Source organism: Chenopodium album, chromosome 24 (assembly GCF_948465745.1).
Source record: "Chenopodium album chromosome 24, dcCheAlbu1.1, whole genome shotgun sequence".
Lineage (NCBI taxonomy): Eukaryota > Viridiplantae > Streptophyta > Magnoliopsida > Caryophyllales > Amaranthaceae > Chenopodium > Chenopodium album.
In genome coordinates, this window is record NC_137857.1 from 16315797 (window position 1) to 16604154 (window position 288358).

Genomic DNA, 288358 nt, shown 5'->3' on the forward strand with positions numbered 1-288358 from the left:
AGTATGAATTGAAAAAAAAACTACCGTGAGAATCATCTCTCGAAGGCGTAGCACCTCCGGCGGACCTCTGCGGCCTCCCCAACTGGCAGCAATAGAGAGCACGCGAGGAGAAGGCCTCGCAGGCGCGAGAGAAGGGAAGTACTCGTAGAACCAGATCTATACAAAAAATGAAAATCAGTAAAGGTTGTGCTTCTAAATCTAGAGTTAAAACCTAAAAAGGAAAAAGAGATATACCTCTACGACCCTCCGGAAACTGGAAAGGGCAATCTCTCCAGACAGGGCCTTGTGACGACAGGAGCGCCGCAAGCCCAGTAGAAAATCAGCATAGGCCATGCTGGCCCAGTCATATGTCCCGACCAACTGGAGGTCGCGAACAGCGGACAGGTAGTATAGTAGTACTACTACCTCGATCAGGGGAAAACGTCCCTGACAGCAGAATCAGCACAAAGATGCGCACCCGCTGCTCTCGAGTAGTCACATCATCCTCAAAGGCTGCAGCCAGCGTGGAGCGACGAATGCATCGGGAACTCAGTTGTCCCGACTGAGCCTCAGCCTGGGCTCGAATAACGATCGGCCCCAATAACTCCAGAACCTCCGGCGAATAGACAGTAACACCAGCATCGAAAGGCAGGGGAGTAGACTGGAACTCTAGCCCCGTAATGAGGCTGAAGTCCACTGGAGTGACTGTCATCTCACCCCAAGGAAAGTGAAAAGTGTTGGTGGTGTCCCAAAAGAACTCCACCAAAGCCCGAACGACGAGGTTACCCCCATCGTAGGAAAACATGGCCCGGGTAGCCTGCAGCAGGGGAGTCAATCCACATGACTCCCAAAGACGACGAAGCCCCTCATCGCGGCAGATGAAGTTGTCGTACAGAGAAATGATAGTGGAATTACCCGAGCCGTGGCTACGGGTCCTCCCACTCGCTAAACCTCGTCGGATCCGCTCCGACAAATTATGCACCGGCGCGTGAAACAGGGTGCGCTCATCCCAATCAGGCATGAGACCCAGCCTGGAAGTAGAAGGCACGTCCTCGCCCTCGCTGGTGGGCTCGTCCTCTCGACGCGTGTCCCTCGACCGAGAACCGGAACCACGTCGTCTAGCCATGCTAAAGTATGTAAAAGTAATTAAGTTTAAGTCTCTACAGTATCTAAAGTTCGCCTAGGCCGCATGATACTATGTTCGCAAAACAGAGTACGTAGTACTAAAACAGAGCAAAATTTCAAATAAGCATGGAAGTGTTCTTTAAGCAAATAAACGATTTCTTGCAAACATATGATGAATATTGTGACAAATTGTACAAGTACAAGCAGTAAAAATGCAAAGAACGACCCACATTGTTCTTCACGACCTTAAGAGGTCCAACAATGGTGAATCCTTCATTTCTTCACCAAATTGAGTCAAACAAGTCTCAAAATACTCCCAAGGTAATGTACAAGCATAATTAAACAAATTCAAAGCATAAAATTCAACGAACAAAGCAAATTAAGCAAGAACATTTTCGAATTTTCGGAAAAAACGCGAACAAGAATGCATAATTCATCAAAAACCGAGTGGAGTTTGAGCAAAACTTACATAGATCAGGAAATTAGATGAGAAAAGCTTCGATTTGCAACAAGTTTGAACGAATTTGGTTGAAAGACGAGCAAGAACGAGATTTTTGAAGTTTTTTGCGAAAAACTGAAGCAGAGCAGCGAAATGAGAAAGAAGAGGAAGACAGGTTTAAAACCCCGATTCTGTCGCCAAACGACAGAATTGTCGCGAGGCGACAGACTCTGTCGCGCGGCGACAGAACCAAAATCTCGCGACAAGCGTTTCTGGTCAACGCTGGAGCGGCGACAGAGTGCTGGGCTCTTCCTTATGGTTTTGTGGGTCTAGTGTAGTAATTTGGGTTCCTTGGTACGCCAGTTAGCCCCTTTAAGCAAATTGACATGATTTAGTCAGCTTGATCGAAATACACTGAGTGATCGACTCGATGAAAGATCGTCTCACTTAGCTTAAAGCACCTAAGTATTGGCTCATAATAAGGCACCGAAATATTGGTTCAACAAATAAGGCACCGAAATATTGGTTCAATAGATGCACCAAAGTAACGGTTTACAAAAGCAAAAGCACCAAAGTACTGGCACAAATATAAAAAGCAACGATGAATAATGATGTTAAGGGTCAATAGGTAAAATGATTCTTTGGCAATGTCTCAACATAGAGAGGAGTTGTCTAGCGGCGAAGCATGGTCGTGGCGAGGTAGTGTCACAAATAGTGGAGATGGCGAGGTAAGGTCACCTTCGACGGTCACTCAAGGTAAAGAAGAGATTGTCTATATCGGTGACGTACTGCCGTGGCGACGTACGGCCACACCTAGAAGATGACGACATACAGTTATTTTCGACGATGTTCCCGAAATACTGTGGAGGATTGTCACCAAGAATATTGAAGGCGATGACATACGGTTATCTTCAACAATGGCGTTCACGAGGCACTGTGGAGGTTGTCACAAACAACATATGAAGCAACAGCAAAATGGTTACGCTCAGAGACGTGTGCTCGACGGTGCAAGATACGCGTTTCTTAACTCTTTTATCTATTTTAGCTAATGATTAGTTTGCAGGTATCGGCGTTATAAGAATGACTTAGAATTGCAGAACATTTTGAATCATTCTCCGTCCCTATCGATACTTTGACTCTCGTTTTTTGAAACATAAGTTTCTTCAAACTCAGTCAAAGTGGGGGCTTCTGTAGACACCCATTTGTGTCTCCCCAAAACCAAACCCAGTGATGAATGCCTTGCACGTTGTGTTATTATCGAATTAGGTGAAAGTGATTTGAAAGTCGAGTGTTGCGGTTTAGTTTTAATTAAATTCTCTTCTCTCTGTTTTTGAAAATGACTGTATTTATTTGAAAATAGCCGAACCAGTTTAGTTTGGTCCATAATTAAGGTCCAATAATAGTGTAGATGGATGGGGCTCGAAAAGACCTTTCCAACGATATATTATAAGCCCGATTCCGATGAATATTGAGGAAGTTATGGCCAAAATACTAAACTGGGCCTGGTTAATTATTTTAATACGGCCCAATGATCTAGAGGAGGGCCCAATATTAATTATTATTCCTAAAATTATTAGGATTAATTATAGTTTTCTAGAAGTTTCTAGAAAGTTCTTTTTAATTCTAATATTATTAGATTTAATAATTAATTATCTTAAAAGATTTTTATTTGGAATAAAATATTGTTTTGTTATCTTAAAAATATGTATTTTATCTTCTGTACGGATTCCGTAGATCAAGTTGATTAAAGATCGGATTCCGCGTGAAGAAAAACGCGCTAATACAGGCTGTCGCCAAACGACAAGTCTGTCGCCACGCGACAGACCCTGTCGCCTCGCGACAGACATTGTCGCGTCGCGACAGAGTTAATTCCTGGCGACAGCGTGGAGTTTTATTCCTTATCAAATTCTATGATTTTCCGGATTATTTTCATTATAAATAGCGTCTGAATCCTTGTTTTCAGAATCATCAATTACTATCAATCTTCCTTAATTCTCTCTTTTCCCTCTTGAACAATATATGCTTTCTTTCTTCCTCTTTTTCTAAACTAGCTTTTTACATACAATATTCCGCATTCACTAGACTTAGAGTCATATAGCCAAGTTCGAAGTTGCCTTCGCCCTAGACGTGCAAGGTTGATATTTTCTGAGGGTTTGGTCCAAAACTAGTCAAAACTTTATTTAATTTGATTTAATTCATTAATTATTGTTTATTATTTTCATTGAAGTTTACTAACTTGTGTATTTTGTTATTAGAAAGAGGTACGAGGCTTCAAAGTAAGTAGATTAGCTTACTCCCTATTTTATTAACAATGTAGAAAGCATGCTTATTATTGTTTTATGATTCCTAGTATCATGTTAGGATGTATTTAATTCCTAGTATCATGTTAGGATGTATTTAATTCCTAGTATCATGTTAGGATGTTATTTTATGCTTTCTAGAATCATGTTTAGGGTGCCTTTGCTTATTTCTAATATCATGTTATCATGTTAGTACCATGTTAGGTTGAAAGCTTTGATCTTTATTGTTTAGTGACATGCTAGGATTTGTTATTAATCTTGTTAGTATCATGCCTAGGATCTTGCTATTATTATTCAAGCTTTATTATGCCTTATCATGCTATTATCATCGTTATTGTTATTATGATTATATATTGCTTTATTATTATGTTGCTTGATTTATTTTATTGTTATTGCTTGATCACACCTTTTATGCTTGTTAAAGGGAATTTGTACTTGAAATCACGTTTAATAAGATAATTATTAATTTGATTTAGGCTAATGTGATTTTAACTCAAGTGATCGCCAATAATAGTCTTATTTGTGCATTAATATTCAACCAACATAGATAAACAGAGTAGGATTAATATAATGTTTGTATGTTATTCGAAAAGCGCGCATGAATACGAGCAGAACAAAGTAGAGGCCTATTTTATAGGGCGGGTCCTTTCTTTTGTAGATTGGATTCGTACCCTCATCCCCGGACCCTGTTTGGTTCAAGACCTTATGGAGTAGTTGATGGTCCTTTTGGATTGTCTTTTGGGTTTACAAGTTCCTAAAACTTGTTGGCGACTCTTTTTTGCTCTTTGTCTTTCCCTTTGGAACGCCACCGTACTTTAGTGTATGATTACAGTGGGGTTCAAGTTTGGGGTTATCATAATGCTTGAAATATTCCCTACAGTAATCAATTAGTAAGAAGTATAATGCTTTACAATGAGTTTAATTTTTTTTAGCATAAGTAATAAGGTGTTTGCAATTACTTAAGTTTTTAAAATTTTAAACAATTAGTATTGGATGCTTTAAAGTGTAATCTGATTTAAACTCCTTGCCACATACTCCATGTCTATATTCATATTGTAATCTTCATCTAAATGTCACAGCTTGTCACATACTCCACACCTGTCAAACGATCATAGAGAGAGATAATATCACTCATAGCCACATTAACACAACCTCTTAATCGTGATTTCACTAACGTCAGATGTAATAATGATTTAACCATGGTACGCTATCTTATCCTCTTTCCTTACTTGAGGAGTTAATCGGTCATGGGTTACTTGAGTTACTTGGTCAGGGGTTACTCGAGTTACTAGGTAAGGGGTTATTTAAGGAGTTCGGGCAGGGGTTAATTGAGTAATTCAGTTAAGGTTACTTTAAGAGTTCGGTCAGGGGTTACTCGGTCAGCGGTTAATTGAGGGTTCATTCAGGGGTTACTTGAAGAATTACTCAGTCTGGGTTAGTCGGTCAGGGATTAAAAAATAGAGGAGGAGAGGAAGGGGAGAAGGAGAGAAAGGGAAAGGGAGGTAGAGAAACAAGGGCCAAAATAGAGAGAATCATCGAGACAGAGAGAAAGGGAACTAGGAAAGCGAAGGGTTTAAAAAGAGAGACAAAGAGGGGCTAAGAGATAGGGCAGACCGAAAGATAGAGATACCAGTTCAAAAGAGATAAGGGGTAAACTAGAAAAAGGCCGGGAGAAAAAATGTTAGAAAAAATGGGAGAGATAGAAATATGGGTTATGAAGGAAAGAGGATGAGATAGAAAGAGGCTAAAAAAATATATAAGGACAGAAGAAATGCAAGGGGGTTGGAAGAGAAATAAAGAGAGTGATTAATATATGACTGAGTAAAAAGGATAGAGAAAGAGTATATGATATAATAATAAAGAACAAAAGAGGAGGCTCGAGGGAGAGGAAGAGAGGAAGTAAGAGCGACCTATAATTTTCGATTATTGTTTTATCTTTTCTCACTTGTTTGAACTCGATTTTGTCACAACATATATAATCAAACAACAACTTTTTGATATAGCAAGCCACACCGTGTGGCAAGGGTAACCCGAGTTATTTTGATAGGGGTTATCCAAGTTATACAGTCAAAGGTTACTCAAGTTACTCGATCAAGGATTACTTTTGGGGTTCAGATAGGGGTTGTTCGAGAGGTTCACTCAGTTAAGGTTACTTGAGGGATTACTTGATCAGTGGTTACTCGAATTACTCGGTCAAGGGTTAATCGAGGAGTTAATCGGTCATGGGTTACTTGAGTTACTTGGTATGGGGTTACTCGAGTTACTAGGTTAGGGGTTATTTAAGGAGTTCGGTCAGGGGTTACTTGAGTAATTTGGTCAGGGTTACCTAAAGATTTCGGTCAGGGGTTACTCGGTCGGTGGTTCGTTACTTGAGGGTTCATTTAGGGTTTACTTGAAGAGTTACTCAATCCGGGATCAGTCGGTCTGGGGTTACTTAAGATAGAGGAGGGAAGAAGGGGTCGGGAGAAGAAGAGAAAGGGAAAAGTAGGTAGAAAAACAAGGGCCAAAATAGAGATAATCATCGAGAGAGAGAAAGGATACTAGGAAAGCGAAGGGTTTGAAGAGAGTGACAAAGAGGGGCTAAGAGATAGGGCAAGCTGAAAGATAGAGATACCAGTTCAAACGAGATAGGGGGGTAGATGAAGGGATAAAGGTCAAGAGAAAAAAAAGTTAGATTAAATAGGAGAGATAGAAATATGGGCTATGAAGGAAAGAGGATAAGATAGAGAAAGGAAGAGAGAGAAAAATTGGAGCATCGACCATACAAAAAACACAATTTAACCCAAATTTAAATGCACATTGATCAGATCCGACTAAAACAATTCATAATTGCAAACATAAATCATCTTTTATTAATTTGGTATAACAAAAAAAAACCCAATCCATTCACATAAAATAGAACGACCTATAATTAAATTTCACGTTATAATTTACTACATAAACAATAACGACATTACTAATCCATATATAATAATAACATTAAATTTGTAGATACAACAAATACTATGTCAAAATACAACAAATTAATTAGTTGATTTGCTTTATCTTCTGATAATTGAACATCGTTTGCTCCGAATACTCTCTCTTTTGGTAGCTTTTTTCGCGGTGCCGGTAGTTTTCCGCCATTGATGCTTTGCTTCTCCATCGTCTGTTAAAGGGAGTGAGAGCTGATTTTGCAGGACGTTGACGGGAAGACACAGAGGACTATCTCAAGGAGTTTCAGCCTAGGCCGAAGGTGTTTTAGGCAAGCCAAAGGTTTTTCAGCCAGACCGAAGGTAATTCAGCCCAAGCCAAAGGTTTTTCAGCCAGACCGAAGTAATTCAGCCCAGGCTGATGGTGTTATGGGTGAGCCGAAGGTGTTTCAGCAAGGACCAAAGATGGTTCATCCGAACCAAAGCTCACCCAAGCACATACCATGTTTGAGAGCCAAAGCTCATCCCTTTGCAAGCTTTGCCAAGTTCAAGCTCCTTACCATTGCCGAGGTTAAAACTCCTTTACATTGTCGACTGTAACTCGAGCCGAAGGTGGTTCATCCAAGCTGAACCTCGTTCGAGCCGAAGGTGGTTCATCCGAGCCGAAGGTCATTCATCCAAGTCGAAGGTGATGCATTCGAGCCGAAAATGGTTCATCCGAACCGAGGCTCATCCAAGCCGAAGAATGTTCCCCGAACCAAAGCTCACCTAAGCCGAAGATGGTTTTATGCGGTGTTTTTCAAAACGCCGAGATTTTAGCCGATTTGACAGATACAAACTAAATTTTGCCCTCATTGAACCGACTTTATCTCACAGCTAGCTAATTTTCAGCGAAGTACTTGCTTAAGAACATGCAAATACATGAATATAATTAAATTTAAAATAAAGCAAGACTAAGCCCAAATCAACTTACAATTCAAGAGTATAGAATCATCTTTCCTTAATTTGATACAACAATGCAACAACATCACTATTTACATAATTAACATACACATTATATATTATTGCTACATTATGAATTGACAAGAATACACAATAATTATACTACACGTTATAAATTATTGCTACATAAACAAATACAACTTTATTAATCTATATATAATGATAACATTGTATTTATAAAATGCAACAAACACTATGTCAAGATACAACAAATTAATTACACATTAACGTTAAGCGCCAAAATAAACTTTTCCGATTAACCATACGAAGCGCGCGCATCGCGCGCGCGGGGGCTCGATAACTAGTGACACTAAAGCTCTAATAAGGGAATATGTTCAATGTTAACTAAACTTTTTTATTTTTATTTTGTTTTTTTTTCTTCTTCTTCTACCTACCATCTTATATCATAAATCCTTAATAGTAGTACATGTATTTAGTTTTATCGTAACAATTTCGAAGTAATTATATAATTTAACTAGCCAACAATAAAAAAAATCCACCTAAAAAAGCTAATACGAATAGTGGATTAGATTAACTAAACAAATAGATGACAATCAATCGGCAAACAAGCCTTAAATCTAACACAAATTGCCCCTAAAAGCTAATACAAATAGTTGATCAGAACAACTAATAAAACAGTCGACAACCAATCGCCAAACAAGCCCTAAATCTATCACAAATTGCCATTAAAAGCTGATACAAATAGTTATCAGAACAACTAATAAAACAGTCGACAATCAAACGCCAAACAAGCCCTAAATCTATAACAAATTGCCATTAAAAGCTGATACAAATAGTTATCAGAACAACTAATAAAACAGTCGACAATCAATCGCCAAACAAGCCCTATATCTATCACAAATTGCCCCTAAAAGCTAATACAAATAGTTGATCAGAACAACTAATAAAACAGCCGACAACCAATCGCCAAACCAGCCCTAAATCTATCATAAATTGCCCTTAAAAGCTAAAAAAAATAGTTGATAAGTATAACTAATAAAACAGCCGACAATCAATTGCCAAACAAGCCCTTAACCTATCACATATTACCCTTAAAAGCTAATACAAATAGTTGATCAGAACAACTAAAAAAATAGCCAACAATCAATCGCCAATCTAGCCTTAATTCCATCACAAATTGCCCTTAAGAGTGCCATCATATTATATACTTAATAATCACCCCTCCTTTGACCGTCTCTTGTGAATAATATGTGAAGAAAAACGTACTCATGTAGGATCTTTTTGAACTCGTCTCAATAAGAATTAAAGTTACTGATCGTTAAAGTTTTGCATTGACAACCGTGGTAAAAGAAACAGGTCAAGTAAAAAAACAGATGAAGTACTAGTCAAACGAGAAACTAGAAATGGAGGAAAGTTAGGCATTTACAAATGCATAACATTGATTATAATACTTTTAAAACACATGGTAGAGAGAGAAAAGAGGAGAGAGATAGAAAGAGAGAGGCATGTAGGTGGACCCCACCTATTTTTTGGTCGAATTGTATCACGTGATGGGGGACCACATGCTGATTGTTCCATTGAAAGTTTATATATAAGTATTATTGAATCCTCAATGGTACTATTAACGCTTAAATTAAGTACAACTGAATGCATATTTAATATCATTATGTGTATATATATAGTATCACTGTATATTCAGTGGTACCATTTGATCATCCAATGATACCAGAATATTTATTCGTTTGTACATATGCATAATTACATGAATACCCTTTATTATGCATTTCTAAATGCCTAACATTTCTCCATTTAAAATCCCTCGTAGTCAAACTTGAAAGCAAAAATCCTAAAAAAAGATCCATCCAACTTGTCGAATTAACGCAATGCCACGTACTCACATAATTCCACATCACCAACAAAGAGGTCCCACACATAATCCCATTGGGGTCACTTCTTCCAATCCTGCCATTCCCACATCATCACCAAACACATTGATCCAAACACTTAAAAACAAATCCCTTTAGGGGTAAAATGGTCATTTCACACCCCCATTTCTGGCTTTATATACTGCCTTTCTTCGTTGATTATTGGCTTTTGGTTAGAAGACGCCGTTTTTAATTTATTTTCGCTATTTTCTCTCTCCTCCTTTTCGCTCTCTCTCCACTCTCTGTCGGGTACTCGGCGGCGAGAGGAAATTGTTTCCGATAGTGTAAAAATCGTGTCTTTTTAGGTCAAATCAGCGGTATTTTTCTTCAATTTCTGCTGTAGTTTTGCTCTGATTTCATGGATCTAGTTTATCTCTTCTGTGATTTTGTTGAAATGCTTGCATTCCGATTCTAAAGGCGGGGTTTTTTTTTGCCCTAAGTTATTGTTCTGGGTTTATTTGAGTTTGGTAGATCGTTGTGTTTTTCTTCGCAATTTGGATCTTATTTCATGTTTTTTGTTGATGTTTTTGATGTTTGATTTTCTTGGTTTTGCGCGATTATAGGGTTACTTTTGGGGATTTTTTTGGTTAGGGTTTGCTTAATTTTTATCGGTTGTGTACTTGTTTGGATTGTAATTGTGCGAAATTGAAATTTCTAACTTTTGATTTGATTGTGTTTTGAATTCTGGTTCTGAAAACTTGTGTTTTATGTGTGTTTTGATTTTGATTTTTATGGGTTATCGATTTTTTTTGTTTGTGTTGTGTTTATGCTGTTGCTGTTTGTGTAATTTTGATTTTGTGTACACCTTCATTAGTATCGTTTTTTTTTGGCTTGAGAATGATGGCTTTGTTACTGTTTATGTCGTTTTTCCAACTTTGTTTTGTTTGCTTGCTTTGCTGTTGTTGATGGTGGTTGAGCATTATGAGCATATGGAATGAAATTGTGTGTTTTGCACTCCTTTAAATTTCCTCTTTAACCTTTAATCTAATTCTGTTTCCTTGCCTCATTTGTCAATTGAATCGAATCGCTTTGGATTTTCATTCATTTTTCTATGACTTGGTAAAACATGCTTTGTATACTTGTTGAAGATCTTTTTTCTGTTGTTCATTGTTGGTTTATTGTCAAGTTTGTGTTTTTTTGTTAGTGGGAGGAATTTTCGTTTTGCTTTAAACTTTTGTTCTGCTAAGCGTATGAATATGCTGGGTGGCTGTTGTATGTGATAGGTATATTTGTTTTAATTGAAGCTTTTTATTTGTTGAAGCAGTTGGCAAAATGGTGAGGAAGAAGAGAACTGAACAACATGGTGAAGGAGAGAGCTCTCATCCCCAGCAAGCTGGAGGGAGTGGTGGAAGAGGCGGAGGTGGTCAAACTATACCACCACAACAAGCTGCTGGTGGTCACCCAGGTGGAGGAAGAGGTTGGGGGCCCCAGGGACAAGGAGGTCGTGGAGGATATGGTGGTGGCCGTGGTGGTGGCCAGCGTGGTGGCATGTCCTCGCAACAGTCTGGTGGATCTGCGGAGTACCAAGGCAGGGGTGCTCAGCAACATCCACGAGGTGGGGCCCCACCTCAGCGCCGCGGTGGTAGCGGTGCTGGTGGTGGCCGTGGTGGTGGTCCTATCAGTGGGTCCTATCGCCCTTCAGTTCCCGAGCTGCACCAAGCTTCCCAGGGTTCCTACCAACCTGGGGGTCAGCCTATTCAAGCGATGACTCCTGGAAAGCCGGCAGAACAGGGTGAGGCCAGTTCGTCTGTGTCTCCTTTGCAGGCTGGATCATCCCAGGTTCAGCAGCAGTTTGAACAACTGTCTGTTGAAGAGCCATCTTCTCAGGCTATTCAGCCTTTGCCTGCTAGCAGCAAGTCAGTGAGGTTCCCCCTTCGTCCTGGGAAGGGTAGCACTGGCACCAGGTGCATTGTGAAAGCGAATCACTTCTTTGCTGAATTGCCTGATAAAGATTTGCACCAATATGATGTAATAATTATATCTCTCTATTTGTCTCTTTCATTCTTTTGTGTCTCTCTGTGCTGTTTACATGATTGGTAAATGTTACAGGTTTCCATCGTGCCAGAGGTGACATCGCGGGGTGTGAACCGTGCTGTTATGGCACAATTGGTGAAGTTGTATAGAGAATCTCATCTTGGAAGGCGACTTCCGGCTTATGATGGAAGAAAAAGTCTATATACTGCAGGCCCTCTACCATTTACCAGTAAAGAATTTAGAATTACACTTGTTGACGAGGATGATGGAACTGGGGCACCAAGGTCTGGTCTATACATTGGTTTCTCATTATATTAATGTTTGATGTGGTTGGTTATTTGTTAAGGTGTGACATTGTTTGTAGCAGGAGAGAGAGAGAATTCAAGGTAGTGATCAAGCTGGCTGCACGAGTAGACTTGCACCATTTGGGAATGTTTCTGCAAGGAAGGCAGGCTGATGCACCTCAGGAGGCTCTCCAGGTTCTTGACATAGTATTGCGTGAATTGCCCACCACGCGGTGCGTTCTCGATTTGCTTCATTTTTTTTGGTTCAGTTGTATCTGGTTACCTTTTATGTTTTTGCATTTACATTGTTGTTATCTCAAATCTGCAGTTATTCACCAGTAGGTCGCTCTTTTTATTCTCCCCATCTAGGGAGGAGGCAGCCGCTGGGAGAGGGTTTAGAAAGCTGGCGTGGATTTTATCAGAGTATCCGACCAACTCAGATGGGTCTATCTTTGAATATAGGTGAATTTCATGATATTGCCTGTATTTTAATTTATATCAATCAGCAATGTTTTCTTCTTTATGTGCTAAATATTTTAATGTGGTTTGCAGATATGTCTTCCACTGCTTTCATTGAGCCATTGCCTGTCATTGACTTTGTGACCCAGCTGCTGAACCGGGATGTTACTTCTAGGCCATTGTCCGATTCTGATCGAGTGAAGGCAAGTTTTTTCCATCTTTTCACTTTGTGTTTTGCATCTCTCTCAAATTTATTTATTGCACTTACCCAATAAGTACCATTAATCCTTTTTACTTTACATTTGATTAATTTTTTATTTAAATTTCTGACTTGTTATTGGGAAGATAAAGATGGGAATGAGATGTTGAGAACAAACTGAGGAGTGGTTTGATGTGTTAAAATAATTACCTTGGAAAAAAGGCTGTGGAGTTGTCATTTATAATTATATGCTTGTATGTGCGGATTGCCTCTTGGCTAGCTTATGATATGTTTTCCTAGGAAAAACTTAGTGCATTGTTTCCCTATTCTGCTCTGCCTTAATATATTTTATATCTTATTTTATCATTTCTTTTGGTGACATCAGATTAAGAAGGCTCTAAGAGGAGTTAAGGTTGAAGTTACACACCGTGGTAATATGCGTAGAAAATACAGAATTTCTGGACTAACTTCACAGGCAACAAGGGAACTCACGTATGGCCTTCTTGATTGTTTTCAATTTTCCTGCTACAAAAATAGAAAACAAATTTTTTTAGCTGTTCTAATTTTGTATATGCTTTCAAATGTTGATCATGGCTATTTTTTCCACTATTTTGGTTTAGTTTTCCTGTTGATGAAAGGGGAACGATGAAGTCAGTTGTGGAGTATTTCTATGAGACCTACGGATTTGTAATCCAACACACTCAGTGGCCATGTCTTCAAGTTGGGAACCAACAGAGGCCAAATTATTTGCCCATGGAGGTTGTTAGCTGTGTGATCATCTTTTCTTGCGTCCGTATGAATTAACATTTAATCCTCCTATGAGTGTCTGATGGGTACCTTACTATGTAGGTTTGCAAAATTGTTGAAGGGCAACGATATTCTAAAAGATTAAATGAAAGACAAATTACAGCTTTGCTGAAGGTGACTTGTCAACGTCCTCAAGAGAGGGAGCGTGACATTGTTCAGGTTTGTCTCATGGGTGCTCATGTACCTGCTTTTGTTTTGTCCCATCTCCTTATTGCTGCTTCTTTTTTTAATATTTTTTATTTAATTTTCTCTTTGAATAATTTGTAAAATTAAATTTGTCCCTGCTAAATCATACTTTATATTTTATCAAAAGTGGGCATGTGGCTTGGTGTATCTGGCTATCTTTGTTGCTTACTTGTACCATTGTCATGCTTGTACTAGCTTGGCTGTGTGGCTGTCTATTTTTCCAACACGTTGGTATGCCCCTTTTTGTATGGGGATTCATGTTTGAGGGTTTGCCCTTTTTATTATTTATCTCATTTTATGGATTTTCTTGTTGGTCTAAACTAATTCAATATCTTTGGAAGATATATAAAGAAAATATGACTTGTTTAGTTCGAAAGTGGTCCTCCTCAAATGTATATAAAATTTTTCGGTGATCTTTTGTGGTTATAGTCAGCACTTTACTAATTCGATACCTTTGGAAGATACATATCGAAAATATGACTTGTTTTTGTTCGAAAGTGGTCTTCCTCAAAAGTATATAAAATTTTTTCGTTGATCTTTTGTTGTTACAGCCAGCAATTTACTTACAAGTGTAATGCTATTCACTGTTAATTTACCACTGTTCCCTGTTGCTTCTTTTTCAGACTGTTCATCACAATGCATATCATGCTGATCCTTATGCCCAAGAATTTGGGATTAAAATTGATGAGAGGCTTGCTAGTGTTGAAGCACGTGTTCTTCCCGCTCCATGGGTATGTAATGTAAAATTGTTTTATTTGGTCAAGATATTATCCTGCTAGAGTTTATATTGTTCAATCAAATCAATCATTATGTGTAGGAGCTAGCAAGGATTGAAATGAGCTAGATATAATAGAAAGGACTATGAATTATGAAGAACAAATTTGATTAGTAATTTTTAAAAAAAATTGTTGTGAAGTCATAGAGGATAATGATTTGAAAGAATCATTCTTTTTACGCCTGCATATTATGCAACGTAACTAATATGTGCTTAAAGGTCAGAAATTAGTATTTCTTGCCTTTATTATTAGGTTCAATGAAATTGGAGAGATTGTTACATAGATCCAGGTGCACGGTGCACCATAGGGTCTTTTTTCTCATTTAGGTGGTTAGTGTTAATTTATTCATCAATTATAGAGCAAATACTAATCTTGCCCGCACCTGGGTGTATGTTAAAAACGTCTATGAAATTGTATGGAATCAAGATATGCTATGGTTATTTTCCGTTAAATACAGATATCCGCTTTATTCTGTGTGTGTGTGTGTGTGGGGGGGGGGGGGGGGTGCGGTAAAAGCTCAAAATTTCCAAATCACTGCAGATTCAACTCACTTAAATTAATCTAAAATATGCTGTTGATTATAACTTTCTTTTTCTTTTTGCAGCTCAAATACCATGATAGTGGTAGGGAGAAGAACTGTCTACCCCAAGTTGGTCAGTGGAATATGATGAACAAAGTAATTTTTTGGCCCATTTTGCATTTTCAATTGTTTACTGTCCAGTCCTAGGCAGAGTGATCTTGTTAAATTGGTTCGAGTTATAGTTGTTCTAGAGGTTATGCAAGCATGATGTATGTTACTTCTTTTTGTTTATCTATCTATCTATTTCTTTTTTTTAACATGCTGAATTCCTGTCTGGTGGTTATTTGAGTACTCAAGTCTTTAATTGTTTCTGATGCTTGTATGTATCATATTGGTGTGGAACCATGTTTTTTTTTTCGAAACATGTAACCTTTTTCTTGCCAAATTGTTGATTACCATTTGTGTTGCTAACGTTGTAAATGTTCTCTTATATCATCAATGAGTTGGAATTCTTATCATTCTGAATGATTTCTCTCCATGTTCTGCCATATTTTTTTGATTAAATATGCTTGTTCCGGCTGATATTTGAAATGGATTATGCTGAAATTAGTAGCAAAATACATTTAGGCTTCCTTGTGTCATGATTGGTATTTATTCTTATATTATTTTCGACAGAAAATGGTTAATGGGGGAACAGTGAACAATTGGTTCTGCATAAATTTTTCACGCAATGTGCAAGATGGTGTTGCTCGTAGTTTCTGCTCTGAGCTTGCCCAAATGTGTCATATTTCTGGCATGGTAAGTATCTTCTACTGTATTCTTTGATGTTTGTGGACTCAATGTTCAATTTTTCTGTTATTTTATGATATGCTATAACTCATATTCTCTTTCCTTGCTCTTATGTATTTACATTTTTTTTATGGCGGCTTTTTTTTAACCAATTTCTTGTGTATATTTTCAGAGCTACAATCCAGAACCCGTGCTTCCAGGTATCTCTGCTCGCCCAGACCAGGTTGAAAAGGCTTTAAAAACTCGATATCATGATGCCATGGCTGCTATGAGTAAATCGCCGCAACAGAAAAAAGAGATTGATTTGCTTATAGTCATTCTTCCCGATAACAATGGCTCTCTCTATGGTAATAACTTTTACTATTGAGTGCAATATAGTTACTTTTAATGATTTCGTAACTGATAAATTTCTTTCTTGTTTTTCAGGTGATCTGAAAAGGATCTGTGAAACTGAACTTGGAATTGTTTCGCAATGTTGCTTGACCAAACATGTGTTTAAGATGAGTAAGCAATATTTGGCAAATGTTGCTCTGAAAATTAATGTGAAGGTTGGTGGAAGGAACACTGTCCTTGTTGATGCAATATCAAGACGCATACCACTTGTCAGTGACCGACCAACCATTATATTTGGTGCTGATGTTACCCATCCTCACCCCGGAGAAGATTCCAGTCCATCCATTGCTGCTGTACGTATCTTTGTGTTTGCTCTTTTATTCTGCTCCATCCAGATTTAACTTTTCTGCTTTTATATTTTTTTAATTTATTCATATTTTCTTTGAATCAAATATTCGACCAATTTTGAAGTTCTTTTCGAAGATGAATCCGCACATTTGCCTGTTTATATTTGATATACGAAGTATGCTGGTCTTAGGATCTGGACTGAGAGTTGTTTGTTGTAATGTAGTAGTGTTTTTCTTTTCTTTTTTCTTTTTTCTTTTTTTTTTTTTTTTTTTTGTCAAACTTAAACAAATGTCCTGTGGTTTCAGGTCGTTGCCTCTCAAGATTGGCCCGAAGTCACAAAGTATGCTGGTCTGGTATCTGCTCAAGCACATCGTCAGGAGCTGATCCAAGATTTGTACAAAACCTGGCAAGATCCCAGCAGGGGGCAAATTACCGGAGGAATGATCAAGTATTATAGCTGCTTTTGCGACTGACTTTTCCTTTATTCCAAGATATATAAATTTGGCATTAACTTATGCATTGCAAAATTTTCCTTTTTTTTTGTAGGGAACTCCTCATATCTTTCCGTAGGTCAACAGGCCACAAACCACTGAGGATTATATTTTACAGGTTCTCTTTTATATTTTATTCTGTTTGTTAGATTTGGTCTTGTGCTTTTTCCTTGACCCTTTCTGTTATCTGTGTGAAGGGATGGGGTGAGCGAGGGTCAATTTTATCAAGTGTTGCTGTATGAACTTGATGCTATTCGAAAGGTCAAACTTCCTTCCTCTATTTTACTTTTGAACACCATTAATTGTAAATTTTGATTGGCATCATTTATTGACCTTTTATTTGTCACTGTTTGTTTTAGCAGGCATGTGCTTCGTTGGAGCCAGATTACCAACCACCTGTGACATTTGTTGTGGTCCAAAAGCGTCACCATACAAGACTATTTGCCAACAACCATCATGATCGAAACTCAGTTGATAAGAGTGGAAACATATTGCCGGGTCAGTATTCTGTACTTTCATTTTTGAATGGCCAGATCTTATATTTTAATCTGTTTTATAAACCCTCTTTGTTTGATGTTGCAGGTACTGTTGTTGATTCGAAGATATGTCACCCAACTGAATTTGACTTTTACCTATGTAGTCATGCTGGCATTCAGGTTTTTCCATGCACCTTGCATAGCTCAATTGTTGTATATTTCATCTTATTATAGATTTTAATTTGTTTAAAGCCTTAGGATTCTAACTTTGTATCTGTATATGATTGTAGGGTACTAGCAGGCCAGCACATTATCATGTCTTGTGGGATGAAAATAACTTTACAGCGGACGAGTTACAGTCCTTGACGAATAACCTATGCTATACGTAAGTTCCTTGGGTTATCTGCATTGTCTCTGTTTGTTTGATAGTGTTTGTGATTCTTAGTCCTATTACCCTATTTTCTGTATTGTGTAGTAAATTCACCCACTTCCCACAAAAGTTTATATAGAGGAAGAAAAAAAAAAAAAAATTTACTGTGGAGATTCTCTCTCCTCGATTGAATTGTGTTCCACTTTTTAGTTACTGCTTTGAGTGCTTCCCCATGATAAGAGCTTGCCCTTTTCTTTTCATTTCTTTCCTTGCTGGTAGACTAGTCTTTGCTGAGAATTTTTCTCTCCTTGTCTGAGTAGACCGTAAGATGTTGAGGAAGAGGAATTTTGGTACTTGACCACTCTCACTCATGGTCAAAAAAATAAAATGCCATTCTCTCTCTACCCACTTTCTCACTCCTCTTTTTCACTTTTTTTCATGGGCGTTTTTTTTATACGAGTCCTCACACACTCATGGGCTAAAATAAACCCACAACAAAAGTAAATTTTTTAATAATTACGAATTAAGTAGAAAATTGTGATTTTTCGAAGTGTACAAAAATATAACAAAATGGGTGTCTACTTATAGATAAAAATAAATTATGAACATTGATTTTTGTTTTTAAATATGTTAAATTGGTCAAAATAGCTATTTTTAGATTTAATTAGTGGGTACACAAGTTACTGTAGCATTACAAAAATGCCATGGCCTTGGGCATTTTTGATTTTCCTCATGGGCATTTATTTTTTTGCCCATGAGTGGGATACATGTTTTTGGGTTTTTACATTGAAATTCTCCTCATGGGCATATTTTTGGCCATGAGTGAGAGTGCTCCCCGGATTTACTTGGGAAGCCCCTAATGGGACTATGTAAGCTACTCTATAAGCCACTTTCTTGAGTTTGTGTCAACCAAACTGCTACTTAATTGAAATAAAATGGTCAATTGATTTTGCCATTTAACCTTTTATTTATTAGCTGTTGGACGTCTGTCTTCATAATTATAATTTTCTTGCCTTTTTTCCTTTTCTTTTTAATATACATCGTATATCTTTTTTCTAGAAAAACAAATTCCAAATATTGTTTTTGTTTATGATGATTAATTTAGTATGCAGAAAAATTATTTGATCTTCTTTTCAAAAGATGTTCTTCCTCCTGCGATGTGAATACTCCCCCTTCAGTAATTATGATTAGCCTTTGATGTGGCTGTCTTTGAGGATTGGAGTTGTTCGTTAGTAGGGAGGTTGAGAAATTAAAATGTTCAGTATTAATCTGTGTGACATTAGGTTTTTATTCTGTGGTTTGGTGTGACTTATTTTGCCAACTCTGGTGGTTAATAAAAAGTAGCTAAATGAAGGCTTATTGAATTTTCTAAATTCATGTAGAATATGACAATTGCTCCCTCAATTTCTTGTTCAATTGCAAGTTCTGATTTGATTTAGCTCAGAATATTGAATTATGATATGAGAGGATAAAGTTTTGTAGGCGTGTATTTGTAGCTTATGTTAGAATTTCATTGTGAAAGCTCGACAGTACTGTAGTCATTAAGGCCTAAGTTCTTTAATTAATTGGAAAGAGGTTTTAAGATTTTTGATGAGTTAAGGACTAGGAAGTAAGGAGTAAGATTGGATCATTTGTCAAACTTGAGTAATTTAAGTAAAGTGAGAGGGTTCTGAGCTGGTGACTAGTGTCAATTTATAGTGTATACAGTAGTATTTTGACAAAAAATCTTCGAGTAGCTTGTTGTTTTTTCCGATTTTTTTACTCAAATCAGTTTTCCTACCATCTGAAGTATGCTTTTTAGCTAGTACTTGGTATGATTTTCCTTATCTCTAGCTGTGCATGAGATGACCTTAAACTGTATATGCATGAAGTCTGTGCTAGCTATATGATGAAGGCACTGTTGAATTGAGAGGGAAAACTGTATTTGTACTCCGTAATAGACATCTGCTTGTTTATAAATTTTAATATCCTCTTTTCTTCTTTGTTTCTTAAACATACTTTTTTTGGCTATTGGGCTGATGGTGTCTACTTTTGACAGATATGCAAGGTGTACTCGATCTGTTTCAATTGGTTAGTCTTTCTTCCTTGTCTTGATGATTTAATGGTAGTCTTGTATCGTACACTTCAGTATTCAGTACTCCTATTCTAAAATTCTTCACATATCTTACAGTTCCGCCGGCTTATTATGCCCATCTTGCTGCATTTCGTGCTCGCTTCTACATGGAGCCAGAGACCTCAGACAGTGGCTCTATGACTAGTGGGGCTGCTGCTGGTCGTGGAGGCATGGCCGCAGCTGGTGGACGAAGTACAAGATCACCCACTTCTAATGCTGCTGTGCGACCTCTTCCTGTTCTGAAAGAGAATGTCAAGAAAGTCATGTTTTACTGTTGAAAGTCTTCAATTTGGTTTGCTGAATTAACTTATGAATTGGATCTTTTGATGTTTGGAGAAATACTGCTCTACGTTGTTATTGGCCTGTGTGTTATGATTTGCATTTGTGTGAAACTCATTAATCTTTCACTTGTCTAAAGTACTTTGAGTACCTGTTTTATTTGATGTACGCATGCACCTTGTATGAAATATTTGATTAATTTGATGTGGTAGTTAACTTTATGAATGCTGGTTTTCTTCTTCTTTTTTTTTTTAAATAGTTTTTTTTTTTTTTTTTTTTTTTTTTTTTTTTTTTGTATCAGTTAAAATGCAATAACAAAGGCCCTTTTATAGCCTTAACAGCCAGATTATGAGCACTATAAATGTCATCGCATTCCCTCATATAAATACAACAATGGCACATGGCAGACTTGTCAATACCACTACAACTAAAAGGATTGTACTAGCCTTTTTTGAAAGAGTAGTATATGGAATCCATAAAGAAAGCATCGGGGGAATTGGGGAAGGTATTATGAACATTGTTACTTGGAGTCATCGTCCTCTTTTTATACTTCAACTGTTGGGTGGATCCTCTTTATTGTTGAAAATGTGATGGGAATCCTCTCTACTTATGAGGTGGCTTTTGGTCAGAAATTGAATATGGACAAGTTAGGGGTGTCTTTTTAGCCAAGATATTGAGCAAGAACATGATAAATACATTGTTAGCTCTAAGAAATAGGTGTTTCATAATATTTAGGAAAGAATCTGGAAGAAACTAAAAGGGTGGAAAGGAAATTTTTTTGTCACAATCCGAAAGAGAAGTGTCGATTAAGGCGATTGCCCAAGCTATTCCTACATATGCTATGCAATGTTTTTTGATCCCAAATAGCATTTTAAATGAGGTTGAGGAATTGCGCCGTCAATTTTTTGTGGGGCCAAAAAGGTGAAGAGAGGAAATTGTGTTGGGTGACGTGGGAGAAATTATATGTGCCGAAGAAGGAAGGGGGTCTTGGTTTTCGTAATATGAAAAATTTTAACAAAGCCCTTCTTGCCAAATAAGCTTAGCGAATCCTGCTCAATGAAGATTCACTTGTGGCTAGAGTCCTTATGGGGAAGTATTTTCCTCACTCGACTTTGATGGAAGCTAAGGTGCAACCTAATGCGAGTTATACGTGTAGGTCGATTATGGGGGCTCGTGGTGTTATAATGAAGGGGGCTAGGAAAGTTGTTGGCAATGGCACTATGATACATATTTGGAACGCCCCATGGGTTCCAACTCTTCCAAATTTTAAAGTTTGCTCTAGTCAAAGATTGGGAGAGGGTGAAGCTGTTTTTGCTCCAAATAAAATTTGTAATATTTCCGTTCCAGTGTTCGATAAAAGTGATTTTTGGGTGTGGCACTATACGAAGGATGGAAGATAATCAGTTAGAAGTACCTATAATTTTCTCACGATTAAGCAAAGAAATGACCAGTCTTCTAATTCGAGGGTGGTTGCAAGGTTGACTGGTCAGTTGTATGGGATGCTACGTTACCTCCCAAAGAGAAATTCTTCGCTTGGCGTGCTATGAGAGGTGTTGTGGTTGCTCGGCATAATTTGGTTCAAAGAGGTATCTCCATTGACCCTACTTGTTCCATGTGTGGTAATGGTGTTGAAAGCATCCTGCATATGCTGATTTTTTTGTGAAGAAGAGAAGCGCTTTTGGTATTTATCGCATCTACGACTGACTGTAGAGAATTATAAAGGTGAATCTTTTAGTGAGTGGTGTTGTTCTGTTAGGAAAATCCACAAAGACCCCCAATGGTGGAATTTGTTTTGGAGTGTCCTGTGGGGTGTTTGGTTGCGCAGAAATGCCTGGGTGTTTTAGGGGAGGAAGAAGGATGTTGGTGAAACCATCCACAAGGTTATGAGCTTGGTGGGAGATTATGAAAAGCAAACGATGCACCTGCCTCATGCCCGAATCCTCAGCAATTTGAGTCAAGATGGAAGCTGCATGTACAACGAGTGATAAAAATCAATTCACATGCGGCGTTTTTTAGCACGAATTGTGTGGGTTTGGGTGGTATTATACGCAATGGTGTTGGGGATATTGTAGCCTCGACTTGTCTTTGTTTGAGGGGTAATTATGACGTCGATGTTTGCTGACCTGACAATTTCCCTGGACTCGTGTTTTAATGATGTGTGTTTGGAGACCGATTTCTTGAAGCTATAGTCATTTGAAGAAAGGAGATGCTCCACCTACTGCTTTCGGCCTGATCGTCAATGATATCTTAAAGCTTGCCTTGTGTTGCTAGGGGTGTTCGTACTCTTTTGTGTAGCACACGAGCTAGCAAAGCTTAGTTCTAGTTTTAATGAGCTTATAGTGTGGATGGAAGAGGTCCCCCTATGAGTATCTCTGATTTTGTAATGGCTGACCTGAACTCTCTGTTTGATTAATAAATCTCTTTGCTTTTTATTTATTTATTTATTTATTTTTTATTTTATTTTTTTAAGTTAATGTATATACAAGTAAAATGGACAATGCTAATTATCATCCTTAACATATTCCACTCCTCAGTTTACTTTGATTCTTTTGATACATGGCTTGAAAATGAAAGGCTAAAACTTTTGTTACAAAAGATAGATAATAAAAATAATTGAGTGTCTGTGTGCTTTTGAATGTAATTGATACTAGAATAGACTTGTGCGTTGCACGATTTAATAATTTTATTATTATGCATAAACAATAGTTTTTATTATCAATTATGTAAAAAGAAGTGGCAATTATTTTTTGGAAAAATTGCAAATAATAATACAACCTTTGGCTCCTTTTTTTTTTTTTTTTTTTTTTAAATAATACAACCTTTGGAAAGACAAAAAACTTGTAACCTGTTAAACCGATTACTCAGTACACGTGTCGTCATGCAATTGGTCTAATATTAAATTTTTTATAAAAATAAATAATTATATATTTTTAATTTAGTAGTTAATTGTGATTAATTTTTAACAAATCGCAAAAAAAAAAAAAAAAAAAGCCCAGCCACCACTTTCCCACCATGCATCCACCTTCTCTTCCCTTCTCCAACACTAGCCTTCCCCGGCGCCGGTTTGGTTTAAAATTTTGATTGTTTTGGATCGGTTTTGATTAGAGAGAAGAATTGATTGATTTTTTTTTGGTGGCAATTGGTGGCGAGGGTTTTCGCACTGTCATTGGTGATGCGGCGGGGCTTTTCGCTATTGGTGCGAAGAACGGGAACTGCAACGGGTTGTGGGAGTTGGTTGTAGTTCGTTGGCTGCGATTTGTGGAAGTTTGGTTGCGGTTCGCTGGTGTTAGTGGTGGAGGTTTGCTGCGGTGGCAGGGAAGGGGTATAATTGAATCAGGACTGCAAAAGGTGGTGTGTGTGGGAGTTTCAGCCTGGTCGGGGTAACCGGAAGTGTGGGTCGATCGACGGTGGGTGAGATGGACCCCGACCAGCCGATTTCTGGTCTAGGGGAGGGGAGCTACGTGTAGGGGATGGGGAGTCAGAGGAGAGGGAATGATGGCCGGATGGTGAGGATTCGGGAAGGTGGTGGTAGGGTGGTGGTTTTTTTTTTTTTTTTTTTTTTTTTTTTTAATGTATTTTTTACAATAATAATAATCATAAAAGTAATATTTACTATTTTCTATCTTTTAAAAAACAATAAATAAATTTTTAAAAATTAATTAAATTATCAAAACCAATTAAACGATGACACATGTCAATCAACCGGTACGGTTTTTTCCTGTTTAAAATGAACACCCCCAAAGGTTGTAATATTCATGTATAATCAAAAGGTTGTATTATTAAAAAAGAACGGGCTAAAGGTTCTATTATTATTTGGAATTTTTTCCTTTTTTTTTAAAAAAAATATTTGAAATGTGTATAGTGTAGATTAAAAAAAAAAAAAATTTAATAATTGTTGACATAATACATAGAAATGGAGGAAATTTTTTTTAATGTGAGAATGATATGTAAGATAATTTAGGGGTTGATGTTGTCATCAGTATTTTGTTTTAGTAATATTTAATGCGAAGTAGATTACAACATTACACCCCTAAAAAAAATGTAATTGATATTAAAGATATTGTATTATTAAAGTATGTTTACTCTTGTTTTCTTTACTCATCTCTCCTCATTACATGGGTTCATATTTTTATTCCTTCTATATCTCTTTTTTCTTATAATTTGGTTTCTCACCCATGTTGTAATATTAAGAAAATAAAGGAGTATTGAGTACACAACTCTGCAATGTAATTTTTAAATATGTCCAAATCCTATGCAAGACAAAATGTCTTTATTCAAGCTAGCAATGCAAAATAAGTTTAAAATCAAATCAAGCAATAAGGGGTAGGGTAGTAGGGTTAGGTGTAATACCCGAGATTTTAATACTCGATTTATTATACTCTAATTTTAATATTTTTAGCTTGATTAAAATTTAATCTATATTTTAACCAATAAGAATGTATTAGTCTTAAATTTTATTGTAAGATTATATTATTTCGGAAGCTAATTTTATGAAGGTAAGTAATTTAGTTAAAATGTATTTCTGATGGGTGACCAAAGCATGTCGTTATGTGCTCAAATCTCATCAACAATATTTATAATCTCAACCACACTTAAATTAGGTATAGGGTAAGTCGAGGTCGATCCACAAGGAATGGTGTGTTACATGCTAAAGTCTTGTGCTAAGCTATCCGAAATTCGATGAAAAGGATTGGTGTGAACTAAACTCAACAACTAAACAAGTATGGAAATCAATATCAAAAAGGCACTGGGGATTTAGGATCCACATGCGTTCATGATTAGGAAGTTGATAAATCAAACATTGCAAAGGAAAATAGTAATTGCAATCAAAAGTACTCGAAGAACTATTTCCTAGAGATCAAACTAGTGGTCTCTATGAAAGACTAACTAGGAACGTCACAAATCAAACTCAATCGATAATTGTGAACTCCAAATCAATGGTTCGTATTAATGAAGACTCACAATGCAATCTAGCATGACAATCAAGGTTAGCTACTCCTTAACTAATCGCACACATGCACAATTTCCATTAACCAATTTAATCACAATACAAAATCAACAAAAATCCTCCAATTAGCTATGATATATTATTCATACATGCTTCACCAGATCCCTAGCAAGGAAGCTACTCACTACTCATGGTAGAAACTAAGATCAAGACTAAGATAATCACAAATTTCACATAAACATTACAATAGAAGTTTCAACAATCAAATCAACAATTATACTAAAGATACAACAACATATCAAATATCAATCAATTGAAATTGCATTAAAGAGGAAGAAATCCTTACAAAATTTTGATTAAAATCAAAGAGGATGAAGATCAAATGTAGCAATCATCAAATTATCAAGTTTCTTTCTCTAAAATCTAGGAACAAGAATTCCAAACTTCAACTTTCTCTCTCTAAAAATCTGATTTCCAATTCTCTAAAAAATGATTCTCTCTCTAAAAATAGAAGAAAAGTCTATATATAGTAAAACTAACAAATTAAAGGAGAAATTAGTTAATCGTCCCAAAAGAACCCGTACATGCGCACCTGCTCTTCAAAATGCGCGGCTGCGAAGAAAAGGGTACGGACACAGGGAGCAGGGGCCGCGTGCTTGTTGTGCGCACCTGCACGCATGTCGTGGGCGCCCGCGCATGGGGACAGGGCAGCCTCTCCTCATGCTCATGTCGATGCTCTCGTGCGCTCCACTTGATGCTCTTGATGAACACGAAGGTAGGCAAAGTTCTTAAGGCATCCATGGTGGGTTCAACACCACATTTTGGTGCCCCCACGGCTCGAGTTCACAGCATTAGGAACTTGGAACCTTGCACAACTCTATACTTGGGGTTCAAAGGGGAGACACAATGCATCCTAAGCGTTGTAAATCCCGGGAAGAAGTCTTGCGGAACCTTGGATGACGACCTTCTCCTGAAAACAAAGGAAAACAAACAAATAAAAGAGAAAAAAGGAAAAATAAACCATGAAACGCAAGAAAATGAGAATACTAATAAAGAAAACACAAATCAAAGAAATAAAGGGAAAAACTAAGGAAAACGAGATAAAAAAAACTACACAAGCAAACGAAATTCACCCTAAAAGAGGCAAAATGAGTGCCATAAATGACACTCATCAATTTCAATTTAAGTAACATTTTTATGTTTCGTATATTTAAAGATTTGCATCAAAATATGTGTTTTTACCTGAGAGAGTAAAATGACTAAATTGCCCTTGCTCACTAAAAGAGATAAAAGAGAAAGCCAAATTTAGTGTTGCTTCTTCTTTTACTTGTTACTTAACTTTACATGCGCAAACTTGATTTATTAAATTTAGCCTAATCATGAGTTTATCCCCTCCACGACAAAAAGACAAAGGCCACCTCTTAATTTCTTCCTCCTTCACGGTTAAAAATTGAGAAATTTACTTCAAAGTAAAAAATTTACTTCTTCCCCATTTGTTGTTGAAACGTTTCACTTATCATCACAACAATTGATCAGTGGGTTTAATGCTCATGCTTATCTAGTTTTTATAGCAAACTTTTTCTTCTATCTTTTCTTTCTATTCAAGTTTCTAGTAGAAGCACGCAAGTAAAACACTAGGGGTTTCAATTCGGGTAAACGATTCAGTTTCGGGTTAGGTTTATCGATTTTAGATTATAACGGATCGGGTTATAACAGGTTGAATTATTAGCGGGTTTTGGGTCAGTTTTGAAATCGGGTTGGTTCGGTTCGGTTTTTCTAATTGGGGTTTCTATTCGGGTCGGGTCATAATCAGTCTGGGTTGAACCAGATCGGTTAGAAAACGGGTTTACTCAATTAAAAACGGGTTTTGATTCAAAACAATTCGGTTCCTAATCAGGTCGGGTTGTAATCGGTTCGGGTCATAATTAGTTTGGGTTAAACTGGGTCAGTTTGAAAACCTATTTTGGTTCAAAATAGATCGGGTGATATTGGGTCGGGTCATTATTATTGGTTCGGGCCATAACTTGAAAACAGATTTACCCAATTTGAAGTCGGTTTTAGTTCAAATCGTATCGGGTTAAAATTGATTCGGATCATTGTCGATTCAGGTTAATCAGATAATGGGTAGGAATGGGTCAGGTTATAATCGAGTTATGTCTTAAATATGTTGGGTTTATGAGTAATGGGTAGAAATAGATCAGAACATACATATTGGGTCATGGTTTGTAAACGGTTCAGTCATAATGGATTACAAGTTGTAAATGATTCGCTCTCAACGGGGTATGGGTTGTAAACGGTTTGATCTCAACGGGTTACGGGTTGAAAACAGTTCGATCATAACCGGTTAAGGGTTATAAACGGTTCGGCCACAACGAGTTACGGGTTGAAACATTTCAAGTTTATCAGATTTTTGCCGGGTTTCAACAGTTTTCGGTTTAAAATGGGTTGGGTTACTATATTATTGAGTTCAGATGTAATCGGTTCAGGTTGCTTTCGGTTTCTGGTTGTAATGGTTTGGTTTGATAACGGGTCGAGTCATTAATGATTTGCACAAATTCGGTTCAGTTCTGCTTTGGGTTGAAAAAAATTGGGTCGGGTCGGTTTTCAACAAAGGATTTTTAACAGTCCAGTTCCTTTTCGAATTGGTTCGAAACAGTCGGGTTTGAAGGTTCAGGTTAGAAACTGACAACTCTATAAAAAACATAAAGCTGAATCGTTCAAGGAAAACGCCGCACCACTACCACAACCAACGCCACCCTTTCCTTTATTACAACAAACGCCACCCTTTTCTTTATTGAGGCTACTGCAAGCTGCCACCTTTTTCCCACCAATGACCAGCCGTGCTGACTCGGTTACAGATGGTAGCAACCCTTCTTTTTCTCCATTTATGGCTTGCTACTAATGAAACCCACTACCCTATTTCACGTGAAGTGAAAGTGAGTATTTTACCCTTCTCCAATATAATTTGAGCATACATTTATCTTTTACTAGTTTGTACCCGTGCGATACCCGTGTTGTTTATTGAATTTTAAGATAAATTTTTTATTTGCCAAATTTTAAAATATATCATTGATACAAAGTTGATTAGGAATTGATGTACCTGTGTAACAATTTAAATTATGTAGTAGACTAATAATAATATTAGCGAGAATGTTCAATTAAAAAATTTAAAAAAATTAACAAAGTGAGCTTGAAATTTTAGAAATTACTAAAAATTAGTCAAAAATATATAAAATAAAAAATTTGATTAGAGTTCGTTGAATTGACAAGAACCCGAAACTTTGAGCTAGGGTTGAACATTTCTTGCAAGTGACCTAAAGTGACCCAACCCAAATGAAACGTGACCCGATCCAATTGTCATGTCTACATACAGTAATAAATTTATATAATATTAGATTGTGCAATATTTTATTTTAATCGATAAGAATATATCCTACTTGCTCCATTTTTTTACATATTTCACCACTTGCCTTCTAAGGAAGCTTCACAAATATTGCACCATATCATAACCATTTTTAGAAAGAAAATATCTGTGTTCACAATACAAATATCCCATATATCCTTACCTTTAAACACTTGATTCGTTCTTTAGTTTATGTTTACAATCACATGGACAATTTTGTAATTTTATATATCTCTCTCTTCCTTTTTCCCACTACCAAAAAATTTATGCTCAACCCTTATGGTGCAATATCTAAATCTCTTCAAATTTTTTATTCAAAAAGGTATTCAAATAAATCCTACGTGTCAAAAAAATTCTTATTTATCGCGAACGCCAAATGTCATTGTTTCGTGGCATGGCTAAAAGTTTAGCTTTATATATTAGTTACTAGTAAAAACATGTGTGTCGGACTCAGATCGGATCAGACTCAATGCAAGGTCCAAGTTTGATCCTACTCCTATTTGGATTCAGGGCATTTTTTTTTTATTGGATTCGGAATCAAATTTCCTTTTTTCGAACTTGGATCAGATTCTTTTTTTCCTCGAAAGAATTGGATCGAACTCGAATCGAAATCAAATTAAATTACCATCCCTAGTGTCGGGAGAGTTTCATGGTGGGTGGGGGGGGGGGGGTGAGGGTGGCCATGGCAGGGTTGTATTTTAGGAGGCAAATAGGTTTTTGGGGTGGTGTTATGGTGGACTGGAGACCATGGTGGGAGGAGAGATACTTAGGGAAAAAAATTAACCTGTTTAATAGGTTATAGGTAAAATAGATCGTTAAAAGAAGATGTATGACAAAGGTAGGATTGTTTTGAAATAATCAAAGAGTGGAATTGTTTTGGAATAACCGAGTAAAGGAGGGATTATTAATTTTCATTTTTCCTAAAACTTAATGAAATACACACAATTATATGTAGATTACTACTCCCTTCGTTTTAAAATACTTGCTCCATTTCTCCATGCGCGGAGTTTTAGGAGAATTGGAGAAAGTAATAAAATATGAAGGTAGTGGGTAGTTGAGAATATAAAAATTGTAAAAAGCAAAAGTAGTGGAAAAATAGAAGGAAAGAAAATATTATGTTGGGTCCACTAAGTGTGAGAAATGAATTAAATATTGTACAAGCTTTCCAAAAAGGGAAATAGAACAAGTATTTAAAAACGGCTTGAAAAGGAAAATGGAGCAAGTATTAAAAAACGGAGGGAGTACTTCGTAGTTTGTAACAGCAATAAAGTAGTACCCGTAAAAAAAAAGCAATGAAGTACAGAGTAGTAAACATTTTTAACGACAATGAGGAGTGTACTAATGAAGTTGTCGTTAATAGACAATTAAGCTTTGTAAATTTTGTTTTTGAATTTTGGCTAAATGTGAGGAAATTGGTTTTCAAGTGATTAGTAATGATATTAAATTTTTATTAATTTGTATTGAATTATTGTATATTAATGTGTAATTTATAATGGATACATGATATAAAGAACAATATGATTAATCTAATTCAAGTATATTAAAACTAGTTTTGTGACTAGGTGATGCCCCGATGGTTGTTTTAGATTGAATGTTATATATGGCTATATAATCCTCTATGATAATGTAAGATATTTAGACTTATTGAACTAAATTTTTTTTATTGAACTGAAAATATTTTTACTGAACTAAAATATTTTTACCAAATCTAAAATTATTTTTTCAATTAAATATATTATAAATGGATCTTATTTCAAAGAGCTTTTTTTAAAACAAATTTTATGATGGTAAGTAACGAGCTATAAGATATTTATTTGTTTTTTTTTTTTGAAAGAAGTTATAAGATATTTATTAAAAGTATATCGAAAATAAAACTCTAAATAACATTTTTATCTTTAAAAATATATCCAAATTTAGCTTACTTATATATCATTATATGTGTCACAATAATACCTATTTGTCACCTACATGACATGACACTTGGCAAAAAACTAGAATGCCACATATTGCTGTCCCGTGGTCTCATTACTAGACCGGCTTTATATATTACTGATATGATATGATTTGAGATAAAACTCTTATTTTCTTTGAAAACGAGTATGTATTTGAAAGAAGTTATAAGTAGTATCTATTTTCTATGTTTGTGCTTATGTAACTCTTAAAAGTGTAATGCTTAGCTTGTTCACTTTTTTATAAATTATTTTGCATAAGAAACAATCGATGCTCTTGTACTTTGTACTATTAACTTTTTAGAAGTGACCTTGTGTGCCGACAGCAGACAAGGTGTACTTGACAAAATAATTGGGAGCGAAAAAACTCCGTTTTCCCCCCAAGTGACCTTGTGTGCCGACAGCTGACAAGGTCTACTTGACAATATATTTGGGAGCGAAAAAACTCCGATCCCCCCCCCCCCCCAAGTGACCTTGTGTGCCAACACCAGACAAGGTCTACTTGACAAAATATTTGGGAGCGAAAAAACTCTGTTTTACCCCCCATGTAACCTTATGTGCCGATTGCTAGAAGTTGTATAGTCATTGTGTATGTATGTGTACTTTGGGCGGGAATTTTATTAAACCCGGGACACGTGTCGTAAATCTAACGCTTGCTTTTTTGAAAACCGCCCTTCTTGTCAACTGTCATTTAAATAGATTTTCTCTTTCGCCTTTTTAATTTTCGTTTACTCTTATCCTTTACTTTCGATTCAACTGGTATTTCGTGCTCTGTCTTCGCTAAATTTGTAATATGTTGCTGAATTTTCATTTCTTATTCGGAAGTGGCATTGTGGGAAAGGCGCACTTCTATCTCGTTCGTAACTCTTGTTTATCCCGAAGGTATTTACGAGCCCTAACTCTAATCTTGCATGTTTGATTTTTTTTTTCTTTTTTTTTTTTTTTTGCAATTTTTGGGTTATTCGCATTTATAAATGTCTGAAAATAGTGTTGAGGAAGAATAACCCAGTCTAAGTATCGTTAGGCGTCGTCTTATTAGACAGTTTTTGGGTAAAGATATCGGCATATCACAGGGTAACTCATCATCTTTATCCGATAATATTGACGACCCTTTCCAGCCTATATACACCATAAGGTTATTGATGAGTGGCATTTATGCCGCTTTTCCACCCCTTTTCTCTAAAGGATTCTCCCCTCGTTTGCACTTGTTTAAGCCTCTTTAAGCGTTTTTACCTTAGTTTTGCTTTTTCCTTTCTTTTCTCATGTTTCCTTTCTTTTTCCCCTTTTTGTCGGTTTTACTAGAGTTTCTTTGTTGTCCTGTAGGTTCTTGGCCTTGTTGAACGAACCTTGGAATGCACGGCGTGCCATAGAGAGGGAGCGTGAAGATGAAGAGGAGTTGAAGGAAGGAAAAGCACCTAGGTTCGGCCGAACCCCACAATGGTGTGGCCGAACCTAGGTGCGGCCGAACCTGCTTTGAGGTGTGGCCGAACCATCTTGGCAGTTTCAAGCTAGAAAATGGCAGTTTTGCAGAAGTGACCGAACCTCCCAAGTTCGACCAGACCAAGATCAGGAGGGTTCGACCGAACCTACCCAGGGTTCGACCGCACCTACCCTGTGGTCCGGCCGAACCTTCTCCCTGTTCGGTCGGACCAACCTTTTTATTCCAGCTGCTTGTAGGGTTTTGTTAGAGGCGGTTATTTAGAACGTTTTTAATGTAATAGAGGAGGATTAGCTTAAGAGAAAAAAGTAGGTACATTTTAGCCCTAATCTAGAGAGAGAAACTCCATTAGTAGAGAGAGAAAGTGTGGATTTCCATTGATGAACTTGGATATTGAAGAAGGAGCTTGATTGAATCTTTGTAAATCTTCATCTTCAATTAATGAGCAATCTCTTACTCTCTTTCTTTACTTTTGTATTTAGTTTTGTTTGCTTATTTTGATTTTCCTTCTTTTCTTATTGATCATGTTGATACTTATTGATTTGATGATTGATATTGTCTTCAATATGATTTGTGAGTAGTCACCTAACCAAGGGTGTGGGGATGGTGTAGTTGTTAATTGATTCATGCTTATGATGTTGGGGTTAAGTTAATGGTGATTAAAGTCTTTGTATGTTTGATATTCTTTAATCTTCTTGCAAGTGCACATTGTTGGTTGATTAAAGGTGAATCTTTGCTAACAAGAAACGGAAGTTGACTTAGTTAAGGTTCATTGTTATCGATAGTTCATTGATTGCACCTTCTAATATATGGTTCTAGTGTGGAAACATAGAGGCTATGTTAGGAGAAATCAATTAACCCCGGAAGGAGGTTAGATTGATCTTTATTTCGATATTCTTGCATGCTTAGTTTACCATTGCTTTGCTTCCGTGTTATTGCATGATCAATTGACATCTAAATCTACCCACTTCCCTTGGTGTTTAATTATATTAATTTTTAATCATTCTTAATCTTTAGTTTAATCTCTTAGTTATTCACACTTCTTGTCCCGAGGTAGCTTAAGTCTTAAGTAGTGAATGTGGTGTTTATGCATGTCTCCTTGTGATTCGACCCCTATGCTTGCCTTATACTTGTATTAGGTTTGTTTAGGCTATATAAATTGTATTTGATCTAGGGATAGACAATTGATGACGTGTTTATTCCCTTGTCAAATTGGCGCCGTTGCCGGGGAGACGGCTTCCATTGCTTTTTCATTACTTTATTTGAGACTATCTCATTCCTTGTTTGTTAGTATTTGCTTTTACTTGTTACTTGTCAGTGCTTACGTTCTCCTTAGCTTTGTTGTATGAACAGAGGACGAACCCGCTCAAGGTCTTTGATTCCCATCGATCCGGAGCTAGAGAGATCTTTTTCCTTACTTCGAAGAGAAGCGAGAGCGAGGAGTAGAAATTCTCACACCCCAACGAAAGAAGGAGTAAGAGAATTGGAAGATACTCCACCATCTTCACCCTCAAGTGAAGACTTAGATAGCCCTAATTCACCATCAAGTCTGGATATCATCCCCTTTTCAATCTTTAAGTCCGAAAGTGAAGAAGGTTCTAAAATGGGAGAGAATATACCTTTGAGTCGTCTTGGGGCTCCCGAAGCCTTTAGAGCACAAAGTGGGATCCTAACTCCTACCACTCAAGCCAACAATTTCGAAATCAAGCCCAATTTGATTGCTTTGATAGAGAGGAAACAATTCTCGGGTGGAAAATTTGAGAGCCCTCATGAGCATTTAAAAGAATTTGAGAAATATTGTGACACAATCAAAGTCAATGGAGTGACTCAAGAGTACATCCGCCTCAAGATGTTTCCATTTTCTTTAATTGGGAGAGGTCTAGAATGGCTAGAGAAGGAGGTGCCCCCTAACTCTCTCACAACTTAGGACCAAGTAACTACGGCTTTCTTGAGGAGATTTTACAACCATAGGAAGACCGCCGAGGCTCGGTCTTTGATTCAAGGTTTTCGCCAAAAGAGTGGTGAGACTCTAAGTGCGGCATGGGACCGGTACAAAGAGCTTCAACGTCAATGCCCACATCATGGGATACCCCAAGTATCAACTCATCCACACTTTCTACGGAGGTCTCTCACCTCAAGGGAGAACAAGCCTAGACACCGCAGCCGGCGGTCCGATCATGAACAAAGGAGAGGATGAAGTGGAGTGCATCATAGAGGAGGCCGCAAAGCATTATGATGATTGGTATGAAGGAGAAAGGGAGGTTACTTCTAGTAAGGGTGTCTATGCATTGGAGCAAGCCAACGCAATCAACAACCTTTCTACCCAAATCTCCAAGATGGCCAAGCAAATGGATGAATTGATGAAAGAAAGGTCCAACCCTCATGGTAATACCTCCCCTTCAACCAAGGGAGGCAATGGTATGACCACTTCTTCCCCCTCTTCTTATAATAAAATGCTTCAAGGATGCATGTTTTGCTCAAATTGTGAAACCTATGATCATGATACCTCCCATTGTGTGTATGCTTGTGAAGTTCAACCCCCTCCCTATAAACATGATGATAATGTAGAAGATGTCAATGCTATGAATTTTGCTCCTAGAATGGAAAATGTAGGGAACTTGAGGCCAAACTCCAATCAAATGGGGAATTGGAATCAAGGTGGAAACCGTGGTTGGAACCAAAGTGGTGGTGATTATGGTAACAAATACCATGGTGGAGGAGGCCCTTCCAATTTCAATGGAAGAGGCTACTCTAACCAAAGGGGGTATGGTTATCAAAACCAATAACCCAACTCCCGATACCATGACCATCAAAATAAAAATTTTGGTGATCAAGGTAACATGGGAAACAATCGACAAAACAATGTTCTCAACCAAGGCACCGGAGGCAATAGGGGCCAAAATGTTTCTAACTATGCCCAAACCAATAGGCCTCCGGGTTTCCATCAATCCTAACTTCCTCCACCTCAACAACCTCTTCAAATTGAGGCCCCTCCAAATGATCCCGTGATGGCTAAGCTAGATGCCATCATGAAAATGCATGAGGAGGAAAAGAAGAGAAACGAGGAGGATAAAAAGCGAGCCAATGCTCATATGAAAATGCTTGAAACCCAAATTGCTCAACTTGCTTCTAATTCCTCTTCTTCTTCTTCTTCTTCTTCTTCTTCTTCTTCTTCTTCTTCTTCTTCTTCTTCTTCTTCTTCTTCTTCTTCTTCTTCTTCTTCTTCTTCTTCTTCTTCTTCTTCTTCTTCTTCTTCTTCTTCTTCTTCTTCTTCTTCTTCCTCTATCCCTATTCAAGGAGTCAACCCAAAACCTTTGTATGCCGTGACAACAAGGAGTGGAAAGGTAGTAGGGAGTGACCTCTTAGTTGAGAAGGAACCTCAAAATGAAGTAGAGTTAGAGAGAGGGGATGAGAGAACCAAAGAGCCTTCTAATGTTGAGAAGGAGAAGGGTGTTGAGGTGCAAAAGGAGAAAGAAACAACCCCCTTGCCCCTAAATCTCCAACCTAGAGAGGAGAGACTACATTTTCCCCAAATATTTGTGAGAGCTAAGCTTGACGCTTAATTTGGGAAGTTTTTGGATGTGATTAAGAATTTGCATGTTTCCCTTCCTTTTGTTGATGCCATGAAACAAATGCCCCATTACTCTAAGTTTTTGAAAGATCTATTGAGTGGGAGAAGGGAGTGTGAAACGGTGAGCTTGACCGCCAATCGTAGTGTAATCCTTTCCAACAAACTTCCCGCCAAGTTGAAGGATCCGGGTAGCTTTTCCATCCCTTGTTCTATTAATGGCATTGAGTTTGACAAAGCTTTGTCTGATTTAGGAGCAAGTGTGAGCCTCATGCCCTACTCCGTCTACCAAAAGCTTAGTGTAGGAACCCTTTCCCCCACTAACATTACTCTCCAACTAGCGGATCGGTCCATTAAGTTTCCCATGGGTAAGGTTGAGGACATTCCCCTTAGGGTAGGAAAGTTCACATTCCCCGTGGATTTTTATGTGCTAGAGATGGATGAGGATGAGAGGATTCCTATTATCTTGGGTAGGCCGTTTTTAGCCACTTCTAGGGCCATTATTGATGTGAAGGAGGGTAAAATATCTTTGAAAATTGACAATGATTCAATTGAGTTTGATTTGAATAATGTCATGCAACAACCTTCCTCAAGTGGTGAATGCTTTAGAATAGATGTTCTAGATACCATGCTTAGTGAATTTCCTTGTTCCCATTTGCATGCTTCTAACGATCCCCTAGAAAGCGTATGTTTGAATGATTCTAAGCTAGGTGCTCACAAGGACGACATTCAATTCTATGAGGATTTGCTAGAGGATATCAAGAGCGAGTGCATGGATGAGAGCATGGAGGAAGAGGCTTTTCACACCCATGATCTCTTTCAAGTTGAGGAAAGAGAGGAGAGCACCAATGGTAAGGGAGCACCAAAGGTAGACTTGAAACCTCTACCTTTGGGCTTGAGGTATGAATTTCTTGGTTCTAATGAGTCTTTCCCCGTAATTGTTAATTCCAACCTAACGGAGGAGCAAACCTCCCTCTTGATCAATGTTTTGAAAAAACACAAGAAAGGTTTAGGCTATACCATTGATGACATCAAAGGTATAAGTCCTTCTTTATGCATGCACAAAATTGATCTAGAGGGAGATGCCAAACCCGTTAGGCAAAGGCAAAGGAAGCTTAACCCTTCCATGCAAGAGGTTGTGCGGAAGGAAGTGGCTAAGCTTCTTGATGCGGGAATTATATACCCAATTGCTCATAGTGATTGGGTATCTCCCGTGCAAGTTGTGCCTAAGAAAGGGGGAATGACGGTAGTGAAAAATGATCATGATCAACTAGTTCCCACTAGGCTTGTAACCGGTTGGCGCATGTGCATTGACTATCGCCAACTTAACACAAGTACATGCAAAGATCATTTTCCATTACCGTTCATTGATCAAATGTTGGAGAGGCTTACAAATCATTCCTTCTATTGTTTCCTTGATGGTTATTCGGGATTTTTCCAAATCCCGATTGACCCCAAGGATCAAGAGAAGACGACTTTCATATGTCCCTACGGTACTTATGCGTATCGTAGGATGCCTTTCAGGCTTTGTAATGCTCCCGCAACATTTCAACGTTGTATGATGTCTATTTTCAGTGATATGATTGAGGATGAGATAGAGGTCTTTATGGATGACTTCTCCGTTGGATGAGCCACCTATGAAGATTGTCTATCTAATTTATCTCGTTGCTTGGAAAGATGTGAGAGGGCTAACCTCGTGTTGAATTGGGAAAAGTGCCATTTTATGGTAGAAAGTGGGATTGTTCTTGGGCACAAAATTTCCCATGTCGGCATTGAGGTTGATAGAGCCAAGGTAGAGGTCATTGAGAAACTTCCCCCCCCCCACCAACGTGAGGGAATTGAGATCTTTTTTTGGCCATGCCGGGTTCTATCGGCGTTTTATAAAGGACTTTTCTTTGATTGAAAAGCCTCTCACATCCCTATTACAACAAGATAAAGAGTTTATATTTGATGATGCTTGTCAAGAATCTTTTTGTAGGTTGAAAGAGGCCCTTTGCACCGCCCCTATTGTCCAAGGTCCGGATTGGTCTCTTCCATTTGAGCTCATGTTCGATGCAAGCGACAAGGCTATTGGTTCGGTTCTTGGGCAACGAAAGGATGGGAAGCTTCATGTCATACATTATTTGTCCAAAACTCTCAATGATGCCCAACGAAACTACACAACCACTGAGAAGGAGTTCTTAGCTGTTATTCACTCATTTGAGAAGTTTAGAACCTACCTCATTGGTTCTAGGACAATTGTGTACACCGACCATTCGGCTCTCAAATATTTGATAGGGAAGAAGGAAGCTAAACCAAGGTTGTTGAGATGGGTTTTAGTTCTCCAAGACTTTGATTATGAAATGAGAGACAAGAAGGGAGCCGAGAATGTGGTGGCGGATCACCTTTCAAGGTTGGGCGGTGCAAGGTTCAAGGATGATGGTTTGCCAATAGAGGATGCTCTAAGGGATGATGTGCTATATGTTCTTGAGGTGAAGTCAGCTCCATGGTATGCGGATATTGTGAATTACTTGGCTTGTAGTGCCATACCTCCGGATTTCACTTCACAACAACGTCGAAAGCTCAAGCACGAGGCAAAGAGATATATTTGGGATGAACAGATTTTGTTGAAGAGAGGGGTTGATGGGTTGTTGAGGAGATGCGTCACCAACGACGAGTTTCAAAGTGTTCTACATATGTGCCACTCTTCTCCTTGTGGTGGGCATTTGAGTGCTTAAAAAATCCGCCTCAAAAGTTCTTCAATCAATGCTCTTTTGGCCTTCTTTATTCAAGGATTCTTGGATGTTTGTCAAGACCTGCGATAGATGTCAACGGGTGGGGAATATTTCGAGAAGGGATGAAATGCCACAAAACCCCATCCTTGAGCTTGAAGTTTTCGATGTGTGGGCTATAGACTTCATGGGCCCTTTTATCTCCTCAAATGGGAACAAATATATTTTGGTTTCCGTTGACTACGTGTCCAAATAGGCGGAGGCCTTAGCTTCTCCAACAAATGACTCAAAGGTGGTGGTTAACCTTTTCAAGAAAGTGATCTTCCCAAGATTCGGTGTTCCGAGAGCAATTGTTAGTGATGGGGGGGTCACATTTCAAGCACCACACCTTCGTCCGACTACTTGAGAAATATGGGGTATCTCACAAGCGAGGGCTTGCCTATCACCCCCAAACAAGTGGTCAAGCGGAGGTCACCAATAGAGAGCTCAAAGTGATCTTGGAGAAGACATTTGCCAGAACGAGGAAGGATTGGTCCTCTAAACTCATTGATTCTCTATGGGCTTACAGGACCGCCTTCAAGACGCCAATTGGGACCACCCCTTACAAGCTTGTATATGGGAAGAATTGTCATTTTCCCGTGGAGATGGAGCATCGTGCTCATTGGGCGATCAAGCAAATCAACTTGGATCTCCATAGTGCGGGGGAGCAAAGGCTTTTAGAGTTGCATGAGCTAGAGGAGTTGAGGTTGAGTGCCTATGAGAATGCAAGTATGTATAAGGCAAGATCAAAAGCGTGGCACGACGCTCAAATCATCAAGAAAGATTTTGTCAAAGGGCAAAAGTTGATCCTCTTCAACTCGAGGTTGAAGCTCTTCCCGGGCAAGCTCCGATCAAGATGGAGTGGGCCATACATTGTTACGGAGGTATTTTCGTATGGTGCATATGAAATTTTCCAAGATGGCCACTCCCCTTTCAAAGTCAACGGCCACCACCTCAAGCCTTATTTTGAAGGATCCCCAAGTGATGAACCAATTTCAGTTACTCTAATTGATGTGCATCGTCAATTCCACCCTCCTTAATCATCTCGAAGAACGTCGAGCTAACGACGCTAACCAAAAGCGCTTCCGGGAGGCAACCCGAGTTTCTAACCCTCTTTTACTTTCTTCTCTTCATGTTGATTTCATTTTTCTATCTACAACTTGGATTGTTGGGATTTGTGAGTTTCGATTGTATTTGTGTCTTTGATAAACGGTGCATCTAGCATGATTGTATGGAGTTTAGATGTGTATTGAGGACTATTTTTGCTTGTGAGATTCTTTATGGGAGTTTGGCCGAACCACTTTATGTTCGGCCACTGCAGAATTTTCAAGGATTTATGGCAACATTCTGCCAAGACTTGAATATTGCATTTTGGCAGGAGGTTCGACCGAACCTAAGGAAAGTGCGACCGAACTTCTACTGTAGTTCGGCCGAACTGCCCTCCAGGTTCGGTCACTCCCCTATTTTCGTCAAATTTCAGGAACTTTCTGCCAAAATGTGCACAGATCAGTTTTCAGAGCAGGTTCGACCGAACCCAGGGTTGGTTCGACCGAACTTCTACTGTAGTTCGGCCGAACTTCTTTCCAGGTTCGGTCACTCCCCCATTTTTGCAAATTTGCTGTAACTTCCTGCCTTTTTTTGAGAAAACATGTTTCCAGCTTGAGTTCGACCGAACCCATGGTATGTTCGATCGAACTTCTACTGTGGTCCGACCGAACATACCCTTGGTTCGGTCGAAACTATCTTCAATTTTGAAAAAAAAACGCTGCTGCTTCTTTTATTTTGCTGCTGATTTTTGTGGCCCTCTACTCCCATTTCGCATCTCACCAACCATTTTCTCCTCTTTCTCACTCTAAACCTCCATTACAAACCCCCTTACAACCTCAAACCTCCATCAAAATCACTCCAATCTTCACTTTTTCTCAATCATTTTCCATCCTCTACTCAATTTCTCCAATCTCTACAAAAAAATTCCTCACAAAAACCCCATCTTTTTATTTTCCCCAATTTCAAGGGTTTAAGTGTCTTGGTGTTTTTGGTTTTCTACTTACATCCAATCAATTGTGGTATGGTTTTCCTAGCTTTTGCAAGTTTATTTCTTCAATTTCTCATAGTTTTAATATGCTTTACATGTCTAAGTATGAATTGTGGTACTATTGAAATTGTTAGTAATGACTTGTTTGAATTATGTGGTTAATTGGATTTACTAGTTGCAATTGATTGGTTGTTAATTGTGGAACATGTTCTTATGATGATTATGCATGTTTGCCTTGGTTTTATTCGATTTCAATGTTTTTGTTGAAGAATGTTGATTTCACACTAGGGTGTTCATGTTACTATTGCATGATTGAGAAATTTATGAGTGGGATGTTGTTGGAGATTGTTATTCATTGTATTGGGTTGTTTTTGATGGTTTGATGGAAGGTTGTCATGGAAATTAGGGGATATCATGCCGAATTTCACCTAGAATTTGTTAGAACTCATATAGGAATGACATAGGATTTCTTATTCTAACCTTGGTTCAAATGTATTCATGCAAGCCTTGAATTGTTTACATCAATTGTATTCATGCTCTGTTTTCTTAATACATGCATACACTTTTACCTTGGCTAGTCTCCTTTGTCATTCCTTTTAATTTGTTCTAATAATATGCCCTTGGTGAATTTGTAGAACCAAAATGTGGGGCAAAAGCAAAAGCAAGGGACAATCAAAGAGGAAGAGAGTTGGAGAATCAACAGGGCCACAGTTCCCACCTCCTCCCGGCATTAATGATCATGGCATTGTTGCCTCGGATGAGCAGTTTTGGCCAATCTACGAGTCTCTCATCAAGCGGCCAATCCGCTCCACAAGATTCTTTTGCCCTCAAACTTTGAGGAAGCTTGGCATTTATCATGAGGTGGTCAGGTTGGCTACCAATTTTGGATGGGGTGAATTCATTCACCTCCACGCTTACACCTACGAGCGTGTCACCTTGGAATTCCTTGCCTCACTTCGCAAGGAAGTCATTGAGCCGGAAGACGATGATGAAGACCCTCAACTTATGATCCACTTCCGAATGTTCAACGAGGATCACTCTTTGTCGGAAACCGAGCTTAATGAGATATTCTTTTGGCACGCCACCACACTTGACCACCCGTCCGAAATGACCTCCACCCACCGCATCCCATACAACGAGCAAGAGTGGTGGAGGAGCATCACAAACAAGGATAGGTTCCAAACAAACACCTCAAAGGTTAACAACATCATTCACCTAGCCTTGAGGTATTTCGTACGACTCCTCCAATATGCCGTGTTTTTCAAAGCCAACCTCGGATCAATGGTGAAGGATGAGGTGGCTTGCCTATTCTTGGCCGACAATCCTCAACGACTCAAGTTTCAATGCTCTTCAACATTCATCCAAAGGCTCTTGGATACTAGGGACAACCGCCTCGGGGATGAAATTTTCATGGGTGGCATGATCACTATCATTGCCCTTTCTTTAAAGAATGGGAAGTACAAAGAGGAAATTGAAATGCTCCCACCCGTGCACCAATCCCGAGAGGAGATCAATGACGAGTCCCCTCCCTACTATCTTTCCATAAGTGCCCTTCGACACAACCGGTTCATCAACTACACCACAAGCAAGCGCCGGTTCATCCTTTTGGTTGATAGAGAGATAGAGTGGTGTGTCCTACCGGACCCCACCCTCACTACGGTGAACCACTCCGCTCCTCTCAAATGGAAGATCCCTCAGCAAGCCATCCCCAATGAGCTGAGACGATCTAGAGCTCGAGGAGGAGTCCCTCAACCTCCACCAGCCTTTCAAGCGGAGCAAGGTCCCCCCTTTCAAGGGGGAGGTGAGGCATCTTCTTCTTCTTCCATTCCTCCTTTTGATATAAATGCCCTTCGTAGTACCCTCGATGATATTCGTCGAGACAATCAAGCTTCCATTGAACAATGGGGGTACTATGCAAGGGCAAACTATGACAATCTCGTGCAAGCGGGCATTCAAGCCCCCTATGTGAACTACCCTTACCACCCTCCTCAAGAGGGTCCGGTAAACCATTGGGGACCCTATGATCCTCAAAAACCCACCCCCCCTTTCTATGCCTATTGGGAAGGTCCCATCGAGCCTTCCCAACGCATCGGCACCCCACCATACAACCCCTATCGTCCGGGTGGATGTGATCCGGCTTATGACCCGGCATCCACATCCACCCCCGAACCTTTTGATGGCGGTTGGGGTGACCAAGGGTTGCCCTATGAGAACTTCAACCAACCCCACCACCCTTTTATGGACACTCCCGGGTTTGATCCTAATAACCCCCCTCATCCATGGGGGCAAGGAGATGATAACCAGTGATGAGGGTTCCATTTCCCCCCCGGTCTTCTAACTTATAACTTTTGCTCGGGACGAGCAAAAGAATAGTGTGGGGGAGGATGTCCTTTTGGTTGGTTGAAGTGTACATAGGAAGGTAGAGTGGTAGGGTAGTTGCTTGCACATAAGGAGGATAGTGGCCTTGTGGTGTTGATGGCGTTGTGATGGTGGTGATAATGTTGTGATGATGATATTGTGATGGTGATGTGATGAGATGGTGATGTGGTGATGATATTGATGTGGTGATTTGATGGTGATGATGATGATGTTTTATGATTGTTTTTGTTGATTTCTGATGATTTTCTTTGATGATTCCTGAGTTTTTGTAGGTGCAGATGCTCCCGAGAGAAAAATCCAAATCCAAATTCCCGAAAATCCAAATCCCCTTAATACAAACTTTGTAGATAGCTTTTTATTTATTCTTCTTCTTTTTGTTTATTTCTTTAGCCTTCCTCCTTGTTTTCTAACTTTTTCTTGTTTTGTTGTAGTTTCTTTTGTTTGGCTCACTTTTCTTGAGGCTTGAGACCGGAGATGTAGGAAGTTAAGGAGCAACCCGAGCTCCCTTGGTGAGATTGGTTCTATTGCCTTGTCTTCTATAATCAAGCGGCATTTGGTGAGACCTTTCCTTTACTTTTCCTTTTCTTTTTCTTTCTTTTTGAGTGCTTAGTTTAGGTTAGTTTAGGAAGAGTTGAATGGTTCGAGGTTGATTGATTGCGATTCTAAGGAACCTGGGATCGTTGATGTTGATATCAACGATCACTTGTATGTCGATTGGGATTTATTTGACTTATATGCCTCGATTATGAACCTTTTAATTTCTTCCTCTTTCTTGTGTGTTTTTCTTGTTCTCTTTTGTGTAACAAGCATTACCTTGGCAAGTTGAAATATTTCTGATGTGGATTTGCTCATTCATTTGGATTTGAGACTTTGTGTGCCTTCTTGATGACATGACTTTGAATGGTTACCGTCCTAGTTGAAGAGGGTCTTCACGGTTTGAGTGTGCTTAGGGTTGAACTAGACACATTTTAAGCTAAGGTAGCCCGGTTTAGAACTCTTGAGGACGTTTGAACCCCTAGTTCACGGGAAAGTGGTAAGATGGTGTTGCTCTCCGTAGTGAATAGGATTCCCTTGGTTGGTATTTGCTTATTTTCATATCCCTTGTGAGCGATTATTGTTCAAGCCTCCATCACTTTTTTTGAGCGGCATTTTGGATCCTTAACTATGCGTGTCTTAATCCTTGTGTTGGTATCCAGCTCCCAAGATCGTGATCATATAACTCTAGAGGAGGAAGAAGGCATTTCTTCTCATTTTTCTTTGTTTTCCTTGTGTTTTGTTACAAATTTGGTTTTTATTTTACATATACCTTCTTGCTAGCCATGTTGAGCCTTATTTCCCCTTTCTTGGTTAAACCACATTACAAGCCTAGGGACCTATGTTCTACCAACCCTTATAGTTAGTGAAGCATCGGCTTGTGAGGTTCGAGTTTGAGAGTCTTGATTTTAAGCAAGGAAGTTGTGCAATTTGGTTCGAATGAGGTCTTGAAAGTCTATTCATAAAAGTGTGCAAAAGGTTTGGCAAGGAAGTTGTAATTTATGAAAACCAAACACCATTAAAAAAAAAAAAATTGAGTATTGTCATGTAATTTGTATTGAAGGTTGTGATTTGAAATTTAGGTTAGATTCCTATGTTGTTATTGAGAGATGGCCACTTTTATGCTTCACTTAGGAGTTTCCACCAATGATTTCAAATTAATTCCTTACCTTAACCTTTAGCCATGACATTACAACCCTAGATATAAGACCCTTGGACTTTAGAGGGGCGTGGTCAACAAACGGTGGAGGGAGATAGATTTCAACCCTATGGAGAGAGTATGCATAGTTGAGATGTCGAGATAACCTCATTGTTCCACACAGAAATATCTTTTCCGGTTCCCTCGAGGAATCATGAGGAGCTAACCAGGGGATGAATGGAAACTAGTGGAGAGAACGTGGACCGTCTTGGTTGGGGCTAGGGCGGAAGATGAAATCATTAGTTCTCTATGCTTAGCTTAGGTTTGTCTCCTTCAACCATGAGCATCTTGGAACGTGTTTTCCCTCTTGAATTGAGAAAGGTAAGTATTCTTTGGTCCATGTCCCTACATCTGATTCCAATTGAAGCATTTCCTACCTTGAGGTTTGATCGGTTTTCTTAAAGCCTTGTCATGTCATGTTTGTTGTGTGTGTTGCCTTCTTGTCTTAGTTTCCCTTGCTTGAGGACAAGCAAAAGGCAAGTGTGGGGGATTTTGATGAGTGGCATTTATGCCGCTTTTCCACCCCTTTTCTCTAAAGGGTTCTCCCCTCGTTTGCTCTTGTTTAAGCCTCTTTAAGCGTTTTTACCTTAGTTTTGCTTTTTCCTTTCTTTTCTCATGTTTCCTTTCTTTTTCCCCTTTTTGTCGGTTTTACTAGAGTTTCTTTGTTGTCCTATAGGTTCTTAGCCTTGTTGAACGAACCTTGGAATGCACGGCGTGCCATAGAGAGGGAGCGTGAAGATCAAGAGGAGCTGAAGGAAGGAAAAGCACCTAGGTTCGGCCGAACCCCACAATGGTGTGGCCGAACCTAGGTGCGGCCGAACTTGCTTTAAGGTTCGGCCGAACCATCTTGGTATTTCAAGCTAGAAAATGGCAGTTTTGCAGGAGTGACCGAACCTCCCAAGTTCGACCAGACCATAATCAGGAGGGTTCGACCGAACCTACCCAGGGTTCGACCGAACCTACCCTGTGGTCCGGCCGAACCTTCCCCCTATTCGGTCGGACCAACCTTTTTATTCCAGCTGCTTGTACGGTTTTGTTAGAGGCGGTTATTTAGAACGTTTTTAATGTAATAGAGGAGGATTAGCTTAATAGAAAAAAGTAGGTACATTTTAGCCCTAATCTAGAGAGAGAAACTCCATTAGTAGAGAGAGAAAGTGTGGATTTCCATTGATGAACTTGGATATTGAAGAAGGAGCTTGATTGAATCTTTGTAAATCTTCATCTTCAATTAATGAGCAATCTCTTACTCTCTTTCTTTACTTTTGTATTTAGTTTTGTTTGCTTATTTTGATTTTCCTTCTTTGCTTATTGATCATGTTGATGCTTATTGATTTGATGATTGATATTGTCTTCAATATGATTTGTGAGTAGTCACCTAACCAAGGGTGTGGGGATGGTGTAGTTGTTAATTGATTCATGCTTATGATGTTGGGGTTAAGTTAATGGTGATTAAAGTCTTTGTATGTTTGATATTCTTTAATCTTCTTGCAAGTGCACATTGTTGGTTGATTAAAGGTGAATCTTTGCTAACAAGAAACGGAAGTTGACTTAGTTAAGGTTCATTGTAATCGATAGTTAATTGATTGCATCTTTTAATATATGGTTCTAGTGTGGAAACATAGAGGCTATGTTAGGAGAAATCAATTAACCCCGGAAGGCGGTTAGATTGAGTTTTATTTCGATATTCTTGCATGCTTAGTTTACCATTGCTTTGCTTCCGTGTTATTGCATGATCAATTGGCATCTACATCTACCCACTTCCCTTGGTGTTTAGTTATATTAATTTCTAATCATTCTTAATCTTTATTTTAATCTCTTAGTTATTCACACTTCTTGTCCCGAGGTGGCTTAAGTTTTAAGTAGTGAATGTGGTGTTTATGCATGTCTCCTTGTGGTTCGACCCCTATGCTTGCCTTATACTTGTATTAGGTTTGTTTAGGCTATATACATTGTATTTGATCTAGGGATAGACAATTGACGACGTGTTTATTCCCTTGTCAGTTATCGCTAACTGTAAAAGGGCCCTTCGACCTAATAACCCCGACATCCCTGATAATACTGAGGTTCTTGATATTCAGCCTATTAGTGTCTGTTATCATTTACACAGCTTTGCCGAGAAACGTTTTATTGATCAATACGGCTCTAACGTGGGTAATATAGGCGTGACTACCGCGTCAATGCTGAGAACAAAGCGAACCAGTTATCAACTTGAGGCTGCGGCCAAAGCTGCCGCTGAATAGGCTAAATCCAGCAAGAAACTTGGACAAGTTCAAGTGGTGAGCTCCAGTTCTGAATCTAGCGGTAGGGAGGCCAACTTGAACCAACAGGGAGATCAGGCTTCTCCTGTTCATGAGTCTGCTGTTAACTCTGTTCTTGGTGATGATGCTATCCTAGAAGATAGTGTCAAAACCGATAGTAGGGAAGACGTAATTGACCTTAAATCAGAGGTTATCCAGGAGGAGAGTTTAGATAAGGGGTACAACTCCGAAACTGATGATGCTGACTATCGACGACCTCTCGTCTTGCCAGACAAAGATAAGCAAATAATTCATGGAGACGGTCTTGGAAAGGATTACTGCCATCGTGCTAAACGATTCTACAAATTGCTCGATGGGTATGAACTGACTCTTCCTCCTTCTGGGTCGTCAATATTAGACTGCCTTGCTGGTCATGTAGCTATCTATGCCAAACATTTTGATTTTGGCTTGCGTTTCCCCCTTCATTCTTTTGTTGTAAAAATTTTAAGAGCCTGGAATGTATGTCTGGTCCAGCTAACTCCTCCTACCATTCGCGCCGTTATTGCCCTTGTATGCGTTATGTTGTACAGAAACTTTCCGTTAACGCTTAACACCTTTTGGAGGCTGCTATCTTTAAAGAGAGATGGGCAATCTGAAGGGTGGTGGTCTTTGTATACTTCTCCCTGTAAATATACTGTTCATCCTAAACTGTCAAGCTGTAAGGGCTGGCAGGTTAAGTTTTTCTTCATGTCGGTTCCTGACGACTTTTCAATCAGGAGGACATTTTTTCACCCTCACCCACGATTTGGTACTAACCCCAAGAGAGATCTCAGCAAACATGAACTTCGGGTTGTTAACTACTTTGACATAGTGGAGGCTGATGACGGAAATGGTAGAACCCGTCTAACTCTAAAGGTGTGGGTGCCAAATGTGGGTTATATTCTCGGTAACGCTCCCTTATCTCATGTCGGTCTTTGCTGGACTGATAGTTATGGTATTAATTCATCATTTTCATCATCATTCATTTCATTTTCATTTTTTTTAGGTTTTTTCTAAGCTATGCCCCCAGAGTTATTGAATTTCTAAGCTTTACCCATGCTTTTCAAACTTATAAGGTGTGCCCTCCACCTCATGATATTTTATCAACAATACCCTTTGACAGCCATATCCGTTAATGAAAATTAAGTTAAATCATCAACAATGGTGTCATGGCATTATTAATTTGACACGTATCCCGTTCTAATTGATTTTAACACTTTGAAATAAATTTTAAAATTAGAAAAAAAAACTATTGAGGTTGAGGGCACAACTTAGACGTTTGAAAAAGGATGGGCACAACTTAGAAACCGAAGAAGTTTGGGGGCATAACTTAGAAAAACTCATTTTTTTGTTTTTGTTTTTGAACACGAATATATTTATGTATATGCTTGGGATTTACTATCGGCATTTATACTTGGTGATTCATGTTATATTTTTTTTAAATGTCAGGTGTTGACAAGCTAGACAACAAGCAACTTGGGTTGTCAGCTGACGGGAAGAGAGTCATCAGACGCTGTCCAAAAGCCCCCAAAACAAGCTACGACACCCTTGCTTCCTACTGTAGCCATGCTTCCCCTGTTAACCCCAAGAGAAAAGCTGAATCAATGGTTGATGAGAATGCCAAGAAAAGGAAGTTGAGATCACTTGCCAATCGGCGCGGAGGTTCCATTGGAACCAACAATGTAAGACAGGCCGACAAACGAGCTTCAAAGAAAACTCCGGGTGCTGAGAACCAGGAGAAGCCTTAATCTCCAAAGCACACTGATGTCTAGGATAAAAAAATTGTTCCTTCAACCGTGTCAAGACTTCTATCGGAAGGAGTGATAATCAAGGATATCACTCACATATCGGAGTCTCCTTCTCCACCTCGGACCAACACGGCCAGACAACCAGAAACTCAGGCCAGGACTGTTGCTGCCGGCGGTTCTGATGTTAGCGCCCCTGGTCTCATATATCGGCCCAATTAATGGATTGAACGCACAGAGGGGAGGATTACCGATGAAGTTGCCAATAGGTTCTCCATTCCCGAAGGCCATTCAGGGGACCGTTGGCAACCAGAGCTTGATGTATGCTGGAATGAATCATTGTTCACCAACGACCCTATGCGAGGAGGGAATCTCGGCTATTGACTCTTTCGCAATCTGGCGCCTCCCATGGATAGGCCTGCTGGTGTTTTCGGCCCTCTTGCCGCTCAACACATGCACGACTTGATGAAGGTATTTCTTTTATATTGCATGCTTTTTTGCCGTTTTCTTACTTTATTGTTATTATTATTTTTTTTATTTACTTATATGCTTCTTCCTCTTTCTTATTTAGGCCGTTATGTCTGGTAATGAGCTTGTGGAGATGTATTGGTACTACCAAGAGCAACATCATCAAGTATCTTCCAACCAAGGAGCCTTGCAAACAACCTTGGATAATGCTGATAAGGTCAATTCTAAGATCAAGGAGGCCAAACAGAAAGATGATCTTGAGATGGCGATCCTCAAGGATAGAGTTGCCAAGCTTGGGGGGGGGGGTTTGAGAAGGAGGCTCAGCTCCTTAAAGACCAGCTTGCCGAGAAGAACAAAGCTGTGGAGCGCCTTCCTTCTTTCGAGAAGGAGCTTTCTCATGCCAAAGTCTCCATCCACAACCTCGAAGACAAGATCCAGAAGATGGAGGCAAATAAACCTGGAATTCGCCAAAAAGCAGTTTGCCGTTATTTGGTCTCCAAAGAATTCTGCACCCGGCTTCAAGACTGTTTTGATGGGGGGGAGGACTGCTGCTCAAAGATGCGTTGCTCAAGTTGCCGGCTGGAAGAAATCTGACTGGGCCAAGGTTGAGAAAGCTTTTAATGACAGAGCTCACAAAATTCCTTCCGGCTTTGAGCTACAAGAGTTTGCCGAGGAAGATCCCCTCAACTTTGAGCCAATTGCAGATGACGGCCCCTCAAACCCCAGTATTCTGAACTCTCCTGAGCCTGAAAATGTGCAAGCTTGAAGGGGCAAGTAGTCATCACCGACATCATCCTGTGGATCTTGTGTAATAGGGCCTTATCAACCATAATATCAAACTTTTAATCGTTTGCTTTTGTTACCGTTCTTTTACAATGATGTTTTAGCGGCATATACCCTTTTTTGTGGTGATGCTTGTCGATTGTCATTCTTGTTTTTAGTTTCTTGAAAAATTTACCTTCACTGCTAGCATGTTATATACCTATCTTAGCTACCAATTTTCGTACTTTCATTTCCGTACTTTAATTTGCCATCTTATCTAAATACTGTTATCACAACTATATCGGTTTCATATTTAGCCATCATTAATAATTGACAATATATTAGTATTTAACTTATCGGCTTCATAATTAACAATCATGTCAGACCTACTTAAATCATCATATGTCAAATTTATTTATAGATATCCTTATCTCTTGCCTCCCCAGTTCACGTGTCTATTATACAGACATGTGCACTAATATGATGGCCATTGAATTCTTGAAGAATTTTGCTTTTTTTTTTGTTGCTGTTTCAGAGTATAATGCCGGTCACCTAAGGCACTATTTTCATAGTCAGTTAGCTACCCTTCTCAAGTCGGCATATACTATGAGTTGATTTTGCCAGTATTATATTTTGAACCAGCAACCTCGTGAGTTAATGAATACAACTGATCAGATTGTAAGTGCATTATCTCCACGAAAGCGGTTTTAAGCTGTCCATCCCACTTAACGATGTTTTGTTAAGTGGAGGATGCCTGTTTCATACACAATAGAGGATAATTTTCCTTTTACTTATCATTGATATCATTCAGAATTTATACATCAATATCAGTTATATACTTAACAAAAGCAATTTACATCATCCTCTCAAACATAATACTTCTTAAGCACTGTTGTATTCGAGACATTTTTCAATGGTTTTCCGTCCATTATTTCCAAGTAAAATGATCCCTGCATGACCATATACCTAATCCTATATGGCCCTTCCCAGTTTGCCGTTAACTTTCCATCTTCATTTCCCTTTCTTGTTGTTGCTGTTCTGCGCAGCACCAAATCTCTTGTACTCAAAGGTCGACGGTTGACTCTTTTGTTATATGCCCATGGCATTTTGTCTTTGTATGTGGCTGATTTAACTGCCGCTTTCTCTCGCACCTCTGGCAGGAATCGTAGCTGTTGCCTCAACAACAAATCATTCTGTTCCTCACTATAATGCTGAATTCTGAATGTCGGCCATCCTACCTCTTCCGCTACAACTGCTTTTTTCCCAAAGACTTAACTGAAAGGTGATTCGCCCGTGGCTTCTGTGATTGTTGTTCTTGTTTTCCCATAGTATTTTTGGTATTAGATTATCCCATTACTCCTTTGCATCCTCTATTTTCTTCTTTATTGCCATTATGATTTGTTATTTGCCGCCTCTGCTTGGCCGTTTGACTATGAATGACAAACCGCAGCATATGCAAACTTGACTTTGTACATGGTCAAAAGATCCTTCAGTGGCCTACAATCAAATTGAGATCCATGATCGAAAACCATTGCCATCGGCAATCCAAATCTTGTGAAAATATATTTCCAAATGAACTTCTTCACCTCATACACTGATATCTTCGTTACTAGCTAATCTATCCATTTTATGAAATAATCAATGCCGACTAGGAGAAACGTTCTTCCACCTGTTGCTGACGGAAACGACCCCACTATATCCATTCCCCATTGTGCAAAAGGAACTGGATCAAATATCGGCATCAAATTATTTGGTGGTAGGTTGATAGCTGGGGAAAACTTTTGACATTTATCACATTTATTCACATACTGGGAGGCATCTTCATTAATTGTTGGCCAATAATACCCCCTTCTCATTTCTTCTCATGATAAAGCTCGTGCACCTTGATGATTTCCACAAGTTCCTTCATGTATCTCTGTTAGTTGAGACGATTAATACAAGAGGGGGGGTGAATTGTATCGAGTTCCTAATTAGTACTTTTTGCGGATTAATAAACAATGCATATAGGAACTTGCAAGCACACATAGATTTTACGAGGAAACCTTCCAGGGCCCAACTGGAAGTAAAACCTCGACCCTGCCTTAGGGATTTTAAACACACAAACTCCACTATAATAGGGCAAACACCAAGTTACAACCTATTAGACACGGACCTTTAGTTTCACAAGTTCCTCACTGGACTTGCTACTTGATAGGACCCTATCCTACCCAACCTAAGCACCACACTTAGATTCACTCGTACTGCCAAAGTACTACACGTACTGCCAAAGTACAAACTCTCAGCCTCACCAAGAAGCTTACAAAACTGTGTATGAAATAAACAATAAACTCACCTAAATAACCTAACCCAATACAAATGTACGACACCTAGTATGTTAGGCAAGCAATGCACGAAATCCGAAACTAATATGACAAGTTAGAAGCTTGGTAAACTTACTCAATTACGCACAATGATTTCTTCACGCATGAACTCGCAAAAACCTAAAACCATTTTGCTCTCTACTATTTATACAAGTCATACTCGTATAGAAAGTAGGTTTTCTAAAAGATAAATAAGTTAACTTAACTTATCTTTAAAACACGGTTTTACGTAAATCAAGTGAATAAAATCTTTTCCGGAAAATAAAGATAAAAAGATATTTTGTTAAAAAGAATTATTTTTTAACAAACCGATTTAAAGAAAATAAAACATTTAGAAAATCTTTTCCTAAAATTTATCTTTTATTACTTTCCGTATTATTTTTATTTACCAAGCCAACTTGTCACGCTTCTAATAAATTTCGTGCAATAACCTACTTAACATATTAACAATAATCTAGAAGATAAAAATCTTAACTAAATTAATAGCTGCGCCGCGCTTTTGTTCAGGTATATTACTTGGGCTCCAAGCTTGTTAAGTTCCACCAAAGAACCTAAGCTTGTTGTCTTCAAGTTCCTGTTAGGGAACGTTCCTGTTAGGGAAACCGGTTCTTGTTAGAGAACTCTTCTTCTAATTTGTTTAACCTCTAAAGATCTCTTCATGTCTTCTTAGTTCCAGCTACTTCTTCCATCACCACGATCAACTTCACCTAAACTAATCAAACACTTGAAAACCTTTATCAGTCGAGTTTGCTTTTGTTTAAGTTCCTCATCATCAAAACCTTTATGCTTCAACAATTTCCCCCTTTTTGATGATGACAAACTTAAGAAAACTCTAGAAACAAGTTAAACAAAATAGAAGGTCGTATTTTAGTGTTTTTGGTTTATTGACTGAAAGTAAACACACACTGAAATAAAAAAAAAAAACAGAAACAAAATAGACAAAATAAACAAAGTAAACTAAACAGAAATAAACTAAACTACTATAGCATCATATCAGAGAAATTTATAATACTTTCTCAACTGGAACCCAAACAACTTCAGCATCCAAGTTTGCTTCTTCTTTTCCCCCTTTTGGCATTATAAAAAAGTCTTGCTTTTTTAAGTTTATTAAGCATCTAGCCAAAACCCCACAAGCAATTCATCGAGTGTGGGAAACTGAAGGCATCGCTGCTAACTTCCCTTTAGTTAGTTCGACTTCCTTGCATAAGCATTCATAATATACACATACACACATGTATAAGCAGTTCCAAAAGAATTCAATAAAAAACCAGAAGAGATTAACATCCTGATGAACAAATTTGTACAAATCAAAATAAATTTGTTCAAAAACTTAAAAATAGAAATTGAAATGTTCAACACTGAAATAAGAAAAGGCTACGAAAAGGCTAAAACAGGCTAGGCTAGGATTGAAGGTGAATCAGGTCTAAAGGAGCTCTAAGATTCTCTGGTTGTCCTCCTTGGTTTGTTGTGCAGAAGCTTCCTGTTTGTCTTCTATACATTTAACAGCCATCTGGACTCCAGCTTCTGAGACCTGAGATTACTCTCAAGTTTATGCACAGTTTGCTCCAACTTTTGCACCTTTCCAGTTACAGCTTTGATATGCTTCTTAGCTACTTCAACCCTATCAACTAGCTCCGCAACTTGCCCAGCTAGAACCTTGTCTTCTTCAACATCAAGTTCCAGAGGTTCTTCCATACTTGCCTTAGGAGCAGAACTAGTAGATAGTCTCATGCTCTTCCTCATAGGCTGCTCTAGAACTTCTTTCCCTTTTCTTTTTCCTCATGTACTTTTTTTCTCTTCAACTCTTCTAACTTTTCCATTCACCACCTCTAGACTGATGCCCTGAAGTGTCTCACCATCTATCACATTCTCAGGTTTCTCTTCCAAACCCTCATAGACTCCTTTAATTTTACACCCAGTGATTCAAAGACAGTAGACAGGATAGCTCCATAGCCTACTTTATTCTTCCCTAGAACACAGTGTGCTAGGTGTTGATACACTAGTGATGGAAAGTTCACTTTAATTTTCTGAGAGAGACAAAAGATAATAGCCATATCCATCAAACAGGCTTCACTCTTCTTGTGTGTCCTAGGTAGAATTGTTTTTCAAACCAAGTTGAAAAGCAACTTGTTTAAAGGACTCAGATCATTGTGGCTCATGACATTCTTCCCTCCTTTTACTCCTAGGATTTCAACAATATCACCTCCTAGATAATTTCCTACTTTCACTGTTCCCTTTCCTTTCAAATACATCTCGTACCCATCAATTGGTACTTTCAAAATTTATCCCAATTTTGCAACATCAAATTCTATTTCCCTTTTGTTAACCATACTAGAAATTTTTCCTTGTTTAACTTGAAATTTAGAACAAAATTCAGTCATTGCAGCAGGATACATGACATTGTTTGAAGCAGTTGTTAACAAATACTCCCACCCTTGATATTTAATCAAATCAAGAAATACCAAAAACCTAGTCTTCTTGCACCAATCTAAATCGAGTTTATGTCCAACAACATACCTCTAAGCATCAGCACTGAGTTCCGATTGCTCACCATCTTTTTCTTCTTCAACCTCCTTTCTATTTTCTGATTCATTTTGTTCCTCTTCACTGTCTTTTTCTTCTTCAATTTTCATCATCTAAATTTTCTCCTCTAGCAAAAGCATCCACTTCTACCATCTTCTCTTCAAATGTCTTTCCTCTTAATTTCTTTTCCTTCCATTCTTTTAGTCTCTCAAAAACAGAGGCTTCCTTCGTGCTTTCTGCTTCATCATCGAGTTTAGGGTTTGGCATTGATGATTTAGGTTAAGACATCGAGGGTTTAGGATTTTCAGTTGCTTTGATGGTTGAGGGAGAGGCTTTGTAGTTCACCATGGCTAGGGGAGAGGTTTCTTCTTGGATAGTTCTTTCAGAATTCTGGGAATTCTCTGATAAGACGATTTCTGCAATGATAACCATGATTTTTGAAGGTGGTTTAGAGGTTAAATTGATTTGATAGTGAGGTGAAAGTAGTGGGTGAAAGATGCTTTTATAATTTATGAAGCGGTGTGATGGCTTTAATGGGTCACTGTTCAATCATTTAATTGAACACATTCAATTAATTTCTCAAAATCAATTTGGCAAGATGAATTTACCAAAATTCTTTTCTTTCCAAATTCATTTAATTTTCAAAAAGAACTTTCTGAAAATAAAACACGTAATTGGAACACGCTTTATCCAGAGTACTTGTGAACAACATGCTGCTGCTGCCACATACTCAGCTTCAGCTGTAGATAATGCAACTGTGTTTTGCTTCTTGGAACCCCAAGAAACTAAACAAGGTCCGGCCTAAAAACTGTGCCATACCTGAAGTGCTTTTTCTATTAACCAAATCACCTGCATAGTCAGCATCAGTAAAGCCAATTAAATCAAATGAGTCACTTCTAGGATAGAAGAGACACAAGTCATCAGTTCCTTTCAAGTATCTAAGGATTCTCTTTACTGCTTTCAGGTGAAACTCCTTTGGATTTGCTTGGAACCTAGCACACAAACCTACACTGAAAGATATGTCAGGTCTACTAGCTTTTAAATAAAGTAGTGATCCTATCATACCTCGATACCTAGGTTGATCAACATAAGTTCCAGATGGATCTTCATCCAATCTGGTTGCTAAACCAGTTGGAGTATCATTGGTCTTAGCGTTTTCAAGCTTGTATTTCTTGATCAGTTCCTTGATATACTTTTGTTGATGAATCATGATTCCTTCTTCAGTTTGCTTGATTTGCAATCCGAGGAAGAAATTTAATTCTCCCATCATACTCATTTCAAACTCTTCACTCATAAGGTCAACAAAATACTTGCACAAAGATTCGTTAGTTGCACCAAATAAAATATCATCTACATAAATCTGTACAACTAGGATATCAGTTCAATTTGACTTCAAAAACAAAGTTTTATCAATTTTGCCTCGTTTAAAATCATTTTTCAAAAGGAACTTTGATAACCTTTCACACCATGCTCTAGGAGCTTGTTTCAACCCATAAAGAGCTTTGTCAAGCTTATAGACATGGTATGGGAACTCCTGACTTTCAAATTCAGGAGGATGTTCCACATAGACTTCTTCATTTAGAAATCCATTTAAAATGCACATTTAACATCCATCTGGAACAACGTGAATCCCATATAAGCAGCAAAAGCAATAAGTAAACGAATAGCCTCTAACTTGGCTACTTGAGTTAATGTTTCTTCATAGTCTATTCCTTCTTGTTGATTGAAACCTTGTACAACAAGTCTTGCTTTATTTCTGACAATAATACCATGCTCATCCAGCTTGTTCCTAAACACCCACTTTAAACCTATTGTCTTCTTATTCTTGGGTCTAGGTTCCAGATGCCAAACTTTATTTCTTTCAAACTCATTTAGTTCAGCTTGCATAGCATTAATCCAGTCCGCGTCAGTTAAAGCTTCAACATAGTTCTTAGGTTCCAATGAAGAGAGGAATGCATAGAATGCACAGAAGTTTCTAAGCTGAGATCTGGTTTGAGTTCCTTTTGAGATATCACTCATTATTGTATCCATAGGATGAGACTTTTGATATTTCCATTGTTTAGGTTTAAAGTCCTTGACTGGATACAATCTTTCCTGATCATTGTTGATTGGTTCTTCTGTAGGAACTCGTTCTTGAGTCTCAGCTGGAACTTCAGCAGGATCTCTCTCATTCTGATCTAGATTCTGTTCTTGAGGGGGAGTTTGATAGGCCGTCGTCGAGCCTACCAAAGAATAAGTCCTATAGCTAATAGCAAGGGTAAGAAAGGGTCGAACCCAAGAGAGGCGTTGAATCAACCACCGAAATACTACCGCATAAATAAGCTAAATGAAGTCGAAGTTGGTTTGGTTTTGTGTAACAAGTACTAGTTCAAGTCAACTAAAGCTAGGGGAAATTAACAATATTTAGAGGATTCTAGGGCTCGGGTTATACCACTCAACTTCATCACAAATCACGATTAACATGCACAAACAAGGTAAAATAAGGGATATAATAGGGGAAATCATCTAAAGCACCCAACTACTCTCTCAAGCTAGAGGGATTACTTGAATCATGAATACAACCTACTCTCGTGGTTACAAAGCATAAAACAGGTGTTAAAGCATAATCACGATGACATAAACATTCTCTTGACTAGAAATTCTTATTCTCATGGCATTTCAAGTCAACCAAGCATAAGGGAGCTAACTCAAGTTCATCTCTCGATCCTTCGTTGATAAAGCTTGGATAATAGTTCTAGCAATGGCCATATACAAGAACTAAGCATTTAAACCACTTAAGCTCAACTAATTAACACCCAAAAAGTACCAAATTAGTACATGTAACAAGTAATTAGTGACTACATTGAGGGTTTTACCCAAACCCTAGAAAATTAGACTACTCACAATCCATGGAGATTAAAGCAATTAAGGATTTCAAACAACTCATAAGCATAATTAAACTAAGAATTAAGCTAATTAACAATCTAAACAAACAAGAATTAAGCAAATAATTAACAACAAAGCAAGAAGAAAATAGGAGAAAAGAGTGAGAAAAGTACTACTAGAAGCTTGAACTTGAATAACAATGGTGGAACTTGTCTTCTACAATGATTGAGATTGAAAATTCCAAGCTAATAATTAAAATCTAACTAATGATTTGAGAGTATTTGTGTTTCTACAGTTACAAACTAAGGGAAAGCACTAAAAACTTAGATGTCGTACAATTGAGCCAAAGGGGGGTATTTTTATGACCCTCAAATAAAAAGGACAGAGAAAACAAGAGTCGGGAACTTCTACAGGTGCGCACAGACGTGCCAGAGGTGGCACGGACGTGCAGCCTAAGTGGCACGGATGTGCCACCCTAAGCACGGCCGTGCAGAATTGGGCAGTATCATAAGTTCTGAAGCTGATTTGGGCCAAGTGTGATGCACGGGCGTGCTGGCTGAGTTGCACGGACGTGCTGAAGCCTTGCACGCCTGTGCCAAATTAGGCAGTAGCTTGGTTTGGCTGGGACACTCCTGCACGGTCGTGCAAGACATGGCACGGCCGTGCAGGGTCTTCTAGGCCCCTCTCTTCACATTTTCTTCGATATTGCTCCTTTGTCACGGCTTCTAACCTCGGTTTATCATCCATATGCTTCAAATGATCGTTTTTGGACCTAAAACCTCAACAAAAACACTAACAACCCGTGAAGCAAGGGATACACAAAAATTGAACGAAAATAGGATAGAAGTGAACCAAAATGCCAATATATCGAGTAAAAAAGGCTCAAAATCACCCTAAAATCATATCAACTAACAAGTTATCAAATCCCCCAAGCTAAGTTTTTGCTAGTCCTAGAGCAAAACAAACATGTGAAACCAAGAAGGAAAATTACTTGCTAATGATCAAACCAAGGAGAGAAAACACAAACACAAATCCGCATGGCAAGAACCATAAACACTTTTAGCATAAGTGAAAGCAATTTAAACCCCTAAGTCGCCTAAGAGGATCTCGTGAGGGTTTCCCTTGAGATTAACCCACAACTCACACAAACCACACCAACTATCATAGCACATTGTTATCATCAAAGTGGTCAAAACACACCTTGCTGCTTCTACAATGATGTTGATTCTTCATCTGGATCTGCCTTGCGTACAAGTCCAATTTCAAAATCATCATCACAATCCTGTACATCATTCAATTGTTCAGTTTCATCAAATATAATATGTACAGATGATGAGTGGTATTTATACCACTCTTTTATCCTTTTCTTTAAGGATTTTTTTCCCTTCACTTGGCACTTGTTTGAGCCTTTTCAAGCACTTTGTTTTAGTTTTCTTTGCCTTGTTCCTTTTTGTGTTTTCCCCTCCTTTTCCTTTGTTTTTGGCCTTGCTTTGTCGCTTTCCCTCTTTTCTATACTTATGTTTGTGTATGAGTGTTTGAGTAGGTTGAATAGAGTGCTCGTGTGATTCTGCTCGAGGCTTAGTCAACCTTTTTGAGTGCATTGGAATAGCGGAAGAGAGGAGCATGGATTTGGAGAAGAGCCCGGAGCTTTCAAGAGGAGCGGCCGCTCACCAGAGAGGAGCGCCCGCTCCATTTTCTCATCTGATCCCCTGTTTTCCAGACTTATGGAGCGTCCGCTCCACCAGAGAGGAGCGCCCACTCCACACTTGGAGCGCCCGCTCCTGTCTGGGAGAGTGCCTGCTCCAGTAAAGCGGCTGTTTTGATTAATACCCTCTAGAGCGTCCGCTCACCCTCGATGGAGCGGCCGCTCTCGTGGGTATTTCCGTGCATTTTAATCCATCTTTAGAGTAATGTGAGGGGGCTTATAAAGACCCCTAGGTTTGTAATGAGATGATCATGTACATTTTAGCCCTAATCTAGAGAGAGAAACTCCATTAGTAGAGAGAGAAAGTGTGGATTTCCATTGATGAACTTGGATACTGAAGAAGGAGCTTGATTGAATCTTTGTAAATCTTCATCTTCAATTAATGAGCAATCTCTTACTCTCTTTCTTTACTTTTGTATTTAGTTTTGTTTGCTTATTTTGATTTTCCTTCTTTGCTTATTGATCATGTTGATGCTTATTGATTTGATGATTGATATTGTCTTCAATATGATTTGTGAGTAGTCACCTAGCCAAGGGTGTGGGGATGGTGTAGTTGTTAATTGATTCATGCTTATGATGTTGGGGTTTTGTTAATGGTGATTAAAGTCTTTGTATGTTTGATATTCTTTAATCTTCTTGCAAGTGCACATTGTTAGTTGATTAAAGGTGAATCTTTGCTAACAAGAAACGGAAGTTGACTTAGTTAAGGTTCATTGTTATCGATAGTTCTTTGATTGCACCTTCTAATATATGGTTCTAGTGTGGAAACATAGAGGCTATGTTAGGAGAAATTGATTAACCCCGGAAGGCGGTTAGATTGAGCTTTAATTCGATATTCTTGCATGCTTAGTTTACCATTGCTTTGCTTCCATGTTATTTCATGATCAAATGGCAACTACATCTACCTACTTCCCTTGGTGCTTAGTTATATTGATTTTTAATCATTCTTAATCTTTAGTTTAATCTCTTAGTTATTCACACTTCTTGTTCCGAGGTAGCTTAAGTATTAAGTAGTGAATGTGGTGTTTATGCATGTCTCCTTGTGGTTCGACCCCTATGCTTGCCTTATACTTGTATTAGGTTTGTTTAGGTGTATAAATTATATTTGATCTAGGGATAGACAATTGACGACGCGTTTATTCCCTTGTCAAATTGGCGCCGTTGCCGGGGAGACGGCTTTTATTGCTTTTTCATTACTTTATTTGAGAATATCTCATTCCTTGTTTGTTAGTATTTGCTACTACTTGTTACTTGTCAGTGCTTACGTTCTCCTTAGCTTTGTTGTATGAACAGAGGACGAACTCGCTCAAGGTCTTTGATTCCCATCGATCCGGAGCTAGAAAGATCTTTGTCCTTACTTCGAAGAGAAGCGAGAGCGAGGAGTAGAAATTCTCACACCCCAACGAAAGGAGTAAGAGAATTGGAAGATACTCCACCATCTTCACCCTCAAGTGAAGACTTAGATAGCCCTAATTTGCCATTAAGTCCGGAAATCAACCCCTTTTCAATCTTTAAGTCCGAAAGTGAAGAAGGTTCTAAAATGGGAGAGAATACACCTTTGAGTCGTCTTGGGGCTCCCGAAGACTTTAGAGCCCAAAGTGGGATCCTAACCCCTACCACTCAAGCCAACAATTTCGAAATCAAGCCCAATTTGATTGCTTTAATAGAGAGGAAACAATTCTCGGGTGGAAAATTTGAGAGCCCTAATGAGCATTTGAAAGAATTTGAGAAGTATTGTGACACGATCAAAGCCAACGGAGTGACTCAAGAGTATATCCGCCTCAAGATGTTTCCATTTTCTTTAATTGGGAGAGGTCTAGAATGGCTAGAGAAGGAGGTGCCCCCTAATTCTCTCACAACTTGGGACCAAGTAACTACGGCTTTCTTGAGGAGGTTTTATAACCATAGGAAGACCGCCGAGGCTCGATCTTTAATTCAAGGTTTTCACTAAAAGAGTGGTGAGACTCTAAGTGCGGCATGGGACCGGTACAAAGAGCTTCAACGTCAATGCCCACATCATGGGATACCCAAGTATCAACTCATCCACACTTTCTATGGAGGTCTCTCACCTCAAGGGAGAACAAGCCTAGATGCCGCCGCCGGCGGTCCAATCATGAACAAAGGAGAGGATGAAGTGGAATGCATCATAGAGGCCGCAAAGCATTATGATGATTGGTATGAAGGAGAAAGGGAGGTTACTTCTAGTAAGGGTGTCTATGCATTGGAGCAAGCCAACGCAATCAACAACCTTTCTACCCAAATCTCCAAGATGGCCAAGCAAATGGATGAATTGATGAAAGAAAGGTCCAACCCTCATGGTAATACCTCCCCTTCAACCAAGGGAGGAAATGGTATGACCACTTCTTCCCCCTCTTCTTATAATAAAATGCCTCAAGGATGCATGTTTTGCTCAAATTGTGAAACCTATGATCATGATACCTCTCATTGTGTGTATGCTTGTGAAGTTCAACCCCCTCCCTATGAACATGATGATAATGTAGAAGATGTCAATGCTATGAATTTTGCTCCTAGAATGGAAAAAATGTAGGGAACTTGAGGCCAAACTCCAATCAAATGGGGAATTGGAATCAAGGTGGAAACCGAGGTTTGAACCAAAGTGGTGGTGGTTATGGTAACCAATACCATAGTGGGGGAGGCCCTTCCAACTTCAATGGAAGAGGCTACTCTAACCAAAGGGGGTATGGCTACCAAAACCAACAACCCAACTCCCGATACCATGACCATCAAAATCAAAATTTTGGTGATCAAGGTAACATGGGAAACAATCGACAAAGCAATGTTCCCAACCAAGGCACCGGAGGCAATAGGGGCCAAAATGTTTCTAACTATGCCCAAACCAATAGGCCTCCGGGTTTCCATCAAGCCTAACTTCCTCCACCTCAACAACCTCATCAAATTGAGGCCCCTCCTAATTATTCCGTAATGACTAAGCTAGATGCCATCATGAAAATGCATGAGGAGGAAAAGAAGAGAAATGAGGAGGATAAAAGGCGAGCCAATGCTCATATGAAAATGCTTGAAACCCAAATTGCTCAACTTGCTTCTAATTCCTCTTCTTCTTCTTCTTCCTCTATCCCTAGTCAAGGAGTCAACCTAAAACCTTTGTATGCCGTGACAACAAGGAGTGGAAAGGTAGTAGGGAGTGACCCCTTAGTTGAGGAGGGACCTAGAAATGAAGTAGAGTTAGAGAGAGGGGATGAGAGAACCAAGGAGCCTTCTAATGCTGAGAAGGAGAAGGATGTTGAGGTGCAAAAGGAGAAAGAGACCACCCCCTTGCCCCTAAATCTCCAACCTAGAGAGGAGAGACTACCTTTTCCCCAAAGATTTGTGAGAGCTAAGCTTGACGCTCAATTTGGGAAGTTTTTGGATGTGATTAAGAATTTGCATGTTTCTCTTCCTTTTGTTGATGCCATGAAACAAATGCCCCATTACTCTAAGTTTTTGAAAGATCTATGGAGTGGGAGAAGGGAGTGTGAAACGGTGAGCTTGACCGCCAATTGTAGTGCAATCCTTTCCAACAAACTTCCCGCCAAGTTGAAGGATCCGGGTAGCTTTTCCATCCCTTGTTCTATTAATGGCATTGAATTTGACAAAGCTTTGTGTGATTTAGAAGCAAGTGTGAGCCTCATGCCCTACTCCGTACCAAAAGCTTAGTGTAGGAACCCTTTCCTCCACTAACATTACTCTCCAACTAGCGGATCGGTCCATTAAGTTTCCCATGGGTAAGGTTGAGGAAATTCCCCTTAGGGTAGGAAAGTTCACATTCCCCGTGGATTTTTATGTGCTAGAGATGGATGAGGATGAGAGGATTCCTATTATCTTGGGTAGGCCGTTTTTAGCCACCTCTAGGGCCATCATTGATGTGAAGGAGGGTAAAATATCATTAAAAATTGACAATGATTCAATTGAGTTTGATTTGAATAATGTCATGCAACAACCTTCCTCAAGTGGTGAATGCTTTAGAGTAGATGTTCTAGATACCATGCTTAGTGAATTTTCTCGTTCCCTAACGATCCCCTGGAAAGTGTATTGTTGAATGATTCTAAGCTAGGTGCTCACAAGGACGACATTCAATTCTATGAGGATTTGCTAGAGGAAAGCAAGAGCGAGTGCATGGATGAGAGCATGGAGGAAGAGGCTTTTCACACCCATGATCTCTTTCAAGTTGAGGAAAGAGAGGAGAACACCAATGGTAAGGGAGCACCAAAGGTAGACTTGAAACCTCTACCTTTGGGCTTGAGGTATGTATTTCTTGGTTCTAATGAGTCTTTCCCCGTAATTGTTAATTCCAACCTAACGGAGGAGCAAACCTCCCTCTTGATCAATGTTTTGAAAAAACACAAGAAAGCTTTAGGCTATACCATTGATGACATCAAAGGTATAAGTCCTTCTTTATGCATGCACAAAATTGATCTAGAGAGAGATGCCAAACCCGTTAGGCAAAGGCAAAGGAAGCTTAACCCTTCCATGCAAGAAGTTGTGCGGAAGGAAGTGGCTAAGCTTCTTGATGCGGGAATTGTATACCCAATTGCTCATAGTGATTGGGTATCTCCCGTGCAAGTTGTGCCTAAGAAAGGGGGAATGACAGTAGTGAAAAATGATCATGATCAACTAGTTCCCACTAGGCTTGTAACCGGTTGGCGCATGTGCATTGACTATCGCCAACTTAACACAAGTACATGCAAAGATCATTTTCCATTACCGTTCATTGATCAAATGTTGGAGAGGCTTACAAAGCATTCCTTCTATTGTTTCTTTGATGGTTATTCGGGATTTTTCCAAATCCCGATTGACCCCAAGGATCAAGAGAAGACGACTTTCACATGTCCCTACGGTACTTATGCGTATTGTAGGATGCCTTTTGGGCTTTGTAATGCTCCCGTAACATTCCAACGTTGTATGATGTCTATTTTCAGTGATATGATTGAGGATGAGATAAAAGTCTTTATGGATGACTTCTCCGTTGGAGGAGCCACCTATGAAGATTGTCTTTCTAATTTATCTCGTTGCTTGGAAAGATGTGAGAGGGCTAACCTCGTGTTGAATTGGGAAAAGTGCCATTTTATGGTAGAAAGTGGGATTGTTCTTGGGCACAAAATTTCCCATGCCGGCATTGAGGTTGATAGAGCCAAGGTAGAGGTCATTGAGAAACTTCCTCCCCCCACCAACGTGAGGGAAGTGAGATCTTTTCTTGGCCATGCCGGGTTCTATCAACGTTTTATAAAAAGACTTTTCTTTGATTGCAAAGCCTCTCACATCCCTATTGCAACAAGATAAAGAGTTTGTATTTGATGATGCTTGTCAAGAATCTTTTTGTAGGTTGAAAGAGGCCCTTTGCACCGCCCCTATTGTCCAAGGTCCGGATTGGTCTCTTCCATTTGAGCTCATGTGCGATGCAAGCGACGAGGCTATTGGTTCGGTTCTTGGGCAACGGAAGGATGGGAAGCTTCATGTCATACATTATTTGTCCAAAACTCTCAATGACGCCCAACGAAACTACACAACCACCGAGAAGGAATTCTTAGCGGTTATTCACTCATTTGAGAAGTTTAGAACCTACCTCATTGGTTCTAGGACAATTGTGTACACCGACCATTCGGCTCTCAAATATTTGATAGGGAAGAAGGAAGCTAAACCAAGGTTGTTGAGATGGGTTTTAGTTCTCCAAGACTTTGATTATGAAATGAGAGACAAGAAGGGAGCCGAGAATGTGGTGGCGGATCACCTTTCAAGGTTGGGCGGTGCAAGGTTCAAGGATGATGGTTTGCCAATAGAGGATGCTCTAAGGGATGATGTGCTATATGTTCTTGAGGTGAAGTCGGCTCCATGGTATGCGGATATTGTGAATTACTTGGCTTGTGGTGCCATACCTCCGGATTTCACTTCACAACAACGTCGAAAGCTCAAGCACGAGGCAAAGATATATATTTGGGATGAACCGATTTTGTTGAAGAGAGGGATTGATGGGTTGTTGAGGAGATGCGTCCCCGACGATGAGTTTCAAAGTGTTCTCCATATGTGCCACTCTTCTCCTTGTGGTGGGCATATGAGTGCTCAGAAAACCGCCTCAAAAGTTCTTCAACCAATGCTCTTTTGGCCTTCCTTATTCAAGGACTCTTGGATATTTGTCAAGACCTGCGATAGATGTCAAAGGGTGGGGAATATTTCAAGAAGGGATGAAATGCCACAAAACCCCATCGTTGACCTTGAAGTTTTCGATGTGTGGGCGATAGATTTCTTGGGCCCTTTTGTCTCCTCAAATGGGAACAAATATATTTTGGTTGCCGTTGACTACGTGTCCAAATGGGCGGAGGCCATAGCTTCTCCAACAAATGACTCAAAAGTGGTGGTTAACCTCTTCAAGAAAGTGATCTTCCCAAGATTCGGTGTTCCGAGGGCGATTATTAGTGATGGGGGGTCACATTTCAAACACCACACCTTCGTGCGACTACTTGAGAAATATGGGAAATCTCACAAGCGGGGGCTTACTTATCACCCCCAAACAAGTGGTCAAGCGGAGGTCACAAATAGAGAGCTCAAAGTGATCTTGGAGAAGACAGTTGCCAGAACGAGGAAGGATTGGTCCTCTAAGATCATTGATTCTCTTTGGGCTTATAGGACCGCTTTCAAGACGCCAATTGGGACCACCCCTTACAAGCTTGTATATGGGAAGAATTGTCATTTGCCCGTGGAGATGGAGCATCGTGCTCATTGGGCGATCAAGCAAATCAACTTGGATCTCCATAGTGCGGGGGAGCAAAGGCTTTTAGAGTTGCATGAGATAGAGGAGTTGAGGTTGAGTGCCTATGAGAATGCAAGTATTTATAAGGCAAGATCAAAAGCGTGGCATGACGCTCAAATCATCAAGAAAGATTTTGTCAAAGGGCAAAAGGTGCTCCTCTTTAACTCGAGGTTAAAGCTCTTCCCGGGCAAGCTCCGATCAAGATGGAGTGGGCCATACATTGTTACGGAGGTATTCCCGTATGGAGCATATGAAATTTCCCAAGATGGCCACTCCCCATTCAAAGTCAACGGCCACCGCCTCAAGCCTTATTTTGAAGGATCCCCAAGTGATGAACCAGTTTCAGTTACTCTAAGTGATGTGCATCGTCAATTCAACCCTCCTTGATCAACTCGAGGAACGTCGAGCTAATGACGCTAACCAAAAGCGCTTCCAGGAGGCAACCCGAGTTTCTCGTTATTTTCTTTAGTCTTTTGATTTGTGGATTTGGATTAATTTGGATATTTGGTTACTTGGATTGTTGTTGTTTGATGTTGTAGGGTAGGAATGGAGTAGGAAATGTGGCTAAGTGAAGGAAAGGAGTTCATATTCCAAGGAATTAAAGGGCAAAACCAGTTGAAAGGTGCGTCCGCTCCTCCCCTGTGGAGCGTCCGCACCATTCTTGCTGTTCAGGTAAGTTTCAGACCAGTGGAGCGTCCGCTCCACCAGAAAGGAGCGCCCGCTCCACATTGTGGAGCGTCCGCACCATTATCCCCAATTCAGAGCCTAATTTCAGACTAATGGAACGTCCGCTCCAACCTAAGGGAGCGTCCGCTCCTTCCTGTGAGGAGCGCCCGCTCCCCCTCGTGGAGCGACCGCTCCAATTGATTTTCCGGAAAAAAAATCGAGCTTAAAGCTCGTTTTTCCTCTTTTCTTTTTCACTTTCCCTTCATTTCATACTCTCACTCAAACCCTAAGAAATCCACTTACCTCATTCCTCACAATTTCTCACTTGAAATCACCCTCACGCAATCAAAATCACAAATTTCACTCCAAATTTCACCCCAAAATCAACTCTTCATCTTTTAGTGTCGAGATCGGCGAATTTCATCCGATTTGGGTTTTTGCTCTTTGAGTTTGTTTGAAGCAATTTGGTATGAATTTCTTACTCTACTTCACTTAATTGTTGATTTTGTAAGTATAATTAGCCATTTTGTTTCTTAATTTGTGTTTTGAAGCCTCAAATTTGTTGGAATTTCATGACTACTAGTTCTTGCATGTACTACTTGTTTATGGTGGTTGAATGGGTTGAATTTAAGTAGTATGTGTTTGAAATTGTCATGTTTGGGCTATAATGTTGTTTGGATGAAGTTTGTAGTTGATTTCACTTGCAAAATTTTCATACTTGTATCATGGTTTGATTCTCGTTCATGCTAGCATAATACTTTTTCATGGTGTTTAATTCAAGCTAAACTACAATTATTCATGCTAGTATTGCTTGATTTGATACGAAATTGGTACTTGTAAGGTTCTTGCCAAGATGAATTGTTTTATTGAGGAGTTTGCAATTGGATGACAACTCCTAATTCAACATGCTAAATTAAGCATTTAGATAGTGCTAATGCTTCCATCACCTTGTTTTGAATGTACAAATGTTTCGAAGTGATGATTGAACCCCCTCATATGTCCTAATTTTTCCTAATCTTTGTTCATTGAGTGGTTTCCATTTCTCTATTTAATGCCCTTTTTTTTTGGCTAGTTGTCTTGATTGTGGATGATTTATATTCATGAGATGAGTGTTTGAAGTTGGATTCTTGGTTGTTTGTAGGTACCTATCCTTTTGTAGTCCTTGTTGTTGCAAGCTCCTAGCATCAATCATGTCTCGCCGATTAAGAGATTTGTTGCCGGGGTCTTCCTCCCGAAAATCACAAAAGGGGTCATCCTCTCAAGCCGCATTTAGCTCCGTGGCGGTGCCCAATGCACCTCCTCAGCCCTATAAGGTGAAGTTTGCTTCACCTTATCAAGAAAAGTGTTATAATGAGCTCTCCAAGCGGGCCGTTCGGTCCACCCGTTTCTATGACAAGGAATGTTGTCAGGCCTTGGGCATCGATGCCGATGTCCGAGACATGGCCGAGTCCTTCGGGTGGCAAACCTTCCTCAATATCAAGGTTCCATCAAAATTCACCCACAACCCGGAGGCCGAGCCCAAGGCACTATTCACCTACCGGGAGCTCACCCTCGAATTCCTCTCTTCATTCAACCTTCAATCCATCGAGAGGCGAGGGGTGAAAGAACTTGAGCTTAACTTCCGTATGTTCAACAACCCACGGAAGGTGACAATGAGGGAGCTCAACCGGATGTTTGGGTGGGATCCCGAGAGCCCAGTGCACAGAGCTTATGATAATGAGAGGATGTGGCAAGGCTACGACGAGCAAGAGTGGTGGGGCACCATCACCCAAGGCAACACCAAGTTCAAATCAAGATCTGCAAAGGCGTCGGAAATCATCCATCCGGCCCTCCGGTACTTTCATAGGCTAATGGTGTATGCCTTTTTTTTCCGCCAAGAGCTCGGGAAAATCAACCAAGAAGAGCTCGTTCTACTGTGGTTGGCCACCGACGGGTACATCAACTACGACCATGGGATGAATTTCAGGGGCCTCCTCACAGACCGCTTCCATGAGACGCAACTTGGTGTCTCCCTCACTGGTGATATTCAGTTGGGGAGGATGATTACATGGATAGCCTACAAGTTAGGCTATGGAGCGGAGCTAGCCAAGCTTACCCCAGTCGATGAGCAGCCCTACCTGAACCTAGGGGCCCTCAAGACGGCCGGGATGATTCGCGAGGTGCCTACTCGCGTGGGAGGAGATGAGCGGGTTTGGATGGTCCGCAATTCTTCTTGGTGCCTCCTCCCGAATGACTACTTCACCAACCCGCCAGAAGATGAGAATCAATGGCGCGTTCCCCGAGCTAACCTTGAGGAGGGTAGCTTGTCATTGAGGGAGAGAGCTCCCCGGGCCCCAAGGCAAAGGCGGCAACAACAGCAGCACTTTGACCAACAAGAACAACAACAATTCCAAGAACAACAACAATTTCAACAACAACAACAAGGTTTTCAGCAACATTTCGAGCATCAATCCTTCCACTATGGGGAAGGGTCTCAACAAGTGAACGTCCCCCCCTTTAGTGGGGGAGGTATGGCCTCTTCTTCTTCTTCCTCATTTAACATCGAGTCCGCTTTTCAAAATTTGTCCATGCAAGTAAACCGGTTGACGGAAGTCGCCGATGGGAACTCGGTTTACAACGCCAACATTTATGATTGGCATGTAAACCAAGGGCATTTTGACCCACCGGTGAACTACCCGTATTTTCCGCCCCAACAGGGGCCGGTTCCTTGTCACGAGGAACCGCATGCTGACGGGACTCCCCGTCGACCGGTTTGGCCCTATTGGTCCGGGCCTTCATCTCAAGGGGCCCCCCGTGTGAACTACCCCACCTCTGAGGGGTACGATTACAAGGCACCGGTGGGATGTGATTACCGTGGGGATCCTAACTACCCCATGTATACATCCGAGCCTCTTGAGATACCCCCTCCCTTTGACCCTCTTCCGGACTATCAACAAGAGTTGTACCGGAACCGTGGTTTTCCACCGGGCTACACCGGTGGATGGGATCCCCATGGCCCTCCTATCGACGTCGACTATGAGTGGCGTCCATATGGAGAGGGCTCTAGTTCTCACATGGAGGAATAGGGCCCTCGGGCCGAGTTTAGCCCTTCCTCCCACCTATTTCCCATTTTTTATTAAACCGAGGACGGTTTTTCGTTCAAGTGTGGGGGGGTGCTTATTCATTGTTTCATTTAAGGGCTTTGTTCTATGGGGCATATTCATGGCCAATAGGTGTCTCTTGCATGCCTTTTTTTTTCTCGATGTTGGTTGATGCTCACCTTCTATGTTCCCTAAAAAAATTTTTTGATGACTTGATGATAACCTTGTGTTGTTTTTGCTCCCAATTTCAAAAATCCCAATTCCCCTTTAATCCAAACCTTTTCTTCTTTTCTTTGTTCTTTTTCTTTAGTAGTTTTTTTTTTCTCTTTATTTTGCTTTCTTTTCATTTCATTTTATAATTCCCTTGCTACTAACCGAATATTTGCCGAGTTGTGTTGGATTTTGACATTTTGTAGGGCTTATTGGCGCATTCCCCAAATTTTTCCAAGCAATGGAGCTTCATTGATAGTGGACTTGCGTTTTCTAAGCATATTTGGGTGACAAATTCCCCTTCTCAACTTTTTTTTTAATATTTGATTGGTTGCTTAGTTTAGTTTAGATTAGGAAGAAGTTGAATGGTTCGAGGTTGTTTGATTTGGTTCTAAGGAACCTGGGATCGTTGATGTTGTATTCAACGATCATTGTATGTCGATTGAGATTTATGTGATTTACATGTCTCTCTTATGAACCGTTTTGATTTCTTCCTTTTTTCTTTGTGTGTTGCTTTTCTTCTTTCCTTTATGTGACATTCATAATCATGACAAGAGAAAATTTTTAAAAATTGAGAATTTGCTCGTTCATTTGGAAATGTGGACCTATATGCTTTTGTTATGACATATTTTTGAATGCTCACCTTCCTAGTTGAAGAGGGTCTTCACGGTTTGAGAGTGCTTAGGGTTGAACTAGACACATTTTAAGCTAAGGTAGCCCGGTTTAGAACTCTTGAGGACGTTTGAACCCCTAGTTCACGGGAAAGTGGTAAGATGGTGTTGCTCTCCGTAGTGAATAGGATTCCCTTGGTTGGTATTTGCTTATTTTCATGTCCCATGTGAGCGTTTATTGTTCAAGCCTCCATCACTTTTGTTGAGCGGCATTTTGGATCCTTGACTATGCGTGTCTTAATCCTTGTGTTGGTATCTAGCTCCCAAGACCGTGATCATATAACTCTAGAGGAGGAAGAGGGCATCTCTTCTCATTTTTTTCTTTGTTTCCTTGTGTTTTGTTACAAATTTGGTTTTTATTTTACATATACCTTCTTGCTAGCCATGTTGAGCCTTATTTCCCCTTTCTTGGTTAAACCACATTACAAACCTAGCGGCCTATGTTCTACCAACCCTTGTAGTTAGTGAAGCATCGGCTTGTGAGGTTCGAGTTTGAGAGTCTTGATTTTAAGCAAGGAAGTTGTGTAATTGGGTTCGAATGAGGTCTTGAAAGTCTATTCATGAAAGAGTGTGCAAAAGGTTTGGCAAGGAAGTTGTAATTTATGCAAACCAAACACCGTTCAAAAAAAAAAAAAAAAATATGAAGAGGAAAGAAAGAAAGGAAAAAGAGAAGGAAAAATTGAGTTGAATGAAAAAAAAAAAAAAAAAAAAAAAGGAGAGTAGTATTGTCATGTAATTTGTATTGAGGGTTGTGATTTGAAATTTAGGTTAGATTCCTATGTTGTTATTGAGAGATGGCCACTCTTATGCTTCACTTAGGAGTTTCCACCAAAGTTTTCAAATTAATTCCCAACCTTAACCTTTAGCCATGACATTACAACCTTAACTAAGACCCTTGGACTTTAGAGGGGCGTGGTCAAGGAAACGGTAGAGGGAGATGGATTTCAACCCTATGGAGAGAGTACGCATAGTTGAGATGTCGGGATAGCCTCATTGTTCCACATAGAATTATTTTTTCCGGTTCCCTCGCGGAATCATGAGGAGCCAATTAGGGGATGAATTGAAGCTAGCGGAGAGAACGTGGGCCGTCTTGGATGGGGCTAGGGTGGAGGATGAAATCATTAGTTCTCTATGCTTAGCTTAGGTTTGTCTCTTTCAACCTTGAGCATCTTAAAGTGTGTTTTCCCTCTTGAATTGAGAAAGGTAGGTATTCTTTGATCAATGTCATTATATTTGAGCCTGAATTGAGCATTTATCACCGTGGTACTTGATTGATTTTCATAAGCCTTGTCATGTTATGTTTGTTGTGTTTGCTCGTTGTTTTAATTCTTCTTGCTTGAGGACAAGCAAGAGGCAAGTGTGGGGGATTTTGATGAGTGGTATTTATACCACTCTTTTATCCTTTTCTTTAAGGATTTTTTTCCCTTCACTTGGCACTTGTTTGAGCCTTTTCAAGCACTTTGTTTTAGTTTGCTTTGCCTTGTTCCATTTTGTGTTTTCCCCTCCTTTTCCTTTGTTTTTGGCCTTGCTTTGTCGCTTTCCCTCTTTTCTATACTTATGTTTGTGTATGAGTGTTTGAGTAGGTTGAATGGAGTGCTCGTGTGATTCTGCTCGAGGCTTAGTCAACCTTTTTTAGTGCATTGGAATAGCGGAAGAGAGGAGCATGGATTTGGAGAAGAGTCCGGAGCTTTCAAGAGGAGCGGCCGCTCACCAGAGAGGAGCGCCCGCTCCATTTTCTCATCTGATCCCCTGTTTTCCAGACTTATGGAGCGTCCGCTCCACCAGAGAGGAGCGCCCGCTCCAGTAAAGCGGCTGTTTTGATTAATTCCCTCTAGAGCATCCGCTAACCCTCGATGGAGCGCCCGCTCTCGTGGGTATTTCCGTGCATTTTAATTCATCTTTAGAGTAATGTGAGGGGGCTTATAAAGACCCCTAGGTTTGTAATGAGATGATCATGTACATTTTAGCCCTAATCTAGAGAGAGAAACTCCATTAGTAGAGAGAGAAAGTGTGGATTTCCATTGATGAACTTGGATATTGAAGAAGGAGCTTGATTGAATCTTTGTAAATCTTCATCTTCAATTAATGAGCAATCTCTTACTCTCTTTCTTTACTTTTGTATTTAGTTTTGTTTGCTTATTTTGATTTTCCTTCTTTGCTTATTGATCATGTTGATGCTTATTGATTTGATGATTGATATTGTCTTCAATATGATTTGTGAGTAGTCACCTAGCCAAGGGTGTGGGGATGGTGTAGTTGTTAATTGATTCATGCTTATGATGTTGGGGTTTTGTTAATGGTGATTAAAGTCTTTGTATGTTTGATATTCTTTAATCTTCTTGCAAGTGCACATTGTTAGTTGATTAAAGGTGAATCTTTGCTAACAAGAAACGGAAGTTGACTTAGTTAAGGTTCATTGTTATCGATAGTTCTTTGATTGCACCTTCTAATATATGGTTCTAGTGTGGAAACATAGAGGCTATGTTAGGAGAAATTGATTAACCCCGGAAGGCGGTTAGATTGAGCTTTAATTCGATATTCTTGCATGCTTAGTTTACCATTGCTTTGCTTCCATGTTATTGCATGATCAAATGGCAACTACATCTACCTACTTCCCTTGGTGCTTAGTTATATTGATTTTTAATCATTCTCAATCTTTAGTTTGATCTCTTAGTTATTCACACTTCTTGTTCCGAGGTAGCTTAAGTATTAAGTAGTGAATGTGGTGTTTATGCATGTCTCCTTGTGGTTCGACCCCTATGCTTGCCTTATACTTGTATTAGGTTTGTTTAGGTGTATAAATTATATTTGATCTAGGGATAGACAATTGACGACGCGTTTATTCCCTTGTCAACAGATTCCTCAACACACATTGTTCTTTTATTATATACTCTGTATGCTTTACTATTAGAGGCATATCCTAAGAATACAGCCTCATCACTACGTTCATCAAACTTTCCTAAATTTCTTTTACCATTGTTATGAACAAAACATTTACAACCAAAAGATCTAAAGTTAGAAATATTAGGCTTTCTTCCTTTGATCAACTCATAAGGAGTTTTGTTGGTGATGGCTCTAACTGATACTCTGTTCAGAATATAACATGTTGTATTCACTGCTTCTGCCCAGAAGTTCCTAGGCAAACCACTTGAGATCGCATTATTCTAGCCATGTCTTCAAGGCTTTTGTTCTTGTGTTCCACCACTCAATTTTTTTGTGGAGTTCTTGGGGCAGAGAAGTTGTGATCCATTCCATGCTCAGTGCAAAAGTCATCAAATTTTGAATTTTCAAATTCAGTTCCATGATCTGATCTGAGGTGAATTAGTGGATTACCTGTTCTTCTCTGTTCTTTCTTAACAAAAGCTAGAAAGTCATCAAAGGTTTCATATTTACTAACAAGAAAGAAAACCCAAGTAAACCTTGAAAGATCATCAACAATAACCATAACATATCTGTTACCACTTCTGCTTTGGATTCTCATAGGACCACATAGGTCCATATGAATGAGTTCTAAAGGTCTTTTGGTACTTACCATCTTCTTGGACTTAAAAGAAATTCGAGTTTGTTTTCCTCTAACACAAGCATCACACACTTTATCATACATAAACTTAATGCAAGGAAGTCCTTCCACTAGTTCCTTAGATCTCAATTTATCAAGTAAAGTAAAGCTTGCATGGCCAAATCCCTTGTGCCATAATAGAGGATCATCTTCAATGACACTAAGACATGTTAGACTACTGTTAGGAACCTCGTTAAGATCCACAACATATGTGTTCCCTTTACGAGTTCCTTCTAAAATAATTTTCCCAGTGTCATTTTTAATGATTCTGCACTTATTAGAAGTAAAGCTTACAGAGTTACCTTTGTCACAAAATTGTGAAATACTTAACAAGTTGTGCTTGAGACCCTCAACCAAAAATACATTATCAATAGCATGGGAACTTGACCTTCCTACTTTGTCAATCGCAACTATATCTCCTGCCATGTTATCACCGAAAGTCACAGTTCCTTCATAGTAGGCATCCAGTGAGAGAAATCTAGATTTGTCCCCAGTCATGTGCTTAGAACAACCACTGTCGAGGTACCAAGTGTTGTTCCCCCTCACTGGAACATACATGAGAAATCAAACGTTAGTTTCAGGAACCCAGGTTTCCTTGGGTTCTTGTGTAACAGCAGCAGGTCCATCATTCTTCTTGATCCAAATCTGTTCTACATGTTTTTTGTTTTTCTGTGTACTCTTTTCTTTCTTAGGACACTTAACCTGTTTGTGTCCAGTATTGCCACAGAAATAACAAACAATACTACTAGGCAGGTCAACACACTTCTTTTCCTTTTGGAACTTCTTTTTGTAACCCTAACCTTCTGTTCTCTTAGTTTGGGCTTTAGTGATCCAATCTGGAACTCTGTAGTCTATAGGTTGTTTACCTTCCCTAGATTTCTCAATTTCCCCCCTCAAGTCTTGCCCTATCCGCTTTAATATCTTCCAAATCAGATTTTAGTTTTTCAAAATTTGGATAATGAGCAATTTGAGGAACTTCAGAATTAGGAGTTTCAAGACAGAGTTTCATCAAGGATAGTTCCACATTTAACATTATATTATCATGTTTCAACCTGTCTATAGTTTCTTTTAAATAATTATTATTATCAAACAGACTAAAGAATCTATATTGAATATCAAATTTTATATTATCGACCCACTCACTGTTTTCTTTAAAAGTTACCAAAGCTTCATCACTTTGCTGTTTAGCTCTATGCAATTCTTTCAATTCTTCTTGAATTTCTAAAACAACAAATATTAAGTTTTCTTTAGAGAAATGTCTAAGTTCCTTTTGAGAAAACCATACCTTAGATTCTAACTCCTTCAGTTTTGCCTTTTCATCAGTCTTTGCCATCAAGCATAAATGTGCAATTTCTTCTACGGTTGATCTTCCTCTTCCTATTCCTCTGAATCTCCCCAAGCAGCTAGCATGCCTTTCTTCACATTGTCCTTGGTGAAGTAAGGCGTATAGACTCTTGACTCTTTGGATTTCTCCTTGCCCTTTGTCTTTCCTTTCTCACCATCTGGTTGAGGACAATCTTTGATGAAGTGATCTTTAGACCCACATTTGAAACAGGTTGTGTTTCTAGAACTTGTATACTTCTTGTTCATATCAAACTTCTTGTAGTTCATATTCTTTTGAACTTTCTAACTAGCATTGCCATTTCTTCCTCATCAGCTTCCGATTCCTCTAAGTCTTGAGCCTTAAGAGCAAGACTCTTGTTCTTAGAACTTTCAGAATTGGAACTCAGGTGAATTTCATGAGTCATCAATGATCCAGCTAGTTGTTTCATGTTAAACTTCGTGAAGTCCTTGGCTTCTTGCATGGCAGTTACCTTGGATCTCCAACGTTCATCTTGTGGTAGGCTCCTTAAGATCTTCCTAGCCTGTTCATCAATAGTAATGTGTCTGCCAAGGGAGTTCAATTCATTAATAATATCATTGAACCTAGTAAACATTTCCTCTATAGATTCCTTTGATTGCATTTCAAACCTTTCATATCTAGACATCAATAAATCAATTTTAGAACATTTTACCTCATTGGTACCTTCATGAGTTACCTCTAGTAGATCCTAAATCTTTTTTGCAGACTTGCATCCCATGATACGATTATGTTCATGTGGTCTAAGTCCACAATGCAAATACTTTATAGCTAAAGCATTTAATTCAAGTTTCTGATAGTCTTCCATATCATAATCAGAAATAAGTTTAGGAACTACCTCGTTCTTGTCATTGGTTGCAGTTATTTTAAAATCACCAGTTTCAATAACACGCCAAACCTGGTAATTTACAGCCTTGATAAAGATCTCCATCCTGTTCTTCCAGTATGTGTAAAACTTACCATTGAATATGGGTGGACGTTGGATGGAATACCCTTCTTCTAGTTTCTCCTTGTAATTTATCTCTCCATAAATTACTCAGCAAAGTTATCTGCTTACACGTGAGAACCTTGCTCTGATACCAATTGTTAGTTGAGACGATTAATACAAGAGAGGGGGTGAATTGTATCGAGTTCCTAATTACTACTTTTTGTGGATTAATAAACAATGCATATAGGAACTTGCAAGCACACACAGATTTTGCGAGGAAACCTTCTAGGGCCCAACGGGAAGTAAAACCTCGACCCTGCCTTAGGGATTTCAAACACACAAACCCGACTATAATAGGGTAAATACCAAGCTACATCCTATCAGGCACGGACCTTTAGTTTCACAAGTTCCTCACTGGACATGCTACTTGATAGGACCCTATCCTACCCAACCTAAGCACCACACTTAGATTCACTCGTACTGCCAAATTACTACACGTACTGCCAAGGTACAGACTCTCAGCCTCACCAAGAAGCTTACAAAACTGTGTATAAAATAAACAATGAACTCACCCAAATAACCCAACCCAATACAAATGTACGACACCTAGTATGTTAGGCAAGCAATGCATGAAATTCGAAACTAATATGAAAAGTTAGAAGCTTGGTAAACTTACTCAATTACGCACAATGATTTCTTCACGCATGAACTCGCAAAAACCAAAAACCATTTTGCTCTCTACTATTTATACAAGTCATACTCGTATAGAAACTAAGTTTTCTAAAAGATAGATAAGTTAACTTAACTTATCTTTAAAACACGGTTTTACGTAAATCAAGTGAATACAATCTTTTCCGAAAAATAAAGATAAAAAGATATTTTGTTAAAAAGAATTATCTTTTTAACAAACCGATTTAATGAAAAGAAAACATTTAGAAAATCATTTCCTAAAATCTATCTTTTATTACTTTCCGTATTATTTTATTTACCAAGCCAACTTGTCACGCTTCTAATAAATTTTGTGTAATAACCAACTTAACATATTAACAATAATCTAGAAGACAAAGAGCTTAACTAAATTAATAGCTGCGCCGCGCTTTTGTTCAAGTAGATTACTTGGGCTCCAAGCTTGTTAAGTTCCACCAAAGAACCTCAGCTTGCTGTCTTCAAGTTCCTATTAGGGAACTCAGTTCTTGTTAGAGAACTCTTCTTCTAATTTGTTTAACCTCTTTGATAAAGATCTCTTCATGTCTTCTTAGTTCCAGCTACTTCTACCATCACCATGATCAACTTCACCTAAACTAATCAAACACTTGAAAACCTTTATTAGTCGAGTTTGCTTTTGTTTAAGTTCCTCATCATCAAAACCTTTATGCTTCAACAATCTCTTCAACGAGTCTTGCGGATTCAAAATCTGTTATGCTTCTTTGTAACGGCAATGAGAATACCCTCTTGTACAATTGCCCTTGATGCATGATGAGCCACACGCTATCCTTTTTTTTAGCTTCCTGGATTCTCTCTTATCAACTAGCAATGCTCCATATAGGAGATATCCCAATATCTTATCATACCACTGATTGTCATTGTCAACAAAACGAATTTCCTCCGACATTTCATAAATACTTCTCTGCTTCAAGACCTCAACCAAAACTATTCTTTCCAGGTCGTTAAAGCTTGAACCGGCCAACCTTGCCAAAGCATAAGCTTGTGTATTTTGTGCTCTCGGCACTAGCTTCACCTCGAAATATTGCAACTGCATGCGCTGTTAACTTATTAATCTTTTCAAGATACTTTATCATTGTTGACTCCCGTGCTTCATACTCCCCAATAAACTAGCTGGACACTAATTGAGAATCAGTTGTTAAGACTAGCCGCTTTTCTTTTGCCGCTATTGATAACTGAATACCAGCTATGGTTGCCTCATATTCAGCATCGTTGTTGGTAGCCTTGAGTTTAAATTTCAGAGCAAGTTCAAAAGTTTTTCCAGCTGGGGCTGTTATCACAATACTTGCCCCAGATCTAGTTGATGTCGCTGAACCATCCACTGATACCTGCCATGTTACCAACTCTTCTTCTTCATTATTATATGAAGTTTCCACAATGAAATCCGATAAGGCCTGTGCCTTAATCGATATTCTCGGCTTATAATGCATCTCCTACTACGATAATTCCACTGCTTGTTTCAGTAATCGTCCTGATGTATTATTCTTTTGCAATGATTTTTCAAGTGGATGATTTGTTAGTGTCTCTATCGGATGATCATCAAAGTAAAGCCTCAGCTTTTTGGGCGCAGTCACCACTTCTAATGCCATTTTATCTATTACTGGATATCTGCGTTCAGCTGCATTCAAGACATGACTAACAAAGTATATCGACATTTGTTGTTTCTTTCTCTCCACTAACAACACTACAACTATAGTTTTTGGTGAGGCTAAAATGTATAACAGCAGTAGTTCACCTCGTTCTGGCCTTGCAACTGTTAGAAGGGACCTCAAATGAATTCTCACCACCTCTAAAGCTTTAGTTTGCTCCTTTCCCCATTCAAAAGTTTTATTTTGCTGTAATACCACGAAAAAGGGGAGTGCTTTATCAACTGACTTGCTGATAAATCGAGTTAACCCTGCCATTCTACTCGTTAACCTCTGTATATCTCAAATAGTTTTTGGCTGCTTCATCTCAAGGATTGCATTCACCTTATCAGGATTTGTATCAATACCTCGTTCACTGACCATAAAGCCTAAAAAATTTCCTAATCGAACCCTAAAGACACAGTTTTCTGGTTCAACTTCATCTGATATTGCCGTAAAGTCTCAAATGTTTCTCTCAAGTCAGCTATGTGGTCCTCTTTCAATATGCTTTTTACACCTCCACATTTCGTCCCTTTTATTTCTAAAAGATTTTATCAACCATCTTTTGGTAAGTTACCCCTGCATTTTTTTAACCTAAACGGCATATCCTTGTAGCAATAAACCCCAACATCTGTTATAAACGCCGTTTTTGCCCTATTCCACTTGTGAAGACTGACCTGATGATATCTGGAGAACGCATCTAAGAAACTGAGAATTGCATGGCCAAAAGTGGAATCTACTAGCCCGTCTATCCGAGAAAATTGATAACAATCCTTAGGGCAAGCCTTGTTCAAGTCCGTGAAATCTACATACATTCGCCACTTTCCTGTTGGCTTTCTCACCATCACGACATTTGCCAACCATTCTAGGTATGTGCAAGGCTTTATGAACCCTGCCGCTAAGAGTTTATTACCTCTGCCTTTATTGCTTCAATCTTCTCTATTGAGAAATTACGCTTCTTTTGTCTTATCGGCCTGAACTTTCTATCAACAATTAGCCTATGTTCCATTACCTTAGGATATATCCCACACATCTCACTTTCCGAGAACGCAAAGACATCTACATTCTCCCGCAACAAACCGATCAAATGACATCTCATATTAACATCCATATCTGCCCCAACCTTCACTGTTCGACTCGGATCACCTGGTTCAACTTGCACTGTTTCTCCCTCTGGTGATGGCCTTGGTGTAGTTTCTGGCCTTGTGTCAAAGTTTTCCATTGACATATCCTGTACTGTCGGTTCCCTTTCTTTTTTAGGGTTACTCAGTATCGGACCATCTTACACTGGATTCTTTAATGCCGTTACATAGCACGACTTTGCCATTACTTGTCCCCCATGCACCTTTTCAACAATTCCCAAATTTGACATATAGGCTATCGTCAGATGATAAGTTGATACTACTGCTTGCACATCATGTATTATCGGTCTTCCGATAATAGAATTATATGCCAATGGTACATTAACCAATAGGAACTCTGCCATCACGTCCCTTGCTGTTGGCCCATCACCCAACTACACCTGTAAAGCAATGCTCCCTTATGGTCTTACCATTGATCCATTAAATTTAATCACTGGGTAAGATACCTGTGTTAGATATTGCCTTCCAATCATCATTTCATTAAAAGCTTTCATGAACAGTACATTTGTTGAGCCACCTCCATCTACCAAGACTCTTTTAATATCAGCTCCATTTACTTTTATTATCAAGACTAACGGATCATCATGATGAAAGATAATTCCCCTGGCATCTTCTTTTGTGAACATCACGTCAGGAATACTAGTAGGTTGGGGACGGCTATCGGCATCCAAGGCATTGATTATATGTCAGTGTTCTGACAGATGCTTTCTAGCCCCACTTATTGTTCCTCCATGCACTGGTCCCCCATTTATCGCATCAACCCTTTTCCCAGTTGACAACGGCGGCAAGCCTCCATCTCATTGTCGGACTATTCCACCTTGTGGCCTTTCAAGCCTTGCTTCTATCTGCTGGCGCTCTATGTGCCGATATGGTGGAGGTTGATTTCCCCTTGTATTCAACTGATATTGAGTCAAGTGACCTTTTCTTATCAGCTCTTCAATTTTATCCTTCAACTGTGTGCACTCTTCAGTATAATGGCTTACATCTTGGTGAAACATACAATACTTCTTAACATCTCTTGGCCTTGCTTTCATTGGTATCGGCCTTGTCCACCCTTCCTTATTCTGATTTACTGAATATATAACTGCTCTCGACGTATTCAGTGGTGTATATGTACAGCACCGCATTAGTGGCTTTGCAGCCCTGACCTCCTACCGACTTCTTCCTTCCCTTATTGGGGCCGAGGCTCTCGGCCTTCCACTTCTTGAAGTTGCTCCCTCAGTTGGATATTGCACTGTATTGGCCGGAACATTCCTGCCACTTGTTTTCGTCAATTCTTCACTTTTTATGTAGTCATGTGCCTTATTAAAGGCTGCCACTAACGTTGGTAAACTCTTTCTGGTCAGATAACGCTTGAAATCAGAATTATTCAAGCTGTTCATCAATGCCATAACGGCTATTTCTTGCTGCAATTTGGAATTATATTTGCTTCATTATTAAACCTTCTAATGAAGTCCCTCAAAGACTCATTCGACCTTTGTTCCAACGCCATCAATTCACCAGAAGTTCTCTACTGTGCACTATTGCTGATATATTGTATCAATAACAATTTTGTCAGCTTCTCAAAGCTATCTATTGTATCATTTCCCAGATTATTGAACCAATCTGCTGCAGCTCCAGTTCAAGTAGTCGGTAAAACCTTACACCAAACGGCATCCGAGTTGGTGTACAATATCATATGCCCCTCATAAGACGTTGTATATCAGCTTGGATCCCCTCTTCCATCATATCTACATGTCGACATTTTAATTTTCTCCATCGGCTGATCCAAGATACTTTGTGCAAACAGTGATGCCCTTAGCCGGACCACATTTTTTACTACCTGCCCTTCAACTTGGGAACTTCTTTGCCGCTGACTTCTAGAACTAACGGCATGGCTTGAGGATTGAGCTTCCCTTTCCCTCGGTGTCGTATTTGTCCTTGCCGGCGACTCCTCTTGGCGGTGCCTTGGTGAGTTTAATGCCTGGTTGAATAGACCACTAAGATTAGCAATCGGCACTCCTCCTCCAACCTGAGCGGCCTCAGTTTCCTTCCTTTTTCTACTCGTTGCACTCATCACTCTAGCTGCTATCTCCAAATCCTCCGATGTAAACTCACCCATAGGGTCTGCAACTGTCCTAACTTGCCTTTCTAGGGTTAACGACATATGGAACTGGTTATCTTCCAAAGTGTGAGTTTCATCTACGTTACTATCTCAATTCAGGATTTGTTGTTTCATTCCCAGCCATTATCCTTTGATTAACTACTCTACTAATCACAGGCGTTTCTTGATTTCCAGCCATTACTCTGTACCTTTATTATTATTATTATTATTATTTTTGTGTGTGAAATTCTTAGGCGATAGAAGTGACCACTGCCCCCTCCTTCTAGCGCCAAATTGATTCTATCAGGTTCCGACAACCCGAGAATCCAAGTCCGAGATCCGAGATGCTCCTATCGTCTGATTAAGAACCTACACAGAGAATAGAGATTAGCTTACCCCAAAGTGATCCGGGGACACCACTCTAATGGTAAAGTTAGAAAGTGTTTAAGAATAAGATAAGAAGTTATGAAGAGAGAGAAAGTAGAGAGAGACTAATAAATGCTAACCTTAATTATGAGGTTAAACCTGGTATTTATAACACTTCCAAATGACAGGTGGCTACATGGAATGTAGAGTTCTTCTCGCCAAGTGTCAAGCTGCTACTACCACGTGCTAAACACCGACAAGCCGACATGTCTACTTTATATAAGGATATCAGCATATTTGATAGCTGTTGTGGATCCATACCCGTATTTATTAAGATGTCGTCCCGTTTCCATATCTCTTCATACAGAAACTAAATAGTAATCAAGAAATCTTTTAATTAATGTATTTATAGTTTTTATCTATTTCTCTAGTAATATGAATAGTTGTATGTAGTATCTATTTTTAAAGTAGTGCCTATTTTACTCATAATTATGTAATGCTTTTTTTATCCTCTGAAAATAAGTTTATACTTGTTTTTATCAAATGTACTGAATTAATAAGTTACAAATGAGTATTATTATCATTGGGTATGATTGAGAAGTCATGACAATGAAGGTCTAATGACGACGGTTGAGAGTTCGGATGATCGATGATTATTGGAAAATAAGTGAGATGATTAAGGATGATCGAATTAGGTGACTAAGCTATTATGTCTAGCAAATGTGTTTAGTCCGTATGTATGACAATTATGTCTGATTATTATGAGTGCACGTGTGTAATCTTAATGGCATGTTATTGTATTACATGTATGATCGTATGATATGTTTGATATTTTGTGATTTAAAAGCATGTTATGTACAAATGACATGATATAATCTTTTATATCCTTTGTATATATTTGTAAGACTGTCGGTAAGACCGTTTGTTTTAAAGTTTATAGAGCAATGTACCACCCAAATGGGGGATGCTCTCTGCGACAAAGTCACCCAAATGGATGTCGCCGGATGTCATACTCATGTTGGAGCAGACGGTTGAATATTTAATTTTATCCGGCCATTGGACTCGTTAGGTCGCTCAAAACGTACACTTAACTGCTAAGTTTTTGGACTTAGCTTAAATTAATTATGTGAGATTCGGTCACCTGCACATTGCACAGGCGTTGTTCCCATCAGGAGAAGTATGCAACTAAAGCAATAGATAAACAGAATTGAAAATAAAAAGGAACTTTTTCATTGATAGGCTTTTCATTTACAAAAATTTACAAGTCTTAGAAGTAGTACTTTTTTAAGTTATCTGAATTCAAAGTTCTGGCTACCTGCCTGCCGTTAGGAACTTCAAGGCGGTAGGTGCCACCTCTCACTTCTTCATAGATCTAGTAGGGGCCAGTCTAATTGGGAGTCAACTTTCCTTGCTTATTGGCCCTACCGGTTGCCTCCATTTTCCGTAACACAAAGTCCCCTACTTTGAAGGGGCTCTTGTGTACTATTTTGTTGTAGGCTCTTGTCATTCTCGGACGGTAAATCTCATTGATGAGTCTATTTTATATATATTTTATTCCTCGTTTCATGTTCATATTTGTGTTAATTTGAGCTCTGCGGAGCTATTTTTATTACTAATGTACGTTTTCTAGTGTTTTTGTAGAGTTGGTATTATTTTGTAGGAATCTGCAGATTTATGACGATTCCCGAGCTTATTAAACCACTATGAAGATATTGGAGAGGGATCGTATTTTTATGACCGTATATTTAAAGCCCAAGACCGAGTTAAAGAAATTTAGTTCGGTGATTAAGGGCTCGGTATATGAAAAGGTCGAAGATTTTACAAGTTATTATTATGGACCAATTAAGGAAGAAGAATTGGGCCAAAGTTAGAGGTTCAATCATTTCCACGCTCAAGAGTCAAGCCCGAGTTTACTCCAAGCAATCGGCCCGATCGGATGAAGAATATATTATAGCTGCCTTATTTCGTGGGCCTCACTCTAGCTATTTAATGTCGGTTTCCGAATTTTATAGCTTTGTTCAAGATTCACGCAGCTATATATATATTTGAGGACTTAGATTGAGATTAGGCTTTTAGTCTTGTTTTTAAGGAATTAGTTTGCAGCTTTATTCTTTAGTTTAGTTTTTGGGTTAGAGTTGACTTTTCATATTTTCTTATCTTAATTTTGCTTCTATTTTAGTTTTGAGTAATTAGTTTTTAGTTTGACGGAACTTTGTGGTTTTGCTTATGTTTTTATACTATTTTCTTCGTATGACTTTTAATATTATTGTTTCTTATTTGCTTACTTTAATTCTTTTATTTAATTACTTAATTTAATTGCTTATTGTTTTTAAATATGCTTTATTTAATCGCTTTGATTAGTTTACTTTTGATTATGCGTGAGTAGTTTTCTTTCTAGGGTTTGTGGGGATCCATAAATAATATGAAGGGGTAATTTATTGTTGTTAATTGTCAATGCCAGATTAATTTCCTATTGATTGATTTAATACTCTGCAACTAGATTAGCGCTGGTCTTTTATGTATGAGTTTTACAATATTGATTCGAGATTCGAGAGATGAGAATCGATGTTTAGTCTTAGTTTCAATAGGCAGGTTAATTTATAAATGGTTGAGTCGAGATTCGAGAGATGAGATTTAATACCGGTAGATTAATTATGTGATTGTAATACGTAGCGAAAGCCCTTTATGATCTGATTAATTGATACATTGATGATTGATTATTATGTTTTACCCTGGAGTATTATTTATTGGTAAACTTATGCCCTAGGTCTTTTATTCATTGTTTTCCTCCTACTTTTATTTCTCCCTACTTTTATTCTTCGTAGTATAATTCCTTTAAATAACAACAATTTGGTTACTTAATAATTTAGATTATAATTAATTAATTAGGAATAAAAAGACTTGTTTCCCTGTGGATTCGACCCTACTTTCCTATCTATTTTAGTTAGTGGTTTTAGGAATTACTTTTGATTAGGTGATACGACTTTAGCCTGTCACTCATGATGCAAGGCGGCATTGCCCATGTGTTCCGGGAGTGAGTCTAATGGTAGCCACATGACCTCCCAGTTTGCCTCTTCATCGTATAACATGACTCGAAGAGTCGTCATCTCCAATTGACTTCTCATAGAACCAAGAACCGACTCCTTATTAGGCCAAAGATCATTATTAAGCTCAATATGCCTAATTTGGGTTTCAAAAATAGCAACAAGAGATTCAAAAGATATAGAAGGTTGAGGTTCAACAAGAGAAGGAGTACAACCAAGGTTGGAAGAATCAATATTAAGATTATGAGCATATTCATCACAATGGGGAGTGGGGGCAATATTAAGATTATGAGCATATTCATCACAATGGGGAGTGGGGGCACAATCAAGCATGAGATTCGTCACTGGGGGAACGAAGTACATTACAAGAAGGCATGGTAAATAGTGAAGAAAATTGAAACACACCATTAGCATCAACTTGAGCATGCACCTCATCATCATGAACTAAAGAGGAAATAGAGTTGAAATCATTTGTTCTAGGTTCACTAATGGGATCATGTGACAAATCATGGGAAATCATACTAATATGAAAAGAATCAAGACATTGCACATCAACATTAGAATCATGATTTCCCCTATTATAAACATCCCAAGCAAACCAAACATAGTAATCCCAAGCATCATCAATTTACAATGCTCTAAATTCACCATTATGTGACATGAGGAAAATGTACGTCGTTCTCTACCCTTCCCCAAAGCCAAACGAAATTTATAAACACTCGACCAACCTAATACTAGTATATGGTAAGTCAAGGGTCGAACCCAAAGGAATGAGTAGGTGCAAGCTATATCCTAGGTCAAATTACCTCGCAGATTGTTGTGAGAAAATGGTTGGTACTATGGTATCAAAAGCTAGATTAATCGAGAAATTCAAGATGCTAAACACTAGGGATATAGGTTCCACATGCAAGCTCAATGATTATGCTAATTGATTGTTCACTCAATTGATTCAAACATTATTGCAAAGGACAAACAATAGTAGCAATCAAAAGAATCCAAAAGCTATCTCCAATAAGCCAAGCTAGGGGTCACTATGAATGGCTAACAAGGAAAATCACAATCAAACTCAATCAATTAAAGCAATTATCAAATTGATGTTCATGTCATTGAAAATTGCAATGCAATCTAGATTAATCTTATAGGTTGATCACTCCTAGTCTAATTAATCACATGCAAAACTAAGTCAACCAATTTAATTGCAACAATTTTATCAATCAAAGAACATCAAATAGCAAAAATCATCAATCAAGCATGCTTCCCCTTCTCCCTAGAAACTAATCTACTCACTAAGCATGGTGAAACTCAAGAACAAATCACTAGAAATTGCATTGATCATCATTCTAAATTAAAATCAAAGATAAATCAATATCATCAACAATATCAAACTCAAATCCAAAGAAATCAAGCAAACAAACATGAATCAAACAACAAATAAGTAAAGAGATGAACTAAAAGCAGAGATTCTCACTAATATTAATGATTAAAGATGAAGAAATCCAAACTTGATTGAACCAATGTTGAAATACAAATCCAAATCCAAGAACTTCTCTCTAACTTCTCTCTCTAAAACTAAGCTAATGAAATATTATCAAAAAGTTGGCTTTTAAAAGAAATTACAAGAGTATTTATAAGCAAAGAAGAAAATTGGATCACCCGCGGCCTCTCCATGATCATCCCGCGGCCGCAGAGAAATGGGTACGAAACCCATAACAAACTCCCGCGGGCTGTCTGTGCAACACCCGCGCTCACGAATCTTCTGGCCCACGCCCGCAGCTAGGCCACGGCGAATGCCCTGCTCCAAAAGTAAGATCAGGGGGTCGCGACCTCTCTAAAATGGAGCGGCCTCTCCAATCTACCCGCGCCCGCAAAGAGACCGCGGGGAGCTACTGCCAGATTTTGTAACTTTTGTGCATCATTCTCGTGCCCGCGGTCTTCAGGACCCACTCCTGCAGCTTCTGGCAAAAGCTGATGACCTCTCTTAGGCCTCTCCAAGCCCTCTCCGAGCAGATTGCTTCCCCTTGCTAGTCATTATGGCTCATCTTGATTCCTTTGCAAAGGTAACTCCCTAAGTACCTACAAAAGCAAACAAAAGAAAGAAATAGAAGAGAAAAAGAGCCAAATAAAAGGAAAACACGAAAAACACGAAGAAAGAAAGAAAAGGAGGAACTAAAGGAAAAAGGACCAAAATAGGTGAAGAAAGCATGAAAAAGGGATGAAATCATCCTAAAAGTCTACCCTATGAGTGCCATAAATGACACTCATCATTATGCATGCTTTCAACTTCATTTCTAGTTTGCTCATTCAAACCAAAATAACAAATCTCACAAGCCTCCCAAAGACTACAACAATGATAGTCAATAAATCCCTCAAGTCTATTGAAATATTCATAAAAAAGGCTCATTGTTATATTGAGAATATGAGAGACATGCCATTTTTTATTTTTACAAAGCAAACAAAAATTAATAAAAGAAAAGTATATACAAAGACCTAGACTCAAGCAATCAAATACACTCAAACATAGACACCGTTCCCCAGCAACAACGCCATTTTGACAAGGGGGAAAGCTAGGTCATTGAACTAATCCTCCCTAAGCCAAACAAAATTTATAATCACTTAACAAACCTAAATACAAGTATAGAGGTAAGTCAAGGGTCGAACTTACTAGGAACGGTTATGTTCAAGTGCTTTAAATGAAGTGCCTAAGCTAGGTCGAAGTCTAGGGTAAAGAAGGTAACACTAACGAACTACTAAGACAAAGAAACAAATGAATAAAGCACTAGGGAATGGGGATCAACAAGTATTCATGACAATTTTAACAACTTGGAAATACATGTAAATCAATGGTTGTGAGGACTAATGATGAGATCAATCAATAGGAATCGAAGAGCTATCTCCTAATCGTTAAACAAGTGGTCTCTACGAATAACAAAACTAGGAGAATCATAATCCAAACCAATCGATAATTGCAATTCTTAAATCAATGGTTCGTATCATTAGAAACTATAATGCAATTTAGTATAACTCTCAAGGCCCTATCGAAATACACACATGCAAACTTAATTACATTAATCAATTTAATCTCAATAATTAATTAACACAATTCCCAAATTAAACACAATCAATCAATCATACAAGTTTCCCCCAATCCATAGCCAAATAACTACTCTAACTTCATCATCTAAACAACAATTAAGGAAATCAAGAATCATTAAAATATTAAGAACAATTACACTTATCAAGAATCAAACATCAAAATAAAACTAAACAAACATGAAATTGAACAAAGCAATAAAATGAGACAGAGTTAGAAATGCTCATTGATAATAGAGAAGATCTTCAACACAATTGCCACTCTTGCATCATCAATCTCTTAATCACCATTGAAATTCCTCACTTTCTCTCTCTAATCTACTCCTAAACTAACCCTAAAACTAGAGAGTGAAACTCTCAACTAAGCTAAGAATAAGATCAAAAATATGTCTAAAGATTGCTTCTAATTCCTCCCAAAAATACGGTTACAAGTAGATGATATATATAGGAGGCGCGAAACGAAACCGAGCAAAGCAGGGAGGGGGGATTGCGCAGCCGCGCCCATGGGTTACACGTCCGCGCTCCTCTGGGTTTCTCCGGTTTTCCTCGATGCTTCGTGCGTTCGCTAAGGGTCTTCGAGTGACCGTGTAGAATGATCATGATGGACACTAAACTTGGCAGATCCAAAAGAGCTTGATGGTGGGTTTGACACCACATCCTCATGAGAGCACAGCTTGAGAGCGCAATAGCTAGAACTTGGAGAATCCACTTCCTTGCACCTTGAGCTTCCTCAATGCTTTAAGCTTGCTCCAAATTCATCTTCTAACTTAGAAAACCATCAACATCAAGACCCGAACCTCGTACAATACCTACAACCACGAAAACAGAGCAAATAAAGGAGAAAATAGTAGGAAAAGCATAAAAACACAAAATAAGAGAGAAAAGGTAAAATAAAGAGTAAAAGAATAAAACTAAGCATTTATTAAGAAGGAAAGCTATGAAAAGAAAGGTAAAAACAACATAAATACTCATCAAATGGGTGCCATTTATGACACCCATCAGATACGCATACGGTTTTTAGATTACAAAAATACTTCACAATGCGCTGATCGTATTTAGAATCTATGGGCCATTCTAGTCTATATATAGTAATAAATCACATCATATATTATAAATGCCATATATTCAATAACTTATCATGCTTTCCTAAACTACAACATCGAATTTCATAATTAAGGAAACATGACACCTATATCTATCATATTTAAATTATAATTACTGCAATTAGACTATATCATATATTATTCATGACAAATTATAAAATATCATATATTTTAATTTGGGTATGACATAGAATCAAATCGTATTTTAATTATGAAAGATAGATCATATTTATTCTCCATGATTATCCTAACTAATTTAGGAGATTCTATCCTAATTTCCTAGCCTATCACATAATTTAAAATCAATTATATCCTAAAATAATTATGGGATAATCTCATTATTTCATCAATTATAATCCATACAGAATTTTTTGTTCAAAATTATCCAAAACTTATCAAAATTAACAATTTTAATTTTGACAATCTATACTATATACTAAAGTAATCACCAAAGTTATCCCTTAATTACACGTGTCACATTCACAACAAAAATTTTCCCGCCCAAAATTTTTTACTTTTTTTTTCTTTAAAAATAATACGATAAAAAAATTTAATGAATAAAACTTACAATAATTTATTAAAATATTTAAAATAATAATGTAACTAACAAGAGAATTTTAAGGGTAGATATTAATGAATTCAAATTTCAAAAAAAAAAAAAAAATTGTTATATATAAGTCAGTTCATTTAAACTAACTCTATTTTAATTAACTTTTATTATTTTTAAGTCTTATAAGTATGAACCCGTGCATTTGCACAGGGCAAAAACTAGTTATCTTTCAAAATTAAAACCAATCTTTTAAAATTAGATTTTATTAAAATAAAATAAATAAATTTTTTTTTCAAATTTGTTTTAGTCTTCGTGTTGTGGCCAGTCGAAGCCAGCCACGATGGCCGTACACCGTGAGGTGTACCCTGCCGCAAGCAACAACGCATAGCAGCAGCAATGCCGCGCAACTGTTGCACGACCGAACCTGTTGCCCCGGCCCGCCCTCCTTCTTGGATCACCGCATGTGGCGGCCGCCGTGGCTGCGCCACCTAGCCGCGGCTGGCGCTCAAATTCCCCCCCCCCCTTTTTTAAAATATAATTAAAATTAAAACAAATCTTTTGTTAAAATTAAATAAACTTAATGTGGTCTAATTTATTTTAAAATCAAATCATATTCAATCATAAAATTAAGGTTATACATGAAATTAATTCCCAATTCAATTTAACTTTTAAATTAAATAATTTGATCATGAAAAACTCATAATTTAAGATGAAATAAATAAATTATATTCATAACACATAACAATCAAATTAAATCAAAATCAAAACACAAAAATCAAAATTTAGGGGTTAGGGTTTTGAAATTTTTGAAATTAAGGTTTCGGGGATCGAAAAATTCGAACAAAATAGGGCAAAAATCAGTCCTTTCATGGGCGAATTTTGAGCAAATTAAACAACTTTTACATTTAAAATAATAATTGACCCATATTTTGGTTATTATGAGTATAGTAAGCCTTAATTTTGGTGCAACAAGAGCTACAAAATTGACCTTAGTTCATTGATTTAATCTTTAAAATTGATTACACAGGACTGTCAAGCTATGTGCTTAATCACAAATACTGCTAAATACATCCAGAAGCTACTTCATATTTATGTATTGTAATACATTAGTTCAATCAATTTGCAGAAGCTAATACTAGTTTTTTTTAAGCTGAATTAAGTACTTAAACTTTCTCTCTCTAAATTGAGAGCTTATCTCTCTAGGAATCTAGAGCCTTATCCAACCGCTTCCACCGTCTTCCTCCTTCTCCAACTTCATCAATCAATTTGCAGAAGCTAATACTTGTTTTTTTTAAGCTGAATTAAGTACTTTAATCTTCTTCATTTTTCGGTGATCCTTCTTATCTCTTAAGCTTTTCCCTAAGTTTTTTTTTCCCCTGTTCTAATTGTGATGACTGTGAATCACTTTTTCGCACATCCGAGCCGGAGGTGCTCGTCCTCCACCTTTAATCCCCTTCTCCACCATCTTGTTCTTGGTAAATTCATAGACTATAGGAACTTCTCAGAAGCCCGAATACAAAATTGGGTATTACATCAGTGGGTTAGATTTAGGGAAATTATTGTACAGAAAGTCGAAAACATCTTCCTTTTTCTTTGTCAGGATGCCCGAGATAAAGAAGCTTTGCTACAACAGGGTTCGGCATTGTACCAAGCTGCACTTTTACTCTTTAAGCCTTGGAATCAAGGTGAGTCAATCCGAAATATGAAATTTGACAAGGCTGCTATCTGGGTTCATCTTGATGAGGTACCTCTGGATTTATGTGAGATTAGTGTCGTTAAACCAATGCTGAATATGGCTGGGAACATTCTGTGTATAGATGAACCCCATCCTGGGTCAATTAGGTGCTCGATTAGAGTAAAACTCCACATTCATGTTTTGGAGCCGTTATTATCTGGGTTTTACTTGGACCTTGGACACTCTGAATTTAAATGGATTAATTTCAAATATGAGAATTTGTTTCTTATGTGCTCTAAATGTAATAGAGTTGGCCATAAGCAGAATACTTGCCCTTTGAATCTTTATAACTCTGCTCCTTTTATTGTTAATAAGGATGGATCGTGTAAGTCTACTATTTTGCTTGCCCAGAACCTCTCAAATATGAATATTGGCCTTAAGAGAACTGAGAATTTTAGAACAACAACAGTGAATCTCATGAGTTTTTTCAAAAATATTAACCCATCTCAAACCCAAATTGCTCGACCTAATAAAAGAAACCGTGAGTTTGCTACTCTATCTCATTCACCTCTTAAAAAGAGAAAATCAGTTCCAGAAACATCAATCCAACCCAATGTCCCAACCTACAACAAACCCTTACATGTTCCAGTTAAAAACCAACTTTCCCCCGACTCCTATCCACCATCACCCACCAATTCTATTGCCCACCCTGTTCAATCTCCTCGATCCTCGAGGTTATCTAAAGGACCTTACCCTTTCAAACGGTCAAAAATTTTTGTTACTTCGTCAATTGCTTTGAAGAAAAAACACGAATCTTTTTACCATTTCAGAGGGCTAAGCCGCATCTGTTTAAACACCGTGGAAAGATGTGGGGATGGGAAAAATCGGTTTGTTCTAAGAAGAGATCGTCTTCGGGTTCTGTTGAGAATTTATTGCTCTATTTTGCGGAAGAAGGATCGGAGGTTGCTGCTACCAGTTGTTTCTCTTGTCTTCCTTTTAAGAAGCGTAAAGGAATTGGTATTTCTTCTCCAACTCAGGTGTCTTGTTATGGTTCTTTTTCTAAGGGCTCGGTGGCCGCTCGTTTAAGGCCACCAGGTGACAGATGAAGGCTGTGGCTTGGAACTGTAGGGGTTTGGGTCAGGCGGACTCCCCTAAAGTCCGCTCTTACGGTGTCGATATTATGTTTTTGGCTGAAACTATGGTATCTGTAAATTCTGTCATGCATAAGTTATCTTCCCTTTCATGTTCAGGGTTTGCGGGTGTAGATTCGATGGGTCTTAGTGGTGGGCTTTGTGTGTTTTGGTTTGCCTCAGTGGTGGTTGCTCCTCTTTTGGTTTCTCCACATGTAATTTTGTGTCGGGTTGTGGAGAATTTGGTAACAAAATATGTTCTTTTTCTGTATGGTGCGCCTCATGTTTCTGACCGTATGACTGTGTGGTCGGAAATTTCTGATATTTTAGCTACTTATCCGAATGTTATGTTAATTGGCGATTTTAATCAGGTTGAATATCTCTCTAATAAGTTAGGAGGTTCCTCCACTATTCCAGGACGATTAGATTTTATTCAGTGGAGGTTGGAGTTGGGATTAATGGATGTTCCATTTTCTGGTCCCACTTACACTTGGTCAAATAATAGAGTTGAGGTAGATCCGACTTTTGAGAGATTGGACAAAGCTTATGCAACGCAGCAATGGCTCACTGACTATCCGGATTCGAGAGTTGTTCACCAGCCGATTTTATTTTGAGATCACGCAGCCATTATTTTTTCGGATTCAGTGAGTCGAGATATTATTAGGCGTCCTTACAGAATTGAGAATTGGTGTTTGTCTGCACAAGATGTTTCAGTGATTGTAAAGGAAGGGTGTCTCTTGTATTTTGCAGGTTCTCCGTTGTTTACCTTATCTCGTAAGTTGGCTGTCATTCGAGATCGTCTTAGGGATTGGTGCCTATCACATCGGAAGTCTTGGGGTATTAATTGGAAAGCCTTAAGCTCGGATTTATCTTCTTGTTCGGCTCAGTTGCAATCTCCTGTAGCCCGTGTCCTTTTTCTAAATACAAGAGAAGAGAAAATTGCTGAAGCTACGGCTTCCTTTCTCTACTGGAAACAGCGAGCCAAGGTTAAGTGGGATGCCTTAGGGGAGTCGCATTCCAGGTTACTATTTTCAGTTGTTCAAGCTCGTCGTCGCCGAAATTTGATTGTCAGTCTCAAAAACGATGATGGGTATTGGGTGTCTGACCCAGTGGGTATTCGTTCTTTGATTCAATCTTTTTATTCGGACTTGTATTTTCCTGTGATGTGCTCTAGGGATGCGAATTTGATGCAGTGGGATAATTTGGGCTTGCCAACATTGTCTGTTTCACAACAGACTTATTTAATGGCCCCTTTTTCGCCTTCAGAAATTAAATCTGCTATGTTTCATATTGCCGATGATAAATCACCAGGCCCCGATGGTTTCACCTCAGCTTTTTTTAAGACACATTGGGAAGTTACAGGTAGTTTTGTTACCTCTGCGGTTCAGTTTTTCTTTGCCCATGGGTACATGCTAAAGGAATGGAATCGCACTTTCTTAGTCCTTCTCCCCAAAGTTTCTCAACCAGAGTTAGTCTCTCAGTTTCGACCTATTGGGCTATGTAATGTGTTGTACAAGTGCATCGCCAAATGTATTACTAACCGTCTTCGTGGGGTTCTCCCTACCCTTATTTCCGGTTTTCAAAATGCATTTCTGCCAGGTCGTCTCATCTCGGATAATGCCTTGACTGCTCATGAACTTTTGTCTTTTATGAATGCGTCAAAGGCTCGTAAGCGGTTTTATGCGGCTCTTAAGTTGGATATGAATAAAGCTTATGATAGGGTGCGCTGGGATTTTTTGATTCAGGTGCTACAGGCTTTTGGTTTTCCTCCCTACTGGGTTCATATCATTGAGCAGTGCGTTACCACAGTGTCTTATCAGGTTCTTGTGAATGGTAGTCTTACTCCATCTTTCCAGCCAAAGTGTGGCCTTCGACAAGGGGATCCTTTATCGCCGTATCTTTTTGTTCTCTGTATGGAAGTTTTGTCGGCTTCTCTTCGCAGGGCGGAAGAACAGGCTTTGTTTTCAGGCATTCGCATTTCTAGAGGGGGTCCTTCAGTGTCGCACCTTTTCTTTACGGATGACTCGCTGCTGTTTTTCCAGGTTTCTCCGCAGGCGTGTGAAAACATTATGAACCTTCTTTCTCAATTTTGTGGTTCTTCCGGCCAAATGATTAATCTTCAGAAATCCTTTGTCAAGTTTAGTCCGAATACTCCCCATGACTATCGGGATTATTTAGCTCGGAGTCTTCGTCTTCAATCGCAGCCCTCTTTTGGAACCTATTTGGGCCTTCCAATCGATCTAGGACGCAGTAAAGTTTTGGATTTCAAGTTTCTGATTGACTGGGTTGCTAGCCGATTATCTACATTTGCCTCTCTACGGTTGTCTGCAGCGGCAAAATTGGTTATTATTAATTCGGTGTTGGTAGCTTCTTTTAATCATATTCTATTTGTTTTTAAGATTCCTTCATCTATTGCTTCTCATCTTGATAGTATGCTTGCTAGTTTTTGGTGGAGATCTTCAGGTTCCAGGACAGGAATAGTTCTGCGGTCGGCTTCTCTCCTTCACTTACCAAAGGGGCTAGGTGGACTGGGTCTACGTAGTATTGGATGTTTTAATTCGGCTCTCCTAGCTAAAACTGGATGGAGGATGGTGCATAATCCTCAGTTGCTTGTTTCTAGGCTCATGGTTTCTAAGTACCCCACTCTTTTTGCTTTGTCGGCGTCTCGGATTACCCGACCCTCTTGGGGGTGTCGTGGTTTAAAGTCAGCCATGTCGGTTGTGGCTAAAGGAGTTCGTTGGAAGGTGGGTTGTGGTACGAACGTTCGTATTACAGCTGATGAATGGGCTCCGGGGGGTTTAGTTTCTTTTAAGGATGGTTTACCTGAGTCGGAACTCCCGACTCATGTGTCTTCTATTATTGATCTGTGTTCTAACGCGTGGGACTCCTCGAGGGTCCATCGACTTTTTGATGATCCGATTGCTAGTCGGATTCTTAGTCTGGATCGTCCGCAAAATCTAATGGACGACTTTGTTTATTAGAAATTCACCAGGGATGGGTCCTTTTCCACAAAGTCAGCTTATTTCCTTTTTCTTCAACAGGAATCCTTGACGATTCCTGTAGGGCCCACTTCTCCTTCTTAGTGGCGGAAATTCTGGGGACTTCCTATTCTCCCTAAATGGAAGATCTTTGCTTGGAAAGTAGTTCGTTCCGCTCTTCCAGTTGCTTCAGCTCTGTCTGTAAGGGGGCTTTCAGTTGATCCTGTATGTTATTTTTGTCGTCGTGAGCCGGAGACGGTTGCTCATTTATTTCGGGACTGTGATTTCATTAGCCTTCTCTGGGGCCGTAGTTCTGTAGGTTTTCAGAGGCCCGGTCTACATCGCCTTCCGTTTCTTAACTGGTTTACTACTATGGTTTCTTTGTTTGGTGCTACTAAGGATTGGGTAGGCCTTATCAACTTCTTCTCTATTTTATGGGCGATTTGGCTTTCCCGTAATAATGTTCGGTTTCGACAATTGGATGCTTCTCTTGCTGAGGTATTGAGTCTTGCGTCCCAGTGCTGTGCTCGAAGTCAGCAAGCTCAAGATTTTCGCCTTAAGTCCTCTAGTGTGCCTCTTCGTCCTAGGCTATCTGTCACGACTTTTTCTGCTTTCTACGATGGGGATCCTCTTTCGGCTTCGGATATTTGTTTGCTCTGTGATGGTTCTTGGTCTTCCGACAACTCCGCGGGTGCGGGTTGGATTTTTCGGGATTGTCTTTCCCCTTTGGTGCTTGGTGGGGGTGCTCGCGCTTCTCTCTCATCATCCGCCTTACATTCGGAACTCCAGCCTGCTTTTGGGGTTTGCGTAGTGCCTACAGCAGGGGTTATCGTAGGATCCTTATTTACTCGGACTGTGAAACCCTGTGCTTGATTCTAGGCCGCCGTCAACGGAGTGATATTTCTTTATGTTGGTTAATTCAAGATATCCATGTTCTTCTTTCCATGTTTGAGGCTTACAGGATTCTAAAGGTTCCTAGGTCGTGGGTTTCCCCAGCGCATTGGTTGGCTGGGAAAGCTCGTGCTCGGGAGTTTCTTTGTTGGTCTTTTTAAGTTGTTTGTTTATTTTCTTTGTACTCACTGTCAAAAAAAAAAAAAAAAAAAAAAAAAAAAAAAAAAAAAAAAAAAAAACAAAGAATTAAATATACATGGTTTCAAAAAAAAAAATAGAATTAAGTATACATAGTAACTTTTTCATTATCAAATAACAATCACAGCTACACTTTTACACAAGTTCACAAGTTTTAATTTACATGACAGGGAAATTCAAATCTGAATTTTGGTCATCCCAACTATCTACTTTAGATTAAAGGGATGAGAATAAGATTTTGAGCTGTTAAAAGCCGCTAAATCTAGGATCCTGTGAACAGCTTCTGTTGGATGAAATTCATCCCAGAAAGCATATTGATTCCTGTTTTAACATGGTATTAATAAAGGAAGACATTTTTTCGCCCCACTCCACAGCATGCTCTCCAATTCTGTCAGCCCTGCAATCCATAGGTGATTACCAACATTAGTAGTCCTAAGATGATCAAGTATGGGTCTGTTCTCTTCAGCTTATTTTCAATTCGTTCAAATCTTATCTTAATTTGCTTCTTTCATAAAATATTTAGTTCAGTTCAGGTGAGTTCAATTCAGCTCCAATAAGTTCAGTCAGCTCAGCTCAGCTCCGTCAATCAAAACAGCCCTATATATACATGAAATGAATGTTAAATGAGGTTAGTTATTTTATAGGCTGCTACATTTTTTGTTCATAGTAACTTATAATGTCTCATAATAATAAATAAGCGTCGGACAATCATCTGGACCAATTTTAAAGAAAGGACATTTGCAGGAATTCTAGGATTTACTACCAAATAACATTTCTTACCAAATTGCATTTGGGAGGGTGACATTAAATTGAACAACCAAGGTTCTTAGCCTATGTTAAACATATGAACCACATCATTGTTGTAGGTAACACATTTATCAGCAAGCAGTCGAACTGCTGTTTTCTGAGGAGTGCAACCAATTTGCCCTACTCCAGTCAGACCTTAGCCCTTGATCATATAATGCATGTATAGACGGTGTTAATGGGCTAATGGCAACATTCACATGTACTCTTATTTCAAAGAATAACATCGTTAAGCAAATCAAGTCCTACTGTCTAACAAATGTTTGAGTTGCTTTAGGCAATCATGTCAGATTATTAAGAAGACTACTCACTACTGTATGCAAAACAAACACGTTAATACTTCCACTACTACAACGAGTAATTCATAGTTGATCTCGAGGATCAATAAACACCCTAATTCGCTCATATCTTTGTGATATTTAAGGAATTTGTGTTGATACGTAATTTTGGTGTAACCTTAGAAGGCATGGATGAATATGATAGTACCCCGAGTGTATAATGGATATCTTACTATTTGTCCCCTCATGGGTATACGAGTAGTTCGGAAGAAAGAGATAAAGTACGGAGTATATATAAAATCCTACCAGAATTTGCTTTGTGTATTGGTTGATGACAATATCAGCATAAATTTGGGGCTTGAATTTGGACTGACTTGGGTAAGTTGGATTGAGGTAATTGTTTACACAGTCATTGCTTCTTAGGGTCTTTGCATAAGATTGAGAGAGAGAGCGGACTGCGACTGAGTTCCCAACGGAGTGGCCTCGAGCGAAGCGGGAGAGAAAGCAACCCGGTGGTGAATCAGAGAGGAAGGGCAGCCCTCGCCCCGGTTGTGAGTGAGAAACTTGTTTCGAACGACGGCTGCTAGGGGGCTCACTGACCGGACAGGAAAGAAAGCCAAGTCGATATAAAGGGATGGCAAAACATTGATTGGCAAGAAGGGGAGACCTGACTTTCACACGCATGAAAGCGAACGACGCGACGGGGGTAACAAAATATAGCAGCTGCCCACGACTTTGGTCGTAGTCAGTTTAAACAGCTTGTCCTTCTGGTAGCTCTTAGGGTTGCTGAAAGTGTGCAATAAGATAAGGAAGCAGGATCAGGATCCGTCAGCTTGAATTGAGGATTTCGGACTTTATTAATGAGAATGCAGGGGAAATGAAGAGTAAACTGCGGAGATTGATCAGAAAAAGGCCGAGTAGCTGCCGGTACTTCCTGGTCGGGAGTTGGTCCCACAGGTGGCCGGATGAAACCCAATAAAGGAATCTTGTTTCATCAAAAAGTGATAGCGCTCGATGGCCCGAGGTAGAGCACTCAATGGGCTAGGGTGGCCCCCATTTCGCCTTACCAACCCCAGGGAAAATCCGAATACAGGCCTAGATCGTTTGTACAGACAGACTTTTTGGGTGCTAAGATCCAAAGTCGAGAGGGAAACAGCCCAGATCGTACGCCAGGACGCGAGGCAAGGCTTATCTGCTCGGGATAGACAGCTAGCGGACTACGACTGAGTTCCCAACGGAGTGGCGATCTCCTCCATAATACGTACTATATTTCGCTTCGTGGCTTGCAGGGCCTGAATCGAATGCTCGAATGTACCTTGATTTTTTGTAAACTTCTCCCCCGTGGGGTTGGGGGGTGGCGTTGGGTTAGAAGTTGATCACTCTGAATCTGGATGAGGTAGATAGCAGAGTTGACCCTCATAGTGATACACTAGCTTACTTAATACTCCCGGCCTCGGTTTTATAAAAATAGTACTCCTTGGCCTCCGCCCCTTTATTAGATTCCTGTTTTGTCCAGTCAACTGCTTAAAAAAAGACACGGGCTCGAAGATCCGAGGAAAGAAGGCGGCAGCTGCTCTCGCTTCGTGGCTTGCAGGGCCTGAATCGAATGCTCGAATGTACTTGCTTTTCTTTGTTGAACCTTCTACCCCGCTACTTAACGCTCCATATGGTTATTATCAGGCACATCCAATTACCACTTCCAAAGCCTTTGTAAAGTGTTGTTGCAACTCCGTCATATGATTCTGCTGCAAATGTCTCTTGGTGATTCCGAAATTCCGTACCTATAGAGTGCAGATTGAAATCTAAACCTCCTGTCACAATTTACACTGCTCATGAGCTTTTTACAAAGGAAATAAGACCAAATTAGAGGAAAAACATATCAAATATGATAGTCATAAAATGATATTACGCGTCTTAAGAAAATAATAATAGAAAACATATGGCATAAAAAAAATGGAAAACATTAAGAAAAATGCAAATATATTTGTTGTATGGTTGAAAAGGAATAAGCTTGGGTGATCAACCTTGCCTCACTTTTAAGTCCACTTTCAATTTCCAAAATCGTTTCTATACCCCTATCCCTAGCCAAACCGCTTCAACCCTTTTTAAGACCTACCGACCTTCGTGGGGGTTGAGTCATTACCGGTGGAAGGAGATCAAGTCAAGCCTATTGAGCGAGCTAGTAAAGCCAAGATGTCGAATAGCTTAAATGTTTTTATGTTTATTTCTTCCAGTTCCTTCGAGGAATTTCGAAATATTACCTTGAAACCTCATGCATCCACGACAACCAAAAGCTGCAAAAAGCACAGCAAAGCAGGAAATTGACATCGTTCGGCCAAACCAAACATCTTTATTGATACGATGGTAAACTTAATCCAAATATTCTAAACATAGTACACCAATTAAACAAAGAGCAAATTCACCAATATGAAAAATGATTTACTACATATAATTGAAATCATTTGCTTCAAAACATTTTCCCAACACCATCTTGCCGGGGTACAGACTCATGGAGCTCCATTTGCTTCCAATTTCCAACCATTGCTGCCAACTCGCTAGTCTTATCAAACAGGCCAAGCAGGCCACCCGTATGTATAAACAGGACCCTTCTTCCTTGCCACTTCTCAGGATTTTCAGTCATATCTTTCATTAATCCAAAAGCAGCTTTTCCACTGCAAGTGATAGTCAAGCAGCTTAATTTATACTGTACTTAATGCACTTGACATATCTACATGAATATTAGATAGGGATTTATTTTCAATTTGGCTACTCAAAGTAGAACACTAACTCAAGAAGATATGAAGGATATAACCCTTACAGAGTTACAAATGCATAGCAAATAGAGAAACAAAAGTGTGATAATTTCAATCCGTCCTGCGTCTGTTACTCAATGTTTTATTCATAATGGTCGTTAAATTATGAGATTTAAGCACCTGATATACAATAGATTTACAGAGAGAGGGGACCTAGAGACACTTTAAAAGTGGCTTTCACATAATCAAACAACCCTGATTCATATTTATATTACGAGCAAGAACTAAGAGTATGATCAAAGCACATAGCATTACCTTTTGCATTTTACTATTTTACAAAAAAAACTACTCCCTCCATTTGACTTTGTTAATACTGTACTATCTCTATAGATCCCAATGCAAATGAAATCTAATACTCTACCAATAAAAACATGGGGAAAAACTTATATGAAATCATATTTGATTGGTCTCGATATGTAATTTCATAACATCAACCTTTTGAGATTTTTTATCTACATATTTGAAAATTTGCTTATTTGTTTGCATTTGAAACTGTAAAAAGTGCAACAAGAGTAACAAAAAGAAACAAAGGAAATAGCAATATGCAAATATTATGTTTTACTAATGTCTGTACATACCTGTAAACTGGATCAAGAACAACACCAGTAGCAGATGCAATTTCTTTAACAAAATTAAGCTCCTCTTGAGTGTTGATTGCATAACCCAGACCTTTTGCCTGGGGATTTTACAACATCAGCAATCAATTATGTTTAGAGGTTTCTTGATACATCATTAGTGACCGACGATTCATATTTAAAAACCAGTCAGCCCCCACAAAGAACTTAACAATCATAATCCTCAACTACATCCCCAAAAAGAAAGGAACTAAACCAAATTGAGAAATTGCATCATTCATCTCATGCTCCTTAATTGACTTTCCCTCTAAAAAGGTATATCCAAACATGGCACATTGGAGATTTATTTTTACAACTTTCAATTATCAGCAACAGAAGCCAGCTTTCCTGTCTGAAAACACACAAACAAATATCCACATATATGTAGAGTAAAATACAATAATCACCATACAAATAGTCACCAAGATCTCTATCAAGAGTTGTAATCAGAAAGACAGATAAATAACCTAGATCTCAAGTGTGCATTTTATAACCAACAAAATGTTAACTAAATGGAAAGTGAATTGGAAATGTAGTCCTGGTACTTTTGCAAGGATTATCCATCCTTTTTTGTAAAAAAAGGCATGTAATCCTCCTATCAGTTTAGTAGAGAAACTAGACTATAAAACTAGTAAGAAAAAGCAACTTTGCATTCTGTGTTCACAGAAATTATACATCAATCAAACATTGAAACTAACAAATAAAAGGAAAAATTGCTCCCATTAATCTGAACTTCGCTTTGTCCGCCCAAATTAATCCCTACTTTGGATTATTTCCCATCACTCCCAACTTTAGGGGGTATTAATTTTTATTGCACCCAAATGACTTGCAACCGGTTAATCAGGTAAACATTTGTGAATTAGTTTTTTTAGCACACATGTCAATATGTAATTGGTTGAAAAAAATAGAGAAAAAAAAAATTCTTAAAGCCAACCCAGCAGCTGCCCCACCTCCACCACCACACGAACACCACCGACGCACACCCTCCTCACCACACCACCACCACCGACGCACTCCCTTCCTAGCCATTACTATAGGAAAACCCATCGCAGGCCTAAACGACCGTTTTCTCACCAAAAATGGCCACAAAGCAACCCCCTTCCCCAAAATCGACCACGAAAATTGGCCACAAATGGCCGAAATTGGCCGATGATGGGGCTGAATACCCTAAACTGGCCAATTTTGGCCGTTTGTGGCTGATTGTCGCCTGTTGCCAATGGTTAGGGGAAAGGGGCGAAATTCGACGGGGGAAAGGGGAGGAATTCGAAGGGGTAAGGAAGGTGTTTGGGCTGCTGGGGAGGGGTTTTTGGGGGTGGGGAGGGGTTTTCGGAGGTAGCTGGGCCGCCGGGGAGGGGTTTTCGGGGATGGGGCCGATTATCTGGCGGGTGGGGGTGGGGGTGTGGGGTTTTCCGGGCTGGGCATGGGTGGTTTGTGGGTTATTTTTTTTGTTTTTTTATAGCCAATCATAGGCTGACACGTGTCTATTAGGTTGGATGACCGGTTGGGTGCAATAGAAATTAATACCCCTAAAGTTGGGAGTGATGGGGAATAATCCAGTAGGGATTATTTTTGGCGGACGAGGCAGAGTTCAGATTAATGGAAGCAATTTTCCTAAATAAAAAGAGAAATAAAATTGTTAAGGCGAAAAAAGCGGACATACATTATAAATGTTTACAATGTCACGAGAGCTAATTCCTGCATTAAGTCCATCGAGGAGACCTTGAACAAAGTTATGGAAGTAATCTGGATCATCACAAACTGAAAATGCATGAACCTGCATAGCCAAGCTACCTCAGATTATCAAGTCCAATTTTGGTAACCTCAAAATCATGAATTACAGACAGCGTGACAAGAGAGACCTACTTTTGCCTTCAAATTACTGAGCCATGCTCCCAATGACAGACCAGCAATTGTACCCCCACTGACCATAATGTGAATTTGAACAATATTAATAAATTATTATCAATCAAATTCACAAATGGCATATCACTTGAGCTTTGTCCAGATTTTGGAATGTGTCTCATATATTTTCGATAAGAAAACAAATTTCAATGGACAGTAAAAAAATAGCCACAAAAGAAGAGGAGCAGAACTGCAGAAGTCAACCAAAAATCAAGGCAAAAGAAGGAAAAAAAAAAACACTCCCTCTTGAAATATACTTTGTACTTTATACTTGCAACACACATTATTGTCACGTTATTTGAGGATGTGATTAGAAAAAGTAAAAGGACATATTAACTTATAAAATTTAAATCCTAACAACTCAACACTTTCTTCTTATCGATGGTAAAGTCTTCCGTTTACTTTGTCCATTTACCTAGTATAATATCTTCCTTAAAGTGCGTGCTGCTGCTACTAAATAAAAATGGGAGGAAGTATAAGAATGGGACGTGTTAGAGAATGCTCAAGCCCCCAAGTACATGAGCCAAATTGAAGCTAAATACATCGCTGCTTTCATAAAGAACCACAGTAGACTCCTAGCCACGGAAAACATATTGTTCCTTTCTAACCAAATCAGCCACATATTAGGAAAAGTATCCTGCCACAAAAACTTCTCCTTTTGCCTTCTGAACTCCAAATATTGTATCTAGAGATGACCCCAATGAAAAAAAGCACTCCAATGAAATCTAATAATTGCCTAATTTCAAAGATAGAATGACATAAACATATGATACTTTGTCTCCTCAGTCCTCACTAAAAGACATAAAGGCGGTGTTTGTTTAATGGGAAAAAAGGAAAGGGATAGGAATAAGGGATGGGATATCATAGTTGTGATATTTGTTTAGAGGGATGGGATAGGGATAAAATCCCTTATCCCACAAGTCCTATGCCTAGGGAGGGGTGGTATAAGGAAGAGGGATAGTATTGGGAATAACAAGACCTATATGCCCTTAATTAAAAGTAATCAAGGACGAGGAAAGAAATAGTAAGGGTATATTGATAACTTTTCTACTTCTCATTCCTATTTCCTATTCATACCAAAGATGGTACAATACACACTATTTCAATCACCAATTCCCTATCTTGATCCCACACTCTTATCCTACTTATCTTTATCCCTTATGACAAAAGCCCCAAAAGTACACATATGCGGAGAAAATTTGTCAGGTCTTACACAATAAATGAGTTTGTTTAAAATTCCCAAAAAAATGCCTCACGTATGCAACAAATATGATCAGCTGTTATGATGGATAGCTTAAGGACTCAATAGGCATTACCCATACTAGCAATTTTCACCCAGATTTTGCTTTTAAAAGTCCATACCATATTTGGCTGCAAGCACAATGTTTGTCAAGAAAGCAATTTGAATGGTTAAAAAACAAAGTACTCCCTTTGCTCACTACAATTTCTTGTTAGATTTGGGCAAGTATATTAAGGGGTTTAGTAGGGTGGCACTCTTTTTGTAGAGAGAGGGGGAAATAAGAGTAAAAAAATATTAATTGGTAGAGAAAGTTGGTGGTTGCCTGGTGGAACCACAATATGAAATAGAGAGAGTATTAGTTTTTTTAGTGAGTATCAGATTTTGTTGTTTTTGGACCGTGTTGATAAGCATTGTCAAATGACTATCTTTAGACACGGAAGATCCCAAATTGCCAAGGCACAAAAAATATCAACAAGAAAAGATATATAGCCTCTAAGACAGGTCACTCATTGAAACTAAGTCATGGTGGCTTAGTTTCACGGTCCGGATGTTTTGCTTTGATCGTGCAGTGCTATCTTAGCAATGGTGCAAGCCTTGTCTAAAAATGGACAAGGTGATCAAGAAGAAACACAAGTGAGCATCAAATAATTCGAAATGCATTCTAGCCGATTGGCGATAGGAGTGGGTGAGATGGACAAAACTGGGACTGAGTCACTGAGTTTCTACAGCTTAAGGTGAGTTTGTAGTTGAATAATAAATGCATTCACACAATATCAATAAAGGTCTAACAACATCATAAGCATTATAGCAAAAACAACAGGGAGGAAGCTTTTCATTGATCATTGCTACCTAAAGAGCTTCTTTTTGGATTTATATTATGTTCCTAGTGTAGCTCATCAGATTAAAAAATTCATAATGATACTCCCTCCGTCCCCTTTTGATAGTCCCTTATGGACAAATTTTAGTCCCAAAATGTTCACCCCATTTGTTTTTTCCAACAACCATTAATATTAGTTTTTTATCAAAATTTCATCCAATTTGCAACTATATTTGTGCAAATTTAAATTTCCAATGTAAATTTTGTTTTCCCGTGTACTTTTATTACTTTCTCTATCTACTTTTTTGCATACCCCAATGTTAATTTACTTTTTCAATGTACTTTTACTATTCTGTGTGTTTCCCGTGAAAAATGCCCATAAGAGACTATCAAAAGGGGACAAAGGGAGTATATTCTAAGGCCTAGAAAACTTAAGCAAAAGACCTACAAAGCATTTAATATAGATAGAGGAGGTTGGATTCTAACACTTACGCTTTGTTTGGATAGCAAAGAAGGAAGGAAAGGAAGGGGAGGGAAAAAAGAGTAAGGGAAGGGAAGAGAAAGGGAGGGGGAGGTGAGCTCCATTTTCCCTCCAAATCTCTTCAACTTTGGAGAGATTATGCTTATTAAAGAGATAGGGAAAATGGATCCCTCCCTCTCCTTCCCCTTCCTTCCCCTAATTCTTTACCCAAACAAGAGATTTTGCCTCCCTCCCTTTCTCTTCTTTTCTTTTCCTTTCATTTCTTTCCATCCAAACAAAGTGTTAAGGGACCTGTGCAGCAGCAGGGTAAACCAATGCCTCCCCAAAACCCATAGTGCTCAATGCACATTGAGGATCTTTTGCTTGGAAACAAGGATATCACTATCACATTCCTTAAGCGGTGCAAGTTGTGCCACACTCATATTAAACGAGAAAGGTCACACACCAATCACAAAAGTAAAAACTAATACTTCCTCGGTTTAATATTAGTTGTAACATGACAGTGGGCATGGAGATTAAGTAAAAGGGAGTTAATGGGTTTTGGTCCCCACATGGGGTATGAGATTAGACAAAGAAGCCTTGCATAATGAAAGAGGATTTAGCGGGTTTTGATCCACACATGGGTTACCCTTGGTATTTTGCTAGGGAAAATTATTAAAATTAGTAATGTTGCAACTAAAAAGCATTGATTTTAGGGAAGGGTTGCAGCTTAAGAGACCGGAGGAAGTAGATAGCAATAACATTTTTGACTAGTTGTTCACAGTAGCAATTTTGCAAATGGTGTTTGCTCAAAAAAAAAAAAAAAAAAAAAAAAAAAATTGACTTGCTTCTATGCTAACTCCTAACTCCTAAAGCAAAGCTAAAGGTTATTCCTTGCAAAACATCTAAAATAATCTGTCACAGATTACTGAATGGTAAGTGAAGAAAGAAACTAAGGATACGAATAAGAAGAAACAATGAGAAATAGAAAGGTCAACAAAGATGGACGTACAGAAACATGGAGAGAACAGTAAATATGCTGTGAAAGACAGAAAATATGATTATGGCCTGAATTTTAGTTGTATTTTTGTGAGCTTGAAAGTCTTTTCCACATACTTTTGCAAATGCATTACTAAGAAAATAAGAAATTCTATTAGTTTCTTTGTGGATATGGGTGGACTAGATAATGGCGAATTAAAAAATATCAAATTGTCAATCTCAAACTTATACAAATCTGCATAACTAATTATTGTAATTTCAGATATGTATACTATCTGTAGTATCCTATTATTTTGGATTTGGAAGTGACTTGATTCATCAAACATCGAGTAGATTTTTAAGCTTCCCTGTGAAGTGTGAACTTATGTGCAAGCATTTATTTCCTTTTGTAGAAATATGCAAGATTATTTTTCCTGTAAGAAAATAAGCATCAAGAAAATTGTGTTTTAACAACAGCATCATAAAAGGTCAATTCACAACAAAATAAGTCCACATAAGTTCAAATAAGTTCCCATATAAGTTACAAAATTTTAAATAAGTCCAGTGAATGGGTTTTCAGGCGAAAAGAATAAAGCCAAAGGAAGCTCCTACACTCTTGAGTTAAATTATGGTTTCTACCAATCTTTAAAGAACTATCATTTGTATTTGATCAACACTCTGTATGAACTAGTACATATTAGCTACCAAAACAGAGAGATTAAGGACACAAAACGGAGACTAAGAGAGGAAGAAGGATTAGGGAAGAACAAGCAAGATATGTTTTTATAGGTAACTCATATCCAATTAAAGCTTAGCCAATATTTGAGAGGAATGATACTCTCCCCACGAAAAATCTAAAAGCTAACTAAAACACTCAATAATGATCAACTTGCCTTCTCTCTCACTGGTTTCTTCTTTATATACCATTTCTATGTTTATGAACTGACTTTCTTCTTCAAGTTTATTCTACTAATAATCACATTGCCTACTCTACCCCTCCCCTTTAGCCAAGTTCATTTTATAACCCTGTCTGTCTGGATCTAATCTATAAGACATAAAGCACTAAGTTTGAATCAGAAATCTGGACTGAATCTAGTCTCAAGATTTGTACAAGATTGTAGTATTGTACAGACCTGCCACATGCTACAACAATGTCATCAAAACTTCTCGATTCTGCAACATTATGAAGCTGCTGCTCTATTTCCCTGATTGCCTCGATATAACCCCTGAAAGTCAACAGAAGCACACGAGCTGATTCCAATGTCACAACGTTAAAGGACAAACAAAACATGCATCCTTTTTATACGAACAAACATACAGAACAAGAATGGCAGAAACAATGACCATTTGAACAGTAACTGTTTAAGAAAGCAAATTCAGGATACATTCTTCTGGATATACTCGAAATGAGAGACAAGAATTAATAATGGACAGTAACTATATAGATCAGAATCATCAGATACAATCTAGTCAAAGTGCTATGTTCTGCGACAGAAAGCAAAGCAGAAGATAGGATCACCCATTGAACTCAACAATTTGAACAAATAAAGTTCCATTGTAAGTAAAACCCCACATTTTTATTTAAATAATCATCTGAGACAGGATTGATATTTTTATGTATTTTTGAAGTAAAATCATATTTTCCATAGAGCTTTATTTCTTGGAAAGATTAAGTTGATTTCTGAAAGAGCTTACATATGATAAAAAATATTTCCAAAGAAAATTATGACAGAATGAGTATAACAATGAATTTATGAGAAATAGCTATGTAATCCAAATATATATATTTTTTAACTGCCCCATTTTGACTTGCACATTTGCCAACGCGACACTTTGACCAATAATATCTTTGATACTCTATAACTAATTAACTATACATTGAGGCGATTCTAACAAGGACCAACATGACTATGTTTGATCTTATACATAAAGCAGACAAGCTAAATTACATAGCTATGCTATGTTTGATCTTATGCATAGTAATAGCATATGTGAACCCCACTTTTCTTAAATACCGTGAAAAAGTGTGTGTTGGAAGTATTTGTCCACCCACTTCACCCCAATAAAAGTAATAAATAAATGTTGCCTTAGCCAAGGATATCAGGTTATATTTTCTCCTTTTCTTGAAGGACTATGTCAAGTGAAAATTCATGAACAGAATGTTACCAATGTAGATAAGTGACATTTTCTTTCACAGGAACCTTAGTAGAGAAGAGGACTGTTGTATTTTTATAGGGCTTATAGTTGATCACTTATTCTTAGGAACAACATCTAACTCGAAGGAACCAATAGTATCTCACCAAGTTCCCAGAGAGTTCGAACCTCCAACAGGAATAACATATGGTTTTCTTCCTTCACTTATCAGCCTTTCTTTCAGCACATTCGTCAAAGCCTGCATGAATGACAAAGATGGCACCCAAAACATGTTTATTTAGGCTATTAATCCATGCTTTCCAATTTTCACATAATCTTGTATGCAGGAGAAAGGATACTGAATAAAATTACAAGCATGAGCTGTACACAGAAAATTCAGTAGTTGCACGTCAAATCATACTTGATAAGGTTCTACAGAGAGAGCATAAAACTGTACATTCTAGCCTCACAGCCTTGCAGTTAATTGGACAATGTATTCCTATAGCACTTACAGAGTGAAAAATTATAGAAGTACATACTGTTAATTTTCAAATATGAGAGAACTTTGTCATCTCACATTCTTAATTTACCTTGTCTGCTTATCATATGAAGCAAGAAGGGTATTGGAGAGAGGAGACAATGAAAAGAGTCATCATAATTGTACTTTTATTTTTCTAAATCTGCAACAATAGCCATAACACTGATAAACCACACTGCCCAGTCCTTATTACTAAGTATTTACTTTAGGAAGGCAACCTAATCACAAATTTTAAAGGTTCGTTTGGCATTGTTGTGGTTTTCTGTTTTTGGTTTTTGTTGTATAAAAGTATATGATATATGTCACATAATTAATCAAAAATTAATTAAACTTATTAAAATCATAATAATTTTGAAAACTGACAACAAAAAAGTGGAAACACCTTTTTCTTATTTCCTGTTTTTGGTTTTTAGTTTTCAAAAAAACAGGAAACTGAAAACCAAAAATGATGCCAAACAAGCACTAAACTTTAAGTTTTTGTTTGTAATCTTTCCTTTCTTTCCCTGAATTCATCAACAAATATTGTTTCTATCTCACATTTTTTCTTAATGAATAAATAACAAAGGAAAAATTGAAAAGAATAATCACCCCTTTGTTCGATCTACTCACAACAATCCAACTTTTACAAAATCTAGAAATAATCCCACCTTTAAATCCTATCTTCTCAAAATATTCCCTTGTCCAGTTTTCTTAAGTCGGTAACCGATTAAAGAAAGTGACTTGCCACATGTTGCCTTCTAATTTGTCCTATATTTTAAAATAAACAATAAAACAAAAAAAATGATATTCAGCATCCCCTTTCCCAGCCCCAGCCTAAACCAGCACCACCCCCCCCCCATGGCTACCCCCCTTCCATGTCAGAGCTTGTTTTGTCGGGGTAGGGTTTTCACGGGGTGGGGGTTATGGGATGGGAGTGGGTTTCTGGGTGGGGAATTTCAGGATGGGGGTGGGTCTCTGGGTGAAGAATTTCAGGATGGGGGTCGGTTTCTGGGTGGAAAATTTCAGGGTGGGGGTGGGGTTTCAGGGAGGGTAGGCAGGTGGTGTTGGGGCTACCGAGGAAGGGGGTGGGGCTGCCGGGGAAGGGGATGGGGCTTTGGGAAAGGGAAAGGCCAGACAACTTTAAGGTTGTGTTAATTTTAAATGCTTGAGATGACCCATGTGAAACCTGAGGAGTTTATCCTATGCAATGGCTAATAAGGTGATTGATTCCGATAGCATCTTTGATTAGCTAATTTGGCCCCTTGACTTGTGACCATATCTAGGATGTTGGTAGTTGCCTTGGAAGTTACTTGTATGACTTACGGCTTCGTAAACCATATATGAGGAAAGACCCTCGGAATTGAGCATTGAATAAGTGCTTCGCAATAGAAAAAATCCAAAACTAGTTGTGCAATATGTCACGTCTTTAGCATTTTGAGAAGAGATGTGGGTTAGACACTTTAGAAACCCTCACAAAAGCACACTCATCCTTTAGAGTGATCTAAGGGTTTATGCTAAAAACAATCATGATTCCTACAAAAGTGAACACAAATATTGCTAGGTTTCACCTTCTTTCTCTCTAAGTTTTAGTTTACTTGCTTGAGGACAAGCAACAGTATAGGAGAAGTTGATGAGCGGCATTTATGGCAAGCAACTATTTCATTTGGTTGTTTAAAGTTTAGGTGATGAATAAAATTGCGTGGCCTGTCCATATAATTCTAGGTTAAAAATATTAAGTTCACGCATCAAAGACACTAAATTTCAGTTTCCAAAGAGCCTAACGTGCATGATCCATATTTCTAAGCCAAAAGGTTGATAACACTTTTCCAAGAAAAAAGAGAAAAGGGCAGTAGATGAGTGCATCACTATTCTGAGACATATAAGGCTGTTACTGAATGATGTTGCTCAAAGATAACAAATCTTCTTTTAATCATCAAGTCAAATTGTCACTCAGCAAAGATGTAAATCTTAGATATAAACTTAAAGTTTGACTAACATTCAAATTACTCATAAAAACAAATAGAATAAGAAGCCAGAACAAATAAAAGAGATAACAAAGCCTAGAACTGTGAAGACTTCAACATACCACACTTCCAATTTTTGCGTATTCTTCTTTTGAAACAAGTTCAACATGAGCTCCAACTAAGCGTTCAACTAACAGATTGCCAGTTAAACCTGGATCCTTATCCAAAAGAGCCTGGCACCAAAAGCTTCGAGATAAATTAACAATAATATAAATAAAAAAAAAAAACCAAGATTAAAGCATATTTCAATTGAATTGGCAAACCTTGGAGGTACGTAGTATAAGAAAACAGTCAAGATTCAGATACTTAGCAGCCACTGCAGTTGCACGACAGTGGTTACTCTGGATACCGCCAATTGATATAATACAATCAGCACCCTGTGCCACTGCATCTGCCATCAAAAACTCCAGCTTTCTTACCTTGTTACCACTCAACTGCATACCTGAGAGATCATCACGCTATAAAAAAAAATAAATAAATAAATAAATAAAATAAAATAAAATTATAGATGTTCTTGTCAGATCAAATGGTTTATGTGTGATTTCAAAACAGAACAGAATTTACAGACGAAGAAAAGGGGAATAGGAGAATATCAACTAAACTTTGGTGGTTGAAGTTGGGGAATTACAAAAGAGTAAACTTCCATCCACTATATATTGATGCTAGGGTTGACAAAGAAAACAGACTAAGCCTGCCCTGAAGAAAGAGTTGAATCAGTAACTGCCTTATGAAGCAGGAACACAACCAAATTTGCTAGACATACGTTATAATATCATTACTTTGGCATTGGTAGTCCTAATCATTCACTATAAATAAAGTTTAAAAGCTTCAAGGGGATAACGTCTTCTTAGTAAGGCATATATGAAAAGCTCAATAACTGTATTCACCACGCATGTACATACCCATCTTAGAAGAATTACTGGACTTCATAAGAGAAAGAAAAACTAAACATTATAGGTTGGATGTTTTAAAGTTAACTGATTATTTCTTACAAGATTATAATGAATATTATCCCATACATGGTATGTTTCACATGCTGCAGTACAATTAACTAAGAAAAAAAATTCCTGTATTTAGCTTCCAGAATGACTATGATACAGGACTAGTGAGTGTATAAAGTGGAAGGTTAATGACTATTTTTTACAGTCAAATTGACTAATCAAGTCATTGCCTTAAAGGTAGAGGCTATATAAAACCATAGGTGACATTCATATTCATGCAAAGGATTTGTTGAATGTTTTAAGGTAGAGGTGTCCATATGTAAAACCATCGGAGAGATTTATATTTTCCTAAAATAGTCAATGAGATAGAAGGAAAAATAGAGAGTTCCTTTATCTATATTACAGTATACCATTGGAAGAAGAATCAATCAAAGCATTAATCCCATAAATAGGGTCGGCTACATGAACCAAAATTGGTTATTCCGTGTGGTCATCCACAAAAATCTTTTGTGGATAAGGACCATAATATCAAAACCACCGATAGCAATAGCTGCCGTTAGCTTACCACCAAGGAATTCATACTATGTTAAAGATCTTGAAGACTTGAATATATAATGATAGATTGGATTAAGTTCACATCAATCCAAGCCTCATCGCTTTTACCCCTGCCATGGTGAGGAGATCACTCACCAAAATCAATAATATGTATATATGTGTGTGTACTGTACCAAAAGAGATTGATTACACCAATATAGCCACTATAAATGATGGTCTCACATTAGAATTACTATTACACATGGTCAAAAGAGCACATGATGCAAATTAGATCATAACAAGATGATAATTCTTAGATTGGTCCACCTTATCAGAAGCTATTAATTTCAACTTAACACGCTTGTCACTATATAATTTTATTTTATTTATAGAGAAAAAGGGTAGAAAATGATTAGGAAAATTTGTCAATGTTCCACTCTTAACAAAAAATCGAGCACTATGATAATTTATCTAAAAATAGACGCCTTTTAGCCAGCTTGCTGAGTTACTATGGATAAATGGTAATATAGTTTATCCGAAGGCTACTTTTGCCCATGATTTTTTAGTAAAGAAGCATGATAACTATGCAATAAAGGAAAATCGACAATCATGGTGGCAAAGGCGGCATATAAATGATTATAAGACTCCTATAAAGAAATGGGCACTGAAGAACCAAAGCCATCATTCCAACAAATATAAATTAGTATGCCATTACTTTGGCTTTTTCAAAATTACCAAGGACTAAATAAAGATGGCTATCTGAATTATGTCCATTCCCTATTCATCATACAGTACCAGGCAGTGATTACATGTCATATTCAATGCGAAACAACGGGTAATTGAATGAGTAAGGTTGCATACATCCAACCCCCTTCAATGGCATGGACAATCACCTCTGACACTGGGATAATATTAGGTTATAGTTCCGGTTTTCTAATTAACAAAAAAAAATTTAATTCTCTTTTGCTTCACCAACCAATCCAAGTAAATTTCATCAAACAATTTACAAATTTTAATAACCCATGAATCCAAACAAAACAACCCCAGATGCCAATCAACCTAATTAATCACAATATTCACCAAAACAATCCTAAAAACTATAAATTAAAGCAGAGAAACAATAAAATTAGAAAGAACAAAAAAAAGACAATACCTTCAACCAAACTTCAGTATTGGGAGGTAGATTAGGGAGATTCCATTTGTGAATTGGGGTAGGAAGCTGCAAAATATGTGATAAAAGTAAATTACACAATACAATCATGTGATCAAAGTAAACCCAATTACACAATATAATCAAAAAAAAGGGAGAAAGTGAGTACATGGGCAAGAGAGAAAGTATGAGAAGGAAGGGGGGAAAGATGAGTGGCCCAAGTAGGAGGATCGTAAGGTTGCTTAGCGAGGAAGCCGAAGGCGGTGTTGGTGTTGGTGTCGGAAGCCATGGGATTAGAGCAGAAGATGCGGTGCTGCTGTGTATGAAGGTGGTTGCGAGTGGCTTTGATGACTCCGACCTGAATTAGAGCTGATGGTGCAGCTACTACAAACATTTGTGAATTGTGATGTGCATCACACTAAAGAGAGGTTGATCACTTGATGTGCATTTACAGTTTTTTGTATTTTTACCCGTACTTTTTTAGGGAGTTAGCCAGGGTTAAGTATTGGCGCATAGCTGCTAACATGTAAATAGCAGCTACACGACAAAAGAGTAATGAATTTTTTTGTCTTTCTAGTGGTATAAATATTATACCACTGTTACCTATAATGGTTATAAATAGTACTATTAAAACAATCTATATTATAATAGTATAAATTACATGTATAATAGTATATTAAAAATACCACTGTGAGTATAATGGTGCATTAAAAGTACCACTGAAACGATAAAAACTCTAAAAAATTATGTGAATTTACAAGTTAACCCTCCTATATACATTCCAAATCAATAGCAGCTATGCGCCTAGTTGCACTCGTTAACCTCCGTCCCTCAATGACTGACACGTAGTGGTGTCAGTCGGGTTTACGATTCGGTTTATTGGTTTGTAATGGGTCATTTTATAACGGGTTAGATTCATTATCGGATCAGTTCGGGTCGGTTCGGTTCGGTATTTTTATTACAGTTTCTTTCTGAGACGGATCCTAATAGGGTTGGGTTGTTATCGGTTCAGATCATTATCGATTCGGATAAAACTCGATCTATTTAATAACGAGTTTGGTTCAAAACAAATCGGAAATAATAAAGACTTAAACAAGTTACAATAATCAAGTAATGAATTAGAACGAGTCGAGTTGTAAACTTGTAATTTGTCGGATCATAAACACGTTATATTTTATTTTATATTTTTTTGAAACATCATGAACACGTTATATACTTATAGTAATAATGATTACTTTATTAGTTGTATACTTATATTTATATTTTGTTTTCAAGTTACTAATTTACATAATTTTCATTGGTCGCTCAATAAAAACACGGATTGCAATCCAAACCCTTCAAAAAAATAATCTCACAACTGTTGATTAAACATATCTTTAATCTAATGCCTCACATTCACCTCCCCAAAATCACTGCCCAAGCTAAATTCAAACCCTAAAATCCTCATATCTCATTTCTCACACTCACCTGTAGTGCTTTAGGAAAAACACTTTCTCTCGCTCTTAATTTTCTATCATTAAGGGTTACAGACTTACGGGATATAAATGGTTCGATCATAACCGGTTACGAGTTGTAAACGGTTCGGTCATAACAGGTTTTGGGTTATAAACGGTTCAATCCTAACCAGTTACGAGATGTAAAAAATTTGGGTTTATTGGGTTTTTGTCGAGTTTAAACGGTTTTGGTTTACAATGGGTCGGGTTGCTATCGAGTTCAAAAGTACTCGGTTCGGGTTGTTCTCGGTTTCGGGTTGTATTTGTTCGGTTTGATAACAGATACGGTTCATTAACGGTTCTCAAACATTCTGATCAATTCAGTTTCAAGTTTTTAAAAAACGGGTCGGGTCGGTTTACGGTTTTAAAATAACAAGTTCTTAACGGTTCGGTTCATTTCGACACAGTTCGGAACGGTTCAGATTCACTAGTTCAGGTCGGTTTTTGACAGCTCTACTAACACGCTAAAAAAACAATTTTTTTAAAAAAAAACCTAATTTTGAGCTCGGACGTCCAGACGATATTCTGAGTTACTACATTATTTTCATGATACAAATTTTTAATAATACGAAGTATTAAATTTTGGGTAATGATATTTGTAACACCCCCAATTTACTAACCAATAATAAATAAGAATTAAAGGAAAAATAAACAACCTTTAAATAAAATTGCGGAAGCATACACCTAAATCAGAGGTATTACCGCCACACTTGACAACCTATCAAGTGTTAAGGCTTACAAAAGCGTAGGTTTGGGTAGTCTTAAAAAGGGCATATAGGACAGATGATTTTTTTCTATGTGCATTGTAATTCAATCCTTTGGTGCTATGTATTTTTGAATGTAGTGATTATGCAAGTTATATTTAATTGTATATGTTTTATATAATCGTGCAAATTGGGGCGTTGTGATCACCTAGAGTCATGTAAGGATTAAAGAATACAATATAATATAGATCAATTTGTGATGATTTGTGCAATGTAATAGGTATATATGAATGATCATTATGTCAAGCATGTACTTATGTGACTGTGAATTGTTTATGCTTATTTAATGATATAATTTAATTGGTGCTTTGGGTTATTAGTAAGGTCTACATTTCTATTATTTGATATATGCTTCAGTTTTTGCAACCAATGAGTGTTTATTTGAGAAACCTTATGATCGAATTAGGAATATACTTGGAGAATTGATGAAAGATTTGGTGATGATAAACTACGTGAGAGGAGTGTATGAATTTTGCTTTGATCAAGCCGCCATACTTTAAAAAGAGTGGAGACCTTGCTTTTCTGTAGAACTAGGTAGTGAAAGATAAGTTTTTGTTGCCTTGAATTGCCATGAGAATTTGAGGAGCCGCATAAACTTGGTGAAAAGAAAATAGAGACACGATTCGTGAGACAATTGACTTTCGTTGGGAGAATTTGAAAACCAAGTTGGAGAGAAGAAAATTTTGAGGAGCCCATGGATTCATAAACGTGGAAATATTAATCAAGCCTTTTGGGTTAATTAATGTATTAACAATCATTATTGATTTAATGAATAGGGTGTTACATGATTACAGTAGTTCGATAAATTTATACTTGAAGAGTGAGGAGAATTATAATGGACATTTGAGGATTCTGTTGACATTTTAGGGACGACTTTTAATATGCTCAGTTTTCGAAGTGTGAGTGTTATTTATGAGAGTAAGTTTCATTTTTGGGACAAAAATTCAAGTGGTGAGTAAGTGGCCTATACCTAACAATGTGACCGATATAAGGAGTTTATTAGGATTAGTATTTAAGGAGGTTTGTGAAGGACTTTTGAGGATTGCTGTATATACCTTGATGAAAGAGAGTTAGTTTGAGTGGGATGAGAAGTGTAAACACGTCTTTTAACTCTTAAAGAATATTTAATCGTTGCACTTGAAGTTTATACTAGTATTTCCAAAAATGAGTTGTGGTGTGTGTTGCAACAAAATGGGAAAATGATAATGCTTCTTGCCAAGACAAATCTTATAAGACCAATTTCCCTACCATGATTTTGAGATTGCGTATATATTGTTTACATTGAAGATTCATTCGAAATATAGTTTCTTTGTAAGATTTTTACAGATCTTAATAGCCTTAGGTTGTTGGCTAAGGAGAGCTAAAGGGATTATTGAATGCCATGTGAATTGAACTGGTTATATTTGAGAAAATTATAGTGAAGCAGGTTGAGAAAAAATCATTGCATAAAGAAGAGATGAAAGAGAAGTGCCTAATTATGTTATTGAGGTGAGTTACGGGGGCGTAACTCTTTTCTTAAAGAGGGTTAGAATACGGTGTAATTCCACACTTTTTACCTCATTTATGCTATTTATTGCTTAAGTTTGTAGGATTTTGCTTAATATTATACATTATTATTGTGTTTACATGCAATTTAAATATGTAAACCTTGGCCAAGTACAAACTTATTGAGTATAAATTTCAATTTGTTGAGTATACATGTTGAGAAGCAAGCAATTTACAGCAATACAAAACACACAAGTTTGAATAATTTTGAGGAGATATGGTTTTTGGGTAAAGTTTCGAGGGCAAAACTTCTTTTAAGATGAGTAGATTGTAATCCACCATATTTTCAACTTAATTATGAGTTAAAAAGGGTAATTATTCAATACCCCTAATATTTTTATTTACTCTAACTATATATTTTATTAAGATTGTTTTGGTTCTTTTAAATCTACATGTTATTTATCTACTTTATGTTTCGAGAACGAAACTTGTTTTAAGGAGGGTAGATTGTAATAACCGAATATTTTATGATTTAATATATTATGTTTTATAAAAAAATAGTTATTTTTATTTATTAAATAACTTTTCTAATCTCATATTTTTAATTTAGAGTTCGGAAAGTTTTAAAACCCTATTTTATTTAAATATGACTCTACAATCATAAACTATTTTAAACCCTATAAATATTCTTAACCCTCAAAAGATATTATTAAAAAAAAATGTAAAAGGGAGGAAAGCCGCAACCGTTTTCCAATTGCCGTGAGATGTGCTAATCAATCCCAAATTTGTTTCTTCTTATAAACTTTTATTTCATTATCTAATATCCATTATCTTGACTATGGATTTAAATGATGATGACTTATATTGTGAGATCAATATAGAAGCTGCTGCAAATTGCAACATCAGTTGATCTAACTTTGCCTTGAATATTGTCGTTTCATTGTGCTATGTCGAAGGTAATCACAGTGACACACTCGGAGTCGTTTGATAGTATTTTGGTTGTATTGCTTATTATGTGTAATCTCACGAAATTTTGGGATGCTTGTATTATATTACGTATTATTATGTGTGATATGATTTATAATTTATACTCTGTATTAGTATTTGAGGATTCTGTTGACATTTTAGGGACGAAGCTCTATAAGAGTGTCTCTAATAAAGGACCACCTCAGTCAATCTTTACCGTCTTGTAACTAGCTTTTCCTTGTTTTCTCCTCATCGAATGACATTTCTTGCATAATGATGAGATTGAAGTCAATCTTTCTTATTTGCTTATTAATAACTATATCACAAAGTATAATTCTTTTAAGTTAAGAGTACAAATTAAGGTACTTATACCATTTATTAAAAAAATTTCCATTATGGTGAGATTGAAGAGAGAGAATGTATAATGAGGTATGGTAAAAGTAGGATAGAGAAAGTTCATGATCAAACTTTTTTGGGCAACCATTAGGGTAATAAAATGTAAGTGGTCATGAACTTTGGTCGTTGGTGAAGTGGGATAGAGAATAATAATAAACAATTTCATGACCAATTTTTTTGGTCATCCAATGGCCTTGCTCTTAGTGTAACGGTATAATAATTGGTTGTAACATACTGGTACTTATTAATGACTATTGTGATACAATTAAAACCTAATACTAAGTCAAGTTATGTGGTTTCCATCACCTTTATTGTTATACTTCCTTCGTTCTATTAATATTGCAACAAGGAGGAAATTACGCATCCCAATTTAATGCTAAATATCTATAATTGTGTAAGAGTAAAAATTATAAAAAGTTGATATTGTGAAAGTATTTTATGCGACGAATCCAACAAGATCACACATGACTATATTTTAATTTGCTTAACGTATAAATCATATTATATGGTCAAACAAGAGTGATAAATAGATCAAAAAGTCGATTGTTACAATATTAACAAAACGGAAGAAGTACTAAATTATCATTATTTCCTTGTTATGTAACAATATTCCCTTTTAAACTCCTTATAGAGTATACATACCCATTATAAAAATGTTTTAATTAATATAAAACTTTCACTAGATGGAAAATAGAGCGATTAAAATAAAACACAAATTTTTGTATGCGGCTGGCCACATGGTGCGGCAGGGGTTACTTGTATGGTGTTACTTGTTTTGTCAGGGGTTACTTGTAGGTGTTACTTGTATGGGTGTCACTGGTTTTTGTCAGGGGTTACTTGTAAGTGTTACTTATATTGTGGGGTTATTTGTATGAGTATTACTGATTTTGGTGGTGTTATTTGTATTTTGGGATTACTTGTATGGGTGTTTGACAGTCTAAAGTCGTATCACCTAATCAAAAATATTACCTAAGTCCACTAGCTTATGCAGATAGGGAAGTAGGGTCGAATCCACAGGGAAACAAGTCTTTCTACTCCTAATTAATTATTATAATCTAAATTATTAAAGTAACCAATATTTTTATGAGTAAAAACTATGCTACGAAGATTATGAGTAAGGAGAATAATCAGGGAAGAAATCAATAATAATAAAGCCTAGGGTATAGGTTCACTAATAAACAATATTCCAGGGTAAAACATAATAATCAATCATCAATGCATTAATTAATCAGATCATAAAGGACTTTCGCTACGTATTACAATCACAGAGTTAATTTACCGGTATTAAATCTCATCTCTCGAATCTCGACCTAACCATTTATAAATTAGTCTGCCTATTAAAATTAAGCCTAAACATCAATTCTCATCTCTCGAATCTCGAATCAATATTGCTAAACTCATACAATTAAACCTGGCCAAATCAAATTGCATAGCATTTAAACAATCAATAGTAAATCAATTAAGCCTTAACAATTAATAATCATAAAATTACCCCTTCATATTATTTATTAGATCCCCATAAACCCTAGAAAGAGAACTACTCAGACATGATTAAAGCTAAACAAATTAAAACATAATAATTAAACAAGGCATAAGAAATTGAATGAATAAAATACTGAGATTAATAAGAGAGAAATCGTACCAAGACGGCGGAATTACAATGGAGTTTAGGAACCAGAAAAAATAAATCTAGAGAGAGAAAGTCTAAGTAGAGGGAGAAGGAATAAAACTAGAGTATAGAGAAGTGAAAAGAAATAAGAAATCTTGCCTAATAAAATTACATTAATACTAAGCAAGGAAGTCAACGTTAAACAAAATAAATCGGAGTTTAATTAACCCCTAAAACACACGCGCCCAGTCGGGCAAGGGGCCGCCCGACCGGGCCTGCCTTTTGCTGCTGAAGAGTCATCTCGCGCCCGGCCGGGCGCGAGCTCCGGGCGCTTATACTGCTGGAGGTTGCTGAAGAGTCATCTCCGCTCGGCCGGGCGCGCCTTCGGGCGGGGCTGCTGGTCCGGGCCTCTTCTCTTTGGGCAAACAATTGAACTTCGATTGGGCCTTTGTCCTCGACCTAATCGGAGTTCCTCCTTGGGTCCTTGAACGCGGTCCATATGCCTCGGGATTTCCAATACCAAGCCCTTTATCACTGATTCGCTTCTTCCAACCGGTCTTGGGCTATCAAGAGTGGTCGTGCTCGCCAACGATCGTAGTTGCTCCTCAAAAAATCTGGGAAAATGCTCCAAGTACGCAAATTCCTACAAAACTCAAGTAAAACTACAAAAACACTGGAAAATACAAATTAGTAATAAAAGTGGCTCGAAGGAGCCAAAAACACTACTAATTACGACCAAGGGACGGGGGTAAATATATATATAAAATGAACACATCAGTGTTACGGGTTTTGGTCAGGGGTTACTTGTAGTGTGTTACTGGTTTGGTACGAGATTTTGGTCTGGGGTTACTTGTAGGCGTTACTCAACCCCTACAAATAATCCATACAAGTAACCCTAAACCACAAAATACAAGTGATATCCTACAAGGCTACAAGTAACTCCACAAACAAGTAACCCATAATACAAATAACCCCTACCGCTAGGGGTGTGCAAAAAAAACCGTAACCGTTTACCGTAACCGTTAACCTGTATAACCGACAAATTTGATAGGTTAATTAACCGTACCGTTAAAATTTAATGGTTATGGTTAACCGAACTGTTAAATGTGGCGGCTAATTACGGTTACAGTTACGGTTACAGTTTTGAGTTGACGGTTAACCAAACCGTTAAGATAAAAAATATTTTTATATACTTTTTCGAGGAAAATAAAGTATGTAATTATGTAAGTTTCTTCTAAAAGAATCTTTATTCGTTTGTATCCAACTTATTAGAACTTATTATAGTTTATACGTCCTCCGTTTTTTTTTATTGCACCATAGGAGTTGGGTACTGTAGACACCCATTTGTGTCTCCCCAAAACCAAATCCAGTGATGAATACCTTTCATGTCAAATCATAATCGACTGAAGTGAAAGTGTGAAAGTTTAAGTGTTGCGGTTAGTTTTTATTTAAAAATCCTTCTTTCTGTTTTCGAAAACCTACCCTATTTTATAAAAACGTCCAATCCAGTTTAGTTTGGTCCATGATAAGGGTCCAATAATGGTGTAGTTGGATGGGACTCACAAAGACCTTTCCAACGATATATTATAAGCCCAATTTCGATGAATAATGAGGAAATTATGGCCAAAATACTAAACTAGGCCCAAACCGGATTTTACCTACGACCCAATGATCATGAGGAGGGTCCAAAGGTTTAATCCTATTCCTAAACTAATTATTATTTATTAGAGTCTTCTATAAGTTTCTAAAATATCTTAATCATCCCTTTTTGAAAAGATAAGATTAAAGAATTTGATTTAAATATAAACTTTCCTTGTTTAAAAAATTTCCTTTTTTAAGTCCTAATTCTATTCGAATTTAAACATGTTCAAAGACAGTCAGATATTATTTTTGTGCCTCATATTTATTTATCCAAATTTTATGTGGTTGGATAGATCTTGAAATTATCTTTCCAATGATATATTATAATATTAATTCCGAGCTATAACGAAAAAGATATGAAAGAAATACGAAACTCTATTCAAAATTGACACCCTTCTACTATTTCGGCCATATATTTTTATCTACAAAATTTTTTAATATTATTCTAGTTGCATTGGAAATTAGACTTCAAGAGCTTTCCAACGACATATTATATGCCTTATTTGGACTTCTGGATCAAAAGATATGATAAAAACAAAATCCGCAAAAACTGTCTTTGTCGACAGGCGATAGGCCTTGTCGCGTGATAAAAACAAAATCCGCAAAAATTGTCTTTGTCGCCAAACGACAGGCTTGTCGCCACGCGACAAGGCTTGTCGCCTGGCGACAAGATGAATTTCTGGCGACAGCGTGGAGTTTTATTCCTTTTCAAATTCTAACTATTTTCTATCAATTTCCGGATTGTTTTCTTATAAATAGGGTCCTCGACCTCCGTTTTTATTCATCAATTCTCATCAAGGCTTACTTGATTCTCTTCTCTCTCTTTCTAAACCAACCCTTTTTAAAAACAATACCGCATTCACAAGAGTTAGAAACATCTAGCCAAGTTCGATTTGCCTTCGCCCGACGTGAAAGGTTGATAATTTCTGAGGGTTTGGTCCCAAATCTAGTCTAAACTTTTAACTCTTTCTTTCGATTCTTTAATTATTCTTTATTATTTTCATTGAAGTTTACTAACGCGTGTATTTTGTTATTAGAAAGAGGTACGAGGCATCAAAGTATGTAATCTTATTGCTCTATTCTTGTAGAAAGCATGCTTAGATTTAATATTCCTAGTATCATGTTAGGATGTTTTTATTGCTTTCTAGAATCATGTTTAGGGTGCCTTTTACTCTTTTCTAATATCATGTTAGTACTATGTTAGGTTAAAAGCTTTGATCTTTAATGTTTAGTGACATCCTATAATTTGTTATTAATCTTGTTAGTATCATGCCTAGGATCTTGCTATTATTATTAGGCTTTATTATGCCTTATCATGATCATGATTATATTATGATTATTATTATGATTATGATTATTATTATGATCTTGATTACTATGATTGTCATAATTATGATTGATTATTATTATGTTGCTTGATTATTTATATTGTTATTGCTTGATCACGCCTTTTATTCATGTTAAAGGGAATTTGTATTTGAAATCACGCTTAATAAGATAATTAATAATTTGGTTTAAGCTAATATGATTTTAATTCAAGTGATCGACAATAATAGTTTTATTTGTGCATTAATATTCAACCAACATAGATGAACAGGTTTAGGGTTAATATAATGTTTGCATGTTAGTCAAAAAGTGCACATGAATACGAGCAGAATAAAGTAGAGGCCTATTTTATAGGGCGGGTCCTTTCTTTTGTAGATTGGATTCGTATCCTCATCCCCGAACCCTGTTTGGTTCAAGATCTTATGGAGTTGACGATCTCATGGATCGTTAAGGGGTGTAACCTTCACCTCGTGATTGGTTTACAAGTTCCTAAAACTTGTTGGCGACTCTTTTGCTCTCTTTTCCTTCCCTTTGGGCGCCACCATACTTAAATGTATGATCACAGTGTGGTTCAAACTTGGGGTTATGATGTTTGAAATATTCTGTACAAATATTTTGGTAGTTGAAAAAAGTAAGAGAGAGAAAGGTAAAATACAAAATTGCCCATGTGACATATTGATAAACTAAAAAGTAAGTGTGAAATGGCAAGGGTAAGTTGGGTATTTATAGTGTGAACACAAATAATATTTTTCTTAAAGAGGAAATGGTGCAATATTTGTGAAACTTCTTAAAAGGGCTAGTGGTGCAATAATAAAAGAACGGAGGAAGTATTTAATTATGTAATAGGATTGGAACTATTAGAAGAGCAAAAAAAGTATTGATTTAAAATCTAATTAATGGTTAGCGGTTAACCGGCAACCGTACCGTTAAGAAACGGTTAAGGTTCGTGTTTTTAAGTAACCGGTCTAACGGTTAACCGTACATATGATTATAATATTCCTTTCATTTATTAAGTAAATTAGAGGTAATATAATTCAATTATTTTTCACAAGATTAAAATATTAATACATATGATGTAAAAAAAAAAAAAAAAAAAAAGGAGACATCCAAGGCAATGCCCGAACCACTACACACACTAACTACACAAACACTCCAACATAATTATTAAATTAAAGCAACAATTACACAAGTTAACAACCCGGGGCATCGCCCGGGATACACACTAGTTTATCATGAAAAGGAGAGAGTATTTAAGAGTTTGTACCCGGTTTCAACCGATATCGAATTGTCAAACCAATATGACACTGCTAGATAGCTAGGTACGAAACAATAAAACTATAAACGACGACAAAGGTGAGGCAGTTTCTTACTTCCTCCGTTTTCTTTTACTTGCAACACACCTTTTAAGCACGCAATTTTAGGAGATGATTAGTGAGGGTAAACGAGCGATTTTATCAATATAATTTTTACACGAAAATTAGAATAGGGTTAAGTATCATTTGTAAAAATTATTATGTAAAATTTGTCCGTTTACATTATATAAACCCGACCTCAAAACACGTGCCACAAGGCTGTGTTGCAAGTAAAAGAAAACGGAGGAAGTACAAACTAGTTTGATGTCGATACCGAAAATCGGATTTATGCGGCCAGCGAAGCTGCCGACTTCCATGATACCCCACATCCATGGCCTACATAAGCACGTGTCACCCATTCATCTGATCGCCTCGTAAGTTGTAAACTTGTAATCAATCCAAAGTTCCCCACCCATAATTTTATGATATGATATACAATTATACCTTCTACATCAATCATTAACTTTAATAATTTTGATCCAATTTCACTCCACTTTTCACTCTTCTTTACTTGCTGATATATTAGACCGACATCTTGTTATAGTGTATACGAATTACTTCTTCATTAGTTGATTTCTTTTAAGAAGAAAATTAAATAATAGGAAGGCGAAAATGGTGATCAGTGATACTACTTCTTCAGCAGATTCTTCTAACAAAACGTTGTGTTGTACCTTTGCTTCTCGCTACGTTCGCGATGCACTCCCAAGGTATGATCCACTTGTCTAATTTTTGTACTCTAACTAGTTTTATTGTTCATTAGATGAATTCATGTTCAAATCCTCTCTAAGTGTACTCATAACTGATTCCTAGTACGTAGTATATTACCACAAATATATCTTTAATAGTGCATAGTTAAAATTGTAGTATATAAAAAATTGATTCTTACAAGTATTAGATTGAATTTATTTTTGCTTGCGTTTTGTGCGCGGTTGACCATACTATGTAGCCGCTTGTAACATAACTAAATTCTCTAATATTGACTAAGTAACCGTTATAATACTGTTATAATCACTCCTGCAACACCGACCGAATAACTCTTATAAAACTAGCAGAGTAACCCGTGATGGTTGGCCACATGGTATGACTTTGCGCTTATATAATAGTGATAAACTGATAATCTATGGTCAAAGTTCAATTATTTACTAACTGGGAAAACGATTTACAAATTATACAATCTCTGATCTTTTTATTTGTAAGAAAAATAATATTCACATGGAGTCTTTATTATTCATTGATTTTTATTAATTTTTTATTTGTTGAGATTTACAAAAAAAATACACAATCTCTATTAATTTTTATTTGTAAGACAAATTATACAGTATTGTGTGAATCCTGTTTGTTGAGATTTATTGTAAATTAGTACTTGTTGCAGATTTATTATTTTTTTATTTCGTTTTTAAAGTAGCAAGCTAGTGGTAGTGGATAATACAACAATCATCAACTAATCAATCGAAGTCTTAATCCCATAAGTGGGGTCAGTCGCCTACATGAAGCAAAAGTGATTATTCCGTGTAGTCATCGACATAAATCTTCCTCCTCCATCCCTTACGATCAACTGCCTCATCCTCGTGCAAATCCATATACTTCATATCCTTCCTAACTTAAAATGTAACGATTTGTTAAAAATAATTGATTTGAGAGGAAAGAAAAAAAAAATGGAGGTAGTCATGGGCATGGAACTATGGAAGATGGATTTGGGACAAAATGTTTTAGTAAGGTTAAAATCGGGTTATCAATTATAGAGGTATTAAATTTTGAATAAGCCGTTTCTATGTAAGGTCATATTCGGATTAAGGAATTGTTTAGTTTTAGGTCTAGTAGATTTTGTTACTTTAAAAAAATTAACTTGTGCTATTCGGACTAAGGAATTATCCCCGGAAGGACCTATGCGTGAAGGTAGTTTACTTGCTTACTTGATAAGGAACTTTAGCTTTCGTCCTATCTGCTGTCTTGATGCGCGGGCTGCCTTGACCTAGGCCTCGCATAAGATTCTGCTTTTAGATTTGGGTCTAGTAGAGTTTGCTACTAAAAAGGATGTTGTGCAACTAAAACGTCGTTTAATCTAACTTGATCTTGCTTTAAAGTAATGTGGTATTGCTCTTGAGAATTCGTACTACATGTCTACACAGCTTTAGTTTCAAAGACGGTAGCTTGCATCGCATAGACAAGAAGTATATATGAAATAACTCTATAGTTATATGCTTATTATAAATTAATAAAAAAGGATTTGTCTAAATCAAATTTTGTTTGTTTGTATGTACATGAAGGTTTCAAATGCCCGATAAATCAATACCAAAGGATGCAGCTTACCAAATAATAAATGATGAGCTGATGCTCGATGGAAATCCAAGGCTGAATTTGGCATCATTCGTGACTACATGGATGGAGCCCGAGTGTGATAAGCTGATTATGTCTTCCATAAACAAAAACTATGTTGACATGGATGAGTACCCTGTTACAACTGAACTTCAGGTAATCCATTCTCTAACTTTGCATTCTAATTCTTATTTGTAACGTTATACCGTTGAAACTTTGCCATCTGTGGTATGCGTAACTGTACCTAAACATTGTATTACATATAAGGAGTAACCGAGTAAATAGAATATCGCGTTGCCTGTAGCATTGCACCTGGATATGTGCCTCTCTTCTCTTGACTTTTTTTCTTTGATATTAGCATAATACAAAAATTATAAAGCACTAAAGAAAACAATTAGGGAGGTCTGACAGTAGTTTACAATCCGAAGTGCTCTTAGGAATTGATCACGTTCAACCTGTAAGACAATACATTGAATTGAAAATTTTGTCCCACTTTTCGCATCTCCTCCATCTTCCAGTAAATAGACATGGTCTTCATATTCTTACAATCTTACTAATCAGAAGAGGCATAAGAGATTTGGAGCCTAAATAAACAAGGATCTGTGGATACGTACTGATGATTTGTATCCTAGCAAAGAGCATTTAGGCATGCAATAGCCTCTGCATGATTTTCCGAGGTGGCAGCCCTTAAAACCTCCTTCCCCATCCTTATCCAGTACTTGTGCAGTAGAGGTAGTCCACTCCATCCCAGCCCATCTTGCTTTCTTATGTCATGAGCCATCTATAGAGGCTTTAAAAGTCCTTCTCTTGATGTTACGTTGCAATATGATTTTAGCATTGCAATTGGGATACAAATCATACAATCACTTTTTTTTTCATCTAAACCAGGGTAATCTCATCTACGGAGTACATTGCATTCTTCCATGGAAAATTCTTTTAATTTTTAATTCCATAAATAACTATTTTCTTAAACCTATTTTCTGTGCACTAGAGGATTTGAACATGATTTTTTACCTATAAGGGACCATGCATGTCCCTTTTCCTAGGCCAAATATAGAGGATAGGACAGTTGAATTAGTATATAGTATGTATCATTTTATAAAGATTACAAGAAAAGTAGTGTATGTTCTCTTGATTATCTTTTTTTTTTTTCCCAACAAATCTGAATATCTACTTAACTGTGCAGAATCGATGTGTTAATATCATTGCACACCTTTTTAATGCTCCTGTTGGAGATGAAGAATCAGCAGTTGGTGTAAGCACTGTAGGGTCTTCAGAGGCAATCATGCTGGCGGGTTTAGCATTCAAAAGGAAATGGCAGCAAAAGCGAAAAGCAGAAGGAAAACCTTGTGATAAGCCTAATATAGTCACAGGAGCAAACGTGCAGGTGCATATTTAGGATGTTTTCCCTTATTCCGGCTTTTTTCTCTCCCTTTTTCTTCTAGTAGTTGATCTTTTACTTTGATCATTAGCTTTTAGCAGCTCCTATTTTATTGCAAGGCAAAGCTTAGTGATAAAAACATTATTAAAATTGCAGGTTTGCTGGGAAAAGTTCGCTAGGTACTTTGAGGTAGAACTGAAGGAGGTCAAACTGAAAGAAGGATATTATGTGATGGATCCAGAGAAAGCTGTAGATATGGTGGATGAGAACACCATATGTGTAGCTGCTATTTTAGGTTCCACCTTGACAGGAGAGTTTGAGGACGTGAAGCTTCTTAACGATCTTCTGATCAAGAAGAACAAGGAGACTGGATGGGATACACCCATTCATGTTGATGCTGCTAGCGGTGGATTCATCGCTCCCTTTATTTATCCTGATATTGAGTGGGACTTTCGGTTGCCATTGGTGAAGAGCATTAATGTTAGTGGTCACAAATATGGCCTTGTATATGCTGGTATAGGTTGGGTTATCTGGAGGACCAAAGAAGATTTGCCAGAGGATCTTGTTTTCCATATCAATTACCTTGGATCTGATCAACCAACTTTCACACTCAACTTCTCCAAAGGTATGGCAGTTGCCATTAATGTGAAACTTGTGATTTTCTCTGACTTCTCTGCATTAATTTGTGGTATTGTATGTGCATTAAGAGAGTAAGAGACCTTACCATGATTGGGAGTTTGCTTAAAAGTATTAGGAAATTTCGCACCAATAATAATGAAATTTTGGTGTTTTTGCATTATAATTCAAATAATTGATTACAACCTTTAATAATTCCTGCTATTGAGTTACTCTTTAGAGTAGTTTTTTGATAGCTTGTTGGCCCACATTTAGATGAGCACATTTTGAATTGACTTCTTCTCTCCTTCCCTTCTCTGCCATGCTGCCTTTGCTTCTTGAATCCGGCATTCCAGATCCCCGCCCTCCTCTCCTCTCGTAGACATCTTACTCAAGCGGCCAAGACTGTGTGGTAGCAAGGGTGGGATTTTGGTGTAGGTGTTTACTTAGGAGGGATCTCCACTCTGGAAGTGAGGCTGCTGAATGTTGATGGTTGGTGTTAAAATCTAGATGTTGCAAAGTTTAGGTGCAGTGCAGGAGTTGTAAAGGTGAGATGAAATGAAGGAACGGGGATGGGGATAGACAATGGGAAAAGTCGATCACATGACTGCTTTACTGATCCTGCATTCTTACATTGTTGCATAATTGCATCAGTACTTGAGTTTAAATCTCAAAGAAAGCTCTCGCCAATTGGTGTTTAGGACGTTCATGTTTCTTCGTCTGTGCAAATCTTAATATTTTTTTTGGGACTCCCACACTTTCGCTTCAGAGTGGTCTTATATATCTATGCACATCTCCCACAAAAGATGAGTACTTAATAATAAGACAAGTAGTGGATAGCTGAGATTATGTGTATGAAATTAAATCCAAAGGAAATAGTGGGCATACAATACCGTGACAGCTCGCATCATAGACATCAATTCAATCCGTTATATTTTTTCTTTGTTTGCAGGTTCAAGTCAGATCATTGCACAATACTATCAGTTGATACGGCTTGGCTTTGAGGTGAACATCCTAACTCTTTCTCTTCTGTTCCTCTGTTTGATAGAATAGTATGTTACAAGAAAATGTAGCAAAATAGTGGTCCATGGCTCATGATGCAGCTGAAGTGACTGATTATCTACTTGCGTACGTATTCCAAAAGCATTAAAGCAGTCACTTGAGAAGTCAGCTAGTTTAATCATAGTTAAGCTACTTGAGAAAAATAGGAGGTGTCACTTTGTTATTATTCATTTACTTCAATATCTGATTGTATTTGTAAGGTTATAATTAAGGATACAACAAACCTAGGGTGCTATATCATGGTTTATATTAAAGAATAAGATAATCCAAATTTTAATATGTAACTTAGCTAATCTCCTAATGGTTAATACCGAGATGGGATAGGGCTATAAGAGGCTTTTTAACTCCATTAATCTCATGAAAAACATGGCTTATTTTGATAAGTTTGCTTGATTTCTTTAGACTTTCTTTGTTAACTCATTACTCTACTGAAAATACATCAAATCGTGTCTAGAATGATAATTGATCTATTATACGTAGTACTTTGATATCTTATACTATTGAACTTGCAGGGTTACAAGCATATCATGGAAAATTGCAGGGAAAATGCGAAGATGTTGACACAAGAAATAGAAAAGATGGGGAAATTCAAAGTGGTCTCCAAGGATATTGGTGTCCCAGTCGTGGCATTTTCTTTAAAAGACAGCAGCAACTACACTGTTTTTGACATAGCAGAGAGATTAAAGCGTTTTGGGTGGATTGTCCCAGCTTACACAATGCCAGCCAATGCTGAGCACATTGCAGTGTTGCGCGTGGTAGTAAGGGAGGATTTTAGTAGGAGTCTTGCAGAGAGACTTATGTCCAACATCCATCAAGTACTAGATGAGATGGATGCTCACCCTGTCGCGGTATCTAGCAAGTCCGCCCATGTCACCATTGACAAGGATAAAACACAAGGAGACAAGGTTGTTACCAAGAAAGATATTACAGAGACTCAAAAGGAAGTAACTAAGTACTGGAAAAAGCTTGTTGATCGAACCAAGGCAAACGGAGTTTGCTAGTAACGATGTGCCCTCTCAGTTACGAATCTGTATCATGTTTATTGTATCATACTATCATACATTTTATTTTGCGGGTCGATCTTTCCTGATTAAGGGATTGCAATTATCTTCAGATGAGGAAACAAGGTTGAATGAATGAAGTGCATGAACTTCTGTTTTGCATATGTTATCTCTTAGTCAATATATTGATTCTCATTAAGGGATGCTTCATTTAAGAGAATTGTTGTTGTGTGAGTATATTAGTACTACTCTTGGAGTGCTTTAGAACTATAAAATCTTATTTATTGTATTTTAATTTTATATTTTATTAGGATTTTGCTAACGAACGCCCACGGGGTGTTGGATAAGCATTTAAAATATTACCTAAAGTGGTATTAATTTGGGAATGCATGACAGAATCACGCGTCGATCGGTGTAATAAATGTTCATTTTAATTTAATCTTTCTACTTTTAGCTAGCTTATCCAACGCCTACGGGGCGTTCGTTAGCATTTGTTATTTTATTATAGATCATTAATTTGTATCCTGGTTGAAGTAATGTTTAATTTCTTGATTAACTACTTGTTAGGCTCTATATTTATTAATTAACTAGTCTTTTGGCCTTTTCGATGCAAGGGTTGTTACTTAAATTGTTTTTATATGAAGGTATGATTTCTAATAGTTGAAACTTTTGATATAAAATACGAGTAATTGTTTCATGACAGATTGACCGTTGAGGTGAATGAAGTTTATTGCTTAAATAAAAGAGAGAAAGTGGTGAAATTGTGGAAGAAGATGGACTTTAGTATATATACATGAATATTGTGGGATGTGAATGACATATTGTAAAGATTGACTCTCTACAGGGTATAAGGGGGTGTTTGGTTCACTTAATTAATTAATAATCTGTGGTTTATATACACGGGTGTACAGTGCTCATCATACACCGGATAAATAAAAAAAAGCCGGAAAGAACATCGAGTGTTTCATAAAGAACATAAATGTATTTGACAAAGAACATGTTTGTATCTGACAAAAACATGCATCATCAAAGAACATAAAGATATAATAAAAAGAATGAAATAAAAACTTAATAAAAATTTTCTGAAAAATTATACATTAACGGAAAAAATTTAGTGGTGATAAAAAATCGAGTAGGGTCGGGCTATACCATAATTTCTCGTGCCCAAACCCGTGAAAAAGTAGCGGGTTTTCGGGCTTTTTTCGGGTCCGGTTCGGATTTTAACTAAAAATGCATTTTTAGGCTTGCCCAAACCCACCCTATTTCGGGTTGGATCGGGTCGGGCTGCGAGTCATGCTAATATTGATCACCTCTTTAAAAATCTTTACCAAAGATTTAATTTCCCCAAAAATTAGTTTTCTATCTCTCCAAAAAAATCAACTTCCCATAATAATTTATAATGTAAAGTACATATAGTTAATACCTAAATAACACACTGATCAAACTCAAAGAACATACGATAATAAAAGTAGTTTAAATATAACATATGATAATAAAAATAGAATTTGTGAGTCACTACAACCTTAAAGAACATACGCGCCAAATTCAATGAACATACTTCGTATTATTAAACCCAAAAAAACATATATGATTAATTAACATATGTTAAATAACACAAGTTATAATGTAAAGAACATATAATTATACTCAAAGAACACACTGATCACACTCTATGAACATATTAAAGGTATGTTCTTTGTCAAACATAGGTATGTTCTTTATCAAAGACTGTATGTTCTTTCCGCCTTTTTTTGTTTACCCGCACATGGTGCACTCGGGTGTATTATCTAATTTTCATTAATAAAGGTATAAAGTATGGATTTAAATGGTTTAAACCCATACCTTATGTTTGTTTTATGATTTTAAGAGTTTCAAACCCATACCTCAAACCCCTTAGGTATGGGGTTAGGAAACCTTGGGGGGAAGGTGGGTTTGGCACTTTGGCTCATTGTCATACTCTTAGATATCACATAAAAGAAAAAAAATTGCATTCCGTGATCCTACCAAACATGTAGTATTAAGAATCAAGTTCAAAACTCATACCACTATATTTTCATTCCTAATTCCAACCTCATACCAGTTTGCGAACCAAACGCCCCCTAAGTCCCTAAGTATTCTTGAGTTTGGTATTATTAATCTTTATTTTTATTTTTATTTTTTTTAATATGGAGCGCTATGCTTCCATTCAAACCGTCCTATGGAATATACTAGAAAAATGAAATTATTTCCAAGAATATGAAACAATAAAGTTACAATATGAAAAAATCATTAAAGATTTAAAGCTAGTTTTGCCCAATATAATCATGAAATAAAAGTTTGATTAGCAAACATGAAATTGATCTTAATATTATTAAACATCTCCCATATTTTTTCACCATTTATTTTAATCAATGTATAAATAATCAGAAAAACAAAAAAAATGGATCACAATTATCGTATTATGAAGCATATACAACCATGATTTACTAGCAATTGAATAATATAGGTGCTACTTTTTTGACAAAGATTACTCTAGGTGCTACTAAGTTCGAAAACAAATTGAAATCTATAAAGAATTGATAGACAATAATTATTACTCAACCTAATAAGTTTTCAAAATGGGGCTTGCCCCACTTGTTCACCAAAAATAAAAATTAAAAATAATAAAATAAAAAATAACCTTATCTAATTACTACAGTATAAAATCAGCAAATATTGCAATTTCATGAATGGATGAATTTTCCATATACTGCAATTAATTACAAGACCCCAATTCCATAGACTGCAATTCATTACAGAGGGAGTACTTGTTAACCTTTAAAACTTCAAAAGTTAACCTACTGTAGCTGGAAAAGCAACCTGAGAAACAAACAGAATGACAGGAAAACCAGCATTTTTAATGTATTAACCATGTCTGGATTTAGAATAGCTGTTCCTATCACCAAATCCAACATCAGGATGTATCTTACAAGCAAAAGGTGTAAACGAGATTGAATTATAAGTAAAAACTCTTCTTAAATAGTTCATTAATAAGATGAAAGAAAAAAATGACAAACAGAATCTAGTTATAGAGGTCATCTTCATCAGCCCCTCCAGCAGAGGCAGCAAAAGCATCTGTACCGGTAGTCCCTGAAGTGGTGTTAGCGAACCGGAACTCAGTGCCAAATCCTCTCGATTGCTGCAAAGTCTGCGCAAAAGCTTGATACTTGCGGATGTCAGCATCGCTAACACTTCTGCGAGCAAATTTCATTGATTCCTCAAAATGGGCAGCCTTGATTTCAGCAATCTCTTCCTCGTCCTCCTCCATGGCCTCAGGGTTCTCGCTTCTCCTTTTCTCTTTTTCAATGTCCTGCAAATTAATTAAGATAATTAGGTTGACAGTTTTTAGAGATCTTTGGGTTAACCATATGCAAAAAAAAAAAAAATTAAAAACATAAAGATACTATGAAGTCACTTATCAAAGGAGCAGAAAGCTGAGCAATTTTCAATTGGGGAGGGAAAAGAGGAAAACAAAAAACCTGTTAAATTCACTCAACAAAAGCTTATATACTTGCCTTCTCAATATTTTCTCTGATGGCATATTTGCAAGCCCGCTGGCATATTTCAGTAATATCTGCCCCACTGAAGCCCTGAGTGTACTTGGCAAGTGCTCTAATATCAACATCTTTAGCAATAGGTGACTTCCTCAAGGCAGCCTTAAAGATGGAATAACGGGACTCCTCATCTGGAAGAGGAATATAAATGAGTTGATCAAGACGACCTGGTCTCAAAAGAGCTGGGTCAATAATATCAGGTCTATTAGTGGCTCCAATGATGAAAACAGTCTTTTTGGCAGACATTCCATCCATTTCGGTCAAAAGTTGGTTCAAGACCCTGTCTGCAGCACCACCTGCATCCCCTTGACTGCTTCCCCTCTGCACAAAACACACCCCAGTTGGTATCAGTGAACTTCAGAATGAGATGAAAGTAAAAAGTAAATGTAAAAATGACAGGTTGCAAACATTAATTTCTTTAAAAAAATGTGAGAAATCAAAATAAGCAAGGTTAGCTCAACCAGAAAGTTAAAGAGATGGAAAAATTAGGATTTAGATTGCTACATTCTATAGATAACATACGTTTATGAAAAAAAAAAAAAAAAAAAAAAAAGACAAATTGGGGTCATCTTGAGTGATATTGGGAATGAACATTGATTTCCTTCGAAAAATTACACACAAATTCATTCCAATTACCATTGTTTATAACTGGTTACCAAATGGCCATGACTTTAGAAAGAGCGCTTTTTTTAAAGCTGTTACATCAGTATGCCTTCATTTATTTGCGCCATCCTACAGGATTCTCTACTTTTTTAATATTAATTATGTTGATATTCCTACCTCAGCTCTAAAATCAATTGGTAATTCTGATTTAGGAGGGGAATGTGAATTAAAATGTCGATCTTATATGTGAACACCACACATCAGGTATTTTACCACCAAACTAGACCTAAAAGTAGACACATAATTTTGTCAATGAATAGCTTAGAAACACTAAGGTAAATTCAGCCAAATAGGTAAGCGTACATACCTGGGTTGCAATTGAATCAAGCTCATCAAAGAATAAAACACATGGAGCTGACCCACGAGCCTTGTCAAAAATCTCTCTAACATTAGCCTCACTCTCTCCAAACCACATTGTCAACAATTCAGGTCCTTTCACACTGATGAAATTAGCCTGACACTCATTAGCAATAGCCTTTGCCAGCAAAGTCTTTCCACATCCAGGAGGCCCATAGAAAAGAACTCCCTTGGAAGGGGACATCCCAAATTTCTCAAATTTCTCAGGATGTTCGACAGGATATTGAACAGTCTGCAATCAGAGGGAAGGATTCAGTTAACAACACAGAATTAAAATAAATTAAAAAAACAAAAGAAAAAAAAAACAGCACAGTTAAAGGCAAATTAAAGAACCTCTTGGAGCTCCCTTTTGACATTTTCAAGGCCACCAATGTCTTCCCAAGAGACATTTGGAACTTCCACAACCTAACATACCAAAGCCAGTCATAATCAGTAACAACATTACAACAATGAACACAATTAGAAATTAATGCTTGTTTAAAATCATAGCAACCAACCGTTTCACGCAAGGCAGATGGATTGCTCTGCCCAAGGGCTGTCTGGAAATGTTCATTCGAAACAGCCATAGAATTAAGGATCTCAGCATCAATAGTCTCATCTTCGAGATCAATAACATCCATTTTCTCTCTGATACATTGAAGTGCAGCTTCAGTACATAAGGCAGCTAGGTCAGCACCAACATAGCCATGTGTCTCCTTGCAAATTCTTTCCAAATCAACCTGTTCAATAAAAAGGTACTCAATCAAATACAGTAATAAACCATGAAATATCTTAAAATCAAATTCCAAAAAATAAATGAGATGTCCATACATCATCAGAAAGCTTCATGTTTTTAGTGTGAATGCGGAGTATCTCGAGTCTCCCAATTTCATCAGGAACCCCAATATCTATTTCTCTGTCAAATCGACCAAATCTCCTCAGTGCAGGGTCAATGCTGTTTGGACGATTGGTAGCACCCATAACAATAACATGTGCCCGTGATTTAAGCCCATCCATTAGAGTCAAGAGCTGGGAAACAATACGCCTCTCAACCTCTCCATTGGTTTTCTCTCTCTTAGGAGCAATTGAATCAATTTCATCAATAAAAATAATGGAAGGAGCATTCTTCTCAGCTTCCTCAAAAGCTTTCCTGAGATTGCTTTCACTTTCCCCAGCCAATTTTGACATAATCTCTGGCCCATTAATGCAAAAGAAAAATGCACCAGTTTCATTTGCCACAGCTCGGGCTATCAAAGTCTTTCCTGATCCAGGAGGTCCATAGAGCAAAATTCCCTTTGGTGGCTTGACACCAATAGATTTGAACAGCTGTGGGTGTCTCAAGGGCAGTTCTACCAGCTCCCTAATCTGGGCCATCTGCTTCCTAACACCACCCACATCATCATAGCCAACCTCATCTAATCTATTCTCATCTTCTCGTTTGATAGGCTCACCCTCACAAAAGATTTCAGTATCCGGAGAAACCACACAGTACTCAGGAGGATCGGTCTCTATAACCTTAAATTCCACACTTCTCATTCCACCTCTTACAAGGAAAAAGTCTCCTTTCCTCACTGGCCGATAGGCTTCAAGAAAATAAGCTGAAAAATTTAAACAAACAAGTTAAGAAATTGAACTTATTGGAGAAGATATTATAGATAAATAATGTACAAGGCTCAAATATCAAAAATGTTACTTTTAGACTTGCAATATGCCATTCGTGATAAGCCCAACCTTAACATACGTCTAAAAGACAGCACAGCACCCATCAAAGACATGTTACTATCATCAATACCAATATACCATAAAACCTGTACAGTTAATTGATGATAAAATTTTGTTCTTCCAGTTCTTCACTAGATGCTTTGAGCTTTTTCATTTATAGTCAGTAAGTTGATGTTTCAGAGTGCATTTACTTGAAAACATAGACTATGGCCCTCTGTCTTTGCACTCAAATCCAAAATTACTCAAATCTCTCAAACAAGATGACCAAGTAAAAAAAACAGAGGTTTGGAAATAATATTCATGTGGTTAGAACTAGTATCAATATAGGAGAAATATTGCAAATAAATTGACCAAAAATATAAGGTTAAAAAAGGGAAGATTAAACAAGAGAGAAAAAAGAGAGTTCCATAAACCTTTAAGCTGATATTCCAATACATCTCAAAGACAGCTAAAATCAAGAATGCATTGTGCGCATAAAGTCTTTTTACTAATAAACTGTAGTTAATCCTATCTAGCTACTCTCTACATTTGTCCAGGTAAAAACTTGCAACCAAATGATAATATCATCACACTAATGATCAGATAGTTTCCAATGAACAGCACAAGTAATAAAAACCAATCAAAAAAGTACTCATAGCAATACTATAGAATATAATAGCATGAAACTCTGGGCAGCATTTTTGACAATGCTATAAATACACAGCTCAGCTTCAGTAAATAAAACATTCAATGAAAAGAAAAGTAGCAACTCACGTTTAAGGAATGCATCAAAGAGATTTCCAGTGACACCCTCAATGGTATCATCAATAGGAAGAATATGGACACGTTTTCCATACTTCACGTCAGGGCATTGGTGCACAGAAACCACATCACCAAGTCGAACCCTTAAATTAGATCTCACGACCTTGTTCATCCTAATCTTAGGTTCTTCACATGTCTCATCAGCAAGGGCAATGCAGATTGTGTCTTTCCTTTTCTTTCCCTAGAAAATGTTCCACAAAAGAACACAAAAGTCAGACCTTAAAGTTTCATCTCTCTAAAACAACAGCAACTGCAGTACTGAATCACATTGCAATTCTTAGAGAACTTAGGCTCTCTGATCATAAAATAGATACTTATGTAGCACAGAAGATGAGATATCAAAAACAGGAGGGAGACCAGCGGAAATTGAACGCATACGTACTATAAAAGGAACCAAAAAAAGTGATAACTTCCGTATTTTTCTTAGGTGCATTGGAGGGGATGTCAGTACGGTGGTGAACCAGTGGCTTCTTAAGACAGCCACTCAAGAGGGGGATGGTAAGGAGAGAAAAAAGTTCTCAAAAAAAAGAAAAAAATATACCACCTTTCTTTATTGGACCTAAGTCTAATTGAACCAGTTTGAAAAGACATGGAAAGGGTAAAGGTGATATCATCATTGAAAACTTTCCTTGTATATTCACATATTTTGCAAAATATAAATTATACTTGAGCCTAGCATTTTATCTAGATTTTGTATCAATTTGCAATACTTTCAAAAACACCAAGCATCTATTGCAAACACAAATTCATTGCATCAGCAGCCGAGAGGCTACAAGGGTTACTCTGACTTAGGGCAAGCCAATCAATCAAGTCTCTACTAACCCTAAAAATTCAATATGCAAAATTTACGCACTATAGATGAAACCCAGAACCCACCACCTTTTCAACGATCAGTACCCAAACCATTGAATAATTGCAACCAAAAAAAGATAAATTTTTCTTCCAAAAATCCTAGATTTATCACCATTCTCCTCCATCAAATTATATCAGATTTATCACCAGTAACAACAGCATAATCATACAAAGAAATTCCAATTACTAGACAAACCAACTACGAAAGTCGCAAACACAAATCAAAGAACCCTAAATTGGAAACCCTAATAAACTAGGAACCCTAATACCCTTTTTTTTTTTTACAGAAGGAACCCTAATTACCCTAAAAACAGCATCATTCATAACAATAACAAGAATATACCTTGAGTAAAACAGTATCACCGCGAAAGAGCTGAAGCTTTTCCATAGTATCAGGATGCATGGCAACAACAGAATTATCATCATTGACGGCTTCATCAACAACCAATCGATTCGGCGATTTCTTGCGCTCCAGAATCGCAGTACTGTAGTCCTTTTTTACGCCCTTACTGTCAAATTCAAACAAGAAAAAAAATTTAAAAAAACCACAATTTTGAGTATAAATTCAATCTGAATCTAAAATTTACATGATTTACAAAATTGGTGAAATCAATTGTTTCAAAAAAGAGTAAAATAGAGAATAAAATCGAGATCGTTGAAGAGGTGAACTTACTCTGAGGATTCAGCGTGATCCGCCATAGCTTGATTGTTGAGTTGAAGCAGAAAAGTTTGGAAGAATTGAGGAGAGAGGAGAGAGAATCGAGGAGTATGAGAAAATTGGAAGAATTGAGGTCAGATCTATATTTAAACTAAAATCAAGCACTTTGGGCCTTATAAAGCCTCGATTTTGAGGAAGTATAGCCACACTAGGACTAGGAGTACTCCTCCGTGTTTTAAAAGGTTTTGGCGACCCCTGTCCACTCCTACGTGTTTTAATACTCCTTCCGTGTTTTAACAAGTATTATATTTTGACTGACATATGATTTTAGGCAATTTAATTGACTTAAATAAAATTATATTGAAAAATCATGATAGGAGAAAGATATAATATATTAGTGTAGTTTTTTGCAAAAACAAAATGTAAACACTTATTATAATACGGCTGGATTTTAAAAACACGGCTAGATTTGGTAAGTGTAACATTTATTAAAACACGGAGGGAGTAAATATGTTTTGGATTTTTCAAATCTATGTCTTTGGGGTTTTTAAGTTTTTAGAGTGTGTTTATACTTTTTCAAAATTACAAGATGTGTCCTTTAACTTAAGGTGTTTACCTAACCGTATCACCCGACACTAACCTAACGTTATTAGTTAGTTAGGTTACTTGTTAATTATCTCACTTTGCCGTGAAATTTCATGTCGGCTTAGAGTTATATAAAGGGACTAAAATTAAATCTTTTTCGACACCTTTTGATCTACTTTTCTTTTTCTTTTTCTAAAGAACCATTGATATGTTAAGCTTTCAGTGTACTTCTTCTTCTTTTTTCTCATCCGCTTCTTATTAGTTCTCATTTTCTTAGAATTTAATGTTAGATCATACAATGTATTAACACTTTGTAATTTTCTTAAGGTAGAGGGCACATCTTGTAATTTTGAAAAACATAGGCACGCCTTTAAAACTCAACAATATCAAGGGCATAGGTTAGAAAACCCTTCTTTTTTTGTTTGGGTTTTTTCAGGGTAATTAAGGAATCGGTGACATCCGATGATTAGGAGTGAAATAGATAATCATCATGCTTGCCTATGAAAATAATAGAAACTTCATGCATGCAATGCATTTCAGCTAGAATGCATGTAATCATCATTAAGAAATACCCGAGCTGGATAAGTACCTTATAATACCCCTAAAATTTCCTTTTTAAAAAAAGGGTAATAAAGGCGTAAATCGGTGATCGATGAGCATTTAATATACTTCCTTTTTTTGTATTAAGTTGGGAATTTATCAATGATCCACGAGTAAATCGGTGTAATAAATGTTCATTTAATATCTATTCTTTCCACATTTAGTTTCTTATATGCAACCTATAGCTTTTTCCTTTTAAAAAATACCCCTTTTAGCCCTTATTAAATTATAAACTTTGGAAATAACTTGTAGACACCCATTTATGTCTCCCCAAAAAACCAAACCCAATGATGAATGCCTTTCACGTCGAACCATAATCGAATGAGGTGAAAGTGTGGAAACTCAAGTGTTGCGGTTTAGTTTTATTAAAAATTCTCTTCTCTCTGTTTTTGAAAACAACTCTATTTATTAAAAATAGTCAATCCAGTTTAGTTTGGTCCATGATAAGGGTCCAACAATAGTGTAATTGGATGGGGCTCGAAAAGACCTTTCCAACGATATATTATAAGCCCAATTCCAACGAATATTGAGGAAGTTATGGCCAAAATACTAAACTAGGCCCGGTTCATTATTTACATACGGCCCAATAATCTAGAGGAGGGCCCAATGTTAATTATTATTCCTAAAATTATTAGGATTAATTATAATTTTCTAGAAGTCTCTAGAGGGTTCTTTTAAATTCTAATAGAGTTAGGATTAATGATTATTTTAAGATGGATTTTTATTTGGAATAAAATATTATTATTTTATTATTATATTATTATTTTAAAATTATACGTTTTTAGCTTCTGTACGGATTCCGTAGATCAAATTTGGTTAAAGATCGGATTTCGCGTGGAAAGCGCGTGAAAGCAACTTGTAAATAGGGTCCTCGAACTCTGTTTATATTCATCAACTTGTAAATAGCAACTTGTGAAAGCGACAGAGTGTATTTCTGGCGACAACGTGTAGTTTTATTCCTCATTAAATTCTGTCAATTTCCGGACTATTTTTCTTATAAATAGGGTCCTCGACCTCTGTTTATATTCATCAACTCTCATCAAGGCTTACTTGATTTCTCTTTCTCTTTCTAAACCAACTTTTTGCAAACACAATTCCGCATACACAAGATTTAGAAACATCTTGCCAAGTTCGAAGTTGCCTTCACCCTAGACGTGCAAGGTTTATAATTTTCTGAGGGTTTGGTCCCAAATCTAGTTTAAATTTTATTTAATTTGATTCTTATTTAATTCTTTAATTATGCTTTATTATTTTCATTGAAGTTTACTAACGCGTGTATTTTGTTATTAGAAAGAGGTACGAGGCATCAAAGTATGTAATCTTATTGCTTTATTCTTGTAGAAAGTATGTTTATTATTTAATTATTCCTAGTATCATGTTAGGATGTTATTATTGCTTTCTAGTATCATGTTTAGGATGCCTCTTATTATTTCTAATATCATGTTATCATGTTAGTACCATGTTAGATTTAAAAGCTTTGATCTTTATTGTTTAGTGACATGCTAGGATTTGTTATTAATCTTGTTAGTATCATGCCTAGGATCTTACTATTAATATTAAGCTTTATTATGTGACGTGGGGAAAACTAGGTCGTTGGGCTAATTCTCCCTAAGCCAAACAAAATTTATAAACACTCAACAAACCTAAATACAAGTATAGAGGTAAGTCAAGGGTCGAACCCAAAGGAACGGTAATGCCTAAGTGCTTCCAATTATATGCCTAAGCTAGGTCGAAGACAAGAGATAAAAGGTGACTCTAACAACTACTAAAGCGAGGAAACCAAACAAGTATAAGAGCTAGGGATTAGGATTCACTTATGATAGCAATGAACATAGCAAATTGGAATGGAAAGTTCGACTAAGTCAAGCAATGTGAGGGAAAATCAATCATGCAACCAAAAGAGCATGTCAAGCTATTCTCCTAGAGGTCTAAATAGCGTCAACTACGATAAACTCTAGCTAGGAAACATCACAAGACACCTCAATCGTGTAAATGTAAGCCACAAATCAATGGTCCGTATCAATGTGAACTTACAATGCAATCTAGTGCAATAATCAAAGTTAGCTACTCTCTAATTAATCACACACATGCACATGATCAATCAACCAAGTTTAATCACATCATCAACTCCATCAATTATCCCCAATTTACATCAATTCATTACATCATAAGCTTCACCAAATCCCTAACCAAACAACTACTCAAACATGATCATCAATTCTACCAATACAAACATGAATATCCAAAATCAATTATCAAATCATAAAATTCCAATCAAATCAATCAATCAAAACAATGAATACAAGAGTAAAAGAATTCTCTACTTCTACTTCTACTTCTACTTGTTTCTCTCTCTACCCAAAAATGGGTATTTATAAATACAAGAGTAAAAGAAAATAAAAGAGAAAAGAAAATAAAATGGAAAAGAAAATGAATGAAAAGAAAAGAAAAGAAAGTAAAATGATTAAGAAAATTAAAAGGAAAATAAAAGAAAACTAAAATAAAAAGAAATCAAAAATAAAAGAAATAAAAAAGGAAATGGAAGGCATGAGTTGCTGCTCCTCCAAATGGGAAATGATCCCATGCTTCTCACGGCTATCATCATCAGCACGCCATTATCAAAGCCGCACATCATCATCATACTTCATCAATCAACGGCTCAAACAAAACCCAGCTGGGTGCGGCCGCATTCGTTGAATGTGCGCCCGCACCTGCTGAGGTTCGAAGGAGCTCAATTGCGGTGGTTCAAATGGAGAAGCTACTGGGGTTGCGCTGCTGCTCGGAGAGTGGTGCGGCGGTGGCAAGTGTGAGTAAGATTGGTTGTGGGCTGCAATTGTGGTGCGAATTGGAGGTGTAATTGCGGGTGGCGAAAGTGGTTGTTGGTAGTTGGAGGGTGCTGCTGCCCTGTTGGTTGCCGTGGTGGTTGAGTGGTGGTGTGTAACTGGAGGTGGTTGCGGCAGAGCAGGGGTTGCGGTGGCTGCTGGGGAGGTTAATTGGTGGCGTTGTGGTGGTGGTTAAATAAGGGAAGAAAGGTGGCTGGTGGTTGCGGCAGAGCAGGGCTGGTTGGTGTTTGCGTGGCTGACTGGCGTTTGAATTGGGGAAATAAGGGGGTTGCGGTGGCTGGAGAACAGGGGAAGTGAGGGCTTGGTGGCTGCGTGAGGTTGCGGGATTTGTGGCAGCAGGGGCTGCCTTGGCGGAGTTGCTGCTGCGTGAAGATTGCTGCCATAGATTGCTGTAGCTGCTTGGAGTTGCTTCAAAGGAGTTGCGTGAGGTAATGGTGTGCGGGAATAGTGCGGGAACAGGGGAGATGGAGTGAGAGAGAGCTGTATTTCCTGCCTACTGTCAACACCATCACCATCATCACCATGATGGTGACGAAGACCCAAGTATGCAGTAGCTAGCACCAATTTGGACTTGGAACAAACACCTACAAAACACACATAAAACCGAGAAATAAAATAAAGTAAAATAAAACTAAAACCGACAAATAAAAGTAAAAGAAATAAAATGAAAATGAAAATAAAAAAGAAAGAAAATATAATAAAATGAAAATAAAATAAAGTAAAGAAAAAGAAATGAAAATAAAATCAAATAAACTAAAATAAAATAAAACTAAATCTATAAAATCTAAAATAGAGAGAAAACAACTAAAATAACGAAAATAAAAGAAATAAAAGAGAAAATACTAGAAAATCATAGGAAGGTAGAAAAGAGAGAGAAAGCATAAAACCGAACATTTATTGAGCAAGAAAGCTATGAAAAGAGGATAAAAAGGACCTAAATACTCATCAAATGTGTGCCATTTATGACACACATCATTATGCCTTATCATGATTATATTATGATTTTAATTATTATTTTTATTATGATTATTATTATTATGTTGCTTGATATTTATATTATTGTTATTGCTTGATCACGCCTTTTATGCTTGTTAAAGGGAATTTGTACTTGAAATCACGCTTAATAAGATGATTAATAATTTGGTTTAGGCTAATGTGATTTTAACTCAAGTGATCGCCAATAATAGATTTATTTGTGCATTAATATTCAACCAACATAGATTAAACAGGTTTAGGGATAATATAATTGATGGGAAGGAGAACGGTAGGTCGTTGGGCTACCACCCCACCCAATCAAACAAAATTTGTAACTTAACAAACCCCTATTTAGCGTAGTGGTAAGTCAAGGTCGAACCCAAGGGAATGGAGGTCGAATGCACGAAGCCTAAGTTAAGCTATTCCGAAGTCTAGTAGGGGTTTAAGGTAGAAACTAAGGCTAAACTAGGTGATGCAAAAGCTTATATGAAATCAATCTAAAGACACTAGGGCAATGGATCCACATGTAATTGTAATGGAAAATGGTAATTTGGGAGGTCAAACCGACTAAGTCAAGTGATATGAAGGAAGATCATCATGTATCCAAAAGAGCATACTAAGATGGTTCACCTAGAGGTCTAACTAGCGTCAACTACGCTAAACACTACCTAGGGAACGTCACAAAGCACCTCAATCGTGAAATTGCAAGTTACTAATCAATGGTCCGTATCATAGCAAGCTCACAATGCAATCTAGTGTAATAATCAAAGATGGCCAAACCTCAATTAATCACACACATGCACATGAATAATCAACCAAATTTAATCATATCATCAACTCCATCAATTATCCCCAAATTACACTAATCCATTATTCATACATGCTTCACCATTTCCCTAGCTAGGAAACTACTCACTAGCCATAGGAATTAAGATCAAAACTGCAACAATCATCAATTTCATCATCAACATAATTGAAATCAAAGATTAAACCAACAATCAATCAAAATCAATCAAAATTCAATCAATAACCAAATCAATCATCAATAACATGGAAAACAAATGAAATCAACTAAAATCAAACTTGTATTGAAATCAAGAAGAAAATCCTTACAAAACTTTGATCTAAAGATCAAATACAATGAGGAATCCTTGAGCAATCACCAAAAATCATGAGTTTCTCTCTCTAAAGTTCTTGAGTTTCTCTCTCTAAAATTCTCCCAAAACTAACTATCAAATTCAATCTAAAACTTCTTTAAAATAGGTAGAAATAACTATATATACAAAGAGGAGGTCGGTAATGACGCCCAAAAATAGACCCTCGTAAGTGCGGGCGCTCGGAGGAGAGAGAATGGTGCGCACGGGACACACCCAGACTGGTGCGCCCGCACGCACCAGGTGTGCGGCCGCACCCGACCAATGTGCGGCCGCACACTCCTTTGGTGCGCCCGCACCTGGCTGGGTCCTTCCCCCTTCTTCTCTTCGTCCTAGCTCAAGCGGTGCACACATCCTAGATGATGATGATGGAGGACAAAGTAGGCAGAAACTTTCTTGAATTTCTTGAAAAGTATAAGCCATGAAGAAGGCATATACAAAGCCTTGAAACTTGCCTCTTGGATCCACCCTTGACTTGAAGCTTCTCGCACCTTCTTTAGGCATGAAAACAATGAAAGCTCATAGAGAGGAAGCTCGGGAATTCTTGGACAATCAATTACCACCTACAAACAAATGATAAAAAAACAAGTAAAAGAGAAAAATAACAAGTAAACTAGAAAAAGCATGAAATAGAGAAACTAACTACAAAAAGCATAAAATGAAGAAAACAAGAATAAAACTAAGGAAAACTAAAGAAAAGAGAGATAAAATGAAATAAAAATCATCCAAAAAGGAACCAAATGAGTGCCATAAATGTCACTCATCAATAATGTTTGCATGTTAGTCAAAAAGCGCACATGAATACGAGTAGAACAAAGTAGAGGCCTATTTTATAGGGCGAACCCTTTCTTTTGTAGATTGGATTCGTACCCTCATCCCCGAACCCTGTTTGGTTCAAGACCTTATGGAGTTGACGATCTCCTGGATCGTTTAAGGGGTGTAACCTTCACCTCGTGATTGGTTTACAAGTTCCTAAAACTTGTTGGTGACTCTTTTGCTTTCTTTTCTTTCCCTATGGAACGCCACCATACTTAAATGTATGACCACAGTGGGGTTCAAGCTTGGGGTTTTAGTGCTTGAAATATTCCCTACATAACTAAAACATACTGCCACCGTGATTATGGCTAAGGCTTTTTAAAGTAACACAACGGAATTTTTAAAACCAATCAAACAATAAAATAAATAACTTAAGTTCAAAATATTTCAAATCCAGACCAAATAAAAAACTTAACTACATTTTGGAACCAATATGACCCATAAAACCAAATATTCGGACGCAAGTAACCAAATAAAGTTACTTAAATAATCCAATACTAACTGAGAATGAATATAAGTTTATAAAATCAATAACAGATAACTCTCGCACTCGTCCCATCATGCTTGTCATGCTTCAAGTACATGTAGCTTTCACTTTATGCTGTCACACTACTCACCATAAGATGGGTCATCGTAGTGCCAATATAAAGAATAGTGAAAGACAAACAACAAAGTTCGAATCAACATTGAGTACATATGCACGTATATATGGAATTAACACACTGACCTGATAGCTCCTAACTCCGAACTACCTAGAGAAAACCCTTGCTCTCACTAAAACCCCATGAGAAACAACTCGCTGGCGGTCGTCTCCCCTCTTCTGGTCGCCGACGAGCCTTATCTTTTGACGATCATGAGTAACTGCAATACTCCTACACCTCTAGTTGCAAGGTTTCTTGCCCGTTTATAGCTTCGGCCAACCGTAGTTCCGTAAGTTTTGAAATGAACCCTCAATTCACTATTTCTTTTCTAGTAGTTAAGTGTTCAGTCTTCTTTATATGAATTTTGTATTAGTCGTTTAGATTTTCTTGTGGATGTAGACACCTAAAAATGTCTCTCCAAAACCAAACCCAATGATGAAAAACCTTTCACCGCCGTTATTGGTCGGGTTGAGTATTTAATCTTTGAAATGCTTAAATACATATTCAATTCAATACATTTCATTTTCTTAAAAAAAAATCAATACATTTCATAAACCTACCCAACTTTTAGCCCATTTTCCAAAACCATGACTTATTTTCCTCTTTTTGTGTCCACATCACAAAACCAAGATAAACTGATTTTTGGCCCTATAATTAAGATCCAAATATAGGTCTTGAAATAATGTTTCCAACATTACATCATAATCCCAATTCTGATTTTAAACGAAGAAGATATGAGCAAAACACTAAAACTCGACCCAAAACCGACACTATATAACTAAAACGCCCATATCTTAAAATATACAAATTATTTTGACCTGATTCTAATTGGGTTGGAAAGTAGAATTGAAGATATTTTCCAATGATATATTATATGCCTTATTCAGAGTTACAAATCAAAAGTTATCAAAGTTTTAAAAACTGGAAAGTACTGTGCCACGACAACCTTTGTCGTGCCACGGTGCTTTATTCTTCTGCGATGCCTCATATTTAGGGTCGCATACCTCAGCTCACTCCATCATTTTCTTCTTTAAATATGAGGCTCATTCACGAGTTTTGAGGCACCAAAACACATTTTTATTTCTCTCACATTCTAAGCCTTAAACCTATTCTCCTAATTATTCTTCTTTCACTATTCCTCCCCTAAGAACTCCAATGAGTACTGTAGACACCTAAAAATGTCTCCCTAAAACCAAACCCGATGATGAACAACCTTTCACCGCCATTATTGATCGGATTGAGTATGTAATCTTTAGAGTGCTTAAATCCATATTTCCATTTCATAAACCAATCCAATTCATAGCCCATTTTCCCAAACAATAACTTATTTTCCTCTTTTTGTGCCTTTAAACCCAAAATAATTCATTTCGTGTCCATTAAAATCATTCATTTCGTGTCCTTTTTATAAAAACGTTTAGTCCAGTTTATTTTAGTCCATAATCTGGGTCCAATGATTAAATATTTAGATGGGGCTTGAAAAGATCTTTCCAACAATATATTATAAGCCCAAATCCGAATTATAACGAATAAGTTATGACCAAAATACTAAACTGAGTCTAAATCGAACCTAAGCCCACCTTACCTACGACCCAATGATCATGTGGAGGGTCCAAAGGATTTAATCCCATTCCTAATCCAATTAGGATTAATCAGAAGCTTCTATGAGTTTCTTAAATATCTTAAATATCCTTTTTGGAAAGATAAGATTAAAGCATTAGAAATTGAATAAAACTTTTCTTTGTGAAAGTCCTAATTCTATTCGAATTAAAAGACGTTCAAAGATTGTCAGATATTATTTTCGTTCTTCATAGTTTTTATCTAATTCTTTTATGGTTGTATAGCTCTTGAAATTATCTTTCCAATGATATATTATAATATTAATTCCGAGCTATAACGAAAAAGATATGATTGAAATACGAAACTTTATCCAAAACTGACACCGTCCCACTATTTCGGCCATATCTTTTATTCTACAAAATATTTTAATCTGATTCTAATTGGATTAGAAAGTAGACTTCAAGAGCTTTCCAATGATATCTTATTCATCTTATTACGATTTATGGATCAAAAGATATGATAAAAACAAAAACCGCAAAAACTGATGTCTATCGCAAGAGTTTTATCCAATTCGAATTCTTATCTTTTCTTGATTCTACCCCTCTTTTTTCCCTATAAATAGAGGTCATATCTTCTCTTTTTCAATCATCAACAAGCTTGATCATCAAATCATTCTCTCTTCCTCTCTTCTACACCAAAAATCATCCTCTCTCCCTACACCAAAAATATTCTCTCCTCTCTCTCTTGCTCTAGCCTAAACTCTAGCCACCCTATTCTCTCATTTTATATCCCTTAAGCACTCTAAGGAGTCCATACAATACCCGAAGTTCTATACTTAAACCAAGGCGTGAAAGGTAGAATTAACTGAGGGTTTGGACCAAATCAACTCTACTTTTATTTAATTTAATTTTCAATTTGATTTACTTTTATTGAAGTTACTAACAATTTATTCATGATGTAGCAATTTAAAAGAACGCACGTAATGTGAGTAATTAATTAATTTAATTACTTATTTTATTTTATATTGCTAGTATCATGCTTATTATTATTATTTGATTTGACTAATGTTATTATTGTTATATTGTTTCCAATATTATGTATGCATGTGAAAAGAAACAACAATGTTGTTGCTCACGAGTTATCTCAACTTGGGATGGTTATGAGTGTTGGTCATCGCCTATATCTCTTTTAGCCTGATGTTATTCTGCCTATCTACAACGAGGAGTTAGCTGCCATAGCTGCTCTGATGAAGACTCTGATCAGGAATAACTTGCTGCATCTACGATGTATCTCTACTACTATAGTTGCTGTTATAAACTTGGTTTTATTTGCTTTTAGGTGGGGCACAGTGTGTAATCTTAGGCTTAAGGGTTAAGGCCATTAATTTTCATTTTAGGATATGGTCTTATGCTTCTAGCTATTTACCAACCTCTCATTTTGTTTGCGGAATGAGGTTTGTTTTGGTTTATGTAAAACTCTAACTAATTAATATAATCGTCTATTATATGTTAAAAAAAATATGTTATGTATGCATTATTATTGCTCTAATTTTCTTTTCTAAACTTGTGAGAATTGTGACTTTTATTTCGAGTTTTAGTTAATTTTTTTTAATCTTATGGACAAACTCAGTAGAGTAGTCATTAAATTTCAATCTTTTTACGAATTTCTAATAACTTATAGGGATAAAAGGCCGAAGAAATCCAGACAAATAATGCTCAAATATGTAAATTACTTACAATGTTACACATTACAAATTAATAAAAAAAAAATTAAGTCAATTTGATTGCGGTTTTTTTTTGTTTAATTTGCTAAGGTCAAGTCTTTAGCTTAAATAGATTCTGGTCATTTCAGGTATAAGATAATTTTGGTTCGGGTCACTTTGGGTTTCAAGTCTATTTGGGTCAATTAATTCAAGTCAAAGGTCGGGTCAGCTACGGGTCGGGTCACTTCGGGTCTCGGGTCAACTTCGGGTCGGGTCATTTTGGGTCTCGGGTCAACTTCGGGTCGGGTCATCTCGGGTCGGGTCATTTCAGGTCGGGTTATTTTGGGTTTCGGGTCAAGGTCGGGTTAGTTCCATTTTGGGTCGGGTATGGGTAGGGTTGATTCGGGTTTTGGGTCAATTTCGAGTCACTGGTTTCGGGTCGATTTTGGGTCATGGATCGGGGCATTCGGGTCGGGTCATCGGGTCGGGTCATCAGGTCTGGGTCAGGATTGCCAAGTCTACAGGCACTGAGGGGGCCTTTCCCTTTTGATCCTTACCGACCCCAGGACTGCAACTTTCAGATGGAGCGAGTCGGGGGTTCTCATTAGGTTCGGCAATCACTATGCCTATCCTAGGTCAAGTCGATATAAGAGCTTGAGAAAAGGGGGGAGCAAGAGGAAGACCTGCGGCCGTAGAAGGGCCAGCGGCCGTGTAAGATGGTGGCCAACTTCGGCCAGATTGAGCAACAGTCGCAAGAGGAGACTGTAGCTGACATTGCAAAGACGAAGCTATCCTTGCTCCAGAGGAAGGCGGGGGCAGTGAAGAAGGGAGCTTGTGCGCTCCAAGGACCGAGCTAGTAAAAAGGGCGTTCGGCTCTCGTCCAGAAGTAGAGGTGCCCCTTTGGTTTTGGCGCTCCTCAAAAGAAGTGGTCACCTTGACCACAGCACAAGCATTGCCACTTTCTGTGGCCGAGGTATTAATGGTGGTGTTTATGGCGGTGTTTGTGGTAGGGTTCTCAAGATCCGTGCTGTTCGGATCATAGGGGACCAAAGGAGTCACCAAACTGCCGTCTAGGTTACGCTCAGCATGTTTCTCATGCGTTTGCCTCGTACGCGCCATGTCCGCCTAGAAAGACAAAGAAGGATAGGTGGGGGTGAGATGGTACGCACTAGAAATGGAACCACTCCACAAAGACAAAGACTCGTCCCCGTCCACTCTAGATTCCTCAGTCCCAGGCGAACGTACGCCTTCATGAGGAGAAATGGACGAGTCTGAGTGCTGAGCAAGTGTGTTCGAAAAAGAAAATAAAAAAAAATAAATCAAGAATGAAGAGGAGAGTATTCGGTTACCTGTGTACGAGTAGAAGGTTGAAAAACTTCGAAGATCTTGGATGAAGAAGGGCCGGAAAACTCTAAAACCTTGATCGGAAACTTCCACTGACGACGGAGTTCTTGAAGAATTAGGGCGGCAATAACTTTCTCTCTCTGGAAGCTCTGACTTCTCTCTCGAACGGTGAAAATGTAAAGTGAAATTGTGAAGTCAAATGCCTTCTATTTATGGGCAAAGGATGGGGGGTTAAAATGGTAAAAACCTATTCCCGCCTAAAGAAGAAGAAACGGTTAGTCTTCAAAAATGAACCTAACCGTAAATTCGTACAGTTTTTACCCGTTCCGCCTCTTTTGACGGAACTCATGCCAACGTTCAAGCATTTATGACGGAAGTCGAACGGGCGTCATAATTATCCGTCAAGTTTGAGATTAACCTCGGAAATTGAACCATTTCCTTGAGAAATCGAAAACAACTAGTTACCAACCAAAGGCCTCTCGGCCCAATTCGTCCGATCAATCAGGCTAAAGTACCTTGAAGATATCGGACGAATCTGTTAAGGCTCTTAGCCCAATTGTAAAGCCATTCGGCCAAAGCATGTCCGACTGATGATACGGCTGATGTTCGCCAACAAGCATCAGGACATTTGGACGAGGCGCCTAGCCCAATACAATAGTCGAACGATCCTGTCGGATCATGCCAGCAATACAGAAACGCTCCAAATAAGCCTAGGCTGCTCGATTGAGTAAAGATTAGAGGAGGCGGCCCAGTTGGGACGAGCCACCCCCTTTGAGGGGCAAATGTTTAGGGTAAAAATCATCCCTAATACGTGGTCCAATCCCGTGATGACACGTGGCCTAATAAAGGGGCGACACGTGTCACCACAGGAAGATGACACGTAGAAGCAGGAGAGCACCTGAAAATGTGGGTTATGTCATAAAGGCCTCCTTACATCAGGAGGCCCAAACTCCTAAGAAAGCCGCAAAACGCCGCCCCTTAAGGACACCTGTCCTAATCTGATTGCGCAGCCAATCAGAGCCCAAATTCATAGGTCACTTACCCTAAGAGGCACAAATTCCAACCCCTATAAATACCCCAATCATTGATGATGGGAAGGGGGATAGAGACATATCATTACACAAGAGCACTAAAAGCTCCAACTTCTCTCTACTTTCTCTCTCTAAATTTATTCCGTTTCAGGTCACTAACTTGATCGTCGGAGGCGAATCTCTGATCACCGGAGATTCGTTGTTTTGCAGGTGTCCGAGTCCTGTTGCCAGGTAGAGCGTGACCAGTATCCCGTGGGATTCCAAAAAACCCCGAAACAATTTACTTCCCTCCATTCTGTCAAATCAAAACCCGACATGTCATACTTCCTAATCGGGTTTGGGGGGCAAGTTGTTTGGGTCCAATTTAGCCTAATTGGGCCTAGTCCATAAATGATTCAATTCTAAGCCTAGCTAAGGTCAAAGGTTCAACTCTCCAATCCATGCCAAGTCAAAGTCAAGTCAAGGTCAATCAACATGGCAAACCCATTTGGCTTTAGGCCCACTTCTCCATTTATGCAAAGGTATAAAAGCCATCAATTGTACCATTTTACATTCATTCACATATAGCCTCAAGCAATTAGTTCTCTTGCATAGCTATTTCTCTCTACACATTGTACTGACTTCGGCATTGGAGGGGCCTTCCTCGGCACAACCCCCGAGGCTAGTTTACGTGTGTTGTTGTGCAGGAAATCCTCGGCCCAACATCACTTGGACCGAGCCCAGTCTTCACCCACTTCACAGGACCTTCGGCAAGGTCCCATTGTTTTACCTAAAACAATTATTATATTTCATAACAATTTTGAGATTTCTTCAATTATTGAAGTTTTGATGAAAGAGAAAATGAAAAAGGCAAATAATAATGTACATTTGATGTTTCAAAAAAAAAAAATAAAATAATGTACATTTGTTTTTTTTTGTAGGGTAATCTATAACCCTTATAAAAGCCCCAACCACCCTTACTGTAGCAATTTTACTGTTCCTTATGAATAGGAGATTGACGATTCTGCCCTCCCCTGCCCATAGCACCCTTCCCTGATTGCCCAAATTCCCAGGGCTATTTTGGTCTTTTCGAGTTGTCCCATTTCTCTCTCCTGCTTTTGCTCCTCTCATCCTCAGTTCCTCAATCTTCTCCTAAGCATCCTCAAATTTTCTCTCTCTCCTCCATTGTAGCGCACTCTGAGTTCTCCACTAAAGCGCACTCTGAGTTCTCCATTGAAGCCTACTTTGAGTTTTCTCTCCTCCATTGCAGCGCACTCTGAGTTCTCCACTAAAGCGCACTCTGAGTTCTCCATTGAAGCCTACTTTGAGTTTTCTCTCCTCCATTGCAGCGCACTATGAGTTCTCCACTAAAGCGCACTCTGAGTTCTCTATTGAAGCCTACTTTGAGTTTTCTCTCCTCCATTGAATCAGTTTCTGAGGTATAATGATTTTTCTTTTTTCTTTTTTTCAATAATCTTATATAATTTTCACCATCTAGGGTTTATTGGTTTAATTTCACTCTATCGTTGATTTAGTCAAATTAGGGTTCTTCTTAGGTGGATTTCGTGTAATTTTTGGACTATTTTTGATGAAAGAGTAGTGAAACTCTGATGAATTTGGGTTGTTTGTGACTTTGCTCTTTCACTGATTTTTACTTTCAAATGATTTTTTTTTCCAGATTTTATTTGCTGGTGAAATAATTTCTTCCCCTTTTTCTATGATCTAGAATTGATACAGGGTTCAAAATTCTTTTGGTTTATTAATTCCAGAAATTGAGCTTTCTTTAACTTAAATTTTCCGCGAAGTCCGCTAATGTTTCCGGGAAAGAAAAGGATGCTTGGGTTTTCGATGGTGTTGAAACCCTTCTCTTTAATTTACCTTATTATGGAGCATGGATACATGGATATGAGCACATACAGTAGTGATTCTATCGCCAATTTGAAGATCTGGGTTTTTTTGGTTTGGTTTTGTTTTTCTAATGGGTTTATGTTTAGAATCTTTAGATGTTGATTAGTTATTCTAAGTTGTGTTTTTTCATGTCAGTTCTGCCTTAAAAAAGTACTAAAAATGCTATAATAATGTAATCATGTAAGCAATTATGTTTTGCCTACTCATTGTTATGTACCCAGTAGTTTAACTCGTATAATGACGTTCTTTGATCATATGTAAGGATTAGTTAGGCTGGTCTTATTATTACTATATTAGTTTTATGCAATTATATACTCCATATCCTTCTAAATTTAAGATGTGTTTGGTTTGTATACTGTGTAGTGGCGTGAAATAAGTATCTTGAGTTAAAAAGAACATTTCTTCTATATACTGGAGTAGGCTTTCCCTTTTAGGTCACATTGGGAGTAGTATGCTGAGGTGGTAGCGAAGAAAATTAGAGAGAATGATAGTGAAATTAGATGGTGGTCTATAGGATAGATTATGTAAGAAGCAATAATTAAATGAAGAAGAGAAGGAAGGTGTAGACACCCATTTGTGTCTCCCCAAAACCAAACCCAGTGATGAATGCCTTTCACGTCGAACCATAATTGAATGAGGTGAAAGTGTGGAAAGGTCAAGTGTTGCGGTTTAGTTTTATTTAAAATTCTCCTCTCTGTTTTCGAAAATAACTCTATTTATTTAAAAATAGCCAAACCAGTTTATTTTGGTCCATAATTAAGATCCAATAGTAGTGTAGTTGGATAGGGCTCGAAGAGACCTTTTCAACGATATATTATAAGCCCAATTCCGATGAATATTGAGGAAGTTATGGCCAAAATACTAAACTGGGCCCGGTTAATTATTTACATACTGCCCAATGATCTAGAGGAGGGCCCAATGTTAATTATTATTCCTAAAATTATTAGGATTAATTGTAACTTTCTAGAAGTTTCTAGAAGGTTCCTTTTAATTCTAATATTATTAGATTTAATAATTATTTATTTTAAAGTGGACTTTTATTTGGAATGTGGGTAATTGTGAAGGAAATTTTTTATTTTAAGGTTATTATTTTAATATCATTATTATTATTATTATTATTATTATTATTATTATTATTATCTTTAAAAAATACGTTTTATCTTCTGTACGGATTCCGTAGATCAAGTTGATTAAAGATCGGATTCCGCGTGGAAAAACGCGCCTAAGTCAGGCTGTTGCCTCGCGACAGAGTGGATTCCTGGCGACAGCGTGTAGTTTTATTCCTTATTAAATTCCGTACTTTTCCGGACTATTTTCTTATAAATAGGGTCTCAAACCTCCGTTTTTATTCATCAACTTTCATCAATTCTAACTATCAATTCTTTCTATTCTCTCTCAAGAATTACTTAATTCTTATTCTCTCTTTCTCTTTCTAAGCCAACCTTTTTACAAACAATATTCCGCATTCACAAGACTTAGAATCACTTAGCCAAGTTCGGAGTTGCCTTCGCCCTAGACGTGCAAGGTTTAATATTTTCTGAGGGTCTGGTCCCAAATCCAGTCTAAACTTTATAACTCTTTCTTTCAATTATTTAATTTAATTTTTTGATTTATTATTTTCATTGAAGTTTACTAACTTGTGTATTTTGTTATTAGAAAGAGGTACGAGGTTTCAAAGTAAGTAGATTAGCTTACTCCGTATTTTATTAACAATGTAGAAAGCATGTTTATTATTGTTTAATATTCCTAGTATCATGTTAGGATGTTTAATATTCCTAGTATCATGTTAGGATGTTATCTATTGCTTTCTAGTATCATGTTCAGGGTGCCTTTTATTATTTCTTATTTCTAATATCATGTTAGTACCATGTTAGGTTTAAAGCTTTGATCTTTGATGCTTAGTGACATGCTAGGATTTGTTATTAATCTTGTTAGCATCATGCCTAAGATCTTGCTATTATTAAGCTTTATTATACCTTATCATGATTATCATTATGCTTGTTTATACTTTATTTATGTTGCTTGATTATTTATTTTTGTTATTGCTTGATCACACCTTTTATGCATGTTAAAGGGAATATGTACTTGAAATCACGCTTAATAAGATAATTAATAATTTGGTTTAAGCTAATGTGATTTTAACTCAAGTGATCGCCAATAATAGTCTTATTTGTGCATTAATATTCAACCAACATAGATAAACAGGTTAGGTTAATATAATGTTTGTATGTTATTCGAAAAGCGCACATGAATACGAGCAGAACAAAGTAGAGGCCTATTTTATAGGGTGGGTCCTTTCTTTTGTAGATTGGATTCGTACCCTCATCCCCGAACCCTGTTTGGTTCAAGACCTTATGGAGTTGATGGTCCTTTTGGATTGTCTTTTGGGTTTCCAAGTTCCTAAAACTTGTTGGCGACTCTTTTGCTCTCTTTTCTTTCCCTTTGGAACGCCACCATACTTAAGTGTATGATCACAGTGGGGTTCAAGTTTGGGATCATAATGCTTGAAATATTCCCTACAGAAGGGAAACTACAACCCTCGTTTTAAGGGTTAAACATTACCTTAGTGTGGTAGTGGGTAACATTTACCCCCAAAATTAAGGTATTAATTTCCTCGTTCCTCCCTCCTGTTTATATAATCAATATCTGTTTATCTTATTCCTTCTACAACCACCTTTATCTACCTAAAATATCTTTATTTTTCTTCCATTACCCCTTAATACACTACCCTCAATCCAAGCATACCCTTTAATTAAGGAATGACATATTTACGAGTTTTGAAATCTATTTGTATTCATAATAAAATTTCAATGGAAAATAATTTTAGTTGAAAGTATCTTTCTCTTAGCCTAACACAACCTCAGCTCATGCATATTGTACTTTTTTTTTTTTTTGAAAGTGTGCGTGAGATGCGAGGGACAAGGCTCATAGAACTATAGCTCACAGGACATCTTGAGGCTTCAGGATTGTTTAGGACAGTGAAATTTTATTTCTGTGTCCTATTGTTCCTTTGATATGATATGATGCATTATTACTTTGCCAAAAAAAAAAATCATTAAAATTGTAGCTGATACTAAAATTGATTTGAATGACTACAATTTTAAATAAGTGGATGTGAGTTTTGCACCTACTGCATGCCTTCACTTCTCACCCATACACTTTGGAACCTCTATTGCCTTACCCTTTTCTCAGACTGAAGAAGCATATTAATTGCACTTTGTTAAATTAAGAAAACTTTCATGATTTTTCTAAGATGTGTGATATTCTGCGACTTTAAGGCTCTTTAAATGGTTAATAATGTTCATAGAATCATAGGAATCAATCCAATGGCTTGAGCATAGTTGAAAAATTCTCTCTTTAAGTTTCCTATGGCTTGAAACAATAAATGTCTCACATCAATGGTCGGTACATTTTGAGACAGACATAGTGATGTAAAGTGTTAAATGAAAGTGTATTATAGAAAGGGTATCTGATCACATAAGTAAGCAGAAAAAAGGTGAAATAGCTGAGGTTGTCCCGAACTTAAAGAAGGCATTCAGTCTTTGATGAAGAGCAAATTATTGCTTAGGCTTTGTGTGAGAAAAAATGCAAGGGCATGTTTTGGCTAAAGAATTATTGATGTGTAATCCTGATAAAACAGTTCTTTTATTTCACGCAGGGTATCAAAAGAATTTTATGCCCCTGCACTTGGTGGGATCATGCTGTCTATTAGAATCAGATTATCCATAGATGATTTTGCTCTTGCTTTTCAAAGGCAGGTACGTGAAACACTTCACATAGCCCGTTGGCCTTGTATTCTCTACTTTCTAAAGCCTTACTTATACAGTTGAGTTTCTATACCTGCAGGCCTTTGCCTCTTACTCTCGGGTTTTTGGCCCAATACGTGGTAAAACCAGTCCTTGGTGTATTAATTGCTCAAGCATTTGGGGGTATCACCTATGTTCTATGCAGGCTTTGTCCTCACAGCCTGTGTGTCAGGTGCTCAATTATCTAGCTATGCCACCTTCTTGAGCAAAGGGGACGTGGCATTGAGCATTTTGTTGACTAGCTCCTCAACCATTGCATCAGTTATCTTTACTCCTCTTTTGACACGCCTTCTTATTGGGTCCGTTGATCCTATTGCTATATCTAAGTCTATACTGCAGGTGCTGAGATTTCCATAAAAAGGTTTATGCTATAATTGGGTTATGTGTATTACTCAAATAACTTGATTTTAGACTTGTGCTTTTTCTTAGGTAGTTCTTGTCCCTATCAGTCTTGGTCTATTGCTGAATACCTATGCCAAAGCAGTTGTCAACCGCGCTCAACCAGTGATATTTTGTTTTAGTTGAATTGATGTGCTATAAATTTTTTTTAGATATTATATTTATGTAATAATGATTATCTTTATATAATGTAAATGAACTTTTAGGTCCCAAAAGAAGAAATGCCGTGCTGATTTTGGTATTGTTGCACTCCTACCAGGTATTTTGCTTCCTTTTTAAAATTGTTGTTATTGATTTATTATTTACGCTGCTGTTTTTGTTGAAGTGCTTGTTTATTGCTTGTTATTGAATTTATTTGGTTGTAGCTTTTTCCCTTTTTTTTTATTAAGATTTTTATTAATTTCAATTTTTTCTGTTAGTTTAGATTGTATTAGGAGTGATTGTGTAGGGCGAATAATTAAATTGAATGAAATTGAGTTTCTAATTCTTGTAATTAGTGTGTACAATGGATTTCTGTTTAAATCAATTGTGTTAATCATATCCATATGCGTTCACGACTCTTTATGAACATTGTAGAACAAAAGAAAGGGCATTTATAGTCATTGTTTTTTTTTATTGGTAAACCATTATAGGTCTTTGATTATAGTTAGTTTTTGCCAAAATCTATATATGATTAATTTGTAAACAATTAAATTTGATGATTTTCGTCTTTATTATTATCTTGGCTAATATTTTTTCTTTTGTAATCTCTTTGTTGTTATCTGCTTCAAATTTATTTTTTGGGTGTTTTTTTTTCTTCGTATAATTTATTTGGTTTTATGAGGCTGATGAGTGACATTTATGGCACTCATTTGATTCCTTTTTGGATGATTTCTATTTTATTTATCTCTCCTTTCTTTAGTTTTCCTTAGTTTTATTCTTGTTTTCTTCATTTTATGATTTTTGTAGTTAGTTTCTCTTTTTCATGCTTTTTCTAGTTTACTTGCTATTTTTCCCTTTTACTTGCTTTTTATCCTTTGATTGTAGGTTGTGATTGATTGTCCAAGGATTCCTGAGTTTCCTTTCCATAGTTTTCCATTGATTTTCATGCCTAAAGCTTGTGCAAGAAGTTTCAAGTCAAAGGGAGATTCAAGGAGCATGCTTTAAGGTCTTGTTTATGCCTTCCTCATGGCTTCTATCCTTCAAGAAATTCAAGGAAGTTCCTGCCTACCTTGTCCTCCATCACCATCATCTAGGTTGTGTGCACCTAGTGAGCTAGGACAAAGAAGAAAGAAGGAAGCAGCAGAGTTGTGCGGGCGCACCAGAGGAGTGTACGGCCGCACATCTGTCGTGTGCGGCCGCACACCAGGTGCGTGCGGGCGCACCTGTCTGGGTGTGCTCCCGTGCGCACCATTCTCTCTCCTTCGAGCGCCCGCACCGACGTGGGTCTATTTTTGGACGTCTTTCCCAACTTCCTCTTGGGATTGTTAGTTATTTCTTTCCATTTATAGAGAGAAGATTAGATCTTCATGAGAAAGAATGAGATTAGATTAGATTTTAGAGAGAGAAAAACACTAGTTCTTAGCATTTTTAGAGAGAGAAAGTGTGGGTTTGATGATTGATGATTGAAGATTGCTTCATTTGATTTGATTTCTATAAAGTTTGTAAGAATTCTTTACTCTTTAATGCAATTCAATGTTTGATTTCATTAGTATTGTTGTTTGATTTGGTTAATTGATAGTTTGATTGATTTTGATTGAATTTGTTGATTTCAATTTGATTTCAATTTGATTTCAATTGATGAATTTGGGAATGATGATTAGTTTAGCTTTGATTTTGATGATCTTCATGGATTGTGAGTAGTTTACTTGCTAGGGTAGTGGTGAAGCATGTATTGATGATGAATTGAGATTAATTTGGGGGAAATTGATTGAGTTGATAATGTGATTAAATTGGTTGATTGATTTTGTGCATGTGTGTGCTTGATTAGGCTTGATCACCCTTGTTATTCACACTAGATTGCATTGTGAGTTCACATTGATACGGACCATTGATTTGTGGCTTACATTTACTCGATTGAGATATCTTGTGATGTTTCCTAGCTAGTGTTTGATGTAGTTGACGCTAATTAGACCTCTAGGAGAATAGCTTGATGTACTCTTTTGGTTGCAATTTCGGTTTTCCCTCACATTGCTTGACTTGATTGGTAAATTCCCCAAGTTGATTGAACGTCATCGTTGATGTATGTGGATCCATTCCCCTAGTGCCTTAGCATTCATTTAGTACAAGCCTTTTGCATCGCCTAGCTTAGCCTTAGTTTCTACCATTAACCCCTACTAGACTTCGGAATAGCTTAACTTAGGCATCGTGCATTCGACCTCCATTCCTTTGGGTTCGACCTTGACTTACCACTACACTAAATAGGGGTTTGTTAAGTTACAAATTTTGTTTGATTGGGTGGGGTGGTAGCCCAACGACCTACCGTTCTCCTTCCTATCAAAATGGCGCCGTTGCCGGGGAATGGTGCTTTGAGTGCATGTTGTTGTTGAGTCTATTCCACTTTATTTGCAAAATACAAAAAGATTTTACACTTTAGGCTACACTTGTAGCCGTGCTACTAATATTGTCTTTGAGTTTTGTGTGCATAGATCCCAAGCCATGGGAGGTAATTCAAGAGTTACCTTGAAAGAATTGGGAGTACCCGGTGCGTATAGGTATGAGAGTGGCATAGCTCCACCTACAACACCGGCAAACGACTTTGAAATTCGGCCGGCAATGATCACCCTAATTGAGAGGAGACAATATAGTGGGGCAAAGAACGAGAGCCCATTGAAACATCTTAAGGAGTTTGAAAAATATTGCAACACGATCAAGGTTAATGGAGTGTCTCAAGAAATCATCCGCCTTAAGTTATTCCCTTTCTCCCTCATAGGAAGATCTTTGGAATGGCTAGACAAAGAGGTGAAGCCCAATTCATTGAGAACTTGGGATGATGTCACCAAAGCTTTCTTGTTCCGTTTCTATCCTCAAAAGAAAACGGCGGAGGCAAGAGCTTTGATTCAAGGGTTCAAGCAAAAGCCAAATGAAAGCCTTTATGAAGCATGGGAAAGATTTAGATTATCAAAGGGAGTGTCCACACCATGGGATTCCTACCTATCAAATCATACATATCTTTTATGGTGGGTTGAGTTCTCATGGGAGAGCAAGTTTGGATGCCGGAGCCGGAGGCCCAATCATGAACAAAACGGAAGAAGAAGTGGTTGATGCAATTGATGAAGTAGCTCGTCATTATATGAATTGGCAAGAAGTGGAGAGAGAACCAACAAGCAAGGGTTACTCAATCGAACAACTTAGTGCCATCAATGATTTGACCACTTTGATTGCGGACTTAGGGAAAGAAGTTATGTCTCTCAAAGAAAAGCTTGAGAAGCCCCCTTCCCAAGCTCCAATTCTTCCCTCCCAAATTAAGGGGAGAGTTACATCTTCTCACTCTAACTCCAATCTTTCTTCTTGTTTCATGATTGTGGAATGTTGGCCATGTGAATTATGTGGAATGAATGATCATATTGCTTCTATGTGCCCAAATGTTTCTTGTAGTGAATGTGATGGAAGTGAAATGGAACATATGAATTATGTCAATAATCATGCTTGTGAACCTAGAACTGATGTTCAAAGGAATATTGGAAATAGGAATTATCATATGAATCATGATGATTATAACCAAAATGGAGGTTGTAGAAATCATGGATACCAAGGGATTCATGGTAACTATAACCATCATGGTTGTAATGGTCATGGTCATGGCTATAGACATGGGGATCATAATCAAGGTTATGATAACCATGGTCAACAAAGGAGCCAAAATGAAACTAGGGGTAATTGGAATAATCAAACTAGGGGATATTTTCAAGCAAGTTTTCAAGATGGTTCCCTAATTGATTTAGTTCCAAATGCTCAAAGTTCAAATGATAATTCCCATGACCAATCATTTTCTTCTAGGGAATTTTTGGAAAGTGTCATTGAGAAACAAGCCAAAACTTTGGAAATATGTATGGTTTTGAATGAAGAGAAGTTTAATTACATGTTGGCTTATAACAAGGATTTGAGCAAAAAACTTTCTCAATTGACTAGTGTATTCAAGGAATATGCAAACTCTTCTTCTTTGACTCCACCTAGCCTAGATTCTAGGAACCCTATGGATGCCATTGTTACTAGAAGTGGTAAGGTCCTTGAGGGAGGTGTGCCTAAGAAGAGTGTTGCTAATGAGAGAACTAGTAAGAATTCCATTGAAGTTGAAGGTGGTGAATGTCCCTTGAGCGAAAATGTTGGTGAGGAACAAGTAGAGAAGGTGATAGAGAAAGAGAAAGAGGTTTGCAAACCAAGGCTTCCCTATCCCCAAAGATATAATAGATATAAGTTGGATGAGCAATTTGGGAAATTTGTAGAGATGCTTAAGCAACTTCATTTAACTCTTCCTTTCACCGATGTTGTTGAACAAATGCCAAACTATGCTAAGTTCCTTAAGGAGATTTTGAGTGGAAAAAGGACTTGTGATGTGGCAGAGACCATTAGCCTTATCGAGCATTGTAGTGCAATCATCATGAACAAGATGCCTCCTAAGTTGAAGGATCCCGGAAATTTTTCCATCCCTTGTGCCATCAACAAGACCCAAATTGATAATGCCTTATGTGACTTAGGAGCTAGTGTTAGCCTTATGCCATATTCAGTTTATCAAAGATTAGGTCTAGGAGAACTTCTACCTTCAAAGATTACTTTGCAATTAGCCGATAGGTCGATCAAGATTCCTAAGGGAAAGGTAGAAGATGTGCCTTTAAGGGTTGGGAAATTTGTTATCCCGGTTGATTTTGTAGTTTTGGATATGGATGAAGATGCTATAATACCTATCATCTTAGGTAGACCTTTCCTTGCTACATCGGGGGCTATGATAGATGTTAAAAGTGCTAAGATTTCTCTTAAGATTGGAGAGGAAGTAGTTGAATTTGACTTGAATGAAGGAATGAAATATCCCTCTTCTTCTTTAGAAAATTGCATGAGAGTTGAAGTGCTTGATAATATTGTGAATTCCATGTATGAGCACTTGCTCACATTTAATGATCCTCTTGAGTGTGTCTTGTTGAACAAGGAAAAGATAGGTATCCCAACCAAGGAAGAGCAATTGTACGAAGATTTGCTTGATGGAGGCGATATAGGGAGTGGAGAAGAAACTTGTATGGGGATATCAAGTCAAGATGCTTTGCAAGTGGCCTCAACCAAAGAAGGTAAAGGTGTTCCCATGGTAGAGCTAAAACCTCTACCATCACAGCTTAGGTATGAATTCTTAGGCCCTAATTCTACATATCCCGTTATTGTTAGTGCATCCTTGAGTGAGAGCCAAGCTCACGCGTTATGTGGTGTTTTGAGAAAGCACCAAGGTGCTTTGGGGTACACAATTGATGATCTTAAAGGCATAAGCCCCGCCTTGTGTACACACCACATAACACTTGAGGAAGGCACCCTACCTTCTATTGAACGACAAAGGAAACTACATCCCCAAATGGGAGAAGTAGTCAAGAAAGAGATCACCAAGCTTTTGGATGCGGGAATCATATTCCCCATCTCAAGCTCAAGGTGGGTCTCCCCCGTGCATGTCGTTCCTAAAAAGGGGGGTATGACCGTAGTTGAGAATGAGAAAGGTGAGCTCATTCCAACTAGAACGGTCACCGGTTGGAGGATGTGTATAGACTATAGACGTCTAAACACGTCAACCAAAAAGGATCACTTCCCTCTCCCTTTTATTGACCAAATGCTTGAAAGGTTGACTAGGCACAAATTCTATTGCTTTCTTGATGGATATTCGGGATTCTTTCAAATTCCTATTCATCCCGAGGATCAAGAAAAGACAACCTTCACATGCCCCTATGGTACTTTTGCATATAGAAGAATGCCCTTTGGATTGTGTAATGCTCCGGCGACCTTTCAAAGGTGTATGATGAGCATTTTTGGGGACATGCTTGAAGAGGAAATGGAAGTCTTCATGGATGTTTTTTCTGTGGGAGGTGTCTCATTTGAGGATTGCCTCAAAAATCTAGAAAGATGCCTTGAGAGATGTGAAAAGGTCAACTTGGTGCTTAATTGGGAAAAATGCCACTTCATGGTGGAAGAAGGGATTGTTCTAGGCCATAAAATTTCCAATAAGGGCATTGAGGTTGACAAGGCTAAGATTGAGGTGATAGAGAAGTTGCCCCCCCCGGTCAATGTGAAAGGGGTAAGATCGTTTTTGGGTCATGCCTGATTTTATAGAAGGTTTATCAAAGATTTTTCTCTCATTGCTAAGCCCTTAAATGATCTTCTCCAAAAAGATGTTGATTTTGTCTTTAATGATGCTTGTTTGGAAGCTTTTAATAAATTGAAGAAAGCTTTGACTTCTACTCCTATTGTCCAAGCCCCTAGATGGGATTTGCCATTTGAGCTCATGTGTAATGCAAGTGATACGGCCATAGGAGGTGTGTTGGGTTAAAGAATCGACAAAAAGCTCCATGTCATCTATTATATGTCAAAGACTCTCAATGGTGCTCAAAGAAATTACACGACAACGGAAAAGGAATTCTTGGCTATTGTTCATTCTTTTGAGAAATTCCGTTGTTATTTGTTGGGGTCTAAGACTATAGTTTTCACCGATCATGCGGCTTTGAAGTATCTCTTTGGAAAAAAGGAATCCAAACCGAGGTTGATTCGTTGGGTCCTTGAGCTTCAATCTTTTGATCTTGAGATCCGGGATAAAAAAGGTGCTGAAAATGTTGTTGCGGATCATTTGTCTAGACTTGAGGATTTTCAAGTTCAAGACGATGGGTCTCCTATAGAGGACCGGATGTTGGATGATTCTTTATATGTTATCAATGTGAAGGAGCTCCCTTGGTTTGCCGATTTGGTGAATTTTCTTGCTTGTGGGGAGTTCCCTCCTTCTTTTTCCAACAATCAAAGGAGGAAGCTCAAGAGAGAAGCTAAGCACTATGTGTGGGATGAACCAATCTTGTACAAAAGAGATGTGGATGGATTGTTGCGCCGGTGTGTGCCAAATGAGGAAATACCAAATGTTTTGAAGATGTGCCACTCGGATCCTAGTGGCGGTCATATGGGTGTTTCAAGAACGGCCTCTAAGGTGCTTCAATGTGGATTATGGTGGCCTAACCTCTTCAAGAATGCTTGGGAGTATGTCAAAAGTTGTGATCAATGCCAAAGGACCGGAAATATTTCGAGGAGGAATGAGATGCCCCAACAACCAATACTTGAATTGGAAATATTTGATGTTTGGGGTATAGATTTTATGGGTCCTTTTCCATCTTCTTATGGGAATCAATATATTCTTGTTGCCGTTGATTATGTGTCAAAGTGGGTGGAAGCCATTTCTTCTCCCACTAATGACCATAAAGTGGTGATGAAATTTTTCAAAAAGATAATATTCCCTAGGTTTGGCATCCCCAAAGCAGTTATAAGTGACAATGGCTCCCATTTTGTGCACTATGCTTTCCGGAAGATGTTGAAGAAGCATGGAGTGAACCAAAGATTTGGTCTTCCTTATCATCCTTAAACCAATGGGCAAGTTGAGGTATCTAATCGTCAAATTAAGTTGATTCTTGAGAAGACGGTTGCAAGGAGTAGGAAAGATTGGGCAAATAAGCTTGATGATGCCTTGTGGGCATATAGAACGGCTTTCAAAACTCCTATTGGTACCACTCCTTATCGCTTGGTTTATGGAAAGTCTTGTCACCTTCTGGTTGAGCTTGAGCACCGCACTCATTGGGCTATTAAAAAGATCAATTTTGATTTGGCTAGTGCGGGTGAGCAACGTTGGTTAGATCTTCATGAGTTAGAAGAGCTTCGGTTGGATGCATATGATTGTGCTAGCTTGTATAAAGCTAGAACTAAAGAGGTGCATGATAAGCTCATTGAGAAGAAAGAGTTTGTTCCGGGGGATAAGGTGCTTCTTTTCAATTCCAAAATGAGGCTTTTTCCCGGAAAATTGATGTCTCGTTGGACCGGCCCTTTTGTTGTTCAAGAGGTGTTCTCAAATGGCTCTATCGAAATTTCTCCTTTGGATTTTTCGAGAACTTTTAAGGTCAACGGACATAGACTCAAGAGGTATTATGATGGAGTGTTTGTGGGGGTCATTCATGACATGACTCTCTATGATCCGCCTTGAAAGAGGTGGAGGATGTCTAGCTTAAGACTCTAAATTAAGCGCTTCACGGGAGGCAACCCGTGTTTTCTAACTTTTTCTTCCTTCTTCTTTTGGTTTTTCTTTGTGTTTTGATGGTGTTTTTGTGATCTAATTTTGTTGTGTTTGATGTTGTAGGATGGTTTGAGTTGATTTCCAACAATTTTAATGCCAATTTTGAGGTAAACTTGTCCCAATTCTTAAGTTGGAAGAGTGGGTAAGTATGGAGAATGGTGAATACTTGTGTTTATTTTCATGATTTTCATGTTTTTCTTTCTCCAATATGAAGTGTAGCTACTGCTTATATGGTTCCCCATGACCATCATAGGGGTGTGCGCACATGATGAGGGAGGAAGAAAGTCGGAAGTAAAGCCCAGTTTTTGTGCGCCCACACATCAGTAATGTGCGGCCGCACACGAGCTCTGTGCGGGCGCACATCTCTCATGTGCGGCCACACCTTGCTGGGTATACGAGGGCGAGTTTTCCCTCCTCTTTTAAGCCCGATTTTCCTTCTCTCCCTCTCTCCTACTTCATTCTACTTCCTTCTTAGGTCTATTGTGGTTGCTCATAGTTATCCTCCATTTTCATCATATTATTTTTCATCTTTCCTCATCAAATTCTCCATAATTCTCATTACTTTGCTACCCAAGTCTTCATTCTACATCCTTAAAGGTAATTTTCTCACTCCTAGTTTGAAAATTTTGGGTACTTTTTAATTGAAACTTGTTGGTATGATTGTTGGAGATGTTTATGTGTAGTAGTGTTTTTCTTGCTTAAATCTTGTGATCTTTTATCAATTGAGAGTATAATTGCATGTTTTATGTGATAAAGTTTCAATTTTTATACCTCATGAGAATTTGAGCATGACTAGTACTACCCTCACACTCCCCACCATTACTACCACTTGTTTTTATGTTGATGGCTATGGAAATGTTGATGTTGGTTTGGTAAAATTTAATTATGATGATGATATTACTTGAGCATTTATGAATTTTGGCATGAATCTTGTTGGATTTTCATATGTTTAGTTTTAGGGTATTTTGTTGATGTTGATGGTGATAATGGAGAAAGTGGTTGTTGGTAGTATGGTATATAGTTGCTTTTCTTAATTGTGATTTGGGGTAATATTTGTGTCAATTTTGATGTCCTAATTATGCATTATTCACCTCTATTGAATTTTTGCTTAACTCATGTAATATTGTGCACCTTATTTTTCCCCATACTCATGATTAATTTTTGGCACACTATCCCTATTTTTGAAACCATTTCCTTTGTCCATTATTTTGTAGATGGGTGGTTCAAGACAAGCTAAGCGCGCCAAGGTTACAAATTCAAGGAAAACTATTGATCCACCTTCCACCGTCAAAGAAACTTATGGCATCAAGTTCACGGTTCAAGAGCATTGGGACCGATTCGAGAGTCTTTCATCAAGGAAATTGTATTCTACAAGATTCTATGATCGTGACACCACTACTCTTCTTGGGATCGACGATGATGTCCGGATGTTAGCTCGGAATTTGGGCCTTGAGCAATTCATTGACCTTAGTGCTCCCACCTATGCAAGGCTCACTTATGAATTTCTATCATCGCTCGATGTGCAAAAGGATGGCAACGATAATGAATGTCCAACACTATCTTTCCAAGTATTCAATGAAGGCTATTCTATTCCCCTTTCATTCCTAAACAAGATGTTCAACTTTCCGGAGCCCATTGAAGGCATGCCTTTGATTTATCCGGCATATGAAGCTCTTCTTCGCAACCATAGGTATGATGAGAATGATTGGTGGGATGATATTTCTATTGAAGATTCTTATTGTGCTCAATCTTCCAAATCGGCCTCTATAGTCCATGGAGCGATGCGCTATTTTAGCTGCATCCTTACTTATGCATTTTTCTCCAAGGAATCTCTTGGAGCCATATCTCAAGAACAATTAAGTTGGCTATGGTTGGCTAATCGATATAGAGATGATATGGTGGAGGTGATCGATTTTGCAAGGCACTTGCTCGACCGTTTCATCGACATTCGGGACGGCTTCTTTCTCTCGGGAAGCATACAAATTGGGGGTATGATTACCATCATCGTGCTATCGCTTAACAAAAAGTATGCATCTACGATTGGGGATCTTAAGGAGATTAAGGACCCCAGAGAGAAGTCTTCATCTTGTTTGTTGGGCACGTTCGCCTTGATCAACCAAAAGTTCATTGAGCGCACTATCATGGACGATTTGTTTATTTGGAAAGTGTCTAGGACTACCGATTGGTGCCTCATTCCCTACGAAGGGTCGATGGTGAGAGACACAAGTTCTTCCTACCCTTGGAAGCCGCCCAAGAGAGATATTCCGAGTTCTTTTCGTCGGGTTTCCATGCCTTCTTCGGGTAATGCTCATCCAAAGTCTAAGGCCTCTTCATCTAAGGGAGGTATCCCTCGTACATCTTCTCCTACTCCTCTTTCTCCTTCATCCCCTCCCTTGCATGATTTATCTAGCTTGCATGAAAAAATTGATGCCCTTACTTTTGCCTTGTCTTCTTCTTCTATGGGGAATGCTTGTTTTGAGGGTGGCTATGATTATCATGCTAGGAGGGTGTATGACTATCATGTTTCTAGGGGGGATATTGAGCCTTATGTGAATTATCCATACCTCCCGGTCCAAGAGGGCCCTGTCCCACAGTGGGAGCCTTTTGACAAGGCGGTGGGGCCCCGTCTCTGCTACCCCTATTGGGAGGGCCCACATATGGCACATAGTGCCATTCGTGGGACCTCTAAAGGGGATTATGATTACAGGAGGCCGGGAGGGTGTGACTGGACTTATGATCCAGCAAACCCTGCTCCTTTCCTTTCCCCTGAGACTGAGGGGAGGTGGGGTCGTTCAGGGCCCCCTGTCTTTGATGATTGGTCTGAATATTTTGCTGCTGATGCCCTTCGGAGGTTAGGTAGAGCTAAAGGGAAGGAGGTTGTTTCATTGGGTGGGGGGAGTTCTAGTTCTACCCCCTACTTTAGTACCGAGTGAGCCATGTTGGCTACCCCTCTCCGTATGCATGTTTTATGATTGTGTTTCATGTTTGCCCTATGGTTGGGTTTAGCTTGGGGGAGGGGTAGCTCATTTCTAGCTTGGGGAAGTTGGTTTAGGTTGGTTGTGGTTTGCATGGTTCTCCTCCTTGTTAGTGGTTCATTTCGCATTTTCCTTCTTAGCCTCCATGTCCTCTGTCTGCTCTGATGTCTCTGTGATGTTTTATCTGCTGTTTCTTTGATGATGACTCGCTCTGTTCTTTATCTATCTGCTCTGCTGTTACTCTGACGATTCTTGTTGCTGATGATGTTTCCTGATGTTTCACTGTCTCTGATATATATTTTTCATTTCCTGTCGTTATGCTGCCGAATTTTCGGCTGTTTTCATTTGGAAGTTACTAACAATTTTCTTTTTATATAGATTCTTTTATTCTCTTTTTATCACTTGGTTTTTGGTCGAAGCTTTTGTTTATGGAATGCAACGAGGTGGCTTCTACTTACTTCGTTTATTTTTGCTAAGCTTGGAGCCGGTGAGATCTTTCTTATTTTTCTCTTTATTTTTCTTGGTTGCATAGAATAGGATTAGTTTAGGAGAAGTTGAATGGTTCGAGGATGGATGCTTGTTAACACGTAATGTGTTTGGGATCGATGACGATGATGTCGTTCGATCACTTGTTTGTCGATTGGGATTCTTATGTGTTTAACTTGCCTCCTAGTCCATTTCATATTATCTCTCCTATTTTCCTTTTCTATGTTCCATTACTTTGCTTTTATTTTTCTTTTATTTTTCTCTTTCTTTTATTTTCTTTCATTTTTCTTTGTGGTATGATTTTGAGGCCTTATTTTTCACTTTACTTTTGAATTGGACCTTGTACATTGGACTTTGTCTTTTGCATGATTTTCTTCCTAGGTTGTAAAGGTATGCACGGTTTGAGATTATGTTCGGTTGACTCTAGGATAGGTGTATGCTAGGGTAGTTGGTTTGAACTAGGGGGATCATGAAGCCGGATTCTACTTGTTTGTGGTACGTTGGTAGTTGCTTCCTATAGTTGATTTGACACCATTAGTGAGTTTTTGCCACATCCTTGTGAGGTTACTTGTTTTTCTAGCCTTCAACATTCTTTGAGTGAGCGGCGTGGATCCTTGACTATGCAAACCTAATCTAATAAAGCTTGATGTATGATTCTCAAACACGAGACCGAACTATCTAGGGAGGACAAAGGCACATTTTTCGGGGTGGTATTTTTCATTTTTGTTATATTTTGTTATTTTCTTTATTTTTGGGTTTACATTTGCCTTCTTGCAACCATTTGAGCCTTATACCTTCTTTTCAAGCCACATCTTTAGATCTTTGGCCTTTTGTTTCATTTTTCTTTCTTTTCTTGGTTTTTGTGAAGCAATTGATCATACTTGATGGAGTTTGTGGTGGAGAAGTTGAAATGTTTGGCTCTTATGAAAGCATGATTGTGTTATGATTTCTTTGTGAATAATGGCAAATGAGTATGAGTAAAAGTCGTCCTACATTATAAAAGGCATGGACAAATAATAAGTGCAAAAGTTGAAAAAGCCGTCCAAAGTTACAAGAGGCGAGGACAAAGCACTATCAAAATAAAAAAAAAGAAAAAAGTGAAAAATGAAAAATTCAAAAATATTTTGATGTGAGTTTTCTCCCTTTTTGAGCATTGAGGACAATGTTCCATTTAAGCTTGGGGGGAAGCGTTCTCACGCTTTTTGTGTATATGTTTGTGGTTTATAGCTTTGAATAAGCTTGGGGGTGTTAGTTTGTTTTTGTTTGGTGACTACTTGATTGTGATTCTAAGAATTGGCCATTCTTTGCTTCACTTTTAGGAAAACCACCAAATTTCAAATTTTTAGCCTACCTTCACCCTTATTGCCTTACATTACAACCTTGCGGAAAGACCTTTCGACCTAGATAGTTGAGTCACTATTCGGGGGAGGGCATCATGGGTCATTGCCTAAGGAAAGGGGATGCATAGTCAAGATGTCGAGTAGCCTAAAAACATTTCTTTTTCCGGTTCCTTCGGGGAATCATTGGGACACTCACTAAGGGGAGATTTGAGACTAGTGGGAAGAACGCGGTAAGATTGTTTGGGATGAAAGTGAATTGTGATAACTAGTTCCTATGCCTAGCATACCCTATGTTTCAATCAACCTTGGATATCTTGAAACGTGCATACCTTAACTACTTGAGAAAGATTGTCATTCATTTGCATTATAGTCTTTATGTTGGTTCATTTCGCAAAGGTTTGTTTTTATTTCATTTTCTTTCTTTCATTTTTATGGTTTGCCTCATTGATGTTTGGTGGAGAGTTATGGGTCAAACTCTTAGGATACCCTTACGAGACCTCACTCGTCCTCATAGGCGACTTTGGGGTTTAAAGGGCTTGTTGTAGCTAAAAACAACCGTGATTCCTACGACAGTGAGTTTTAGTGTATATTCTTATCTTGAGTCTTTCTTTTTCGTTTTCAATAAAATTTTCATCCTCATTCTTTCTTGCTTTGTTTTGCTCGAGGACGAGCAAAAGTTTAGCTTGGGGGAATTTGATGAGTGACATTTATGGCACTCATTTGGTTCCTTTTTGGATGATTTCTATTTTATTTTATCTCTCTTTTCTTTAGTTTTCCTTAGTTTTATTCTTGTTTTCTTCATTTTATGATTTTTGTAGTTAGTTTCTCTTTTTCATGCTTTTTCTAGTTTACTTGCTATTTTTCCCTTTTACTTGCTTTTTATCCTTTGATTGTAGGTTGTGATTGATTGTCCAAGGATTCCCGAGTTTCCTTTCCATAGTTTTCCATTGATTTTCATGCCTAAAGCTTGTGCAAGAAGTTTCAAGTCAAAGGGAGATTCAAGGAGCATGCTTCAAGGTCTTGTTTATGCCTTCCTCATGGCTTCTATCCTTCAAGAAATTCAAGGAAGTTCCTGCCTACCTTGTCCTCCATCACCACCATCTAGGTTGTGTGCACCTCGTGAGCTAGGACAAAGAAGAAAGAAGGAAGCAGCAGAGTTGTGCGGGCGCACCAGAGGAGTGTGCGACCGCACATCTGTCGTGTGCGGCCGCACACCAGGTGCGTGCGGGCGCACCTGTCTGGGTGTGCTCCCGTGCGCACCATTCTCTCTCCTTCGAGCGCCCGCACCGACGTGGGTCTATTTTTGGACGTCTTTCCCAACTTCCTCTTGGGATTGTTAGTTATTTCTTTCCATTTATAGAGAGAAGATTAGATCTTCATGAGAAAGAATGAGATTAGATTAGATTTTAGAGAGAAAAAACACTAGTTCTTAGCATTTTTAGAGAGAGAAAGTGTGGGTTTGATGATTGATGATTGAAGATTGCTTCATTTGATTTGATTTCTATCAAGTTTGTAAGAATTCTTTACTCTTTAATGCAATTCAATGTTTGATTTCATTAGTATTGTTGTTTGATTTGGTTAATTGATAGTTTGATTGATTTTGATTGAATTTGTTGATTTCAATTTGATTTCAATTTATGAATTTGGGAATGATGATTAGTTTAGCTTTGATTTTGATGATCTTCATGGATTGTGAGTAGTTTACTTGCTAGGGTAGTGGTGAAGCATGTATTGATGATGAATTGAGATTAATTTGGGGGAAATTGATTGAGTTGATAATGTGATTAAATTGGTTGATTGATTTTGTGCATGTCTGTGCTTGATTAGGCTTGATCACCCTTGTTATTCACACTAGATTGCATTGTGAGTTCACATTGATACGGACCATTGATTTGTGGCTTACATTTACTCGATTGAGATATCTTGTGATGTTTCCTAGCTAGTGTTTGATGTAGTTGACGCTAATCAGACCTCTAGGAGAATAGCTTGATGTACTCTTTTGGTTGCAATTTCGGTTTTCCCTCACATTGCTTGACTTGATTGGTAAATTCCCCAAGTTGATTGAACTTCATCGTTGATGCATGTGGATCCATTCCCCTAGTGCCTTAGCATTCATTTAGTACAAGCCTTTTGCATCGCCTAGCTTAGCCTTAGTTTCTACCATTAACCCCTACTAGACTTCGGAATAGCTTAACTTAGGCATCGTGCATTCGACCTCCATTCCTTTGGGTTCGACCTTGACTTACCACTACACTAAATAGGGGTTTGTTAAGTTACAAATTTTGTTTGATTGGGTGGGGTGGTAGCCCAACGATCTACCGTTCTCCTTCCTATCAAAATGGCGCCGTTGCCGGGGAATGGTGCTTTGAGTGCATGTTGTTGTTGAGTCTATTCCACTTTATTTGCAAAATACAAAAAGATTTTACACTTTAGGCTACACTTGTAGCCGTGCTACTAATATTGTCTTTGAGTTTTGCGTGCATAGATCCCAAGCCATGGGAGGTAATTCAAGAGTTACCTTGAAAGAATTGGGAGTACCCGGTGCGTATAGGTATGAGAGCGGCATAGCTCCACCTACAACACCGGCAAACGACTTTGAAATCCGGCCGGCAATGATCACCCTAATTGAGAGGAGACAATATAGTGGGGCAAAGAACGAGAGCCCATTGAACCATCTTAAGGAGTTTGAAAAATATTGCAACACGATCAAGGTTAATGGAGTGTCTCAAGAATTCATCCGCCTTAAGTTGTTCCCTTCATAAACCCCTTTTACTTGACTTCGAAATAGCTTGACTTAGACATTGTGCATTCGACCTCCATTCCTTTGGGTTCGACCTTGACTTACCACTACACTAAATAGGGGTTTGTTAAGTTACAAATTTTGTTTGATTGGGTGGGGTGGTAGCCCAACGACCTACCGTTCTCCTTCCTATCAGAGGCAATGGCGCAATGCAGATTTTCTGGTTTTGAATTTGATTTTATGTGGAAGATCTGGGTTTAGATATTAGCATTTAATACTATGAGTTATATTCTTTGGTGTCATTGATTTCAGGTTATTAACCTGAAAGACAAGCTGCTCTGTCTGAAGTAGAAATTCATGGAGGATCAATCTGACCGACTAAACCACCCAACAAACATATGCAACATCAAAATCAATCTAAGAGCCAATTACTGAATCTGGTATGAGAGTGAGGATCACCTAGCTTCAGTCTTTGGATGCACATAAAAAGACCTGACCTCTGTCAAGAGCAATGTTAGTCATTCTCCCCTTGGCAAGCTCTATCAAGGCAGGAATTCTCTATCTTGGTAATTCATTAATAATATACTCAAGCTGGATGAATCCTCTTTTTGCTTTTGCAAAATCATTTACTTGATTGATCTCTTTCCTATTTTCTGTGCTTCTCTCCTTACTTTTCCCCATTTCACTCACTTCCATACATTTATTTTCCTCTATTCCATGTCCGCTGAGTATTAATTTTGTATATTTGCTTGAACATTGGCTTTAGTTGGTATAACAAGATATTTAAAATGAAGTTGATGCGCCTTGGTTGGTGGTTCAAGATGCCTTAATGATCCTTTTTTGTCTTGTTATTGTAGCTAGGCAGTGTTAAACTTTTGATTCTCGTAAAATGCAGTAGTCAATTCTAGAAGTAACCAAGGGTATTGGACTATTGGTAAAGTCTGTTACTTTACATCTGTTATTGTGATTGCTAAAGATTAAAGTATATTCGGATGTGCTGGACATCCTGGAATTTATAAATTAGAGAGAGAGAGAGAGAGAGAGAGAGAGAGTGGAGAAATACAAAAATGGGAGAATTAATATTTTGTGGGTTGGATGATTGGATTTCGATCAGTTTTGTTTGAGGCTATGTGTTGTTTTATGCTGTTGAAATCATTTTGTGATAACCTGCGTAATTTTGGTAGAAGTCTTCTCTCTCTTATAATGGTAATTTTCTCATATTTTATAATTTGCTCAATTTTCCTGTTCCAAATGTGCCCAATTTCGCCAGAGGGTATGTGCGTTGAGAGGGAAGAAGCGGACTGGATTATCGATGGCCCAGTCGAGAATGTGGTGGAGAGGAGGCAGAGGAGGAGGATCAAGAATAGAGAGCGTTGTTGGCAAGTCTAGAGCCAGGAAACAGGTATTCGATCTTTTTTTGGAGGTAAATAACTTTGTCTATATAATTATGCGAGAAAATATAAACTCTCACTAATTACTGTGAGTAAAATGTGATGTAAAAGAAGGATAATTCTAGAATGCATAAATTTATTTTCTATCGATCAACTTTGTCTTGAACTAGCTCCTACAACTATGTGGCTTACTGAATTGCATTCTCTACAAGCGTAAACCATAGAGCTGGAAGCAGGATTAAATCAGTTAAAGGAGGAAAATGCACAATTAAAGCAGGTCTTGGTAATAACTTGTGTATTCTGTTGAATGCAATTTTTTTTCTCTTCAAGCACGTATTATTACAACCAAAACTTCTCAACTACAATTTGTCTCACAATTGTTGCTTATTATTACAGGATGAAATTGAGAGAGAAAGGAAGCAGAGCAGGTAATCCTTTTGCTTTTCCTGTACGAAAAGTTTTTGATGGCCTCATTACTGTCATGAGTTATGATTGTTAGAACTAGAATGTTCAAAAAGGGATGATTTAGCGTAGGCACTGTGTTTTTGGGGCAAATTTTGGTGATTTACTCCCTTTGTTTAATTTTGGCCCAGGCCATATTCGATTTTTATTAAGTAGCTTATTATGATTGGTTATCAATGATAGACCTACTAATTTTTAGCTCAGGTTGGGTCAATTTTTGTTCGAGCCATGTAATTTTGGATATTGTTTGAGATTGGTTCAAATAATTCGGTAGGGGTCATTTTTCAGAGCTATCAAAAATTGATCTTTGACAACTAATTCATCGTATTTTATTTGTTTGTGGTTGCAGTATCATGAGGAGCAGAATTTACAGGCAGTACTGAGCAGGGATAGGAAGAAGATAAGCTGAGAACAGTTGTCAGAGCTGCACCCTTTAGATTAGATTCAAAGAGGAGCTGCACCCTTTAGATTAGATTCAAATTAAAGATGAACCAGAGTCCAGATATAGTTTTAGTAGTAATTATGTAATCTGATCCTCAGTGATCAATAATGTAGTGTTAGTTGTTCTTTTAGGTTATATTATACACAAAGCAAAACAGCCTACCTTTCTCTTATGTTATCTTTGAAATGTTGTGCATATTTATTTTCTGCTTTTTCCCGCACCAATTGTTTTGGGAATGGATCCTCTCACCGCTATCCAAAGCAAGAGTCTACCATAAGTTTTACTAGATGAAAGCCCGTGCGATGCACGGTTTTTCATATATAAATCTCACGAAAAAATATTTTTGTATTTGATTATTTTACTATTTAATAATTTCAGACCAAAAAAAAAACACATAATAATCTAATTAAAGTGTTATTGCCTATCACAAAAGTATAATATGTATTTTATTTGTGGTTATCAGTTATATGACAATTGAATTTAAAAATATGAATAAATTGTAAATATAATATCTTCAAAACAAAAAAATTGTAAATATGATAATTTATTGGTTAAATATTAGGATAAAATCTTTAATGTGACAAGAAATTTTTTTTTTTGTTTACATATTTTAATCCTTAATCATTATTCATTGGTTTTTTTAAAAAATAGAAATATTAAAAAAAATTAATAAAAACATGTATACTACTTATCTTCTATTTCTTCATTTATTCCCATATCTCTCCATCTAATAAAACTGGATAAATAAAACATGTTAGCAAAAATAAAATTTATATAAAATTAATCTTTACAGTCTTATAAAATAAATCAATATATTTATATATCATGAAGTGTTTTTTTTTTTTTTTTTTTTTTTTTTTTTTTTTTTTTTTTGTGAAATTGATCCAAAAATTGCAATTGTACAAAATCAAATTTCTGCATTGGAGCTTAATCGTCCCCAATCGCCGCTCGTTTCTTAGTTGTGACGATTGAAAGTATATAATGGAGTAAACTTTTCTTTTAAACATATAATCATTAAACACAATGTAAGCAAGACCTAAAACTAACAAAAAATTCTCTTGATTTGGTTTTGTATTGATATGAAATTTTATTGGTGCGGTAGGATGTGTCAATTTATAGTGGTAGGCATAAAAAATTTCAATTTAATTATTATTAAGAAATAATTTTTATATCTTATCATAAACACTATCAAGATTATGTTAGATATAGTTCTATATCTATAGATGATTTTTTTTTTATAAAAAAGATAATTTTTAGTTTTTTTAAATAAATCAAATCCTTATAATTCACTATTCGTTTTTTTAAAAAAGATAATTTTAGTTTTTTTTTTAAATAATTTCGATCTAATAAATCATTATTCGTTTTTTTAATAACGTGGCAAAATTCTTAAATCTCATTCGTCAGTTTTATCTAGGTGGCAAGTGAATATTTTAATTATAAAATAAAATAGAAATCTAATTTTATTTGGTCGAAAATATACCTTTGCTTATGTGGCGCGCCGAACGAATGCTCTCCAAAAATGCCTACTTTATTTATATATATTAGATTAGATTTATTTTTTATTTTTTTTTATAAATTTCATGCACGGTTTTTTTATATATAAATCTCAAGAAAATATATTTTCGAATAGATTCTAATGTTTTTTTTTAATTATTTGATTTATTTTACTATCTAATAATTTCAGACAAAAAACACATAATATTTTAATTAAAGTGTTATTGCCTATTACAAAAGTTTTTTTTTTTTTAATGTAATTTAAAATTCGACTTTTTTTATTGTTGTTTTGTATTTTATTGTGGTTGTTAATTTTATGACTACTTAATTTAAAAATATTAATAATTGTAAATATGATATCTTTCAAAATTTTTTTTGTGAATGTGATATTTTATCTATTACATATTGGGATAAAATCTTTAATATGAAAGTTATTTTTTTTATTTTTAAATAATAAAAATCCTAAATCATTATTCGTTGTTTTTTAAAAGATAAAAATATTAAAAAATAATAAAATCATGTATACTATTTATCTTCTATTTAGATAAAATCACCACCTTCGTTCACACCCATATCGCTTCCATATAATCAAAATGGATAAATAAAACATGTTAGCAAAAATAAAATTCATATAAAATTAATCTTTATAGTCTTATAAAATAAATCAATATATATATCTACCAGGAAGTGAAAAATTGTTGTGAAATTGATCTAAAAATTTGAATTGTACAAAATCAAATCTAAATCTATACATTGAATTTTATCATCATCCTCAATCGCCCGAACAATAATATTTTAAAAAATTAAATCATTATTTTGTTGTCACTAACAATGTGTGCGATATTGCTTCTTATTTGTAACGATTGAAAAATATCTAATGGCCTAAACTTTTCTTTCAATTTATGTTGGACGAAATTGTATAAAGTTGGCTTTAATTGAGGCATGAACGCAATGTAATTAAAAATAAAAATTAAGTTAATTTGAAGGCTTGATTATGCTACCAAAATCACAAAAAATTGTTTTAATCATAAAATTAATTAATAAAAACTAAAAAGGTCTATAAAAAATTTTAAAAAATGTAAACGATTTATAAAGATATAATACCTCTACGTACTTTGATTTTCCAATCATTTTTGATTGAATTTAATTCTCTGATTTAATTATATCTACATGTAAAAACAAAATTCAATAAACAAAACGTAAACATATAATCATTAAGTTTTCCAAATAAACACAATGTAAACAATAATCACAAATATATACATTTAACACTTGGAATTTAAAAAATTAAACTAATTAAGAATTACGCAACCATTGATGACCTAAAACGGACACAAAATTCGCTTGATTTGGTTTTATATTGATATGAGATTTTATGTGTGTCGTAGAATGCGTCAATTTATAGTGGTAGGGATCACAAATTTTAATCTAATTACAATTAAATAATAATTTTTATTTCTTATCATAAACACTATAAAGATTATCTTATTTTTTTTTTTAAGAGATAAATTTTAGTTTTTTAAATAAATTAAATCCTGATAAATCATTATTCGTTGTTTTTACCTAAGTGGCAAATTTCTTAAGTCTCATTCGTCGCTTTTATTTAGGTGGCAAGTGAATTTTTTAATTCTAAAATAAAATAGAATTGTAATTTTTAATTGGTCAAAAATATACCTCTGCTTATGTGGCGCGCCCAATGCTCTCCAAAAATGCCTACTTTATTTAAATATATTAGATTTTTCTCATTTTCCTTGCTGTCAAAATATTCATCTAAAAAACTATCAAATATTTTCTAACTGATAGTATCCAAAATGTGATCTTGTTGAATTGTAGTGGCCAACCTCTAACTAAAAATTGATGTTCAGCAGCTAAATCCGAATGTAGTCTCATACTGTTTTGGGTGTTTTTGTCCCTCGGGAGAGTTACAGCTCGAAGACTGGTCCGGAGCGGCCTGTACTTGCAAGACAAACGGAGACACATGCTGGTTGGTGCTCCGACGATCAAGTTAGTAACTTGAAAGGAGAGAGGGGTGCCGAAATTTAGGTGGGGATCTGCTAGGATTTCTAGCTCAGTTGTCTCTATCAAAGGGACAGTTTGTAATCAATGGAAAAACGTGCCCTCCAAAAGAGGGAAATCTCCCTATTTATAGGGTCCTTGGGACTTGTGCCCCTGATTAGGTCACAGAACCCTAATCAGTGGTGGGCTGCGCCGCATTGCGGCTTTCTCGGGATTTGGGCCTGAAGGCCGACATTTTTCCCCCAAATATCTGGGATGACACGTGTCAAGCAGGGATAGGTCCATTTTGGACCATCCCCGGGCTGACACGCGTCGCCCTCTGACTGGGCCACATGGCGGGGTAAAATTACCCTAAACATTTGCCCCTCACAGATGTGACGTGGCACGCCACGTGGCATCTGTGACACGTGTCACTCTTTGAATGGTGGTAATTTTACCGCCAAAATTTTACTGTTCAACTTCTGGGTAAATTACGGGAATACCCTTTCATTTACCCTCTTTATATAGCGGTTTACCCTAATATTTTTGGTACGTTTCACAAAAATTTTCAGAGCAAACTTAGAGAGAATCTTGAAAGAGAGAGAGCAGAAGTCATCCGTCTGAGTCAGACGCAAGTTGAAGGAAACTCAGATTCACCAACACAGGCGGACCCGTCTACCTTCAGATCTCAAATCTTAAGGTACCGTCTCTGACTCTCTCAGCTCTTTTTTCATTTTACCGCTTGTATATATTCCTTGCAATAAATGGATTCATCACCAACACACACGGCACAACCTAGGGTAGAATCCAGCCGTTCACCAGGGACGGCTGAGTCTAGGACTAGTAGTGCCGTCTCAGGGTGTTGGGACCACCCTCATGCTTGGATTCCGACCATTTGCGCGTCTGTGCAGGACACAATGGCTCAGACAATGCAGACGGCACGGGACCCAAATTATAGAAGCGAAGGCTCAGGCGGCCAAACGCCTGAGGGAGAGACGTCTGGCTTTGAACACCAGACGGCTCCGGAGAGATCCCCTCCCCGTGGCCCCCCAACTCCTCCTGACTCGTTTTTGGACGAGTGCGACCAAAGCGGGGAGGAGGCCGACGACCAAGGCGGTGAGGAGGCCGCCTCAGCTTCCGTTTCCCAATCTGGGGAGGAGACGGGAAGTGGACTTGACGTCTCTTCCTCAGAGAGCAGCGATGATCTTCCTCCGCTTGTGGATAGCGAGGAAGCAGAAAGGAAAAAATGGAAGGAGAAGGATGATTCTTTCAAAATCCACGTGTCCTTGAAAGACATAGACCTCATGGAAAAAGGTCTTAACAATTTTTTGAAGATGCACCCAATGGGAGACGGGTGGAAAATAAGGGTGCCTCCCCCAGACGGCACCGTTTCCTGGGAAGACACTGAACGAAACGCAAACGGCTACTTCGGCTGTTATGAAGCGACGTTTAAGGCGGGTCTTCGCTTCCCCCTTCACGAGGCGGTGAAGGCAATTTTGAGAGGCTATGGCCTCGGAGTCTGGCAACTTACCCCCAACTCTTGGGCAAATATTCTGGGGTACGTTGCCGCCTGTGAGTTCCAAGGGATTCACCCCGGCTGCGAAGCCTTTGCTAAGATGCATTATCTTAGCCGAAACCTAGGCGGGTACAGAGCGTGGTATACTCTAACCACGTTTCCTCAGTACATGATGACCTTAGACAAGGTCTCTAAATTCGACGGCTGGAAGAACAGATTCTATCTGTTGACGGCTCCCACCAGGCGGGAGAACTTCGAGCTCCATCAATACAATAAGAAGCCTGACCTTCTGGGTCGGAAATGCTGTCTTCCCTGGATCCCGGATGAGGATTTCGACAAAATAATTGAGGCTGACTTCTTCGGCCTCACAGACGCCACATTGTCAACCGGGGAGACAATAAAAGTCCCCAAGAACTGGATCCCCAAAAGCGCCTGGCTTAGGGATGAGTGCTTCCTAGCCGCCTGCGGGCTAGGGCACATGTTCGACAGACGTATGCGCCTGAATACCTTCCGTCTGTAGTACTTTTGTGTCGGAAATATTTTTTGATGATGTACTAATCGATTTCCCGTCTGTTTTTGCAGAAGAAGCGTTAAACATGTTACCAGAAGAGAAGACCCCCAGACGGTCCTCTGCGCAGATCCGCCGTGACTTGGCGGAGGCCCAGGCGCGGGAGCTTAAGGCCAAGGTAAACGCCTGACCATTTTGTGAGTTTACTTTCAAAGTTTTCTTTCTTCGTCTGCTAACATTAAGTTGTTATTTTTTCAGGGAGGAAAAGTGGACAAGACGTTTGAGAAAAGCCTCAAACGGGCTAGGGAGGAGACCACCGTCTCTAACCCCAGCAAGTCCTCAAAGAAGGCCACCTCAACTGCAACTCCCGACTGGGCCCGACGCCCCAGTCGGGAGACAAATGCGGATAGGGGGGAGGAAAGAGAAAGTGACCGGCTCTCTTGGCCTTGACTTGGCCAACCCTCTTCCTGCAACCGGGGGGTTCTCAACTCCTGCCAGCGGCTCTCGCCTGGCCGGCTCTGCAGGTAAGAACCCTTTTGAATCCCCGCTTGAGCTGGGATGGCCGTTGCGAGTGAAATCACACTCCCAGCAGACGTCATCCTCAGACGGTCGAAACCAGATAGGCGCTGCTTTAGTATCTCAATCTGACGCTGATTATGGTGCAGATCAATCTCCTCGTTGGCCAGACGTCCAGAAGCATGCCAAGGCCATGCTGGATGCTGTCAGCAAACGGGATAAAGATGCTATCCCGGGGATAGAGACGTTCAACCTTGAACGTATTCTGACCCTCCTGGCTGAGGTAGTATACTTAATCAATTTTTCAATAACTTTTTCCGTCTCTTTCCCCGCCTGCATTATTAACCTTGTTTATTTTTGCAGGCCTTGCTGCGGGTAGATGGGCTCAAGCGTCCTTACACCCGCAAACGGGAAGAGGTAAGACGGTCCAAGCAGGCCGCCACAGACATCGATAATGTTGCTTTGTACTCCTGTATAGTTAACGATCTTGAAACTAAAGCAACCCAAATGACGCAGGCGGCCAGGATTACAGAGCTGGAGACGAGTCTGCAGGCGTCCAACAAGAGGGCTGAGACTGCCGAGGCGGCCCAAAAACAGGCGGAAGTGGACCTCCCTAAACTCAGGGAGGACCTCAAGAAAGCCCAAGAAAGCCTCCAAACGCTTCAAGGAGTCTCTTCAGAGAATGCTGATCTGAAGAGAAAAATTGCTAAGTTGGAGGAGGAGGCGGCCAAAGCTCAGGAGAACTTCCGAGCGACTCTCCAGGCGGAGCAAAACCGTCTGGTTGCTGAGATGGTCGCCGATAATGAGGCTATGATGAAGATCGCCGGGGACGCCTTGTATCCCAACAAGAATTATGGCGTCTGGGCTCTGGCTCACAAGTATGCTGACGAAGTTATATACTTGAGGGAGAAGGGTGAGCCGGAGCCTGAGTCCTTCCTCGCCTGGGCTGAAACTGAGCAGCCTGATCCTGAAGCTGAAGCTGAAGCCGAAGCTCCAGAGACTGAGGCTCCTGAAGAAGGGGAGAAGGACCAAGAGGGGCCGTCTGCAGGGCAGTGATTTCAGCGGCTGTGTGCCAATCTTTTTTTTTATTTTTTCTGCGGCAGTATGCCATTTGTTTTGCTTTTCCGGCCTGCGTGCCGAGTATATTTGTATATTTACCGGTTGAGGAGCCGTGTTCAACAACAATTTCCTTTTTTCCCGGACGGGGTCCGGATAACATTTGCCCCACCACAGCCGTTTGGTTGGGTGGAATATTAATGAATGCACCGACTGAGTCGGTTTTGATCTTTTTTTGCGCTTGTGTTTGCCTTTTCAATTTTTTGCATTTTCAACTTTTGCCTAACTTATTGAAAGCATCCGGCGAATTTAGCCTAACTTATCAAAAGTACGCGACTGTCCTTGCCCCTGGATGGCTGTGTGGTTGGTTTCAAATGGAGTTGGTTGATTGACTTGGGAACGTCTGATGCTGCAAAGAGCATGATACGTTTGTAAGTCAATCAATCACAGTAGTGATTGCCCCAAACCAAGTGCACAGCCGTACATTATCAGGCGTTTCAGCTTCTACCTAGACGGTGTTGTCCGTCTAGGTGAAGTTCATATAGCCATTGCACAACTCTTTTGCCCCAAACGAGGATGTGTACAATTTAAAAGCGAAAAACGCTAAGTAAGAAATGCAGTCGGTCGCCGACTGATGTCCTTGGACATCTGGGTTCCAAACCTTGATCATTCCTTAAGTTGTTCAGGCAGACGGCTATGAATGGCTGATTCAGCCGTCCAATTGTGGCCGCCTGCATTGGTACGTAGAGTAAGCGAGTTGGCTTCTCTCTGCGACGATTGCACCCGGAGGGGTGTCGCCGGACGGCTTAGTCCATGTAGGGACAGGCGAATTTATGGGGAAATCAGCCGTCTGGCTATTGGCCTCTGGTCTTGTTTGAAACCGGCTGTGTAGCTACTAAGCGTTTTTGTGCTTAGCTTAATTATCTGGTCATTGGCCTCTCGTCAATCAGACGTTAATTCAATTTCCAAGTATCAAACTCAGAGAAACAAACATGTGACCCGTCTGGAAATCAGATGGGGTATAAGATAATCAAAAGTGAAAACAAAAAGCAACTTCTCATTAATGTACTTCTTGTTTACAAAAATTATTACAGAATCTCAGAAGTAGTATTTTTTCAAATTATCTACGTTCCAAGTTCTAGGCAGGCGCCTGCCGTCTGGGGTTTCCAGGCGGTAGGTGCCGTCTCTTACTTCTTCATAAATCCGGTAGGGGCCTTCCCAATTAGGAGTTAGCTTTCCAAGCTCATTGGCCCTACCGGTTGCCTCCATTTTCCGTAACACAAGGTCGTCCACTTTCAAAGGGCGCCTGTGTACTCTCTTGTTGTAGGCTCTTGTCATTCTCAGACGGTAAATCTCATGACGCAAGGCGGCATTGCCCCTGCGTTCTAGAAGTGAGTCCAATGTCAGGCGTATTGCCTCCCAGTTTGCCTCTTCATCATATAGCATGACTCTGAGAGTCGGCTCATAGTGTTCGATGGGCAAGACGGCTTCAGCACCGTAAACCATGAGAAATGGGGTTTCACCGGTTGCCCCCTTTGCTGTTGTCCGGATGGCCCATAGGACATGGATTAATTCCTCAGCCATAAGCCACCGGCTCTTTCAATTTTCTTCTTTATACCGTCTGAGATAAGTTTGTTGAAGGCTTCAACTTGGCCGTTTGCTTGGGGACGGCCGACTGATGCAAAATAACTTGAGATCCCCTGATCTCCTAACCAAGTTTTAAGCTGAGGCGTCTCAAACTGAGGACCATTATCAAACACCATAGACATAGGAACCCCATACCGGGTGATAATATTCTTCCAGATGAAGGAGATGACGTTTGATGTCTTGATATTTTTTACCGCCTCAGCCTCTACCCACTTGGTAAAGTAATCCACAGCCACCAAGATGTAACGCTTACCGCCTGGGGCAGGCGTGTATGGACCCAAAATTTCCATGCCCCATTTTGCAAACGGGATTGGGCTGTGGATGGCCGTCAGATCAGTAGCCGGACGGTGAATAAGTTTGCCAAATTTCTGGCACTTATCACATTTTCTCACCAATTCCTTGGCGTCTGCCTCTAGAGTGGGCCAAAAATAATGTCGTCTGGCTCTGACGGCTAGAGATCTGCCGCCTATATGGGAGGCGCAGAATCCAGAGTGCAAGTCTTCGAGAACTTCCTTCCCCTTTTCTGGGGTTACGCACTTCAAAAGAGGCTTAAGAAACCCCGCCTTGAAGAGCTCTCCATTTCTCAACTCGAAGCTTGCGGCTCGCTTTTTCAGAACGGCTGCCTCCTGTGGCGAATCAGGAAGTGTCCCGTCTGAGAGATATGCCCGGATGCCATCCATCCAGGTAGAGCTTCGGTCTAGGACTCCAATGGGATCTTCATAGATGCTTCTTTTTTCAAGTACTTCCCAAAAGACTGACCAAGGCGTATCATGGCAGGCGGAGGATGCAAGCTTTGACAGGGCATCCGCCTGGTTGTTATCAGACCTGGGTACTTGATTCAAATGAAACTCCTCAAGTGACCCAGCCTCCTCTTTGACCGCCTGAAGATATTTGATCATAGCCGGGTGAGTTGCTTCAAATATTCCCTCATATTGGCTAACGACCAACTGTGAATCAGAGTAGGCGTTAATTTTTGTTGCCCCTGCCGCCTTACACATGCGGATTCCGGCTAGCAGGGCTTCATATTCCGCCTCATTGTTTGAGGCCTGAAACTTGAACCGTAGTGCATACTCATATCTGTCCCCCTCAGGAGACTCATAAATTACGCCTGCACCACAGCCGTTCTTTGTAGAACTCCCGTCTACATACACTTTCCAAACCTGATCAAGATTATCCGGAGCCACCGGACGGGTCATTTCCACAATGAAGTCGGCGAACGCTTGACCTTTCACTGCCTTTCTTGGTTCGCAAGTGATTTCAAGACTTTGCATTTCAATAGCCCATTTTAACATTCTGTCGGATGACTCCAAGGTAGACATTGGCCGCTTGAGTGGTTGGTCGGTGTAAATCACCACCGGATGAGCCAGAAAGTAAGGCTTCAACTTTTTGAATGCCATGTACAAAGCAAGACCAAATTTTCAACCACGGGGTACCGGAGTTCAGCACTTTTAAGGACATGGCTAATGAAGTAAACCGGGAGTTGAACGCCGTCTCGCTTAGCAAGGAGAACGGCACTAAGAGCATGATCTGAGACGGCTAAATACATATACAACGTCTCCCTAGGTAGAGGGCTGACCAGCCTAGGCAGAGAGTGCAAGTGCTCTTTTAGCTTCTGGAATGCCGTCTCAGCATCGTCTCCCCATTCAAACCTAGCCTTCTTCCTGATTGCTTGGAAGAAGTAAAGGCATTTGTCACCTGACCGGCTGAGGAACCTTCCCAAGGCGGCCAGGCAACCTGTTAATCTTTGAACTTCCTTGACAGAACGGGGTGACTTCATGTCAATTACCGCCTGTATTTTCTCGGGGTTAGCCTCTATCCCCCTTTGATCAATCAGGAATCCGAGAAACTTCCCAGACTCAACACCAAAGACGCATTTCTTGGGGTTTAACATGACCTTATGCCGCCTGAGGGTGGTGAATGTTTCTCGGAGATCAGCAAGGTGATCCGTCTGTTGCTTGGATTTGACTATCATGTCATCTATGTACGCCTCCACATTCCTCCCAATTTGATTAATGAAGACCGTATTAATCATTCGTTGGAAGGTGGCAGGTGCATTCTTCAAGCCAAACGGCATCACAATATAACAGAATAACCCCAAATCAGTGACGAAGGCCGTCTTCTCTTGATCTTTTTTCCAGAGGGGTATCTGATGGAAGCCGGAGTAGGCATCCATAAAGCTTATCAAGGCGTGACCGGCTATAGAGTCGACCAGACTGTCAATCTTTGGAAGCGGGTAACTGTCCTTTGGACACGCCTTGTTGAGGTCTGTGTAGTCAACACACATGCGCCAGGTCCTATTCGGTTTCTTAACAAGGACCACATTGGCCACCCAGTCGGGGAAATTACAGGGCCGAATGAACCTGGCGTCTAGCAGCTTTTTGACTTCGGCAGCTGCCGCCTGACTTCTTTCCTCGCCATGGTTTCTTTTCTTTTGTCGGATGGGCTTCTTTTTAGGATCCACGGCGAGTTTGTGGACAGCGAGATCCGGGCTGACGCCTGACATCTCTTCCACTTCAAAGGCAAAGATGTCTTTGAATTCTTTTAACAGGAGGTGCAAGCTTGCACCCAGAGTAGCATAAGCAACCGTCCCAACCTTCACCGTACGCTCTGGACGGCTGTCGTCCAGAACGAGATCAACATTTTCTCCAGCTGGTTGGGGACGGAGCTCGTCTGACCGTTCCCCAGTCAGTGATTGCTATTTTTTCTCTTTTTTCACCTCCACCAGCAGAGGCGCTTTTCTTTTCTTACCAACGGCTGGTGGGGCAGGGTTGGCCTCCTTGACATCGTCAAGGTCTATTGGTTCCTTCTCTTGGCCGTCTGGGGCCACAATATCTTTCACGGCTGAGAGATAGCACTCCTTAGCCGTCTTCTGATCCCCGTTCAGGGAACCAACAGAGCCGTCATCCCGCTCATACTTGATTAGCATGAGAGACGGGATGATCACCGCCTTGGCTTCGTTGAGGGTTGGCCTACCAAGGATGATATTGTAGGCGGTCAACTCCTCCACGACCAAGAACCAGACGACAATATGTCGTCCCTGGCCTTTTTCTCCCAACCGAATGGGCAAGTCAATTCTGCCGGCTGGGTAGACCATCCCACCCCCAAAACCAACCAAGGGGTGGGTGACCGTATGCATGCTGCTGACATTGTATTTCAGCTTCTGCAGGCACCGGAGGCTAATAATATCCGACGAGCTGCCGATTTCAATAAGGATCCGTCCAACCAGCTGGTTGGCAACCTTACATTCAATGACGACCGGGTCGTCATGCGGACGGCGGACGCTGCCCCTGTCCTTCTCAGTTATGAGGACGTCTGGGAAGGTGGAAGAAGCAGACGCCTGCTCATCATCATCCTTGTCCATCTTTCGAAGATGGCTTTTGGTGTCCCGGATGGTAGGGCCACCACATGAAAATCCGCCTACTATGGTGTAGACCGGATCCTTGTCGGTTTCCGAACTACTAGTAGGCTGGGGGGCAGCCTTGGAGGACTGACCCTTGTTCTTCTTCTTTGCCCCAGCTGGGGACTTAGAAATGTAGGACTTTAGAAGCCCTTTGTCAGCCAGACGATCCAACGTCCGCTGTAGACTGAAGCAGTCGTTGGTGTCATGGCCAACCTCCTCATGGAACTGGCAAAATTTATTTTTGTTCCGCGACTGGACGGAACTCTTCATCGGATTCGGCTTCTCAATAGACAGCCGGTCCTTTACCTCCATGAGGATGGAGTTGCAATCTTTGTTAAACTCGTACTTGGGGACGTACGGTTTAAACTCTTTCTTTTTCTTCTGGGACGGCTGGTCAGAATCACTAACCGCCCAGACTTCTTTTCTCTTTTTGCTCTCTTCTTTTTTGTTACCCGGCTGAGTTGACCGACTTTCTTTTTGTTTGTCAGACTTCTTGGAGTCTGACTGGCTACCAGGCAAGCAGAGGTCGGTAGCTTGTATGTAGCTCTCCGCCTCCCTCAGGGCCGCCTGTAGCGTAAATGCCCCTTTTCGAACAAGGTCGAACTTAAAAGCCGACCCGTCCTTCAGACCCTTGAAAATGTCTGTGAAAGCTACCTCGTCAGACAGTCCCTGGATCTGTATTCTGACCAGGTTGAACCGCCTGACATATGAGCGTAGCCCTTCTCTCTCACCCTGCTTAACGGTGCTCAAATCAAGGCTCGTTTTCTTGGCAGGGATGTTCATTGAGAAGTTGGTGGCAAACAAGATGGCTAGCTTCTTGAAGCAATCAATAGAGCCGGCTGGCAAGTTGCCAAACCACTGCTGGGCTATGCCCTTCAGTGTAGCCGGGAAACATCGACACCAGGTGGCATCGTCCCAACCCTGTAAGCACATGAGGTTGGTATATGCCATCAGGTGGTCTTCTGGGTTGGTGGTACCATCATAGGTGCCCACCAACACATTCTTAACCTTGGCCGGCTGAGCCGCCTCGGTTATATTGGCTGCAAAGGCAGACGGCTGTTCGCCTAGCCTCATTAGCCGGAGCTGCCAGTCTAGAGGCTGGACAGGGGTATATGCCGCCTGACCTCCAAATGGAGGTGGCTGCATGAATTGGACACTAGTGGAAAAAAGGCCATCCGTAACGGGCAAAAAGGGTCCATCCGTAACGGGCAGCGTCCGTTACGTATGCGGCCGTTACGGATGGCCATTATTATTCGTAACGGGCACCGTCCGTTACGAATAACTACTTATTCGTAACGGGCGTTTAAAGTGCCCGTTACGAATAATGGGTTATTCGTAACGGGTGTTTCAGGTGCCCGTTACCATTAACCCGTTATTCGTAACGGGCGTTTCAGGTGCCCGTTACGATTAACCCGTTATTCGTAACGGGCTTTTATTTTGCCCGTTGCGAATAACGGGTTATTCGTAACGGGCATTATATCTGCCCGTTACGAATAGTGTTTGATGCAATTTAAAAAAAATCCAGCACGTGCTAGCACATGCTGGATCATTTTATCAAATAATGAGATAATTTCTTTTTTTTACACAAGTATAATACACAGATTATTTATTTATTACACAAGTATAAAACACAAATAATTTTTTTATTTCACAAGTATAATACACATTTAATATACTATAAGCAAAAATATATTCATTATCACTGCAAAATACATCAACTTGCTCATATAATAAGACTAAGACTAATAAAAGAGCAAAAACAAATCATAATTATAATAAAAACAAGTTTTATCCCGACATTTGTGGTCTGAGACGTTGAGTCTTAAGCTCCCCTTGTGTAGATATTATATGCTCCACCTACATTCAATAATTTCAACAAACCAAAATTAACATAATTGAAAAAAAAATAATATCAAAATCCACAAGATCATTGAATCATAATTGAATCAGCCCGTTAAAAAAAAAAATCAAAATGAACTGGACTTATTATTTGAACACTAATGATAGTCAAAGAGACTTTATTTAAGCAAGAAATAATAAAGAATATTATTATTATCAAAATGATTGATTCACAAAAACTAACATAGCAACACAGTTTTCAGAATTCGAAACACATTCACAACACAATTTCATCGAATCAAATCATACACTACTAATCAACAGATCTATGCTACAACTTAAACAACAGTCATTATTCACCATTTTAAGCAAAATGAACTCAAATCAGACAACTAAACCCTAAATTTCGAACAAAACTAGAAATTAAAACTTCAAATCACAAATCATCACAAAATATAACGAAATCATAATCAAATTCAAAAATCAAACCACAATCACACAAAATTGAAATCAAAACCAAACATTCAAAATAATTTGAACCAGATTAATAAACAAAATCAAAACGCTACTTCAAAATTCATCAACAAATCCATTAATCAAAACCGCAACAACAAAACCAAAAAATTCAAAAAAAAAAAACGAAGATCTCATCAAATTCGAAGCAGATTCAGAAACTAAACCACAAATTCAACAAAAATTCATCAAAATCACTCAAATTAGTGAGCTAAAAATAATTGAGGAGATTAAAATACAAAATGAAGATAGAATTGGAATAAAATCAGAAACTTTAGATCTAAAAAAAGACAATAATCATTCCTGAATTTGCAAAAATTTAGCACAAAATATATCGAAAATCCAGTACCAAGAAACTTAAATCAATTAAAAACAACATAAATTTCAAAAAATAAAGTTGAATCAACTCAGACAATCATCATTTACCACATTCAAACTGATAAATCTTCCAACTTTATATTCGATGATTACAAAGAGAAAAATCTTACCTAGAAACTTTAGATCTAAAGAGGAAGAGTTCCGTCACCGCCGGTTACACCTCCGCCCAAAAACGACGTCGCTTGGAGGCTCTTGTATGAAGCAGCCGCTTGGAGAAAGAGGAAAGGAGAGGAGAGAGGAGAGAGGGAGGTGAATGACGGAGAAAGAGAGGAGATGAAAGAAAGAGGAGATGAGAGATAGAGGTGAATGACAGAGAGGACGGAGAGAGAGAGGAGAGGAGAGAGAGAGGAGATGAAAGAAAGAGGAGAGGAGAGATAGAGGTGAATGACGGAGAGGAGGGAGTGAGGGAGTGAAACCCTAAAAAGCCAAGTATTGGGCTCTCCTCTCATAAGTTGGGCTAAGTTTGGTCATTTATGTGTAATATAGTATTCGTAATGGGCAATATATTGTCCGTTACGAATACTTACTTATTCGTAACGGGCAATATAGTGTCCGTTACGAATACTTACTTATTCGTAACGGGCAAAGTAGTGTCCTTTAAGAATACGTACGTATTCGTAACGGACACTACTTTGCCCGTTACGAATAAGTAAGTATTCGTAACGGACACTATATTGCCCGTTACGAATGTCTTAATCGTAACGGGCAAAGCTTTGCCCGTTACAAATAGCCTGTTACGAATAAGAAATTTTCCACTAGTGGGAGGCCATATTGCCCATACTGCGCCTGGGGTGCGTATGGCATAGACCCTATCATGAGTTGACGTTCGGTGTTGACGGATTTACCGCCTGTCCGACTCTCATGCAAAGACATAGAATTCCTTGCCGAAGCTTCCTTGAAGCTGTCTGGAAAGCTGGAGGTAGAAGCTGACTCAGACTGCTGCTGCCTCCTTCGATTGATGACTTCTTGGCCTCCGGCTGGGGTCGCCGAGGCATCAGAATCTTAGACCATTCAAGTTTTGCGGCTGCCTTCTCCGTTGGATGAGGAGTTGGCTGCCTGTCCTTGACCGACTTCTTCTTCTTCCCATCATTGGGAGTCTTTTTAGCCGGCTGACTCTTGCTAGAGCCTTCCTTGTTTTGGTTGATCATGGCCTTGATTTCACCTTTGAAAGAGGTCATGAATTTCATGAGCTCATCTCGGGTGACTGGGGCTTGACCTTTGGCCTTCTGGGTTTCCCCTTCTAGCCTTCCAGGTGGGCGCCTGCTTGGGCCCGCCTGGTCTACATTTCGCTCCAGTTGATCCCTGGAACGAATGGACTTAGAGATGAGGGAGCCATCCTTAGATATGTAGGTCTCCACATCATTGTCTTCTTCTTCTTCCTCCTCCTCAGTGAATACCTCTGGCTGAGGCTGAGGTGGAGGCTGAGGGATTTCAAACCCTTCCGGCTGAATAACCGGTTGCAAGTCGTCTGGGTTACCCGTCTGAGTACCCGGACGTAGAGAGGAAGAATTGAGAATTGGTACAGAACTTTGAACCATCTTGAGGTACTCTCCCCACGGACGGCGCCAAATGTTTTGGGTGTTTTTGTCCCTCGGGAGAGTTACAGCTCGAAGACTGGTCCAGAGCGGCCTGTACCTGCAAGACAAACGGAGACACCTGCTGGTTGGTGCTCCGCCTCCGATGATCAAGTTAGTAACTTGAAAGGAGAGAAAAAGGTGCGGAAATTTAGGTGGGGATCTTCTAAGATTTCTAGCTCAGTTGTCTCTATCAAAGGGACAGTTTGTAATCAATGGAAAAACGTGCCCTCCAAAAGAGGGAAATCTCCCTATTTATAGGGTCCTTGGGACTTGTGCCCCTGATTAGGTCACAGAACCCTAATAAGTGGTGGGATGCGCCGCATTGCGGCTTTCTCGGGATTTGGGCCTGAAGGCTGACATTTTCCCCCCAAATATCTGGGATGACACGTGTCAAGCAGGGATAGGTCCATTTTGGACCATCCCCGGGCTGACACGCGTCGCCCTCTGACTGGGCCACATGGCGGGGTAAAATTACCCTAAACACATACGATATGAGAATGTGACTGTGATTGATAAGGAGCACATTTAACTCCCCATAGGAAGGACTTTCTTGGAGAAGAGGGGTCACAAACTGAGCCTTTTTTTTTTTAAGTAAAACTGAGGAAGGGAAGCTTTTTAAGAAAACATTATCAACTCATGTTTCTTTTTTTTTCTTTTTTTTTTTTTTATAAAGTTACAATCAAGTTGGCAATCAAAGATTTTTAGGTTTACAAACTTTTAATTAAAAGGTCACAAACTTTTAATTTTTCTTTGGAAAATTTGTTAATTACTACCTCAAAATAGGGGTCTTTGTGAATTACTACCCGCAAAAAAAAAAAGTTGTTGATTACTACCCTAAAACTGATGAATTGTATAGATTGCTACCCTTTTCCCTAATCAGCCCCTAATTAGGTGATTTAATCTACTAATGATATCATTATCAGGCTAATTTATAATTAGTTACTTTTAAGGCATGATTAATTAATTAAACCCTAACACCACCTCTAAACCACCACTAAACCATCTCCGGCAGCCTACCCTCGCCTCGGCATCCACCCCACCTCTAAACCACCCATTGCACCACCTCTAAACCCCCCTAACAATCCCTCCAACCCTCGAAAAAATCCCTCCTCCCCACCCACTAGCCACCCTAGCCCCCTCCCCCTTGCTAGAGAACTCTATTAAGCCCTCCCTAAGCCTCTTCCACCCCCTTCCCCCCTTTAATCACCGCCCTAATGTTCCAAAATTAAAACCTTAAAGCCCTAAAATTGAAACCCTAGGGTGGTGATTAGGGGGGAAGGGGATATAGGAAGATTAGGGTTGGTTGAGCAAGGATTTCCGGCGAGGGGTAGGGGGTCAGGGCCGCCACGGGTAGGGGATGGGGGTATCGTAAAAGGGGGTGGGAATTGTGTGTTGGGAAGCAGAATCGAGGTGGTAATCGTGGTGGGGGGAACAAGAATAGGGTGGATCTTGTGGTGGGGGAAAGGGAGGGTGGGTTTCGTGGTGGGGGATTGAGTGCGGGGAGTGGGTTTCATGGTGGATGAGCTATCGGATGTGTTAAAGGGCCAAAGAGGGGCCGCCGGAGGTGGTGCAATGGTGGTGGGAAGGTGGTGCTAGGGTTTACCTAATTAATTAAGGTTTAAGAGCTACTAATTAGTAATTAGATGAATAATAATATCATTAAGAGCTTAAGTATGCTGATTAGTAAAAAAGGTAATAGTTGCTAAAATTAATCAGTTTTAGGGTAGTAATTAACAACTTTTTTTTTTGCGGGTAGTAATTCACAAAGACCCCTTTTTTGAGGTAGTAATTAACAAATTTCCCATTTTCTTTTAGTATACAAATTCAATTCTAAAAGAAAAATTAAAACTGAAAATTCTGGTTTAGGTTGAAAACGAGGGCTTGAACACAGTATGAACGCCTAAAAAAAAAGAATGAAGAAGATTAAGGGATTTTCAATACCACATCTCCTATAATTTTACTTTTTTTTTGGCATGTATTTTCCATTATGTTTTTTCATTTAGAATTATAGGTATTTTATGAAATTTGAGGTGGTTTCAAGAGATTGTCTTATGCCAGACATTTCCCTACCTTATAAAAAGTAGAAAATAACTCTTAGGAATAGTGTGCTACCAAATATACCCTCAAAAATATGTACAAAATTATGTACAAAATTGTATATTTACTTTTTTACCTTCATTAATATGTTTACTCTCATTAATATATTTAATTAGGTTTTTTTTTCATTAAACATACCATAAATTAATACAAAGTAATGCCTTTTTTTAAATAAAAAAAATAATAATGTTTTGTACTTCATATGTTATTATTATTATTTAAAAAGGAAAAAATAAATTGTATGTACGAAGACTTTGTTTATTACCACGAGATGATTTATTTTTACTCCTTCGTGGTTGCTCTTCTTATTTACAATTTTGTTGTCCTTTAATTATTACAAATGTTGTTATTGTTTATTAGCTTTTTAATTGTACATTATTTGATGGTACGCACATAAAAAAACGTGGAATTTAAATGACATTCATATTAAATAATGATATTTGAGCAGATGTTATCAAGAGGTATAAATAACTTTAAAATCCTAAAATCGAAGGAAATCGATGATAGGAAAAAAAAAATGTATAAATATGGAGAGAATTTTAGAGGAAAAATATAACTAAGTGGTTATTTCTTTATTATTAGATATAGATATAGATATTAGATGGTCGTAGAACATTGAACTTACATTATTAAGTTTTTAGCTACAATGAATATTTCACATATTATTACTCCGTATGACCAAGCTCACAAAAAATTCGTTTGAAGAAAAATACGTAAAGTATTATTGAATCATGCAAATCAATTAAGAGTTCTAAACTAGATTAAGATATGAAAGGATGCAAATCAATTAAATATTATTTAATAATAATTTTGAAATAACACTGTCAAACTTTTGAGGGTTTTAAAAAATAATTATCATTTAAGATTTTGGCGGCTTTTTTATATTTCTACAAAACCACTATATAGGCACATAACCAAATAGTACGTATTAAAACTACCAGATCTACCACCCAAACCAAAGGTGTAACTACTCGCTAATACAACTTCTATGCAAGAGCTAACTTTTTCGCGCGCATCGCGCGCGTAGGATACCCTAGTAAGGATTAAAATTGAGAAAATGAAAGTGAAGAAACTATAAAATAGAGGAGAAAAATGGCAAAGAAAGAGAGTCATGGAATGGATTGAAGCATTTATTAAAGAAAAATAATGTGAGGGTAGGAGAAAATCAGGGAAAAAGATGCATGGTAAGGGAGAAAAGGAGAGAAGAATCGTTTATGTGGTTGGGTGTTGCCAATCTTCCAATCGCCCTAACATCCAGTTTGCAATCCTCCAATTCCTTGATCATACCACCCAGTCAACCCTCCAATCGCCCTGATCGCAACACCCAGTTGTGAATCCTCCAATCGCCCTTGTCGCAACCAATTGTGAATCCTCCAATCGCCCTGATCGCAGCACCTTGTTTGCAATCCACTAATAACCCTGATTGCAACACTCAATTTACAAATCTTCCAATCGCCTTCATCGCAACACTCAGTTTACCAATCCTCCAATCGCCCCCTCACACCGGTATAACTTCCTGCTTTTCATTGATGTTAATTTATAATTTTAATACTTAGCTCTTACTTAATTTATTTATTGTTGTAATTACTTATGATATTGGATTATTTATCAAACATTCATTTTAAGTAGTCTCCTCATGTACAAGTGAAGTAGGTCTAATAAGTGATTTTTGGTTTTAAACAATTTTTTTTCTCTTATAAGATCTGAGACTTTCGTTAAAGCACCGAGCTTTCTGTAAATCATTGAATTTTAGTTGTAATTTAGCAGCCAATCTTCCAATCTCCCTAAACGCAAAACTCAGTTTGCAATCCTCTAATCGCTCTAATCGCACCACACAATTTGCTTATCCTCCAATCGCCTTGATCACACCACCCAATTTTCCAATCCTCCAATTGCCTTGATTGTACCACCCAGTTTGTCAATCCTCCAATCGCAACACCCAGTTTGTCAATCCTCCAATCGCCCTGATCACAACATCCAGTTTGCTATCATTTGCGTTGGGCCACCTTTATTTTTTTGGGCTAAATATGCATTGTTTCATAAAATAAATTGCAACATGTAATACAAGCAAATAGATTACAAATTTCACCTACAACTATCACGATGAACAACTAATAAATCCAATCCACCTCAATTTCACTTAATTATTGAAATTACTTTAATAATCAACACATACAAATAGTCAAATATTACATTAATTCATTAACGAAACAATCTATTCCATCAAAATTTCTTCTTTGTTCAACGCTAACAAGTATACCTAACTCTGTTACCAATAAAACATTAGAAATAATGTAATAACATACCATTGACTAATTATACAATAATCACCGAGTTTAAATCACCAAATTGGTACGCGCGCGGGCCAACAACTAGTTGCAGTAAACGTGGTTAGTGGGAAAAGTAAAAGGCTATATGGTAATTTCGCACGGAGGGGGGAGGGGGTGTAGGCAGTTCTGGCTAAAGGGGGTGTAGCCATTAATAATTAGCTTTTAATAGGGCTCAAGGCCTCCAACCCAACCTCACCCAAAGGGCCAAAGTATTTGCCGGGTTGCCTCAAAAAACAAAAAAAAAAAAAAAAAACCCCTCACTCTCAGTTATATATTGAAGCGCAGTTCACTCCTCCATTGAAGCGCAGTTCACTCCTCCATTGAAGCGCAGTTCACGTTCTCCGTTGAATCTAACACTTGTATCCCCCATTGAAACAACTACTGAGGTAACTTGTTTGTTTTTGTTATCATCATATCAATTTCACAATCTAGGGTTTATCTTTGATCTAATCAACTTGAATTGTTTGTGCATTAAGTGTAGGGTTCGAAAATCTGAACTGTTGGTTCTAAATTCTAAGATTATGAAGCTTCATAACCAGCAAATTTACTAGAAAAGAAAATTATGAGCCTAATTTGATTATTGATTCAAATATCCCTAAAATTTTGTAATTTTTGGAATCAAATTTGGTTGCTAATGTATTGCATAACGCTTTAGTGTTAGGATTGTATTTGGTTATAAATTAAATAGAACTCAATGTGAATAACTGTAATGCTTTACATGTAAATTAGATTTCATTTGGAACTTTCATGACTTTTCGAATTCAATATTATATTAATTTATTATTATTATTTTTTATTTTTATTTTTATTTTTTTTTTGTGTTCAAACCCCTTTTCCCCCTCCAAAATTCTGGACTCGCCACCGTGGCCCCCCTCAATTTACTAGGGATAATTTAATTATATTAGTGCTGGTTTTGCACTTATTCATATTCAGGGTTTGAATTAATGTTTCGGAGCGTGTCATACTTGTCACGATATGCGCGTGGCTCGCGTGCAAGGTAATCATTATCGATTACCCTGTCAAGCATTTGTATACTAGTTCTTTGCCTGAGCAAAAAAATTATATTTGTAAATTATTATAAGTTTGTATTTGTTTATAGACTGTGTATATTTTTAATATATTATTTATTTAAATTTGTTGTTATTGTTCTATTATTTAGGTTATATATTCATTTTTTTTAAAAAAGGTTGTTTATTTTAATTTTTTTTCATCAATTATCTTTTTATTTTCTAAGGAAAATAATTAAAAAAAATAAAAAGTTTTTGGAGGGAAATTTTTTAATGTAAACATGACACGTGTAATTCTAGAATATTCCTGGTGATTACTTTAGTATATAGTATTGATTGTGGCATACATGTTAAATTATGTTGTATTTGATGGTGTTGTGGTTTGGTTTGATTTTTTATTTAAATATATTGTCATACTGAAGAAATATATAGTATACTTGGTGATTACAATCAGGCAAATCGAATTTGTGAATGGCAGCTAGAAATCCATGCCATGAATGGTTATTCAAACATTATGAATTATCTCACTAGCATGCAGTCGAATAGCCTAAAGTAGATGCACTTATGTCTGAAAAAAGCAGTATTTTTCAAGTTATTACGGTGATATTCAAAGTTTCAAACCCTAGAGAGGGAATTGTTTTTATTTGTCCTACATGTGGACATTGTGTTTAGGAAAGTGTGGTTGGGTGAAAAACAATGGTTATATTTGAACCCTATTAGTGAATTGCTAACTAGTTTTCCTTTGTTTGTGTTTGTAAAGGGTGTAAAACACTATACTAAATGGTGATAAATAGATCATACCCAGTACTGTTTATTTGGGTTTTCATAATATAACCCGACTATAAGTGTAGAATAGAAACAAGAGATGCTTGATAGTTTTGATGTTCATTAGCTTAAGATGGGTGAATTTGAATTCTTAAGTTGTTTCTTGCATAAATTTGTGGTTGATGTTTATTATAAACTTAGTTATTCAATGGATGCTTGTAACCACTGACTGATGTATGCTATGTGTTTCGTGTTCTTGTTGTTCTTCCTTTGGGGCTCAACCTATGACACTCTAATGGGAACTAATCTCAACAAGGAGCAGTGGGTGTCATTTACTTGCAGAAAAGGTATGGCGTTCCAAGAACTTGATTTAATTTCAGTTTTGCATTTGGAAGTACAGTTATTTTTGAAGAAACAGATCATTACTCATTAGTTGCTTTTTACATGGGAATTATTAGGATAGTTGTTGTAACCGCTGTCTAGTGTGGGAGTAATATTTCTAATGTGATATTGTATTTAGCTTCTGCCGCATTTTCTAAAAGGATTTAGCAGGCTGTAAAATCAGGGATGTCTAGCATATAGCACAAATTGAAAAGAGCCACTGTCTTGTTTTACACATGGTTGTCACAAAACTTAATGCTCCTCAAATAATTTAAACTTACCTATAATTAATGTAGGCTAATAAGTTGGGATGTGTTTTGTAAATGTAAGTAGGGTTTTTGGTCTTTTTCACATGAAAATGATAAGGCCTTGTAAATTGTTATCTTGATACTCTAATGAAGTATTTTACTTTCATTGTTATGCTGGACTATCTAGTGTCTACTGTGGTGGTTTCTCTGTCCTTAACTTCTTTGTGCAGAATTTCTCTAATAGTGTAGAAGTTATTCATTTACCAGTTCTATTCTTTATCGTACCCTTGTCATAGATGTAGCTTACTGGCTTTAGATTAGGGGAAAAAAAAATCAAACAACAAAAACTTTATTCATTAGTAAAGCTCTCAAATTAGGAGACACTACAGCAACCATCAACCCGCTGTAAAAAAGCATGGCTCTAAGGTGATCGAGTCAAGTTCTTTTCTTTTTTTTCTTTTTTTTTTTTTTGGGGAACAGGTGAGGTGAAAGAGGCGCAGGCGCAAAAGTGTAGATGCACGCAATTTTTTTAGAAGAAACTCTTGAGTTGCGGTGCACTAAGGCCCTCTTGCTTCAAATCCTCACATATGAAGTGTACTATTCGTATAACAAATATAATGGGAATGAGAGCAATATATTTTAAAGTACTGTCAATTATAATGGAAAACTGAAGGTTATTCGAGAATGGAGATTATCTTTGACTAAAAGCTGATGGGAAAATAGTCTACTCTTTACCTTCAGTTATGGAGGATATGGGTTTAGGGAAATAGAAAGTTGTTAGAATTTCATGGTCATATTACTATACTGTGTGGGGCTGTGACCAATGTATAAAAAAGAGGCGATAAGGGCTATGCAACGCCTAAGCGCGCCTCCTTAAAGTGAGGCGCACTACATTGAGGTGCGCCTCGGGCGCCTCAAGTGCGTCTTGGGTGCGCCTCGGGCGCCTCAAGTGCGCCTTATTAAAATCGCCTCGTCTAGACCCAAAAAGGCGCTTACCCCCTATTGCCTTGCGCCTCAGCGCGCTTTTTTAAACACTGGTTGTGACTTTAGTTTTTTGTATTGAAATTTGTAGACTATTTGCAAGAAAATACATATTTGGATAACTAGGCATGTACCTAAATGCAACTCCATGTCGTGCTTAGGCACGTCAACTCCTGTAAAAACCAAGTTTGTCATACGATTTCACTTAAAAAAGGTTAGCCGTACTACTCGAGGACACTTCAATCAAGGAAGGTGTGGGTGTTAACTGTTAAAGACTATAGAGCTATTCAATTTAGTTAAGAATTTGCCAAGAAATCTTAAATCAACAATCAAAGTGGCTAACCCTTGCTTTTATGAATTCGTTTTTTATTTAAGAAACAAAAAAATACATTTTTATAGGGTCACTGCCATAGTGCCAGTTATAGTTGTATCGCTAAGAGAAAGACCCTAATGATCTCCCAGCTCGACTACAAGTCTACAAGTGCTAATAAGGGAATACAAGTTTGGCTGAAAAGTTACTTTTCCCTTCCATAAGACGAGCATATTTCTGTTATAGCAATGGGTTTAGTTAGCCGGTTATCCATAGCCAGGTTACCCATTAGCTCCTTGAAGTCGTGGCTTAATTTCTTAATGATGCACACTTATCATCTCCTTCACCGACTTTAGAAATTAATATATGCATATGAGTGTTTGCAAGCAGATTGATATTCTTTATTGTATACTTAGGTGTGATTGATGAATGTCTACTGTCTTTGGTGCAAGATAATTGATGACTAGTTGTTTTAGATATAAAATTTAACTTTTTTTTTTACTAGGAAGTTTTGTTTTTTCCGGCCTTGAGGCCTCTCTACGAGCCATTAGCTAAGTCAGTGAAAGGTACCAAAATGATTTCATTACTTTTATTGTGTTCCCTCATTCCTATTTTCTAGATGACTCTTTTTTTAATTTGTTTGCTTATTTTATTTATTTATTATTAATATTGTTATTGTTATTATTGTTGTTATTGTATATAATTTGTTTGCTATGAGGTCCCATGTCACAGTATTGTATCATGTTCAAAATGGAGGTAAAATACTAGATGTTACTGTGTTGTGCTCAAAATGGGATTCCATTCTTTTCTATTCCTTTCTCTTTCTAACTAAATTAGTCTTGAGAAATCTGGTTTCAGTTCTTAATTTAAAGATATTCTTCTAACTAATAATCTTGGAAGTTTGGCTGAATGCAACTATGCTTACAGACTTTGACATGCATCTTAAGACAGTTCAAATCCTCATAGAACTAAAATTATAAGGGCTTGTTTGGCATCATTTTTGGTTTTCAGTTTCTTGTTTTTTTGAAAACTAAAAACCAAAAACAGGAAACAAGAAAAAGGTGTTTTCACTTTTTTGTTGTCAGTTTTCAAAATTATCATGATTTTAATAAGTCTAAATATTTTTTGATCCATTATGTAACATATGTAATATACTTTTAAAAAACAAAAAATCAAAAAACAGAAAACCACAGCGATGCCAAACGGACCCTAAAATATTAGATTTCTGTGCTTTTCCTTCTGGATGCATTTACAAAGAAAATCATAAAATCTAAAAATAAGTGAGGTTAATGCGATAATGTACTGTCAAATTGCTTGTAGTTGTTGCATATTACCTATCACATAGAGATACTAGTTAATATATAATCGGTGATGGAAAATTCTTTGTTAATTACTCAATACTCCATTATTTTGAATTGAAAAGATGAGCTTCAAACTTAGGATCTGATCTCTATGTTGAAGAGCCAATTCCGTAGACCGGTAATTGGAATCAAATTACCTATGTCCCATTCAATAAATTTTGATGAATTTTATTAGCATTTGGAGGTTAATTGGCCTTTTGTCCAACCCAAATAATTGTAAGTTTTATGTGAATTTTCTTTTCACTTTTATTTAAAAGTTGCAGAATGCCAATTTAAAGGAGCTTGTCCTACAAGCCTTTTGTATTAGCTATGAGGTGTTATTTTGTTAGGAAATGATAGCTCTTTCCATTCATTAGTGCAAGTTACAAATGATACCATTATTCAATACTCCCATCAGTTGTTCATGTTTTGCATATTGTAATGACCAATGACTACTTTAGCTTCTCAAATGCTTGCAATTGGAAGTCACTTGATAGTTAATACTAGGGTTGAGCAAGAAAATCGGGTGCCGGGTCCAATTCCAATAATAAGAACCCTTTTTGAACTGGTTCTTGTTTCGGGTCCTATATCAACCAAGTACTCGGTTGATAGCATTTTTTTTAATTTTTTTCCCCGACCATGCTAGTTGTCTTGATGCCTTTATGGAAAGTTGCTATGTCACCTTTATTTATGGGAAGTTCTTCCGTAGCTTTCTTTATCAATTTACCAGCCACACAACTCTTTTTTTATGGACGGTTGAATTAACTCTATTCATTTTACTCCCTAGAAACTTCTGCCCAACTCCTAACTTTTTTTCTTTTCTTTTTTTTTTCTTTTTTTTTTTCTGTTACTACCACACAATTCTCCATATATCATGGGAAGTTAAAATATCAATTCATTTCTCCCTAAAACATTCGCCAAAACCTCCTCCTTCATTTTTTTTATATTCCTATTTACCCATTAATTACTTCTTTATAAAATATTCAAATTGAACCCTTCTCCATTTTACAGTTAAATGTTACTCTTACTAATTCTATCAAAAATGAGATAAGCAAAGTCAAGCTGTGATCCATGTTCATCGTCGTTGTTGAGATTAAAGTGAAGAATTGTAATATTTAGAAGAGATTATCAGGGAGTTTGAAGGGGGTAAAGGGAAAAATGTTTGAGAGGGAAATTTTATAAAAATTAAATGTTTAATTTGATTAATTGAGATTTTTTATTTTCCTTTTTTACCGCATAATTTTTGTTTTAATGTTTGTGTTGCAATGTTTTTTTTTTTTTTTTTTTTTTTTTTTTTTTTTATAAAATAAATATGAGTAAATAAAATTCTTCCACAGATGACCCGGTTTCAGGACAAGTTCCAAATCTCCAAACCCGATTTTGGTGTATTTGACCCTATGAAAACTTCTTGCCAAATAAGATCATAAGGACTTGGAATTCGAACTTTACAAGGGGGAGTCTTTAAGCATCAAAATTTAATAGGCGTGTTGCATACCTAATAAAAATAACCAAAATAATTCTACTATGTAGCTGTGGAAGCAAAGTTTAAAACAGCCCAAGGCGCATTGAAGCTTGCAGCGCCTAAGTTGCGCCTTAATGTGCCTCTTTGAAGTGAGCGCACTGTGTGGCCAGTTAAAAAAATTGGCTTAAGTTTGGTTCAGGTGCGCCTAAACAAAATTGACTCGCCTAGATCATATTAAGCGCATACCCCTCATTGTCACACACTGTTAGGAAGTAAAGGTTGAATCCCAAGAGACTAATGGATTAACTAATTAAAACGACCCAAATTAATATTAAGCATAAACAAAAAAAAAAAAAAGAAATCTGTACTAAAATTATTAGAGAATTGAAAGAGTTATATCATGCATTAATCATATTCGAATTTTGTTGAATCTCGTTTTGGGGAACTAAGAAATTAAGGAGATGAGAAATATATAAAATCTTGAAGAGAAATTAAGGACAATCAAAAGCATATAATCAGGCCAGCCCAGTCCTTAGCCGGTGCAGTGCACCTGCCAACCCAAAAACTGAAAGGGCCACAATCTATGTAATATATTTATAATGTTGCAGCAATAGGTGAGAATGTTAAATATGTTTGAGTGGCTCATTAAATTAGTGCATTAATTAGTGATAAGCCAGTGTAGCCGTGCAGGGTTCGAATTTTGTCACGACATTCTTTATTTTTTTCTATACATGGTAAGGAGGGCATTACACACTTTTTGTATTCATATTATTGTATTATCTATTTTTTTTTAATAACCTTATTTTCTTATAAACCATAACAGTAATTATTGTCACCAACATTCTTCAATTTTTTTTCTATACTTGGTAAGGAGGGCATTACACACTTTTTGTAATCATGTTATTGTATTACATTTTTTTTTAATAACCTTATTTTCTCATAACCCATAACACTATTTATTGTCAACATTATATATTCTCATTATGACAACATAAAAGAGTTTTAAGTATTCTGATTTTTTTTATGAACATGAAGTATACAAAACTAATTTCTGGTTTTTATATCATTGATGATTATTGGTTTGCGTTTACTTTTAAAAATACATACTTCCTCCGTTTTATTAATATTGCAACAATGTACTTTTTGCACTGTTCATCACTCTTGTTTGACCATATAATATGATTTATACGTTAAGCAAAATATAGTCATGTGGGATCTTGTTAGATTTGTCTCATAAAATACTTTCACAATATCAACTTTTTATAATTTTCACTCTTACACAATTATAGATATTTAACGTATAAAATGTGCTTTGGGATGCGTAGTTTCATCCTTGTTGCAATATTATTGGAACGGAGGAAGTATAATAAAGGGCCTAATTTTATCTTAGTTGCACACCTCCATAATGATTGTGTCGGCCCTGCATATAATCTAAAAGGCAAAATCAAAACTAAGTGGAAAAATGTAACTAGTGTCTAATGCTGAATAAATAAATTAAGGATGCAAAAGAGTCTTTATAGTAGTTCTAAAAGATAAGGTTAATTAAGGAAACATGACTGCTGAAACTAGTGTCATGCATTGCCTTCTTCAAAGACTATTTTTGAGGCACTAGTTTCAGCTTGTAATTACTTCAGCAAGGTTGTCATCTCCCGTTCGCTATGGCACGTACGTGCCAATACACCGAGCCAATATACCACCTTGCCTTCACCTTATTAGGTAGCCAGGCAGGTTTGTTATAGGTAAATGAGCAATGGATCAAGGCTAGGGTATGGGATATGTAGTTGTTGCTACTAGCTTCGATGTTGATTTTTTGTGCTAAATGAATGGATAATGTTGATTTATGCAGCGAAGGATGACAGATGTGCACTGAACAAGCCTTGGTTTAAACGTCCCTATCCTTCTTCCCGAAGTCATTCTTTGCCGTCTTCCATGCATTCATCTTTTCGTATCGTGGTTGTTGGAGACATTGTAAGCTCTCTTATACCTATTATCATAATCTATGCACAATCTCTCACTTTCTCATCTCATATTTTGTAAATTTTTAGTCCAGGAGTCCTTTTATCAAAGCTTTCTCTCGTAGTACTTTATTTATTTTATTTTTTTATGTTTTGGTGAAGTCATGTCCTCTTTCTTTTTTAACACCTTTCTCACACACTACCCCCTGTATTCTTATATGAAGCATGAGGATTGGGAACTAGAGCATGATTATAAGGCGCTCAAATGTTTGCAGATAAAAACACCCCGTCTATCTATTAATCAATGTCTCACCTTCTCTCTCTCTCTCTTTTTTCTTTTTTTGTGTGTGTAGGTGTTGGAGAGGAAGAAGAGAGGGGGGGGGGGGGGGGGTTGGGCTTAGTTACAACATATGGTTTTTGTAGTGGTGGGAATCCAGACAAGTATAAACTATAAAAAAAAACACAAATTCAATGAATCCATATGCTTGCTCTATCTTGATTACATTATTTAGCAGCTTTTTAGGCTCATGAATTCAAATGAGATTGACTTAGTTTTAAAAAGCGCACCTAAGGCGTGCTTAGGCTCATGGCATAGTATGAGCTGGCACCTTAGCTCTACAAGGCTCAAAGACCTACAATAGGCACGTGCCTTTGCATTTTTTTCTAGGCTGTTTCTTGCGCCTCATTTTGCGCCTTATGTTGTAAAGCATCAATAGCTATTAGTCTATTATATAAGTTGTTTTTTTTTGCTAAAAAACACCATGGGACTTTGTGACGGGCAGGTTTAAATTAATTCTAGAGGAGAGAAAAATCTCCTTTCCCACAATTTGATTTGAAGAATCCTAGCTATTGATCACATGGCCCTTTCACCTTTTCTCATGATTCCAATTTTACACTTTTTTTTCCTATATGAATAAAGTGCGCCCACATACAAAAGGCGCGTGCCTTTGCCTTGTGCCTTACGCCTAAGCTCCAAGGACTTTTGCACCTTGCACACTTTAAAACTAGAGGGATGAAGTAGAGAACAAAGGGAAGAGCTGCAGTAAGTGAGATTAGCTTTCAATTGTATAGTGACGTCAAAGGATTGGGAAGGCCTGTAGACTGGATTTTTTTTTTTTTGAAAATTTAAATGTGGACCTTTAAACAAAAAGGAAGAACATAGGTTGGAGTGGAGAGGCTGCAAAGATGCAAAAACTCCCTTTTCCAAACCCTTTTATTTTTATTTTTTGGGGAACAAAGGGTTTTGCCAAGGTATAGGAATGGTTGGGCCGGCAAAACGCAATTTAGTTTGTGTACACTGGAGTGCGGAACTGACGCGACTCATATCGCTGGAGGTTGCGATCTAGATTGTGAATATGGTGACCCAATTTCAAAGCTCGAGTTTATGCTTTTGTGATTTTAGGGTTAAAGATTGTTGACCGCTTCAAGCCCTTGAAGCTTTAAAAATGGTGAAGAAGAAGGGTTGAAGATGGGTCAAACCTTCAAAGGCTGATGAATAATCTAGAGGAGAGAGAAATCAAAAAATTGAGTGGCTGTTGGACACTTGGACCCCACCTCGATTACTTTCCTTTCCTTTTTTAATTGTGTATTTTGGACCCACACTCCATTATCTGTTTTTTCTTTGTAAATTTTTAATGTATAATAGTAAGGTTATTTTTTATTTATTTATTTATTTATTTTTCCCATCATTAGATTAGGTAGTACTGTAGTGCTGTAGTACATCTTCTACTCCTATTATATTACACCGGATTCATCCAAGGCAGCGTTCCATGGTTTTTGTACCGCGTTTTGAACTGAGCACCATCCCTTTTAACTATAGGCTGGATCCCTCCCTCCCTCTTGTTTCTAGGTGTTAATTTAGTTTGCATTGTTTATCCATCTTGATAAATGATAATCATCTAGCGTATCATAACCATTAGAAATGGATGAATGGAAGTAGGAGATGTGTTGCTTGGATATGTAAGAAGAATCTAATATGAATATGAGGTCTGTCTGAATTTTAAAACTTAAAAAATGCCTGGACAAAGTCAGCTTTTTTATTTAAAAAAATTTTGGACTCAATTGAACAAAATCTCCCTTTGAATGGGATATTATTAAGTGGATAATTTTCCAATAGCCACCTTGCCACAACAGATTTTAGCCACTAAAATTATTTTCCACGGGCATTGATTTTTGGAATTAAATCAAAACCATTCATTTGATTGACTACATAATTAAAATAAGAAATCAGTTACCATTTAAAAAAAAAAAACTTTTTTAAATTAAAAATGAGTAATCAGTTACCATTAACCCCCCCACCCCCCCCCCCCCCCCCCAAAAAAAAAAAAGAGGTTTTTTCATCCCCTACCTGACTACCCTTTTAACTCAGATGGATGTGGAAAAACAGTTGGATGATTTCAAATTGATCTTTTTGCCTTTGAAGATGATGATATACGATTATTAGATTGTTAAAAGATGTGACCTGATAACAAATTGTTCAATAACTTAGAAATTTGTTAATAACACAACTATGTGCTTGTTGAATTTACAAAAGAATCATTCAATTCGATATCAAGTATGGGTAAATTAATGAAGATTGTTCGAGTTTTAATGTGGAAGAAATGCATGATATATACTATAAGTTTTCTAATAAAATTTTAAAAAAAAACATTTTTTATTTATTTACTTGTGAATTAATTTTCTAATTTTATTTACTTCATAAAATTTTGTAGTCAAACACATGAATGGACAAGATTGGTCCTCAAAAAATAAAGGGTTGAGATTGAAAACAATTACAATAGCTACATTTTTTATGTAGCCATTGAATAGTCATCCATTATTAAGTTTAGGCTCAGTACTTTTCAACTTTTTATTTAGCCGAACTAAACTTGTTGTGTTATGTATGTGGTGCAAGTCTAACAACTAAATATGTTTACTGCAGCCTGAGTTGGTGCTTTTTACAGGCAAGACTTTGTTCTTTACTTGCTATTTTATTTAAATCTATAATAACTATCCTTCGGTGTCCTTGAGGTATAGTCCCTTCTATCTCGTGTGATGGCTGGTAAGATATGCTGATAAATTTGCGATTCCAAGTTTTAGTTTGCTTTCAATGTATTTGTCATTTTGTCTACCCATCTAAAGGGGGATCCTCCTTCATGTTGATTATTAGGCGACTTTGGCAATGAGAATGTTGAACTTGTTAGGAGCATTGCAAATGTAGACATGCCTAAAGCAGCAATACTTGGAAATCATGATTCCTGGTCTACTTATAAGTTCTCCAAGAAGTAAGTTCAGCTTCCACACTGAGTATGACAACCGATATTTTTGATGGTATGATTAGGCCTCAGATCAATATCATATTAGATTACTTGTATGGAAGTTAATAATAATCCCTATTAATTTTGACTTCCCTTCTCCATCTGTTAATACTCTTTGGTGATACATAATGTATTGATCATTTTACGAGTAGTCATATTTTTTCCAACTATTGACTTTCTTTTTACATGCTAGGACGAAAGATGGAGTTCAACTACAGCTGGAATCGTAAGTTTATGCGCTGTTTGAAACTTTCTACCTTCAATATTTTGTCTTGTATTCTTCCCGAAAATTGAAACCCACCACCTACGACCCTAGAAAGAATTCAATGTTTGATCTCTATGTTTCTACAGAAAGATGTTATGGTAACTGGCCACTATTTTAAAATCTTCTGTAACGGTTTTTAAGTGCTTCCTTATCTTCTGTTACCATACATGATGGGAGAATCAAAGAGGATAGAAAAGGCTACCGTAGTATCCTTCAGTCTGTAATCAAGCATTAAATTGGTGTCTTGTTTGTGAGTTTTTCTACTTGTATCCTGAATTGGAAGATCGCATCGTCCCCTCTACTGCCATTATAATGACTGTTGTCTTAGTGAGGCTCATTCTTTATAGTTTACAATATGAACCTTAAAAGATGAATGGAAATACTGAAGGACATAGATGAGTGAAATAAAAATTTGGTAACCTTATAATTTTCCAATGTAGAGTTTGGAAAATTGGATGGTTTAAAATTTCTTCTTATGATGTATTGTGAAAAACAAATGGAAAAGTAAAATGGATATACAGCAAGGTGGAATGTATTGTTGGCGAAAGGAAGAAAATTCTTCGAGCTAAGGCTCTTTGCTGAGTTGGTCTAAAGGGTTTAAAATGCATTTTGTAACTGTTAATCTGCCCATGTGCTGCATTGGTTGATCACCTTGATTTTATGGAAAGAGATCGCTTATTGAGGCGATAAATGTTGTCGTCTATGAAGTATATCACAAACTCATTATTATTTTTTAATTAGCTATTTTTCAATAAAATAGATGTTTGGAGCAATTTTTTTTATTAGGTGAAATGATTTCTTTTACCCTTTGTCAACATTTAGGTTAGGTGAAGAGCATGTTGGATATGGACGCTTGGACTTTCCCAAATTAAAGCGCGTGCAAGTCAGACTGTCGCCAAACGACAAGTCTGTCGCTTGGCGACAGACACTGTCACCTCACGACAGCGTGTATTTCTGGCGACAGCGTGTAGTTTTATTCCTAATGAAATTCTATACTTTTCCGGACTATTTTCCTTATAAATAGGGTCTCGAAACTCCGTTTTCATTCATTGAGAATCACCCAATTCTCTCTATTCTCTCTTGAGCAATATATGCTTTCTTTCTATCTCTCTTTCTAAACCAACCTTTCAAACACAATTCCGCATACACAAGATTTAGAATCACCTAGCCAAGTTCGAAGTTGCTTTCGCCCTAGACGTGCAAGGTTTAATATTTTCTGAAAGTTTGGTCCAAATCTAGTCAAAACTTTATTTAATTTGATTCTAATTTAATTCTTTAGTTCTTTGATTTATTATTTTCATTGAAGTTTACTAACTTGTGTATTTTGTTATTAAAAAGAGGTACGAGGCTTCAAAGTATGTAATCTTATTACTCTCTTTCAATGTAGAAAGCATGTTTATTATTGTTTAAATTCTTAGTATCATGTTAAGATGTTTTTTTATGCATTCTAGTATCATGTTTAGGTGCCTTTACTCTTTCTAATAGCATGTTAGTACCATGTTAGATTTAAAGCTTTGATCTTTATTGTTTAGTGACATGCTAGGATTTGTTAGTATCATGCCTAGGATCTTGCTATATTATTTAAGCTTTATTATTAACATGATTGTTATTGTTATTATGATGGTTATGTTGCTTGATTATATTTTATTGTTATTGCTTGATTACGCCTTTTATGCTTGTTAAAGGGAATTTGTACTTGAAATCACACTTAATAAGATAATTAATAATCTTGGTTTAGGCTAATATGATTTTAATTCAAGTGATCGCCAAATAATAGTCTTATTTGTGCATTAATATTCAACCAACATAGATTAAACAGGTTAGGGTTAATATAATGTTTGTATGTTTGTCAAAAAGCACACATGAATACGAGCAGAACAAAGTAGAGGCCTATTTTATAGGGCGGGTCCTTTCTTTTGTAGATTGGATTCGTACCCTCATCCCCAAAACCTATTTGGTTCCCGACCTTATGGAGTTGACGATCTCCCGGATCGTTTTGGGTTTACAAGTTCCTAAAACTTATTCGCGACTCTTTTGCTCTAGCTTTCTTCCCTTTGGAATGCCACCATACTTAAGTGTATGATCACAGTGGGTTCAAGCTTGGGATCATAATGCTTGAAATATTCCCTACAAGGGTCGAACCCAAAGGAACGGTAATGTCTAAGTGCTTTCAATTATGTCCTAAGCTAGGTCGAAGTCTAAGGAAATAAGGTGCCACTAACAACTACTAAGATAAAGAAACCAAACAAATAAAGTGGTAGGGATTAAGATTCACTTATAATAGTAATGAACATAGCAAATTGGTATAGGAAGTTGACTAAGTCAAGCAATGTGAGGGAAGATCAATTATCCAACTAAAAGAGCATATCAAGCTATTCTCCTATAGGTCTAACTAGCGTCAACTACGAAGTCTAAGGAAAGAAGGTGCCACTAACAACTACTAAGATAAAGAAACCAAACAAATAAAGTGCTAGGGATTAAGATTCACTTATAATAGTAATGAACATAGCAAATTGGTATAGGAAGTTGACTAAGTCAAGCAATGTGAGGGAAGATCAATTATCCAACCAAAAGAGCATATCAAGCTATTCTTCTATAGGTCTAACTAGCGTCAACAACGATAAACTCTAGCTAGGAAATATCACAAGACATCTCAATCGTGTAAATGCAAGCCAAAAATCAATGGTCCGTATCAATGTGAACTTACAATGCAATCTAGTGTGAATAACTAGGGTGATCAAGCCTAAATCAAACACGCACATGCACAAAATCAATCAACCAAGTTTAATCACATCATCAACTCCATCAAAATCCCAAATCTACATCAATCCATTACATAATATAAGTTTCACCAAATCCCTAACCCAACAACTACTCTAACAACATCATCAATTCAACCAACAACTAGAGAAATGAACAATCAACAATCTAAAAAGAACAATTACTCTAATCAAATATCAATCATCAATTCATCAAATTCCAATCAAAATCAAACAATCCAAACATGAATACTAAACAAAACAATAAATGAGATAGAGTTTAGAAATGCTCATTGATAATAGAGAAGATCTCCAATACAATTGTCACCATTGAATCTTCAATCTCTCAATCACCATTGAAATTCCTCACTTTCTTCCTCTAAAATCTACTCCTAAAACTAACCCCTAAATCTAGAGAGAGAAGCTCTCAACTAAGCTAAGAATATGATCTAATTGTAATATGAAACTTGCATACAAAAATAGGGTTCCAAAAGGTATATATAGAGGCGGAAGATCGTAAAAAACCGAGCGAAAAAGACCCACGCCGGTGCGCCCGCACAACAGGGGATGTGAGGCCGCACCACTATAGCATGCGCCCGCAACACTGTAGCGTGCGGCCGCACAGCCCTGGTGTGCGGCCGCACCCAGCTGGGTTTCTTCGACTCTTCAAAGCTTTGAGCACAAGTGATGGGTACATGACTTATGATGGTGATGAACACTAGAAGTGGCAGTAGCTAACGCTTAATATTGGTGGGCACACAACCCCTTTGATGGTAGCACCGCACGCGAGCGCAAGAGAAGAGCCAAGACTTGAAACTTCCACTTTTTTGCATCTTGAGCTTCCCGAATGCCATGAACTTGATCCAAAAGCTTCCTCCACCTTAGTGGATCACCAAAATCAAGACCCAAACCTCGTTCAATATCTGCAACCACGAAAATAGAGAAAATAAAGGAGAAAAGGCTAGGAAACTAACGAAATGCACGAAGACTACAAAATAAGAGAGGAAATATAAAACTAAGCAACAAAGCATAAAACTAAGCATTTATTAAGCATGAAAGCTATGAAAAGAGGATAGAAAGGACCTAAATGCTCGTCAAATGTGTGCCATTTATGACACACATCAAGCTCACAGAAGGTGATCCCTCGAGGACAGTGAAAAGACATTGATCCAGAAGTAGGGGTGCACCTCATAGAGTTGCTAAGAAAGAATAAAGACATTTTTGCATTTTCCGCAGAAGAAATGCCCGGAATTGACCCAGCGGTCATGGTACATAGGCTGAATGTGAAGAATGATATTAGGCCAGTCAGGCAGAAAAAGCGAATCTTCTCCACGGAGAAAAACCAGGCAATCCAGGAAGAGGTGGAAAAACTTTTGGAAGCTGGATTTATCGAACCCTGTGACTATCCATAATGGTTAGCCAACGTGGTCATGGTGAAGAATGCAAATGGTCAATGGAGAATGTGTGTCAATTTCACAGATCTTAATAAGGCCTGCCCAAAGGACTTTTACCCATTGCCACGGATAGATCAACTGGTAGACTCAACCAACGGGCATGCCCTGCTAAGATCTTAACGTATTTGAGTATGCCATCAAGTTCAAGTTCAAGTTCAAAGCGTCTAACAATGAAGTAGAGTACGAGGCGACGCTAGCAGGCATGTGTATGAGCCTCGCAGCCGGAGCTCGCAAAGTACAACTGCAGACTGATTCTCAGCTCGTTGCCAGCGAGCTGCAGGGGGCATATGAGATAAGGGAGGCCACTATGATGAAATATGTGACGAAAGTGAAAGAACTGGCAGCCCAGCTAGTCCATTTCCAGATAGACTTAGTCTCAGAGCAGGAAACTCTCAAGCTGATGCCTTATCTAAGCTGGCCTGCTCTACCTTGCAAAGCCTCACAAGAACGGTGATGGTCGAAGTGTTAGAAGAAAGTAGCATTGCTGAAAAGGAGTAGGTAAACTGCATTGGGAATCAGAGAGCTTGGTTCTCAGACATCTTGGCATACAAGCTTCATGGCTCGCTGCCCGATGATGATGTACAGGCTAAAAAGTGAAGAAAGATGCAAATTGGTATGTAGTGATGAATGGAGAGCTCAACAAGAAAGGCTTCTCAAAGCCACTGTTACGGTGTATCCCAAAATGGGAGCAAGAGGGTATCATGGAAGAAGCCCACTCCGGGATATGTGCCAACCATATTGGCAGGAAAGCATTGGGAGTGGAGGTCCTTAGAAGAGGGGCATATTGGCTAACTCTCACGCAAGACTTACTATCATACGTTAAAAAATGCGACAAGTGTCAAAAGTATTCACCAGTCATAAATCAGCCAGCAAACGATCTGACTCCGATCCTCAGCCTGATCCCGTTCGCTCAGTGGGGAGTGGACATATTAGGACCCTTCACCACTGGGTCGGCGGGCAGGAAGTATCTTATTGTGGCAGTAGATTACTTTGCGAAGTGGATAGAAGTTGAGCCCACCAAGTACATAAAGGCAACCCAGGTCAGAACATTTATATGGAAGAGCATCATCACCAGATTCGGGGTGCCACAGTGCATAGTCTTCGATCATGGGTGTCAATTTGACTGCTACACCATAAAATATTACCTGGGGGATATGGGCACCAAGTATGCAAGTGCCTCAGTCTGCCACCCGCAGTGCAACGGCCAAGCAGAAGCAGCAAACAAGCTGATCTTGACAGCTCGAAAGAAGAAGTTGGAAGAATACAAGGGCCTGTGGGCAGACTTAGTCCCAGAAGTCTTGTGGGCGAATAGGACCACTGAGAAGGAGGAAACTGGTAAAAGCCCTTTCACCTTGGCCTCCAGGGTTGATGCAGTTGTCCCTGTGGAAGTGCAAATCCCCAGCCTGAGGATACAACACTATGAGCAGCAAGGGAATGAAAAGCGCATGCTGGAAGAGCTAGATTTCCTGCCGGAAGTAAGACTAAAAGCGGCCCTTAAGCTGGCAGGCCAGAAAAGCAGGATCTCAAAAGCTTTCAACAAGAGGGTCAGGCATAGAGAGCTCCTACCAGGAGACTTAGTCCTCAGGAGGACAACAGCAGTTGGAAGAGGAAATCAACATGGAAAGCTGTCAGCAAACTGGGAAGGCCCTTTCATCATCCACGAGCAAGTTGGACCTAGAGCGTTCCTCCTTGCAGATCAAGAAGGTCAGGTCTCAAGAAATAGTTTCATTGCTGATGTGTGAAAGAAATATTTTGTTTAAATAGTTTGAAATATAGCTGCTTCAAGCTTGATACACTTTTACTCAGTCTATGTTATGTTAACTAAGGCATTTAAGCCATTTTTATTCAATGAAATACAAGCCTCTGCGTGAGGAGTATGTTGCATAAATTTGTTTAATATTGTATGCCCAAGCATCATATACTAACATGCAGAAGTCAAACAAGAATAATAGTAAAGTGTTAGAGGCAAGAAGCACCCAAGCACAAAATAACAACACGAAGGCATCCCTCCTTAAAACCTCACCTCACCTGCAAAAAGCAAAACAGGGCACCTCCTTGGGGACGCCTGAGGGGGAGCCTGACACGTTCAGCTTGAGTAGGGGAGAGAGGAGGAAAAGAAGAAGGTGAGCTACATGGGCAACACTAAGGTCCTCTTAGTCCTATTCAGCCCATCTCTTCGAGGGGAAGAGGGCAGGAGAGAACAGCCAAGCAGTAAGCCCTTACAAAAGAAGTAAGCAGGCAGCACAAACAAGCTGTATGACATAAATAAGTCTCAGCATAAACAAGCTGATTGACTTAAATAAGTCTCAGCATAAACAAGCTGTGTTTCGGGGTTTTTTGAGTCCCTTGGGAGAGTTACAACACTAAGACTGGATGCTCGCTTGGATGCCTATACCTGCAAAACAACGGAGCACCGAATGGTCGGTGGTCCGCCTTCGAAGCTTAAGTTAGTCTAAGCCCGAAGAATAAGGTGCGGAATGTAAAAGGTTATCTGCTCGGATTCCGAGCTCGGGTGTACTGTTCTCTTGAGAGTGACAGTTCTGACAATGATTAATAATCACTGAATATTCCTCGGAAGGAGTGTAAAGGGTTCTTTGTGTATGTATCACGTAGAAAGGAACGTAACGTAACCCCCATATATGAGGAGGTCATCTCCTATTTATAGGCTTCTCGAAAAACGTGCACTTCCTAGGGTTTCGTGCCCTAGGGAATATTCATGCAGCTTTTGCAGACCTCGGGATTTGGGCCCGAAAGCCGCCAATCTCAGGTCCTTTTATCTGTCTGCCACGTGTCGTTCCCTGAGAGGTCCAAGGTGGCGCCCCTTTCAGTGACACGTGGCGGACTCTGATTGGGCCAACTGGCCTGGGGTATTTTTACCCAAATCATTTGCCCCTCACAGGTGACACGCGCTTGCCACGTGTTGCCTGTGACAGGTGTCAGCATCCGATTGGTCGTATTTTGAAAAGTTACTGTGGAGGGTAAGTTTTAGGGTTTTTAACCCCTCTATAAATAGAAAGTTTTCACCCCCGGATTTTTTACACCTTTGCGAATCTTTGGAGAATCTTGGACTTTTGACTTTTAAGAATCTCAAAATTCCCTAAGTGTTTCTTAGCTTTCAAGCATCCGACACTCGGCCCGCTGTCCGACCGTTCTCAGCAAACCAAGCGTCTCTCACCCTTCTTCTAAAGGTAACGCCTGTTTCTTCTTTTATTTTTCATTTTTTATTTGTTTTCGAAAAACCGGTATCCCAATCGCATGCGGCACAACATAGGATAGTGATCAGTCGGTCACCGGGGACGGCTGAATCTAGAACTTGCAGTGCCGACTGCTTGGCCAGCGACTGTGCTTTGCGAACTTCTCCGAATCCGACTGGTTTCGTGTCTGTGCAGGACACAATGGCCAGAACCAAAAGAACGGCAAGAAAACCCAACTCCGATGGATCTTTTATCCCGTCGGATGATTCAACTCTTTATTCTGACGGCTCGATGAGGGTGCCTCGAAGTGAGGTGTCGGAACACCCTGATAGCCCTTCTTATCTTCCTCCTACCCCCACCTATTACCATTCGCCCTCTTCAAGCGGTACTCCTAGTGATAGGATACTGGAGGAGGCAGATGAAACCTACGCAGCCGAGCCTTCTGAACAGGCACCGGAAGAGAGTCTAGGGGAGGACCTTGCTGGCACCAGTCGGCAGTCCCTTAGCTCTGATGACAGTTCTGATGACGAGTCGGCCTCGTCATCTTCTTCAGATAATGCCTCCGCCTCTTCAGGGGAGGCAAGGACCAGAATAGATACTGCCAGGGAGTCCTTGGCAGTTGAGAGGGGGGAATCCTGGGCCGAGCCGAGCGCTTCCAGGCGCTTGGAGAAAGCGCCCTACTATCATCATGTTCCGCAAAGCAGGCGGAACACCATGGCAAACGGCCTTACAAGTTTTAAGCGTAAGGTTGTGCTGGGCCATGGCTTCACTTTGTGCGTCCCCGATAAGGACTACACCATTACTTGGCCGAGCATGGCCAGCTATCAAGAACGAGCATTCGGTTGTTATGAGGCGGCCTTTCAGGCTGGCTTGCGCTTCCCTCTCCATCCGGCCGTGGAGAGGATTTTGGATGGATAACCAACTTGGTATCTGGCAACTCGTACCCAATTCTTGGATCAATATTCTGGGGTACGTTGCCTCCTGCGAGATGCTGGAAGTGGAGGCGAGCTTTGAAGCATTCGCCCACATGCATTATCTTAGCAGGGCGCCTGCTAGGGGTGGCGAGGGCTGGTACACCTTGACTACTTGCAAGGGGTACATGATGGTTGTCGGCAAACAGAACAAGTGGAAAGACTGGAGAACTAAGTTCTACATAGTCAAAACTGCCGACCGCCGCCTGAACCAAAAGTATAACAAGTGGAACAAGGATCCACCTCTCCTAGCAGGCAGGAGTGCGTTGCCAAGCCTTCCTAGACGAGCAAAGGAGGAGATCATGGACGCGGGTTTGTTCACCGTGTCTGTGAAGACGAATGAGGAGGGGGACAAGGAAGTCACCCCTCAAAGTTATCTCCCTTTGTACAAATGGTTTGAGGAAGGGACATTCTTGGCCGCTTGTGGGCTAAGTACTGAGATGCCGAGAGGTAGTCGGCCGTCCGTTTAATATGCCCCCTTTTTTTTATTTTGCTTGTCTTCACTGGTTAAATGTGTTTAACACTTGATTCTTTTTTGCAGACAAAGCAATGGAGAAACTCTCGGCCTCCAGGAAGCCGGCTGTATCTGCTGCCAGATACAGATCAAACGTCCTTAACAGGACGGAAGCCACCACTGCAAGGGTGGAAGAGCAGCAACCAGCCGGTACCCCAGGGGTGAGATTTTATACTTAGCATTTTTCTGATTAATGCTGAATTGTTGCCGAATGTTCTCTGACTTTGTTTTGTCTTCAATGATGCAGGGTACCTCCTCTAAATCCCCGTCCAAACCATCCGACCCTAAGCTCCAAAAGACTAGGGCGGGTGATGTGAGCGCATCCGGCAAGGGCGGCCGGAAGCACATTGCTCATAAACCCAAGAGGCCCTCAGACGCCGCTGCCGGTGAGACGAGGTTTTTGGGGAAAGAGCTCCCCTCCTCTACCGGTGCGAAGAGGTTTCTGGGGGAAAAGCCCCCCTCTTCATCCGATCCGAAGAGGCTTTTGGGGAAAAGGCCCACCTCTTCTACCGGTCCGACGAGGGTTCTGGGGGAAGAGGAGGTGGATGAGGACGATAGTAAGGACCATTCGTCCCCCCTTTCTTTTCTTCAAGTTATCCATACTTGAATATTTTTCTAACTTGTTCCTCTTACAGTTCCTGTACAGAGGCCGATTGTAGTTCAAATGGCCAAGTCCATGCTGAGGGCGATTGATCCGGATGATAGAGCATCCGTCAGAGGAGTTGGAACCCTAGACCTTGATGGTATTCTAGGGAACCTTTGTGAGGTAGATTTAGCCTTGAATCACTTTTGCATTCGTTTTTTTTTTTTTATGTCCGCCTGCTTCTAAACCATCCGGCTTCTTTTTGCAGGCCATGCTGCGCGTCCAAGGGCTCGGGAAACCCCTTAAGGAAAAGACCAAAGAGGTAAAAGCTGCTAAGGCTCAGGCCGAGTCCGCCTTTGATAGGGCTCAATTTGATATTGCTCAGAATGAATTTCTGACGCTTGATATGATGTATTCGCAGTCGGAGGCCAACCTGCAGGTGAAGAAGGACCTAGACTCGGCCCGCCTTCAGGTCTCCAACCTCAAGAAGGAGATCAAGTCCCTTAAGGCGGAGCTCGAGCCTCTTCAGGACACCAAGGATGAGGCCAAGAGGGCCCTGGATAGGGTGAGCCGCCTGGTGCAGCGCCTCACCAACCAGGAGTACCAGCTGAGGGCCAAGTTTGAGTCCCGTGCCGAGCAAGATAGAGCTGAACTGGTCAAGCAAATGATCAGGGACAATGAGGCCATCATGCGGGACACTTGGGCAGCTGTTCAGCCAGACTCGGACTATCAGATTTGGAAGTCCAAGTTTGATGAGTTCAGCAAAGCTCTCGACGATCGCCTCCTTGAGGAGATGGAAGAGGCTTCCAAGGCTGATGCTGAAGCCGAGGCTGCCGAAGGCTCTGGGTCCGACTCTTCTGGGGAGTCGTCCACTGGGGAGGAGGAGGAAGATCAGGCGGAGGAGCGAGAGAAAGATGATGAAGAGCAGCCGAAGGACAACAGGCCGGCTGCCAATGAAGAGGCTCTCCCCTGATCACTTAAGTTTTTTTTTTTTTTGTTTCCGCGGCCGAATGGCCAAGTACTTGCTTTTCCGGCCTGTGTGCCGAATATTTATGTATTTTCACCGACCGAGGGGTCGGGTAATTTGACAATTCCTCTGGCTCTGCGAGATAACAATTTCAACCAATCGTCTGGTGGCGATTGGTCATTTTTAATTTGAATCATTCGGCCATTTGGCTGAAGTTTTTTCATTCTGTCCTTTGAATTGTTTTGAAATTTTTGCATGTTTTTGGCTAAGTATTATAACCTGTATACCATGCGAATGTTCTTGCCCCTGGACGGATGTCGAGTGGTTTAGGTTTGTGAGATTGATTGACTTGGAAATTATTGATACTTAGAAGAGTATTCATGGTTTCTAAGTCAATCAATCACTATGGTGATTGCCCCAAATCACGCGGCAGACGTCCATCCAGAATTTGGCAAAAATAAGTATTCATTCGGCCATTGGCTCGAACAAAACTCAAATTTCCAACTTAGCTGTTATGCTAAGGAAGAATCCCCGCCTGTTCTGCCCCATAGGCAAAAACAGGCGCATCCGGCCATTGGCCTCATTGAGATTAAAGTGTTAAATCTGGGACTTAACTAATTTTCGCTAAAGTAATTTGTCCGCCTGTCTTGCCCCATGGGTAAGGATCAGGCGTCATCCGGCTGATAGCCTCAAATAAGTGCTAAGTAGTTAACGTATTTTTATAAAATTATTCCGCCTGTTTTGCCCCTGAGCTAAAACAGACGCATCCGGCTTTATGCCTCGGTTAGCCTCTACTTATGAAACAGTGACCATTTCCGAACTGTGCTAGAACAGATAGAAAATTCTGGCCTTTTAGATTTCACTTTCAATTAAAACAAACGACTGCGAGTGCTGCCTTAGCATTCAGTTGGGCCGCTTGTATATTCGTAGAGCAATGTGCCACCTAAATGGGAGATGCTTCTCCTCGACGAATTCACCCAAATGGGCGTCGCCGGTTATCTGACTCATGTTGGAGCAGACGGTCATACTCATGTTGGAGCAGACTGTGACAATTCGGTCTCTTTTATTTTTATCTGGCCTTAGGCCTCGTAATTGATTAAGTAAATGTTGGTATAAACTTAATAAAATTTCGTATGAACAACTGTTTAGAACAATCAGCTCCTTCAAAGGTTTTGGGGTGTCTGCTGTTGGGACAGACGCCCTTCAAACATATCGGCCGTCTGTAACTAGTACAGACGGTGCTGAGAAACATAATAATAAAAGTTGAAAAAGGGAAGCATATTCTCATTAACAAATCTTTGAGATGACAAAATTAAAGTATTTACATTCGTTCTTAGAAGTAGTACTTTTTCAAGTTGTCTACATTCCAAGTTCTGGGCAGCTGTCTGCCGTCTGGTTCTTCCAAGCGGTAGGTGCCGTCTCTTACTTCCTCATAGATTCGGTAGGGGCCTTCCCAATTTGGGGTTAGCTTTCCCTGCTCATTCGCCCTACCGACTGCTTCCATTTTTCGTAGCACAAAGTCCCCCACTTTGAGAGGACGCTTGTGTACTCTTTTGTTGTAAGCCCGAGTCATTCTCAGACGGTATATCTCATGTCGCAAGGCAGCATTGCCCTTGCGCTCTGGTAGTGAGTCCAATGCTAGCCGCATGGCCTCCCAGTTTGCCTCCTCGTCATACAACATGACTCGAAGAGTCGGCTCATTGTGCTCAATGGGCAGGACAGCTTCTGCACCATACACCATAAGGAATGGGGTCTCTCCTGTTGCCCCTTTAGCAGTCGTCCTGATGGACCAGAGGACGTGTGGTAATTCATCCGCCCAAAGGCCACCAGCCCGTTCAATTTTCTTTTTAATCCCGTCTGAGATTAGCTTGTTAAAAGCCTCGACCTGGCCGTTTGCTTGAGGCCGGCTGACTGATGCGAAGAAGCTAGAGATCCCTTGGTCTCCCAGCCAAGTCTTGAGTTGAGGCGTCTCAAATTGAGGACCATTGTCAAAAACCATAGACATGGGCACCCCGAAACGAGTGATTATGTTCCTCCAGATGAAGGAAATGACATCTTTTGTCTTAATGTTTTTGACCGCCTCCGCCTCTACCCACTTAGTAAAGTAATCCACAGCCACCAATATGTAGCGCTTGCCGCCTGGTGCGGCTGTATATGGCCCCAGAATGTCCATGCCCCATTTGGCGAAGGGTATTGGGCTGTGGATGGCCGTCAGGTTTGTAGCCGGACGATGAATGAGCTTGCCAAATTTTTGACATTTGTCACATTTTTTCACCAGTTCCATTGCATCCGACTCCAGTGTAGGCCAGAAGTAGAGCCGCCTGGCTTTGGCAGCAAGGGATCTGCCCCCTATATGGGAGGCGCAGAATCCCGCATGAAACTCTTCGAGGACTTCCTTACCCTTCTCAGGAGTAACACACTTCAACAGAGCTTCAGAAAACCAGCCCTGAAGAGTTCTCCTTGTCGCAACTCGAAGTTAGCCGCTCGTTTTTTCAAAACAGCCGCCTCCTGTGGTGAGTCAGGAGCGTGCCGTCTGTAAGGTAAGCCCGGATGCTGTCCATCCAGGTTGAGCTTCGATCAAGAACTCCAATAGGGTCCTCCTCAGAGATACTCCTTTTTTCCATGACCTCCCAGAAGACTGATCGAGGCGTTTCACAAGAGGCGAACAACATCACGCACCTCCTTATTTCCCCACTCAACCACCACGGCAACCAACACCAACTGCAGCCACACATCAGCCACCCACGCAACCTCCGATTGCAGCCTCCCCTGCTGCCCCAATCACCTCCAATTACACACCACCACTTAACCACCAACAACCGCAATTAACCACCTCTGCCAGCAAACACCAACGACTCCACCTCGTAACTCACACCAACCAGCCCCAATTAACACCACCACTACCTCCAGCAAACGCCAGCCAAGCCTCCACTCACGCACTTTCCACCTTGTACCTCACGCAAGAACGACGATAGCAGCACCCAACTGCAATCACCACCTGCTGCCCTTAATTGCTCCACCAATTGCGCCTCCTTTCGAGCAACCTCTAGCAAGCCACCGTAACTCCTTTATTTCCTCCAAGCAGCAGCGCAACCCCAGCAAGCCTCCGCAACCTCCGGCAGCACCACCGCAGCTCCACCTTCACTCGTACCTCAATAGGTGCGGGCGCACGTTCATTAAATGCGGCCGCACCCAGCTGGGTTCGAAGTGGAGCGTGGATGATGAAGTGTGATGATGATGAGCGGCTTTGATTGTTTGTGCTTTGGGTGATGGTCATGAGAATCATGGGATTAATGCCCATTTGATGAAGCAGCACGAAGTTGCTGATCCCCTTTTCTTCTTTTGATTTCTTTTATTTTATTTTCTTTTTAATTTTAGTTTTCTTTTTTCCTTTCTATTTCTTTTATTATTTTACTATATTTTCTTTTCTTTTCTTTCCTTTTCTTTTCCCTTTTATTTCTCTCGTCCTTGTATTTTATAAATACCCATTTTTGGGTAGAGAGAGAAACAAGGAGAGAAGTAGAAATTAGATCATTTTCCTAGCTTAGTTGAGAGCTTATCTCTCTAGTTTTTAGGGTTAATTTTAGGAGTAGATTTTAGAGAGAGAAAGTGAGGAATTTCAATGGTGATTGAGAGATTGAAGATCCAAATGTGACAATTGTATTGGAGATCTACTCTATTATCAAAGAGCATTTCTAACTCTATCTCATTTATTGCTTTGTTTAATATTCATAGTTTTGATTGATTGATTTGATTGGAATTTTATGATTTGATGATTGATTTTGGATATTCATGTTTGTATTGGTAGAATTGATGATCATGTTTGAGTAGTTGTTTGGTTAGGGATTTGGTGAAGCTTATGATGTAATGAATTGATGTAAATTTGGGATAATTGATGGAGTTGATGATGTGATTAAACTTGGTTGATTGATCATGTGCATGTGTGTGATTAATTAGAGAGTAGCTAACTTTGATTATTGCACTAGATTGCATTGTAAGTTCACATTGATACGGACCATTGATTTGTGGCTTGCATTTACACGATTGAGGTGTCTTATGATGTTTCCTAGCTAGAGTTTATCGTAGTTGACGCTAGTTAGACCTCTAGAAGAATAGCTCGACATGCTCTTTTGGTTGCATGATTGATTTTCCCTCACATTGCTTGACTTAGTCGACTTTCCATTCCAATTTTCTATGTTCATTGCTATTATTTGGGGATCCTAATCCCTAGCTCTTTTATTTGCTTGGTTTCCTCGTTTTAGTAGTTGTTAGAGTCATCTTTTACCCCTTGTCTTCGACCTAGCTTAGGCGTATAATTGGAAGCACTTAGACATTACCGTTCCTTTGGGTTCGACCCTTGACTTACCTCTATACTTGTATTTAGGTTTGTTGAGTGTTTATAAATTTTGTTTGGCTTAGGGAGAATTAGCCCAACGACCTAGTTTTCCCCACGTCAAAATGGCGCCGTTGCCGGGGAACGGTGTCTATGTTTGAGCATTTTTGATTGCTTGAGTCTAGGTCTTTGTTTATAATTTTCTTTTATTTGATTTCTTTTGTTTGCTTAATATAAAATGGCATGTCTCTCATTTCCTCAATTTGACAATGAGCCTTTTTGTGAATATTTTAATAGACTAGAGGGATTTCTTGATTGTAATTGTAGTAGCCTTTGGGAGGCTTGTGAAATTTGTTATTTTGGTTTGAATGAGCAAACTAGGGATGAAGTTGAATGCATGCACAATGGTGAATTTAGAGCATTGTCAATTGATGATGCTTGGGATTTTTATGTTTGGTTTGCTAGGGATACCTATAATAGGGATAATCATGTTCCTAATATTGATGTGCAATGTCTTGATTCTTCTAATGTTAGCATGATTTCCCATTATTTGTCACATGATCCCATTAGTGAACCTAGAACACATGATTTCAACTCTATTTCCCCTTTTGTTCATGATGATGAAGTACATGCTCAAGTTGATGCTAATGGTGTGTTTCAATATTCTTCATTATTTACCATGCCTTCTTGTGATGTGCTTCGTTCCCTTAATGATGAATCTCATGTTCTTGATTTTGCCCCCACCCCCCAATGTGATGTACATGCTCATGATTTCAATGTTGATTCTTCCAATCTTGGTTGTACTTCTTCTTCTTTTGTTGAGCCTCAATCTTCTACATCATTTGAATCTCTTATTGCTACCTTGGAAACCCGAATTAGGCATGTTGAGCTTAGAGATGATCTTGGGCCTAAAATGGAGTCTACTCTTAATTGTTTGAGAAGTCAATTGGAGATGATGAAAAGAGTGAGGAGCGTTTTGAGGAGGGAAGAAGGAGAAATGAAGAGCTAAAAAGCCAATTGTCATCTTTGATGCTTGTATGTTAAAATAACAAACCCAATGTGTGTGTTGAGGATGATGATGGTGATTTTGAGCAACCAAGAGTGTGTGAGGATACCATTGGTGAGCATATGAGTGATGGTGAAGGAGTTGAGAGAGAAGAGAGTGTTGAATTTGAAATTCCCAACCCTCCCACCCTTTGTAATGAATCTCAAGTGTATGAATGTGACTCTTCTATCCATGAGTATTTGGACTCGTTTGAGGTTATGTCAAATGTGTTTATTGAGTGCATAAGGAATAGCCATAGCCTTTTAAACAAGTTGATTAAGAAAGCTTCATGGGAGAGAGATGAATTTGAAGTGAATTTGCCTCCATTCATGCATGGTTTTGAGACTCTAGGCTTTACGGAAGTTGAGGGAGCTATTGTTCATGAAGGTAGTGGAGGAGATTATGTGGTTCCTCTTGGGAGTTGGATGTTTGAGGGAGATGGTGATCATGAGTGTTCTTCTTTTGAGGATTCTATGATTGATTTTCATGCCCTCATTGGCGATGAAAGACCTTGTGTTGAGGGAGTCGCGAACCCTTTACCTATTTCTCATACCCCTTTCTCTCAAAAGTTTGACCACATCCCCTATTGCCCTATTTTTCTACCTTCCTTTATTGGTAAGCCTATTGGGGACCCTTTTGTCTATGAGGATTTGCTTGTGGCTCATTTGTCTCAAATTGAGGAAGAGGGTGATGTTGCCACCCAAAAATATTTTAGTGAGGAGGATTTGCCTTTTTCTCTTTCTTTCCATTCTTTTATTCCCCTTTCTTCTTCTTTTTCTTATTTTCTTGTTTTTCCTTTTGATCCTTCTTCTTCTTTCTTTTGGCACCTCCCTTCTCACTTGCGTGCAATGATCTTGTTGCACGTTTTTCTTCCGTCATTTGCCTACCTTCTATCATATGAAATGTGTAGTAGTGAATTTGACAAGCTCTTGCGATCGTTGAATTATTATTTTACTAGAGCGGTTAAGCTTGGACCTTAAGCAAGCCTTTCTCGGGAAGTAACCCGTGTTTTAGATTAGATTTTCCTTTTCTTTTTAAAATAGATTTTTCTCTCATGGAAATCTTTGTGTGCCTTTTGCTAGGTACATGACTTGATATACTTTGGTGCTTCGATTTGGATCAAGAATCAAGGAAGGTTGACTCCTACTTTTACTAGCACATGGAAACAAGGTTCAATTCTTGAGAAATTAGCTTTGAAAGGTTTAATTTGGTCATTTGCGGGTATTTACACCCACCTAATATCCGGTAATATCTTTCCTTGCTCTTTCTCTAGTGGATAATGACTTGTTGGACATATGTTGGTTTGTTGGATTAATCTCCTTGTTTTCCCCTCCCATGGATTATATGATTTATGTTTGAGTGTATTGTCTCATTCAAGCTTGGGGGAGGGTATTTTATCATGTTTGGTAGAATGTTGATTCTTATATGCTATGCACCTTTGTATATGCTTTTCCATGTTTCTTATATTTTGACAAACTCCAAAAAGATTTTTGTTTCTATCAAGGCAAATTTGCAATGTGTTTTGTTTTGTTCTTGCTTTGGACATAATAACATTTGGACTTGTATAATTGAATGCTTTTCTTCCTAAATGGTAACGGTGTGCACGGTTTGAGAGTACGCTTGGTTGATTCTAGGATAAAGCATGCTAAGGTAGTTGGTTAGAACTAGTGGGAACATGAAGCCGGATTCTACTTGTTTGTGGCATGTTTGGTAGTTGCTTCCTATAGTAGATTTGACACCAATAGTGAGTTTTTGCTACAACCATGTGAGATCTATGTTTTCCAAGCCTTCTACCTTACTTGTATGAGCGGCATGGATCCTTGACTTCTTGCAAACCTAATCTTGAAACTTGACTCATAGATCTTGAATCCGAGACCGAACCGTTTAGGGAGGACAAAGGCACCTTTTTCGCGGTGGTATTTTTCATTTTTAGGATAGTTTTATTCATTTTCTTTATTTTTGGGTTTACATTTGCCTTCTTGCAACCATTTGAGCCTTATACCTTCTTTTAAAGCCACATCTTTAGATCTTTGGCCTTTTATTTCATTTTCTTTCTTTTCTTGGTTTTTGTGAAGCAATTGATCATTCTTGATGGAGTTTGTGGTGGAGAAGTTGAAATGTTTGGTTCTTATGAAAGCAAGATTGTGTTATGTCTTCTTTGTGAATAATGGCAAATGAGTATGAGTAAAAGTCGTCCTACTTTATAAAAGGCATGGACAAATAAGTGCAAAATCGAAAAAGCCGTCCAAAGTAGAAAGAGGCCCAGACAAAGCATAATTGAAAAAAAAACAAAGAAGAAAAAAAGTGAAAAATGAAAAATTCAAAACTATTTTGATGTGAGTTTTCTCCCTTTTTGAGCATTGAGGACAATGCTCCATTTAAGCTTGGGGGGAAGCGTTCTCACGCTTTTTGTGTATATGTTTGTGGTTTATAGCTTTGAATAAGCTTGGGGGTGTTGTTGTTTTTGTTTGGTGATTACTTGGTTTTGATGTAAAGAAATGCGCAATCTTTGCTTCACTTTTAGGAAAACCACCAAATTTCAAATTTTTAGCCTACCTTCACCCTTATTGCCTTATGGTACAACCTTGGGGAAAGACCTTTTGACCTAAATGGTTGAGTCATTCATCGGTGGAGAGGAATGTGAGTTTTAGGAATAGAGAGAGGGGATGCAAAAGTCAAGATGTCGAGTAGCCTAAAAATTCTCTTTTTCCGGTTCCTTCGTGGAATCATTGGGATGCTCATTAGAGGTCGATTTGAAGCTATTAGGAAGAACGCGGTAAGATCGTTTGGGATGAAAGTGAATTGTGAAAGCTAGTTCCTATGCTTAGCATATTTATGTTTCAATCAACCTTGGGTATCTTGGAACGTGCACTCCTTTACTTGTGTAGAAAGATTTGCATCCACTTGTGCTTGTACATTTGCAAAGGTCCTATCATGAACATTTGTTTGCTTTTCTTGTATTTTGTTTTCTTTTTCATGCTTTGCTTTGTTTGTATTATTATGAGAGTTATGGGTCAAACTCTTAGGATACCCTTACGAGACCTCACTCGTCCTCATAGGCGACTTTGGGGTTTAAAGGGCTTGTTGTAGCTAAAAACAACCGTGATTCCTACGACAATGAGTTAGTGTATATTCTCATCTCGTCTCTTGTTTAGTTTTTTTTAATAAGATCGTCATTTTCACTCCCTTAGTTTTGTTTTGCTCGAGGACGAGCAAAAGGTAAGCTTGGGGGTATTTGATGTGTGTCATAAATGGCACACATTTGATGAGCATTTAGGTCCTTTTTATCCTCTTTTCATAGCTTTCTTGCTCAATAAATGTTCGGTTTTATGCTTTCTCTCTCTTTTCTAACTTTCTATGGTTTTATAGTATTTTCTCTTTTATTTCTTTTATTTTCATTATTTTAGTTGTTTTCTCTTTATTTTAGATTTTATAGATTTAGTTTTATTTTATTTTAGTTTATTTGATTTTATTTTCATTTCATTTTCCTTACTTTATTTTATTTTCATTTTATTATATTTTTCCTTCCTTTATTATTTTCATTTTCATTTTATTTCTTTTACTTCTATTTGTCGCTTTTAGTTTTATTTCACTTTGTTTTATTTCTCGATTTTATGTGTGTTTTGTAGGTGTTGGTTTCAAGTCCAAATTGGTGCTAGCTACTGCATAGTTGAACCTTCATCACCATTATGGTGATGATGGTGATGGTGATTAAAGCAACCAGGAACCTCACTTCTCTTCCCCTGCTTTCCCCTGCTCCTCACTCCTCACGCAACAACATCAATTGCAGCAAACTCCAGCCACAAACCCCGCAACATCACGCACCTCCTTATTTCCCCACTCAACCACCACGGCAACCAACACCAACTGCAGCCACACATCAGCCACCCACGCAACCTCCAATTGCAGCCTCCCCTGCTGCCCCAATCACCTCCAATTACACACCACCACTACCAACAACCGCAATTAACAACCTCTGCCAGCAAACACCAACGACTCCACCTCGTAACTCACACCAACCAGCCCCAATTAACACCACCACTACCTCCAGCAAACGCAAGCCAAGCCTCCACTCACGCACTTTCCACCTTCTACCTCACGCAAGAACGACGATAGCAGCACCCAACTGCAATCACCACCTGCTGCCCTTAATTGCGCCACCAATTGCGCCTCCTTTCGAGCAACCTCTAGCAAGCCACCGCAACTCCTTTATTTCCTCCAAGCAGCAGCGCAACCCCAGCAAGCCTCCGCAACCTCCGGCAGCACCACCGCAGCTCCACCTTCACTCGTACCTCAATAGGTGCGGGCGCACGTTCATTAAATGCGGCCGCACCCAGCTGGGTTCGAAGTGAAGCGTGGATGATGAAGTGTGATGATGATGAGCGGCTTTGATTGTTTGTGCTTTGGGTGATGGTCGTGAGAATCATGGGATTAATGCCCATTTGATGAAGCAGCACGAAGTTGCTGATCCCCTTTTCTTCTTTTGATTTCTTTTATTTTATTTTCTTTTTAATTTTAGTTTTCTTTTTCCTTTCTATTTCTTTTATTATTTTACTTTATTTTCTTTTCTTTTCTTTCCTTTTCTTTTCCTTTTATTTATTTTGTTTTCCCTTTTATTTCTCTCATCCTTGTATTTTATAAATACCCATTTTTGGGTAGAGAGAGAAACAAGGAGAGAAGTAGAAATTAGATCATTTTCCTAGCTTAGTTGAGAGCTTCTCTCTCTAGTTTTTAGGGTTAATTTTAGGAGTAGATTTTAGAGAGAGAAAGTGAGGAATTTCAATGGTGATTGAGAGATTGAAGATCCAAATGTGACAATTGTATTGGAGATCTACTCTATTATCAAAGAGCATTTCTAACTCTATCTCATTTATTGCTTTGTTTAATATTCATAGTTTTGATTGATTGATTTGATTGGAATTTTATGATTTGATGATTGATTTTGGATATTCATGTTTGTATTGGTAGAATTGATGATCATGTTTGAGTAGTTGTTTGGTTAGGGATTTGGTGAAGCTTATGATGTAATGAATTGATGTAAATTGGGGATAATTGATGGAGTTGATGATGTGATTAAACTTGGTTGATTGATCATGTGCATGTGTGTGATTAATTAGAGAGTAGCTAACTTTGATTATTGCACTAGATTGCATTGTAAGTTCACATTGATACGGACCATTGATTTGTGGCTTGCATTTACACGATTGAGGTGTCTTATGATGTTTCCTAGCTAGAGTTTATCGTAGTTGACGCTAGTTAGACCTCTAGGAGAATAGCTCGACATGCTCTTTTGGTTGCATGATTGATTTTCCCTCACATTGCTTGACTTAGTCGACTTTCCATTCCAATTTGCTATGTTCATTACTATTATTTGGGGATCCTAATCCCTAGCTCTTTTATTTGCTTGGTTTCCTCGTTTTAGTAGTTGTTAGAGTCATCTTTTACCCCTTGTCTTCGACCTAGCTTAGGCGTATAATTGGAAGCACTTAGACATTACCGTTCCTTTGTGTTCGACCCTTGACTTACCTCTATACTTGTATTTAGGTTTGTTGAGTGTTTATAAATTTTGTTTGGCTTAGGGAGAATTAGCCCAACGACCTAGTTTTCCCCACGTCATCAGTATAGACCACTACCGCATGTGCCAAGAAGTAAGGTTTCAATTTCTTGATGGCCATGTAGAGAGCGAGACCAAACTTTTCAACCATGGGGTACCGAAGCTCAGCGTTCCTGAGGACATGACTGATGAAATAGACCGGGAGCTGAGTGCCGTCTCTTTCAGCTAAGAGAACAGCGCTGAGGGCATGATCGGAGACGGCCAGATACATGAAGAGCGTTTCTTTGGGGCAAGGGGCTAACAAGCCTCGGCAAAGAGTGCAAATGAGTTTTTAACTTTTGAAAGGCCGCCTCTGCATCATCACCCCATTCAAAATTAGTCTTCTTCCTGATTGCCTGGAAAAAGTAGAGACACTTATCGCCTGACCGACTGAGGAATCTCCCTAGGGCTGCCAGACAACCTGTAAGCTTTTGAACCTCTTTCACAGTTCGGGGCGATTGCATGTCGATGACCGCCTGTATTTTCTCAGGATTGGCCTCTATTTCCCTTTGATCAATCAGGAATCCGAGAAACTTCCCAGACTCAACACCAAAGACACACTTTTTTGGATTTAGCATGACCTTGTGCCGCCTGAGTGTGGCGAATGTTTCTCGGAAATCAGCAAGGTGATCCGCTTGTAGTTTGGATTTGACTATCATGTCATCAATGTATGCTTCTACATTTCTACCAATCTGATTATTGAAGACCGTATTAATCATTCGTTGGAAAGTAGCGGGCGCATTCTTCAAACCAAACGGCATCACAGTATAACAGAACAACCCCTGATCAGTGACGAATGTCGTCTTTTCTTGATCTTTTTTCCACAGGGGAATCTGATGGAAGCCTGAATAGGCGTCCATAAAACTCATCAAGGCATGCCCGGCTGTTGTATCAACCAGGCTGTCGATCTTTGGCAATGGGTAACTGTCTTTCGGACATGCCTTGTTCAGGTCGTGTAGTCAACACACATCCGCCAAGTACCATTTGGCTTTTTTACTGACACAACATTAGCTACCCAATCAGGGAAGTTGCATAGCCGAATGAACTTGGCGTCCAGCAGCTTTTTAACTTCAGCTGCTGCCGCTTGACTTCTTTCGTCACCGTGATTTCTTCTCTTTTTCCGAATGGGCTTCTTTTTGGGATCCATGGCAAGTTTGTGGACAGCGAGATCCGGGCTTATGCCAGGCATCTCTTCCACTTCAAAGGCAAAGATGTCTTTGATCAGAAGCTGGTGCAAACTGTCACCTAGCTTAGCAAATGCAACCGTCCCCACCTTAACAGTCCGCTCTGGCCGAGAGTCGTCCAGAGGGATATCAATGTGTTCACCAGTCGACTGGGGACGGCGATCATCCGACCGTTCTTCGGTCAGTGATTGCTATTTTTTCTCTTTTTTGACCGCCACCAGTTGGTCAACTTTTCTCTTTTTCTCAGCTGGTGGGGCCGCTTGGTTTTCCCTGTTATCATCAAGGTCGACTGTTTGTTTGTCCCGGAAGGTTGCCCCGACCGCGGGCTTGACATCCGAGAGGTAGCACTCCCGAGCTGTCTTTTGGTCCCCGTTAAGGGAACCGACTGTGCCATCATCCCTCTCGTACTTAACGAGCATGAGGGCGGGAATGATGACGGCCTTGCACTCGTTAAGCGTGGGTCGACCAAAGATGAGGTTGTAGGCAGTAAGCTCTTCAACCACGAGGAAACGGATGGTCATGTGCCGACCGTTTCCCTTTTTCCCCAGCCGGATGGGTAAATCTATCCATCCGACTGGGTGCACGAGTCCTCCCCCAAACCCTACAAGGGTGTGAGAAACCTCCATCATGCTGTCTGGCTTGTACTTGAGATTGGACAAGCATTTGAGGCTGATGAGGTCAGAGGAGCTGCCTGTGTCGATCAAGATTCGACCAACCAGTTGGTTGGCCACTTTACATTCAATGACCACAGGGTCATCATGCGGCCGACGGACTTTGCCTCTGTCCTTTTCGGTGATGATGACCTCGGGGAAGGCGGAGGTGCCTGCCGCTTCCCCTTCTTCAACAGAATGGATCATCTTTTTCAGATGATCCTTGGTGCCCCGAATGGTCGGGCCACCCCCGGCGAATCCGCCTGCTATGGTATATACCGGATCTTCATCGGTGTCGGTACTAACAGTCGAGGGGGGGGGCCTTCTTTTTGGACTGCCCCTGATTCGCCTTTGAAGTCACTTTGGACTTCACATAGGACTTCGGCCGTCCTTTGTCGGCCAGACGGCCAAGCTCTCGCTTGAGGCTGAAACAGTCGTTGGTGTCATGGCCGACGTCTTCATGGAAATGGCAATGTTTATTTTTGTTCCGATTTTCAATGGAACCTCTCATTGGAGTCGGCTTCTCAAGAGTCAGCCGGTCCTTTATTTCCATCAAGATGGAGCAGCAGTCCTTGTGGAATTCGTACCTTGGGACGTACGGTTTCCACACTTTCTTCTTTCTCTGGGCCGGCTGATCAGAGTTATCAACGGCCCAGATTTGCTTTTTTCTTTTTGCTCTCTTCTGGCTTGGGGACCGGCTGAGCAGGCCGACTCTCCTTCTGCCGGTCGGACCTGTTAGAGTCTGACTGCCTGTTGGAGGAGCAGAGCTCGGTCGCTTGTATATAGGCTTCCGCCTCTCGCAGCGCTCCCTGCAGAGTGAAGATTTATTTTCGGACAAGTTCGTACTTGAAAGTAGAACCGTCCTTCAGACCCTTGAAAAATTCAGTGAAAGCGACCTCGTCAGATAGCCCATGGATCTGGATTCGTACCAGATTGAACCGCCTAACGTAGGAACGCAAGCCTTCTCTATCTCCCTACTGTACATTGCCAAGATCAAGGCTTGTCTTCTTGGCAGGGATGTTCATAGAGAAGTTGGAAGCAAACAAGAACGCAAGCATCTTGAAGCTATTGATGCAACCAGCCGGCAAGTGGCCGAACCACTGCTGGGCTCTGCCCTTCAGGGTGGCTGGAAAGCAGCGACACCATGCGGCATCATCCAGCCCTTGTAAATATTTGAGGTGGGTGTATGCTAGCAGGTTGGCTTCGGGGTTGGTGGTCCCATCATAGGCTTCTACCAACACATTTTTAACCTTGGCCGGCTGTTCGGCGTCGGTTATTTCCTTAGAGAAAGCAGAGGGTTGATCTCCAAGATGCTGCAGCCTAAGCTGCCAGTCCATGGGCTGATAGCCGCATGCCGCCTGTCCTCCAAAGAAGGCAGGTTGGATGTTAGGTTGAGCAGGCGTTTGGTACAATGGCTGAGCCATGTACTGAGCCGGCTGGATGACATGAGGTCCAACTTGAACCCGGGGGCTGCTTATTGGAGTCTCATGCACAGATTGTGAATACCTCAACGAGGTATGTTGGAAACTGTCGTGGTAAGTCGACGTTGAGGCTGACTCTGAAAGCTCATTCCTCTTCTGCTCGATATATTGTCGAGCATCAGAGAATGTTTTCTTGTTACCATCCGGCTGAACATGCCGAATGGCTTTCCTTGCAACCGTTTCTGGGAAACGGAGTCTTGAGAGGTCAAACTGAGGCCGAGCCGTTTCCTTGGGATGAGGAGTCGGTTGTCGGTCCCTGACCGATTTGTTCTTGCCCGTCTGGGCTGACTTCTTGGCCGACTGCTCCTTGGCAGGAGTAGCCGACTTCTTGTGGGTGAGTTGTTTAATCTCACCACGGAGAGTGCTCACAAGCTTCATGAGCTCATCTCTGGTTACTGGGTCTTACCCTTCCGCCTGGGTAGAATCAGACGGCTTCTTTGAATGTCCGGCTGGTTTGCTCGGAGCATTCTGAGAGTGAGGGCGCTCCCGCTTTTCCTTGCTGCGGATGCGCCTGGAGATGAGGGACCCATCTCTGGCAGTATAGGTTTCAACGTCACCGTCGTCACCTGAATCATGGTCTGACTGGACCAACACGTCGTCCAGGGACCGATTGGTCTCTGGTGGTTGTTTGGTCTCCGGTGGCCGGTTGGTTTTCGAAGGCCGATTGGTTACAGAAATTGGTACAGTTTCCAAAGAGGCCATCTTAGAGGTACTCTCCCCACAGACGGCGCCAAATGTTTCGGGGTTTTTTGAGTCCCTTGGGAGAGTTACAACACTAAGACTGGATGCTCGCTTGGATGCCTGTACCTGCAAAACAACGGAGCACTGAATGGTCGGTGGTCCGCCTCCAAAGCTTAAGTTAGTCTAAGCCTGAAGAATAAGGTGCGGAATGTAAAAGGTTATCTGCTCGGATTCCGAGCTCGGGTGTACTGTTCTCTTGAGAGTGACAGTTCTGACAATGATTAATAATCACTGAATATTCCTCGGAAGGAGTGTAAAGGGTTCTTTGTGTATGTATCACGTAGAAAGGAACGTAACGTAACCCCCATAAATGAGGAGGTCATCTCCTATTTATAGGCTTCTCAAAAAACGTGCACTTCCTAGGGTTTTGTGCCCTAAGGAATATTCATGCAGCTTTTGCAGACCTCGGGATTTGGGCCTGAAAGCCGCCAATCTCAGGTCCTTTTATCTGTCTGCCACGTGTCGTTCCCTGAGAGGTCCAAGGTGGCGCCCCTTTCAGTGACACGTGGCGGACTCTGATTGGGCCAACTGGCCTAGGGTATTTTTACCCAAATCAAGCTGAATGACATAAAAAAGTCTCAGCATAAACAAGCTGAATGACATAAACAAGTCTCAGCATAAAACAAGATGAATGACATAAGTAAGTCTCAGCATAAGCAGGCAGAACGACATAAGCAAGCTGCAGCATAAGCAAGTTGAATGACATAAATAAGTCGCAGCAAAACAAGCTGAAAACACAGGCAAAATAAGCAAAAAGCTGATCGACACATATAAGTCTTAGCAAGGATAAGTCAAACAACGCTAAATTAAATATATCAACCAACACGCAGACGAAACCATTGGCCAAAGCCAAATGAAGTAAGCAACGCGCAAATACTTGAAGCAGGTAGAACAGGAAAGACAAAATATAATAAAATCCCTGCTGAAGCGCAGCAGAGCGCAAAAGGAGCAGGAAAGCACTAAACAGCCAAATCGAGAAGACAAGGGGGCCCAACCTACGAGGCCCCACCATGTATAGCAAAAATGCTGCAATGCAAAAAGATCTGGATACTGCTAAGAAATGTTAGATTGTAGGCAAATGTGCAAACAATGAAATAAATAGCCAACCAAGGCAGCAGGAGAAGATCATAAAGAGCATACATTATAAGGCTGAACCCCTGCCCACCAAGGTAGAGTAAACATTCAGCTAGTCAGATACAAAGCAAATAAAGCTGAGCCCTCGTCCACCAGGACAAGAAAACACTCAGCAAATAAAGTAAGGAGATTACAAATTCAAGTTAAGCTGGGCAGACCCAGCAACAAAAGACGAAGTAATCTGAAAATACACAGAGACATATAATCTTAGGCAGCTATACACCCCAAAGATAGTAACAAAAACTACCTAGTTACAACAGATCTGGGTGAGGGAAACTCAGAGGAACCACTGGAGTAGGAGGGTGACAGTCGCCATAACCTTTATTGATCATCAGCTAAGGACTGCACTCCAATAGCTGCAGCAACGTCAGGACAGAGAGGCATCTCTAAGTTCAGCACAGCCTGATTGGGAATCTTGCAGCCCGCAGCGCAGGGGTGATCAGCAGGGAGGTCGAACAAACCAGCCTCACCTGCAGCTTCAACCTTAGCCCATAAGGCGTTAAAGCGAGCCTGCTTCTCTTCACCCTCACCATACAAACTACTAACACATCGAGCCGCAGCTTCCCATCCTCCATCATGGCGATCAGCCAGGAGCTTGGTAAAAGCAGGAGAGAGGGCAAAAGACTTGAGAGCCTCTCTCCTGGCAGCCTCCAGCGCAATAGCATGCGCAGCCTGGAAGTCCGCCACCTCCGCCTCTAACGTCTTCACCCTGGCCTGAGAAGTCCCCAACTGCTCCTGGCAGTCCTTTAGCTTAGTCTAAGTGAGCTGAAATTCTCCCAATTGGAGCTGCAAGGCATCCGCCTTCTCTCTCAGTGGAGTCACCTCGTTAGCCATAGCATCCTTCTCAGCTTGAGCCTGCTGATCCTCCAGAGTCTTCTGGGAAAGGGTTATGCCTTGGTTCTGGTATTCCTTCTCCACTGACAGCAAAGCATTGGACAAATCCCCCACATTTATAACAAGCTGCAGCAAAAGGCAGAGAAGAAGAGTTAGCCAAAGTGGGAGTTAACAAAAGAAGTCAACAATAAAAAGTAAAGCATAATAATAAGTAAAGCAAGACAACAGCTGCAACACAAGCAAAGAAAAGCTAAAACAAGAAAAAGAAAAGTTAAAAGTAGAGGCTAACCTTCTGCAAATCATGGCAGGCAATAGCACTGGAAAGCTGACTGAGCTGCGCGTAGAATCCGCAGGGAGACGAACCCCCTGAGTCAGGCGGTAACCTAGAGTACCATCCTTCTGAGGGTCGTCTACAAATAAAGACTCATCAGCCCTCACATTCATCAAAAGCCGAAAAGGAGCGTTCTCAGCTCCAGAAGGGAAGAGTATGGGGCGCAGATAAATGTCAATAGGGACCTCAGCAAACACAATGGCCCTAGTAGGGCAGAAAGTCCCTCCAGCAGAGAGAGAGGACGCAGAAAGAGGATTCTCAAAGGCATCACCCAAGAACTGGTGAACGCAACGGTTAAGCTCACTGGAGTTCTGAGTATCTCCCCCACCAACGTTCACACCTGGGTGCCCAGTATTGGCAGACGTGGAAGCAAAAGGATCAGGACCAGGAGAAGTGCGAGCCTTTTTCGTCTCAAGCTCATCCCCAGCAGGGGCAGAAGACATGGGATCGTCCTCTAGGTCAATCACTGCACGATCCTGCTGGAGAGAGCTCGCAGCTCGAGAGAGCCCACCTCGGGTGGCGCTTCGGAGCAGCCCCCTCAGCCCGTAGGGATGCGGCGGAATTCTTGGAAGCTCCATGACAGATTCAACAGGGAGCTGAAAATCAGTAACTGCAACAGAAGGGACTGCAGCGTCCTTAGCAGCGTTATCAACAGTAGAAGTAGGATAGAGCAGAACATGCTCAGTAGAGAACACGAGTTTTTCACCCGTAGCTGTGGTCTCAATCCCCTCAGAGGGAAATTGGAGAACATTGTCAGCAAAGTCATCGGCAGTAGTGTTTTGGGTGTTTTTGTCCCTTGGGAGAGTTACAACTCGAAGACTGGTCCGAAGGGCTTCTGTACCTGCAAAATCAACGGAGACACCGTTTGCGTGGTGCTCCGCCTCCAACGCTCAAGTTAGTAACTTGAAGGAGAGAAAAAGGTGCGGAAATTTAGGTGGGGATCTGCTAGGCTTTCTAGCTCAGTTGTCTCTATCAAAGGGACAGTTTGTAATAAATGGAAAAACGTGCCCTCTAAAAGAGGGGAATCCCCCTATTTATAGGGTCCTTGGGATTTGTGCCCCTGATTAGGTGACAGAACCCTAATCAGAGATGGGCTGCGCCGTATTGCGGCTTTCTCGGGATTTGGGCCTGTGGGCCGACTTTTTCCCCCAAATATCCGGAATGACACGTGTCACACAGGGATAGGTCCACTTTGGACCATCCCCGGGATGACACGTGTCACCCTCTGATTGGGCCACATGGAGGGGTAAAATTACCCTAATCATTTGCCCCTCACAGGTGTGACGTGGCACGCCACGTGGCATCTGTGACACGTGTCACTCTCTGAGTGGTGGTAATTTTACCGCCTAAATTTTACTATTCAACTTCTGAGTAAATTACGGGAATACCCCTTCATTTAACCTCTTTATATAGCCGTTTTACCCTCATAATTTCGTTACGCTTCACAAAAATTTCAGAGAGAACTTAGAGAGAATCTTGAAAGAGAGAACAGAAGTCATCCGTCTGAGTCAGGCGCAAATTCGAAGAAACTCAGTCGCACCAACACAGGCGGACCCGTCTACCTTCAGATATCAAATCTAAAGGTACCGTCTCTGACTCTTTCAGCTCTTTTTTCATTTTTCCGCTTGTATATATTCCTTGCAATAAATGGATTCATCACCAACACACACGGCACAACCTAGGGTAGAATCCAGCCGTTCACCAGGGACGGCTGAGTCTAGGACTGGTAGTGCCGTCTCAGGGTGTTGGGACCACCCTCATGCTTGGATTCCGACCATTTGCGCGTCTGTGCAGGACACAATGGCTCGGACTATGCAGACGGCACAAGATCCAGATTACAGAAGCGATGGCTCAGGCGACCAAACGCCTGAGGGGGAGACGTCTGGCCCTGGACACCAGACGGCTCCGGAGAGATCCCCTCCGCGTGGCCCCCCAACTCCTCCTGATTCCTTTTTGGAGGAATGCGACCAAAGCGGGGAGGAGGTCAACGACCAAGGCGGTGAGGAGGCCGCCTCAGCTTCCATTTCTTTATCTGGGGAGGAGACGGGAAGTGGTCTTGACGTCTCTTCCTCTGAAAGCAGCGATGATCTTCCCCCGTTTGGGGATAGCGAGGAAGAAGAGAGGAAGACGTGGAAGGAGAAAGATGATCCCTTTAAAATCCACGTCTCCTCAAAAGACATTGACCTTATGGAAAAAGGTCTTAAAAATTTTTTGAAGATGCACCCAATGGGAAACGGGTGGAAAATAAGGGTGCCTCCCCAGACGGCACCATTTCCTGGGAAGACACTGAACGCAACGCAAACGGCTACTTCGGTTGTTACGAAGCGACGTTCAAGGCGGGTCTTCGCTTCCCCCTTCACCAGGCGGTGAAGGCAATTTTGAGAGGCTATGGCCTCGGAGTCTGGCAACTTACCCCCAATTCTTGGGCAAATATTTTAGGGTATGTTGCCGCCTGTGAATTCCAAGGGGTTCACCCCGGCTGGGAAGCATTCGCCAAGATGCACTATCTCAGCCGCAGTCCAGGCGGGTACAGAGCGTGGTATACTCTGACCACGTTCCCCCAATACATGATGACCTTGGATAAGGTCTCCAAATTTGACGGCTGGAAGCACAGGTTCTACCTGTGCACGGCTCCCACCAAGCGAGAGAACTACGAGCTCCGTCAGTACAATAAGAAGCTCGACCTTATGGGTCGGAAGTGTTGTCTTCCTCGAATCCCGGATGAGGACTTCGACAAAATAATTGAGGCTGATCTCTTCGGCCTCACAGACGCGACCCTGTCAACCGGGGAAACAATAAAGGTTCCAAAGAACTGGATCCCCAAAAGCGCCTGGCTCAGGGACGAGTGCTTCCTAGCCGCCTGCGGGCTAGGGCACATGTTTGATAGACGTATGCGCCTGAATTACTTCCGTCTGTAGTACTTTTGTGTCGGAAATATATTTCTTGATAATGTTCTAACTGTTTTCCCGTCTGATCTTGCAGAAGAAGCATTAAACATGTTGCCTGAAGAGAAGACCCCCAAGCGGTCCTCAGCACAGATCCGCCGAGACTTGGCGGAGGCCCAGGCGCGAGACCTCAGGGCCAAGGTAAACGCCTGACCTGTTTTGTGAGTTTACTTTCAAAGTTTCCTCACTTCGTCTGCTAACATTAAGTTGCTATTTTTTTAGGGAGGCAAGGTGGACAAGACGTTTGAGAAGACTCTCAAACGGGCTAGGGAGGAGACCCCCGTCTCTAACCCTAGTAAGTCCTCAAAGAAGGCCGTCTGGGAGGCAAATGAGAATAGGAGGGAGGAAGGAGCAAGTGGCAGGCTCCTTTGGCCTAGATTTGGCCCTCCCTCTTCCTGCAACCGGGGGGCTCTCAACGGCTGCCAGCGGCTCTCGCCTGGCCGGCTCTGCAGGTAAGAACCCTTTTGAATCCCCGCCTGAACTGGGATGGCCGTTGCGAGTAAAATCACACTCCCAGCAAACGTCATCCTCAGACGGTCGGAACCAGATAGGCGCTGCTTTAGTAACTCAATCTGATGCTGATTGTGGTGCAGATCAATCGCCTCGCTGGCCAGACGTCCAGAAGCATGCCAGGGCCATGCTGGACGCTGTAGGCAAACGGGATAAGGATGCTATCCCAGGGATAGAGACGTTCAATCTTGAACGTATTCTGACCCTTCTGGCTGAGGTAGTCTACTTAACCATTTTTTCAATAACTTTTTCTGCCCTTTTCCCCGCCTGCATCCTTAACCTTGTTTATTTTTGTAGGCCTTGCTGCGGGTAGACGGGCTCAAGCGTCCTTACACCGGCAAACGGGATGAGGTAAGACGGGCCAAGCAGTCCGCCACAAATGCCACTGACGTTGCTTTGCACTCCTCTATAGTTAATGAAATTAAAACTAAAGCAACCCAAATGACGCAGGCGGCCAGGATCACAGAGCTGGAGTCGAAGCTGCAGGCGGCCAACTAGAGGGCTGAGGCTGCAGAGTCGGCCCAGAAGCAGGCGGAGGTGGACCTCCCTAAACTTAGGGAGGACCTCCAGAAGGCCCAAGAAAACCTCCAAGCTCTTTAAGGAGCCTCTTCAGAGAATGCTGATCTGAAGAGCAAAATAGCCAAGATGGAGGAAAAGGCGGCCAAAGCTCAGGAGAACTTCCGAGCAACCCTCCAGGTGGAGCAAAACCGTCTGGTTGCTGAGATGGTCGCCGACAATGATGCCATGATGAGGATCGCCTGGGAAGCCTTGTATCCTGGAAAGGATTATGGCGTCTGGGCTCTGGCTCACAAGTATGCTAACGAAGTCGTCTACTTGCGAGAGAAAGGTGAGCCAGAGCCGGAGTCCTTCATCGCCTGGGCTGAGACGGAACAACCTGAGCCTGAAGCTCTAGAGGCTCCAGAGGTTGAGATCATAGAGGAGGGCGAGAGGAACCAGGAAGGGCCGCCTGCGGGTCAGTAATTTCAGCGGCTGTGTGCCAAGTCTTTTTTTTTATTTTTTCTGCGGCAGTATGCCATTAAACTTGCTTTTCCGGCCTGCGTGCCGAGTATATTTTTGTAACTTTACCGGTTGTGGGGCCGTGTTAAACAATTTCCTTTTCCCGGACGGGGTCCGGTGAACATTTAATCCATGACAGTCGTTTGGCTGGGTGGACATTCAATGAATGTACCCCGACTGAGTCGGTTTTTATTATCTTGCGCTTGTGTTTGCACTTTTCAATTTCAATTTTTGCCTAACTTATCAAAAGCATGCGGCGATCTTTGCCTAACTTATCAAAAGTATGCGGCTGTCCTTGCCCCTGGACGGCTGTGTGCTTGGTTTCAAGTGGAGTTGGTTGATTGACTTGGGAACGTCTGATGCTGCAAAGAGCATGATAAGTTTGTAAGTCAATCAATCACAGTGGTGATTGCCCCAAACCAAGTGCACAGCCGTGCATTTACAGGCGTTTCCGCTTCTACCTAGACGGTAATGTCCGTCTAAGTGAAGTTCATTTAGCCATTGTACAACTCTTTTGCCCCAAACGAGGATGTGTACAATTTTAATGCGAAAAACGCTAAGTAAGGAATGCAGTCGGTAGCCGACTGATGTCCATGTACATCCGGTTTTCCAACCTTAATCATTCTTTAAGTTGTTCAGGCAGACGGCTATGAATGGCTGATTCAGCCGTCCAATCGTGGCCGCCTGCATTGGTACATAGAGTAAGCAAGTTGGCTTCTCTCTGCGACGATTGCACCCGGAGGGGTGTCGCCGGACGCCTTAGTCCGTGTAGGGACAGGCGATTTTATGGGAAAATCAGCCGACTGGCCATTGGCCTCTGGTCTTGTTTGAGACCGGCTGTGTAGCCACTAAGCGTTTTTGTGCTTAGCTTAATTATCTGGCCATTGGCCTCTTCATCAATCAGACGTTAATTCAATTTCCAAGTATCAAACTTAGAAAAACGAACATGTAACCCGTCTGAAATTCAGACGGGGTATAAGAAACTCAAAAGTGAAAACAAAAAGCAACTTCTCATTAATGTACACTTCTTGTTTACAAAAATTATTACAAAATCTCAGAAGTAGTATTTTTTCAGATTATCTACGTTCCAAGTTCTAGGCAGGCGCCTGCCGTCTGGAGTTTCCAGGCGGTAGGTGCCGTCTCTTACTTCTTCATAAATCCGGTAGGGGCCTTCCCAATTAGGAGTTAGCTTTCCAAGCTCATTGGCCCTACCGGTTGCCTCCATTTTCCGTAACACTAGGTCGTCCACTTTCAAAGGGCGCCTGTGTACTCTTTTGTTGTAGGCTCTCGTTATTCTCAGACGGTAAATCTCATGACGCAAGGCGGCATTGCCCCTGCGTTCTGGAAGTGAGTCCAATGCCAGGTGCATTGCCTCCCAGTTTGCCTCTTCATCATATAGCATGACTCGGAGAGTCGGCTCATAGTGCTCGATGGGCAAGACGGCTTCAGCACCGTAAACCATGAGAAATGGGGTTTCACCGGTTTCCCCCTTTGCGGTTGTCCAGATGGCCCATAGGACATGAATTAATTCTTCAGCCCATAAGCCACCGGCTCTTTCAATTTTCTTCTTTATACCGTCTGAGATTAATTTGTTGAAGGCTTCAACTTGGCCGTTTTCTTGGGGCCGGCCAACTGATGCAAAATAACTTGAGATCCCCTGATCTCCCAACCAAGTCTTAAGCTGAGGCGTCTCAAACTGAGGCCCATTATCGAACACCATAGACATAGGAACCCCATACCGGGTGATGATATTCTTCCAGATGAAGGAGATAACGTCTGAGGTCTTGATATTTTTTACCGCCTCAGCCTCTACCCGCTTGGTAAAATAATCCACAGCCACCAAGATATAACGCTTTCCGCCTGGAGCAGGCGTGTAAGGACCCAAAATGTCCATGCCCCATTTTGCAAACGGGATTGGGCTGTGGATGGCCGTCAGATCAGTAGCCGGACGGTGAATAAGTTTGCCAAAAATAGTGTCGTCTGGCTCTGACGGCTAGAGATCTGCCGCCTACATGGGAGGCGCAGAACCCTGAGTGCAAGTCTTCGAGAACTTCCTTCCCTTTCTCTGGGGTTACACACTTCAAAAGAGGCTTAAGAAACCCCGCCTTGAAGAGCTCTCCGTTTCTTAACTCGAAGTTTGCAGCTCGCTTTTTCAGAACGGCTGCCTCCTGTGGCGAATCAGGAAGTGTCCCGTCTGAGAGATAGGCCCGAATGCCATCCATCTAGGTAGAGCTTCGGTCTAGGACTCCAATGGGATCTTCATAAATGCTTCTTTTTTCAAGTACTTCCCAAAAGACTGACCGAGGCATATCATGGCAGGCGGAGGATGCAAGTTTTGACAAGGCATCCGCCTGGTTGTTATCAGACCTGGGTACTTGATTCAAATGAAATTCCTCAAGTGACCCAGCCTCCTCTTTGACCGCCTGAAGATATTTGATCATAGCCGGGTGAGTTGCTTCAAATGTTCCCTCATATTGGCTAACGACCAACTGTGAATCTGAGTAGGCGTCAATTTTGGTTGCCCCTGCCGCCTTACACATGCGAATTCCGGCAAGCAGGGCTTCATATTCCGCCTCATTGTTTGAGGCCTGAAACTTGAACCGTAGTGCATACTCATATCTGTCCCCCTCAGGAGACTCATAAATTACGCCTGCACCACAAGCTTTTTTTGTTGAACTCCCGTCTACATACACTTTCCAAACCTGATTGAGATTATCCGGAGCCACCGGACGGGTCATTTCCACAATGAAGTCGGCAAACGCCTGACACAAATGAGGGTTGCGGACCTGGAAGCGGCGAATTCCCCATTCTTGCCTCAAGATACAGGGGGTGAGTTTTGGGAATAAAAAAGGGCTGGCTGCTCTCCTTAATTGGCCCTCTGTACCCAAAACAGATGCGCTGACCAGACTGCGCTACACCTTTCACTGCCTTTCTTGGTTCGTAAGTGTAGGGAATATTTCAAGCATTATGATAACCCCAAACTTGAACCCCACTGTGATCATACACTATAGTACGGTGGCGTTCCAAAGGGAAAGAAAAAGAGCAAAAAGAGTCGCCAACAAGTTTTAGGAACTTGTAAACCCAAAAGACAATCCAAAAGGACCATCAACTACTCCATAAGGTCTTGAACCAAATAGGGTCCGGGGATGAGGGTACGAATCCAATCTACAAAAGAAAGGACCCGCCCTATAAAATAGGCCTCTACTTTGTTCTGCTCGTATTCATGTGCGCTTTTCGAATAACATACAAACATTATATTGAACCTACCCTGTTTAATCTATGTTGGTTGAATATTAATGCACAAATAATACTATTATTGGCGACCACTTGAATTAAAATCACATTAGCCTAAACCAAATTAATAATTATCTTATTAAGCGTGATTTCAAGTACCAATTCCCTTTAACAATCATAAAAGGTGTGATCAAGCAATAACAATAAAAAATATCAAGCAACATAATAAATCAAAATAATAAACGTGATAATAGCATGATAAGGCATAACAAAGCTTAATAATAATAGCAAGATCCTAGGCATGATACTAACAAGATTAATAACAAACCCTAGCATGTCACTAAACAATAAAGATCAAAGCTTTAAACCTAACATGGTACTAACATGATAACATGATATAATAAAGGCACCCTAAACATGATACTAGAAAGCATAAAATAACATCCTAACATGATACTAGGAATATTAAACAATAATAAGCATGCTTTCTACATTGAAAGAGAGTAATAAGATTACATACTTTGAAGCCTCGTACCTCTTTCTAATAACAAAATACACAAGTTAGTAACTTCAATGAAAATAATAAAGAATTAAAGAATTAAATTGAAATCAAATTAAATAAAGTTTTGACTAGTTTTGGACAAAACCCTCAGAAATTATCAACCTTTTACGTCTAGGGCGAAGGCAACTTCGAACTTGGCTAAGTGATACAAGATCTTGTGAATGCGGAATATTGTATGTAAAAAGGCTAGTTTAGAAATAGAGAGAGAAAGAAAATATATATTGCTTAGAGAGAGAATTGATTGGGAGAATAGATGAGAGTTGATGAGAGATCATGAAAGTTCGGACCCTATTTATAGGAAAATAGTCCGGAAAATCATAGAATTTGATAAGGAATAAAACTCCACGCTGTCGCTAACCAAACCGACCTTGTCGCCAGATATTTATCCTGTCGCCAGGCGACAGAGTCTGTCGCGAGGCGACAAATCTGTCGTTTGGCGACAGAGACAATTTTTGCGGATTTTGTTTTTATCATATATTTTGATCTAGAAGTCCAAATAAGTAATATAATATGTCGTTGGAAAGCTCTTGAAGTCTACTTTCTAATGCAATTGGAATCAGATTAAAATCTTTTGTAGATAAAAGAATAGGGACGAAATAGTGAAAGGGTGTCAGTTTTGGATAGAGTTCGTATATCTTTAATATCTTTTTCGTTATAGCTCGGATTTAATATTATAATATATCATTGGAAAGATAATTTCAAGATCTATCCAACCATATAAAATTTGGATAAAATATATGAGGCACGAAAATAATATCTGACTATCTTTGAACATCTTTAAATCCGAATAGAATTAGGAAAGTTTATATTCAAATCAAAACTCTTCATCTTATCTTTTCAAAAAAGGATAATTAAGATATTTTAGAAACTTATAGAAGATTCTAATCAATCCTAATTAGTTTAGGAATAGGATTAAACCTTTGGACCCTCCTCATGATCATTGGGTCGTAGGTAAAATCCGGTTTGGGCCCAGTTTAGTATTTTGACCATAACTTCCTCATTATTCATCGGAATTGGGCTTATAATATATCGTTGGAAAGATCTTTTCAAGCCCCATCCAACTACACCATTATTGGACCCTTATCATGGACCAAAATAAACTGAATTGGACGTTTTCATAAAATAGAAATGGTTTTCGAAAACAGAAAGAAGGATTTTAATAAAAACTAACCGCAACACTTGACTTTTCACACTTTCACCTCATTCGATTATGAGACGCAAAAGGTATTCATCATTGGGTTTGGTTTTGGGGAGACACAAATGGGTTTCTACAGTAAGTGATTTCAAGACTTTGCATTTCAATAGCCCATTTTAACATTCTGCCGGATGACTCCAAGGTAGACATTGGCCACTTGAGTGGCTGGTCGGTGTAAATCACCACCGGATGAGCCAGAAAGTAAGGCTTCAGTTTTTTGAATGCCATGTACAAAGCGAGGCCAAATTTTTCAACCACGGGGTACCGGAGTTCAGCATTTTTAAGAACCTGGCTAATGAAGTAAACCGGGAGTTGAACGCCGTCTCGCTCAGCAAGGAGAACGACACTGAGAGCATGATCTGAGACGGCTAAGTACATATACAACGTCTCCCTAGGTAGAGGACTGACCAGCCTAGGTAGAGAGTGCAAGTGCTCTTTCAGCTTCTGGAATGCCGTCTCAGCATCGCCTCCCCATTCGAACCTGGTCTTCTTCCTGATTGCTTGGAAGAAGTAAAGGCATTTATCACCTGACCGGCTGAGGAACCTTCCCAAGGCGGCCAGGCAACCAGTTAATCTCTGAACTTCCTTGACAGAACGGGGTGACTTCATGTCAATTACCGCCTGTATCTTTTCGGGGTTAGCCTCTATCCCCATTTGATCAATCAGGAATCCGAGAAACTTCCCAGACTCAACACCAAAGACGCATTTATTGGGGTTTAACATGACCTTATGCCGCCTAAGGGTGGTGAATGTTTCTCGGAGATCAGCAAGGTGATCCGCCTGTTGCTTGGATTTGACTATCATGTCATCTATGTACGCCTCCACATTCCTCCCAATTTGATTAATGAAGACCGTATTCATCATCCATTGGAAAGTGGCAGGCGCATTCTTCAAGCCAAACGGCATCACAGTATAACAGAATAACCCCAAATCAGTGACGAAGGCCGTCTTCTCTTGATCTTTCTTCCAGAGGGGTATCTGATGGAAGCCGGAGTAGGCATCCATAAAGCTCATCAAGGCGTGACCGGGTGTAGAGTCGACCAGACGATCGATTTTCGGAAGCGGGTAACTGTCCTTTGGACACGCCTTGTTGAGGTCTGTGTAGTCAACACACATGCGCCAGGTCCCATTCGGTTTCTTGACAAGGACGACATTGGCCACCCAGTCGGGGAAATTACAAGGCCGAATGAACCTGGCGTCAAGCACCTTTTTGACTTCGGCGGCTGCCGCCTGACTTCTTTCCTCGCCATGGTTTCTTTTCTTTTGCCGGATGGGCTTCTTTTTGGGATCCATGGCGAGTTTGTGGACAGCGAGATCCGGGCTGACGCCTGGCATCTCTTCCACTTCAAAGGCAAAAATGTCTTTGAATTCTTTCAGCAGAAGGTGCAAGCTTGCACCCAGAGTAGCATAAGCAACTGTCCCAACCTTCACCGTACGCTCTGGACGGCTGTCGTCCAAAACGAGATCAATATTTTCTCCAGCCGGTTGGGGACGGAGCTCGTCTGACCGTTCCCCGGTCAGTGATTGCTATTTTTTCTCTTTCTTCACCTCCACCAGCAAAGGCGCTTTTCTTTTCTTACCAACGGCTGGTGGGGAAGGGTTGGCATCCTTGACATCGTCAAGGTCTATTGGTTCCTTCTCTTGGCCGTCTGAGGCCACAGTATCTTTAACGGCTGAGAGATAGCACTCCCTAGCCGTCTTCTGATCCCCATTCAGGGAACCAACAGAGCCGTCATCCCGCTCATACTTGATGAGCATGAGAGACGGGATGATCACCGCCTTAGCTTCGTTGAGGGTTGGCCTACCAAGGATGATATTGTAGGCGGTCAACTCCTCAACGACCAAGAACCTGACGACAATATGCCGTCCCTGGCCTTTTTCTCCCAGCCGGATGGGCAAATCAACTCTGCCGGCTGGGTAGACCATCCCACCCCCAAAACCAACCAAGGGGTGGGTAACCGGATGCATGCTGCTGACATTATATTTCAGCTTCTGCAGGCACCGGAGGCTGATAATATCCGACGAGCTGCCGGTGTCAATAAGGATCCGTCCAACCAGCTGGTTGGCAACTTTACATATAATGACGACCGGGTCGTCATGCGGACGGCGGACGCTGCCCCTATCCTTCTCAGTTATGAGGACGTCTGGGAAGGTGGAGGAGGCAGACGCCTGCTCATCATCATCCTTATCCATCTTTCGAAGATGGCTCTTGGTGCCCCGGATGGTAGGGCCACCACATGAAAATCCGCCTGCTATAGTGTAGACCGGATCCTTGTCGGTTTCCGAGCTACTAGCAGGCTGGGGGCCAGCCTTGGAGGACTGTCCCTTATTCTTCTTCTTTGCCCCGGCTGGGGACTTAGAGATGTAGGACTTTAGAAGCTCCTTGTCAGCCAGACGGTCCAACGTCCGCTGCAGACTGAAGCAGTCGTTGGTGTCATGGCCAACCTCCTCATGGAACTGGCAAAATTTATTTTTGTTCCGCGACTGGACGGAACTCTTCATCGGATTCGGCTTCTCAATAGACAGCCGATCCTTCACCTCCATGAGGATAGAGTTGCAATCTTTGTTAAACTCGTACTTGGGGACGTACGGTTTAAACTCTTTCTTCTTCTTCTGGGACGGCTGGTCAGAATCACTAACCGCCCAGACTTCTTTTCTCTTTTTGCTCTCTTCTTTTTTGTTACCCGGCTGAGCGGACCGGCTTTCTTTTTGTTTGTCAGACTTCTTGGAGTCTGACTGGCTACCAGGCGAGCAGAGGTCGGTAGCCTGAATGTAGCTCTCCGCCTCTCTCAGGGCCGCCTGTAGCGTAAATGCCCCTTTGCGAACAAGGTCGAACTTAAAGGCCGACCCGTCCTTCAGACCCTTGAAAAAGTCTGTGAAAGCTACCTCGTCAGAAAGTCCCTGGATCTGTATTCTGACCAGGTTGAACCGCCTGACATATGAGCGTAGCCCTTCTCTCTCACCCTGCCTGACGGTGCTCAAGTCAAGGCTCGTCTTCTTGGCAGGAATGTTCATTGAGAAGTTGGTAGCAAACAAGAAGGCTAGCCTCTTGAAGCTATCAATAGAGTCAGCTAGCAAATTGCCAAACCACTGCTGGGCAATGCCCTTCAGTGTAGCCGGGAAACAACGACACCAGGTGGCATCGTCCCAACCTTGCAAGCACATGAGGTTGGTATATGCCATCAGGTGGTCTTCTGGTTGGTGGTACCATCATAGGTGCCCACCAATACATTCTTAACCTTGGCCGGCTGAGCCGCCTCGGTTATATTGGCTGCAAAGGCAGACGGTTGTTCGCCTAGCCTCATTAGCCGAAGCTGCCAGTCCAGAGGCTGGGCAGGAGTATATGCCGCCTGACCTCCAAAAGGAGGTGGCTGCATGAATTGGAGGCCATATTGCCCATACTGCGCCTGGGGTGCGTATGGCATTGACCCTATCATCAGCTGAGGTTCGGTGTTGACGGATTTACCGCCTGTCCAACTCTCATGCAAGGACGGAGATTTCCTTGCAGAAGCCTGCTTGAAGTTGTCTGGAAAGCTTGAGGTAGAAGCTGACTCAGACTGCTGCTGCCTCCTTCGATTGATGACTTCTCTAGCATCGAAGGTAGACGTCTTCTTAGCCTCCGGCTGGGGTCGCCGAGGCATCAAAATCTTAGACCAGTCAAGTTTTGCGGCTGCCTTCTCCTTTGGGAGAGGAGTTAGCTGCCTGTCCTTGACCGGCTTCTTCTTCTTCCCATCATTGGGAGTCTTTTTAGCCGGCTGACTCTTGCTAGAGCCTGCCTTGTTTTGGTTGATCATTGCTTTGATTTCACCTTTGAAAGAGGTCATGAATTTCATGAGCTCATCTCGGGTGACTGGGGCTTGACCTTTGGCCTTCTGGGTTTCCCCTTCTAGCCTTCCAGATGGGCGCCTGCTTGGGCCCGCCTGGTCTGCATTTTGCTCCAGTTGATCCCTGGAACGAATGGATTTAGAGATGAGAGAGCCATCCTTAGATGTGTAGGTCTCCACATCATCATCTTCATCCTCTTCCTCCTCCTCAGTGAATACCTCTGGCTGAGGCTGAGGGATTTCAAACCCTACCGGCCGAATAACCAGTTGCATGTCGTCCGGGGTACCCGTCTGAGTGCCCGGACGTAGAGAGGTAGAATTGAGAATTGGTACAGAACTTTGAACCATCTTGAGGTACTCTCCCCACAGACGGCGCCAAATGTTTTGGGTGTTTTTGTCCCTTGGGAGATTTACAACCCGAAGACTGGTCCGGAGGGCTTCTGTACCTGCAAAATCAACAGAGACACCGTTTGGGTGGTGCTCCGCCTCCAACGCTCAAGTTAGTAACTTGAAGGAGAGAAAAAGGTGCGGAAATTTAGGTGGGGATCTGCTAGGCTTTCTAGCTCAGTTGTCTCTATCAAAGGGATAGTTTGTAATAAATGGAAAAACGTGCCCTCCAAAAGAGGGGAATCCCCCTATTTATAGGGTCCTTGGGATTTGTGCCCCTGATTAGGTGACAGAACCCTGATCAGAGATAGGCTGCGTCGCATTGCGGCTTTCTCGGGATTTGGGCCTGAGGGCCGACTTTTTCCCCCAAATATCCGGAATGACACGTGTCACACAGGGAGAGGTCCACTTTGGACCATCCCCGGGCTGACACGTGTCACCCTCTGATTGGGCCACATGGAGGGGTAAAATTACCCTAAACAAGTAGCCTTTGGTTCTTCAGAAGCTTGTTCACGTTGCCTTTTGGCAGCAGAAGTCTGAGGTGCCACCCGGCCGGAAGCCGCGACAGACTGCTTCTCAGGGGAAGTAGTAGGCGCCACTAACGCCTCAGAATCTGAAGCCACCTTTCGAGGAGCAGGGCGAGTGTCACGCCTACTCCTAATAGTAGAAGACGAAGGTTCAGGCTCAGTGGGGCTAGACCCAGCACGCTCATTAGTGGCTACGGTGCCAACAACAGCCCGCAGCTCAGCGGGAGCCAAACGCGCCTCACCCTTCAGGGAACCGCATACACCTCCAGCGTATCAAAGATCTGAGGAGGGTTCTCAGGGGTGGCAGTCAAGGGGTCTTTCTAATTATCGGCCAGCCCGAGCATGCTTTTGTCCAACTTGTCCTAGCTTGAAAACACAAAATGACAAAAAGTCAAATAAGACAAAAAAAAAAGGAAGGGAAGAAAACAGAAAAAAGGCAAAGGGCAGAAAAAGCTCATCAGATCATGCGCACGACACAAACGCATGGCAGAAAGCTGCTCATTACCCACAATGTAAATGGATTTGGGCAGCCAGACCTTAAGAAACTTGGAGTCACCTGACCCCGCCCCTTGCAAAGCCTCAAAAGCCTCTGTTTCACGAGTAGGTTCAGAAGGAGAAACTGTGACCCCAGCCATGTTGGTGCGAATTTCTCTAAAGTTGTGAGGAGCAGCAAAGTTGGAAGGCACCTTCACCCAGAAAAACTTACCAGTCCAGTCCCTGAAACGCCCAAGTTTTGGGTAGGACAAGACTCTGCTCTCTTTGGGAGCAACATAGTACCACCTGACTCAGTCCTAGAGGCTGATCTCTTCAGGCTCATAAGAGACTTGAACAAATGTAGAGACTCAGGGTACCTTCGAAACCTCAAGAACCACAACAAACAAATCAGAGTGTGCAGGGAGGCAGGATGAACCAGAGATATACAGATGTTAAAAGCACGCAACAACTTCTCTAAGGTAGGGTCTAAAGGGAACCTCATGCCCTGCGATGCGAACACAGCAATATGACCTGCAGGAGGGGCTGATAGCTTAGCACCATTAGCAGGCAGAACCAGCTCGTAGCCCTCCCCAAAACCGTAAAACTTCTGCCCAACAGCAGCCAGATCCAGTCTCTCAGCGTCCTTACGCCAACTAGAATCTAAAACACAGTTCTTAGGCCCATAGCCCTTGTCGTCAAGAAAGAACTCAGTCTTGCCCTCCTCTACGGGCTGAACAACATAAGTAAGCTGGCAGTCGAAGTATGAGCGATCGCCAGGAGATTCAGCCACTCTACTTAATTGAACTGCTGGGGAAGGAGAAGGTGTTGGAGTCCTAGTATTCCCACCACGCACTACATAATGATCAAACCGATGCATGTCAGCCATGTCATCAAGCCAAGCAAAACTGTTTAAAGGCTGAACATGGGGAATAGGACTAACAAGAGACACTTCAGGGGGATTGGCCTTAACAGCATCAGCCAACACTCGATGGCGCATTGTGCGCATCCTCAGACGAGTAAGATGAGATAAGGGAATCCCATCCAGCGTAAGCACCCGCTCACAGTAAGGATCAACGAAATCAGGAAGGGGTCAACGCCGGAAAGGGTGAAATGCACTACCCTCAGCGGGACGACTACTGCCTGACCCAGACGCAATGGCAGGGGTCACAGCAGGGGGAAGGTCAGGAGGCATAACAGTTTGTAAAGGAATAGGAGAAAAAGAAGAAGTGTGCGCAGGGCGCTCACCTGAAAGAGAAGATTGGGAAGAAGAGGAACCCGATCCCGTGGCCGTTTGAGGCTCACTCATATTCTGACTATCAGAGGCATCAGACATTATGAAATCTACAAAGGAATGCAGGCCCGCAAAGGAAAGAAAAAGCAATGGGGCACGAGAAAATCAACGAATCAGTTTAGAGGCAATGATGGAATAAGTAGAAAAAAGCCAAGAATGCAAATACAACAACAAAAGAGAAAAAATGGGAATAGAGACAATTAGGAAGAATCAAAAGGCACAATTTTGCGAAGAAAAAGCAAAAAGAAGCAAAATTTGGTAAATACAAACAACAAAAGGTACAAAGTAAGTACCTTTAAGGAAAAAGTTGCAAAAGCAACAGGGTACAACAGCAATGGCGGAGACAAAAGCCCAAACAAGACGAAAGTTCAAATCTGCAATTAAGAAGAACAAAGAAGGGAAAAGTTAGCAAAAGAGAAAGACTTAAGGAAGAAAAAGCAAGTAAAGCGAAAATTAAAGAAAAAACAAAGACGAAGAAGCAGGAACTTACCACAACAATGGAGGATCAAGGACGCTTGACAGAGGAAGAACAAAGAGCGAAAATTATGAAATGCCGAAATAATGAAGAGGGAAGATGAAAAAATTAGAGGCGTAAAAAGATGTAAGTTAAAGAGGGGGACAGTGAAATTAATATGGAGTAAATAGGCAGTTAGACACAAGGAAAAGCCAAACCGCCATGTCACTTCAGTAAAATCAAACTGACAGCCCGGATTGCCAACACGTGTCCCGCTCATGCAAATGCGATTCCCGGCCAAAAAAAAAAATCTCTCCGAGAAGAGAGCACTTCAGCGGGAGTGATCGAAAATCAACTCTGCAAGCTCGTCATTTCTCAGACTTCAGCGAGAATGATCGAAAATCCTCTCTACAAGCTCGTCATTTCTCAGACTTCAGTGGGAGTGATCGAAATTCCTCTCTGCAAGCTCGTCATTTCTCAAACTTTAGCGGGAGTGATCAAAATTCCTCTCTACGAGCTCGTCACTTCTCAAGTCTAGAACAAATGTCACTGTACAAGCAATAGGGCAGTAGACTCATCAACAGCATTACCTGATCTCCCAAGCCTCCAGGGCGCCCCAACACCCCAGAGGCTTGAGGGGCTAGGAGTGTACAGGTTATTTCAGTCAGACGACCCATTGAGTTAAGGCCGATAAGGCCACACGCTCAGAACAACTGGCATGAAAAGAATCTCACGCCATCTCTTGAGGGGCTAGTTGTAGGGGATAGCTCCTGCTGAGCTATTCCTTCCAGCTGGGCTCAGTTGAGAAGAACGTTCTTAGAGGCAAAGAGTCGGCATGAGTGACCTCATACCACCTCTTAAGGGGCTAGTTGTATAGGGTAGCTCCCGCTGAACTATCGCCCAGCCCCCAGGGTGCGCACTCACTGCCGAGTAAGCAGCTAAAGAAGGGTTCATCAGCCCGGCAGAGTCAGCCCGCAGGGCTGACCAGGCTAAACTCTCCACGAAGGAGATAGTACGCCTATAAATAGAGGGTAAAGTACAACGGAAAAGAGGTTAGACAATAAAGCTATTGCACTTTCTACATCTTTCTAAGTACACTTTCTCTCTCTAAACACTTTCTAACTTAAGCTTCGGAGGGGGGTTCCTCGAGCCACCCCCGAGGGCAGTTTACGTGTGCTGCCTTGTGTAGGTAGTTGACGGGACCCAACTCACCCAGCAGAACCCTTGGATCCACACTTGGAACAAATGTACTGAACTAAGGATCAATGGAAGTACGGTTGCCGAAATTCTCAAACGATCAGGAAGTTCAATCTTGTAAGTTTACTTGCTAAATAATTTACATTTTAGAGTAAATGTGAGGTTTTGATAAGTGATATTATCATTTTATATAGTGGTTGTTATATGTTAATAATGTTATTAATTATTGATATTCAATTCATCTTCAGTTTTCTCCCAAATTCTTAGCCCAAAACCCCATTTCTAATTCTTTCTTAAGCTTAATCTTTCAAATATTGAATCTTTTAATAAACAGAGTAGTTCATTTTATCTATTAATTGATTTCTTTTAATTTTTATGTGTAGAAATGTAATTTCGCCGAGCATTTGAATGTGGGAGGATGGGAAATCCCCATCTTCTCTCTATTCTTGTTCATTAGGAGTGGAGTAGCAGTATTTTCATTCTTTTACAGCTTCTAAGAATTTCGAAAGTTTTATCAATTAGAGTGATTCCCAGGGTTAAATTTTTCTCAATACTATGTGTTTCGGGAAAAACAATGGGACCTTCGGCAAGGTCCTTTCTAGTGGGCTGAAGACTGATCTTGATCCAAGTGATAACTAGGCTGGGATTTCCTGCACAGGAAACACACGTAAACTAGCCTCGTGGGTTGTACCGAGGAAGGCCCCTCTGAGGCCGAAGTTATTACAGTGTTTAGAGAGAGAAAGCTATGCAAGAGAATTAATTGCTTGAGGCCATATGTGAATGAATGTAATGTGGGAGAAGTGAAGGCTTTAATACCTTTCCAGAATAGGAGATGTGGGCCTAAAGCCAAGTGGGCTTGCCACATTGACTAGACTGTTGGCTTGACTTGGCATGGATTGGAGAGTTGAACCTTTGATCTTGGGCTTATAATTAAATCATTTATGGACTAGGCCCAATTAGGCTAAATTGGACCCAAACAATTTGCTCCCAGACCTGATTCGGAAGCATGATGGGTTGGGTTTTGATTTGCAAAAAAGGAGGGAAGTAAATTATTTAATTAAGGAAAATTTGTAATTATTAATCCAAACTTTGGGTGATTTACTTTCATTAATCCCAACTATCGACTATTATTAAATAATCCCAACTTTCGGGGCGCATTCTTTTATCAAGTCAAATGACTGGTGACCTGTTTAAAAGGTTTTTTTTATTTTTTCCTTAAATGCCACATGTCACAATTTCATTGGTCAAAAAAAAAACAAAAAAAATTTAAATAAAAAAACCCCAGCCAAAACCCCTCCCGATTCCGGCCACTAGTAGAATCCCAACAACCACCCAAAACCACAAAAACCACCAGTTGCACCAACCGCGACCCCTAAAACCACCATCTCGCGCAAACCTTGACCCCCATTACCACCAGCAGTGCTTACCTGACCCACAATACCACTAGTAGCGCGAATCTCGGCCCCCATTATAACCATCTCGCGCAAACCTCGACCCCCTTTCACCGCGGATTCCCCCTCCCCCTGTCGCCGCTGGTTCCCCCTCCCCCTCCCTTTCGCCGCTGATTCCCCCTCATCCTCCCTCTGCTTCTCGTTTCTAATTTCCTTCCCCCCCCCCTCTATTTCTCGTTTTCGGTGGCTGGGTTTTACGGTTTCAGTGGTAGGGAACTTGGGCTTTCAGTGGTTGCGTGGGGGAATAGGAAGGGGTTTGGTGGTTTTCGGCTGGGTTTCGGTGGCTGTTAGGGAGGAGGTGGTGGGGCAGGATGGGATGAAGGCGGTTGGGTTCTTGGTGGTGCTAAGGGAGGATTTTTTTTTTTTCATTTACTGATTTTTTTTAAACTTTGATTTTATTTTTTTTTGGGACAAATTAAGTGTTGACACATGTCCAATAACCTGATGTTATAGGCGATTGACTTTTGTTGACCGGTTTTGGCCTGTTAAAAGAAGACTCCCCCCAAAGTTGGGATAATTTAAAAATAATCGATTGTTGGGATTAATGAACGTAAATCGCCCAAAGTTGGGATTAAGAATTACAAGTTATGCTTTACTTAATCAAAAAATTTGAATTTAAATAGTAATTAGTGAAATAACTGATTTGGGTAATGATTAAGGAAGTTGAACTGATACTAGGTAGTTAATTTGGAGGGAGTGTGTATAACGGCTACTTAACGAGGAGTAATGGGAGATTAAAGGCGCGGACTCCCGGAATTCCTCTTTCTAGAAATATTAAAACTGCCATTCCACTCTCTCTTTCTCCTCATTTCTTCACTAATTCACACTCCAAAATCGCGCAAAACCCTTGATTCCGACCTCACACTTCGCATTTTCCCCAAAATTAAGGCTTCAAAACCAAAATTCGTTGCTCCAAACTTGTAGATAGGCGAATTCCGCTTCAGATTAAGGTAATTTTCTTTAAATTTTCTTCGGTTTTCATTGGGTTTCTAATAACCCTTCTTTTTTCGATTTTTCTCTCAAATTTTCGAGTAATTCAACAATGGGTCGAGGTCAAACTCGACATCCTAGGGATAGAATCAGGAACGAAGGTGAGGAAAACCCTCAGCTTGCTCGCGGGGAAGGGATCCCTGATGCGCCGATAACCTCGGTGCCTCCCCGAGGAACGGGGGAGACAGGCACCTCTGGTCAGGAAGAGAACCTGGCCTCGGCGCCCTGGGAGTTGCCCCCTAGGGCCACCAAGTGGGTAAACGCCGAAGAGAACTTCGGGTTAATGACTTGCAGCCCTTACCCTTGGTGGGTGCAGAACGGGGAAGCCTACCGCCTTGCCGAACAATTGAATTTTGTACAGCATTCTGGACTGGCGAGGCCAGTGGATCTGGGTTAGTGCTCCTTCGAATCTTAATCAGCCGTACTTCTTTGGTGCCCCTAAGTGCCTATCAAATTCTGATCCAAGCATGTAGGATCTTGGCCCTGAAGAACCTAGTGTAGCTAACCATCCGAGCTATGCCCAGCTGAATCTCTTCGGGAAGAAGGAGAATCCTGGAGGCAAGGGATGATGGAAGAATGTTCCTGAGACCTGGTTTCCCTGCTCTTTCTACGCATTCTAGGAGCGCATGCTTGCTGTTGTCGTCCTTAACCAAAAGTACCGAGACTGTATGTATTTTCGGCTGGGGTCGGGGACTTTATTTTTCTTGTATTTGCTTCATACTTAAGTACTTTCAACGTTTGCTTTTAAAGTTAATTATGAGCGTCTCGGAATCAACATCGATAGAGTAGTGACGAACAACGCGCTGCAGATTACTTATTACAAAGATCACCCTCTACACCTGCACTTCAACAAACTTCAGATCACCGCTGCTGTAGATTATCTGCAGTAGAAGCCTAGGTGGGATAAGCAGGATCCTCTCTTCCGCCTATCCCCTGTAGAAGAAGAAGTTGTTATCATCGATGTCGAGGTAGCCAGGGTAGCTGAGGCTTTTGAAAGCAGGGAAGGGAATTCTGGTGCTGCATAAGTGCAAGAAGCAGCGGCTGCTGAAGACGTGAGTCTGTTGAAGACCTCGGTGAGTCCTCCAGAATTGAATAAGCATTTTTTTTTTTGGCTGAAGGTTTTATTTGATTGCTTGCTTATCCTATTTTCTGCCCCCCCCCCCCCCCATTTTCTGTAGTCTGGCGAAGGAGATGGCGGCAGAAAAAGAAGAGAAGGAAAAGCTCTTGTAATTGCCGAAGTCCTTTCGTCTGAGAGCTCTGATTCATACATGGACAATTTTGCCGAAGACCTTTCACCAAAGAAGGGCGGTGGTTGCTCTTGGGCAGTTTTCTGTAACTGCAATGCCAAATGGGGGCATCAAAATCTAAGAACGCCAGGATGGAAAGGCGTCGTCGAAGGCTCCTCCACCACCTAAGAGCCCTCCCAAGACTCCTTCACCACCTCTTGTCACCCAAGACATGGAGGTCGACCAAAGGACTCCTACCCGAATGAGGTGCTTCAAGAGGAGGTGCTGAACCAAGAGAGTGCTGCTAAGCACGTATCCCAGGATACTGCTGCCATTGGTGCAGCTGAGGAGAGTGTTGCTACTGCATCCGAAAAAGGGTTTACTGAAGACATTTAGCGCGAGGCTGATGCTTTCGTGGCGCATCAGCCCAAAGAAGAGGTTAAGGTGATCTATTTGGAAGGAGATCAAACGGGCTCAACTAAGAAGAAGAAGGACAAAACTGATCCAACCAAAGCTAATGAAGTTCCTTCGTCTTCTATTCCTTCCTTTCGAACCTTCCAGTCCGGAGATATAGGGTTCTCGGCACCCCTCATCCCTGTCTCATCAGGCGTCTGGAACATCATTTGGGGAAACGATCGGAAGGAGGCTACAGCCTACTTCGGGGATTGCTCTAACCTATGCGAGGTTGATCAAGCAAGGGAATGGTCCATCCTCTCAACTGCTGGGATTGACGAGCCTGGCAGAAAGATCCTTGATCCTAAAATTGAGAATCAAAGGCTGTAAATGCAGGTAACTTCTGTTTCCTGCTTTTTCCTCTTTTTTCTCTTTTTTTTTAGCTGACTTATGCCTTGGGTTACAAGTTGTGCACAATCATACTCTTACTGTAGAGATGATTGAATCGCTTCAACTAAAGATCAAAGAGGCTGAAACTTGGGCTAAGGAATGCGACTGCAGAGGAAAAATTCAAAACTGCCGATGAGCATGAATAGAAGATGGCTGAAGCCTTCAGCACCTTCTTCTAACAAATGGAAAAACATGTTCCTCATGCAGTTGATCAGGGTTCACCGCTGCTGAACGGGTTTGGGGCAGTTGATGTTCCCAATCTCCGATCCCGAATCGAGCACAAAATTGAGGAAGTAATCAAGTCTCGGACGGCTAGCCGAGAGGAGAGGTTCTGAAAAAAGGAGAAGCCGCTGGACGAAGAGGGTGAAGCGTCTCAGCCAAGCTGTTTAAAATAGAGAAGCCCAACTCCTCGAGGCTCAGACTACTACTGAAGCCAAGGACAAGAAGCTGCAGGACATAGGTGCTCAGTTGTAAGAAAAGGAAACAGAACTGTCTCAAGCCCAAACTGCAGTGGGTCTTGTCCGAGAACAGCTGAAGAACAAAGGTGACGAAGCTGCAAGGGTTCAGCTTCAGCTTGATGAAGCCAACGGGAAGCTTGAAACGCAGAAAGAATCCTCTTTTAAGCTTACTAACGAGCTAGAGCAGTCCGAGAAGAGCTTAAAGGTGTTTCAGCAGAAGCTAGATGAAGCTCAGATGCAGTTGAAGGTCAAGATCTACACCAAGGCTGAGTTTGAGCAAGGCTACAGGAACGGCTTCAACGTAGCTTGGAGGTTGGCTCATCATGCTGAGCCAAAGATCCAATGGAATCAGTGTGAGGTCTGGGCCGAAGACATCAACAACCCTCACATGGTCTATGCAAGTCAAGCTAAGTTGGACCTCTTGGCTCGTCTTCATGATGCTGAGCTGGAAGAAGCTCGACAGAGGAAGAAGGCTGAAGAAAAGGAGCAAGAAGCCAAGCTGAACGCTCGACCTTCATCTTCCACAGCTGGAGCTGAAACGGCACAAAGTCCCAGCGCTGCTACTCGGCCTAACCCTTCAGCTAAACCCTAGGAACTCGGGCAGTCGTCTTCAGAATCTTGCGGTTCAACATGCGCTTAACTTTTAACTTGTCGCTTCTGAATTTCTTGCCTTGAGTTTTTTTGCTTCAGCTTGCCTTGATGTACAAACTTTATTTGTTTTTGTGTTGTACGTAATTCGGCAGCTATAATTTTTCGCTAGTGGGCGGCTGCCCATGTTCATTTATGTTCTGAGATATTCACTTGATGTAGCTTGGGATCCGAGCATATTTCTCCTGCTATGAATTTGCTATTCTTTCCATTGCATTTCTTAAAAACTGTGTTTGCTTTTCGGTTTTTTCCGAAAATTCGCAAAAATCTTCTAAGTAAAAAGCTTCGGCTTGGAAAATTTTCGGCTTAACATAATTCGAACTTGTATGCTTCCTGCCCCCCAAAAATCTGAAGTGCTTGTCTTCGGATTTCTAAGATGGCTGAACTCGTTTCTTTATCATTAACGAAGCTTTTACTTCGACAAAACTTCTAAGTCAAATTTACACTTGTATGTTTTTTCATTCATCCGAGGAAATGGATATTTGAGACACAAGGCCAACTTAAGGCAATGTCTCAAACAATAACCATCCGAGGTACAGGGCCAACTTAATGCAATACCTCAGATTCGTCCATGGTCTCTTTGCCCCCAAGAACTAATGTTTTCAAAGTACAGTGCCCCTGAGGGGCAATACTTCGATGGTGAGATTGGTGTTCCATTTTAGGCAGGTTCAACGGCAATCCGAAACACAGTGCCTCTAAAGGAAAATGTTTCGGACAGAGCCGAGGAAGAACCCTCTTAGAGAAAACGGAAAAGACCGAAAATGTACAAGATAAAAAATTTGCGAAGATTTGTAGAAATGGTGGCTCTGAGGCCTTTCATTAATAATTCATAATGCACTTACAAAGATTGTTCCGCCTTGAAGGTTTACACATGGTATTTCTTAAGTACATCAGCATTCCAGTGATTTTACAACTTAGTCCCATCTAACTGTTGAAGTCGGTATGTTCCAAGCTGAAGCTCATCATAAATTTCATAAGGTCGCTCCCAAGTGGCTGACAGTTTCCCATGGATTCGGCTACTGCACAGCCGCAACATTCCGAAGGACGAGGTCCCCAATTTTGAGAGGTCTCGCATGAACTCTTCGGCTGTAGAACTTGCTGATTCTTTGCTTATATGCAGCCATTCTGTCTCGGGCTGAGTCTTTGACTTTGTCTAGGAAATCAAGGGATTCTTTCATGAGTTACTCATTCTCAACCGAGAAGTGGTGCACTCGCAGACATTCAGAGCTGATTTTCACTAGAACAACGGCTTCAACACCATACACTAGCTCAAAAGGTGAGTGGCTCGTCGCCTCTTTTTCAGTTGTCTGAAGTGACCAAAGAGTTCCGGGGAGTTCCTCTATCCACTTGGACTTTTGATCTTCAACCCTCTTCTTCAGAGCGTTAAGGATTTGTTTATTTGTAGCTTCGGCTTGCCCATTACTTTGCAGGTGACACACTGCTGAGTATGCCAACTTAATGTTGAACTCATCAGTGTACCGCCTCAGTGGAAGATTGTCAAATTGCCTTCCATGATCAAAGACAAATACCTTTGGTATACCGAAGCGAGTGATAATGTTCTGCCAGATGAACTTCCTTACAATTTGCTCTGTAATGTTCAAGGCTGCTTCGGCCTCGATCCACTTGCTGAAATAGTCAATTCCGACTATCAGCCACCTTTTCTAGTTTGGAGCATCCGGGAAGGGACCCAAGATATCCAACCCACAATGGGCAAATGGAAACGGATTTAAGATTAACAGGAGATCTCGGGCTGGCTGAAGGATAACTAGTGCGAATTTTTGACATTTTTCACACTTTCTGACCAGTTCCTTAGCATCTGAGATCATGGTGGGCTAGTAGTACCCTGCCCTCAATGCCTTATGGGCTAATGTCCTTTCCCCAATGTGGTTCCAGCAGATGCTGAGGTGGATTTCCCAAAGAATGTAATCAGCATCTGTTATTCCGACGCATTTCAGCATGGGGTTGAGAAGGATTTTTTCAGGAGCCCTCCTCTAAAGACGATGAACCTAGAGCTTGTCCGCTTCATTTTGGAGGCTAGGATTTTGTCTTCGCGAATTTCTCCCCGAAGCTTGTAAGCTAAGATGGGATCCATCTAGCTTGGCTCATGGTCGACGCAGCACACTTCTAGTACTTCGTCGAGATCAGTTCAGCTTGGTTAGAGTAGAACTAGAAAGCTTGGAGAGAGCGTCGGCTTGTGCAATCTAACCCCTTAGAATCAGTTGAACTTCAAAAGTTCTCAGCTTCGCAATTATAGTTTTGATCTTTGCGAGGTAGGATATCATCGAGGGCTCTTTGGCCTCATATTCACCTCGGATCTAATTTGCGACAAGCTGAGAGTCTGTCTTGAGACAGACATGTTCGGCATCTAGTGAGATGAACAGTTCTAGGCCAGCAACTGCTGCCTCATATTCGGCTTCGTTGTTTAAAGCTTTGAATGAAAATTTTAGTACATACTCGAAAGATTTGCCTTCGGGAGAGGTTATCACTACCCCTGCCCTCGAAACATTTACGGTAGAGGATCCATCTGTAAAAACGGTCCAAATTTTCTTTTCTTCACCTAGCGTCTCCTGGTACGAGCATTCGGCTAGGAAGACCGCTAGAGCTTGAGCTTTGATAGCTGCTCTTGGCTGGTAGTTGATGCTGAACTCTGTGAGCTCGAAGGCCCACTTAGCTAGCCTACAAGATTTTTTTCAACTTTGCCGAGGATCTTTTCCAGCGGCTGATAAGTTAAGACCACTATTTGATGGCAATCAAAATAGGGCCTCAGCTTCCGAGCGGCTACCACTACCGTATAAGCAACTTTCTCAAGTAGGGGGTCGCGAGTCTCGACATCCGTCAGAGTATGGCTGACGAAGTAAATCGGCTGCTAGACTTTTTCTTCTTCCCTTAGCAGCACTGCACTTATAGTGGCTGGGCTAACTGTCACATACAAGTACAGGGTTTCTCCTTCAACTAGGCGAGCCAGCTTTGGGAGTTGAGCCAGATGCTCCAGTAGCTAATTGAAGGCTTCCCTTTGCTCGTCTTCCCAGATGAGCTCTTTGGTTTTTAGGAGTTTCAGGGCTTTGAAGAAAGGTAACCCCTTGTCCGAGGCTTTAAAGTGAACCTATACAAGGTGACCATTCTTCCGGTGAGCCGCTGAAAGTACCTCTTTGTTTTCAACTTGGGAAGGTCGAGTGCCGCTTGCACCTTTGCGGGATTGGCATCAATCCCTCTTTTGCTAACCATGAAGCCAAGGAATTTCCCGGGATTGTGATGATCACCGGAGGATCTTCATGAGGGTACGTTACCCCCGGCAGTCGGTTTGGGGATGGGTTTTATTTTTTGTTCCACTCTTCGGCTCGGATGAACTTATCCGAAGCGTTCAGAGCTTCCTCCAAGGTCCGCGAGGGATGTATGACCATGAAGTCAAGGAACTTGCTAGTCTGTAGACCGTTTTGCAAAGCAAAGACAGCAACCCTTGGTCCAGGCTTGTGATGTCGGACGACTCGTCGCTGTAGCGAGTCATGTAGTCTCGGAGACTCACGGTCTCCCCTTGCTACAGGCCCATGAGCTTTGCAGTTGTCTTCTCTCGGTGGTTCACCATAGAAAACTTGCTTCTGAACTTGGTGGACAAATCTTCCCACACAGCTATGGAACCCTCCTGGACTCCCTTGGTGATCCACGCTTGCGCGACCCCATTGAGAGTGGTAGGAAAGTATTTGCACCAGGTCGCTTCGGACCTGGGGTTCAAATGCATATGCCCATCGTAAGAGGCAATGTGGTCCTTCGTATCCAAAGTACTATCATAAGTAATGTGCAACGAAATTTTCACCGTCAGCACATGCTCTTTCAGAATCCATTGCTCGAATGGAGAATTGGTAGGAAGCATTACGGTCTTCCCCTTGTTCGCAGCCGTTGGAACCGTGCTCCGCCCTCTCAGAGAGGTAGGAGTGGTTTTCGTCCTCGGCTGGGAAGACTCGGGGTGTGGCTTGGAGCGGTCGGGATAGGAGAGGCGACTGTGCACGCTCACCTCCCGAGAGCCGAGGCGTACGTGGACGCTTCGGCGAGCAGACTGTGGCCGAGATGCAGAGCTACTGCTTTTGTTGCTTTGATAATTATGGGTGTTGGACTACCTGAAGTAATGCGAGTTATTTTTTCTTTCTCACTCGGTCCTCCAAGTGTCCTCTTCCCATTAATCCTCCAATTCTTTAAAGGATGGAGGCTTTCCTCCCTCCCCCTAGCCGATTCTCCTCCGTACTTGTCTCGTCAAAGGAGGTGAACGGTCACGAGGAGGTGGAGGTGGCATTGCCTAGGCCTTCATGGCTTTCATGAGGACCCCAACCGCCCTCGCTAAATCCTCGGTTGAGGGCCATGTTTAGGGGGTCCTCGGTTGAGAACGGGAGCGAGAGTGAATGCTTAAAGGTTGTCTCCTAGCATTGGAAAGGCTTTAGCGAGGAGGGCTTGTCCGCTATTGAGTGTGATGAGAAGGAGATTGAGATTTCTCCCGAGATGCCCCTTTCGAGCTGGCCCCCCTGAGGAGTGCCTGCCCGCTGAAGGCGTTGACGACGGAGAAGGTGACGGCGTGGAAAATGGACCTTTCCCTGGCACCATACGATCTTTCTTCGAAGAAGAAGTGCCATTTTTGTGGGGCATTTTTGTTCTTACGGTTCTTAGCCATTATTATCACTAAGATTGAGTAGAAACGATTTAGATTGGCTTTTTTTTTAAAGTTTTCCCCACAAGCGGCGCCAAATTTTTTTCGGGTTAAACAATGGGACCTTTGGCAAGGTTCTTTCTGGTGGGCTGAAGACTGATCTCGGTCCAAGTGATGACTTGGCCGAGGATTTCTTGCACATCAAACACACGTAAACTAGCCTTGGGGGTTGTGCCGAGGAAGGCCCCTCCGACGCCGAAGTCAGTATAGTGTTGAGAGAGATAAAGTTATGCAAGAGAATTAATTGCTTGAGGCTATATGTGAATGAATGTAATGTGGGAGAAGTGAAGGCTTTAATACCTTTGCAAAATAGGAGATGTGGGCCTAAAGCCAAGTGGGCTTGCCACATTGACTAGACCGTTTACTTGACTTGGCATGGTTTGGAGAGTTGAACCTTTGACCTTGGGCTTATAATTGAATCATTTATGGACTAGAAGATGGTGCGACAAAGGCCTAGCTACAAAAGGGTGACCAGGAAGTATTTTGATGGTTGGAGGTGGCAAACCTGATAGACGAGAACCTGGTGCTAGATAAAATGTGAAGGAATATTATTCTTCAATTGTTGAATATTGGGTAGGTAGTCATATTTTTATATTGTACAATAGACATTTCAACCTTTTCAATTTTGAATTTTGATTATGAATTATTTTGCATTTTGTTAAATTTTAAAGATTTAACATAATTATGTATGTAGATTTGCGAGCTCATATATATGTCAAGCACTTGAATCTTATACATAGTATATGATATATTACTTCTTTCTTTCTAATTAATGTTCTTTTGTGAGACTTCTACTACTACACACTACAATTCTTCGATATTTAGGGTCCGTTCTCTTCAGCTTATTTTTAGTTCAGTTCAGCTGCAATAAGTTCAGTTCAATTCTTAATTTTCTTCTCTCATAAAATATTCAGTTCAGTTCAGCACCAATAAGTTTAGCTCGGTTCAGCTCAGTTCAGTCAATTAGAACAAGCCCTTAGTGTCCACATTCATATACATACTGAATTATAGTGCAATAGAGCTCCAATAGTCTATATTCTTAAAGCAAATCATCACGAACCTCAATAGTCTTATAACTAACCATGAAACACATACTATCGGGGCTAGCTATTTCGCACGCATCGCGCGCGTCGAACCCCCTAGGTAACATGTAAAGTGCAATACATTTTTAGATTACATATTTAAAAATAGTTGTAGCCTGTAGGGTTGTATGTCTGAGCATGTGTAAAAGATGAGATTAATTTTGCTATTATATTATACACGGTTTATATATACATATATATATATACATATATACATATATATATATACATACATATATATATATATACATACATATACATATATACACACATATACATATATACATATACATATAGATACATATATATATGTATGTATGTATATACATATGGTGAAGTTTGAAAGTTATGAACATGATTAACTATTGGACTGGTGGCAAAAGTTGAATCATAATCATGGGTTCAAACAGACACGTGACAGAATTACATAGAGCTATCAAAAGATGACCCGACCCGAAATACTGACCCTAACCCGATTATTAATTGACCCGTCTGAACCCAAAAAAATTGGTGACCCGAACCCGACCTAACTGACAGGCTAAAGTCGTATCACCTAATCAAAAATAATTACCTAAGTCCTCTAACTTATGCAGATAGGGAAGTAGGGTCGAATCCACAGGGAAACAAGTCTTTCTACTCCTAATTAATTATTATAATCTAAATTATCAAAGTAACAAAGATTTTTGTGATTAAAACTATACTACGAAGAATATGAGTAAGAATAATAAATAAGGAAGAAATCTATAATAATAAAGCCTAGGGCATAGGTTCACTAATAAACAATATTCCAGGGTAAAACATAATAATCAATCATCAATGCATTTATTAATCAGATCATAAAGGGCTTTCGCTACGTATTACAATCACAGAGTTAATTTACCGGTATTAAATCTCATCTCTCGAATCTCGACCTAACCATTTATAAATTAATCTGTCTATTGAAACTAAGCCTAAATATCAATTCTCATCTCTCGAATCTCGAATCAATATTGCTAAACTCATACAATTAAACCTGGCCAAATCTAATTGCATAGCAATTAAACAATCAATAGGAAATCAATTAAGCATTAACAATTAACAATCATAAATTACCCCTTCATATTATTTATTAGATCCCCCTAAACCCTAGAAAGAGAACTACTCCGACATGATTAAAGCTAAAAATAACAAAGTAATTAAATAAGGCATAAGGAATTGAAGGAATATAAATACTGAGATTAATAAAAGAGAAATCGTACCGAATCGACGGAATTACAATGGAGTTTTGGAACAAGAGAAAACAAAAGTCTAGAGAGAGAAAATCTAAGTAGAGAGAAAAGAAAATAATAATAGAGAGTAGAGAAGAGTCTAATCTTGCCTAATAAAATTACATTAATACTAAGCAAGGAAGTCTACGCTAAACATAATTAGTCGGAGCTTAATTAGCCCCTCAAACACACGCGCCCAGTCGGGCAAGAGGCCGCCCGACCGGGCCCGCCTTTCTTCATTGCCTCACCTTCTCGCGCCCGGCCGGGCGCGTGCTCCGAGCGCGTCTACTGCTGGGGCATTGCTTCGCCCCGCCCCGCCGGGCGCGTGTTCCGGGCAAAGCCTTGTGGATCCGGGCGAGGCCTTGGGCGGAGCTATGTACCTCGATTGGGCCTCTCATCCTCGGCCTAATCCGAGTTTTCTTCCTTGGGTCTTCGAACTTGGCCCAAATGCCTCGTATTTTCAAAACCGAGCCCTTATTCACCGATTTGCTTCTTCTAACCGGTCTTGGGCTTCACGAGTGGCCGTGTTCCTCCAATGCCTCGTAGTCGCTCCTCATAAATCCGAGAAAATGCTCCAAATATGCAATTCCCTACAAAACTACGAAAACACTGAAAAACACCAATTAGTAATAAAAGTAGCTCGAAAGAGCCAAAACACTACTAATTACGACCAAGGGACGAGGGTAAATCACTATATAAAATAGACATATCACTAACCCGACCTGAAACCAACCCTAGACCCGAGTGACCCGAGTATTTGAGACCCAAACCCGAACATGAACCGACCTAGAGACGACCCGACCCGAATGTAACCCGTAAATTATTGACCTGAACCGAACTCGACTCGAACCCGAGAATGACCCAAATCCGTTTTAAGCCGTCTAAACCCGAATTCGACCCGACTTGTTACTTACCCGACCTAAATTCAACCCGTCCCGAATTCAACCCGACCTGTTACTAACCCGACTCAAATTTCAACCCGACCCGAAACCAACCCGACTTGTTATTAACTCGATCCAAATTCAACCCAACATGTTATTGACCCGACTTGTTATTGAATCATTATGTATAGGTCGTTATCTCATTTTAATATTCAAACGGGAATTGAATCCTAACTCTATTCCTTTAATATTTCACATAACATAATGTCTAGCCGTTACAATAATTTAGCGTTGTTTCTAAATATGTATTTCTAAAGTACAATTTAAAATAAAATAAAATTTTATGTATTTCTAACCCCATTTCTAAAGTACAATTTAAAATAAAATAAACTTTTATGTAAAATATAACAACCTTTGTGCATTCATTTAATAACCCGACTTGAAAATGACCCGACTTGATTATAACCCGCAAATTATTGACTTGAACCGAACCCAATAACGACTCGACCTGATTATAACCCGTACATAATAGACTTGAATCGAACCCGACTCGAACCCGAACAGGACCCTCACTCGTGTAAACCCGTAAAAACTCGAATGTAACCCAACCTGTTTCTCACCCGACCCAAGTGTAACCCGACCTTTTATTGACCCGACCTAAACCCCATAAGATGTATGACCCGTCGTGACCCGCCTCAAGCATGACCCAACCTGAACCCAACCCGCATGGGCCCCGACATTAACCCGTATTGACCTGACCCGAGATGACCCGACCCACACTAACCCGACTCAAACCCGACCCATTTACCTGAATTGACAGTTCTAGAATCACATGAGCTCCAGTTAGTGGGTAAACACTTTGAGAGAAAAAGCACAAATAAAGTATAATATACTCCAAGATCTCCAACTCTTTCACCACAACAAAAGTGTATGGAATACAAGTATAAAAGGGTGATTTTCAATGAAACAGGAATCTCAACAAGCTCACTAAGCATCAAACACTCTACATGAACACATTTGTTTGATGTGAGAATTTGTATCAGAACTTCTAAACCACCCATCTTCAACGATTGACTACAAGGCTTTCTCACCCTCGTTTGGTAACCATCATTTTCCTATTAAACAAGATTAGAAACTTCCTGAATTGAATGTGACAAGCTCCAATACCCTACAAATCAATATTTAAAATAGTGGGTGTCACCAAACAACTAGCTAGCTTGAAAATTAAGAAAGAAATGCAGTTTTTGAACCAGAACTTCAGCAGATCCATAAATAGGCTTGCTATTGTTCAGCCAGTCTTTCTCTAAAACCCCCATTTTAGTACTGACGCGCATCTCTTCAAGGAATTCAGATACTATTGAATAAATAGAAATCTTTAACACATCTGCTAATGCATACGACTTTGAGTGTAAAGGGCTACCCCTTTTCTTGTTCATGGCAGTAGCAATTTCTCTTCTGGTAGTGCTGTTTGTAGCCCATTCAATGCCAGCAGGACCCAATATATGATTTGGGGATTGCAAATTAATTTTCTTTCCCATTGATGTTTCGACAGCAATCAGACAGGATAACAGCGTTGATAACACCATTCCATGGCTCCCAGATAATTGAGCAACTCCAAACCTGTCTTCCTTGTGAGAGTGTACTTCTAAAGATGCAACAGTTTGGGCACACCATGCATACATCTGCAAAAACAGTATCAGAGCCAAAGATTAGGATTATGAGGGTTTCCTTAAATATGCCACAAAAAGGAAGAAAAAGCAGATTCTGAAGAGATGCCGAAGACAAGTAGCCAACTCAGCCAGTTACACAAGGAAACCACTCTAACCAAGAATACACCATATAAAATCTTAGCAGCCTAAGGTTTCGAAACTAATCCTGCCAAAGATGTTACACCATATAATAGCTTCCTACAGTAGGAGATATAGCCACGAGGAGAAATATAGCAATAAAATAGTGACCAAAAAGAGAAGAAAAACAGAACATGAAAAACTTAAAAATTTCACCTAGCTAGGCCACTGAAAACTTAAACAGTAGCTTTTAAGGGCAACTGAAGTAATATCAGATACCTGACCAGCCAAAAAGAACTTGAAGCCATCCGAGTATCTAGCCCACAAAAAAGTGAATTAAATGAAAGTCAAGCTCGCTGATCCCAAGTTGGAAGAATGTCACAAACTCCTTGACCTGCTTAGTTTTTAAAATCAATGATTCATCTGATCTTATTGATTAATTTGACAAGGAAATCAATCCAAAATTTACCACAAACCATTAAGGCATTCTCCTATGTGGTTCAGTTCAAAAATTACTTTGTTTGACAGGTTACTCAATACAGAACAACTCTGATTTTTCATTGTTTTAGCTACCTGCCTAATTAATTTGATTAGCTTACACAGTGTTGAATGAATGTTTTGTATCCCAAAGCATACTGTAAATAAAAACACTGAGCACATTGTGGCTAGAGTCGGTGGCAATCCTTCAGATCTTATGTAATATTCCATATGATGATCCATCCTTTTTCCCCAATATACATTTAATTTCTGTTAACATTCTCATTTGCAACGAAGAAAATGTTCAGGGGCCATCAAAATGAAATTCTATGGGAAACCTTTGTCTTTTCACTTTGAATAAAAAGCCTAAATCAAAATACAAAATAGGCCTCTTTAACTTTGTTTCTCATTGCTCTTCTCTGATCCACATAGAAAACTGATGAGCTCTGAAAATAATAATCTAGACAGATCTTTAAATTCTTCAGGTGAGAAGATTTTTGTTTCATACTGCTAGGAATTAGCTCAAACCAAAGAGATTAGGAAGATGATTAAGCAGAAAATTAGCTAAGTAACAGATATTTGTATTGATGATCAGAGTAATCAAACAATACAATTACTCTTCATTCGAGAGGAAGAGCAGCTCTCCAAAACTAAGCAAAAGCTTAACAATATTTTCAGCATGCTCCGTATTCCTCCTAATGAGGCCTATTTATAGAAAACTCACAGAAAAAACTAACTTATTGTCCAAGCTACTACTAATAGGCTATGACTATCATACCTTTCTCTAAATATTGATTCCTTGCATTACCCGCCGCCCAAACATTCACCTTGTCCTCAAGGTGGATAGTAGTCGGCACTCGATTCCCGGCCTTGGCAACAATGGTCACTAGTGGCAGAAAAGTCTGAATAATGCACCAGCATGTAATGAGAGATCATTGAATTTTGGGTAGAGTTGGTCTTCGTTGACTTAACTTGTGCAAGTTGCAGAGAAATAAAGTATAGCTTGGTCCTTGGATCTGGTTGGAAAACGTTTGAGTGGGTGGGGTTGATAGAGATAGGAGTGGGCTGAAAAATTAAATGAGAGGAGTGGGATAAGTAATCTGGTTGTGAGAGAATGGGTTGTGAGCTAAAGGTTTTAGTAATGGGCCTTGTGAAAGATGAGCCCATTTCCTCCCTTTTACCCTTGTCAGAAACCCATTCAACGTTATGGTATGAAAAGGACCCCCAAGGACATTCCTCAGCCATGATATCATAATTTTGGTAATTGACAAAATTACCCTTACTAGCATAGATCATTTATGACTTCCTCTCCAAGAAAACAAAAGACCCCAAGCTTCTCTCACACTCCATTGTTATTGGAAGTTTCTGCAACAAGGTCCATGGTGCCATGCCACCCAAAAAATCCTCACCACCCAATAAACCCTCACCACCGGCGCGCACACCCGGGCCACCACCAGATCCACTCCCTCCGACAGCACCACGCTCGAACACACCCCTGGCGATTTTCTTGCGAGACTACTACATCCAGCACTCGGTTTATCGCCAGCGACACCTTGACCGGTGGTAAAACCACCCCCACTAATAAACTCGATGTTACCACTGCCACCAGATGTGTCGTTGCCTCTCCAACCACTCAGCGTCAATCTCGGCCCCTGATTTGAGCTCTTCTTCAACCGGAAGCCAAATCTAATGCAAGGAACCAATATTAGGGGAAGGGTATGATAGTCATAGCCTATTAGTATTAGCTTGGACAATACGTTAGAGTTTATTCTGTGAGTTATCAATAAATAGGCCTCATTAGGAGGAATAAGGAGCATGCTGAAAATGTTGTTAAGCTTTTGCTTAGTTTTGGAGAGTTGCTCTTCCTCTCGAATGAAGAGTGATTGTATTGTTTGATTACTCTGATCATCAATACAAATATCTGTTACTTAGCTAATTTTCTACTTAATCATCTTCCTAATCTCTCTGTCTGAGCTAATTCCTAGCACATACCTTACAAGTGCAGTACAGAGAAAAAAAATTGCCAACTGATGATATGATGTATTGCTAATCACTTTGATCAACAATACAACTCTCCTTCTTTCGAGAGGAAGGAATCTCTCCCAATACTTCTCACTACAATTTTAAGGATGATTCTCTCTTCCTACCAACTCCTCTATTTATAATCAGTTGCTAACAAATTCTTACAGCTAAGAAGGAATAACAAACTAATTCCAAATTAACTACATTACCCCAAAACCCACTAACAACCTCATAACAAAGTTCCACCTTATCACTTAAGTTGCTGGAGAATTCTTTTCGGCTTTCCTGCGAGCATAAGTGATTATGGGCCTGGGTTGATTCCTTGCAGAGTGATTACAAGATTGTCCACCACTCAGGTTCTACACCAAGTTGAGAATGGACATCAATCTGCCTCTATATTCTTTAACACTTTTGGTTTTTTCATACGGTCATACCTAAAATCACAAAACTCCCTATTGACACAAAATGTGCATTAATTTCGTTTAAATGTTTTCCTCAACCTACTCATTAATTTTCTCCCATGCTCCTTTATTGAGCGTGATCTTGACCCTACCCCTCTACCATAAAATCCATCAGCAATCCACATCGAAAAGCATAATGAGGAAATGTCAACAAAGCCCCGGAAACTCCCGTGTCATCATTTGGTGGATGAGAAGAAAGCAACTGATTATAATGGCTTGTAAAACACCCAACGAAACATGGTAAAGCATTAGGAGGGACCTAGAACGAATCCTCAAATCAGATTGAATCTCATAAGGGAGTTTGAGAAATTAGGTATGATGAAAACCAGAGTTGAAATATGGAGAATGATTAAATCTATGGTCAATTAAATACATCAATTGCTAAGAGAATTTTCTAACCAAAAATTGGTGGATGACATAGAGTAACTCTTCAGAAAGCACAAGACACATACACTTCATCACTATAGAGATACTATAAACCTATTAAATTAAAATTTTCACAATAAATACTTCTCTTCAAAGGAGTAATGAGGATGAATGATGGTGAAAAGAAAGTTTGAGTTGAAAGTAACTTTGCGGAAATAATTTATAATTCAAAGCAGACAGTGTAGCATTTATAAGAAGATTAGTCATGAAGAAGAATGTTGCCGCAAAGGAAAACCCTAATGCTTCAAATGTAAAAAATGGAGCATTTGGCGAATAATAGTAGTTTTAAAAATGATTACACAAACATGGTAAAAGTGACCATGAAATAATATAAGTTTATAATTTGTGAGTGAGCAATAGGAGGAATGACAATCAGTCACAGGAGCCACCGATACCTTTACATGCTAGCAATGCAAGCTACACGTTGCAATGATATGGTACCGGTAATTGCATGCATCAATAAGTATGAAATTCAAGAAATTTGCATCATGAGTGAAGAGTTCACATCTGTTAACTTGAAAATGTTAGATACCGCTACCAAATTTGTGAGGTTATATATCATGCAATAAAAAGTGAATAGTTTATTAGCATAATAATAATAACAAAATTTAGGTCACATATGCAGTCATGATTGTAGTAACGGTTGCATTATCATGGAACAACTTGTAACGGAGAATAAAATGGATAGCATCTAGCGTGGAGTAAGAATTTTTAGAAAAATCAAATTAATGGATTAAACCTTATTTAAATTAATGTTCATGTTAGTTCGTTCAACATAATAAAATTAAATAAATCATAATATGGGTGGATAACATACTTGGTGAACAAAAAATTACTTAAGACGGTATGAAATGGATAAAAACTATTTTAACACCACAAGCCACCATAATGTAATGGACAATGTTAACCCTAATGTGTTTTGATTCTGACTAAGCAAACTTAAGGATTAATGATCTTTACTATTGTTTAGGTGTCACCGGATTTTGGAAACGGATGAAGCACTAGGTCTAGAATAGGAACAAACACAAATGGAAGCAAGATAAATCAACAAGGACATATACCTTTATAGGAGCTGCAAGCTAAAGATGCAAAAGAAAGGATGCTAAATAAGATTAACTTTCTAGGATTAATAGTATATGAAGCAAGGATGCCAATCGAGTATAATTAAACACTTTATAGGTTGAGATTTGTGTTGAAAGATGAAATTTTAATAAACATGCCACAAAAAGATTTGCTTAAAAAATAGGTTTTTAGTTATGTTTTTATTGAAAATGGATTTGGCGTTTATTTGGATAAATTAAACTAAAAAGTCTATTTAATTTATGATATTGAGAAATTACTTTAGAAAATCCCACTCTTGTGACAAAGCGTTAATTATTGTGGAAGTTATAAATTACACATTTTTCATTATTTAAGGTTTGATGAGAAGAAAAAAGAAAGGGTGCTTGAGAAAATACCCACTCTTGTGACAAAGTATTATTTATTGTGGAAGTTATAAATTACACGTTTTCCATTATTTAAGGTTTGTTGAGAAAAATGAGGGTGCCTGGGATCTTGAGAAGTCTACTGCCCGTCATGTGCTTGTTATGCTTGAGCCTAAAGATAAGAAACATAGGGGTTAGTGAGGAACATGGACTGTTACTTCTTAGTGGGTATCCTAAACTTCTACGTTATTTCCAAACAAACCACCTGACAAAAGCATAAAAACAACCTTGGTGAATGATAGAAAGTGAATTCCATTTGAGTCTTAATAATTCTTGTGTTTTTCATACAACTATTCTTCTTGAGTTGTAATCATAGGGAAATGGAATGTATTGAGCTCAGCAATAGATTAAAAAATTGTTGGGTACTCAAGTTCATTCATTAAAAATTAGAGATTTGGCTTATAATCAGTTGTTACACTATTATAGTGAAGACTATTGATTTAAAATCCCGAATAGGTTAGAGGATTTAATTCTTGGTCGAGCCTTGAAAAGTTACCTCGTAAAATCTCTATTGCACACTTAAGTTCCTTATAACTTTAAGTAAAAAAGAAATCTAGAAAGTTTAGTGTAACAGGAGCTTAGTTGGCTAATGCTGAGCGAGCAAGTTAGGAAGTTGTTACAAGTTTGTTAGGTTGTTAGGAAGTTGTTAGTGTAATTATCAATTATAAATAATCTGTTATCTTGTAAGAGAACCCATTCATTGATTTTCAGCAATAAATATCATCTTTATCTCTCTTTCATTTATCTTTTTCTCTCTCCTCTGTTAAGCCAGGTATTGTTCTTCACTGATCAATGGATTTCTGCCATTGAATTGCTGGGTTTCTTAGCAAATTGCAGTAAGAATCCAGTATACTCCTTGTATACTGTTACATTTAGGCTACATTGCCAATCTTAAAATTGACCGCCGTCTTTTGGTATTCATATTTTGTCACACTCTGACACGGCATTTTGTAACCGGGTTTTTTGAAACAACAAATCAATAATATAGTACAAAAATGGAATGTGACAGCCAAGTTTTCATTCCAATGTTATTAGTGTTGCTTCTAAAATAGATTATATAGAAATAAAAACTGCTTAATTCTGAAATGCAGTCCACAACAACAAATCAACTACTTGAGTCAAATAACAAATAAAGCTAAAACTTGAGGAAGCATAACCTGATAACATAGTTGACTCACTAACTATAAGTCTTAAACACAAAAATCGATGGGATCTTAAGAACCACTAATTCCAAACAATCTTTGCCACTTCCGTATTGCTTTTTGAATAACTAACTAATAAACATATGCTCCTAAGTCCTAAATACAAGGAACTGTTTTGAATCAATTGTCCAACATATTCCTTACGTTTTAAGAGTATATGTTTATCAAACATACGAAAGTGGTAGAGAATTATTATTTGAAGTAGTAGGCTTTAGGAACCTTTTGTTTGTTATGTCATAGTAAGTGGAAAAAATATGCTATTTACTAATTCAGCTTATAGGATTAATGCTTCCCCAATCTTTAGCTTTATTTGTTTTCTGACTTAACATTAATTGTTTGTTGATGTGCATTTTATCGAGAATAACTCAATTAGTTTAAGCTTTTTTTCATTCAATTTTCTTTGTCAAATTTGAGTGTCGAATTGTCTAGAGGAGAAAAGTAAATGAAACAAGAACTTATTTTGTCTTCCCCTTAGTTTTCTTTTTGCCAAACAGGACACTCTATTGCTATTCATACCCTCTTCTTAATTGGGTAATCAGACTTTACCAAGTGGATAAAAATGCTGACAAAAAAAAATGAAAAAAGGATAGGCAAGGGATAATCATATAGGAAAAGCTGATTAATAAGCATACCCATTACATTATGACCTCCTCTAAAACTATGACTCACATCTCCTTTGGGGTAGCTCTTCTAGAATTTAGAGCCAAGTAACCTCCTCTTATATATATATATATATATATATATATGTATATGTATATATATGTATATATATATATATGTATATATATATATATGTATATATATATATATATATATATACACATACTATTTGAGGAGAGTTACAGCGATGACAAATTAATTTTGAAAGAAAGGAAAATATTTGTCACAAAAGACCTCCAAGACCCTACATCAAAACATTCTACAATAGAGAGGTGATGAAGGAATGTAAGTTCACATAATAACAAGGCTAACAACCTTGCCTCATGTGGAATTCAACTTTGGAGAACATAACACTTTAAACTTCATGTATTTCACATCCATTTGCAACCATAGGTTTTAGTTTCAAAAAGCAGTATGGAGTTGGAAGAATTAATTCAAAGAACCATCACGAAGTCCAAGTTATCTAGGACAAATACAAATATAAAGGTTCCCTAAATTAATAAGGCATATAAAAGTTTGATATAAAACAAAATATAGATATAAAATAAAATAAAAGGAATAAAACTGATTACCTGGAAATCACTAAATGATTCGAGAATTTCAGAGCTATGAAAATTTTCATTCGGTGAGCTTAGTTGATGAGATAGCTTGTTTATTTTAGAGCTTGTTAAGCCTTCAGCTAAGTTGGAAGTAAACTGCTCTAAAGGCCTTAAGCACGCTGCAACCACTCTCTTGTATGTCTCACCAGCTTCCTCAAAGAAGGCAGCTCGACGCCAAGGTTCAATATTACTTCCACACACCATGTACAAATCAAGGTATGCAAGATACTGCAGCAGAGATCTAGGTTGACTGTCCTCCAAAGCAGCAAGAAGAGATTCACTGGGATTTGTTTCCACTGCAGCAGATCCTTTTGATGGAGCAAACACAAATCTCTTGGTATGCAGAACCTATGTAAAAATAAGATTAAGCAATGATGAGATTGGAGTCTAGCCTTCTAGAACATACAATTTTCACGGTCAACCTAAAAAGCACATATAAAAGTCACAAAATTTAACCTACATACAAAAGGATATGCAAGTATAACTCAAATACATTAAAAGTATCAGCTCTAAGCTACATAGCTTGTAAAGGGTTATTTATCAGCTCTATGCAAACCCATGGACATCAAATTCATAATTATGCCTGAATTAGATGAAAGCTACAACGGAACAGTAGTAAGATTCTTACAATCTTGTAACATTCACCATGTAGATTACTTCCTACTAAAACAAACGGGTCCCTCAACCACATTGACATTCCCAGCAAGAAAAGAAGCCCTTAATACATATCTCCCTACTACCCCATTCCAGAAGAATTTAAAAAATAGGGGGGGTGAATAAAAGAGGGAAAACAGATGAGACAAGGTTGTTAGGATCATGACTCCCTAATGGAAATCTCCAAGATTTCCTTGCTACCCACTTATCACACATTTGCTAATATATTACTTCTTGCCTCATGGGCTCAACTCCACGCAACTTGCCATATCCCAACAAAAGCAAATAACTCATGCTACGAAGACTAAACACTTTACTTCTAAGTGTTAAGCATCCTAAGCAATCCACGGGATCAACCATTAGTCCATTACACATTCATGGGCCCTGAAACCAAAATCTTGGATTGTGACTCCCTAATTATGTTAATAGCAAGCAATAAAAATGAGGAAATAAGCGCAAGAAACAACAATATAGTCACACACAACGATTGTATGTGGAAAACCAAGAACCAGAAGAAGAACCACAAAGATTGCTACCCATGAATCACACATTACCTATAATATTGTGTTTTGTGTCATGGGCTCAATTCAATGCCACTAATCAAATCCCAAAGAAAGCAAATAACTACATGCAAATTGAATCTAGCACACACAATCTCACGCCATAGGCCCAACCTTGTAGCTTATCCAAGATTCACACAATAGGTTCCACAAACCCAACACTTAGATATAAGACTACCAAGTCATGCCACTCGGACACTTGAGATAACGAACAATTTTAATGATTAGTACCTCTATTTATTTAGTACACATGTCAAATAAGTAAATGTTGTCAACTTATGACTTCTTATAGAGAGCTATCAATTTACTACCTCCCCCCCCCCCCCTCCCCCAAGACACTTCTCTCTTTTACTTGCTTCATAATAATTGGCACACTTCCTTATGATATAATAATTTGGATATCCCCAACATTTGTAAAAAGTTTTTAACTCACCAACCCGCCTACTCTTCCACCATCACATGTTTACTTTTCTCACAATATAAAGTGCACCCATTAACTTTAATATACAATAAACAACCGATTTAATGGTCCATACTCAATATTTTCTTAAACTATACCAATTGGCGGTTGGTGTAGTGGTGATTGGGACTAGGCTTGGTAGGGAGAACACGTATTTGATCCCCTGCAGCAACAATTGGGAGGGGACTGGAACTTAACCACCCAAATTCTCCACCCAAATTCTCCAGATTAGTCCAAAGGGTGAATTGGATGGAACACCAAAAAAAAAAAAATTTTTATAATATGTGCCCAAACACATGGGTCAATTTAACCAAGACACAGAGGAAGTAGGATAAAACACTCTAGAACTTCACATGGTATGTGAAAGAATATAATTTGTAAAAAAACACAAAAAAAAGGGAGGGCATGGGATGAAACCAAGACTAACAAGGTCTTAATATTAGTGATGAGATCACAAACAAGTCAAATTTAAGCAGAAAATTTCATATTTTATTAAATGAGTCAAGAAAAGTCAATTAGATTCTAAGATGTTTCCGTGGTTGTATGAAGATAAATAACACACAGGGAAAAAATGAACATAGCAGAACAGTATGTCAGATTAAATCAATATGTATATTCAATAGTTAAGTTAACACATTCATCATATACATAGCAATAATATCGAATAAACATGATTCAAATCGCAAACAAACCTTATGCAAATGAAGTATCAGTTCCCAGGAGAGAAAAACTGCAAAGTTTCCTACGTAAAAGATAAATTGCTCTGAAAAATATTGTCCTGCAACCGAACTTCTGTGCTGATCAGGCAAGAGGAGAACAAGCAATGCTGAAAACATGTAGGATGCAACCGAAAGCTTCAGAGCTTGTCTAACAGCTGAAAGAAGCCCCATCTTATAGCTAAAGAAAGGTGGGCGCTGTCAAAAAAAACAAAATTAAGATTACTTAAAATAAACCATAAATTTGATAGTAACTTCTGAAAACACATTCTTATAATTCATAATATACCATATAGAATTAAGGCCTTTTTTAGCTCACCTTATTTTTACTTATTTCATAAAAAAATAAGTTCACATCATATCAGAAAAAATAAGTTCATATCAGAAAAATTAAGTACAGATGAGATCATCGTTTTATGTGCAATTTTTTATCGCTAAATATCTTTAATTTCGTAATGGAAAAAATTATGAAAATTACATATTAACAAAATACACATTATTACGAATCTAACAAGATAAGATCCCACTTGATATAGTTTTACCTTACAAATTATCGTACACTTAAGGTCAATAATTAGTCAAATAAGACAATAAGATCAAATCAGACAGATAAGCAAAAATCAAGTGAACTAAACAGGGCCTAAGTACTTGGAAATCCATTCAGTTAATGACACTGACATAAACTAGCCATAAAGAGGTCTCACTGGATAATGCTTAGCAAACTATTTAGCCATATTGATTGATTTACACTCCATAACAGCTCTTCCAATAGGTTCTCTACCCAACCAAATTTCATACAGATCAGTTGTACACTGGTTGCTTACATTTAACATCCACAATTATTTAGAAATACATGCGAAGTGAAATTTTTATATCAAATGTTTAACTCGAGCTAACATTCTTCCCCCCACCCCCCTTCCCCTTGATTTCATAAAACCAGATAATGGTTAAGTACTTTCGACCTCTGGCTCTCTCACCCTCTACTGTACTCATGCCGGAAAAAGATAGCCGCAGACAGATAAATGAGTAAATTCAATGAATACTAACTCGTCATTATTTCCTATCCAACTCCATGTCTATATCAAGCTCTAAGAGTACCAAAATTTGCTATATAACTACATAACCTCATCCAGGTTCTTCTTGGGCATACCTCTTCTTCCCTAATAGTACAAGAATTTTCTTGCCCAAAACAAGCATCCCATATAACATCTAAATACCTCCTCAATTGCTCATTACGCAGTCAAACCATTTAAGTCCTGCTTAAGCTCGAAAACAATTCTTGGCAGATTATCTCATCCAATTCTTCTTGGAGATACATCTTCGTCTCACATATCAAGTATCCCATATGAAATTTAATGCCACCACATTACATGATCAATCCATCAAAATTTCAGCTTCTCAAATTTAAACATCGATACGAACCTACAATTCATGCTCCCACTATTAGCTCTTTCTAAGATCACCCCTCAATCCATCTCAACAAAGTATAATTACACATTTAACTAAAACATCTTGATCTCATCAAAAACTACTAACACACCATAGATAGATAAATAAACAAAATAATTAATAAAAAAATCAAAGTAATCAAAGCGAAACATAAGTCACCTGAACAATAGGGAAATCCAACACCCAACGCTGATAAAATACACAATAAAACCCATAAAATAAACCAGCACAAAGACTCCGAAGCCCCAAAGTACTGATCAACCCACCAAATGAACAAGAAAAGCTACTCCCAACAATCGAAACCACCGCGCAAAAACCCGAAAGAGCCGAAACGCAAACAAGAACAACAGTAGTCAGTGAAGCCCGAGCTCGTCGGACAAAATCCTTGTTTAAGGAAGACAGACCACCGAAAACCAATCGGACAACACCAAGAGCAAGCTCTGGAAGAGAAGCATGGCGGCGGAACTGCGGGGAAGAGTTAAGTTGGACGGAAGTGGAGAAGAGTAGCATTGAAAGGAGGAAGCAGAGAAGAGAGAGAGAGCCGAAGAAGGAGGGGAAGAAGGGTTTTGGGGTGAAAGGAGAGAGAAGAAAAGCTTTGGTGACTATGAAAATGGCGGATGATTGAATTGACTGCCATATTAAGAATGAAAGGAAGCGATTTTTTACGATGTCTGATGGTGGCGCCATTGTCGGTGGTGGTGGTGGTGGTGTTTTTGAAATGTGTTTCAGAGACCTAAAGTTCAGCTTGAGAGGGTTTTACACTTATATAGAGGAATTTTGCTGAGTCTTAAGCGGGATTATTTCTCTTCTTTTAATGGATTTGAGAGTGAAATTTTTTTTATGTGGACGAATGCACCATTCTGGTTTTCTTTTAAAAAAAGCGGAATGAAGTTGTTCAGTAAATAACATATACTTGTTCGGTAAAGAACATATAGCTATTTTATAAAGAATATCCAGTTTTATATTTTTTTTTGTAAATCTAAAGAACATTTGTAATATTAGTAAAAACATCATAATATTAAAGAACATTATTCATATAGTAAATGTACATATGGTTTAAATGATCATGTATGTATATGAAAAAGTACATTTTACTATATTATAATATACATTGTATTATATTCTAATGAACATAATGTTGATTACATGTTTAATGTACATTGTATTATTTGGATCATGTAAGGGCCTGTTCATATTTACTTAATTTCAGTTCAGTTCAGTTCAGCTCCAATCAGTTCAGTTCAGCTCCAATCAGTTCAGTTCAGTTCAGCTTTTAATTTCCCTCTCACATAAAATATTCATTTCAGCTCAATTCAGTTCAGTTCAGTTCAGCTCCAATCAGTTCAGTTTAGTTCAGCTCAATTCAGTAAATGTGAACAGGCCCTAAGTATATGAAAAAATAACATTTTAATGTATTTTAATGTACATTGTATTATTTGGATCTACAACTTTTTCTAAATTTGTCTATTTGCTTGCTTTCTTCTTCCAAAATGTATTAACCGGTCGATTTTCTTCAAGAACTTCATTTTATTTCTAATTGCAACAACAAAATTACATCTAAATCGCAATTAATTCCCAATAAAATCAACTATTACAATTTTCAATCAAATTTATAAAGAACAAACACTCAAACTCAAAATAAACAAGTATGAATGTCGAATTTGGTCTTACCTTTTGTTTTTATGTGTCATCTTGAACAATTTGGGACTCAAAAAATTTTGTTTGAGGTTTGAGGAATTTAAATGGGTTTGAAGTTTTGTTTGGAGAGAGAAAGTGAACTTTTGGTAAAAAAAAAAAAATTGAAATGATTTTTAATTAATGTATGGTAAAAAAAATAATTCTAGTACTATTTATCTATTTCATTATACAAAATTTCTTTCAAAAAAAAATGTACAAAAGTGTTGCACAAAAATCTGATGTACATTATAAATGAACACTATGTTCTTTTATGTACTATGTTCTTTTATATGCCCATGTACATTCCGCCTTAGGTATTTTGGAGCGAATGCACCATGTGGATCGTGCATTCGCCTGAACGAACCAAGCTTTGATTTGAGAGGTGGTAAGCTCTTCATACTTCATACCAGAGTTTACAAAATATTACTAGAGTGCACCGGTGTAAAATGCAAGGGATATATAATATTTTACAGAATGATGTTAAGAAAATCTAATAATAAAATTATGTTTCAAATTCGAGAGGCTGATTTTGATATACTCCGTAGTATGGAGTAACTCTTATATGTGGTTGCTCATATCGTGTGTTAAATTATTATTATGAGAGTGATTTGGTCAGTGTTATAAGGGTTACCTGCTCAATGTTTTAGAGGTTATTATCCCGTTGTTATAAGGGTTACACGTTTAAAGCACTAGTAGAAAAAACGTAATGGGAAGCCCCAAATGGCAAGCGGTTTTTAAAATATGCTTGCCATTTACCTAATTTTTTTTTTTAAAAAAAACCTCTAATATTGATTGGCAAGCGGTTTTGGCGCGAACCGCTTTCCATTATATATAATGACAAGCAGTTTAGGGTTGAATTGATTGCCATAAGTTATACTGGCAAGCGGTTCAACCCCAAACCGCTTGCCATTTAAAAAAAAAAAGTGGGATCTGATAATAATCAAACCCTAAATTGAAATTTTTGGCCCAATCTCCATCTCACGGCCCTTATTCTCTCTCCTATCTTCCCTTTCCCCTTCATTTCTCAGTTAGCTCTCTCTCCTCTCAACCATCTGTTTCACTACTCTCTCCTCCCATTCACGCCCTTACTTCTCTCTCCTCTCCATTGTAATGCCATCTCCTTCTCTTTCTTCTTATCTCTCCTTTCTCCATCTCCTTCTCTTTCTCTCTCATCTCTTTCTTTCCTTTCTCACGCCTCACTTATTTGAGCCAATTCCGGTGGTAGTCCGGTGGGTTTTCGAGCCAATTCGAGCCAAGACCCTCATTGGTGCTAGTGGGTTTTCGAGCCAATTCGTGTGGGTTCCAATGGTGGTAGTCCGGTGGTGGTGCATGTGGATTTTCAAGCCAAGACCCCCATTCGAGTCAACACAGATCTAGAGTTATCCCATTCATGGAGTTGATTTTATTCCATTCACCAATCGGAATGCTTAAGACTTTTCGTAATTGATCTAGCAAAATTGCACATATGAAATATGGCAAAATAGATACAAAAACCGCCTTCCTAAAATAGGATTTTGGAAGTGACTATAGGAAAGTCTAAGGGTTTTTAAAATCTAAATAATGCTAGATTTGGAAGCAAGCTCATGGAATCCGTCATGGGATTAAAGGAAGCATTACATGAAGAAATTGGAACGTGTTTACTCATAAAGTTAATAAGAGGATTGGCTTATGGAGAAACATAGAAATTTTGAGGAATAAGAAGTTTAGTGGGAGAAAAAGTAAAGGTCCAACGAGAAGTTTACGAACTCTATTGTGAAACAACTATCAAATGCTAAATGTTTAGATTTGAAGGTATTTTCGACAATGGACCAAGCTAAAGACGATACTTAGTACATGTTGGGAATTAAGTTCTATAGTATAGACTTAATTAAATGTTTATATGAGTAAAGGAATTTACCATGTTAAACTTGAAGGACTTTGAAAGGCTTTCGACCCATATGTATAAAGCTAAGTAAATGTTTGAACTAAGTATAAGCTAGGCTAAATACTAAGTCACACAAGAAAGACTCTAGTAAGAGACTTTCTACCATATCAAATAGCGAACAATTTGGCAAGACTTAGTATAATTTAATGAGCCAAATGTCACATGGATGGAATAAAATTGAGAATCATTCTAGAATTAAAACCATCATGTAAAGATATGATATGGAATCGTCACAAGACTTACTTGCTTAGAGCATGTGAAGTACATATGTAATACCAATCAACATTAATCTAAATGTTAAATCATTAGATTATAGTCAAGAACATCCAAAGCACTTGGATGAGCTAGAGGATGAGTTCTTGACGCATGGAAACAAATATACTTGAGTTTTGATGTTGCAAGCACAAACCTTAACAAGGATTCGATCTTTAACAAGGAAGCCATTTGTGAGCACGAGGCAAGAAGCGTCGTGGCTTGAGAATGGTAACATGGATATGCATCCATGCATAATGTGAGGAAATTTAAGGTAAATTTCCATGATCACAAGTGATTAGGGTATCCCAAATCGTTGTGAGGCGTTTGGAGTGAAACCCAAGCAAGGCATAATCGGGGAGTCTACTAAAATGTATGTTGAGAATATTGTTGTTTTAAAGGCAATAATAAGGAAAGATGTTAAACCGAAAGTTCGTTGTTGGACGTTGATGATTGTAGGTTATCAAGTTGAAGGTCTCAAATCATGAAAATGAGTGGGAGCCATTGCTTGGTCAATAAATCCTAAATCACATGTAATCCATTAACACTCTCAAAATTTTATCATCTTATTATGGAAATGGCGGATAATGAAGATGCTAAGATTTGCAAAGTAATTATAACTAAACCTATGCAGTAAGTGAACGACAACATTCACAATTGCATGAAAGAAATCAAGCATATGGGTGTGATTTCTATGAATGTTTTATGAAGAGTACTACTCTTATAGCATTTGGAAAAACTATTTATCATAAGATGAAACGTTGTGAAGTTTCATAGTGGAATAAATTATTTCTAAATATTCCACAAAACTATTTAATTGTGGTTTAGAATTAAATAATGAGTCCATTCGATTTTAAAGAATATTACAAATAGGGTATCAAGACAATGTCTTGGATAAAGAAACACCTATTAAGTGAACATTGAATATTTTAATCGAAAATTATCCCTAATTGTAGACACCTAAAAATGTCTCCCCAAAACCAAACCCGATGATGAACACCTTTCACCGCCGTTATTGGTCGGGTTGAGTATTTAATTTTTAGAGTGCTTAAATCAATGTTCCATTCAATAAATTTCATAAACCAATCTAATTCATAGCCCATTTTCCCAAATCATAACTTATTTTCCTCTTTTCGTGCTTTTAAACCCAAAATAATTCATTTCGTGTCCTTTAAAATCATTTATTTCGTATCCTTTTATAAAAACGTTTACATCAGTTTATTTTGGTCCATAATCTGGGACAAATTGTTAAATGGTTGGATGGGGCTTGAAAATAGATTTCCAACTATATATTATAAGCCTACATCCGAGTTATAACGAATAAGTTATGGCCAAAACACTAAACTGGATCTAAACCGAACCTAAGCCCACCTTACCTACGACCCAATGATCATGTGGAGGGTCCAAAGGATTTAATCTCATTCCTAATCCAATTAGGATTAATTGGAAGCTTCTATAAGCTTCTAAAAGATCTTAATTATCCTTTTTGAAAAGATAAGATTAAAGAGTTTGAAATGGAATAAAACTCCTCTAGTAATTCGATTCGAATTGAAAGACATTCAAAGATAGTCAGAAATTATTTTCGTGACTCACTTTTTTTATCTAATTCTTTAATGGTTGGATAGCTCTTGAAATTATTTTTTCAATGATATATTATAATATTAATTCCTAGCTATAACGAAAAAGATATAAAAGAAATACGAAACTCTATCCAAAACTGACACCGTCCCACTATTTCGGCCATATCTTTTATTCTACAAAATATTTTAATCTGATTCTAATTGGGTTAGAAATTAGAATTCAAGAGCTTTCCAATGATATCTTATTCATCTTATTCCTATTTCTGGATCAAAAGATATGATAAAAACAAAAACCGCAAAAACTGCTGTCTATCGCAAGAGTTTTATCCGATTCAAATTCTTATCTTTTCTTGATTCGACCCCTATTTTTTCCCTATAAATAGAGGTCATATCTCCCCTTTTTCAATCATAAACAAGCTTTATCACCACATCATTCTCTCTTCCTCTCTTCTACACTAAAAATCATTCTCTCTTCCTCTCTTCTACACCAAAAATCATTCTCTCTCCCTACACCAATATTCATTCTCTTGCTCTAGCCTAAATTCTAGCCACCCCATTCTCTCATTTTATATCCCTTAAGAACTCTAAGGAGTCCATGCGATACCCAAAGTTCTATACTTAAACCAAAGCGTGAAAGGTAAAATTAACTGAAGGTTTGGACCAAATCAACACTACGTTTATTTAATTTAATTTCAATTTGATTTATTTTTATTGAAGTTACTAACAATTTATTCATGAT

The 288358-nt window shown here is 39.1% G+C and overlaps 6 protein-coding genes, 3 non-coding genes and 2 pseudogenes across 9 annotated transcripts; 4 read left to right on the forward strand and 7 right to left on the reverse strand.

The window, feature by feature from the left end:
- The first annotated feature begins 9820 nt into the window (after positions 1 to 9820).
- LOC145612261 (protein argonaute 1-like) lies at positions 9821 to 20268 on the forward strand. Its single transcript, XM_081667638.1, has 22 exons — positions 9821 to 9960; positions 10908 to 11611; positions 11693 to 11901; positions 11985 to 12134; positions 12230 to 12363; positions 12454 to 12563; positions 12945 to 13051; positions 13180 to 13318; positions 13409 to 13525; positions 14176 to 14283; positions 14933 to 15004; positions 15524 to 15646; positions 15810 to 15984; positions 16064 to 16323; positions 16624 to 16766; positions 16865 to 16927; positions 17007 to 17070; positions 17172 to 17307; positions 17392 to 17465; positions 17576 to 17670; positions 19694 to 19725; positions 19826 to 20268. Exons 2-22 carry the CDS (start codon positions 10916 to 10918, stop codon positions 20044 to 20046), a joined length of 3228 nt encoding a protein of 1075 aa, XP_081523764.1. The 5' UTR covers positions 9821 to 9960; positions 10908 to 10915; the 3' UTR covers positions 20047 to 20268.
- An 864-nt stretch (positions 20269 to 21132) lies between these two features.
- On the forward strand, positions 21133 to 170546 carry LOC145610612 (uncharacterized; annotated as a pseudogene).
- Positions 33768 to 33873, reverse strand: LOC145612817 (small nucleolar RNA R71). The gene has a single exon (XR_014106733.1). It is a non-coding gene; the product is annotated as a small nucleolar RNA R71 (small nucleolar RNA).
- LOC145612828 (small nucleolar RNA R71) lies at positions 60873 to 60978 on the reverse strand. The gene has a single exon (XR_014106744.1). It is a non-coding gene; the product is annotated as a small nucleolar RNA R71 (small nucleolar RNA).
- On the reverse strand, positions 100182 to 114410 carry LOC145611240 (bifunctional D-cysteine desulfhydrase/1-aminocyclopropane-1-carboxylate deaminase, mitochondrial-like). Its single transcript, XM_081666550.1, has 10 exons — positions 114163 to 114410; positions 113997 to 114062; positions 111632 to 111826; positions 111431 to 111541; positions 108995 to 109086; positions 107828 to 107920; positions 103161 to 103218; positions 102958 to 103071; positions 101262 to 101359; positions 100182 to 100542 (listed from the first exon to the last, which is right to left on the reverse strand). Exons 1-10 carry the CDS (start codon positions 114385 to 114387, stop codon positions 100338 to 100340), a joined length of 1257 nt encoding a protein of 418 aa, XP_081522676.1. The 5' UTR covers positions 114388 to 114410; the 3' UTR covers positions 100182 to 100337.
- Positions 125497 to 131825, forward strand: LOC145610159 (glutamate decarboxylase-like). Its single transcript, XM_081665431.1, has 6 exons — positions 125497 to 125732; positions 127293 to 127497; positions 128528 to 128728; positions 128879 to 129347; positions 130290 to 130342; positions 130912 to 131825. The coding sequence occupies exons 1-6, from the start codon at positions 125638 to 125640 to the stop codon at positions 131398 to 131400; spliced, it is 1512 nt and encodes a 503-aa protein (XP_081521557.1). The 5' UTR covers positions 125497 to 125637; the 3' UTR covers positions 131401 to 131825.
- LOC145612598 (cell division cycle protein 48 homolog) lies at positions 134256 to 140175 on the reverse strand. Its single transcript, XM_081667937.1, has 9 exons — positions 140020 to 140175; positions 139690 to 139855; positions 138447 to 138675; positions 136803 to 137569; positions 136490 to 136711; positions 136326 to 136397; positions 135943 to 136224; positions 134934 to 135293; positions 134256 to 134728 (listed from the first exon to the last, which is right to left on the reverse strand). Exons 1-9 carry the CDS (start codon positions 140043 to 140045, stop codon positions 134441 to 134443), a joined length of 2412 nt encoding a protein of 803 aa, XP_081524063.1. The 5' UTR covers positions 140046 to 140175; the 3' UTR covers positions 134256 to 134440.
- LOC145612656 (putative sodium/metabolite cotransporter BASS3, chloroplastic) lies at positions 153727 to 159582 on the forward strand (annotated as a pseudogene).
- On the reverse strand, positions 162367 to 162470 carry LOC145612867 (small nucleolar RNA R71). Its single transcript, XR_014106778.1, has one exon. It is a non-coding gene; the product is annotated as a small nucleolar RNA R71 (small nucleolar RNA).
- Positions 170547 to 262507: 91961 nt separating the features above from the next.
- LOC145610613 (uncharacterized) lies at positions 262508 to 265958 on the reverse strand. Its single transcript, XM_081665922.1, has 2 exons — positions 265849 to 265958; positions 262508 to 262952 (listed from the first exon to the last, which is right to left on the reverse strand). Exons 1-2 carry the CDS (start codon positions 265956 to 265958, stop codon positions 262508 to 262510), a joined length of 555 nt encoding a protein of 184 aa, XP_081522048.1.
- Positions 265959 to 270115: 4157 nt separating this feature from the next.
- LOC145612078 (uncharacterized) lies at positions 270116 to 282931 on the reverse strand. The gene is made up of 4 exons (XM_081667448.1): positions 282346 to 282931; positions 280714 to 280935; positions 278321 to 278695; positions 270116 to 270911 (listed from the first exon to the last, which is right to left on the reverse strand). The coding sequence occupies exons 1-4, from the start codon at positions 282871 to 282873 to the stop codon at positions 270438 to 270440; spliced, it is 1599 nt and encodes a 532-aa protein (XP_081523574.1). The 5' UTR covers positions 282874 to 282931; the 3' UTR covers positions 270116 to 270437.
- Positions 282932 to 288358: the final 5427 nt, after the last annotated feature.

Coding starts and splice junctions, on each gene's coding strand:
- LOC145612261 (XM_081667638.1), top strand. CDS start 10,916: ATGGTGAGGAAGAAGAGAACTGAACAACATGGTGAAGGAGAGAGCTCT. Junction 13,319..13,408: donor CAAATTATTTGCCCATGGAG/GTTGTTAGCTGT, acceptor CTTACTATGTAG/GTTTGCAAAATTGTTGAAGG. Junction 13,526..14,175: donor GGGAGCGTGACATTGTTCAG/GTTTGTCTCATG, acceptor CTTCTTTTTCAG/ACTGTTCATCACAATGCATA.
- LOC145611240 (XM_081666550.1), bottom strand. CDS start 114,387: ATGTTTGTAGTAGCTGCACCATCAGCTCTAATTCAGGTCGGAGTCATC. Junction 111,542..111,631: donor TTATACTACGTACCTCCAAG/GTTTGCCAATTC, acceptor TTTTGGTGCCAG/GCTCTTTTGGATAAGGATCC. Junction 101,360..102,957: donor ACATTGTAAACATTTATAAT/GTATGTCCGCTT, acceptor TAAAATCCCCAG/GCAAAAGGTCTGGGTTATGC.
- LOC145610159 (XM_081665431.1), top strand. CDS start 125,638: ATGGTGATCAGTGATACTACTTCTTCAGCAGATTCTTCTAACAAAACG. Junction 127,498..128,527: donor CTGTTACAACTGAACTTCAG/GTAATCCATTCT, acceptor TTAACTGTGCAG/AATCGATGTGTTAATATCAT. Junction 128,729..128,878: donor TCACAGGAGCAAACGTGCAG/GTGCATATTTAG, acceptor TTAAAATTGCAG/GTTTGCTGGGAAAAGTTCGC.
- LOC145612598 (XM_081667937.1), bottom strand. CDS start 140,045: ATGGCGGATCACGCTGAATCCTCAGA. Junction 138,676..139,689: donor GTGATACTGTTTTACTCAAG/GTATATTCTTGT, acceptor AACATTTTCTAG/GGAAAGAAAAGGAAAGACAC. Junction 134,729..134,933: donor TCAGAGAAAATATTGAGAAG/GCAAGTATATAA, acceptor ATTAATTTGCAG/GACATTGAAAAAGAGAAAAG.
- LOC145610613 (XM_081665922.1), bottom strand. CDS start 265,958: ATGCCCCACAAAAATGGCACTTCTTCTTCGAAGAAAGATCGTATGGTG. Junction 262,953..265,848: donor TCAACGCCTTCAGCGGGCAG/GCACTCCTCAGG, acceptor TGACTATTTCAG/CAAGTGGATCGAGGCCGAAG.
- LOC145612078 (XM_081667448.1), bottom strand. CDS start 282,873: ATGGCGCCACCATCAGACATCGTAAAAAATCGCTTCCTTTCATTCTTA. Junction 278,696..280,713: donor TGATACTTCATTTGCATAAG/GTTTGTTTGCGA, acceptor ATTTTTACATAG/GTTCTGCATACCAAGAGATT. Junction 270,912..278,320: donor AATCATTTAGTGATTTCCAG/GTAATCAGTTTT, acceptor CTGTTTTTGCAG/ATGTATGCATGGTGTGCCCA.